Source organism: Lynx canadensis, chromosome D4 (genome assembly GCF_007474595.2).
Source record: "Lynx canadensis isolate LIC74 chromosome D4, mLynCan4.pri.v2, whole genome shotgun sequence".
NCBI classification, from domain to species: domain Eukaryota; kingdom Metazoa; phylum Chordata; class Mammalia; order Carnivora; family Felidae; genus Lynx; species Lynx canadensis.
In genome coordinates, this window is record NC_044315.2 from 2662273 (window position 1) to 2922056 (window position 259784).

At 52.4% G+C, this 259784-nt stretch overlaps 2 protein-coding genes and 2 long non-coding RNA genes across 5 annotated transcripts; 2 read left to right on the plus strand and 2 right to left on the minus strand.

Annotated features, from left to right (window-relative positions):
- Positions 1–69177: 69177 nt before the first annotated feature.
- On the plus strand, positions 69178–73572 carry LOC115499950. Its single transcript, XR_003964325.1, has 3 exons — positions 69178–69462; positions 70224–70476; positions 71924–73572. It is a non-coding gene; the product is annotated as an uncharacterized LOC115499950 (long non-coding RNA).
- Positions 73573–77391: 3819 nt separating this feature from the next.
- On the minus strand, positions 77392–79928 carry LOC115499608. The gene is made up of 4 exons (XR_003964214.1): positions 79770–79928; positions 79392–79494; positions 78665–79052; positions 77392–78268 (listed from the first exon to the last, which is right to left on the minus strand). It is a non-coding gene; the product is annotated as an uncharacterized LOC115499608 (long non-coding RNA).
- Positions 79929–87725: 7797 nt separating this feature from the next.
- Positions 87726–91105, plus strand: S1PR3 (sphingosine-1-phosphate receptor 3). Of its 2 annotated transcripts, XM_032595653.1 has the most exons (2): positions 87726–87839; positions 88011–91105. In XM_032595653.1, exons 1-2 carry the CDS (start codon positions 87727–87729, stop codon positions 88993–88995), a joined length of 1098 nt encoding a protein of 365 aa, XP_032451544.1. In that variant the 5' UTR covers position 87726; the 3' UTR covers positions 88996–91105. The 2 variants fall into 2 exon arrangements, with proteins under 2 accessions (XP_032451544.1, XP_030149868.1); XM_030294008.1 differs by lacking the exon at positions 87726–87839 and having other exon boundaries at positions 87850–91105.
- An 8171-nt stretch (positions 91106–99276) lies between these two features.
- SHC3 (SHC adaptor protein 3) lies at positions 99277–196586 on the minus strand. Its single transcript, XM_030293413.1, has 12 exons — positions 196126–196586; positions 171285–171355; positions 141555–141618; positions 139105–139224; positions 136267–136320; positions 131017–131068; positions 126179–126305; positions 122852–123002; positions 121802–121889; positions 118863–119018; positions 115133–115428; positions 99277–99423 (listed from the first exon to the last, which is right to left on the minus strand). The coding sequence occupies exons 1-12, from the start codon at positions 196579–196581 to the stop codon at positions 99295–99297; spliced, it is 1764 nt and encodes a 587-aa protein (XP_030149273.1). The 5' UTR covers positions 196582–196586; the 3' UTR covers positions 99277–99294.
- Positions 196587–259784: the final 63198 nt, after the last annotated feature.

Below are 259784 nucleotides of genomic sequence, written 5' to 3' on the forward strand. Positions count from 1 at the left end.
GTTATGCTCATTTTGCTCTGTCTCCTTGTCCAGAAAGGAATTATTCCAGTGGAAAGCATTAGATGCATCAGTGAGATTTATAATTTTCTTTATCAAGAAAAACAAAGGGAGTGTGTAAACCTCTAGGAAATGATCAGAGAGCCCAACGCTGAGCCAAGTGCATCCCCAGGACACTGATCATGGTCAGAGCACCCATGTTTTCTAGGTGCCTCAACTGTTCTTTCTTTCTATCTGTCTATCTATCTATCTATCTATCTATTTAATGTTTATTTTTGAGAGAGAGAGAGAGTGTGTGAGTGGAGGAGGGCAGAGAGAGAGGGAGAGGGAGGATCCCAAAATGGGGTTTGATCTTACGAACTGTGAGAACACGACGTGAGCCGAAATCATGAGTCAGACACTTAACCGACTGAAGCCACCCAAGCACCCCTCTCTTTATATATGTTTAATTGAAGTGTAGCCAACACACAATGCTACATTCGTGTCAGGTGCACAGCATTGTGACTCTACGGGTTTACACAGTATGCTGTGCTCACCACAAGGGTAGCTATTATCCGTACTGCCTTTGGAGTTTCCTCAAAAAATTAAAACTAGGAATACCATATGATCCAGTCATTCTACTATTGGGTAATTACCCAAAGAAAATGAAAACATAAATTTGAAAAGAGATATGCTCCCCTCTCTATTCACTGGAGCTTTCTCTATAGTAGCCAAGGAACGGAAGTCACCCAAGTGTCCGCCGATAGACGAATTCAACAGGAAGTTGTTCTGTTTAAACGGTCTCTGCTCTGGGGCGTTATCTGGTGACGTAATGACTGTATTCTTACAAAAGAAGGTCAGCTTTCAGATTTAGATGAAAAATAGAGAAAACGGACTACATGCTGAAGGAATTTGAACATGGCGGCCCAGAGCCCTCCTCCTGCAAGCTTGGAGGAAGTCTGAATGCACCCCCATCGTTCGTTCGTGCAAATGTGGTTTTAATTCAGAGCAATGAATTCTGCAAACTCACGTCTTGGGCCGGTCCTAATAATAGACTGCCCCCTCCCCGCGCCCCCGCATGCCGGCAGCAGAAAGTGCCGGTCCCAGGAATGTGGCATCGTGATGCAGTTTGCCTGTCAGGCCTGGTCCCAGCAGCAGCTGCCGCTGATTACCGCGAGGGCTGTGTTTTATTTATGACCCACCTCCTGCCTCTCAGGATGCATCAGCACACACTCATGGAAGGAAAATTAGAGGCTCTGGCCAAGGCTTGAGCTTGGGAAATGCACTTTCCCCTCCTTCTGGGCAGGACAGACGTGTTCAAGAGGCCCTGGTGAGCACCAGCCCCGCACAGCTCCGTCCATATGCTGATGCCGGCTCAGACCTGCAACGCTTTCTTTTGTTAACTTTGCCTCCCTTCTCCCACCACCGCGCCCCCCCCCCCCCCCCCCCCCCGCCGCAGCTCTGGCCACGCTCGATCCCCAGCTTTCAGGACATACTCCAGGCCCAGCACACACCTTCCAACCATTTCCAGTTGGGCCTGGGGGCCCTTCAGAGTCCCAGACTGTCACCACCTACTTCCTCCTGACCCCACCCCCTTCTACCTTCCACCTCCGTCCCTTCTGCAACCTCAGACTCGTGCTGACCCCTCCCCACCTATTCTCAGGGTCTGGCGTCCCTCAGCATGTCTGGACGGGAGCTGGCCTGCGGGTCCCCCTGGACAAGCCATTGCCTGGAGTTCCCGGTATGACATTTCCATACTAATACGCTCCATTCTCTGCCATGCAGTCCGTTTACTCTATTTTTCATCCAAATCTAAAAGCTGACCCTCTTTTATAAGAATATAGTCATTAGGTCACCAGATAATGCCCTGCATTTTTTATCTCTTGAAATCCACATCCACTTTCAAAGCTTTGGGCCCCCAGTTAAAACAGAGACTACTTGGTGAAGGGCTTTAGGGAAAGACCTTATCAGTGAGGGATTCTTCCTCCCTTCGCAGTGATGGCTGAGAAAGCACTTCCCAGTCAAGGCTGCGTCTCAAACACCCGGAGGCTCTCCTTACGTTCCGGAGTCATGTGCAGGGTGCTCTCCCCGGGTTAAAAGGAGAGCCGGGCAGGTCAGGAACAAATGAGGGAAAATTAAGAAGTGAGAGCATTCAGATGCCAGGGACCTGCAATGATGCCCTCGGCCCGTGTGCCTGCACTCGGGAAGGCTCCAAGCCCATTGGCTGGACTCAGAGACCCACTTCCCCTACGCTGCTCGTTAGGACCCAGTACAGAGGGAGGGAATGGGGCCTCTTCTTCAAAATTAGTAAGAATGTCACGATGGTAGCAGCAGAACATTAAAGCAGACCCCTCTGAGGGCACGACCCTGTGCCCCTGCCTGGTCTGTTATCTGTCGCTTATCTCTTTGTGCTTTTTTTTGTCTCATAAGAACTCGCGGTTTTGCTAGCCTTGTCTTAGCTCCCGGGAAATGGTCAGCACCATGGCTGCATGACTAGGAGGTGCCCAGATGCCCTCCGAGGGCCGGAGGCCACGGGAGCTAGTGGAGAGGGGCCTCCCAGACCCGCCTCGTCTGCCCCGCGCTTCGTCCTGAGTCGGTCTCGTTTGACCTGGCCCGTGGCCCCCCAGAGCTCGATTCCTGCACTCAGACCTGGAAGGGATCCTGGAAGGGTCCGTCTGCCAGGCCCTTGGACAACCCACCCCTGTGGACGGCATTCTGAGGAGACTGCCACCAACTGCAGTCATTAGCTGTCTGCACGTGGGGACTCCCACCGGCCACCTCTCCTAAGCTGTCACTGTGCCCTGAGCAGCCTCGCAGACCAGGGGCTGTTCCAGGCCTACGACACTGTCTGTTCTTCCCTACCCTGTCCTGAGTGTGGGGATGGCAGGGTGGCCTCTGGGGGCAGCGAGGGCCACGGGGACCCAGACCCCCAGATCCCAGCAAGACGCCCGTCACCAGGTATGGTGCCCCCGCACCTGTCCAGACCCCAGGAGTGGGGGATGGGAGCAGCATAGGTGAGGGGGGGGGGGCACAGGGATCATCACAGCGCCGTGGGACCAGCTCTAGGGGCTCTTCCCCCTGTGCACAAGGTCAGAGTCCCAGGAAGACATGCTCTCTGAAAATAGGGGCGGTGGGATGCAAACCTTGCAAACATGTATGTACTGAAAACCATGCAATTACAAAACAGCCTAACAACAGAACAGACAGCTGCTTTGTCAGGAGCAGGAAGGTGGGCAGGCGGGGCTGTGAGCTGAACCGGGCCCCCAGCTCACCCCGCCGGCCTCCTAAGAGGCAGGTAAATGCCAGGGCAGAGCCGGCCCCTCCTAGGGCTCTGTCCGGTGAGGCAGTCAGCAGGAGCAGAGAGGCCCGGACACGCATTGGTCAGCTGATGTGGGCTGCGGGTGCTTCTGTTGGTTTTTCAGGAAAAAATGTATGTTTGTAAAAGGGGGGTGGGAGTGCCGCAGCCTAAGAAGGAAATAACAGGTTCCCGCACCTCGAGGTGTGCTGGGGCGCGGCCCTGTGTGGGGGGCAGAGGGGCCCAGGCAGTCCTGGGGAACCCCTGCCTCGGAACCCCTTCTAGGACGAGATGCCCTGAGCTGGCAAGTCTGTGAGCGAGGGGCTTCTGCCAGGAGCAGGCCTGGGGTTGCAAAGGAGAAGCACGGGTGTGGGGGCAAAACTGTGAAAACACACGTGCTCATTCACCTGCCCCACACACACCTGAGCCCCTCGTGGCTGCAGGCTCCGTGGGGCACCAGGGACAGGGGACAGGGCCGGCCCTAGCCGTGACTGGAGTGCACAGAGAAGGCAGGGCCAGACAGGGGAGCTCAGAGCAGTCACTGGGGCTACGACCCTGACACCCAGAACCTGAGGTCCTCAGAACAGGGAGGAGGCCTGGGGAGGCCCCGGGCGGGGGGGTGGGGGTGTCCAGGGCCAGGGAGACCAGCCTCCGTGGAGGATGGATGGGCTGGAGCACTACAGGTATGGGGTAATCAGGCGGGCCTGGAGGTCACCCCGAGGTCCCCAGTTCAGCAGGCCGGTGCCCTAGGTTTCCTTTTGGAGGAAGCTGCCTGAGGGCCTGAGGGAGGGGCAGTGCCGGGACTCCGATGTCGTGGTCGGTGATCCTGGACGGGAACAGGCAGTATGAGCTGCACTGATTCTGGCTCTGGTAGATAGCAGCACTGGCCTCGGGGTGCTGTGAGGACACACGCCCTCCCTGGCAGCCCACCCTGGGGCCATCGCAGGTGACTGGGGTCCCAAGGAACGTGATGCCCAGCAGGGAGGGCAGAGGCAGAAGAGCTGGGGGGCAGGGGTGTGACCAGGTGCCGTGGGAAGAGGGTCCTCGTGCAGGGGTGTGGGGGTGTGGGTGTAGACGGTGATGTGCGCTGTGGCAGGAAGAGAGCCGGGGTCACCCCACAGTGGGATTGAGGTCCCCAAATGCCTGTACTCTGGGTAGAGCAAGGGAGGCAACACATGTATGGTTTCAGAGAAACAGGAAGGGAAGCGGGAGAGGAGAGGACTCAGCCCATCAAGGGCAAGGGCACCTTCTCCAGAGGTAGACCACACTTGATGGGCATCACGCTGAATTTCTGGCTGAGATGCAGGCAAGCCGAGTGGTCATGTCCAGTTGTGCAGATTGTAAAGTGCACAAGATGCCTGTGAGGGTGAAAGACATCATTCTTGCAGCAGGTGACGTGGGTTTACATCATTTTATGACGGGGGGACCCCACCCTAATCTGCCATGGGCCCCTAGTCGGGTAGGAGCACAGGGTGTCTGCTGAGCAGGAAGGGAAGGGCCAGGTGGGGGTTTGAAGGAAGATGTAAAACTCCGGAAATCCAGGAAAGAGACGGAGAAAGGCAAGGCCTGTCCCTTTCTCCCGCCCAAGTGATAGCAGGGCCTGCCTGTGACTTGTCATCCTAGGCTGTTACCAACACCTTGCCTCAGGGACACAGTCACAAACAAGAAACCTCAGGAACAGACCTCTGCCGTCAGAACCTGACATGCCTGCCTAATTTTTTTGGAAAACGAGATGAAGTATTTAATTCCCTTGGTATTTCAAACTTCTCAGCAAAACCATTTCCTTTTAGACCTCCTGTCAGGTTTTTGGGTTTTTTTTGTTTAAGTCCTGATGAAATGCAGATCCTGGCAACTTTTACTTAAGCCAAGTGCAGAAGTGTTCACCGGCAGCCCATGACCACCAGCTGTGCAGGACCTGGAGGGACGTCAGGATGAGTCTGTCCCAGCCGTGGTGGACGTGGGGCCACCTTGCCTCTGCTCAGGAGCTCACGACATCTGTTTTGTGAATTCCGGGCTCATTCAGGCCAAGGAAGTAGCCCCTGTGGGTACTGTTGGCTTCGCTGAAACCCACGGCCCCGTGGGAATTACGACATCGTGGACCCATGGGCACTGGCTCAGGGCCAGTCTTCCTAGGACTTGTGTGGCCACTAGTAATTGATGTCACTTTTCTTTCTCACGAATAGAGGGGTGGAGAGAATAAGTCCCCCCAGGGGCTGATGCCCATTCAAATGGCATCATGCTTTTCACGCCCAGAGCCCTTGTCCTCCATCAGGTTACCCGCATGCACACGATAGGGGCTCGCACGCCTACAATGTTGACCAGTCTCGATGTCCTCGTGGCGTCCTGGCTCAGGAAGAGCCTCCACAGCGTTACAGGCCCTGCGGTCATCACGGCTGTGCTCAGACCCGGGCCTTGGGGCCAGAGCCGGTGCCGCGTCTCCACCCGACACCGTGGGTGACTTCTGTCCTGGCCCTTCCTGTATGAAGGAGGTGGCTGCCCCTGCTTCTCAACGTCGTCACGGGAGCAAGTGTGGGAGGGGTGCACGCGTGGGCACTGCAGCGTCCCTCACACCCAGAACCAGACCTGATGCCGGGACAGGTGCTAACAGTACTTTCGAATGCAGACCCCCAGCACAGGACCTGGCAGAGGACGCCCTGCCGTCATAGGTGGAGTGGTTTCCCACGCGCTCAACCCTCCCCTCATCGCTGCCCTCTGTCCGCGGCCCCAGAGCCCAGGACGCAGCCTGACAGCCCATGTCGGTCCCCAGAAGGGGGTGCTGGCCACAGAGCTGCCCCCTGAGCGCAGCGATCCTGAGCCGACCTCCGCACGGGAAAATCAGAACATTTATTTAGTGCTTGCTGTATGTCAGGATATGGAGGCTTACTTTTCTGCGACTCATTATTTTCTCACAAAAACTAAAGGGCTTGGTTCTCTCGCACTTCCCATCGTGCAGACGAAAGTGGGGCCTCCAGCAGGCAAGTGGCCCATGGGCACGACAATCAAATGAATCACAGAAACTCAGTTTCCGTTGCTTAACACACAGCAAGCACTAAATAAATGTTTTGGTCTTGTTTCCTCGGAAGGACCGTTTGCCTTAACCACTTAGTCCGTGGCTAAGTCACTGGGTGCCCTCAGACACTCCAGGGTAGACAGGAGGCCGGACCCCTGCAGGCCTTCCCGCGGGGGTCTCTCCCCCACACTCAGGCCTGAGAAGAGCCTGAAGGAGGCTGTCCTTGCTGCATCGAAACAGACAACAGAGAATATCTGGGGGCCCTTTCCTTTCCAAGAACAGCACAGGCTGCAATTTCTTTTTATTTTTTTTAATTTAACAAGAGAAAAAAATACCCCTGAATTCCTAGGGGAAATCCAAAGACAGTTATTCCCACCATATTTCGAGGAAGTCTTGAACGCTTCATTGGCGGACGTCGGATTCTCAGAAGGCAACTGACCTTCTGCAAAAGCCATTAGAATGTGTCATCTGGATGGGCTTTCGAAATGAAATACTGTCGCCCCTCCAGGCAGAACACTAACCGAGCCATGGGAGCCCTCGCTGGGCCCCGGAGGAGCCCGGACCTGCTAGTGACCACACTGTGGGGCAGAGACGTCCCCGCTTGGCCCCCGAGGGTCCCACATGGGGGACACTGCACGTTTCCACCCGGCAGGCCAAGGCGAAGCTCGAGGGGACGTTTCGTTTCCCGAATAGGCCTCCTGCTTTCAGTGAGGCGAGGAGCCTGAGGCCATGACGTGTGCCCAGGGCTGCTTCTGGGATTCCCAGTGCAGCAGGATGCGTGTTCCCTAGTGCTGGCAGGGGGACGGGCTCGCATTCGCAGATGACTCTGGGTGACCGACCCTGTGACGTGGGAAACGAGACTGGAGGGAGAAGGAACCTGCCCCAGCCCACCTAAGTAACCAGAGCCCAGGGCCCCCTCAGAGCCACGTGTTGTCTGCGGCCGTGGGGGTCCCTCTAGCACGGCTCCCCGGCCCGTGCCCGCTGACCCATCACCCGCCCGCACGGCATCTCGGGTGTGGGGAGGCACACCTGCCCTCCCGCGGCTCACCCAGACCCCCGGTGCTCGCGGGCTCAGATGAAATCTTGTGGCTCACGACTGCTGGGGCCAGGGTGGGGTGGGTAGTGAGGATGGTCCACGCATCGTACGTCTGAGTGCATTAAAGCCCTGGTCCCAGCCCAAAGGAGCCCACGACCCAGGTGCTTGTGCACAGGTGTGTGGGCCTGCCAGCCGGTCCCTCTAATCTCTGGGTCACCCCCAGGGGCAGGAGAGCACACTGGAGGGGTGGTCAGCCTTCGGGGAGAGGACCAGTGGAGGTGGGCTTGGGTGTTTGCACCCAAGGGTTTAGGGTCCCTCGAGTGTGATCTAGAAGGAGCAGTGCAGGCCCCGGGTGGTGTGGCCTCCTGACCCCGTGAATGCGTCTGCTGGAAGGGACCCAGCAGGCAGGTGCAGCGTGAGCCCTGACCACGGGCCCCTCCTGCTGGGCTGAGGGCCAGGCCAACATCGGCCCGGTCCCATCTTCCGCTGAGTGACGCCAGCCTTTCCAAGCCACGTGCCGCCCCTGGGAGTAACGTCTGCTTCGTGTCCCGGTGAACAGGTCTGCCGTGGCCCACCTGCCCAGGGTCCCCTCACCGTTGTCACCTGCTGAACGCCCGACCTCAGCTCTTCCCACACTGTCTCACAGTTATTTCATGGTCTGCCTTCCGGACCAGTTGTGGATCCTGTCCAAACACGGTGCCCAACACGGAGTTGGCATTTAGGCAACACATGGCCTTGGCTTCCCCTCCATCCTGGAGAAATGAGAGAGATCAGCTTCTGCCCAGGGTCACGGGTGCCAGGGAAAAGGAGGTTAGAGCAAGGTGTGCTCAGGTTGCCTTCACCCCAGCACTCCTCAGGCCAGGGGCCGAGCTCAGCACCGCGCCCCACCCCCCACCCCCCACCCCCAGCAAACAGCTATCAGACACTTGCTGGGTGTCAGGCCCTGGCTGGACATTGGTGACACAGAGGAGTCTCCCATCGGTGCAAACACTGGTTCTGAGCTTACACTTAGGGGCAGCTCCGTGTGCCCGAGCCCGTGTCCTACCAGTACACACTGTCCAGTCGGGTACAGCAGCTCTGTGTGGCTGCTTTGTCCCGGGAGACCAGGGAGCAGAGGTCACGCTGTGGGGAGCCCCAGACACCAGGCAGGAGGCAGCCGTGAGCACAGGAGTAGAGAGGGGCAGAAGAGGGAGCCGGTGGCAGGAGCTCAGCTGTCTCCAAACACACCCACCGATGGGGTCAAAGCTTGACGGGAACAGGGGCGGCAGAGAAGCAACGAGTGTCAGGAGGGGGCGGGGCCAGCTTCTGCTGGGGAGGAAGCGAGGGACCGTACCCGTTCCACATGTGACCACTGAGTGGGGGGCCACGGCCAGCAAGTCATGGTAATACGGCTGCTCCGGAGAGAACAAAGCGCGGTCCCCGCGAGGTCATCGCAAGGTGACCCTCAGTTGAGGGATCTGGCAGTGGTCGGAATGAGGGGCTGAGACTGACCGAGCTGGATCAGGTTTCAGGAGTCTGTCAGCAGGACTCCGCGCTGGACCCTTGGGCAGGGGTGAGGGGGAAAGGGGTCCGCCCTGTGGGGTGGTGCCTTGGCTGAGATGAGCCAGCGCAGGGTGGGGTCTAGTCCCTGGAAGGCCGGGAAGAGAGAGGGGGAGGACGTGTGGCCAGGGGTGGAGGGGGAGTGCGGCTGCTGAAGTCAAATCTCACTTGGAGTCTGTCGTACGGAGCCCGCAGCTCATTTTCCTACTGACATGATAACCGCTGGCAAGGCCCCGGGCAAACCCACGATGCACTGACCACAGAACGAGTGGGCCGCTGCCGCAGGGCCCGCACGTCCAGGGAAGAGCCTGGATTTCCCTCGGGCAATGCCAGGTCACAGTGGTAAAGAAAAGCAGAGCCAGCGGAAGCTGAAGCCACGAAAGCAGATTTTATTCAGGAATTACTGCAACAGGGGAAAAGAAACCTCAGTCTGGAGCTTGGTTCCATTCCAAGTATGGCAGGGACAAGGGGGATTTATGGCCAAGGAGCCGGTGGGGGTCAGGGGATGGAAGATCACTAAGAGGAAGTGTCACGGGTTGGTGGGAAGGGGGTGGTTTCTGGCTGAACCAACCTGGCAGGAATTCTGAGGGCAGGGCAGGTGATCAGGCATCATCCAAAGGATGGAGAAGGATGAGGGGATCTCAGAGACGCTGGGGGTGATCAGATATTGAGGGTGAGGGCTTCTGGCTAAGCTGACTTAGCAGGAATTGTGCTAAAATTGGGCAGTGCAAAGGCAGATGCAGAAGTCCAAAGCCCAGGCATATCTGGGAAGAGCGTTCAGAGGAGCCCGACTGAAGTTTGGCCAAAGAGGGTCTTTACCAGTAGCTCACTTCCACCCCAAGCCCTTTCCCGCCCCCCCCCCAACCCCACCACCGAGGCCTGGGCACAGAGAGCAGGGCCAGCCTGGCAAAGTGAAAACACAGTGAACAGTCACACGCAAGCATGTGAAATTGTAAATCGTACTGGTAAAGGCAAAATTGCAGACAGATTCAGAATGCTGTACACTATAATGCTGATATTACTTTTAACTCTGACATAAAAGTTAAAATATAAACATTTATTAATGGCTGCACAAAAGAAAAAGAAGCAGACTCTGAAAACAAAAACACAGAGTGTGTGGTAGGGAGTAAAGTGTAGAGTTTTATAGGCAATGTAAGCTAAGGTGTTATTAATGTAAAATAGATCGTTCACGGGCACCTGGGTGACTGTCAGTTAAGCGTCTTACTCCTGATTTCGGCTCAGGTCACAGTCTCGTGGTTTGCGGGTTTGAGCCCCATGTTGGGCTCTGCGCTGACAGCATGGAGCCTGCTTGGAATTCTCTTCCTCTTTCTCTGCCCCTCGCTCATGCTCTCTCTCAATCTCTCTCTCAAAAATAAATAAATAAACATTAAAAAAATAAAATAGAGGGTTTATAACAATAAGATATTTCATGCAAGCCCAAAGATAGCCACAAAAAAGAAAAAAAACCTATAATAGGCACACAAAAGACAAAGAGAAATGAATCAAAGCAAATCATCAAATATCCAAGGAAGACAGTGAGAGAGGGACCAAACAATTGCAAAATAGAAAAGAACAAACAAAATGCAATAGTGAGTCCTTACCTATTAATAATTATTGCAAGTGTAAATGGATTAAACTCACTAATCGAAAGGCATTGAGTAGCCAAAGGAATTTAAATTTTTTTTTTCAACGTTTATTTATTTTTGGGACAGAGAGAGACAGAGCATGAACAGGGGAGGCGCAGAGAGAGAGGGAGACACAGAATTGGAAACAGGCTCCAGGCTCTGAGCCATCAGCCCAGAGCCCGACGCGGGGCTCGAACTCACGGACCGTGAGATCGTGACCTGGCTGAAGTCAGACGCTTAACCGACTGCGCCACCCAGGCGCCCCAAGTAGCCAAAGGAATTTAAAATAAAACAAAACAAAACCAAAAACCCAGAATCCAACCATATGTGACAAGAGACTCACTTTACCTTTAAGGACACTCACAGGCTAAAAGTGAAGGGATATGCTATTCCAAGCAAATGGTAACAACAACAACAACAACAAAAGTGAGAGTAGCCATGCTACTAATAAACTTTAAGTCTAAAAGTGTCAAAAGATATAAACAAGGTCACTATATAATAATAAAAGTGTCAGTCAACAGAAAGATACAACATTTATAAATATACACACTCAACCTCAAACCACTTAATGTTACAAAGCAAATATTGATGTATCTGAAGACAGAAAGAGACAGCAATACAATAATAGCAGAGGACTTAATAGCCCACTTAACATAATGGATATATCATTTAGGCAGAAAACCAACAAGGATTCAGAAATCTGGAGCACTGTGGACCAAATGGACCTGACCGACATACACAGAATATCCCACCTAACACCAGAAGAACACACATTGTTCTCAAGCACACACAGAATGTTCTCCAGGATAGATCCCTTGTTAGGACACAAAACAAGCATCCCCAAATTTGAGGAGCTTGAAATCACATCAAATACCTTTTCTGACCACAACGTGATTTCTTCTTTGACTCTGTTTGAGTGTGTTGTTCACTTTTCACATATTTGTGAATTTTCCCATTTCCCTTCTCTTGCTGACTTCTACTTTCATTGCATTGTAATCAAAAAAGATACCTGTTATGATTTCAGTCTTCAGAACGTTTCCCCTGCCCTTCCTTTATCAGTGTGATGAATAAAAATTGTATATACTCATGGCGCACAATGTGATGTTTTGATATACATATACACTGTTACCACGATCACCACAATAAAGCTAATTAACATATCCATCACCTCACAGTTGTCGTTTTCTACCTTCATCTTGCATAACTGAAACTTTGTAACCTTTGACCTCCCCCAGCCCCTGGCAGCCACCAGTCTCCTCTCTGATTCAGGTCTGAGTATTTTGGTTTCACAGGTAAATATTCGTCTTTCTGTGTCTTGCTAGTTCACCCAGCATAATGTCCTCCAGCTCCATGCAGGTTTTGCAGGATTTCCTCCTCCTTTAAGGTTAATAATTCCGTCGTGTGCATACACAGCCCCGCACACACATATTCTTTACCTGTTCACCCCCTGGTGGACATTTAGGTCGTTTCCATACCTTGACTAGTGTGAATAATGCCGCAGGGGACATGGCCCTGAGAAGACGTCTTGTCTCAGGTAATCCTGATTTCCATTCCTTTGAGTGTTTACCCAGAAGTTGGATGGCAGATCACATGTGGTCCTTTTATTAATTTTTTGAGGAACCTCCATACTGTTTTCCAGTGACTGTACCAATTTACATTCCCACCGATAGTGAGCAAAAGTTCCCTTTTTTCCCCTACATCTTCACCAACACTTGTTATTTTTTGTCTTTCTGATAATAGCATTTCTGCCAGGTGTGAGGTGCTGTTTCATGTGGTTCTGATTTGCATTTTCCTGACATTAGTGATGTTGAGAGTCATTTAGATACCGGTTGGCCATTTGTAGTCTCCTTGAAGAAACTGATAGTCTATTGCTTTTTTTTTAAATTGGGTTATTTGGCTTTTTTGCTCTTTGGTTGAAGGAGTTCCTTATGTATTTTGGTTCTTAGCCCCTTATCAGATACGGGGTTTGCAAATATTTCCTGCCATTCCATAGATTACTTTTTCCATCTTCCGATTGTTTCCTTTGTTCCGCAAAAGTGTTTGGTTTGATGTCATCTCACTTATCTTTTTTGTTGTTGTTGTTCCCTGTGCTTTTGGTGTCACATCCAAAAAATTATTGTCCAAGAAGTTTTTCTGTATGTTTTATTTTCTCTAGTTTTGTGGTTTCAGGTCTTATGCTTAATTATCCAGTCAATTCTGAGTTTGTTTTTGTGTGTGGTGTGAGGTAAGGGTCCAACTTCCTTCTCCTGCATGTGGACACCCAGTAACATCATTTATTGAAGAGATATTCTTTTCCTATTTTGTGTTTTTAGCACCCTTGTTGAATATCAAATATCAACAAAAGTAAGATGGTTTCTAAAAAGGTAAACAAAATCAACACACATGTAGCTGGACCAAGCAAAAAAAAGAGCAAATACTCAAATAAATAAAATCAGAAATGGAAGAGGAGATATTGCAATATCCGTTATTCTAAGTGGGGCATTGAAGCTCCTCGCTATTATTGTATTGCTGTCTATTTCTCACGTCAGTTCTATTAGTATTCTTTACATATTTAGGTGCTTTGGTGTTGGATGCATATATATTTTCCTGATGAAGTGAACCTTTTGTCATTATATGATGACTTTGTCTTCTGTGAGAGTTTTTAACTTAGAGACTATTTTGCCTGATATTAGCATATGTGAGCATAGCCATCCTGCTTCCTTTTGGTTGCCATTTGCATAAAATATCTCTTTTCATGTATTTAGTTCTAGCCTTCTGTGTCCTTAAACTGAAGTGAGACTCTTAAAGGTAACATATAATTGAATCTTTTTATTTTTGTTCATTCAGCCACTCCATGTCTTTCGATTAGAGAATTTAACGCATATATATTTACAGTTATCATTGATAGGTAAGGACTTACTATTGCCATTTCGTTAATGTTTTCTATTTGTTTCGTACCTCTTTTGTTCCTCTCTTTTTCTCTCACTGTCTTATCTTGGCATTTTACACACATTCTTTTACATCCTCTGTCCTCAACCTATTGGCTTTTCCTTTGGTCTTGTCACCTGGTCACCACAAGAGGACTGCCACAGTTGACTCTCACAACCTCATACAAATATGTACGAAGGCTGAAAAAAAGGAAAAGAATCTCTTCTCACATTCCTTTCTTCTTTTATCAGGGAGGACAGAATCTTCCAGAAATCTTCCAAGAGATCTCTCCTTGGATTCCATTAGCCAGAACTGGGTCACATGGCTATGTTTAGCTGTAAGGAAAGCTGGTAAAATGAATACCTGATATTTTCAGCTTGAATCGTGGGGCCCGGCCAAAAAGAGAATAGTAACTAACAGAGTCCGACAGACCAACACCCACTGTTTGGCATCTATTGTGACAGATCTGGGGCAGGGAACTGCAGAATGTCAGGAATTCCCCTTAAGACTTTCCCAAGTTTCCTCATTAGTGTAATAAGTAAAAACTAAGATACTGGTTTCCAAATGATACCTTGAATATAAAAGCCCCAGCCAGAACATAACCACAAATATGACCATGAGTCTAATATTAGAGTGGGAAAGAAAACAATATCATCCTTGATTTTCGAGAAGTAGACAATTTTAAAACTCAAAATAGGACAAATTCTCACGAGTTTATGGAATCAAAGGCACAAAGTGTAAAATATTTCATCATGGATTTATGCACTAGACAACATTCAAAAAACCATGTTAACATGCAGTTAGTTAAAAAGTCCTATAATCACTTTGAAACTCAAATCAATATTTTCACCTTAGTGCTTCTAAGTAGCTGGTATTTTCGCCACTTAGGTTTGTGAGCTCATTTCTTCCTATCAATACTTGTTCACCGCTTTGCATGTTAGTAAACAAATTTAACATCTTGGTAACTGATTGTGTGTTTAGTTAATGTCCATTCTCAGAAACACCTCCACAATCACAAATTTTTTCTGCAGGATTGACTTTGATTGCAAATGAGGTTTAGATTCTGAAGTCAAGCGTTGAATGAGGAGCCTAGCTGGAGAAATTAGATATGAAAAAAATATATAAAAGGATCCAAATCAGAAGGCAAGAAGTAAAATTAATTTCCTTTTGCAGATAACATAATAGTGTGTAAAAAGTCCTTAAGACTCCATAAAAAATTTGTTAGAACTAATAACTGAGGAGCGCCCGGGTGGCTCAGTCAGTTAAGCATCGAACTCTTGATTTCAGCTCAGGTCATGATCTCATGGTTCATGAGTAACAGCTCCATGTCAGGCTCTGCACTGACAGCACGGAGCCTACTTGGGGTTCTCTTTCTCTCCCTCTCTTTCTGCCCCTCTCCTGTTCCTTCTCTCTCTCTCTCTCTCTCTCTCTCAAAATAAATTAAAAAAAAACATTTTAAAGTAAAAAAAAATAACGTAACTGAATTCAGTAAAGTCACAGGATACAAAATCAACATACAAAAACCAGTTGCATTTCTGTAAACTAACAACGAACTATCTGAAAAGGAAGTTAAGAAATTATCACTCATGACAACATCAAAAGGAATAAGATACCTAGGAATGAATTAAGGGGGTGAAGGACTTGTATACTGAAAAGTGCATCATTAATGAATAAAATTAAGACATAAATAAATGGAAAGACATCCATGTTCATGGATTGGAAGAATTATTATTAAAATGTCTATACTACCCCAAATGACTTCAGATTCAATGCAATCCTTATCAAAATCACAATGGCATTTTTACAGAAACAGGAAAGAATTCTAAAATTCATGTTGAACCAAAAAGAAGCTCAAATCTTACGAAAGAAGAACAAAGCTGAAGGTGTCACATTTCCTGATTTCAAAATGCATTACAAATTTACAATAATTAAAAGAGTATAATACTGACATAATAACAGACATATAAACCAATGGCAAAGAGTAGAGAGCCCAGAAACAACTGCTGGCCGATGCATATATGGTCAAGGGTGCCAAAAACACACATGGAGAAAGGGGGGTCTTTTCCACAAACGGTGCTGGGAAAACTGAATGTCCACATGCAAAGCAATAAAATTAGACTCTTATCTTACACCACACACAAAATTCAACTGGAGAGGGATGAAAAGCTGACACGTAAGATTGGAACTCTAAGACTCCTAGCAAAGACCTGAGGGAAAACCCCATCACATTGTTCTGGGCAGTGATTTTTCGAATAGGACACCAAAAACACAAGCAACAAAACTAAAAATGAAGTGTAGCCAAACACTAAACTCCATCTGCACAGCAAAGGAAACAATGAAAATAGAGGAAGGGCAGCCGAGTGTAGGCAACTGACAGAATGAGAGAAGATATTTGCAAACCATCTATCTGATACAGGGTTAATATCGAAAATGTATGAGGAACTTGTTCAATTCAAAAGCATACGTAGATACCTAAGTTTAAACAGACCAAAGGACCCAGATATCAGTTTCTCCAAGGAGACATACGATGGCAACAGGAGTATAAAATGATGCTCAACATCACCCATCACCAGAGAAATGCAGTCAAAGCCACGATGAGCTATCACCTCACACGGTTAGAATGTCAGGATGGCTATTGTATATAAAGACAGCAAGTGTTGGCGAGGATGTGGAGAAATGGGGATTCTTGTGCACTGTTGGTGGGAATGCAAAGTGGTCGGCAATGGTAGAAAACAGTATGGAGGTTCCTCACAATTTAAAAACAGATATACTCTATTATGTGACAATGATACTTCCACATATTTGTCCAAAAGAATTGAAATTACCATCTCAAATAGATATTTGAACTCCTGTGTTTATTGCAGCATTATTCACAATAGCCAAGATGTGGCAACAAGCTAAAAATCCACTGGTGGACAAGTAGATACAGAAAAGGTGGTATATAGACATAGATGAAACTTGAGAATAACATCCCAAGTGAAATAAAACAGTCACAGAATGACAAATACTGGATGTTATCCTTATAGGAGTTATATAGTCAAACACACTGAGGCAGAGAGTACAATGGTGGTGGCCGGGGTAGGGTATAGGGGAATATAAGGATTTGCTACTCAATGGATATAAAACTTCAGTTATGCAACATGATTAGGTTCTAGAGATCTGCTGTACAGTATTGTGTTTCTGGTTAACATTACCGTAAGTTACATTTAAAAATTTGTTAAGAGGGTAGGTCTCATGTCAAGACCTACCATGCACATACAAAATGAGCTGAGAAAACTCCCAACAGAATAAACCCAAAGAAATCCATATCAAGATATATATAATTGTCTCACTAATGAAAACTAAAGCAAAGAAAAATAATGTTGAGATCAGTGATAAAGAATGGCACGTTCATAGGGGAAAACTATTTAAATGCAGGTAATTTCTCACCAGAAACCATGGAAGCCAGAGGGAAATAGTTCAACATCTTTAAGTGCTTAGGGGGGAGAAACCCTGCCAACCCTGAATTCTGTATCCAATGATAACATTTGTTAAGAATGAAGGGCTAATAAAGACATTCTTAGATGAAGAATAAGTAAGAGTATTTGTTACCAGCTTACCCACCTTAAAAGAAGGACTAGAGAAAGTGCTTTTAAGCTAGCCACGCAAAAAGCTATTCAAAGAGATACACTAAAAATCCCCACTCTAGATATATCAAAATGAAAGTCTAAAATGTTTAAGTAACCCATAGGAAGGCAGAAAAAGGAAAAGAGAAAAATGAAAACAAGAGAGAACAGAATACATTTATACGTACATACACATATACATAGTTTAAGTCCCACTATATCAATAATTACATTAAGTGTAATTACATTACATGTAAATGCTTTAAACACACAAATTAAAAACGGAGAGTGGCAGAGTAGATAAAATTCATAATCCAAAATATTCTGTCTCTAAGAAATTCACTTCAAATATATTAATATTGGTAGGTTAGAAGCAAAAGGATGGGAGATATATGCCATATGCTGTGGAAACATTAATCAAAGGATAGGAAAAGTGGTTATAATAATAACAGATAAAATGGACCACAGTACACACAAAAATTACCGGAGACAGAGAGAAAGATTACAGAATGGTTAAAGGGTCAATTTATGAGGAAGATCTAACAATAAACATGTATTCATTAAACAAGAGAGTTTCAAACTCTGTGAAGCAAAACTGATAGAAAGGAAAGGAGAAATAGAAATCCACACTTAGAGTTTGCAACTTCAACCCTTCTTTCTCAGAAACTGATAGGGGAACTAGAAAGAAAATTGGCAAGTAAATAGAAGACCTCGATAACACCATCAACTAATAGGATCCAATCAACATTTTAATCATTTTTGGGTGTGCAATTCAGTGGGATTGAGCACATTCACACTGTTGCGTGAACTTTCATCTCCAATACTTTTTCATCATTCCGTGCTGAAACACTTTACCCATTAAAAAATGACCCCTCCTTCTTAGTCACTGGTAACCATTGTACTTTCTGTGCCTATGAATTTACCTGTTCTAGCTCTCCCACACTGATGGAATCAATATTTGTCCTGTCTAGTTTATTTCATTTAGTCTTCAAGGTTCATCCATGTTGTAGCATGCATTCTGATTTCCTTCCTTTTTCAGGCTGAATAATATTCTATTGTGTGTATGTGTATACACACACATACACACATATTTTGCTTATCCATTCATCTGTTGAAGGACATTTGGATTGTGTTTTCACCTCTTGTATGTTGTAAATAATGTATCTATGAACACTAGCAGACAAATATCTGTTCAAGCCTCTGCCTTCTTTTCTTTTTTTTTTCTTTGAGAGAAAGAGAGGGTGGGGAAGGGGCAGAGGGAGAGAGAGAATCTTAAGCAGTCTCCATGTACCAACATGGAACCTGACGTGGGGCTCGATCTCACCAGCCATGAGATCTGACCCAAGCCAAAATCACGAGTTGGATGCTTAACTGACTGAGCCACCCAGGCGCCCCAAGCCTCTGCTTTCAATTCTTTTGTGTATATATCCAGAAGTGGAATTGCTAGATTATTTGGTAGTTAATTTTTAATTTTTTGAGGATTCTCCATATTGTTTTTTATAGTGGCTGCACTATACCATTTTCTATTCCTACCAAGAGTGTACAAAGGTTCCCTTTTCTCCACATCCTCATCAATACTTGTTATCTTTTTAAATAATGACTATCCTAACAGGTGTGAGGTAATATCTCATTGTGGTCTTAATCTGCATTTCCCTGATGATTAGTGATGGTGAAAACATTTTTATGTATTTGCTGACCACATGTATGTCTTCTTTGAAGAAATGTCTCTTTGAGTCTTTGCCTATTTTAAAATCAGGTTGTTTTTTTTTTTTTCTATTGAGTTGTAGGAGATATAGAGATAGATAGATAGATAGATAGATAGATGGATAGATGATAGATAATAGATGATATATAATAGGTAGATGATAGAAGATAGATAGATGAATGTAGGGATAGATATAACATTATTGAGATTAATGCATACGTAATAGGAATCACTCACTTAAAATGTACAATTCAGTAGCTCTTGTATGTTTATAGAGCTGTGCAACCACCACCATCATCAATTTTGAGCATGCGCATTAACCGTCCCCCAAACTGCATACACATATCAGTGACTCCTCATTTCCCCAGCCCCCCAGTCCCAGGCTTTCTGGCTCTATGGATGTGCCCATTCCAGATATTTTATGTAAGTGGCATCACACAGTGAGGCCGTTTGTGACTGGCCTCTTTCACTAAGTGTAATGTTTTCAGCGTCCATCCATGCTGTAGCAGGTATCGAGATTTCAAGAATACCTTGTGCTGGGGGTGCACCTCCATACAGTCCCGGGGTGGGGGCAGGAGACAGGACTGCCTACTGTCAGGAGCTAAAGTGAATGAATCAAAACCCAGTAAAAGCATGTCATTTGGTTATAGAGATAACAACCCAAAGAAACAGCTAAACAGTTAAAAGGTGGTATCTGTGGAGAATCTTGGTGGATTTTTTTCATCAGGATTTTTTTCTTTTGCAGGCCTTTTGTGTGACTTAATATTCTAACGATACAAGGTTTTTACTTTAAAAAATCTTTTTGGACAAGTTTTTTTTTCATGTTTATTTTTGAGAGAAACAGAGACAGAGCATGAGCAGGGGGGAGCAGAGAGAGAGAGGGAGACACAGAATCTGTCAGCGCAGAGCCTGACGCGGGGCTAGAACTCATGAATTGGGAGATCATGACCTGAGCCAAAGTTGGACACGTAACCAACTGAGCCACCCAGGCGCCCCTACAAAATCTTTTTAACTTCACTTGAAAATGCTTGTGACTTAGCCTGGCTCTTTACTGTCTGTTATTTTATTTTGGAAATGAATGCAGTGCCCAGCATAGCCAAGAAAGCATCCCAGAGCCACGTGGGTGTGCAGAAAGACCTGTGTGTTTGTACTGCATACATTAAAACTTGGGTTTATTTTCCAAATGCAACGATTTCATCTCTAAGTTGCTCCCCGACCATTCTCATTTTGTCACTATCCCTCCGTATTAATTGCAAGCTTAGCTTTTCTCCTCCCTTTTGTGACCTCGTAGCCAAAACCAGCTGTCCCTGTGTTGCTCTCTGTGTCCTCTGAGCTTCCACATGGCCCAGGGACAGCGACCTGATGCTTCTTCCTGTAGTTTAGGAGCCCTAAATGCTTCTCAAGGGCATGGCCTTTTCCTGGCATAAGTAGGAAGCAAATAAGGCAAATCAGAACCAGAAGGAAAGCATTCCATGGTCAAACATCAAGAAGCTTTCTAGGGGCGCCTGGGTGGCTCAGTCGGTTAGGCGTGAGTTCGAGCCCCGCGTTGGGCTCTGTGCTAACAGCTTGGAGCCTGGAGCCTGCTTCGGATTGTGTGTCTCCCCGTCTCTCTGCCCCTCCCCTGTTCATGCTCTGTCTCTCTCTGTCTCAAAAATAAATGTTAAAAAAAATTTTTTTAAAGCAGCTTTCTAAAGCCTAAATATTCCCTACAATTCCTGTTCATTCATTCATCCCTGGTTCGTTCGTGTGTTCACATGGTTGGAGAGTTTGTGTTTTGGTAGCTTCAGGGCTGCTGATGTGAGAAAGGGACAGAGAGCGACATCACAGGCTCTCTTCCTGCTCCCTCTTCACTGGGGGAAGCTCACGGCCGCCCCTCAGCCCACACCTTGGGAGGGAGGGCATTTGCTCTGGGATGTCAATCATCTGAATTCCCAGTGTGGTTTGCCTCCTACTCAAAACTTACAAAGTCGGGGTGCCCGGGTGGCTCAGTCGGTTAAGTGTCTGACTCTTGACTTCGGCTCCCGTCATGATCTCACGGTTTGTGAGTTCGAGCCCCGCATCAGACTGTGTGCTGACAGCTCAGATCAGAGCCTGGAGCCTGCTTGGGATTCTGTGTCTGCCTCCCTCTCTGCCCCTCCCCACTGGTGCTCACACACACACACACACACACACACACACACACACAAACACACACACGCACACGCACACTTTGTCTCTCTCTCTCTCTCAAAAATAAGTAAACTTAAAGAAAAACTTGGGGCGCCTGGGTGGCGCAGTCGGTTAGGCGTCCGACTTCAGCCAGGTCATGATCTCGCGGTCCGGGAGTCCGAGCCCCGCGTCAGGCTCTGGGCTGACGGCTCAGAGCCTGGAGCCTGTTTCCGATTCTGTGTCTCCCTCTCTCTCTGCCCCTCCCCCGTTCATGCTCTGTCTCTCTCTGTCCCAAAAATAAATAAACGTTGAAAAAAAAATTAAAAAAAAAAAAACGAAAAACTTAACAAAGTTCACAGTTGAAAGAAATGAAGACACCCCCTCTAGCAATACATTTCTTATCAATTGTCCATTTCAGATGAAAGAGACTGAAATTACTGAGAGGCCCAAATTCCACAGAAGCAACAAGCCAGGGGCAGTCAGTGTTGGAAACAAAAACATCACTGCAAATCTCGAGCCCAGTCACTGATGTTACCAAGCCAGAACCAGAGCTTAAAACCCATTTTGATGTTTTCAATTAAGTCTTTCTTTACTAAAATGTGACTAACCTCAATATTTAAGTTACTGTTACTACCTCTTTCCTTTTTGAACAAAGACCAAGTTTCTTACTGTGTTTGGTGCTCCCGGGGTCTTTTCGCGGCTGCTTTTGAAAGCGTATAGCCAAGTGGGTACCCCAGCCCGGGCAGTGCCCGGAATTCCCAAACGTACAGGCAGGAAGCATGAGGATTCATCTCAAAGTTCACATTGACCCTGAAATCTTGGGAAGAATAGCCTGCAGACAACAGCGCTTGGGTCTATAATATTTATAATTTAAGCAACCACAACCACGTATTACCCGGTCTCCACCAGCGAGCGTCGACAAGCGCTAAGGAGGTGCACGCCACAGGACCGAGGGCACCACCGCCCTGTTCAAGGGCAAAGGCTGTGGCAAAATTAGCCCACATGCTTTGCAGGAAGAGTTTCCAAACATAGTTTTGCTCATCACTGTCCTTCGAGCCTGGCATCCACAGGCAGAGAACACTAACCTGTGATATCTGGCGGGAGGTTCACTCTGGAGGAGTTTCTCGATGCTGGCCCGGGTCTTCCGTGGTGGTTTCTAGGTCGCTGTGTAGCAAGGACAAAAATCACATTTTTCTCTTTCACATCTGAAAGGAGTTTTCTTGTCACAGAGTATGTTGGGATGAGGAAAGCGGGACACAATTCCAGATTCCTTGTCTCTCACTTACCCATGAAACAAAGTCATTACGGAACGCACCGCACGTGCCAGGCCAGAGCTGGGGAGACCTCGGTGAACAGACCACAGTCCCAGCCTCGCGCTGCCTCCCGGTCTAGAACCCTCTCCACTCACCCACTCGTTCACGGCTCTTGATCTGCAGGACATGTAAGGACACCAGAGAGCCAATGGCAACCAGTAAAGAAATATTCCTCGTGAATCATATTTAAAAAGAGAGACAGTGGGGGCACCCAGGTGGCTCAGTCAGTTAAGCGTCCGACTTCAGCTCAGGTCATGATCTCACAGCTTATGATCTCACAGCCCCACGTTGGGCTCCATGCTGACAGCTCAGAGCCTGGAGCCCGCTTCGGATTCTGTGTCTCCCTCTCTCTGTCCCTCCCCTATTCATGCTCTATCTCTTTCTGTCTCTTAAAAATAGTAAATAAACATTAAAAAAAAATTTTTAAAGAGAGGTGTTCAATAATTATGATCACCAGACCTTCAATCTGTTGTTTGCCCAAAATCCTAAGATCCTTTTTATAAGCCAGCAGTTTCCTAGCAGCTGAGAAGATAAATTTATGTTTCTTCTTGTGTTGGAAAGCCATAGGAGGGCAGAAAACAATCTCCTAGAATTTACCATCTGTTTTGATTGACTTACAGGTAATTTTTAATCTCAACTCCTGGGAAACCACAGCGTGGCTCCTTACAAAAACCTCAAGGACACAGAACCATGTCTTAAGTTCACGGCAAAGGCTTAGCCAGTGTAGAGAGAGTCTGTTGCTGGGAATCTTTGCAAGACCGAACCCCCCTCCTGGGGCCTCACCAAGGTGTGGAGGCTGAACGTGGGTCCAGGAGGCTCAGTCGGGTTCCTGAGCGTCTGGAGGAGGCCGGGCCGCCCGTGGGTGGCGGGAGGGACAAAGAAACGGGGCCTTGGGTGGGGAGTGGTCGAGAGAAGATCCCAGGTGCCGTGCTCTCGTCTGTGCATTCTCTGCCCTCTCCCGGGGAGCCCAGGGTGAGGACGCATGTGGGCCCTGGGGCTCTGGAGGGGGGTTGGTGCTGCTGCGGGGGTGGGGGGCAGTTGCTCGGGTGAGGACCCACAGCTTGAAGTCCAGGAGGGTGATGCCTCCGGCTTCGTTGTTCTTCCTCGGGATTGCTTTGGCTCTTCCGGGGCGGGGGTCCCTTTGTTACTGTGTCTCTCTCTCTTGCCATTCTCTCTGCCTCTGTTGTTCAGTGGTCGTCAGTCAGCCCTCGTTCTCCAGGAGGAGCTGCTCTATGGGCAGGTGTGATTTGCCACGTTCCGGGAAGGGGTGAGTTCAGGGTCTTCCTACATCACCATCTTGAACCGAAACTCCCTTCCCTTTCATTTCTTTGACATCTTAGATCGAATCGTTTGAATTTTTTTCTTATGCTTGAACAATTCTGATCTTGCAGTGTATTTATATCTACATTAAGAAGTAGCCTTTATTCATGATATTAGATTTGTTTTTTCCAGCTTGAATACACCTCCAGCTGAGGTATAACCGACAATTGGAATGTATTCTTCCTTATTTACTCCCTACACCCCTTCTCCCTCTCCCTCTGTCCCTCTCTCTCTCTCTCTTTTCCTCAAGGAGGGTAGTAGCCATGATAAATGTGAGCATAATATTTATATACAGATCTGACACTGAACATTCTTTGCTCAAAAAAAATTGGAAAGAGGGAAATTTCCTTCTGTAATTCTTTCCATGAGTGTACTTGCCAGACGGTGGTGAGGAAGCGTGGTGGGATCAAACCTTCAGTGGGGGTCTGCCTCTGTGCGCGTCTGCTGAGTCACCTGCCCTCGGGGCTGTGTTCTTGCCTCGTGTGAACCTGGCGGAGCAGCCCTCGAGAGGGGAGCCTGCGCGTGCGTGTCTCAGACAGGTGCACAGACCAGTGTGACCTGCCTCAGGACGTTTGGTCCTGTCTTTGAGGCTACGTCAGCGCGGATAAATGTGTCCAAACCCTCTGTTACCCTCTGTCTTGTCCAATTTTCTCCTTAGACCCTTTTCTCCCCACAGCATCTCTGCCCGTCATTTTCCTGCATTGGCTTAATCCTCTGAGTGGGTAACATAGACGTGAGGGCTCCTGTGGCAGGTCTCTGTGAGTCCAAACACCAAAGCACAAATCCCGGTACCTCAACTTCCCTACGCGCCTCCTTATACGGACCACGTGCTTTCTGTGTTACACAGTTTCCCCGGATTCCGCACCTTCCCCCCACGTTCCCAGAAAGATCTGGACACCCGCTTTGAAAAACAGGTATTATCCCGTCTAGTCCTCATCTTCACATCATGCCCTAGGTCATGAAATTTTGCTGGTTGTCCTTAGGTTCATGGCGTACTCCTGTGAAATCTTCAAGTCGTCAGAAATCTACTCGCAAAATAATTGCTTCCACGGGGTGAGCAATGAAGGACAGAATATTTCAGATACGAAGTCTGTAGCTATCGTCTCTTGAAGGATTTGTTTTGACATCTTACAGACAGTTGTTTATACTGTCATAGGTATATGGTTATTATAGGTGTAAATTTTTATCAGAGGATGGCTTGCAAAATGACACAAACAATTCTCCATCAAGCACCCAGTCAGCACCTGCCTAACCCGTTAGTGAGGGAACCTGCAGTGGTTCAGAGGAGAACATCTTAGATCTCAAGGAGAGGTGGTCAGCTGGCAGGAGAATTCCAAGTCAGATGGAGGAGAGAGAGTAACCCCCTACTTGGCAATGGAGCCGTAACCTTTGAAATCTTTTGTAAGAAAAGAAAAATTTAAAGAGATGTATATAATTGATGTCAAATGCGTGTTTAGAAGGTACCTTCAGAACACGGTTGACATTCGTATCACATACGAAGCCATCACGATAATCAAGATGGCAATCATACACATCCCCCCAAACCGTGTCATCTTCTAACGGGAAATCTGCTGAGACTGAGCGGTTTTGCAGGACGGTTTCAGCCGCTGGGGCAGCCCTGGGCTCTGGGCTCCTGCTCTGGCCGTTCCTCCCTTAAGAGCTGCCTTCCCTGGGGCGTCTGAGTGGCTCAGTGCGTTAAGCGTCGGACTCTTGATTTCAGCTCAGATCACGATCTCACGGTTCTTGGGTTCAAGCCCCGCATCGGGGTCTGTGCTGACATTTCGGAGCCTGCTTGGAACTCTCTCTCTCTCTCTCTCTCTCTCCTTCTCTGTCTGCCCCTCCCCACTCTCTCTTTCTCAAAATAAATAAACATTAAAAAAAAAAGAGCCACCCTCTTGGGGAGGGGTCCTGTGTCCTCTGGGGCAGGAGCAGTGGGTGATTGACTCTCCTGCCTGAGCTGAGGTCCCCTGGTCCCCTGACCCTGGGTGTCCTGGCAGTGTCCAGCTCCCAGGAAAGTGCACCCGGGCCCCAGGCAGTTGGGGACAGAGCCCCCGGGGAGGCCTTTAGCCCTTCACGTGGCTGTTTCGTGGCTACCAGTGGCCAAGCTCCTCAGAGACATAAAGTTGTCTCAGGACACCATTTAGTCTTTTTCGGGGAAAGAACTTTACTCTTCAGAGTGAACTCGGTGCCGACGCAGAGATGCACCCTGCGAGCAACCTGCCTCGGTTTGCCCGTAAACACGGGGCGGACTCTCGCTCTGCGGCCCGAGGGTGCCCTGAGAATGCCGCGGCCGCCTCCCAGTGCTCCCGCGTCGGTGACTCCCAGCGGCTCCTTCTGCAAGGTCGCCTACACACGGCTCACCTGCTAATGGCTTCGGTTCTCCGGGTTCAGGAGGAGGCTGGAAGAGCTTGGTGGAGGGGGGACGGCGTGCACCTGTCACCCTGCGTGTGTTAACGCCTGCAGCCCAGTGAGCCAGACAGGACGCCTCCCCCACCCCCCACATCTCCTCCCGCCTCTTCGCTGCCCGCCCGCCCTCTGCCCTTCCCCGGGCATGCACCGCTCTGCTTTTTCTCGCCAAAAGTCAGTCCAGGGGTTTTACGTCAGGAATCGGTCCAGTACGTGGCCCTTTGGGACTGGACGGAGATTCAGCCTTGCTTCCACGTCTGCGGCACCGTGTCCTTTGCACCTCGTTCCGCTTACCATGCACCTGTTGACAGGCATCTGGGGGTCCCCCGGTTCGGGGACCCCTAGAGCCCACCCTGCCCACGTCCACCGCTGAGAAGCCCGCCCGGGCTGCTTCCTTTCCCCCCCCCCCCCCGCCGCGGGTGTCTGTCCATCTGTCCACCACCTGCCCGCAGGACCACGGCCACCCCCTCCTCTGGCCGCTTCACCAGTCGGGAGCCCCCTCTCCTGACACGGCCTCCCTGTGGCCTGGGAAGTGGCTGCCTCACTTCATCTCGGGAACTCTCCCTCTGCTCAGACAGCTTTGGAATTTCGTGGCAGAGCCCGAGTCCCTCTTGCTGGAACCACCTCGGTGCTGGGCAGCCCGAAGCTGAGGTCTGGGCTTCAGAAACGGGATCCCCGCTTTACAGAGTTAAAGTGGCGGGGAGATCTCCCGGGGTCAGCGATGTTGCCGGAACCAGAAGTTCCTCCGTCCCGCCAGGGAAGCCCTCTCTCTGGGGCCTGTTGGACCGGCAGCTCCCTGGTCCCTTGTGGCAGGCCACTGTGGGGGCCCAGCGCCTGGGGACAAAGTGGTGACCCCACGTCCGGGCACTCCGCATGCAGAAGTTCCGAGAGTTACTCCCAGAAGCAGAGCTCAGGACATTTAAGTGACCAACCTGGTAAGTCACTGGTAGTTACAGGCGCCGTCCACGGTCACCCACTGTCCGCTGGGCTCTCTGCAAGTGACTTAAATGCATCATCTGATTGGCTGCCCCCAGTGACCTTGTGAATACGAAACTGCTGCTACCACGGTTATTGCTCTGGTTCTCCAGGTGAGGGCCTGGTCATCGGAGACGTCGGCCAATGTGCCCAGAGACTAACAGGTGCTGAGCAGGTGGACGGGAGGCTTCTGTCACGAGTCCCGTCTGCCAGACCCTCCTCCCCGAGGCCGTCCTAACGCCGCAGCGGCTGTGGCCTTCCTGCCCCCTTTCCTGCGCCTTCCTCCCCCGCCGGGAGTCAGCAGATCCTACCCGGGAAGGCTCTCCCGCCGGGACCTGACGTGGCCTCCCTGCCTTCTCCTCCCCCACGGAGGAAAGACCCTCTTTGAGCTGTCTTGCCGAAGACAGTCGAGGAGCTCTGAGAAGCCGCACTTGAGCGTTCGGCTCAGAAATACGTACAAATATTTCCCGAGAAGTCTGACCAAATCCATTAAAGGCTTGCGTCCGCGGTGCTCGTTCTCATCGTGAGAGATGCGCTCCCGCGTCGGGACTCGCGGGATGAGTAGAGCCTGAGCCACATGCGGCATGGCCGGGAGCTCAGCCCGCACGCCCGCGTCCGGGAACGGTCTGTGGTTTGCGATGCCCTCGGGAAACAGAAGTCTGTTCACGTCTGTGCAGCTGCCACCGTGAAACGCTTTCTCGTCCACGCTGTCACCACGCGGACAGCCCGGGCATCCTGGGGAGCGAGCGGCGGAGTCGTTGGCACAGAGCACGAGTTTGGCAGGGCGGCCATCACAAGTACATCGCTGGGGACCTGGCTGGTGACAAACGTCCTCGCGTCCTAACACAGAGGTTAAAATATTTCACGGGGCAAAAGGTGCTCTTCACGGCTCAGCCTCTCCGGGGCAGGTCCACGTGTGCCGACGGCGGGCCGCACACGGCGAAGGAGTCACGGTCGCACAGCATGGTGCGCAGCGCGGGGACTGTGACCGTCTCCCCCAGAGAGTCACCAGGAAACGTCGAGCGCCGGCGGAGGAGGTCTGCCGGCTACACGTTGCTGGTACCACCGCGCTGCGGGTCACGAGGCTGACAGCCACACAGGCCCGCCGTGGTGGCCGGGCGCCGCCTGGGGACTCCGCTGCCCCCACAGACAGTGGTGGCCCACTTGGTGAGCCGGACAGAGCTGCAGAGCAGAGCCCTCATCAACTTGGAGCCTGCTGACACTGGCTTGTGGGCTTTGGGACAACGCGCCCCTGGTGTCCTCCTGCCTGCGACCCGCACGGCAGGGTGCTTCTCCCCCGGGGGGCCAGAGACGCTTCAGCCCAAAGCAGCACACCCTCAGTGACTCATCTCTGCGCGGGCTAGGGCACCGTCTACACCCGCGTGGACTAATGCGCAGTCTACACCCATGAGGGCTGGTGCACCATGGTCACGCGCTCAAGCCAGCAGGCCGTCCACACCCACGAGGCTGGCCGAGGAACCTGGTGACACAGTCACCGGGAGATGGGATGCCGCTTCCAGACTTCCCAACTCTGGCCGCCCATCCAACCTGGCTGAGATTCCAGGTCTCTTGCCTACAAGCTGGAAATCGGAAAACCCGGCGTTCTGGAGCCTCCCTCCCTCCCTCCGCCTGGTGTCCCCGGGGGTCCTGGAGAGGCACCTCCATGCAAGACTCCCGGCCGCGCTCAGGGATGTGTGTCCTCCCCACGTCCAGGACATTTTGTCCTGTCCCCGTTGAGATATTCCTCACACAAGTCCTCGACAGCGGTGATTCTCAGGCCCTTTACTCCTTTGAAAATTCAGGTGCATCGTGAACCCTCCTCCCAAAGGAAAAAAAAAGCCCATTAATCAGGCGTGGATAGACTCAGTATCGATCACATGTCAATTCTGCCCAAATTGATCAACGCAACCCCAACAGAAATTCCAGCAGGCTTTTAAAACTCTGACAATTGAATCTAAAAGTCCTACAGAAATGCATAATACCTACAACAGCCAAAGTAATTTCTAAAAATAAGAACTAATTTGGAACGCTAACATTATCTGATTTCCAGACTATAATGAGTTTGCAGTAATTGAGGCAGTGTACCTTTCTTGAAAATACAGGCAAAAAAGATCAGTGGAGTGGAAAGGAGTCCAGGAATCCAGCCACCCTGTATGGACAACTGATTTTGACCAAATTTCAAAAGCAAGTTAATAGACAAATAATAGCCTTTTCACTAAATGGCCCTGCAACAATCAGGTATTCGTACTTTAAAAGATGTCACTGGGGCGCCTGGGTGGCTCAGCTGGTTGAATGTCTGACTTCGGCTCGGGTCACGATCTCACGGTTCATGAGTTCGAGCCCCCCGTTGGGCTCTGTGCTGACGGCTCGGAGCCTGGAGCCTGCTTCGGATTCGGTGTCTCCCTCTCTCTCTGCCCCTCCCCTGCTCACACTCTTGTCTCTCTCTCAAAAATAAATAAACATTAAAAAAATTTTTTTTTAAGATGGCACTGTTTTGTTTCGCAGAGTGAAAACGTGGTGGGGATGTGGGGGTGAAAGGGATCAGTTGGCCACCCGCCAACTCCGGACCTTGAATCCTTGCTAGAAACATGCAGTGCTATTAGGTTGACATAAACAAGGGGGAAACGGAGAACAGTGATAATAAAATGATGCAAATAAGTCTATAGGTTTAAAGGAACATCTTTTCAGAAGTTCACATCAGGTGTCATGGATATTCAAGGAAAATGGGGGGCTTGCGGCTTCTCAAGATTGAGAGAGCGTCCGGGCTGGGAGGCGGTTCTGCTGGGAGGGGGCAGAGTGGGGCTGAGCCCAGGACATGTCACCTGAGCTGGTGGCCGGCCAGACCCCAGACTCTAATTAAATCCTGAGGATTTAGGATTCAAGGTGGCAGGTCCCGTCTGCCTTCATTTCAACCCTGGAAGCTACAGTTTGGTTCAAAACAAGCGCAATATCTAAAGGGAGCAAATATAAACTCTGCCCCACAAATAACCGAAACCAGATTCTCTGGAGGAGGCGGTGGGACAAGCGGAGGCGGGAAGAACGGAGAGTACTTTTTATTTGACGGAGCGGACAAATGGGAGACGGAGGTCGTGAATCATTTCATTAGGAGTAATGGCTTGGATTTATAGGGTGCCTTTCTTCTGAAGATCTAAAGCCATTCCCATCCCTGCTATTTTGTCTGTGTTCACAGCAACTTGAGCAACAAAACACTGTTGTGGAGTAAACATCAAATGCAGAAATGCTGCCGAAAGGGGGGTAGGGAGGCTTGAGAAGCCTGCGGGCCCTGGGGTGCCCCCAGAGGAAAGGGGGCCGCGGGGCTGGGGGGGGGGCGGGGAGCGGAGCAGCTGGTGCTCCCAGAACCTACATGCTGCCTCCTTCCTGGTTTCTGCCAGATGAGGCCCCGGCAGGTGCAGCGGGCTTCCCATTCCCAGCTCTCTTTGTCCACCTTTTCTTCTAAAAATAGACTTTATTCTAGAGTGGTTTTAGGCTCACGCCGAACCCGGGAAGAGATTTCCCACGTGCCTCCCGCCCACTCCCTGTGCACGCCCCCCCCCACCGTCAACACCCCCACCAGAGGGGGGCATTCGTGGCAAGTGATGAACCCACAAACCCACAGGGACACATCGTCATCCCCCACAGTTTACACGGGGCTCACTTGGGTATGTGCCTTCCGTGGGTTTGGACAGATGTATGATGATGTGTGTCACCATTACAGAGTCACACAGAGTCCTTCTGCTGCCCTGGAGTGCTCTGTGTCCTCTTCACTCCTCGTCCCTCACCTCCGGGCAACCCCTGACTGTCCACGGTCCCTACAGCTTTACCTTTTCCCAATGTCACATAGCTGGAATCACACAGCCTTTCCAGCCGGCTTCCTTCTAACTGAACATACTTACAGTCCCTCCATGTCTTTTCGTGGCCTGATAGCTCATTTCTTTTTCTTTTTTAAAGTCTATTTATTTTTGAGAGAGAGAGAGAGAGAGAGAGCGAATGGGGGAGGGTCAGAGAGGGAGGGAGACACAGAATCCAAAGCAGGCTCCAGGCTCCGAGCTGTCAGCACAGAGCCCGACGTGGGGCTCGAACCCATGAAGCATGAGATCGTGACCTGAGCCAAAGTCATACGCTCAACTGACTGAGTCACCCAGGCGCTCCAACTCATTTCTTTTCAACACTGAATGATATTCCATTGTCTGGATGGACCACAGTTTACTTATCCATTCACCCACGAAGGACATCTTGGCGCGATTATGAACAGAGCTGCTGTGAACGCCGCGTGCAGGTGGTGTGGACATCCGTGCTCACGTCCACTGGAGACACGCTGTGGGCTGTGATCGCTGATGGCTGCGTCCCACAGAAAGAGCAGGTTAGGTCTTATCGCTCTGTCCGCCTCTCGATTCCTAGTTCCTTTCTTAAGGTTTTGTACTGAAATAGAGTATTGTACCACAGTGCCACATTGGTTTCTGATGTACGACACAGTGATTTGGCAAGTCTGTGCGTTCTAAGGGCAGTTCAGTTGCTAAGAAACCACCTACCCGTTTTCCACGTTGCGTTTCCCCCCGGCCACCAAGGGGAGTTCCTGTGGCTTCAGTTGTTCTGTGTCAGGCAGGAGTGGCCAGACCACAGCAGAAACCACACAACATGGTCAGTACCTGCAAGGGGACCCGCTCTCTCCGAACTGGGCATGTGTGCGGGGCTCCAGGAGAAAGCATCTGACGTCCTAATTGGCGGTGTGGCCCAGTGTTGCCTCTGGGGCTGCGGGCGCAGGCGATCGGTCTTGTTGTTTCTCTTCCTTGTTGAAGCATCAACCAGACAGAGCACCTGACGTGTGCCGGGCGCCCCTGCTCGTGTGTCAGGGGCCCGCCAGCCCGCTCCCCACCTCCAGCCTAGATGCAGACATGGTGCCAGCCGCAGTGTCGCTGGAAACTAGAAGGGTCGCCTGCCAGGTGGGGAGCAGGGTGGGGTCACGGCGTGGCTCGCTGAACCTCACAGAGGGCTGGAATGCCCATGACGCCTTCTCAGAAATGCGTGACCTTGTCTACCCCCAGATTATAAAGCCTGATGTAAAAAAAAAGCAATTTAGGGATAATCCAGGGAGATTGAATATCCACCAGGCGCTCGTTGGAGGTGGTAACGTCACGTCTGCCATATCAGAGACAAATGTCCTGTGGTTTAGAGACGCACAGGGAAGAGTCTAGCAGTACAAACATATGGAGCCCATTGTTTGCACCAATGAGGGTCAACAAACACAAACCATGCAACAAAGGGGGAAGTTGGAGGGGGGAGAGAGGCGGTGGTTCTCAAGCTTCACGGGCCCCCCGAGGGATGTTTAACACTCGATGCTGGGCCCCCAGAGCTGCCGGTCGGGTGGGGCTGGGGTAAGACCTGGAATTCTCGTTTCTAACAAGTCCCGGATGCTGCAGACGCTGCTGGTTCACACTCTCAGAACCACTGTGTGAAGCAAACAGCAAGACTGCAAAACACGGCTGGTCACGCACTGGGCGTGGGGTCGAGGGGTGATCACGCACTGGGCATGGGGTGGCTTGAGATTCCTTAGACTATCATCTCTACGTTTGCGTGCTTGACATAGAGGTGTCCGAACATCTTTTAAACAATATATTCTCTGCACATTTTCAGAGTTGAGAAAATGTTGACGATCCAGAAGTCAAATTCTTGCCAAGACCTTCCTCTACCCAAAGCTCCCATGAGGAATCAAGCATCAGGTCCAGGGGACACTCAGCCAACACGCCCACAGAAGGCCCATCTCTTCTCACCGTTTGCCAGAGATTTGGGTGACAGTGATGCAGCCACCTGCCTTGCGAGGAAAGACAACAGGTGCGTGGTCCCGGCAACTCGCCACAATGGGAAAACCCACGTTTCAGTGACTTAGTTTACGAATAACTCATGTTCAGCTCCGTTAGCTGTGGAAGCATTTGGTCCTGCTCCCCCAGCCTCCCTCCCTGGGGAATAAAAACACACAAGAGTGGTTTAAATGAGAGAAACATTTGCTTTTCTTTCCTCTGGGGCCTCCTGAGCTGCTCAGGGGCCAGCGTCCTACTACGCTGGCCTCATGACCCAACATGGCAGAAAAGGTGAGTGGCACTGGATGAATCCAGAAGGTTCCCAAGGCTACGGGCCCCCTGCCGGCATCTCCATTGGGATCCACTCCACCTGCAGGGACACCGGGCTGCACACAGTCAGAACAGGGACTGATGGGCACAAAGCCTCATCATCAAAGGGCCACGCTTCCTCCCTTAACACTCAGGACCCACCAGAGCTGAGGACCCAGCCTTTCAAGCCCATCCTGGCTGTTCAATCAAGTCTCTTGTGAGGTTGCCCATGGGCCTACTCAGAAAAAACAGGACAAGAAATACCACAGAGCCCATTAGCAGGGTGGGACTTGAATTCCCATCTCTCAAGCACAAAAAAACGAGAAACCCATGCCTATCCTGTTCAGTGGCAAAGTTCCTTGAGGCCGGGGGCAGAGACAGGCCTCTCAGCCTGCAGGAAACGCAAGTGTGAGTTTGCATCTTGGGTTCTCCCAAAATGGGTGAAGTTGGCAATTTCAGGATAGTCTACTTCCTGCAATTTTCTTACCTAAAAGCAGCTTACACGTTAGCACCTAAAATCCCTTCCAGGACCTACAACGCTCAGGTTGACAAGGCAGACGTTGTGATCCCCGGTGTAGGGGGCAAGTCTGCAGGTGGAAAGGTCCTCCAGGGTCGTGGGGAGAGACTGTCCCTTTCCTGAGCCCGTGTGGTAGGGCCTGTTCTGCAAGTAGAATTTAGTCACAAGGCCTTCGAGATCTTCGTTTATTCAAAATGAAGAGATAAAAATCAGTACATAGGCCCGTAGAAAAAGTACAAAATGTAGCTAAGAAAAAATAGATTATTTTCACAGTAAGCTCTGCTCTGTGTGTGTGTGTGCCACACTGCATGTATCTCTAGAATATTCTGCTGTTTTGCAAACGTGTAACTGATTTTAAAGTAAGAACCTGAAGTGAAACCTCAGCGATCAGTTATGTTCACACCTTAAAGAAACACTTAAAATAACTGAGGTTGAGGAGAAAGAGGGAAACTCAAACCTTGACCCCAATGGGCAATTAGGGAAGACACGTTTTTGACGGAATCTCGGGGTATTTGGACAAAGCAAGCTTAGCGCGATGGAACCCCGTGCCCCCCACCAGTGGCCCTGGATGTCCATAAAACCTCAGGCGCCTGGAGGGCCGCTGGCCAGAGGGCCGAGCCTGCTTACGGCCTGTGCGGTAGGGACCCGGGCTCTGTTCCCACCGGCCCCGTGCTCTGGCATGCCCTCCCCAGAGAGGCCTGGCCGAGCTCCGCACCTGCTCCTGTTCTCCCTCCTCTGCGCAGATGCAGGGAGACAAGTTCAAAGGCCTCCAGAGAACGAGCGGCCAAGGCGGATTCCAGCCCGAGCCTGCCTGCACCCCAGGCCCACGCGCAGCCAGAGAGCGGGGGTTGGGGGGACGCACCTCACCCGGGGGGGAAGCACAGAGCCCTCCTCCGCGGGTGCGCCGGGCGGTGCGTGGTGGCCAGCCTCCAGACCAGCACACGGGCTGAAATCGTAAGGTATTTGCCTTCACCATAATACTCTCCAGCTCCATCCATGTTGTCGCAAATGACAAGATCCCATCCTCTCTATGACTGAATATACGTTATTACATATATACTACATCTTCTTTATCTACTTACCTATCCGTGGACACTTGGGTTCCTTCCATATCTTCGCTGTTGTAACTAATGCTGCTATAAACATAGAGGTGTGTATATCTTTTCACATTAGTGTTTTCATCTTCTTTAGGCAAATACCCAGTAATGGGATGACTGGATCATAGGCTGCTTCTATTTTTAACCTTTGGAGGAGCCTCCACACTATTCTCCAGAGTGGCTGCCCCAGTGTGCATTCCCACCGACAGTGCAAGAGGGTTGTTTTAAAAGACCTTTAATAGGAAGGTAGCTGTCCGTGCGGTTTCTTTTCAAGAAGAAAAGTTTTCTTTTTAAAAGCTGAGGGAAACCGTATTGGTCCCCAATCCTGGCGGATTGTTAAAATCACCCGGAGAGATGTTTCTAGAGTGTTTAAGAGCTTTTAAAAACACAGATCGCAGATCGGAGCATCTGTGTTTGAGAGCCCTTGACCTCGGCGGCTGGCCGAGATGCCGTCCATCAGCCTGTTCTGTGATTCTTTGCTGTTCCCTCCGTTTTTCCCAACTCAGAATGAGCCCCTAACGGCAGCAAATCATCAGACAGTCCTTTTCCATCTGTAAAAGGAAAATTATTTTTAAAAAAATCCTTCTTGCTATCACTGACTCTGTATTTATAACTTGTTTCCATTGGAAAAAAATGTTTTGTTCTGTACAGTTGCAAGTATTGGTCTTTAAATAACTCAGTCTTAATGTTGTTAAAACGATGTCTTAATGATGAAAAAGAGTTATTAGTGAGAGGCTTGAACAGCCAAAAAGAAAGTAATTTGCATTTGTATTACTATCAAGTAGGATTTTAAATTCTCTTTCACATTAAATACAGCTCATTTTTATTGACTGTGGTTGAAACTCAGGCCAGCCTCTGTGCTGGGTGGGAAGCTTACTCAGGCTGATAACCTCGAGCTCGATCCCGCCAGGGCGCCTGACTCGCTTGGGAAGTGGCCTCCTCACACTGCACTCTGGGGACCACTGCTCGCTCCCTGCGGTGACACCCGTGGGGGGCCAGGAACAGCCTGTTAGTATTCCCTCCTCTAACTTGTGCGCACTCTGACGCGGAAGCAAGAAGCCAGAGCGGGACTGTGAAGCCTGTGAAGAGGGAGCGTGTCCGCGCTCCGTGGGAGCCTCTGGGGAGAACAGGCACCCGGGGAGGCGAGCTCCCACGGAAGGTAGCAGGCCGTCCACCGCACGGCGTGCGCACACAAGCCCAGAGCCCAGGAAATGCCCACAGGCTGGCGACCCCGCGACGTTAATACAGACTGACCCGTGCTCCAAATGTCCCCGAGCAACTCCCTGCCGGGCGCCCTCCCCCCACGTACCCGTCGTGCCCGACTTCTATCCCACACCTGGTTTCCGCGTGCCCTGTGTGCGCCTCTGTGTCTGCGCACCGTCGTTTGGTGCCACAGCAGGGATGTTTTGCACCAGCTCGAGTGGCCATTCTTCCCTGGGCTGGCGGGTTCCTCTGGCGGGCAGGGTCCCAGGGCGCCCGGCAGGCCTGCGTCTGGCTTTACCGGGGGGTGTTGACCAACAGTTTTCCCAAGTAGTTGGGTCTGTGTATCTTCCTTCTTCCAGGAGCGTGTGTGTGTCTATCAGGACGCACATTGTCCTTCATTGCTCATTATTGTTCCTCCTTATTGATTCAGAGGAGTTCTTTACATGTTGTGGATACGAGCCCTGCGTCACATATTTGTGTAAATAGCAAATTGCCTTTTCATAACCTTCGTGTTGTCTTTTGATGGAACGAGCTTGCACTTGTGGTCCGTTTTCAGTTACCCCTGCCTTTCCCCGTCTTTCCGCCCCCCACCCCCCGCCCCGGGGTCTATCAAGTCTATCAGCCTTTTCAGAGAAGCAGCTGGTGGCTCTGTGGGTTTTCTGTGTCACATGTTTGCTTCTGTTTCACTGGCCCTCATCATGATTCCTTTCCGTCAACTTTCTTCCACTTAAAGTTGTTATTCTCTTCTAACTTTTTGAGAGGCACACACGAGTAATCAACTTCAATCTTCTCTCTGAGTAAATAGTTTTGAGGCTAGAGTGTTAGCGATCCACGGACTGAGGGGGACCGTGTGCGAGCTGCCCCCTCCAGGCGTCCTCGGCCTCCACACCGCCCCAGATCCTGCCCTTCGGGGGCTGCAGCGGCCAAGAGCATGAATTCCTTTCTCAGGATTTCCGCACAATGACGCCTGTGGATCCCCAAACCAGCACGTCACTGCTCAGGAGAAAACTGAAAGCTCCTCATGAAACAGAACGGCTCCTCCAGGAAGAAGCCGGGGCTGAGAAGGTGGGCCTGGGATCCCAAGTCACTCTGAGCGTCATCAGCTCCTTGGCCGGTAGCAGCCACTGAGTGCCGGTTGCCAGAGACGTCCCTGCGTCTGCCCCCATTCCGATAGAACTTGAGCACGAAACGTGTTGATAATAGAAGATGGTGAGTTTATACCACTCCCCGAGTTGAAAGCAGGGTCTGGAAGAGATATCTGTGCAGGCACGTGCACAGCAATATTATTCGCTGTGGCCACGCGGTGGAAGCTACACGGGTGCCATCGGATGGATAAATAGGTAAATGAAATGCGGTGCGCGCACACAGCGGGGTATCAGTTGGCCGTAAAAGGAAGGAGGTCCCGACACCTGCTGTGTCAAGGACATCACGTGAACTGAGATGAGCCAGACATAAAAGGACAAATGTTGTGTGAGGTCCTCCGAGGGGTCACGTCCATGGAGACAGAAAGGAGGATGGTGGTGTGGGGGCTGGGGGCGGGGAATAGGGCTGGTGTAGTGCAGACAGAGCTTCCCTTTGGGGAGATAAGAGAGTCCTCTGGATGGACGGTGGTGATGGTTGCACAACAGTGTGAAATGTGCTTCGTGCCGGTGAACTGTGCACTTAAAACCCACTCAGAGCACAGGCTTCATGGTGTCTGTGTTTTACCACAAAAGTTTTTTTTTAAATATAATTTATTGTCAAGCTGGCCAACGTATAGTGTATACAGTGTGCTCTTGGCTTCAGGAGTAGATTCCCATGATTCATCGCTTACATGCAACACACAGTGCCCATCCCAACAAGTGCCCTCCTCAATGCCCATCACCCACTTTCCCCTCCCCCCCCTTTGTTCTCTGTGTTTAAGAGTCTCTTATGGTCTGCTTCCCTCTCTGTTTGCAACTGTTTTCCCCTTCCCCTTCCCCTTCCCCTTCCCCCTCCCCTTCCCCCTCCCCTTCCCCTTCCCCATGGTCTTCTGTTAAGTTTCTCAAGTTCCACATATGAGTGAAAATATAGGATATCTGTCTTTCTGTGACTGACTTATTTCACTTAGCATAATACTCTCCGGTTCCATCCACGTTGTTGCAAATGGCAGGATTTCGTTCAGCATACAGATCTTTAACATCTTTGGTTAGGTTTAATATTAGGTATTTTATGGTTCTTGGTGCAATTGTAAATGGGATCAATTTCTTGATTTCTCTTTCTGTTGCTTCATTATCGGTGTATAGAAATGCAACCAATTTCTGTACATTGACTATATCCTGCGACTTTGCTGAATTCATTTATCAGTTCTAGCAGCTTTTTGGTGGAGTCTTTCGGGTTTTCCACGTAGAGTATCATGTCGCCTGCGAAAAGTGAAAGTTTGACTTCTTCTCTGCTAATTTGGATGAACATCCTCATGAACATGGAATAAAAATTCTCAGCAAGATACTAGCAAATCGAATTCAACAGCATATAAAAAGAATTATTCACCATGATCAAGTGGGATTCATTCCTGGGCTGCAGGGCTGCCTCAATATTCGCAAATAATCCTTGTGATACATCACATTAATAAAAGAAAGGATAAGAACCATATGATCCTGTCGATAGATGCACAAAAAGCATCTGACAAAATACAGCAACTTTCCTTAATAAAAACCCTCAAGAAAGTCAGGATAGAAGGAACATACTTAAACATCATAAAAGCCATATATGAAAAGCCCACAGCTAATATCATCCTCAATGGGGAAAAATGGAGAGCTTTCCCCCTGAGATCAGGAACACGACAGGGATGTCCACTCTCATCGCTGTTGTTTAACATAGGGTTGGAAGTTCTAGCCTCAGCAACCAGACAACAAAATGAAATAAAACACCCGTAAAAGTGTTTTAACATTTTTAGAGATGCGGGAAAGGCCAACTGGGATTTCCTGCCTTCAGCCTTGTGTGGATGCTCGTTGCTGTATAAGCAAAGGGCCTGGGGCCGCTGGCAGCAGGGATGGACCCTGATGGTGGGGCTGCTGGGCAGGACTGGGACTGAGAGGTGGCTTTGGGCTGGTTCTGCCCGAGCCCTCCCGGTCACTGCCAACGCTGCTGCTGGTGGCAGTGGCACCAAATGGCATCGACATCCCCGGCCACCTGAAGAAGGTTGAAGCTCAGGGGTGGGGGTGGGGGTCACAGAGTCCCCCCATGGCCAAGATCCACAATTTGAAAACTGTGGGGGGGGGGCGGGCAGGCCGTCTCTGGAGGCCGTTGGTCTTTCAGAAGCGGGTGCTAGAACTAGCTTTGATTCCACACCTTCTCCCCTCCGGCCCCAGTCTCTGTTCTCCGGCCCCTGAGGAGCCTGCGTGGTCCCTGCACCCAAAGCCAACAGGTTTCCCGGAGCCTGTCTGGATCTCCGGGAAATTCGCCGGCCAGCCCAGGTTTGAGACGTGTGACATTCTACCCACGGCAAACCTGTGGCAGCTGTGTGGCCCGTGCCACTGGCCAGGGACGCTGGGCATGAGGGACTGGGGTCCACCCAAGGCCTGGGTGAGGGGGAGGGAGGCCCCGTCAGGGTGCTGACCTCTGTCAGCCTGCAAACTGCTGGACATGCGGCTCTGAGCAGACGATGCCCAGGCAGAGGGAAATCACATTTTGGACCAGCCCAGCCGGCACCACGCAGGAGGGGGCAAGGCTGACCCTCACTCCCTCAGCCACCGCAGCCCAAGCCCTGCTCCGGCTACCCTGTCACCTCCCCTGGGCGGGGCATCCTGTAAGGAGGCCCACGCTGACTCTAAGTTAAACCTCTTCTCTCCAGAGATTCCCAAACGTCTGCCTTCAGGGAGACCGAAGCCCAAGATGGAAAACTGGCTGATGGCATCCGTAGGGGAGGCAGCCAGGGGATGGTTCTGAAGGTGTCTCGGGGGATCAGGCCCTGGGACGCCAGAGCCGGGCATCCGACCACCTCAGTGGGAAGAGAAACATGTCTTCTCAGTGTTTTGAATCAAGCACGTTTTTGAACAGTGTCTTTTCCCTTAATCTCTCTTTTTCACACACACCACATACATACACAACATACACACTCCCCATATACACACCACACACACATGCACACATACATGGAAGATTTAGAATTTCCATGACTAGCACTAGGGAAGTCCCAATGGAAAGGTACAAATTCCCAACAAATTCTTACCAAATATGCCCTGGCACCCCCACACCAAATGAAAATGTACTCTGCCATGTTTCTTTGTATGAATCAGATGATGATGGTGGTGGTGATGATGGTGATGGTGATGTTGGTGATGATGATGGTGATGGTGATGGTGATGATGATGATGATGATGGTGATGATGGTGATGGTGATGATAATGGTTATGGTGACGATGGTGATGTTGATGTTGATGATGGTGATGGTGATGGTGATGATGTTAATGATGGTTATGATGGTCATGGTGATGGTGGTGATGATGGTGATGGTGACGGTGATGATGGTGATGGTGATGATGGTGATGGTGATGGTGATGGTGATGATGGTGATGGTGATGATGGTGATGGTGATGGTGATGATGGTGATGGTGATGATGTTGATGATGGTGATGATAGTGATGATGGTGATGATGGTGATGATAGTGATGATGGTGATGGTGATGATGGTGATGATGATGATAATGGTTATGGTGACGATGGTGATGATGATGATGGTGATGGTGATGGTGATGATGTTGATGATGGTGATGGTGATGATGATGGTGATGGTGGTCATGGTGATGATGTTAATGATGGTTATGATGGTGATGGTGACGGTGATGATGGTGATGGTGATGATGGTGATGGTGATGGCGATGATGGTGATGGTGATGATGTTGATGATGGTGATGATAGTGATGATGGTGATGATGGTGATGATAGTGATGATGGTGATGGTGATGATGGTGATGATGATGGTGATGGTGGTCATGGTGATGGTGGTGATGATGACGATGGTGCTGGTGGTGATGATGGTAATGATGATGATGGTGAGGAGGATGATGATGATGTATAAGAAACAAACTCTGATACCGGTGTTTTACACAAGACAAAATAGTTTCAAGACTCCAGAGATTCCATGAAATTCAGTTGCTTCATGAAAGAGTTCTCCTATTGGCTTCATGGTTGATGGTTGTTTCAGACACTGAGTCCCCATGTGCTCTAAGGACAGCGCATGTGAGGCACCGGGCAGAGCCCTCTTCAGCCGGACATGGACAAAGCCCCCAGGTCCACACACCTGCTTTGAATAACAAAGGTCGAGGCACTGAATTCCCCAAAGTGACCCTGGGCTGGTGGCCTCACATCACCCAGGCCCACCCGGATGTACCAATCGGAACTGATGTTGTAACAGCAACCCCAGGAGATTTGAGGGACCACACATGTGATCGGGATTCAGTGGCCCAGGGGAGGACCTGGGAAGCTCTCCAGAAGTGATGAGCACACCAGCAGCAGGAAGAGGATGTGGGATGCAGACAGGCAGATCCCTGGGCTCCAAAACTGCACGGCCCTCCCGTGACCCCAGGTCCCGTCCACCCCCGTCCCAGCCTAGGAGTTTGCTTGGTGCTGTAACAAGGGACCCAGGCCAGGTGAAGAGGCTTCCACAACACACATCCCTCGTCTCCCACTGCCCTGGAGACGGGAGATCCCAGGTCAAGGTGTGGGCAGGGTTGGCTCCTTCTGAGGCTGGGAGGGAGGCTCTGGTCCGGGCCTCCCCCAAGCTTGCAGCTGGCTGTCTTCATGCTCACACTGCACCCTCGCTGTGTGTGTCTGTGTCCACATTTCCCTTTCCTGTAAGGACACCAGTCATACTGGATTAGGACCCACCCTGATGAGCTCCTTTTAACTCGATTGCTTTTGTTAAGACCCTCACTCCAAATAATGGCTCCTTCTCAAGGACTGGAGGTTAGGGCTGGGGGACAGACACAATCCAGCCCGTGACACCCGGAAAGGAGTGTCGTTCTTAAGCACTGGAGGTTAGGGCTGGGGGACAGACATAATCCAACCCATACCACCCAGACAGGAGGGTCGGACAGCCCCCAGACGTTGCACAGCACAGGCACTGAACACCTCTGGGGAAGATCTGCCCATATGCCCCCAGAAGCTCCTCGGGACCCTGACCAGACCCCCACTTTCTCCAGACAGAACAAATGAACCACAAGCCTCACCTGGGTCTGAGGCTGTAAATGACTTTTCTTATGGTGAACTTCAGGCCATAAGACTTGATCTTTGAATTTTACCTGTGGTGTCACAGGCTGGAAAGTTCACAGGCAAGAGCCCTATAGGTTCATAGCACTTGAGAGAGTAAAGGCCCAGTTTTCATCTTGAGAGACTTGGGGCTCCCTGATGGGGCCTCCTTTGTTCCTCCTTTCTTCTATCTCAGGAAGGAGACCTGACCACCTTTGACCCGGGAACATTTGGAAACAAACTAAAACCTCAATCTTCTGACCAACTGTCTCCCTCAAGTCCAATCTACTGAACATAATAAAATAGCGGTTTTCGGTCTTGCACCTAAGATCGTCAACGGAGCCGAGAGACTGACCAGATCTGGCTCACTGGAAGGACTGAAAACTAGCATTTTGTTTCAAGGAAATGAACACATTTTTTGTTAAGTGCCCCAGATTCCTCAAGTCCAGATAATCTCCCGAAGGAAGATGCATAACAAGAGACATTTCCCTTTTCATTTTTCGCTCTGCTGCAGGAGAGGACCTCCCAGTCTCCTGGAGCATCTAATTCTTTCTTCCATGTGGGTTAGTCTCATGCTGTTAATGCGCCCTAATTTCAGACCCTCTTCCCTCCCCTCCTGACTTTTACGTATTCTGACAACTCACTGGTTTTTAGGATTCAGAGCAGGAGGGTTTTTTTTCTTTCTCTTTCTGCTGTCCGTGTGTCCACCTTCCAGGTCCACACACACAGACACCGTGGCGTGGTGACGAGGGTTCAGACGTGAGGGGCGTGCAGTCGGGGCTGGAGGCGCCCCGTGGCGGGCGCTGTGGGCCGTGGGGGTGGCCGGGGGTCTGTGCTGGCTGCGGCGCCCTGGCTGCAAGTAGCGAGGTCACTCGTGGGCGTCACGGCCGATGGGAGGGGACGCTCCCTCTGCGGAATCCCGCCATGGCCTCCCATTGTACAGCATCTCCCGCCAGGAGGCACGCCCCTGTCCACTTTCCCCCACACGTTTCACTCCCGCCTGTTTTCCTGTCCCCGAATGTCGGCTGAGGATGGCTTTCTCCCTCCTCGGGAGCACCAGCATAACCCGGGCCCTCTGCAGCTGGACATTGCCCTTTAATCGCCAACAAAAGGCCAGGCTGTGCTCCCCACGTGTGTTTTCCTCACTGGTCCGTTTGCTGGGCCCCAGGAGTTAACGTGCGCGCCGGCTCGGCCCCGGGGGTGCTGCTGGCCCCCCGCTGCCTGCTCAGTGCTGTGGCCTCTCTGCACGTGGAGCAGGAGAGGAGCTGGCGTCACTGCGCGTGTGGCCGTCGGATGGGGAACAACGTGGGAGTGACTCAGGCCAGGGCGTCGACGCCGCGGTGCGCCCTCGCCGGGGCCCGGACATGGTGGGTCTGCAATGGACCAGCTTCCGCTTCTGTAAGCGTCCCGGGACTGACGCGCCCGCGGGCCTGGCCGATCACTGTCCGTGTGGCCACACGCATCTGCTGTTCGGTTGTGCCGCGTGGAAAGCCAGTCATAGCCAGAAGCCACGTGACTTACTCCCCACAGAAAATCAACTCTCCAGAAGACCGGGAACAGACCGGCCAGATCCTAGGGGTATGTCTCCTGTGTCCATACCTGGAGACAACGGCTAACAGGCTGACAGCGGGTACCTGGCGGGGGCGCCGGCCTCCCTTTGGCTCCGAAAGCAAGAACTCCAAGAGCCCGCCAGGCTCTGGCCCGCTCTGCCGCTGACCAGCCACCACCTCAGGCCCGGAGCGTCAGGCGACCCTGGAGCCCCGCCCCGCGTCCACGGTCTGATGAGATGGTCGGGCGGCGGGGTGTCTCCGGGGGCATCACGGCCGCATCACGCCCCGTAGAGCAGCAGGTGTGCGGCTCTGACCCTCCCCAGGCGCCGCGTTTCCCGCCCTTCTGACAACCCACCGCCAGGTCCCCTTGCAGACTCCTGCCGCGGCTGGTGGGCTATTTGGGGGGCACTCCACATATTTCTGAGTGTGAGAGCCCCAAGTATTTGATTTTACGAAGAACATTCTACGAGGTCATCTCATTCGTGGGGGAGCTCAGACCCCAAGGGTCCACGGTTCTTTCCCCAAAGACACGGAGCCAAGAACGCCACGTGGGCTCCAGGTCAGGCCCCTGGACCCCGGGCCCAGCAGCCCCGTGCTCCCCACAGAGAGGGAGGCTTCCCTGCTGGTCAGTGGCTCCAGGAGCACCCTGCCTTCAAACAGTGCAGAAAACCACGTCCGGAGCTCCGTCAGCCTAGGTTTTTATTTTTATTCCAGGTTTAAGCCAGTTCGTGTCAAGGTCAAGAGCACCTTGGTTAAAAAAATCCCTTCAAACACTTAAGATAAATAAAGCCACGTTCCCTTTGGCAAAACACGTTTGGCGACGTTCTCTGTGGGACTTGACTGGATGGTTGAGACACGCATTCCGGGGGGGAGGGGGCAGTCCCCCTCTGGGGCAGTCCTGGAGGACAGCAAAGGGCGGTGGCTTCGGGGACGTGGGGCAGGGATTCTTTCTGAGACTGGAAATACCCCCTAGTCCTTCCTCTGTCTGCGCCCGACTGCACAAGCTCGTTCTTCTGTCGGGAGGAGGTGGGCCAGCCAGTTGGCTCAAACCCTAGCTCGTGTGTTCTCTGTGAAGGCAAGGTTGCGGTTTAGCGAATCCCACCACCCGCTGTGGGAACAACGCCCATCACGGCACACGGACTCCGCCACACGCACTCCCCGGTCCCTGCGTACCAGACAGCTCGGCTCTCCACCTGCTGGGGGAGGGCACAGCGTCGGTGACGCGGAGGACTGGCTTATCAGCAGACACTCGGCGCCAGAGTCAACCCTGTCTGTGCCCAGGTGTCCCTCAGGCCCTACAGGGCCCCTGTGCCCCACGCTACGGCCTCCAAGCTGGAGCGTTATTCTTGGAGACACCTGACGGCAGTTCCAAGCTTCCCCAGAGCCTTCCCCCACCCCGGACATCAGAGCCCTGCTGTGGGCAGTGCACACGTGAGCCAGAGAAAGTGGCCGCCCCACAGCCCCGGAAGGGAAGAGCCTCTGCTGGGTCTGTCTCCTGTCGGGTGGGGGCACGGGACAAGGGTTCCAGAGGGGCATTTCCTCCCAGCACCGACATGAGGTGCAGAGGTGAAGCCGTGCCAGCTGTGGCCCCCCGGAATGGTGAATCGCACAAGCTCATTCTCAGAAAGCAATGTCGGGTGGGCCTGCAGTAAAAATATAAACTGCTGATTCTAAGCATGGCTGAATCGGGTGTATGTTTGGGGAGGAAAAGAGCACGTAGACGGTGATCCTGGGGTGTGTGAGAGACAGGTGTGTGCAGAGGGAGGCGCAGAGGACAGGCGTGTGCAGAGGGGCGTGCGGAGGGGCGTGCGTGCGCGGAGGGCGGCGGCGGGCTGCGGGGTGGGCTGGCGGGGACGAGCCGGAGCACGTCGTGTGTGGCGTCTGATGTGAGACGGGGCACAGAGTGACGGCGCTCTCTGGTTCCCCCGAAACTAGCACGGTCCTTTCATGTCTCCATAAACACGGAAACCCTCCCATAAAAACTTTCCCTAATTAATTACGGGGAGCCTCTGGCAGGCGGGGGGGGGGGGAGGGTTGTGCCGCAGCGACAGTGGGAACACCTTCTCCCCCCACCGCTGCGCGAACCGCCCATGCCCTGGTGTCAGCCCGAGGCTTCCAGCTCTCCCGGCTCCCGGTTGGCCCCTAGGGAAGGGTTGTCGCTAGTAGGCCTCCTCTGAAGGGGTTAAAATGTTGGAAGGGACGGCAGTGGACAGGGAGAGAGAAAGAGCAGCGGCCCCTGTAAGAACCATAGAACTTTCTGGCAGAAAGTTCGGTTGAAAGCTAAGTGGCCCCGTTGGGGAAGACGATGTGTGTGTGGAGTGGGCAGCCGTAGGGGAGAGCCGGGACGTGGGCGAGCGGGGGAGTTCTGAGACAGCACGGCGACCTGCAGCCCTGCAGTGTGTCGTGTGCTGTCCCCTGCCCGTGACTGTGGGTGGACCTGGGGCCTGCTTCTCACCAGGAGCCCCCGGCGCAGGCGGTGGGCCGGCCCTGACCTGAAGAGGCGACAGCGGGCGTCCGGGGCTGCATCCTGGACACTCGTGCTGTCCTCGATGAAGGACTGCCGAAGGCTGGGTCCACGTGGCAGGGACACACGGAAGGCACCAGCCGTGAGGAGCCACATTCTGCCAACAGCCATGTGAGCCTGGCAGGGGACCCCAAGCTTCAGAGGAAAGCACGGCCTGATGGGGACCTCGGTTGCAGCCCTGGGAGACCCTAACCTTGGAGCCAAGTCGAGCCGAGCCAGGACTCCTGATTCACAGATGCTGTGAGATCATAAAAGGGTGGGGGTTTTTTGTTTGTTTTAAAACAGCTTTCTTTAATATATTTCACATACATACAACTCACCCATTATAAGTCAATGCGTCTTAGTATATATTCCCAGGGTTATGTAGTCACCAACACTAGCTAACTCTAGAACATTCTGATCCGTCCTAAAAGAACCCCCATAGCCATTAGCCATCACTCCATATTCTCCCCCACTCCTGGCCAGCCCTAAGTAACCATTAATACAGTTTCTATCTCTGTATATTTGTGTATTCTAGACATTGTACATAAATGGAATCATACAATATGAGGTCTTCAGTGACTGGATATGTTCACGTACCCTGTATCATTTCAATGTCATCTTTATGGCTGACTAGTATAACACTGTGTGGATATACCATATATCCATTCATAAGTTGGCGGGGACCTGGGTTGTTTTTCCTTTTTGGCTGTTGTGAATAACACTGCTGTCAACGTTTGTGTGCACGTGTGTGCACGGAGGTATGTTTCTATCCTTTTGGGTACAGACAGGGATGGAATTTCTGGGTGATGTGGTCCTTCCAGGTTTAACCATTTGAAGAACTGCCAGACTGTTTTCAGAGGGGCTGCACTCGTTACATTTCCAACAGCGGAGTGTGAGGGTTCCAGTGTCTCTATTTGCTGTGTAACACGCTCACACTTGTCGTTTTGATTATAGCCCTTCTGGTGGAGTGAGCTGTGTTTTCATTTGCGTTTCCCTAGGGAGTGATGATGTCTTTTCATGTACAGAGTAGACATTTGTGTATCTCCTTTGGAGAAATACCTGTTCACATCCTTTGCCCATTTTTTAAATAGTGTTGTGCTTTTAATAATTGAGTTGTAAGAGTTCTTTGTATGTTCTAGATACAAGTCCCCTGTCAGAGATGTGATTTTCGGATACCTCTCCCAATCTGTGGGTTGTCTTACCACCTCTTTGATGTATGTTTGGCGGCACAAATTTTTTAATTTTAATGATGTCTAATTTATCTGTATTTATCTTTTGTCACTGTACCTTTGATGTGACTAAGAAACCATTGCCTAGGTTAACATCATGAAAATTGAGTCCTGTATTTTCTTCTAACTTTTATAGACGTAGCTGTTACATTTAGGTTGATGATTCATCTTGAGTTCATTGTATGGTGTGAGGTATGGGACCAACTTTATTCTTCACCATATAGATATTCAGTTGTCCCAACGCCATTTGTTGAAGACTATTCTCCGCACCCCCCACCTTGAATTGTCTTGGCACCTTGTCAAAAAGCAATTGCTTATAAATGTAAATAGTTCTTATTTCTCGATTCTAGTCTACTGCTCTATATGTCTATCATTATACCTTGATTACTATAGCTTTAAGTTTTGAAATTGGGCTGTATGAGTCCTTCACCTTTATTCTTCCTTTTTAAGATTGTTTTGGCTATTCTGCATCTCTTGCATTTCTATATGAATTATAAAATCTTCTCAATCTCTGCTAAAAAAAAAAAAGCCAGCTGGGATTTTGATAAGGATCACATTGAATTTGTAGATGATTTGGGGGGAGTCTGGCACTCTTAACAATATTTGCTCCTGTAAACCATGATATGGAATGCCTTTCCATTTATTTAGATCTACTTTAATGACTTTCAACGTTTTATAGTTTTTAGTGTAAAAGTTTTGCACTTACTTTGTTCCTAGGTATCTCGTTCTTTTTGATACCATTGAGAATTGAATTGTTTCCTTTCATTTCTTTTTCAAAATGTCCATTGCCAGTATATAGAAATACAATTTCCTTTATATATTGATCTTATTTTCTGAGATCTTGCTGAACTCCTTTACTAATTCTAATAGATTTTATGGTAGATTCTTTAAGATTTTGTATATACAATGTCATGCCATCTGTGAAAATTACTTTTACCTCTTCTCCAATCTGGATGTATTCTTTTCTCTTCTTTTTCTTTTATTTTCTTATTTTTTATTGTCTTGGTTAGGACTTCCAGTGCAAGGTTGAATGCCAGTAACAAGAACAACAGCAACAATAACAAAACAAAAACAAACGACAAACAACAACAACAAGTAGCAAGAACAGATATCCCCCTCTTGTTCCTGATTTTAGAAGGAGAGCCTTTAAGTTTTCAGCATTAACATTATGTTGGTTGCAAGTTTTTCACAAATGCCCTTTATCAGATTTAGGAAGTTCCCTTCCACTTCTCATTTGTTGAGTGGGTTTATTATGAAAGAGTGTTGGATTTTTCTCAAGTGATTTTTCTGCAAGTATTGATAGGATCTTTTTCTTTTTTCTTTTTTTTGCCTTCATTCTGTTATATATTGCCTCACACTAATTAATTTTGGATGATTAAATCAACTGTGCATTAGTGAGATAAATCCTATTTGGTCGTGGCATATATACTGTTCATATGTTGCTAGGTTCTGTTTATATTTTGCTGAGCACCTCTTACATCTATATTTATGTGGGGTAGTGGTCTGTAGTTTCCTGTGGTGTCTTTGTCTGGTTTGGGTAGCAGGAGAATACTAACCTCTTGGAGAGTTTGGAAGTGTTCCCTCAGCTTCCATTTGTTGGATAAATTTGTGGAGGATTAATATTAATTCTTCATTAAATATTTGGTAGAATCCACCAGTGAACCCATCTCAGCATGGGTTTTCATTGTGGGTAGTGTTTTAAATTACTAATCTGATCTCTTTACCTGTTAGGTCTGTGTAGATATTCTATTTCTACTCGAGCTCATTATAATGATTTGTATTTATCTAGGAATTTTTCCATCTCATGTAAGGTAACTAATTTGCTGGCACTGAATTCATAAGCCCTTAAAAATGCTCTTTATTTCTGTAAATTCATCTCTTCTCTCTTTTTTCTGGATCAGTGTAGGTAAAGTTTGTCAATTTTTTTTTATCTTCTCAGAAACCAACTTCAGTTCTATTGATTTGTTTCTATTTTACTTTTCTCTAGTTCATTTTTTCTGCTCTAATTGTTATTATTTCTTTTCCTTTTGTTCTCTTTAGGTTTAATTTGCTCCCCCAGTGTCTGAAGGGGCGAGGTTAGGTTATTCATTAGAGATTGTTATTCTCTCATTAATATAGACGGTTATAGCCATAAATTCCCTGCTAAGCCTCACTTTACCTGCCTCCCCTAGGTTGTAGCCTGTGACGCCTTTGTGTCCGGTCACCTCAAAGACTTGCCTAATTTCCCTTGTGATTTTCTTCTTTGAATTACTGGTTCTCTAGGAATGTGTTGTGTATTCTCCCAGATTTATGAATTACCCAAATCTCCAGCAAACAATTTTCCATTTCATTTCACTGCAGGCATCGTGGCCAAAAAATACACAAAAATATCAATCCTTCTACATTTTTTGAGGTTCGCTTTGTCACCCAGCAGGTGATCTCCACTGGAGAACATTCCACGTGTGCCTGAGAAGGATGTGTGGTCTTTGGAAGCCTGTTAGGTCCGGTTGGTGAACAATGGGGCTCAGGTGTTCCTTTCCCGGTTCATCTTCAGCTGTGGCTCTACCCATTGTGGAAAGTGACTGTCACGGCCCCAGTGCTCATGGCCCAGCCGCGTGCCTGTGTCTCTCCCTTCAGTTTGGTCAGGTTTCGCTCCATGTGTTTGGATCTCTGTGGTTGGGCGTACGTATGTGTTGTTATAACTTCCTGACAGATCGACCCTTTTATCATTAGATGACATCCCACTTTGTCTTAACAGGTTTTTTCTCCAGTTTATTTTGGGGATATTAGTTGACATAGCTGTTCTGCCGTGGTTACTGTTTTAAGGTATATCTTTTCCATTCTTTTACTTTCAGTCTATTTGAACTTTTGAATCATCTAAATTTGAATCCTGCAGATGGCATGTGGTTTTATTTTTATTTTTTGTCCATTTGTACAATCTCTGCTTATGATTGATTGTTTAATACACCTGCCATTTGCTCTGTGTTTTCTCTGCGTCTCATGCTCTTCTGTTCCTCCCTTACTTTCCTTGAATCTAGTGAATATTTTCTAGGGTGACATTTTAATTATTTTAACATTTTTTCCACTATTGTTTAAAGTTATTTCCGTACTGGTTGCTATAGGGTTTGCAAAATACATCTTAATGTATCATATTCTACTTCAGATGGACACTGATGTCCAGCGAGGTTATAACCTTTTTTTTGTTACTATTATTATACATATTATGTCTATATATGTTACAAACTCAATAATACCATGCTATATTATATATATAACTCGGTATCTTTTTTTAAAGTTTAGGAAAAGGCTGAGCAAATGTATCTTTTTAGAGTTGGTTCAGCCACCTCCTTTTCGTTCTTATTTTCAAATATATTACATTTTTTATATTATAGGTCCAATAATACAGATCATATGTATTTAGATAATATATATACACCAATTTATACAAATTATATATATATACACATACATACATACATACATACATACACATATATATATAATGTACATATATGGAAATTACATAAGGAGGAAACAATAGAAAATGTTACTGTCTTTTATAATTACCTGCATAGTTTCCTCTACTGGCGTACTTTGTTTTTTCAGGTGGATTTGAATTACTGTCTCGTGTCTCTTACTTTCAGCCTAAAGAACTTCCTTTAGTATTTCTCATAAAGTGAAGCTTCAAACAAAGAATTTTCTGTTTCTGCGTATCTGGCAATGTCTTCATTTCTCCTTCACTTTTGAAGGATAGTTTTGGCTGGATATGAGATTCCTTTTTGATATTTTTTTGTTCTTTTAGCATTTTGAGCATGTTAGCCACCGCCTTCTGGCCACCGTTATTTCTGCCGAGAAGTCAGCTGCTAATTTTATTTGATTGTTTACTTCCTTGTACATGATGAGTCAGTTTTTCTTGCTGATTTCAATTTTTTCTCTTTATGCTTGTCTTTCAACATCTGTGACTATGATGTGCATGCTCGAGTGTGGCTCTGTCTCTCTCTCTCTCTGTCTTTCTCTCTATTTGTCCAGCTTGGAGTTTGTTGAGCTTTTTGAATAGGTAGGAAAATGTTTTGCATCAAGTTTGGGGAGTTTTGGCCCTTCTTTGTTCAATCTTTTCTGCTCCTTTCTCTCTCCTCTCCTTTTGGTACCACCTTAACTTGTATATTGGTATGTTTAACGGTATCCCACATTCCTCTGTGGTTCTCTTCATTTTGCTGTATCTTGGAGTTACTAACCTCCTCTGAATTGCTCTTGACCAAGATGTGAGCCATTTTCCCCAAACCATTCAGGCATGGGTTCTCAAACCTCTGTTCCCAACAGCCGGCTCCACTCCACAGAGATGCAGAGCTACCTCATGGCCCTCCCACCCCTGCATCACTGTCCCAGCACTGGGACCCAGCCCCTGCTCCTCTGGGGCTGACACCCCTCCTTTGCAGGTAGGCCCTGGGGGGTGGGGAATGGCAGACCCTTGTCTTCTCTGCCTGTTCCTCCCGGCGTGCAACTCCCACCCAAGTGAACTGGGGCAGATGGTGACTGCTGCCCCACATACGTGGCCTGTCACACCTGGAGTAGAACGTCCACACTACGAGTGGGGCCCATGTGGGGGACGAGAGACCTGGTCTTCTCAGCTGTGCCTGCCCGAAATAGGACTTCCGACACCCAGCCCTGGGGGGTGAGAGACACCACAGCCTGTTTGTCTCGTAGCAACCTCAGACTAGGACACGGCGGGGGGCGGGGGCCCCTGAATCCTTGGGTATATGCAGCCAAAGTAGAGCTTCTGTCACGCAGAGCTGTCGGCAGAGGGACGAGTGGGACAGGTCACAGCTCAAATGCCACAGACTCACTGCCCTTCCTGAGATTTGGTGGATTTTCTTACGCGAATGTTTCACCACTTCCTGGATGGCCATGGGATGATCTTCAGAGACTTTAAATGATCCTTTGCTTGTTTGTTATAATTTCACCAGTGGAAGGTGTGGTTTTGTTGGAGAGACGGTCCATGGGACTCCTTACTCGTCATTCTGGACACGCTCTACATTGTTATAAACACGTCGTCATTTAGACACTTTAGAAAACTAATACAAGTGTGATTTGTGCTCTGACTGCTAATCTACTGAGAATGGAAAAGCAGCTGTAGAGAAGTATGGGAAAAATGCTTCTCTGAAAGGCTCTTCCCCCCTGAGCCACCACCCAGGGTGGGGTGGCCAAGGGCGTGCACCTTGAGTTCCTGGCCCACAGGGATGGGGATGAACACAGGTGCACATGGGCTCTCTCTGCTCCTGCCCACAGAACAGGGGCGCTGGGGGACACCATGGCCCAATTTCTGACCTGACTGCATCTGCTCAGAGGAACTCATCGTCGCCTAACCCCCGAGTGTTAGAAAGAAAGCTCAGGGTGAAGTAACTGGTAACCTGAGACATTAAATACAGGTGTGACTTTCACAGAGACTAGATAATAGTTCAGTTTAATAAAAAGTTCTTAGCAAATAATCATCCTGCTTGAGACCACTGGTAAATTATACCTGAGTACAACTGGATTCACGGAATACCTGTGTCTTGTTTTAGAAAAAGGCTTACATTTGTAGAAGTCAAGTTGACTTCTTCCAGTAATCCAACCTTATTTCTAAGAGCTCTCACATGCCAACGGGCAAGTTCATGAATTATAGGCATCAACCCTGTGGGGGAATCATTGACTTACTCGGGTCAGGTGGTGACTCCGGACCTCCAGGTGAAGCCAGCTTCACAGAGGACGGAACAAGCAGAATCAGAGGCCCAGACAAGACACAGAAGCATGTGTTTGCTGCTGTCCTTCTTGGGAGGGTCGAAGGCAGGAAGGTGCGTCCACGCGGGGCCTCCGGGGCTCTGCCTACGAGGTTCACTGTGGGAGAACTGATACCCGTGAAGAGTCAGAACACATTAGGCAGGAGGGGGCGTCCCACGTAAATGGTCACAGTACGGTGGAAAACAGCCACCGGAAAGGATATTTGTGATATTTTATGTCAATTTTAATGGCGCAAAGAAAAAATACAAGTTATTCTAACAAGCAGGACGGAGACGTGATGCACAGTCCTAGTTGTGTCATACAACAGGTGGCAGTTTCCCACAGGCTTCCCATGCTGCATTCAGAGATATTGTATGTAAACACACATACGCACAAATACATACACACGCACCACTTGGTGCTCTCGCTCTCACCCTCTCTGTCTCTACACACACATACACACACATTTGTAAAGGGCTCGCTGTGTGCCCCACCATGCACACTGCTAAGTGACCGAGAAACAGCCTCTCACCCTACTGCTTGCAACAACTCTGTGAGAGGGGTATGTGCTGGGTTGAATGGTGTCCTCCCAAACTAATGTCCACCTGGCACCTATGAACACGACCTTATTTGGAAACGGGGTCTTGGCCGATGTCATTGGGCCAAGAGGAGGTCATACTACATGAGGATGGTCCTAAATCCCAAAACTGGTGTCCTTATAAGAGAAGGCAGTTTGGACACAGACCCCTGGGGGTGGAAAGGCCGTGCAAAGACAGAGGCGGGTGTTGGAGCGGCGTGGCTATAAGTTGAGGAACAGCGAGGATTGTCAACAGCCATCAGAAGCCAGAAGGAGCAAAGAAGGATCCTGACCAGCATCTTCAGAGGGAGCACGGTCCTCACAACACCTCCATGTGAGGATTCTGGCCTCCAGAATGGATCAGAATAGACCTCTGCGGTTATAAACCGCCCGGCTTGTGATACTCGTTACAGAAGCCCTCGGAAGTTAACACATGGTATATTTATCTGCATTCAATACATTAAAACAATGATCAGAACTAAGGGTTTAGTGGGAACCCCCACATTTGCAGTTGGTCAGACAACGTGGGTCCCCTGCTGCTGGTGCCACAAGTGCGAGGTCTGGGCTCACTCTGGGTCGACAGTGTCAGAATAGAATGAATTGAATTGTTGGATGCCTAGTTGGTATCAGAAAATTGGAGGTTGCCCCTTGTAAAGTGCAAATTAAGACCAAAATGTATACTAATATACTCATATTTGATTGCCACCCCCCCCCCCAAAAATAAAGGAACCTGGGAACACCAGCAGTGGGGAAGGTTGAGGATGCACAGGGATGCAAATCACAGGACCACCTTGGAAGCGAACTGATTGTTATCTCTCCAAGTTGGATCACCACATACAGATGACTCAGCAACTCTGTTCCTAAGTGTGTGTCTGTGGGAAACTCCTACGCATGTGCCCCAGAGCTCTGCACAGAGAAGCCCATGCCAGCTAAGGCTCTGAGACCATGAAAAAGTCCATCTATGGTCTATTTAAAATAGACCTGCACTGCCATCCGAACGACCAGCAGGAGTGACGCCCAACAGCCAGGGCATCGGTCACAAAGTTGCGTGCAAAGGGCGAGTCCCGGGAGAGACTATAGAAGATGGCATCCTTTCCCAAAGTCCAAAAGTAAACAAAATGAAACCATACACAGTTGTGGGTACAACACTTCACCAGCAAGGAAGGATTGATGGACACAAATTTCAAGGCAGTAAACGCAGTTCTTGAAGAAGTCAGCAGAACTGGTGTTTTCTTCTTCAGTCACATACCTCGTTCACGCCTCAACCTTTTCCCAGGGGAGTGAGGCGTCACTGCAGTCAGCAAACAATCTTAGGCAATGCTTTGCCCCGAGAGATCTCGCCACGGAGAAGACGAGAAGACGTGTCATTTCGGTTTTTATTTACTTGCTGATGCATGTGAGAGGGTGCTCTTAGTAAATCCTCAGAGAATAGCCTCTCTTCTAGTGCAGAACTGTTGTGATGTTTCGTGGAGTAATGAAGTGAAAACATTTTGCTTGTACAAAACAATTAAGATTTCTACAGGGCGATTTAACAGGGGATTTTTTTTTTCCTCTTTCTTTCGGCGACAAAGCCAGCTGCATAATTCTGTTGTTCCTCTAAGTGCCTATCCTTTCGGCGTGGGGTTCTGTACACAGGAGGGGCGAGGGGTGGACAGAGAAGCAGGAAACAGGCTTGTCAAACCCCCAGGCGCGGGGTAGGTACTTTCTAGATTTGTGCCCAGCGTGAGTGCAGAGTCTGACGGGGCTCTCACTGTCTAGTAAGTAGGACGCTACCCAGTTAATCCTTCTCTTTCTTGACAAGTTACTGAGTCCCGAGTGCAGCGGACAGGATTTTCTTCCTGCAGTGGCCGTGACTGTGATCCCGGCATCATTCGGGTGAAAGTGAGCCTGCTGCCCACCGTCCGCATTGGCACGCGGGTTATCTGAGATCCACTCACCCCGCAGAGCCCTCACGAGAAAGCGGGCAACTTCTCTGCCATCAGCGCCCTTACGGTCCTCAGACCGCAGGAGGGTTGGGGGGAGTGTCGGCCCTGAATGCACGAATGTGTTCCCAAGTCACACAGTCGTATCTCCAAGGGCAAACCGTAATCCCAAGTCTCCATCCAGTCTCCTTAGCTGGTACGAGGGTCAGACTGCCTCTTCCTAACTGGTCCCGCAGGTGTCAGGTTGTGGGAACTTCTGATTCTCACGTCCGGTGGGCACCCCTTTGGAGGCATGGACGGGGCAGAAGCAGGCCCTTCTCTGGTTTTTTCGTCTGTATTTAAAGGAGAACCAAAGTGCAAAGAGGAGAATGGGGGCGGGGCAGTGGGGCATCTCGGGAGAGGCTGGGAGGGAGGGGTGTGCAGGGGGCTGCAGGCTCTGGGCAGTGAGTGCAGGAGGTCAGAGGGCACGTGGGCCAGAGGAGGGCTGGTCTTTCATGGATCTTGTTATGAGATGAGACGTTCTGGAAGTGAGAAGGAGGATGTGGTGAGGACGGGAAGAGGGATGGTCAGGAAGCAGTCTTAGACTTGGAGGAAAGGAAGGGGACAGGAACTCAATGGTGGGACAAGAGTCCTTGAACGAGGGCTCCGGAGAAGGAGGCAAGGGCCGGTGAGTACGGGTAGTGGGGTGGGAGTGCATCAACCCTATTTCCTCCGTGCCCAGGGCGGGCGTTTCCTGAGGGGGACACCTGTGGGGCAGGGGCCATCCTGGAAACAGCGTGGGCGGGACAAGCACAGCCCATCCGCTCCGCCAGCCCGGCTGTGGGTGGGAGCGGGAAAGCCGTGTTTGCGTGGCTCTGAGGGGGGTGTTTGCGTGGCTCTGAGGGGGAAGCCTTAGAGAGGAGGCAGGTGTCTGGAAGGATTCAAGGTAGAGAAGCTGAGGCAGCCGGACAGGGGGACGAGGGTCTGCAGGTGTAGAGAGGAGGTAACACAGAGCTGCAGGAGAGCTGGGTGTGGCGGGAAGGCCAAGGAGCAGGAACCCCCTACAAGGTCAGAGAGGCCCTCGCACACGGGAGGAAGCAGAGGGCTGGGTCATGTCGGAGTCGGAGTGGCTTCGAGCAATGACAAGACGGCCCCATGGCATGGTACCACGTGGATGGGTGAAGGTCGGTAGCTCACCGGCTGCTCACAGACCCCGGAGTGGTCCCCGATTCCGGCAGCGCCGTCCCTGGCTGGTGGGAGAACTGTGTAAATGTGGAATTGGCTCCACATCCGAAGAGCTACAAAAAAGCAAGATGAAAACCATCAGCCTCTTTTTCTAATCATTTTATTTCTAGGAACCTATACCTTCAAAAAGTATTACCAAGAATAAGATTTAAAAGGAACCCTACGGCACATCCTGTATTCAAGGTTCTTGGTCCCGCACATAGCTTCTGGATCAACCCTTATCTGAACCCCACTCCTATCGCTTCAAACTTGTGATGGGGGGTTCTGTCATTCGCAGCTTCAAACACCCCAGCAGATACGGGAGCTATTCGCACAGGGGTGGTTTATGTGTTTCCAACTCTTCCCTCCCCGACACTAACTCAGCTGGAGGAATTCTGCTAACAGAAATTAGCAGCGGGTTTCTCCTCCCCCAAACTTTTGCATGTAAATCAGCGACCTCTTGAACTAAGGAACTACCAATGATTTATTCCTAAAAATGATATGCTAGGGTAACACGGAAGAACAAAATGAACCTTAAGACACTTTCACAAAGTTTCGATGTGTAGGAGGCCGGGAACACGAATATTAAAACAACAATCACAAAAGTGGATGTTTTTTTTCTATTATTGAGACCGAGCTGCAGGTCACCCGAACATCTGGAAGATCGGCCACGAAGGGGACAAACGGATATTCGCTGCGGGGGTGGGGAGTGGGCAGGAGATCCCAAGCCAGTTCTCCACAGCCCAGAAGCACGGAGATGCTGGGTCCGTCCTCAGAAAAGACAAGAGAAGTGAGTCTGTCTTGCTAACCCGAATTGGTTTTCTGGAGTTCAAACCTGATGCTTATCAGCACATCCGTGAGCTTCTGGTTGTGGGTTCGTTTTTTCTTGACTTCAGAAAATCACGTATGAAACAAAAGGATTTGTGAAAAACACCATTGGTCTGAACCCCCAAAATTACATTTTTAAAAGATTTTTTTTAAGTTTATTCATTTATTTTGAGAGAGACAGAGACAGCGTGAGTCGGGGAGGGACAGAGAGAGAGGGAGAGAGAGAGAATCCCAAGCAGGCTCCACGCTGTCAGCACAGAGCCCGAGGCGGGGCTCGAACTCACAAACCATGAGATCGTGACCTGAGCTGAAACCAAGACTCAGATGCTTAACCAACTGAGCCACCCAGGCACCCCCAAAATTACATTTTAACTTCCCTGTCCTAAATCCTAGTGCAGAATCAGCAGGCACATGGTGGGATACAGCTGAAGCCATTGGCATGAAGCCATGACTGCTGTTATACAGACAGGGGACAATAGAGACGTGTGGGGACACACAGGGCGGCCAGCTCCGAACACCACGAGGGCCTCAGAGCAGGGACACGGGGAGCAGCAAATGAATCCGGGTCCCAGGTCTGGGTTCCTAAATACCGATTTCCAATGAGTGCAGCAGCAAGCCTCCGGAGACACGTCTGACCCCCCGCATGGCGGCAGAAAACACGAGATGAGTCTGGAACATTCTGTGGTGCCAGAAACTGAGGAAGTTCTCGGAAAAGAAGGAAAAGGCAACGAGGTGGGGCGCTCTGACCGAGCACAGGAGCCGACCTGGAAAATCCCAGAGGCCAAAGCCCGAGCGAGTTGAGCAACAAAATAAATGAGGAGATCAGACTGTAACCCGGAGAAGTAACCAAATATCCGTGAGTGCCTGCTGGTACAAATAAATGACTAAAAAAATAAATAAATGGGGAAATGGCACAAATCTTCCTTCAAGAATTACAAATAACAAATCCATTAGGACTGAGGGGAAGACAAAATCCCCATGAGCCACTGTTGCTGTTGGCAACATCCACGGTTGATGCTAAGTTAGTGGGCGCAGGCAAAGCCTCAAAGTACCTACCACAAAATGGTTATTAATTACCGCGGTGGTTGTAACTATGTCCACAGATTCTTTGATCCGCCCCCGGGAGGTGGTTCCTGCTCATCCTCCCCTTGAGTGCCAGCTGGCTTCGAACTTACGGAAGAGGAAACAGACCCCTCACAGAGACCAGCCCTTACCCAGGAGGTGCTGGGGCCGTCTGGTAGCCTGCACCCCCAACACAAGGCCAAAAGGATGCATGCCTCTGGCGCTCTCCCCCAAATCCTGAACCATGAGAAGGCGTCAGACAAACACACACCGAGTGACATTCTGCGGAGTATCCGACCATCAGAGTCACGGAAACCAGGCAAGGCTGAGAATCCCCCAGACGCCAGGGGAATAGGTCAGACAGCAGATGCCACGGGGAATCCCGGAGGGGGCTCGGGGCAGAAGGAGGCCATCGGTGGAAAGACGGGTGACGTCTGAATATTCCAGACTTCAGTGAATAATGTGCCACCAGGGCGGGTTTCTTTGTTGTGACAAATGTCCTGTGGTTACATGAGATTGCACCACCGGGGACACGGGGTGAAGACGAGCGTTCTCTGCACTATTTTCATGACTCTTCTGTAAACAGAAGAACTGAAACTTCCAACAAGGGGGTCGGCCAGCAGAGGCTGGAGGAGGAGAGCCTATTGAGGAATCACCGCATAACCGGGTGTGTAAGGTGTACCCAGCACGCTGGTCCCCTCCCCTCCCGCCGTCCCCGTCCTGGGGCCTTCCCCCTGCTGAGGAAGCAGCCTGGGGTCCCAGCTCCACCCAGAGCGGTGGCCACCGGGGCATTTTTCCCTTAAGAAGGGTTGTAACTGGGGCGCCTGGGTGACTCAGTCGGTAAAGCGTCCGACTCTCGATCTCGGCTCGGGTCGGGATCTCGCGGTTCATGAGTTCAAGCCCCAAGTCGGGCTCTGCGCTGACAGTTCGAAGCACCGACACCCGAAAGCATTCAAAGGGGGGAAAGGATTAAACAAAAAATAGCATCCTCATCAATGAAGTTAGTCTGAGAAGCAACTCTGAGTTTCTAGAAAGGTAACTAAGTTAAACGAAGAAGGTGGCCACACTGACGTTCTGCGTGCTGATCTGTGGAAGGAGTGGGAGAGCAGGGTTTCTGCACAGCTGAGAGATACCCCTGCAGGACACAAGCCTCCTTCGGTTCCCGAGAGCCGTTTTGATTGGCCGGCATCTGGAATCTGGCCTGCAGACCGGCCACAGTTTATTTAAAGACAATAACATCCACACACACACACACTCCCGCCCGATAGGCAAAATTCGTAGGTGGAGGAGACGCTTCCCAGCATAGAAACGTTTATTCGGCAGTCCAGGCAGCACCCGCTACGTGACTGAATCCGGGACCGTCCCGGCTGGCCCCACCTGCACACGGCCACATGCTTAGAAGGTGAGACATTTCTGTCCTTTGCCCAGAGACCAGGGTCCCCGAAATCTGCAGGGACAGCAGACAGACAGGAGCCTCAGTCAGGCTATTTGCAACACAAAGTCATTCAAAAATGCATTTTTAAAAAATGTACACACAGGGCACCTGGGCAGCTCAGTCGGTTAAGCAGCCAACTTCGGCTCAGGTCATGATCTCTGTTCTTGAGTTCGAGCCCCGTGTCGGGCTCTGTGCCGACAGCTCAGAGCCCGGAGCCTGCTTCCGATTCTGTGTCTCCCTCTCTCTCTGCCCCTCCCCAACTCACGCTCTGTCTCTCTCTCAAAAATAAATAAAACACTAAAAACTAAAAAGTGTATATATGAATTCCCCAAGAGAAATTGAGGTCAGACTTTCATATTTCAGACATGCCAACATTCCAGCTCTTGTGCGTGTGAACGTTCTCGTGCTCAAATGCTTACTGTTACAAGGGTTATCCTACGGCCTTCACCCAAAAGTTACACACCTTATCAGTACTCTTAAAACTGAGGCCGCCTGCCTGAAGAGCTCACATTTCTTTTAGGTTCACCTAAGCTGTCTTTGCAATATTTCGAAGTGGGAGTTCAGACTGATCTTTCAGACGTGCAGACTTGAGAGTGAAGTGACTCATCTAAATTAACACCGGCCCAATAGGGCAATAAACGCTGGAAAGGGGTCTCACTGCCTGGCTTGCCCTTTCTGAAGAAGCGCTTCTGGACACCAGCCTCACGCTCAGCTGGAAGCTGAGACCCTTCACAGCACCGTCCGCGTCACCCGGTAGGGCTGTGTCCGCGCTCCGACAGCCGCCCTCGAGCTCACTTTGAGCACCACTCCTCTCTCCAGACGTGAAGTTCACCGGCCGGGTCAGGGGTCCCTGGAGACAGTGAAAGCCGAGGAGAACACAGCACTTGTTCAGTGGGCTTTCTGAACGCCTGTCCTAAAATCGCAGCGACATCTTCCCAGCCAATTCCAGCAGCTGGTGCTTCTCCCCCACCCACCAGAGCCCCCCATCAACCTCTGACTTTGCTCAAGACACGGCCGTTGCTCTGAGAGGTTCCTGTTCCCCTCAGAGTCCTCAGGACCCCACGCTCCTGACCGCTGGGGCTGGGCCGGCTCCCTCCTGCCCTCTGCACCTTCTGCACAACCACCAGCAGCGGGGCCCTCGGGAACTTGTTTAGGCTCCTCCGTGATCTGTGCCTTTCCCAGTAACCCGTTTGTGAGACATTCTTGTACAAACACAACTTAGAGGCAAACAGGACAACTTTTAAAAATGCCACTTACATGCGCTCAGGGCCATGATCAGTTTAAATTGGCCAAGTCTTCGCGCATTTAAAGCTCAGGGAGACTTACGCCCCTCGATCGTTTGCGTGCGAGACACCCGGTTGGAGACTGGGAGAAATCAGTGGCGTGGCTCTTGGGTCACTTTCATCCCCAACGTTTCTAAGGATGAGCGTGAACAATGGTGGTCGAAAGGACCACGGCAGAGAGGAGCTCACAGCCCACTCAAGGCGAGGCACTGAGTTCCATCTCTGAGATAGTCGTGCATCATGCAGAAGAGCTTCTTGCGAGGTGAGACCAGGAGAGAGGGGAATGGTGGCATGGTTAGGGATGGCCGGCGTGTGTCCAGTCAGCTGTACTTACCGGGGAATTTGTGCCTCGTAAACTAAGCCTACTTCCCTACCCAGCCTCCAGCCGGTGAGGAGGGTCAGAGCAGAAACTGGCAAAGTTCTGTGGGTTTTGAATTACTTGACCTGCCCTGGGCTCCCGGCGGTGTTGTCTGGGCTTTGCGTAAACACAGACTGGCACGTGACACTTTGGTGGAGTGACGATGCGTGTCGGGAGATGGTGCAGATCAAAACCTCAGTGTGACGATCTTTTCACCTCAGGGGCACTCTTGGGTGCTCGTGGCTACGTCCCGTGACCCATGTCCGCGTGTGTGCATGTGTGCACGCGTGTGTCCCTGAGCAGACGCACCTGCGGCTAGCCCCGCTGGGCAATGGCTGCCTCCTGACTCGTCTCCATGCAGCTCCACATTGCTCCCTGGCCCGTGGCCCTGGCACGGTGGTCGATTCTACGCATCAACTTGGCCAGGGCAAACAACTGCCGTGAAGGGATTTTTACATATCTGCATAATATTTAAATCAGTAGACATTGAGTAAAGCAGACTGTCCTCCATGATGTGGGTGGGGCTTGTCTAATCAGTTGAAGGCCTTAAGAGGAAAAAAGACTGACCTCCCCTGAGAAGGAGAGAATTCTGCCTCCAGACAGCCTTCAGCCCCAAGATGCAACATCAGCTTTTCTTCCCTGGGTTTCCAGCCTGCCAGCCTACCCTGCAAATTTTGGACTTGCCAGCCTCCACAGTTGTGTTAGCCAATTTATTTTTTTTAATGTTTTTATTTATTTTTTGAGAGAGAGAGAGAGAGAGAGAGAGAGAGAGAGAGAGATCGTGAGTGGGGGAAGTGCAGAGAGAGAGGTAGACACAGAATCCAAAGCAGGCTCCAGGCTCTGAGCTGTCAGCTCAGAGCCCGACGCGGGGCTCGAACCCATGTGCCATGAGATCGTGACCTGAGCCGAAGTTGGACGTTTAACTAAGTTAGCCACCCAGGTGCCCCTATGTTAGCCAATTTCTAAAAATAAATCCCTCATCTATCTATCTATCTATCATCTATTATCTATTTATCTATCTATTAATTATCTGTCATCTGTCATCTATCTACCTTGGCTCTGTTTCTCTGGAGAACCCTGATACTCAAGATCACGAGCTCATGCCACCTTTCTCTTGGGCAGAAGCCAAGCAGTGTCACCATCAGCGACCCTGCCCCTGAGACACTGTCCTGGCTCTCCAGGGTCCCCAGCCAGAGAAGGAAGTAGGGAACAGAGCTGCCAGGCTGCTAAGAGGAGGCAGACACAGCTTAGTCTCAGACAAAGCAGACGACAAAAGTTTCTGGCCGGAGAAAAGCCAGCATGGAGAGAGAGAGCTGGAGAAACGGAAATCCCCTGGTTCCCCTGGAAAAGCGGAGTCAGAATGATGGCAGAAAGGGGCCACTGGCTGTGGTGTTCAGGAGCACGGGCTGAATCTTGCCTCAGCGGAGCCTGGAGCAAGGCTTCTTATCTCTCCCCTGCAGTGGTTCTCGGGCATGTAGGCTCCTGAGCACTTTCTGAACGTGGAGGGCTGTCTCCTGTCTCCAGGGGCTGTGTCCGTTCCCCACGGCTGTGAGCCCCTCCCCACCCGCCACCACCCTGCCCGCAGCACAGAGCCACAGACCTGGCCCCCACCTGGCCCCAGGCTGTTAGTGTTTGTGTCTCAGTCTGGGTCCTTCCCAAGGCAGGTGCCCAGACCATTTGGTGGCAGTCATTCATTTGGAGGTGATTACAGGAAGCTCTGGGTCAGGGGGAGAGGAGGGTACCGAGGAAGCGTGGGCCCCTGTGCTCAGTGCTGCCGGGACCCCCTCGTCGGCGTTGTCCCGTGGCCGGGCCCCTTCTCCGTGCAGGGCAATCCCAGGAACTGACTGCTCAGCCTTTCTCCAGAGCTGTCTGCAGAAACGGCAGGTGGCCTCTGGGGTGGGCGAGGGGCCAGGGCGGGGCACCCGTGGGCGCTGCCCCAGCTGAGCTCCCCCAGCAAACGTGGGCACTGTAACCCTCAGTTTTCCCATAAACTCCTGCAGCGATGGCCTCACTCAGCTTTGTGTCACCACAGTCTGGCCCCCGGGAACCCCCAGATGTACTGGTCACACGAGGAAGGAACCGAATGCCCACAGCACCCAAGTGGCTGACGGGGACGGGTCGCTTTGCTTCTGCCAACCCCCCCTGCTTTGCCAGCAGAGCAGAGACGCACCGGGAGAGGTGAGCCGATCGGCCAATCCACCTGAAGATAGTCTTTGGAAACGCTCTGCTCAGCACTGATCCGGACGGCCGAGAAGAGGAGGGGTTTGCAGTGTGACCCCTGCCAGGGAAGACTGGTATCTCCTGGAGGGGGCTCGGAGCTCGCGACATCGGACCAGAGCGGCAGCGGCTCCGGGGACGGGCTTCAGGTGCACACAACGGGCAGGGGGAGATCAGGAGCTCTTGAGCCGTCAGCCCGCCTCCCTCTGCCCTTTCTCCCCCAGCATATTGTGAGGTGTTTCCAGTCCGTGAGGAGCCCCAAGAACTCTGCAGTGAGCACGGAGACGCGGAGCGTTCGGTCGCCCCCTGGCCTTGCACCTGCCCCACCACGTTTCCGCCCATCTCTCGGGCGCCCCCCCCACCCGCCGCCGCACGGCTCCACGGCCGCCGAAGCCAGCTCCAGCTTCCTGTTGGATTTGTTCCAGGAAGACGGGGCAACGAATTGAAGGAAGCAAACCTTGTATGAGAAAACTTCCCCGCAGGACACGGGATCCGGAGCTTCACACATTCTCCAGAGTCGACCGTGGCCGAGTTGTTCTCATTCCCACCCTCAGATTCCTGGGGGGCTGGTCACAGCGCTGAGCACATCGGGGTCAGCCTAGCTAGAGAAGCACGCGTTTCAGGACTTGGGAGAAAGGCTGGCCCGGCGGTGGCTGATGGGACAAGGGCGTCCCTCTGCGCGGCGGGGCCCTTGGTACAGCCTGCCGCTTGCAGTTCGGGACGGGGAGTCCGGGAAATCGCCCCCAAATCGTACACCTGTGGACTTTGGCTGCTGAGAATTTATTTGCTTAATATTCTGGCCATCAGCTTGTCCCTTCTGTGTATCGTTAAGCACGAGTTATTGGACGGAGTAGGATATTTACAGTTATGCCCCAGTGATGATTTCTGAGCATTTGTTTGCTCAAAGAAGCTTGTGCATTTTTAGCAACTGTTTATCTTAATCTGAGGTCTGAGAGAAAAGAAGTGTGTGAGACCAGAAGAGCAAACATTACCAAGGAAGGAAAATGGGGAAGGACAAGTAGACCGCAGACTGATGTGATGTGTAAAACTGATAAAAATTGAGACGGACAGTTGAAAACCAGAAAAACAGAGGTGAAAAGCAAACGAAACAAAGTGCGAACGAGCAAGAAACGATGGAAAGCTTGGAGGGCAGAGCAGAGAAAATTCGCGTTGTACCACGAGCGCCGGGCGGGCACGATCAGAGGGTCCTGGCGATCGCGGCCGCGGCGGGCTGGCGGGGTGACGGCTGAGGGGGCCGAGCGGGGAGAGGCGGTAATCCGGAATCGCAGCCTGGATGTTCCGGCCTGCTCAAAGCCTCAGGAGCTTATCTACTGGCCTCCCGGGACACCCACCTACTCCGAGGCTCGGGGACCGCACGTCGGCGAGCGACCCCAGGTGCGCCAGACCCGCCGTGCGTTATCATCCACGACCTGGACAGCGAGGAGGAGCGACCTGGGGCTCCTCTCCCGCTCCTGCCCCCGGCTGCCTCGCAAGCAGCCTCCCTCCCTTTGGGTGGTTCTCAAAATGTTGTAACGCGTCCCGCAGAGTAAGACCCAGTGTGCTGCCTGAGCGCGAGCTGTGGGCGCAGACTTCCAGGCTCTGGCGGAGATGACCCCTGAAACGACGGTTTTCTAGTTTCACTGGGGAGGGGGGGCTCGTGACCTGTGCTAATTCACAAAACCAGTTTGCCACGATTCTAGCCAGTCGCAGGGAGCTTCGTATGCCGGCCTCTGGACGCAGCTGAATAGGACTCCCTTTCTAAAGACCGTCCGTGGTACCGTAACATTGATCCTGGGGAGCATGTGACTTCACGTGAGTGATTAAATGCTTTAGGGATGACTCAGAAAATCTTAAACTGGGCGGAAAAGCAAAGGAGACAGTTGCCAAAAATAAGGCCGGGAGCCCCGAGGGTGTGGGTTTCTCTCCTGCAACCTGCGGGGACACAGGTTCGTGCCCCACTCTGAGGTCTCCGGGCTTCTCCACAGAAAAGCCCACCCTGCCCTCTCTTCTTGAACAGGTAGCGTGGAGAGCTCGGGGTGCAGTGAGGGCCGAGCGGGGCCCCGGGAAGTTGGACAGTGCAGGGCAGAGCTCTCCAGCTCCCCTTCTCCTCCGTGCCTAACACACACGGCGGGCAGCCTCAGGTTCGGGGGCGCCCCAGGCACAGTCAGAGCACTGCCAGAGCTCTCCTCCAGCGCCTTCCTGCCATACCCGGGGTAAAACCCCAAGCTGCTTACCCGGCTGGTGGTGACCAGCCCCTCGGACGGCCGCGTCCGAACCCCCCGAGCCTGCGAGTACGTGACCCGACGTGGCAAAGGTTGTGGAAGGAGGCCCCTCAGCTGACCCACGAGAAGGAAGGGCTTCCTGGGCTTTCCAGGCGGGCCCAACGTAATCCCGAGGGTCCTTGAAAGGAGAGGAGAGCATCAGACAGACGGCAGCATGGGAAGACCTGGCCCGGCGGCCCCAGAGTTTGAAGCAGGAGGGCCACCAGCCAAGAAATGCAGGCAGGCACCTGGACCTCGGTGTCAGACTTTGGACCTGCAGAGCCGTGGGGTAACACCTCTGTGCGTTTTGAAGCCACCGAGTCTGAGGTCACTTGTCATAGCGGCTGTGGGAGCCCAGTGCCATGGCTCACAGGGTCCGTCCCTCCGACCTTGGCTTGCTTCCCTCCCATCCTGTCTCAGCATGTCTGGGCAGAGGACTGTCTCACTCTTCCCGGCAGGCCACACCCATTCCGACCTCAGGGCCTTTGCACTAGCTGCTCCTTCCACAAGCAGCCACAGCCACAGGCAAGCGCGTCTCCAGAGAGGTCTTCCCCGCCGACCTCAGCACTCCCGTTCTGACTTGCAGTGATTTGCACAAAAGCCATCAAGCCCCGACACACTCACCCCGACGTCCCATGACATGTGCGTGCACAGCCTCGAATGTGCTCACTCCTGGTCGTTCCTATTTCTATCTTATTCCCACAGTCGCTGCTTTTTCTTCTTTGCATCGTTATTTCCCTTTGTGTTTCTTGTGGTGGTTTGGCATCCACACCTAGCAACATTTCATGGGCTCCCTAAACCTGGCCCTGGTGAGGACACACCCTTGCTCATTGTAGCTCGCGGATGTCGAGGCTGGCTTCCCGTCGGGCTGAGAACGGAAAGCCCAGCAGGCGCCTCCTGGAGACCCCCACCCCCGGTCTCACCTGCCCAGGGGCCCCAGCGGGGCCGTTAAAGCAAAGCACATCAGTGTAGAAACACAGTGTTTTCACCTTCCAGATGGTTCCCCGGGAACATGGTAACAGCCATATTTGAGATTCACGCCTTGCAATTACATTTTTTTAAAAAGCCACAAAATTGGGGCGCCTGGGTGGCGCAATCGGTTAAGCGTCCGACTTCAGCCAGGTCACGATCTCGCGGTCCGTGAGTTCGAGCCCCGTGTCGGGCTCTGGGCTGATGGCTCGGAGCCTGGAGCCTGCTTCCGATTCTGTGTCTCCCTCTCTCTCTGCCCCTCCCCCGTTCATGCTCTGTCTCTCTCTGTCCCAAAAATAAATAAACATTGGAAAAAAAAAAAAATTTAAAAAGCCACAAATACTTTGACGTCACACATGCGGCCGGGGAAACAGCAGCTGTCCCCTCGCCCTGTAGGCCCAGGCCTGGGTGGGGGTGCCCAGCTCCCACTCCTGAAACAAGAGGATGGCCTTCCCCATGAGACCCTCCCAAGTATTTGACCCCAATGTCTTGAGTCAAAGGCAGAATCAATCTAAGGAAAAAACAAGATAAAATCCACGGTGAAAGCCGGAGACATTGGTAGCAGTGACGGGTGCTTTACAGAATCCAGTTTGGTTATAAATGTAAGTGGAGCTTCTGAAACACGAGCGAGAAATTGGCCAGGACTTTCGCGAATAAGGAGACGTGACCCCTAGCTCCGGCCGGGTCTCCCGGCTTCCCCCCGAGGAAGGCACGAAGCAGGCCACCGTGTCTCAGGACTCCTGGGAAGGGGTCCACGGCGGACTGAGTTCAGCGGGGCGAGCGTGCAAAGCGCTCCCGGCCACACCGCGTGCACGGCCTCTCTGGGGCCCACGGGCTCCGCGCCTCTTGTGGACTTAGGCCAAGTCTGCGTGGGGACTCTGACACGGCTTCCCAGCCTGAGTCCATCTGATGGGCCACCGGCGAGTGCCGACTGTGGCCCAGGGCATCCGCCCCAGCTCCCGCTTGCCGCGCTGAGGGGTCCTCCTGCTCCGGGGGCACTACCATCTCCCGAAGGCCTCCCGACACACCAGCCTTTCCTGTCATTGTGCATCTGGGCCTGCGTTCCTGCTCGCCGTGCCCGGCTCTGTGCCGTGTCGCGAGCGAGCGCTGGTCAGGCCCTCACCTTGACGGATGTCCTCTCAGTCTAGGCTCTGCCTGCACAGGGATTCGGGAGAGGACGCTGCTCAGAAATTCTGACGCAGAAATCGTCTGCACGTCTCAGAGAGACACGGGGGAGCGGGCTGAGTCGAGGAAGGAGAGCCCCAGCGACGAGCCCACAGGTTAAGTTGAACGTCTGGCTTCTGTTTCACAGACTCCGTGCCAAGCGTCACGAATGCCCTTGCTTTGAGGGTCATCCGTGAAAAGTACCAGGATGAGAACTGTCTGGTGTCATTCACTCTCCTGACTGCACTGTCCTTATCCATCTCCCCAGAGTGCCTCAGAACTTTAAAGACCAGCTGTGTTCAGGGGGGCGCCTGGGTGGCTCCGTCGGTGACGCGTCTGACTTCGGCTCAGGTCAGGATCTCACAGTTCGTGAGTTCGAGCCCCGCGTCGGGCTCTGGGCTGACGGCTCACAGCCTGGAGCCTGCTTCCGATTCTGTGTCTCCCTCTCTCTCTCTGCCCCTCCCCTGCTCATGCTCTGTCTCTCTCTCAAAAATAAATAAAAACATTAGAAAAATTTTTAAAGAGCAGCTATGTTCAGAGTGCCAGAAAGCTGTCTCGAGCTTTGCTGTGGTATAGTTTTTTCCACATTAATGAGACACTGTGCCCAGCCACCGCCTCTGACCGTGCTTCCTGTATCCGAACTCATGGCCAGTAAAGCATCCGCGTTCAGGTGTTGGTTAGGAGGAGGGGATTTCCCTAGACCACCAAGCCAGGGTTTTGCCCACTTCCCTCCTGCGGGCCTGCCTCGGGAATTCCTGGACAGTCTGCGGGCCACCGACCGGTGACTTGTAGTAACTCCGAGGCCGGGGGCCGGAGGAGCCCGCCCCAGCTGACCACATCCTGCCCTGGCCCAGGGCATTCTGGGAGCTCTGCTGTTGGGCCCCGGCAACTGGTCCAGCCTGGGAGGGGAGTCTCCTTCCCTCTGCCCCAAGGGGGAGCGCGGACCGGGGCCAGGGGGTGCCTGCATCTTCCTGGGGGCCACCCAGGGTCCTGTCACCAGAACCGCACAGGTCACCAGAACCCACCTGTCCCCTTCACTCGGCCTGTTCCTCCTTAGAATGCTTTTACCCATAACGCACCTCAGGGCCAACGCTTTTACCTAATTAGGACAGCTGAGCCCTGGCCTGTCACATTCCTGCCAAGGAGAGGACGATGGCGGGCCCGGGAGCAAACGGTAAGGCTGGCGTGGGCCGCTTCCGTAGAGTTCCTCCCTTCCAACAGGAAGGAAGTAGAGGTCCGGGGCAGAGCTGGTGGGTCGGTGGCTGTGACACGGGAGCGTGTACATGTCCCTTCTGGCTTCTTCTGTTTCCTGAGTGGAAGAACAAAGCAGGGGGTGACGGAAAGGGCGCGGGCATCGACGTGTGGAGGGGAGCTGGGGAAAGGTTGTCTCCGAGCAAGGTGAACAGGGGGCTGGGGGCTGGGGCCTCTCAGGGCCACAGGGGTGTAAAGCCGGCCGATCAGCAGGAGCTCTGGAGTTCTCCCCGCCCGCCTTTGGCCGCTCGGCCAGTGGTGCCGTCAGCACAGGGTCTGGCTGAACCGCTCCCGGGACCGCACAGAGAGGGTGGAGTTTGGGAGGGCTGGAGCGAGGGGGGCGGGGGGCTGACTGTGGGAACGGACTCCTTCCTCCCTGGGGAGAGGCCAGGACACTCGGGAGACAGACGCAGCAGCCCCAAGGGACATCCTGATGCAGGACCGGCAGGAGCCGGCAGCGTGAGCAGGAGAGTGAGGGGAGCCATCCAAGCACAGGGACATGAAGCCCTGGAGGGTGGAAGGCTCGAGATCCAAAGGGCGTGGGACGACTCGTTCCTCCTCCAGCAGATTGGGACGCAGGCTCGGGTGACCCAGACCCGGTTCGGCAGCCCCCAGCCCCGCTGCCCAGGACTGGATCCTGCAGGGTCCCGAGGCTCCAAGTCTGCGTTTCTCCCGACCTCCCAGTGGTGCTTAGCTCTGTCCCCGCTCTGGGAGAAGGTCTCGAGAGCAGGATCTGCCACCAGGCTCACCTCTGCCTGACCGCTTACACCAGCCAGCGGAACACGCCTCGTGGCGCTCTGGATGTCGACAGATAATATACCTGTTTATAGAGAGCAGCCGACCGGAAGCACAAGTCACCATGTCTGTGACCCTCCCGGTGAGCGGCCACAGTATTGTCCACGCCTGCCGGGCCGCCTGCCGACCCTGTGGCTCAGAGGTGAATGTTCTGGACAACCCCCCCAGGGCTGCCCCCGGCCCTCTGCCTGCCTTCTCCATTGAGGCTGCAACAGGGAGCCCCTCCCAAGAGCAGAAAGCATGGCCACCACGTGAGCTCACATGCCCACTGGGTTGGGACACCCGCCTGCTTCAAAGGCTGCAAAGGCCCAGACCTTCTGGGACAGCTGGAAACTCCTTGGCGTGACCACTGGCAGGTCTGACCCTTCCTGCCACTTTGCCAGCTGGACCCCTCGCCCCCGCCCTCACACCCACAGACCTCAAGCCATTTCTACCTGTGTGTGATGCCCAGAGGGCACATGCTGTCTGGGCTTGGAGCCCACCCCGCCACCCTCCCCCACTGTGCCCTGGGTGAGAGCCGCCCGAGAGGGTGTCGTCCTCACTCTATCGGTTATTGGCTCTTTGAGGACAGACGTTTGGTCCTGTTCTGGCCTGCCGCCACAATGGTAGCTGGTGGAGCGAATAAAACATAAACAAATGCCAGGTGAGAGGGAGGGGGAGCATTTCGTGTCCAAGCCCTGTTTTCTGGATCTTTCCAAGGCCCTGGAGTTTACTCTCTACCTGACACAGTGCAGGGAAAAGCGGGACTGGTGACATCACTGGGTCTTTATCAAAGCCCAAGGAGGCAGAGCATGAGCTTGTGAGTGAAGCTAATCTTCAGCTGGAAGGATGCTGGAGGGCAGCTGCTGTCCTGGAAAATCAGGCGAGTGTGGTATAAACGCCACACGAGTGTTGGAAAATTCTAGGCTAACACAGAAAATTCTTTGCTTCACTGTAATCCAAATCAAGTAAGATTCAGAGGGGGAAGAAAGTAAGGGAGTTTTCATCTTAAATTGTCTTTCAACACAGTTTACAGGAAATGGGGTGAAAATACAAGAGACAAAGTGGTAACTCCAGAAAGCTTTAAACATCATCATCAGACCCTCCGGGCATCAGAAATGACGGCTAAGCAAGGAGCTCAGGGGGTGCCAGGTGGCCCCCAAACTCTGCCTGCAGAGAACCGTGTTGTCTGGACCTGGGGACTCTGCTCCACACATGTGCACACACAGGCTTCACACACATGCACACACACTCACAGACACAGCACAGCCACACACAGACACACATCCACTCATCCAGACACATACACACTTATGTACACATAGAGACACAGACACAAGCACACTCACACGCACACACACATGCACACTCATGCAAACACGCAGGCACACACAGACACACACAATGACCGCACTGGGAATGACCGAGTGGGAATAGCCAAACAGGAAACCGGTGGAAGAAGGCAGGGCCTCTCCCTGAGCCTCCCGCACAGCCGCCATCCCGAGACTTTCCCTCTCAGGCCTCCTGGGATTTGCCTCCCTGGGTTGGATTTCTCGGGTTCAGGGCCTAGGCTTATCTCTTCCTTCACTTACTCCCTCGTTTTGCTGCAGGTGTTTTCGCAGGTAGCTCCCCAAGACAGTTTGAATTCTTGCTGCGTCTGAGAAGAACATCTCTGTGACTCCCTCGGATGTGGTGGTCAGTTTGGCTGGGTATAGAATTCCAGGCTCCATTCCAGAAACTGTTTTCTGGAGTGGCTGCACCAGTTACATTCCCACCAGAGTGACTCAGTTTCTCTGCACCTTTGCCTTCACCAGCTTTCGTTCTCCAAGGTCATCTTACAAACATTTTTGGTCCATGTATACGTTTTTGTTTTTGGATATCCAATCGCTGCTGCCTCATGTGTTGAAAAGACAATTCCTCCTTCACTGAATTGCTTTTGCAAATATCTGTCACATATCAATTAACCATTCCATGCGGGGCTATTTCTGGGTTCTCTGTTCTATTGATTCACATGTCTTTCCTTCTGCCAACACCATGGTCTCAATTAATGTAATTATATAATAAGTCTTGAAATCTGGTACAGTGACTCCTCCCATTTTATTCTTTGTTTCCAGAGTTGTGTTAGCAATCCTACTTCCTTTGCTTTTCCATATAAACAGAATAATTTTGAATATTTAGAATAACTTAGAATAATTTTGTTTATTTCTGCAAAAAAAAAATTTACTGGGGTTTTGTTAGGAATTGTGTTAAACCTGTATATCACTTTTGGAGAATAGACTCCTTTATTATGTTGAGTTTTCTAATCCATGAACATGGTATGTCTCTCCATTTATTGAGATCTTTGATTTCTCTCTTCAGTGCTTTGTAGTCTTCAGCTTGTGCCTGTTTTGTCACATTTGCACCCAAGAATTTCATTTTTTTAGTGATTTTGAGTTGCACTGTATTTTTAATTTCAGTTTCCATCTGTTCGTCGATAGGATAGAGAAAAACAATTGATTTTTGTAAGTTGATCTTGTATCTTGTAGCCTAGTTTATTAGCTCTAGGAATTTTTATTTGTGTATTTTCATAGATTCCTTAGGATTTTTAGGAGGACCGCCACCATCATGCTATCTGCAAATGAAGGCACTTTTGTTTCTTCCTTTCTGGTCTATATACATTTTATTTCCTTTATTTTCCTTATCTAGGACTTCCAGGACAATGTTGAATACAAGTGGTGAAAGAGGGCATTTTGTCTTGTTCCTGATCTTAGAGGAAAACATTCAGCCTTGCATCAAGTATGATGCCAGCCATAGAATTTCTATAGATGCCAGATGCTCTTTTATCAAGTTGAGGATTTACTCTACTCCTAGTTTTTTTGAGGATTTTATCATAAATAGATGTTAATTTTGCCAAATATGTTTTCTCCATCAATTGATATGATTATATGGTTTTTCTTCTTTAGGCTGTTCATATTACAGATTGTATTGCTTGATTTTTGAATGTGAAACCAACATTCCATTCCTGTAATAACCTCAATTTGGTCATGGTAATTGTAACCTCCATGTCATGCTGAATTCTACTTGCTACTATTTTATTAGGAATGTCTGTGTCTATACTTATGAGGAATATTGGTCTGTGGTTTTCTTCTTCCATGCCATCTTTGTCTGGTTTTGGGATAGGATAATTCTTGCTTTGAAAATGATTTGGAGGGGCGCCTGGGTGGCTCAGTCGGTTAGGCGTCCGACTTCAGCTCAGGTCACAATCTCTCGGTCCGTGAGTTCGAGCCCCGCGTCGGGCTCTGGGCTGATGGCTCAGAGCCTGGAGCCTGCTTCCGATTCTGTGTCTCCCTCTCTCTCTGCCCCTCCCCCGTTCATGCTCTCTCTCTCTGTCTCAAAAATAAATAAATGTTAAAAAAAATTTTTTTAAATGATTTGGAAAATCATTTTTTATTTTCTGAAAGGGATTTTTGGAATTAGTATTATTAATCCTTTTTTTATATGGCTTGGTAGAATTCTTCAGTGAAACCATCTGAACTGGAAGATTACTTTTTTGAGATCTCAGAAATTATGAATTCTACTTTTCAGCCTGTGTACTTCCTATTGAAAGAATCGCGGAGATTTGTGCTTTTCAAGGAACTGGTCCATTATATCTAAGTTGTCAAACGTATGTGTGTCGACTTGTTCATAGTCTCTCCTTATTATCCTCGTAAGGCCCTCTGGGCGTGACACCTTCCACTTCATCCCCAAGATTCACTTCTGTCTGATCCCGTCTTGCACAAATTTGTCAATTTATTGATCTTTCAAAGAACCGCCTTTTGCTTCATTGATTATTTTTCTGTTTTAATTTAATTAATTTCGACTGATTTTCTTTTATCCTTCCTTCCACTTGTTTTGGAGTTTCTTCTGCCCCTCTTCTTGTTTCATGAGATGAGAGCTTAGATGATTGATCTGAGACTTTTCCTCTTTTCTAAATGCAGCTTTTGAAAACATTTTTTAATCAAGGAGAAGGGTTTGTGCACGGCTTCAATTAAATTAATAAAGAAGGAAAGCTTTTCCCACACGTGCATTTTGTAGAAAGTTGCAAACTTCTATGATCCGTTGAAATACCCAGATAGTTAACGTGGTCCCCACTGACTGTGGTGCAACGTACCATTTTCCAGAGGGGGACTCTGACACACAGAAATTCAAGTGTCAGAGGAATTAAGAACGACAGTAGGAGCAAGTCCCCCACTCCTCTGCCCACCACCGCGCTCCAGCCTGCTCTAGCCATCCTCACAGGCTGAAGTAGGGGCCGTCCGTAAAGGATCCGGGTAGATTCCATCCAGTCTCCCCAAACCGGCCGCTCACAGTCCAGAATGGAGAGCAGATGTGGGGGCTGGCCAGAGTGAGGGTCTGCGGATGGTGTCCATCATCCCCGCCCTCCTGCTCCAGCCGAGAGCAGTGGAGGGAGCGGCCCCTGGACCCCTACGCAGGCACCACACAGGCACCCCAGGTACTGGCCATTCGTGCAGTAAGTTCAGGCCAATGTGCTTCAAGAAGGTTGCAACCTCCAAAGGGCCAAATTAGGTCAAGAAAGTCCAAGCTGGGGGGGCATTCTGCCACTTACTAGCTGTGTGACTTTGGGCAAGTGAACGGCCATCTCTGTGCCTCGGTTTCCTCATCTGGAGAATGGGATGGTCCCAGTCTTGGGGGCTGGGTCTCCTGCTGTGGTTAAGGAGTGATTCTGTGTGAAGGTCTGGGGCAGGAGTGAGCACCAGGCCAGCGCTGATCTCCACTCTCACGGTCTCATCAAACCCCTTCGGTCCTTTCTGCTCTAAACCCACAGGCCTTTGATGTTGGAGGAGTGAGGAAATCTGCAATTACGTTACCTTCTTCCATGGTCGCCCCGTGTCCCCACCCCCACCCCCAAGCAAACCCTCTCTCAGCCACGAGACAGCAAAGTAATTCAGCGCGGCTGCAGACACTCGTTCACAGAGCCAGGAGCACGGGAGGAGTGCACAGAACCGGTCCGAGCAGAGCACGGACAGGTCTGCACACAACCACGCCGAGGGCTGCACGCTCTGTGAGCGATTGGGTAAACACACCCGGCGTTTTTGTTGGATTGCGCTGCAGACGGTGTGCGCAGACAGGCTTCCTAAGCGGAGGCCGCGGCTCCCGCACGCCGCTCCCCACCCCACGCCCGCCCCCGTCTTGCAGGAGGGGCATCTGCGAACACAGGGCACTTTCTGGACTAATAGGACTGCAAGCGCCCAAGGGCTGCTGCCCACCCGGCCCCCCGTTTGTGGGCTTCAGCCGCAGACGCCGCTGCCAGCCCTCGGACCACTCTCAAAATGGGCCGGGATCCGGGGCGCCTCCCTTCCCCCCCCCTCCCCCCGCCCCCAGCCCATCCTTTCTCCTCCGGCTCCCAGAACACACAGGCTTGCGGGAAAGCATGTGCGTGCACAGCACACAGCTCATCAGATCGCCTCCCCAGGCTGATTTCACACTTCCACGTCCGCTCCCACTGAACCTTCTGCCCAGCTGACCACCAATTCCGAGGCTCCCACACCCACTTCGGGTCTGGTCGCTTGCTAGAACCACCCACAGAACCCAGAGAAACACTTTACGGATGTCTCCGGGCTTAGTTCAAGGGGTGCAATTCAGTGGCAGCCAAACGGAAGAGACACACAGGCAGGGGAGGGGAGGGGGCCCAGAGCTCCGTGTGTCCCTCCCAGCACCAGCCCGGGGTGTTCACACCTCCCCGGGGATGGGGGCGGGAGACCCGCAAATGCCAGCCCTCTGATCACAGGGCCGGTGTCCCTGTCGTCCAGCCCCATCCTGAGGCGGTCGCCTCCCCCAGCCACCTCCCCCAGTCATCTCATTAACATACAAGAGAAATAAACTGAGGCTTTTAGGAGCTCTGTGCCGAGAAAAGAACAAAGACCAAATATTTGTTTTGTATTTTACCAGAGGGTCCATGTGTTCATGTTCCGTGGAGGGTCGAACACATTACGTCCCTCACAGTGCAGTTCCTCTGTGCACACACACCTGTACATGTGCACACGCAGACACACGTGCACACACAGACACAGACGTGCACACACAGTCGCACACTTGCACGAACGCAGACACACTAGCTAGGTGCCCGTACAAAATTAATGTGAACAGAATAATCTCGGGATCTCCGTTGGCTGCTGGCTGACCTCGCAGCGTGGGAGGAGAAAGGCAGGTGTGACTGAGGCAGGGAGACGGGTCGCCAAGGTGCTAACTGCGGAAGCCACGATGAACGCATGAGGTTCAGCTTCACTCGGTGTCTGTCGGCCAGTGAATACTTACTTGCAAGAGGTCAGCGAGTCCCAGGCTTCACTCGGGTCCAGCCAGGGTTACTGCACAAAGGCCAACTTTTGTTTGCCAATCTGTATCCAGGCTGCTGTTTGAAAGCCATTTCTCCCCGGTGCGGGGCTCCTTTCCTCCTACTCAGCACCCCTCCCTCCCCCCACCCCCATCCTCCCAGGGCTCGTCCCCAGTGAGCTCACACCACACCGTCCCCGGGTGCACGCCTGCAGAGAGGCGTCTGGAAACCAAGGAAGGTGGGGTGCACATTTACTCAAGAGAAGAGCCAACGCAGGACTCAGAACAGGGGTGGTGCCCACTAATTCTGACCCGGGGACCCAGACAGCACCCGGGATCCAGGAGGCAGAGGCTGGGAGAGGAAAGGGAGGCAGAGAGGAGGCGCATTTGCAGGCCAAAGCGTCCGGCCTGCCTTCGCAGCCACTCGGCTCCTGCAAACTGCCTGCAGCACCCTGGCCCTGCCGGGAAGGTCCCCCGTAGCTCCACGTCCAAGCTCCCTGCACCTGCTGGCCAGGCTGTAGGCGCCAACCGCTGGGAAAGTGAATGTTTCCTTTTGTAAACTTATAAACAAGTACATGTTACGTTTATACGGTGATATGTGATAGGTAATAAGTTTGTACCTACTGTAGTCAAGTCTGGGGCCAGATGGTTTTTCAAAAGCATTCACATATAAATTAGACTATCTTTTGATTTTATTCTCCTAAGTCTAGACTGGATTTGACGGCCTGAGAAAAGAGCTGGAGAAATTTTTAAGTTATTTGGTACCTGACATTTTATTTTTCTCCAACTTTTTGTTACGAAAAAATTTCAAACATCCAGAGAAGGGGAACACGTTGTACAACTCCCCACCACGTCCGCTCCCCAGCTCCGGTCACTGATTTTGTCCTCTCGACCTTCTGTGCACGTATCGACTTTGCTGAGTCATTTGAAAACAAGTTTCGGACATCAAGACATTTCACCCTCAACAGCTCATCTCCTAGAAATAAGGCCATTCTTCCAGATAAGCATTGTGCTATCACCACACCCAATTAGCAGTACGGATGGGTCTGTGATACTCCGTTCGTACCGAAATGTCATCACAATACTTTCGTGCTGCTTAGGTGATCAGGTTCATGCTTGTTGTTAGAAATGTTGCTTCTTTTTAGCTGTTTTCATCCTAGAACCAATCCTACCCTTTTCCTGACGTTACCCTGTTTGAGGGATGCGTTAGGTCTGGCTCTCGGCACCTGTCTGGTCCTTTCTCCTGGTGTTGTTTACCGCGTGCTCTATCCCTCCTCCTTCCCGTAAACTGGACGTGAGGGCTGAAGTGTTTTCAGCAAGACCACAGCGTCGGCGATTCCGTGAGCTGGAGTTTTCGACCCCTAACGTCAGACTGACCCAGCATGGGTGATGCTGAGTTTGAATCCCCACGAAGGCGCTGACAGCCAGACGTCTCCGATGAAAGTGGAGGGTGTTTTTTCTTTCCCGGGTGGCACTGTGTGATTGACACACTTTCACGTCCCCTTGTCCCGCTCAGTTATCTGAGGGGTGCAGAATGCAGAGCTCCTAATTCTTCCATTCCTCCCGTACTGATGAGCTGACGTTTTCTGTGAAGAGCTTTCCCTCGTTACTCCGGGAGGCAGAGACCCTCAGGGAGGGCTGGTTTCCTGGAGAGAAGGAGGGAGAGAATATGTCTCTAGGGGCTGTGGGGGGCACACAGAGGGCCCCCCCCCCGTCAGGGTCCAGTGTCTGAGCCTTAAGGCCCAGGGAGGGAGGAGCTGGGGGTGGGGGTGGGGGTGGAGCACTGCTTCAGTGAGAGGGCTGTGTGTGGGGAGAATCTCTGGGGGAAGGAAGGTTTTCCTGAGAGGATTTTCAGGAATGCCTCTGTGTCACGTCCCCGCCTCTCCCTTGGGGCGCCTGCGGTAAAAAGCCCCACTGTTTTTCAGGGCTTCTGGGGCTGTTTTTGGAGGCATCACCAGGCCTCAAGTTTGCCCCGTTACGTCTGGTTTCAGAGGCCCTCAGTGAGCGGAGACGCGGGCACAGCGGCCTGCAGCTCCTCTTACCCGGCATGAGGCACCCAGTTGAACAGAAATACTGACAAGCCAAGTGCCCGGTGGGGTGCCGATGCAGGAGCCAGCACGCCGCGTGTGCCCTCCGCTCTGGCGTGGGCCGAGGGAGTGTCTCTCTCTCTCTCTCTCTCTCTCTCTCTCTCTTCCCCTCCGCTGGGCTGGATGCCGTAGGAGGCACGTTCGATCCCACTTGCAACTTGGGACAGAAGTGGCTTCCGGAAGCTTGCGCAGGGCTCGCTGGTCAGCCTGGAGGGCCTCCACGCAGACGGGGCTCACAGCAGTCAGGGACTCATTAAGCAGCACGGACGACCAGCATCGGCCCTCCTGGGACCCGGAGCTCCGCAGCGCCCCCAGCCCCAGGTTCTCCAGGGCACGGGTTTCTCTGCCAGCAAAGCGCAAACCCTGCCGGGCGCCCCGTCAGGGCTCAATCCGCCCCAAATAAGCACTCGCTCCCAGCTCCAGAGAATGCTGGACAGGGCTTGTTCTCTGGAAGCAAGAGGCCTCCAGATCTGGGGCAAGTACCCCAGGGACCCTTCCCTCTCCTCCACCACCCTCCTGGTACCCCTGCGGCCTCCATCCTGCCTGCCCAGGGACGTGCACTCTGGCTTTGGGCATCAGACCCTGCCTCCTTCTTGCTCTCCTTTCCTTCTCGTCCCTCTCTTTCTCCCAACCTCCAGAAGCTTCCAGGAGCGGTTGCTGTGTTCATTCACCTGGCTTTTACCTTCCTTCTCCAGTTAAAATTCTGTAGTCTGGTCACCTCCCCGGGTGTTCTTCAGCAGCACCTCCCATGGACTGCTTTATTCAGCCACACAAAAGGGTCCAACCTGTGTGCGACAGCGATCACTGCGATTGGCCCGCAGGCCCCAGAGCCCAGCCGAGCGGGGGTGCACGCGAGGCTGGGAGCCAAGGAACAGGGTCTGAGCCACCAGCTAACCCGGCAGCCAGCCCGCGGTCAGGTAGTTTCAGATGGAAATCATTAAGATCACGAGGACGGGAACAGTAACAGCCGTCGTCGTCACCATCGTCCTCGTCGCCCCAAACCCTCGCTGTCAGCGCCGCAGACGCCCGGCCCAAGTCCATCCACGGGCCCAGTTGGTACCTGGTCCAGCTGGGTCCCCCCCGAGACCCCGAGGTCAGCCGCCTGGAGCTCGCCAGCCCGTTGCAGTGTCTGGAGCCTCCTGGGGCAGGGGCTTGGGACGAGCTCGGCCCCAAGGGCTGAGGAGAGAGAGTGGAGGGCTCGGGAAGAGGAGCAGACGGGGTGAGGGGGGCGAGCACGGAGGTGGGGGGGTGGGGGAGCGGGCCGAGGCGCCAGGAGGTGGGAAGGGGGGGCGGGGAGATGGGGAGGGGAGATGAGGAGTAGAGGTGGGGAGGGGAGAACACAGGGAGGGGGGCAGGGAAGCGGGTGCAGGGGCGGGGAAGTGAGAGGGGCGGAGGGGGGGGGGGGGGGGGAGATGGTCTGGGACTTGAGGCGAAGGGGAAGTGGGGGTTCAGGGAGGCGGGGAGGTGAGGGCGCGCAGGCCGCGGTGGAGGCGGGGGAGGGGGCGGGTTGCAGGGGCAGAGGACGCGGGGGAAGGGGGGGAGGGGGGCGAGGCGGCGGGCGGGAGGGGCGCGGAGGAGGCGGGGAGGGGGCGAGTTGCAGGGGCGGAGGAGGCGGGGAGGGGGTGGGCGTCAGGGAAGGAGGAGGAGAGGAGAGGGCGGGTTGCAGGGGCGGAGGAGGCGGGGAGGGGCGGGCGCAGGGGTGGAGCGCGGGCCCGCCCCGAGGCCGCTGGAAAAGTTTGCGCCCCGGCGCGCGCGCAGAGGCTGAGCGAGCCGGTCCGTGGACACGCGACGGGGACGCGGCGCCAGCGCGGTGGCAGGACGAGCGCGGACGGGACCCCCGGCCGGAGTGCGACCCCCCCCCCATCCCCGCCCCAGGACTGCCCCGCTGCCCCGGTCCAGGCCGCTGGGAGCGGAGGAGGGGTCGCCGGGACGCGGGCGGCCCCAGTGCCCTCCCCAGACGGAGGTGAGTCGGCGGCGGGGCCCGGGGCGCAGAATCTGGGCGGGCGAGTGCAGCCGGGCCCTTTTCTCGCCAAATTCCAGCCTGTCCCGGGCGCGACGGGGACCTGGCAGGGCGAGCCACCACCTCAGCATCACGCTGTCCCCCGGGCCACCCATTCCGTGGCGGACAGGGGATGGTTCCTTTTTGCCCACGGCCCGACCGGCTAGACTGAGCCTCCCCTTAACGACCCGAGTGCCGCTGTCCCTCCCGGGACGGTTAGCAGGCCAGGCGCCCTTCCAGGACGAGCACCTGGGGGCTCCGGGGGTGGGCCTTCTCCTGGGAAACCATTCCTTTACATCACATGCGCGGCAAAATTCCACCTTTTCCTTCTGTTTCTCAAAGTAGGCGGTGGAGACCGCCGGACTCGGGGCTGGAGGTCACGGCCCCTACCCCCTAGGTGCAGCCCTAAGGGTCCCATGGGACAGCGGTGTGCCGCCTTCATAGCCGACATGAGGCCTGGGGAAGGGGCCGTCGCGGAAAGTCGTGCTCTAACCCTTCTAACGTCGGGCTCCAAGTGGCCTGCCTCTCCCCTCTCCCTTCTGGCGCTGGCCAGTCCCGGGGACATATCCTTTGTGGGTTGTTATATTTAGATGTAAGAGAGGCACTTACTGTGGGTTCTTGAAAGGGAGAACACACTGGGTTAGGAAGATACGGGGGCTCTTCTGGAAGATTATTTCTAAAGGGGAGGGTGCACCCTTACCAACTCCAGAGTTCGGCATCTTTCTAAAGTCTGGAGGTTGCGGTTGGAGACAACGCGGTACATAATCACCTACTTGTAATTCAGCTCGTCAACGTTCTCGTCTTCCTTCGTGGCGGTCTTGCAGGCATGGTTAAGGAAAACAATTGCTAGAAAGTACCAGGGCTGGGTTAGGTTCCGCGGGTACGTGGCGGTGAAAGACGGCCGTGTCATGGCTGATGGTGTGGCTGTGTGTGTGTGTGGCACTCCACGGCTCGTGGGATGTCTGGATCTGTACGATGTCTCACGTAACCGAGGCCGAGCGCAGTGCCGGAATGAGTAATTTTGTGGCCGCAGGAGGGCCACACGTGGGGTGTTCTCAGTCAGCAAACCTTCACATCCGGCCTCTGACACCAGAGACTGAAAGTCAGCCCTTCGGAGCCTCCTGCTAAGAGACAGAAGGCATGGCTTCTCAACCAGCCCCATCTTTGAAAATGCTGCTTTTTCCCTTGCGTTTCTGAACTTGGTAAAGTGCGTGGCTCTCCTGATTTGCTACCACGTGTGGGTAGTAGAAACTCCCGTTTCCTCCCACGTTGGCCCAATGATGTTCTCGGAACGCAGGCACCGCTTTTCCTGTCCCTGGGAACTAGGCCACTGACTTGGTCGTCTGGGATCTTTTCCGTCCTCCTAAAGATGCTTCGATACCTACAGTGTACGCGTGTGTTTTTATGATCGAGAAACGAGAATCAGAGCGTGCCGTCGTCTCGAAATGTGGGGGTTACCCTGCTGTGAAGCCCCTTTTTTTCTGCCAGGACTTTGTGCTGTGACACAGCCGACTTGGCCACGGGGCGCCCTCAGGCCCTCTGTGACGGAGCCGAGGGCCTGCTGGGGGTCACCCAGCCTTCTGTTCCCTCTCCTGTGGCTCCGTCCTCCTCCTCCTATGGGTTTGGAGCCACTTCTCACTCCTTGGGTCCTCGGCCCCCATTTTCTGCTGAAATAATTAATTGCCTCAGGAGATGCTCCGGAGCTTTCGGCGCTAACGGGAGGCGCGGTGACCTCTGCCCTGTTGTGCAGACTCCTGTATCTCGGTCACTGTCGTGTCAGCAGTGGGCACGCAGTCGCCTTTTGTTCTCTGTCCTTTTCCTTCTGATTTGGTGGAGTTGCCACCGTGTCTGTGGGAGGCCAGGCGGCAGGCCACCGGGTGAGTCTGTGACGAGACTGCTCACTGCACAGCGTGGCACCCAGGGGTGGCTCTGGCATCTGCCCGGCACCGCGAGCGGGTGCCCGTCCTGAGTCAGTCTGCGAGGCCCTTCGGCCTGAAGACGCGACTCCCATCGCCCCGGTGTCGGTCCGCACGCATTCCGGCATTCGGCCCCTGGTGACACTCTTGTCACCGTCCGGGTGAAGAACGCGAGGAGGGGCGGACGCTCCGGAAGAGCTGCCCCCAATATGGTGCATGGGGATCACATCCCCGGGCCGGCCAGCCCAGCCGTGTCTTCCGAGCTGTGCCGCCAGGGACGGCGACCGCCACACCGCAGCCTCAGTTTCCTTCTTCGAACGTCCAAAAGGCAGATGCCGCCATGGGGACCAGACGTGCTGTGGCCCCGTCGTTCTGGGAAAGGATGGGAGGGACCCCACAGTTAGGGCTTCTTGGGCCCAGATGTCTCTTATTTGCATATGCCCTGGGTCCCCCCGGGGAGCTCACACCGTCACGCATGAGGGGGGCAACTGTGGCAGGAGTCCAGTCCTGTGCCCTCACTGAGAACAAGCAGAGAAGGGGGAGTCTGAACAGACAGCAGAGGGTAAGCCCTCTTGTATCAAAACCTTGACGGACGAGCCTGGGGACCCAGGAGAGAGAGAGAGCGCAGAGGCAGACCCTGGGGCCTGTGCCCGGGCTCCTGGGTCCACCCCGCGTGCCTGGAGTGTGCCAGATCTGTGTTAACGTCTGAGGCTCACCTGCCCGGGAGAATGGCCCCTGGGAAAGCCGCCGGGTAGCAGGGAGCCTGCTCACAAGGGTTACTCACCGGGGGCTCCGAGCCTGGGCGGGAGCAGAGTGCCGGCATGGGGCGCGCGGGCTGTGTGTGAAGCCTCTTGCCGTGACCACCTCTAAAAGCCCCGCGGGGTCGCCTCAGAAATCTGGGGCAAGGGGAAGTACTCATTAGCAAAAGAATTTCCTGGAGCGTTGAAGTGGCCGGCCCCCTACTTCCTTCCTAAATTCTCATAAACGACAACAACAAAGTACTGCTTTCCAAGAAATTTTCCAAGCATCGGCAAAGGCTTGGCGTTTTAGCTCAGTTTAGAGGATGAACGAGTCGATTTCTCCGGGAGAACGTGCCTTTGAGAAATCTCACCCTGACTCTGACCAGGAGGAATTTCTCACTGTCTTCCTGTGCTTTTCTTGTTTGCCTGTACGGAGAGGGAGAGGGACGGACCCCAGACTTAGTGGAAATATTTTCCTTTACTTTTTTTCTTTTCCTTCTTTTTATAGTTTGTTTATCTTTCAAATTGCCATGTGTAGAGAAAGTGAATCACTAGCGTAGACAGCACATCTGGAATCCATCGGCCGACCCGGGCCGGCCCCTGTCCGCGGATGCACCTCCTTGGAACAGAGGGGCGGGGAGCCCCACTGATGTGACACGGTCTAACCTGGATGGCTCACGGTGGCACCACCTTCTAGAAGGCGTCTTAGTCCTTCTCAGCAAAGGGAAAAAGAATTGGTGCTGGAATGCCTTGAGGCAGACTTGACCCCACCTTCGTGAGGATGCCGGGAAAACTGTAGGTAGTGATCTCTGTTGAGTCCGTCCCCTGGGCACTGGGCGTGGGCAGTACATCTGTTCACCGTGAGATGCACACACCTCTCTGCTCGGCACGGGTGAGCGGGAGGGGTGTGCGGGGGTCCCGGGGACGTGGGCACAGCCCGTGGGAGCGAGAGTCCTGCCGGTGGACATCAGCCCTCTGGAGCCTGGAAGTCGTCTGCAGCGAGCAGAGGTTCCTCCCCCGAGGGCCCGCACCATGCAGCAGCTTCTGGAACAGGGCCGGCGCTCCGAGCCATACAAGACAAGAAGGCCCACCGCCACCTTCCTCAGCATCCTTTTTCGGCCGTTATTTCTGAGTTGTTCGGGGGAAATTAAGCAGTGATCAGACGCTTACAATGAAAAGCCAGACGGCGGTCACTACCAGCCCCACATGCTTATCTTTTAAAATAAAACAAAATGTGAGCATAATGTATAAATGTCACCCCCGTGGGGACTTCTCCAGCCAGCCAAGTGCCATTAGTCTCTACAGGGACCCCTGTATCAGAGCCCCTCCTAGACACCAACACGATGTCCAGAAATCCAAGGCACCGCACAGAAGCACAGACACAGACTCCTGAGGACGCCCCCTTCCGGCCCCAGCCGCGCATCTAAGGACGATGACATGCGGCAGCCATCCTGTGTCCACAGACAGGTGCAGCCGTCCTTGACAGGAGCAGGAATTACTGGATCTGAATGTACCTCCACGTAGGACTCTGCCGAGCATCACATCGGCACAAAGATGCCAGGCACAGTACTATGCTGTGCGGCCCCATTTACGCAGAGGTCGGAAATAGACTGTGGCCCTCGAGGGTATGAGAAGCTGGCCAGTGGGGTCCCCTTACCGGGAGGGGTGCTGGGGGTCCCCTTACCGGGAGGGGTGCTGGGGGTCCCCTTACCGGGAAGGGTGTTGGGAGGTCCCCTTACTGGGAGGACTGTTGGGGGTCTCCTTACCAGAAGGGGTGTTGGGGGTCCCCTTACCGGGAGGAGTGTTGGGGGTCCCCTTCTCTGCAGGGTAGGCCAGGCTGGCTTCCCGGGAGCTGGTGCCTGCCAGCCCGACACTTCCCAGAAGGGACATTTCCGGCGGGCTGAGGCCCTGCCTGGCCCTGAGAAGTTGGGGGCAGGATGGGAGAGTCTTCTTCCGGAAAACTCAGGTCCTGCCGCGCCCCTGAGACATGGAGGCAGAACTCCTCTGTGATGCTCTTGCCCGCAAATAGCAGCCCTCAGATGCATCCCAAATCAGTCTGGCCTTTAGCCCAGCACGTAACTCTTGGGATGGAATCTACGTCCTAATGTTGAAAACCCAAAGAAAATAAGCTTTTAGTTCCAAAGAGAGCCAGATGCCTTCCAGTTACACAAAAGGCGGAGAATAGCATTTAACAAAGGACGTTCTGAAAAAGTATGCTTTTTGAATGATGAATATTTCATCAAGGGAAATGATCAATCAAGCATCAGTGGGGAGATACATCCACCCTCAAGATGCGTGGTTTCGGTGGCTCTCTGGCACGGCTTCCGTGTTTTCATTGTGGTCGGTTTACTGCTGGGTCCTGACTTTACCGCTCAGCTCAGTTCCTTCTGAACCCCGCATATGCGGGCAAGGGCACCCCTGCAGCCCTGCACCTGCATGTCCCCTCTCTTTACCTCCAAGAGGTGCAGACCCAGCAGGTTTGGAAGGTATCCCTTCTGTCCACACTGTCCACGCAAGCCCGGGGGTGGGGAGCGTGCAGAGGCAGGACCGTGCGTGGCGTGGACTTCTCGCGGGGGAATCGGGCCGGAGACAAGCTGCAGCTGTGCCGAGGCTTAAGAACCTTCCCGATGTGGATGTTTGGAGCCCCGTCTCGTCAATTCAAGAGCAGTTCGCACACCTCGTCCGTGTAGGTAACACTCACACGCTTCTGCGGTTCAGACTGTTGTGATGCTAGCTCACTCACCCGTGGTCGTGAGTCACGTGGACCACGTGTGTACCATGGTCAGTTCCAGGGACGGAAACCCAGGGGAGGGCGCAGGTGTGAGGCAGACTGGACTCGGTGCCAGCGGACCGAGGGGGCAGCGGGCGGGCTGGCGTGGGGCCTGTGTGTGCCCACCGTGGGCGGGGACATCGCCGTTCTCAGGACGGACTTAGACGAAGGTCCGGTGCCAGGGGAGGCTGGTGGCAAAGCCGTCCACTGGGCTGACCCGTGCGCCTCCAGACACGCCCGTGCCTCCCAGAGGCCGGGCCCCCGGGGTTTCTGGAAGCAGCAGGGCATCGACGCTTCTGCGTGCTGGGGAAGTCTGCAAAGAGGACATGGCACTGCCTCTTTCTGTCTCAGAGAACCCGACCCCCCGCTGACAGAGGGCAGGCTGACGGCACCCCGGGCCCTGAGCAGCGCCGGGGGCCAGGGAGCAGTGACCTGGAGGGTGCCCTGAGGGGACCCGCGGTTTCCTCTCTTTCTCCTCCGAGAGCGGCCGCCAGCACTGCAGCCCTGGGTCCTTCCAGGACGAGCCCCTCTCAGGCCGTGTTGGTACCTGGCAGTGGAGCTCAGTGGCCGGACTCTGACTTAGGGCTCTGACCTGAATGTTCCAAAAGTCAAAGAAGTCGCGGCCGGGGAGTCGGTGGGCTGTCTTAAGCTCACCTCATTGGATCTTAAGTAGATATTTGCACTTATAATTGTTTTAAAACCCTTGGGCCCCCTGAAAGCCGCGTCTAGCTGTGATGGTGACGTCCCCGGAGGTGCTGAGTGTGGCCCCAGGTGAGGGTGGGAAGTGTCAGGTTGGGGGACGATTAAAATCCGGGGCCCTGGAGAGCCTGGAGCTTGGCTTCTCACCTTCACCGGTTGTCTAGTGCCCCCGGGGGGGGCGTGGCTTCCGGCTCATGTACACGCCTTCAGTTTGGGGGGTTCAGACAGTCTCATCTGAGCTCTGGATTTTCAGCCAAGTTCAAAGCCCAAGGTCTGGTCCCTACCTTCCCTTCCTTCACCCTGGGTGGACGTATAGGCCTACGTCCCGTCTGCCCCCCCACCACCACGCCCCGCCGCCCCCAGGGAAGGCCTCTGGTGGCCTCGTGGCCCTGTCTCAGGCCTCGCCTGCGGGCCGTCTGGACCAGACTCTGTCCCCAGCCCTGGTACCCGGGACGCCGTCGCCCCACGTGGCTCCGGGCTCACCAGGGAGGCCTCAGGAGCTGGGTGGGCGTGCTTCTGGGCTCCGTCCTGTGTTGTTGTTGTCCTGAGATGACCCCGTTTCTCTCCTGGTAACTGGGAATCATGGTTTAGCAGCTCCCGCCTGTGGATGAGGCTGGGTGGCCAGCATCCCACATGCCCGGAGAGTCCCCGATGGACGTTTATTTGGGTCTGTGTCATGTTACAAGAGTGGACGACGGGCGCTCAGGCACCGAGTCTCCCTCCAGGCGGCTGCAGACGGCAAGTCGCTGCCCGTGGCCGCCTCTGCCTCCGGGGAGCCCCGGCCAGTCCCACGCTCCCGCGTTTTTGGTGCCTTCCTCCGACTCTGCCGCTGCCGCTGCTCCCCCCTTAATCGCTGGGCGCCCCTCTTTTGTCTCCGCAGGCGCCTGCTCTCCATGCCCTGGCCGGGGTCCCGCCCGGGGCCACCTCCGAAGCCTGAGCCGGGGCTTTTTCTCTGGAAATGGACGTGCCCAGGGCGCCCTCTGGTGGCTCCCGGAGCTGAGCCTCGGTGAGTCCCGGTGGCGATGGCGGCCTCTGTCCTCGCGCCGCGCCCCAGGCCCTCCCCCGGGAACGAGACCCTGCACCAGCACTACAACTACGTGGGCAAGCTGGAGGGCAGGCTGAAGGAGGCCCCCGAGGGCAGCACGCTGACCACCGTGCTGTTCCTGGTCATTTGCAGCTTCATCGTGCTGGAGAACCTCATGGTTTTGATCGCCATCTGGAGAAACAATAAGTTCCACAACCGCATGTACTTCTTCATCGGCAACCTGGCCCTCTGTGACCTGCTGGCCGGCATCGCCTACAAGGTCAACATCCTGATGTCGGGCAAGCGGACGCTGAGCCTGTCCCCGACGGTCTGGTTCCTGCGGGAAGGAAGCATGTTTGTGGCCCTCGGGGCGTCCACCTGCAGCTTGCTGGCCATCGCCATCGAGCGGCACCTGACGATGATCAAGATGCGGCCGTACGACGCCAACAAGAAGCACCGCGTGTTTCTTCTGATCGGGATGTGCTGGCTCATCGCGCTCTCGCTGGGCGCCTTGCCCATCCTGGGCTGGAACTGTGTGCACGACCTCCCCGACTGTTCCACCATCCTGCCCCTCTACTCCAAGAAGTACATCGCGTTCTGTATCAGCATCTTCACGGCCATCCTGGTGACCATCGTCATCCTGTACGCCCGCATCTACTTCCTGGTGAAGTCCAGCAGCCGCAGGGTGGCCAGCCCCCACAACTCGGAGCGCTCCATGGCCCTGCTGCGGACCGTGGTCATCGTGGTGAGCGTGTTCATCGCCTGCTGGTCCCCACTCTTCATCCTCTTCCTCGTCGACGTGGCCTGCAGGGTGAAGGAGTGCGCCGTCCTGTTCAAGGCCCAGTGGTTCATCATGCTGGCCGTGCTCAACTCCGCCATGAACCCCGTCATCTACACGCTGGCCAGCAAGGAGATGCGGCGGGCTTTCTTCCGGCTGGTCTGCACCTGCCTGGTCCGGGGCCGTGGCGCCCGCTCCTCGCCCACCCAGCCTGCCCTCGATCCCAGCAGAAGCAAGTCCAGCGGCAGCAACAACAGCAGCCCCTCGCCGAAGAGCAAGGAAGACCCTCCCCAGAGAGTCGCCTCACCCTGCATCACCGACGGAAACAAAACCCTGCAGAACGGGATTCTCTGCAAGTGAGAGCGCCTGCCTCCAGGAGCGGGGGAGGGGAGCCCCGCTCTGTGGCCACGGCCGTATCTGTTGCACGCCTCGCCCCTGGGAGTTCCAGAGAGGGGACTCGGGAAGTCCACTCGCCAGTGGCTTGCCCGGCGTGGACGTCGCGTGAGGAGGGGGACCCAAGGACCCGCCAGCGTGTGTCACGGCAGACCGTGCGCTCTGTCTGTCTTGGCTCGTCTTCTGAACGCACCACGCTGCGACAGTATCTGCCGCCTTCCCCTGAGCCCCCCGGCTGCTCCCCGCGGGGCCTGGACAGGGAAGGTCGCGGGCCCCACAACGTGCAGGGTGTTTCTCAGAACGTCGTGACGATGTTTGGTAACTTCACTCTACACTGTGAGCGGAGTGGATGCCTGTGTGCTCGTCATTTCTGTGTCACGGAGCACTTGTGTCTCTTATGTCTGCCGTTGGTACGCGGCACTTGGGTATGTCGGTGAGCGGCAGTGTGTGACACAGTTAAATATCCGTAAGTGCAAGTGTGTCCTGATTGAACCACCAGGTGTAAGGATGTGGCTGGACACTCGGTGGACACGGCAGTCCCGGGCTCCTCAGACCGACGTGAAGTCTTGTGTTCAGCAGGCTTTGAATGCCTGACTTCCCAGAGAGGGCTGATTCCAGGTGGGTCTCAGATGTGTGGGTCTGAAGGATCCTGGGAGATCGGGCGATCTGGTGATCTCTGGGAGCCGTGTCCCTGTTCCTCTGGGGCTCCTGTGTCCCTGCACATCCAAACCCACGTTAACCAAATTCCCTGATTGTTTGGGGTTCCTACGGATCACAGAAGAGCCAGGGGCTTCCAGGAGCCCATCCCCAGACCAACCGAGAAAGGGACCCACAAAGGAGCAGCAGAGGACAGACGCCCCCCCACCCCCCCCGGCCTGAAGCCGGAAGCAGTGGTCTGTTCGATGCAATGGAACGTTTGTACTGAATTAGGAGAGGTTTACAGGGCTGTGTTGAGTCTCTTTCTCTCTGATCAGAAAAGCTCGGAGGCGGCAGCCCCGTGTTGTCTCAGTGGCGTAGCTGGGGAGGTCGGCGGTCTCCACGCTCCCCAAAGCTGACCCTGACAGTGACAGCCAGGAGCGTGTCCGCGTGTGCTCTCCAGGGAAACGTGAGGATACTGTAATCTGCCTTTGCAGCCTGGGCTGACCCTGCGTCCCTGATCGCCGGGTAAAGGGATTACTTAGGAGGGGTTCCCGTGCGCGCCCTCCCCAAGGACCCCACCCGCAGGACAAACGTGTGTGCATCTGTAGAGATCTCATAACCATAGAGCTGATGGCTTCTTGGTAAAAACAAAACGAGCAACCTTTAAAAGGACCCTTACTCGGGTAAGCCCACATTGCAGCCCCTGGGGTTTCTCAAGTTGGCTGGGAATTTCTGGCCGAGTCAAGACTCAGTCTCAACACGTTAACGATTTGCAAGAGAAGCTGGTTCCCGTGTGTCATCTGATGCACATTCCCCACACCGAGGAACGTTCCGGTGGGTCCTGGGTGGTTTCCATGTACTGACCAAAGACTATTCTCGTTTTTGTTGCCAAGGAGAGAAATTGTACTTGTAAGGAGATGTCTTCGGTGGCATTTTTGGTGGCTTCTTTACATCACTGAAAAGGGGCTTCTTTCTGAACTCAGATAGCATTTCTAGAAAAGTGAAGCATTGAGGTACTGGGTTGAGAAAACAAAGCTGCATTCCAGAGAGCTGGAGTGTTGGGCATCGGTGCTCGCCGGGTGACGACGTGACTTCAGGACCCGGTGCCCTGGCTCTGAGGGGCGTTGTGGGGGGGGGGTCTCCTCTCTGGTGCTAATGTTAGTGACACTCGCTCTACAGTCCCGTCGAGAGAACGCAGAACTTTCAAGCAGTCTGAATGAAAAATACGCCAAAAAAGGCACGGTGTTTGCTTGCTGTATGCAGAACGTGATCGAACATCAAGACCGGTGTGCACGGCCCTCGGCAGCTTGCGGGGGCGCGTTTAGGAGTTGAGACTACAGAGCTTGCGCTAGATCTCACTCGGTTAGTAACCTTCACGGTGTCCCATGTGTTTGTTAAAAAAAAAAAACAAAAACAAAAAGCCTCCATATAAACTGGTCATCGGGGCGCCTGGGTGGCTCAGTCGGTTCAGCGTCCGACTTCGGCTCGGGTCATGATCTCACAGTTCATGGGTTCAAGACCGGCATCAGGCTCTGTGCTGACAGTGCACAGAGATTCTCTCTCTCCCATTCTCTTTGCCTCTCCCCTCCCTGGCTCTGTCTCTCTCTCTCTCAAAATAAATAAATAAACTTAAAAAAAAAATAAAAAATGAAAAAACAAACCTGTGGCTGGGGGTCAGCGTGGGGGCCCGTGTGCAGGGTGACCACCTGGTTTCCCACCTGGGGCCACTGTCCCTCCAGGATGGAAACGGCTCTAGGAGCCCGTGCCCTCCCCCACCCAGTCCCCCCTGGGCAGCTGCCCTGGGTCAGGGCTTGGAGGCGGGTCAACCCTTAACCCTTCCTCGGGGAGAAAATCACAGGTCCTGGCAGAGCGTGGCCGACAGAGGGCGTCTGGTTCCGCTCCGTTTGCAGCAGGAGAGAGTAGGTCAGAACCGGTCCTTCGCCCCGAGTCATTCCTGACGAAAGGCCACGTCTAGCGTGTGTGTGTGTGTGCGTGTGTGCACGTGTGCTTGTGCGTGTGTGTGTGTGTCTGCTCTGTGTTAGGCCCGTAGACAGCCTGACTGGGGATGTTCGTGCTGATGTTGGTGGAGAAACCTCACTGCACAAGCGAGGACCACCGCGGCTCCCCTAGAGTGGACGCGGCCAGAGACCCCATCAGGAAGGCCGACGCCAGGCCCCGTGTGCGCGCCACACCGTCAGGGGGGCGAGGCTGTGCAGGTGCTGCTGTTGGAAGAGGCACGCGCTCCCTTCGGAGAAGCTCCAGCCCCTCTGCCTCGCCAGGCGACGCAAGACCCCCGCCCACGGGAGAGGCTGGCCACGCAGCCCTCCGTTGCTCACACCTCGGTGACAGTCACTCCAACGGTGAGCTTCGCGGCAGGCGCTGCTCTCTGCCCCGTGACCTGTGCTGCCCAAGAGGCTGTCCTGGGGGTGGAACCAGGCGCACTTCATAGAAAACTCCTCACTGAATTAGCAAGTCCGGGCTCTTAAATTGTGTCTGTGAGGACAAAGCCTCACCACCCAAACGTTTTAGCGTCTAAGTCGAAATATCAAAGGGTTTGCTGCACAGAAACGCACACACCTGTCTCCCGAAGATGAAGGCACATTTTCCCATGACCAGTGAGCAGAAGGGTGCCATCGCCAACACGGCCGTGACACCCGGTGCCCCGGGCCACGGCGCTGACGCTCGGGGACGCCACGCGGCCCCTCCGCCTGGCCGCCACAGATGCGGCCAGAAGCCACGTCGCTTCCTGGAGAAGGTTAGAAAGCTGGTTTGAGAATGCCACTCCTCAGAACCCAAAGGCGATTCTGTCCCAGCATCAAAGCAGAAAGTGGCTCATCGGCGACACGCCCAGGCAGAGACTTTCACGGCAATTCTTTCTTGTTCCGCAAAAGTCAATGGAAAACAAAACACAGGATTCTCAAGTGATATTTATCAATATATATAATTTCCCATCCAAATGCTTTTTAAAAAGTAATAAATATCTTATTATTACACATTGAATTTACACGGAGTTCTTTCCTAATCCTTGGACTTTTAACATCCCATGTTTAATTCTTGTTTAATTCTCAGTGCAAAGAAACATTCACATACTTAAAGTTTTTACAGTATTTATTCTGGAACAAGTTTTATTCAAAAGGCAAATGAACACAGAACGTTGCACTCGCAGCTGACACACAGTCATTACAGAGAAAGGTAACTCAGCGTTCAAAGACAGAGATGCCCACGTATTCCTGCTTTGTTGACCACTGCTGGATTTGGTCGGGTAGACAATTTGGTTGTGGTAAGGATGCCCCGGGTGCGTGGGACACTCAGGACCACGCCTGCGCTCTCCGTGTGCACGCCTTGCTACCTACAGCGTCTCAAGGTGAAGCAACGACACAGAAATGTAACCTTGTACGAGGTTTCGTGCCTGGCACTTTCTTCCGTGAGAATGGTTCTCCCAGCTCGGGGAGGAGCCTGGAGAGTCATTTATTCAGGACATCTGGGGAGGCAGGGGGCCTGCCCAGTGCAGCCCCCCAGTCCCCAGCGCCCATGCCAACACCAGCCGTGGGGCATGCATGAGAAGGGTGCCCCGCAGGCTCTGAATGTCCCCTGTGACCCTCCCGCCCCACCCGCCTCCAGCTCACACAGCCTTCAGACCCCCGGGCCCAACCGGGAGCCCCAGCCTCTACTGTCCTGTTGAACCTGGCCACGCGGGCCATCAGGCCCGTCTGACCCTCGTGCCCCGGGTGTGTTTGTTTCCTACCGGATGACAGATTCCCGTCTCTCCCGGGAGCCCAGCACAGAGCCTGCCGCACAGGAACCCGTGCACAGACGGGCCGAGACGAATGCCCGCCAGCTGCGGGGTGCACAGCTGTGCCCAGGCAGACCGCTCGCCCCCGAGCGCACCCGGTGCGGACAGCTTTTCCGCACCTGTCCCTTCCTGCCCGTCGTCTCTGACCTCGGAAAGACACTGCCGGATGCAAGCAGCGCGTAAGACTGGACTTGCTCGTCCCCGAACGCTTCTTCTTCCCTTCAGCCTCCTGCGCTGTCTCCCTCCTTCCTTGTCTTCCCTGCCGGCCCCCCTTCCCTCCTGCCCCTCGGTCACTTCCACAGTGCCCACCCCGCCCTCCTGTCTGTTCGTGCTCCCCCTTGCACTTGGGTCCCACCTCCGGCGGCATCCAGGACGCTCCTCCACGAGTCTGCAGAGGCCAGGACCTGTCAGCCCCCAAACTCTTCACGTCTGCTTAACTTCCTGCCTGTCCTTGTGGCTTAAAATACCAGAGCCCGGGGAGGGTAGGCCGAGGTGCCCGTTCCACCGCCCGCCCGCGCACGCACACACACAGGTGTGCATCCGCGTGATCAGCGCAGGTACGTGCGCACGCGCAACTGACATTCAGAGTCCTCGTACAAAATCGCAGTTTTCCTGGCTGCTATAAAATGTGCCAGTTTTAAAACTGTGCATTTGTTGCTTGCAAACTTATAAATATTTATAAGCTCCATTATAAATAAATTGTGGCTGGCAGACGGCACTCTGTCCGCCAGCAGCGATTGCTCGAGTTCTCGATGCTTATCAATCCTCCACTTTTAAAACTCAGAGCACGGGCTCTGGGATCTAGAACACGAAGCGGTAGGAAAACCTACTGGTAAATTGGAGGGGAGCCCTCAGTAGGGGAGGGCTGGCAGCTCACACCCGATGGTGGTCCACACTCCCTGTTTAGCAGAAATACACATTCCTGGGCCCGCGCAGCCCTCCTGGGGTGGGGCCTGGGGCCTCCTCGCTGCCCCGCGTCTCCAGATCTGCTTGGCCCCGAGGACTGTGTCTCCGCCTGGGATTCCCGGCCCGGGGAGTGTGCACAGGGCCCGCTTCCCACCTGCGCCCGGCTGGCAGCTAAGCCCAGCTGGGTACGTGCTGAGTTGTGTCCACCCTGCCTCCTGCCGCCCCTCACTCTGCCACACCACGGTGACTGGGCCGATCGTGCCCTCCTCCTCCTCCTCCTCCTCCTCCTCGACTTCCTTCCCTTCCCCACCCCTGGGGCATCGCCGGGAGAAACGACAGCCAGTCAGACCCTCTCGGGGTCTGCGGCTGAAGGGCCCCAAACAGAAACACCTCCTCGTCCCGGAAGGGGCACGAATGCAAAGCCGAGCGGGAAGAGCTGTTTGCCATTTTCCATCGGGGGCTGAGCGTTACACACACCGTCAAGGACCCTCATGAGTCCTGCGCTCCGTCCTACGTTCAGCCACTGACTGTCCCCGCGCTGCGGCAAGTCCCCTGGCCCTAGTCCCCCCACTGAAGAGCTGGGTCTGGAGCTACAGGAGGCTGATCCCATAGCCCTCCCTTGCTTGTGACCCTCGGGGGTGGGGGGGGGGGCACGGCACATCCGGGTTCGTAGCACGTGCCAGCAGAGTGGTTTTTCCACTTCATCCTTCCCAGGACCGTTTTTAAAGTTTCACTACACAGCCTGGTGTTCTGAGACACGTGACCCAGATTTGTCTGCGACACGCGGTGACCCAAGCGCAGTATTTCCACCATCCCCCTCCCCCCTTCCCCACCGCCACAGAAAGGCGAGGGGGGGGGGCGTGCACGCAGGGGGGCGGGACGCACGCATATGCTACTCCGCCAGCCAGAGAGCCCGTCACACGTGTGCACGAAGCATCCCAGGGATCAGCTGTCCTTCCTCTTCACGTATATTCACCACCACCTCCCATCTCACGGCGGGGACACCGCACAGCCCTGCGGTGCAGGTGGCACGCGGGCCAGCGCTCAGAGAAGCCCCAGCAACCAGTGTGAGGCCTCGTGGCTCTGGGGCGCCGCCTGGGAGGCCCGGGACCTCGTGGGAACTGCCTCCACCCCGTGACCGATTCCCGGAAATGAGGACCAGGGCCTCAGGTTTCAGGTGTCACTTATGAGAAGGACGCCTCCCCCCACCCCCACCAGGCATCTGACGCCACCTGAAAGGAACTGTCCATCTCAGGAGCCCAGGACGGGCAGGGCCAGCAGACACGCGGCCACAGTGTCCGAACACAGGGCCCTTTCAGGGGCCGCTCTAACTGCCGCCCTGCCCCTCCACCCGCCTCCCGCTGCTGCCCCTCCTTGGAAGTCAGGCCTCCCTCTTCCTCTGCAGGCGGCTTGTCACTTTCTGTCTTCCCTGGAAATTACCCCGGTGCCTTCCTCCCTGCGAGACCCTCAGGACACTGTATGTCCTGCAGCTGGGCCTCTGTCCATCCTTCCACCCCAACAGCCAAGACAGCCATAAGCAATCCTTGTTCAAATGAAACGGGGGGCAGCAGAGTGGCCAGCGGGTCCTTGGGCCGTCGAGTATAGGAGCCCGGGAGTGGTGGCCCGGGCACAGGGGTGGGTCGGGAGACGCTCGCATGCGTCAGCCATCAGTCCGCGGAGCGCCCAGGGCCTCAAGCATCAGAGCTCAGTGAAACCACCGGCCAGCAGCCCCACGGGGACCCTGTGGGCGCTCAGAGGGACAAACGAGGATGTCATTTGAAAGTACCGCTGATTCACACACGGAGGTGTTGGGGGGGGGGGGGTCTCCAGGGCTGCCGCACCAATGCGGCATCGGAGGCCCGCCGGGCCTGCCTTGTACACCCAGCACAGCCGGGGGCAGGGGCCCAGCAGGGGGGCGCAGGCCCGGTGCCACCATGCACCCCGGGGGCGGCCAGGCACAGCGCACAGAGAACATACCCGGGGTGCAGAGGCCCTGGGACACACAGCCCTGCCCTGGCAGAGGTGCAGGCTGGGAACTGGGCGACGGGGGACCCAGGCTGGCCCGGGGAATCCTGAGTCCCAGGCACGGCAGAACCCGGTAACACCAACGGAGCAGGACAGCTCGGCCGGCTGCCCGCCCACCGCGTGGCTTTGAAGGTGGGGTACCCACCCCGCCTCAGTTTCCCCGCCTGTGAATGAGGCCCTTCACACGGCCTTGAAGGGGAGCTGAGATGACCCCGCGGAGCCCCAACATGCTTCACAGGGGAGGGCCAAGGAAGAGAGACTCGAAGGCACCCCTACGATTTCCCACTGGCACTGTTCCTTTGTAAGCAAACCCTGGAATCTGAGCTTAAAAACACATGTTTTGAATTAATATTGAAACAAGAATTTGATCTCCCGCCAATACTTCTAATTTTCTAAATTGATTCTCATGCAAAGAAAACATGATATATATATATATATATATAAACATATATATATATATATATATTGCTTATCACCACTGAGACAGACATTGACTTCACAGCAGAGAGCTCCCGCACCTGCAGATTACCATCTGTCACATCCTCAAGAGGGAAAAGAAAGCAGGTCACGTGTTCAGGGCTTCGGGGTCCCCAACCAGCCCTTCCTACTTTGCCCTGAAACATTAGCATTTGGGAGGTGCCCTCAACACGACACAGTGGGGCACTAAACAGTCAGTTTACCCATCTTTATATGTGTGGACGCTCCCACACTGGGGTGGGACCTCTGGTACGTCTGCAGGGCTGCAGGCCTCTGGGGCACGGGGCACAGGGCGGTTCCCACCCCCGCCCCGTCTGCGTCGTCACAGGGCAGGAGCCTGAACGATGCCACCCCAACCCCGTTCAGCTCCCACTGCTTCCGAGTGACCTGGGGCAGAGTATCCGCACCGTGACTGAAACCAGAACTGTTCTTTCCAGGAAGAGGCGGATGGTCCTACGTTAGTTCCAATCCACGGCAGAACATTCTAGAAGACTGAAGCCACCGTCACCTTGGATCCACTGGACCCTCAAGGGACAAAAACTCCTAAGAAGCCCCACACACATCTGTGGAGCTGCCCGACTCCCCCATCACCCACAGGCTTCACCCCATCTTCCATCCTGGACACACACCCCCCAAGAACAGAGAACAGAAATGGGGTTCATTTAGCATTAGAACTTCACAGATTCACTCAACAGAATTTTTTGAATCCACCCTTAACTCCTCACTCTTGAAGCATCGAATTTATTACCGTCCCACTCTAAGCGCGCGGAGAGTCCTTCTGTTGCTCCGACCCAGGGGTGCCTCGCACCGTGGGGCCGCACGGGACGGGGGCCTGTGCCGTGGCACCGATTAGAAGGTGCCAGCCGACGAATGGATCCTTCTGTCTTTTAAAAGACAGCATCTGTTAAAATCACACGGGAACGTCAACACGGGCGTTTTTTAAAAGTTACAGGCACTGTTGACCTCCTGACACCGGATGACCCCGTAAGAAATCCCAGTACTCCAGCTCGAAGGAAGGGGTCGAGACAGAGCTCCGTGGGGCACGGGCCCTTTCCACGGAGCAACTGGGAAATCTGCTGCGGAGACAACCAGCCACCTAACCCACCGGCCACTCGAGAAGCAGGAAGCCTCCGACCGATCCCGCGGGCCCGAGTCGCCAACCTCAGGCAAACGTGGGGCAAGAGCCACGGCCGCGCACACGTCTCCGGGACGGAGCACGCGTGTCAGATCTGCCTTCGACACAGCTCGTACCGGTGCATTTTTCGCTGTCGGATTCGGGGCAGGGACGGTTTTCTAGCGGCTACCGCGGCGGCTTGCCATCATCGGATTGGCTGGAAGGGCACAGAAGCCAAGGCTTTCGCCCCAGCCAGCCCCCCGCCCCCCCCCCCCACAGTAACACAGATGGGAGCAATGGAAGAGTTTGCCAGTGAAGATGTTGGTCACTGGGGCTCCTTTGGTGCCACACGTGGCAGTAGGATCTTTGAGAACCCTGGACAACTGAGGTCAAGGGGGACGGGATTCCCATGCTCAGGCACCACCGGCGCGGCCGGGTTGACAGTTCGGCGGCACCGGGTGCCAGGTGCGGGGGCCGGGAGCTCACGGTGCAGTGCGGACGGCCGGGGGGGCGGGGGGCGTCATCGCGGAGGGAGGGGGCGCCGGCACCCCGAGGGGCGGCCCCCGGGGCCAGAGCTAGGCCCTTTCGGGTGGCAGCCCGCCTTCTTCTGCGCCGGCTCCGTATTTTGGACGCCGTATTTTCAGAGCCCCCCTGCCTGCTTCTAGTCCCCGTGTTGTGCTTGTCGGGAGGGTTGCAGGTCACACCTTCCGGGAGAAGGGGTCAGGTGGATTGAGGTTGTTGCCCGGACAACTAGAGTCAGACTTTTTTTTCCATTAAAACCATGGAGCACAGAACGTTAGGCCTGCATCTTTCTTAGTCTTAAAAAATATAAGTATAGGGGCGCCTGGGTGGCGCAGTCGGTTGGGCGCCCGACTTCGGCCAGGTCGCGATCTCGCGGTCCGCGAGTTCGAGCCCCGCGTCGGGCTCTGGGCTGACGGCTCGGAGCCCGGAGCCTGTTTCCGACTCTGTGTCTCCCTCTCTCTCTGCCCCTCCCCCGTTCATGCTCTGTCTCTCTCTGTCCCAAGAATAAATGAACGTTGAAAAAAAAAAAAAATTAAAAAAAAAAAAATATAAGTATAGGGGGCTAATTTGTACAGGATGTATAGGTATGTACACCTTTAATATGCACACGAGAAACTCAGGACAAGTTTACGAAACTTGCACTTTTCGGACACCTTCCTCCTGGGGCATTTGGACGAGGCTCTGAGCCCGTGGGCGGCTGCCCGAGTTTCCATAGCCCCCGTGCCCATTTCCCGGGAAGAACCGGGTCTCCTGACCACCGGTGCACGGCCAGGACGGGGTGGCCGGCCGGTCACAGGGGCTTCTCCGCCGGCTGCTGGAGACAGAGCTCGCTTCCAGCAGAGACGATGGGCAGGCTGTTCTCCAGGTGGTGGTTGATGAGGTGGCTGATGCTGTCGAAGACCCTGTCCTTCGTCCGGACCTGGGAGGGACACAGAGGGCAGGATGCATGACCCACGGGCAGAGAAAAGAGAACGCACGTGCTTGGAGCCAGCCCCAGACCGTGGGAACCGGAGCGGCGACCTCCCCGGGGCCTCTGCACTCTCTCAGAGACACGTCTGCGAAGTCCCCAGTGATCGGCACTGGCCGGTCATCCAGCCTGTCACCTGCCATGTGTCTTCAGCAACCACCCTGCCTTCTGCTGCCAACCTTTTCTCTCCTGCTCCTCTCCTGCCCTCGAAAGACCCGTCTGGCCGTCCTGCACTCGCACCCAGAGGGGGTCCACGTAGCCCTTCCGTCTCCCGCACTGGGGGGCGAGCCTGTCTGGGACGCAGGGGCGGCGCAGCACGCTCCTGGTTTCTTGGTGCAATGCCCGCCCGCCAGCCTCCGAGCAAGTGAACCCTGGGGGTGGGGTGGGGGGGTGGGGAGGGTCACCACTTTCCGCTGCTCACCGGGCCTGCGCCTTGCTCCCTGGGCTGCTACACTCCCAGTGCAGACCACACTTGAAGAAGGCAGAGGACGCCTAGCCAGGAACAGTCTCCGGCTGCTGTGGACACAGCCCCCGTGGCCTCCTTTGAGGGGATGGGAGACAGGTCAGGGAGCAGGTGCCCGGCTACACCTGATGGCCCTCCAGCCCTTAGATGGTCCTCATGATGGCTCTTGGATGCCCTGGGTGTCTGACCTCTCTCTCCAGCCTTATTTCTGGGGACCCCCCTTCCCTGGGCCACAGCTCTCCCCCACCTGTCTCTCAGGGACTCTGAGGGCACATCTAGTTTCTTCCTCCTTACCTGTCCCCGTATTCTCTCCTTTCCTCTAATCCCATCCTCACCCCTGATGTGGCCACTCTTGTCTCTCCCTTCCGCCAACCTACCAATGGGATGTCCTATTCTGAGCCTTCAGCCTTGATCTCATTCTTATCCCAAATCTATAGTCCAGGTGGGCCCATTAAAGCCCCCCCACCCCGCCCCCCGGCCACCTGCTCTAGGATCTACAAGATAGCAGCCACAGGCAACAGTAGAAACTTAGAAATGAGGGTGCTCTGTTCTCCTGGGGTCCCACACTGAGGTAGGCCCCCTTCCCCACAGGTGTCTGTAAGCATGGAGGGACAGGGACCCACTGGGCCACGGGGTTCCTGACCCTTGGGCACTGAGCCTCGCCAAGGATGTGACCCAATGGGCACATTAGGAAAGGAATCTTTTTGCAAGAAATTTTGGCATCTTTTCATCAAGGCTGTTTAATCCTCCTGAGTTCTGTAGAATCCCCACCCCAGAAAGACCCTGAGGTGACATGGGCAGGCCCCTTTCTGGGAGGTGAGGGGCACCCAGGACTCAGCCTGAGACTACTGTTGGCTGCTGCCTTGACGCTGACTTCTTCTTCCCACTTCTTAGTGATGAACACTCATCGAAGTTCGGGGGCAGCAGGGGTGAATGAAAGAGGGTTTACGACAGGGCAGTGTCTGGGATAGCAGTCTTAGCATGGACTCACGTCCAAATCACCAGACAGTGTTCAGTAACCCCGTGCCCAGGCCAACCCCACCAGGAGCTTGGGGTGGGGCTCGGCCAACCGGCATGTCTCTCGATCCCCTCCCCCCCCATGATTCCAACATATTGCCCATGCTGCCCCCTGGTGGGCATCTTTGGGGTATGAGGGCTGGGCCACAATGAACACACACATACAAACAAAACCATGAAGAGTTATATGATATAAATTTACTGCCTGAATAGGCCAGTTCACTCCATTCGCATCAATGCTTGCTGAAACTCCAGTCTGGCTTCTTCCCAGAGAACCTGCAGTCCACAGAGCTATCTGTATGGACCCACTTGCTATGTGGGTCAGAAAAGAAGAAAGAGCTGAAATCAGTATTCTAAGCTTTTACCTTAGTAAACTAGAAAAAAGAACAAATTAAATCCACAGGAAGCATAAGGAAAGAAATAATGAAAAAATTAGAGCAGAAACCAATGACACTGGAAACAGGAAATCAATACAGAAATCAATGATCCCCAAAGCTGGTCCTTCGAAAAGATACGTAACAATTGATAAGCCTCTAGCCAGGCTAAGAAAAAAAAATGAGAGAAGACACTTACTAATATCGGAAATGAGAGAAGGGTCATCACTACAGATCTCATGGAATTTAAAAGGATAATGAAGGAATACTATAAATACCTCTATGCCCACAGATTTGATAACTCCTTAAAAATGGACCCATTTCTTGAAAGACACAACTTCACAAAACTCTTACAAGAAGAAATAGATGGTTTGAATAAACCTGTGGCTATTTAAAAATTGAATCAATAGTGAATAATCTGCCAACATAGAAAGCACCAGGCCCAGATAGGTTCACTGGTGAACTCTACCAAACACTTAAAGACAAAATTTACCGAGTCCCTACAATCTCATTCAGAAGACAGAAGCAGAAATAATATCACTTAACTCACTCTATGAGGCTAGTACGACTCTAACATCAAAAGCAAACAAAGACATTACAGGAAAAGAAAACTACAGACCAGCACCTCTTATGAACACACATGCAAAAATCCTCAACAAAACACTAACGGATTGAATCCAACAATGTATAAGAAGAACTATACACCATGACCAAGGGGGATTTATCCTGGGTCTGCAAGGCTGCTTCCCCATTCAGAAATCAACACAATCCATCACACCATTAGGGTGAAGACAAAAACTCCATGATCCTATCAATGGAAACAGAAAATTCAACCAATTCTTGGTAAAAGCTCTCAGTAAACTAGGAATACGGGTGAAACTTCCCCCACTTGATAAAGACATCCACAAAAATCCTACCACTAACATCCTACTTAATGATGAGAAACTTGAACAAGGCCAGGGTGTCCCGCCTCACGCTCCTCAACACCATCCTGGAAGTCCTCGTTAATGCAGTAAGACAAAAAAGGAAATAAAAGGCAAAGACAGCATTTTCAGTGAACGGTGCTGCAGCACCGGGATACCCACATATATTTTACAGAAAGCCTAGATCAGAACTTACACCCTTCAAAAAATTAACTCAGAATGGATCACAGACTTAAATGTAAAATGCAGAATTATTAAACTCTTAAAAGAAAACACAGGGAGAACCTTAGTGACCATGGGTTTGGTGATGACTTTCTAGATAAGACATCAAAGGCCTGATTCGTGAATGAAAGAAACGATAGGCTGGACTTCATCAAGATTAAAAACGTCTGGGGGCGCCTGGGTGGCGCAGTCGGTTAAGCGTCCGACTTCAGCTCAGGTCACGATCTCGCGGTCCGGGAGTTCGAGCCCCGCGTCAGGCTCTGGGCTGATGGCTCGGAGCCTGGAGCCTGCTTCCGATTCTGTGTCTCCCTCTCTCTCTGCCCCTCCCCCGTTCATGCTCTGTCTCTCTCTGTCCCAAAAAGAAATAAACGTTGAAAAAAAAAAAATAAAAAAAAAAAAAAAAAAAAAAAAAAGATTAAAAACGTCCGATCCACAAGTGACACCTTCAAGACAGTGAGAAGAGCAGCCACGGACTGGGAGAAGGTATTTGCAAAAGACACATCTGATAATGAACCGGCCTCTGAAATATACGAACAGCTCTTAATACCAACATTAAGAAAACAACCACATTTTAAAAATGGGGCAAAGACCTTAACAAACACCTCAGCAAAGAGGACGCACAGGTGGCAAACAAGTACGTGAAAAGATGCCCTACAGCACGAGTCACCAGGGAAACACAAGTTACAACACTGAGATGCCACCACACACCTATCAGAATGGCCAAAATCCACAACACCGACAACTGCCAATGCTGGTGTGCAATGGGAACTCTTGTCACTGCTGGTGGATTGCAAAACGGGACAGATAGTTTAGAAGATAGTTTGGTGGTTCCTTTTTTTTTTAAATGTTTGTTTATTTTAAGAGAGAGAGGGATAGAGAGTGAGCAGGGGAGGAGCAAAGAGAGAGGAGAGAGAGAGAATCCCAAGCACACTCCACACCGTCAGCATGGAGCCCGATGAGAGGCTCGAACCTGAACCCTGAGATCACGACCTAAGCCGAAACCAAGAGTTGGATGCTTAATCGACTGAGCTATGCAGGTCTTGTAAAACTAAACACATGTGATGAAGGAGGTGCTGGTAGCTGAGGTGTGGGGGGCCGGGCGCCGGTGCCAGGCTGAGACCGGGTCGAGCAACGGCTCCCTGTCGACTCAGCCAACCCGGTGGTTCCCCCTCCCATTCCCCCACTTTCAAGGGCATACGAAAGCCTTGTCAAGGCTGAGAAAGTTAATTCCTGAAGCCTGTGGTCTGCAGGTGTTGGCAGTAATGCTACCTCCCTTTTTTCTACCCCGAGTCAGATGGAAACAAACATGGGAACTGTGTTTTGCTAGCAATCTATCAACAAGGTCTTGTGACCCGTTCAGAAAGTTCGCAAGGTACACAGAACTAAATGTTTTGGCTGGCAGTGATCATGTGAAACCTGTTTATTCTTACAATGACCTGATCCACAAGAGTCTTATAAAAGATTGTGTACGGCAACAATAAAGCCGTCACTTGGGCCATCAGCCCAGGGGACCCTCCTGTTCCCAAACTTTCTCTTCTCTCTTTTTTTTCTTACATTCCCCTACCCTCAGGACCCTGATCTCGGTGTTTGTTGCGCCGGTCGAAACACTGAGGTTTGGGGGCAGGGTGAGCTGTGGGAAGGAATCCATGGGGCAGTTGGGCAAGGGGGTGGGGGCCGTACCTTCTGCTTTAGGTATCGTGGGTTCAAGTTGTCTAGGGAACATTTAAATTAGGTGCCCAGTAGTCAGAAATACCATTTAGAGATATTGTACGTTAACAACTATACTCAACCAATGACAGAATGATTACATCCGTCCCCTTCCAAAAGGTCACACTAGCTGCGGCAAAGCCATCAGACAAGATAGTCCCTGATTAAAATCTGGTTCCATTGGAACGGGTTGCACACTCAGACCTGCTGCTCTTTGTCTAATGTCTCAGATTGGGCCGGATCCACTGGTGGACCCTCCACTCCCAGAGGCTCAAGCCCAAATACAACCTAACCCGAGCGGGATGTAGACCCACCCACCCACATTGCTTGGCCTCTCCCAGGTTTGAAATTAAGGTGAGGCTCAGGTCCTTCTTAGACCCAACGGACACAGTGCCAGGTTCACATCAGCCCTCTGGGGCTGCAACGCCAAGAGTCAGGCTTGGGACTGTGAGTGCCAGCTGCTTACATCCTTCCAATCAACACCTTGCCCACATGGGCACTCCTTTTCCCCAACAGCAGGAGGAAAATTTAGAGACTCACAAATAACCCAACGTCCCACCTTAAGACACTAAAAACCCTGAACTGGGCAGGAGAAAGGACATCATAAAGATTAAAGCAGAGATAAAGCAGAGAATGGGAAAATAATAGAGAAAATCAATGAAACCAAAAGCAGCTTCTCTGAAAAGACCAACAAATTTGACGAAGTTGGAGGACTCACACTTCTGGATTTCAAAACTAATTACAAAGCTACAGTAATCAAAACAGTGTGGTACTGATATAAAGACAGGCATATAAGGCGGTGGAAAAGAACAGAGGGCCTAGAAATGAGCCCCTGCATATGCGGTCAAGTGATTTTTGACTAGGGTGCTATGACCATTCAACAGGAAAGGGACAATTTTTTCAACAAATGGTGCTGGGGAAACTGGGTGTCCACATACAAAGGCATAGAGTGCCTGTAGCTGATGCCATATACAAAAATTAACTCAAAATGGATCAAAGAGCTCAATGTAAGGCCTAAAATTCTTAGAAGAAAACTCAGGGCAAAAGCTTCAAGGCACTGAATCTGCAATGGTTTCTTGGATATGGTACCAAACGCCCAGGCAACAAAAGAAAAACCAGACAATTTGGACGTCATGAAAATTGTAAAGTTTTGTGCATGAAAGACACTATCAACAGAGTAAAAAAGCAACCTACAGGATGGGGGGATAAATTTGGAATTTGTGTATCTAATAAGTGATGAATATCCAGAATATGTAAAGTACTCCTAAAACTCAATAATAAGAAATAGACAACCTGATTCAAAAATGGGCAAAGAACTTGAACTGCCACTTCTTCAAAGAAGACACATAAATGACCATGTGACTGAATGACATGGCCAATAAGTACATGAAAAGATGCTCCACAACCCTCATCATCAGAGAAATGCAAATCAAGATACCACCTCACACTCATGAGAATGACCACCATCCCCAAACCAGAAAATAGCAGGTGTTGACCAGGAGGAGGAGACATTAGAGCCCTTGTGCACTGTTGGCAGGAATGTGAAATAGTGCAGCCACTGTGGGCTGTGTGATGGCTTCTCAAAAACATTTTGTTAATGAATTCTCATATGACTCAGCAATTCCCCTTCTAGACGTACACCCAAGAAACTCAAAGGAGAGTCTCAAAGAGATACCTGTGCATTGTATTAAGAGCAGCGTTTCCTGCAATAGTTAAAATGTGGAAGCAACAAGTCCATCCACACATGAATGGATGGGCAAAATATGGTCTATCCACAATATTGGATATTGGAATATGGTCTATTCCACAATAAATGGAATATTGTGCAGCCTTAGGAAGGAAGGAGATCCTGACACGTGCTCCAGCGTGGATGAACCCTAAGGACAGCATGAAACAGGCCAGTCACAGAAGGACAAATGAGCTGTGACTCCGCTTACATGACGTCCGTAGAAGAGTCAAATTCATAGAGACAGAAAGTAGAATGGTGGATGCCAGGGGCTTGGGGTGGAGGGGACAGGGAATTATTTAATGGGGACAGAGTTTCAGATTTGCAAGACAAAAAGAGTTCTGGGGATGGATATTGGTTGTACAACTACACGCACACCACCCACACCACTGAACTGTACCCTTACAGCTGGCTTAGATGGTAAATTTTATGTCCTGTGTATTTTACCACAACAAAAAAAAAAATGAAGAAAAAGAAGAAAAACACGGACAAAGGATTCGAACAGACGTTAGTCCAAAGAAGATGCGTAAACAGCCAATAAGTATCTAAAGAGATGCTTGACCTTATTAGTCACGAGGGAAATGCAAATCAAAATCACAGTGGTCTGTCACTGCCCGCCCACACGGATGGCCAGAATCCAAACGCCAGATAATAACAAGGGTGGGAGACGGCACGGAGAAATCGGGGCCCTCGCACACTGTTAGTTGGAATGTAAAATGGTGCAGCTGCTTTGAAAAAAAAACTGTGTGACGCTCCCTCGGGTGGCAGATTACAGAGCCACCATACGACCTAACAAATCCACTCCTGGGTGTATGTCCAAGAGAAATGAAAACACACGTCCACACAGGAACTTGGACGTCATGTTAGCGGCAATGTTCGTAACAGCCAAATGTCCGTCACGAATAAAGCATGGGCTGTCCGTGAGCGGAATGTTCCTCGGCCACAGAAAAGAATGAGGTGCTGACACCCGCCACAACGCGGATGACCCTTGACAACACCGCACTCGGTAAAAGAGGCTAGTCACAAAGGACTACGTATTTATAGGATTCCATTCAGAGGGAGCTCCACAAGGGAGAAACCCATGGAGACTGGGCGACGGGAGGCTGGTGGGTGACAGCTGAGCGCAGAGGCATTTCTCTTGTAGGTGGTAAACATGTTCCAGACGGACTGTGGCCATGGATGCACACGTCTGTGAATATACTAAAACCCACTGGATCGTAACACAGAACATCTTTGAGATAATCAGGGAAATTTGAATATGTTGAACGACTATCTTTAGTTTTGTCGGATATAACAACTATGTCGTGTCGTTGTTGCCTTCATACCCTTAGTGGTGGAAATGATGCTGAGATATTTACAAGAGGAGTGCACTGCAGGATGCCTGGATTTGCGATCAAATGTTTCAGAAAGCCCCTCCCTCCCCTTCTCTCCAGTCCCTTCCTTCCTGACTGAACGGTCGGTCCAAATGCCAAGGAAGACGAGTGCTGTGCTCTGGGGGTGGGGGGGGGCAGCCACGGTGGTCCCCAGTGGGAGACTGGAGTCCAGGGGCAGTGAGGAGTGTACCACAGGACAGGTGACAGGAGGACACAGGACAGGAGGTGGGTGGCCCGCGTGGGCATCAGAGCCAGGAGGGGTGGTCAGAGCGAGCTCAGGGGGAAGGGAGCCCCCGGGGAACGGCTGGGCAGGGAACCGGCGCCCCCGCGGGGCGAGGGCAGGGGCGGCCGCTGTGATGGGGGTGCACCTCACACGTGGGGGGTTAACCAAGTCGGTGAAAATACAAAGGTGAGGGGTCAGGCTTCTCATCGCTGGAGGAGAGACTTAGAAATGCAGGAAAAGAAAAACGGATGAACCCTGTGATATCAGACTGGAATCGGAAGAATTACCACGAGCGTACCACTTGTAACATCCAGAGATGGACACACAAATGGACACAGACACGAGCGTGCGCGTGTGCGTGCGCGTGCATCTGTCGGCACCAATCCGTCCATCTCGAGGACACGGGAGCGGCTGCGCCCCCACTTGAAGATCCCGGTCTCCCCGTGAGAAACAAGCAGGCCAGGCCTCCAACTGCAGTGGAGGAAGACGGTCCCGTGACGTCCGTGTGTATTTGAAGCAAAGACAAAGAAGAGTGTCGAAGGGACGCGGTGAGAAGCCACCGAACAGTCAGGCAGCTGTGAATCCACACGGATGAAAACAAATTACTTAACAGCTGGAAAGGCGGATTCATGTAGTTTCAGGGTACCTCCTCCCAAATATGTAATAATTACGAGGGAAGGCGAGAGTGTGCAGGGGCGAAGCCTGCCAGACGCCCCCTTCGTCCGGCATCCGGGAGAACACGCACGGACACCACTCCCAGCGTGGTGTCTCCGTGACGGCGTGACCCGGATGCATAATCTGACCCCGACTCGGAGGACAGGTCAGAAAACCGGACTGAGAAGGAGCCTGAGGTGAGGGGGACTGAAGACACAGGACAGCCCGAGGCGGTGAGGGATTCTGAGCGGATCCTTTCCAGTAAAGGCCGTTCCAGGAGCGGCCAGGGGACAGGAAGGGGGTCGGCAGGAGCAGGCCGCGGGGGCGCCATCAGGGCGAAGGCGCGATTCTGTGTGCACCACACTCGCACTCGGGGGCCGGGGGCGACGGAGACTTTGGGCAGGGTACTCGCAAATCATTCCGTGGCAGAACGCTGTCCTCTACTTTCAAACACCATTGTCCCCTCTAAAATAACGGACGGGTGAATCGAGATCGGAACAATATTGGTAAACTGTGCAGCGAATACCGGGACCACGGGAGTTCATTACGCTCTGTCTCTATTTTGTGCTTCAGAAAACACTGAAAGTGCTGTTGACAGAGACAGAGGGTGAGACAGGGAGGTCGCACGGACGCGACCAGCGCTGCTGGGGAGAGAGAGAGAGGCTTGATGTATTTACAGGCACAGAGACAACCTGGGAAATGAAAACACTTGTCAAAAATTGAAAAATGGGCTACGCTTTAGTTTCCAGGAAGAATCAAGAAAGGACACCTGTTGGGGCGCCCGGGGGGCTCAGTAGGTTGAGCTTCCGACTTCGGCTCAGGTCATGATCTCACGGTTTGTGAGTTCAAGCCCCGCTTCGGGCTCTGTGCTGCCAGCTCGGAGCCTAGAACCTGCTTTGGATTCTGCGTCTCCCTCTCTCTCTTCCCCTCCCCTGCTTGTTCTCTCTCTCTCTCTCTCTCAAAATAAATAAATGTTAAAAAAGAAGAAGACATGAAACCACCGAGAGCAGTTTGAGCACCAGGAAAGGACTCCGAGAGGGAGCCTGAGCCTGGCCGTGAGCACCACCCCGCTCTCCCGGGATTGGGTTGGGCTGTCACTTCTCATCAAAGACCGCAGGTAACATCCGCTTGGTCACACTTCCCAGGTGTTACGCTGGTAAGAAGTGAAAAGACACGACGGCCTTACCCGCCAGCGGCCAGTGGCCCTGCTCGTACGTCCCTAGTCTATCCTGCACTCGGACCGGTGAGGCAGCCCGAGTGTGGCTTCTCCCACGAGGCCACTGACCGTCCCCACCGTCTCCATCCCCTTCTTCTCCATGGAGCCCCCGGGTTGAAGGGACAGGCCTGGGAGATGGGGGCCCCGGGATGTGAGTGGCCGAACCGAGGACCCGAGGGGCAAGAGTGGGTGGGTGGGAACTGAGCTCCCTTGGCTCAGACCAGTGAGGCTTCCCGTGTCATCTTTTAGATCAGCACCGCCTAGTCTGCCGGAGACAAAGGAAAATTTAAAATAACAACAAGGCTTGTTTGAGTGGGGGGATGGAGGGGGATTATTTTCTTAGTTGCTCTCAGAATAAAATAAAATCCTAATAAATGTGGGGTGTTGGCCGGTTGCTGTTTTCCGATGTCCTGAATGCAAAGCCCCAGCACGTGCTCTCAATGTGCCACGTTCCCGAGACCGCGGTCAGGAAGCCCATGGAACACCCAGCCACGGAACAAGTGCAGGTGTGCTGGAGGTGTGGGTGCCGGTGCAGGTACAGGTGAGGTGCAGGCGTGGGTGTGGGTGCAGCTAGCGGCTCATTATAAAGCAAGCACACCGCCGCCCACCCTGCTGGCCCTACCGGCCGAGGGGATGAATCAAGGACAGGTGCCTCCGGGCGTCATCTTAGCCTCAAGGGGGCTAACTCACCGTGAGGATGCTCCAGACGCCATCTCTGGCGCTGTTTCTGCACAGCCCGTCGGTGGGGTCGGAGCAGCTGCTGCCCCACGCCTGCCTGGGAGCTCAGGAGCCCCGCCTCCACGCTCCTGGGTCACCCACGTTTCCAGCGACCCCAGGAGCCCTCGTCTTGCACGATCAGTGTGCAGTGGGAAGGCACGCAGGTTCGTACACTCTGCGGTAAATATAGCCTCAGAACTGTTTTGCATCCTTATTTCTCCGAGTAATCTGTTCTGCCAAGTTTCCCCCTTTATAGTCAGGGACCAACCAATTACCATGAAAATCAGATGAATAAATATTGAAGAGAATGTGTTCATCGTCTATTTTGGTGTCCTAACAGCAAGGAAGTGACATTACATTCGTAATTAAGTCTTTCTCAGCTGAAGCTCTCCTCCACTGGATCAATTAAATTAGATCATCAGATCCAGCAAAAAGCCTCCCCAAAGAACACTTATTAGTTGGTGCGACTGATTTTCTCTGAGGTGCCAGATTTCCCCTTAGAAATTAAAGTCTTGTAGACAGCACAGCTGGGGTCGTGGCTTACAAGAACACCTGCTTCAACCACATTCCTTCAGCTTCCTTCCCTCCCACCTTCCAAACTATCTTAAAAAAAAAAAATGTTTGTAAGTAGGCTCCACACCCAAGGTGGGGCTTGAACTCACAGCCCTGAGATGAAGTGACAGGTGCTCCACCAACTGAGCCACCCGGGTGCCCCTACACGTTACGTTGATACTGGTTTGGGAATGCAGAATATATTAGTAGTAGTACTACATGTCCTTTTTTGAGAGAGAGAGAGAGAGAGAGAGAGAGAGAGAGAGAGAGAGAGATGCAAGGGGAGGGACAGAGAGAGAAAGAGAGAATCCCAAGCGGGCTTCATGCTCAGTGCTGAGCCTGATGTGGGGCTCGATCCCTTGACTATGAGATCGTGACCGGAACAAGAGTCAGATGCTTAACCGACTGAGCCCCCCAGACACCCCAATACGTGTCGTTTCGTAATCATCAATCAATCCTTTGTCTACAAGGACTGAGTATATGACCCATTAACCGTCTTTGCTCTATGAGATGGCGAAACGTGGCTAAACTGTTAACTTCTCTTTTCTCAACAATACCTAAATGTTGCAACTGAAATCTTCGCATTCTCTTAGCCTTGCTCAGGTGTTTTCATTCCTATTTTGTCTCAGAAAACAACAGATGGATTAGTAGCAGCCCTTGCAAAGGGAAACCTCTCTGGGCTGATTCTGTTTAGAGACGCCTATCTGTGATGAGGCATCTGTAGCAGCAGGGGACCCTCAGCTCCCACGTGGCCTGCGGGGGCCCTCAGCTCCCGTAAAAGCCCGAGGTCGATCGGCGCCATCACGTGCTCGTAAAACACCTACTATGTGCCTGGCACTACTCTACGTACTGGGCGTAATGACTAAGGCTGCCACCCTCACAGGGATGACAGGGCAGTGCGGGGAACCAGTCAGCGAACCAATGAACAAATAAATGAGTGCTTGTGTGTGACAAGGCCTTGAAGGTCACAACGAATCGTGGTGCAGAAACAGGGGCTCTCCAGGACACTCTATGTGACATATGAAGAGGGACGGCCTCTGATTTGCAGCCGCCCTAGCTTGTTATAAGGTGACTATACCCCTGGCCCCCAAACCAGACCAGCAGTGTCGGGTGCCCAAATCCCGCAACGCGGTCCGTGACGGCTGCGTCAGGACCAAGCAGGGCATGTGCCAGGACGCAGCGTCAGAGGGATCTGCCGGTGTAACTGCCCCCTCCCCACGTTAACAGACTCCAGAAAAAAACCCCCATGATTATTGTACTATTTCAGCTGATGCTGAAGCAGCATTTGACAAAATCCAATACCCATACATGACAAAAGCAATCCGGTAACTAATTTCTATGAATTCCACACAAGCAGAAACTCCCCTCTTAAACCTGCTCACGGACGTATCCCAGGTGTCAAAAGTAGGGCCCAGATTTAGCAGTCACTTGGTGCACAGCTGTTGAGCGACTGAATGAATCAGAGAACGAAGTCCTCTCTTCGGCTGATGAAGACAATCCCCCAGAGCTTACGTCACCCTCAGTAGAACAAAACCCGCCAACATCCCCTTTCAGGCTGGGGACGAGACGAGGGCGCCCTCTCCTGGTGAACGCTCCAGGGCGCCCCGGTGAGCGTGCCACGGGGTCAGAAACCGGAAGGCAGGAGACGCGACTGTCCACGTGTGCCACGGCCTGACCGCCGTTCCGGTAACACCGCTGCCATCGGCAAGATTTCTGGGCACAAGATCATACCACATTCCTCTCCCTGCAGCAGTCACTGTTGAGAAAACGTGGCCAAAATCACACACCGCTTGGGCCAAGAATTCAACCCAGACACTCCAGGGAGTAACCAAACAAAGGAAACACAAGACCTTTCCGGAGAGAGTTTTTAAATTCTGACAAGGGACAGCTTAAAACTAAGTAAGTAGACACTCATGCCATGTTCGCGGATGTGATGATTTAATGCCGAAAACCGTCAGCTCTCCCTGAAATTAATCCCTGAACTCAACACCGGTCCTACCAAAATCCCAGCACGCGTTTTCGGTGGGGGGATAAACGGACTCCAAAACCACAGCAAAGAGGAATAGAGGTCCGAGAACAGCTTAAAAAGAGAATGCTAATGGGAGTTGCAAGAGGAAGGACTTACACTGCCACATGTTAAGACCGTTTCAAAGCCAGAGTGACCACGCGATGGGGCACTCGTATCAGGACTAAACAGTCTGCTCAACAGGACAGGGCAGACTCTCGAGAAAAACAAGGGACACAGAGCACCGAGAACGTTAACTCAAGGCGCATCCATAGGACAGAAGCCTGGCTCGCCACCTGGAGATTTAAGGGATGCTGGGTCCCTGCCTTATGTCACTGTCAAAGCAACTCTAGTCAGAATTAGAACCTAATTGTGAAAAATAAGCAAACACAGAAGTCACAGAGGAACAATGTGCACCTATGACTGCAGGTCAGGAAACCTTTTATGTTTACTTTTCAAATGTTTCTAATGTTTATTTATTTATTTTGAGAGAAGAGAGAGTATGAACAAGGAGAGGCAGAGAGAGAGGGAGAGACAGAATCCCAAGCAGGCTCCGCACTGTCAGTGCAGAGACCCCGATGTGGGGGCTCAAACTCACAAACCATGAGATCATGACCTGAGCCGAAATCAAGAGTCAGATGCTCAACCGACAGAGCCACCCAGGTGCCCCTGTGGTCTTGCGTTTTAAAAGATTTCCTCATGGGGCACCTGGGTGGCTCAGTCGGTTGAGCATCTGACTCTTGATTTCAGCTCAGGTCATGATTTCATGGTTCATGGGTTTGAGCCTTGCGTCAGGATTTGTGCTGATTGCGGAACCTGCTTGGGATTCTCTCTCTCCCTCTGCCCCTCTCCCCTGCTCTCCTTCTCTCTCTCTCTGTCAAGTCAAAACAAAACAACAAAACAAAACAAAACTCAAGGCCATAAACCATAAAAGGGAAACTTCCATTTGATGAAGAACATCACAGACAAAATGATCAGATTCGGGGAAAAAATGGGAGGGTTCATGTGGAAATTCTATGGCTGAGAAACTCAGGAAGTGAGCTGGGTGAGAAGATCAAAAGAGAAGCAGGGGGGAGGTGGGCGCATAACATTTACTGGAAGAACCTGTGGACGCACGGTCGTAGGGTGACACTGGGACATGCTCTTCCCCGGAGTCTTGGACTCGCCCCGCAGGGAGGACGATGTCAAGGAGGCTGAGGGAACCCTGGTGCATGGCCGTCGTGCCCCCTGGTAGTCCAGCCGTTCTGGAAGCAAATGCACAGCCCTGGTGAAACCAAGTGTGCGCATGTCCTATGACCAAAACCCCGGTCCTGGGATGTGCCCCAGAAAGACCATCGTGGGCGCAGGGAAAACGCATGGAGACTTCGTAGCACCTTCAGCCCTGCATGAGAATGTTCCACAAGTGACGTGTGGCCGTGGATGGGGGCCGCTGGGCCGCCTACCCAAGCAACGATCCCGTGTACAGAAAGCACCACAGACAGATCTCAAAAACACATGCAGAGTTTGACATGGGATCTGAGGGGCAGGACCGTGTTAGCAACTTCCTGAAATGCACAAACACACAGTGTATCTTCTCCCTGATGTACCTCCGTGGGAAAAACCACACAACCGTAGAAGGTGGATTGGAAGGATCCACATTACGTTCCTAGGGAGGGGGTTGCCCAGGTGGAGAGGGGACAGGGGCACGGAGACGATGTCCGGAGAGCCAAGGTGCAGACGCCCTGGAGTAGCAGATCATGTGACGTAACAACTCTCCCCTCCCCCACCAAACACGGTTAAACTGCGCTCAAGTCCAACCAAAGACGGAGGGCTTCGTCCCTACCCATCGATCAGGACAGGCCATGTTCTAATCTACTGTTCGGATAACTACCTGCTTCTGTGTTTTCACTGCATAAAAGGTTTTACACAACAATCTTGGAACTTATTTAACGGTTCAGTTAATGTAATTATGTTTATTAAACTTAGCAGTTCTTAGACTGTGCCAAGATCAAGTCCAATCTATTTACTGACTGGAAGACGGGAAATTCAGTCAGACCCACACAGTTCATCAGACATGACTGTACCACCAAGAACGGCCACACACACTGTCCCCGAGTGGGAAAGCGGGAAGCTAATTAAGAGGGGGTCTGTTTACTGCTTCATCACGTCTTCTACTCTAGGAACTCTTGGAGACACTTGAGATCAATATTAGAAGCCCAGGAACCCTGCACTTCCTCATCCACTATGAATGGATGGGACAGGAAAACTTTCCCTGTTTTTGTACTTACTGTAAAGGACGTCAGAGTTAAAGCTTTCGCCCTGGGCCCTCGTGAGGTCTCCAAGCGCGAGCCAAGCGCAGGCCTGTGTGCCTGGGCAGCCGGGTCCCCGAGAAGTGGCCGCCAGGACGTCAGCAGGTGCGCACAGGCAGCAGAGGGAAAGTGTGGTCACCCGGCACAGAGGACAAGGGGAGACTGCTCTAAGGAGGCAGGTCATGTCCCACCCGTGCTCACCGTGCCCTCCGGGTCCACGAGCAGCAGGTGCTTGGCCTGGCCGTTGTGCATGCCCGTGAGGACGAAGGAGCCCGGGTTGGTGGCGCTCTTCCTGACCAGGAAGTCCCCGTCGTTCTTCAGCAGCCCCTCGGCCTCCTTCCGGCTCATCTCCCCTTGGTACCAAGGCTCCCCTTCCAGCTCCTCCAGCATCTTGGCATCCGGGGCTCTGGGCGTGACAGGGCTGATGCACTCCACGGAGGCCGCCTTGCTCAGCACAGGCCCCGAGGACTGGTTCCTGAGAGCGTCTTCAAAGGGTTCTGTCGACAGCAATTGCCAGCAACAAGTCAACCCCACGAAGAGCAAATGATAACATGCACAATGTGATCTCGATGGAAAAGCCGAGGCAACTTCCACCAGAAACAAACCTAAAGAAAGGTGACTGGCTGGCACTATTGACCGTGTTTGGAGGCACGGGCCGAACCCCGGCACGACTCTTTCTGACGAGCCTGCGTTCCCAAGACGGCTGGGCGCTGTGCCTCGTGCCAAGGACTCAAGCACACCCTCTGTCTAGCCGGTCAGAATGACTTCACTTTTGCACGCTGTGAGAGGCCGTGCATATTGCCCTCCATCTACCTTTTCTGGGACATCAGCTAGCCTCTTAATAAACCTGTTTTCTTCTGAATGGAAACCTGCCATTGCTCCTGGAAATACGCAGAGAAAAGGATAATCTGCAAAGTTAGAGTCACTGCAAAACCTATACCCAGCCCATCACACGTTTGTTTCAAAACCTTGGCATCAAGGTAAATTTTTCAAAGAGAAGAAAAGTGACATTTATTGGGTGCCTTTTGTGTGACGCGGCCCGGGTTAGGAGCCCCACCCCTCCTTGGCCTTCACTCGTTTCTCTGTGGGAAAAAGCTCCTGTGTGGGCATCTGAGACCCGGCATGACCACAAGCCCCCCAAGGACACACTTCCCACCCCGGGGTCAGTGAACGGTAGGTCCGCTGCTCTAACAGGAACAGACACAGCAGCACAAGAAGTCGCCAGAAACATCTAATTAAACCTCAAAATGAGGCAATGTGTACGAAAGTGCCGAAGACGCCCACGGCACCACACAAGTGTCAGGTGCGAGGACGAGCACATGGGACCACGTGGCCAAAGCAGCACAGTGCAAGCGCCACAAGAACAGGAACAGTTCTCTCCTGGGCACAACGACGTCCCCGCGCTCCAGCATCGTCCCTGGGACGTAGTTCGCGCCCTACACGTATTCAACAAATGCTGCAGAATAAGACCGATCATGAGTAGAGGGTGGGCAAAAGCGAGGTGAATAAATGAAACCCAAGTCGGGGTGTTTTAATACTTGTTAAATCATTTACAGACCTGAGAATACAAACAGGTTGAAACTATTGCCCAAAATTAGATTTTCTGTTTTTATCCTTTTTCTTCCTGATTACCTGGAGTAGTTGAAAGTTGTATTATACCATTTCTGCACCATCACCACCACCATTATCACTATCAAGACCATCACTATTGTCACCACCATCATTAACCTCATCATCACCATCATCACCACCATTATCACCATTGCCACATCAGCACTATAACCATCATCACCACCATCACCATCACCACCACCATCACCATCACCACCACCACCACCACCATCATCACCACCACCATCCATCATCACCATCATCACCATCATCACCACCATCACCATCATCACCATCAACATCACCATCACCATCATCACCATCACCACCACCATCATGATCATCAACATCACCATCATCATCATTGCCATCATGACCACCATCACCATCATGACCATCACGATTGCCACCACTGCCAAAGGCACCAGGAGAGGCACCATCACCATCATCATCATCAACATCATCATCGTGTCACCAACCATCATCTCCATCACCACTACCATCAACATCAGCATCACGATGAGCACCATTAACTATCACCATCTTTACCAATGGCACCATCATTATTTTACACTAGTGGTTTAAGATAAACAAAGACTGCTAGCTTCATTTTTTTCCATACTTTTCAATAGAAACTAGCCTCTCCAGGGCCCTTTCTTCTTCCATTATGCCCTTCTCTAGTTTTGGAAGCAGGTGTAGAAAATGACGGATGACCAAAGGGAGGCTCTGGTTCTCATTTTTCCCATCTCAAACCCACACCTTATCTAACTCCCCTTGGGCTCTGGGGCCAGGAGCCACTGGTAAATTGACTAGATTAAACTGTCTGACCATAAATACAAGTACCAAATTGCAGCTGGGAGACACCATTACAGCGCAAGCAGAGGCTCACAAAACTACCACTTTGGTCTGCATCTTGGGAAAGTCGCTTCATACCTCTGAGGTTATTGCCACATTTTTTAAGAGATGGGATTTGGTTAGATGGTGGTGAAGGTGCCTCTAAGCCCTGAGATTCCACAGTTCTTCTGTGTGTGGTGACTTCTGTACACAGAATGGGGTCAGAACGGGAACCCACTGTCTGGGAAACCAAAGCGGCTGAGGAGAAACAGACTCTGGTCATCAGGACGCCACCTGATCGTGGGAGCACTCCGCCATGTCCTCATTCACATGCAACACCACAAACAGCACACGTCAAACCAGTAAGGCTGCCTTGACCAAGTGGTAAAGTTACTGAACCTCTAGGATTCTCCATTTTCTCCTCTGTAAAATCGTGATAATAACGGAATGGTAAAAATAATAATGGCAGGGACCTGCAGGACTGTTGCGAAAATTAAACAGAACAACGAATGCCCAGCACTTGTTAAATTATCAAGGCATTTCCTCCCCTGTGAAGTTCTCAGGGAACCGCCAAAGCCACATGGGGAAGTAAAGCTCTCTGTGAACTCAGAAGCCTCTCTCAAAATGCCTTAGCAACGACTTCCACTCTCGTTACTCAGTTCACAGATGATTTAGCTGTCCCAGTCTACACGACAAACAGAAGGTCCACGGTGCACGTTACTACGCTGCTAAGTACCTTCCCATCACACTCCTCATCCTGGTTTGTTTTTCTTCAGGGCACTTGCTGCTACCGGTTACAGCACAGGGGTTATTCAAGCTCCAGGAGAGTAGGGATTCTGTTTTGTCTTCCTGTAGACCCCAGTAAGTAGATGGGTGTAGACACACACTACGTGCTCACTGGACAGGAATACGGGAGAGCGTGTGTGCGTGCGTGCGTGCACGCGAGAGGGCGTCTCGCCATTTCTTGCTTCTATGTTGGTCATTTTCAACAGACCACAGGCCCTGTGATAAGCCATTTCACACTGGCATCCATAGCAACTGATACAGTATTTAGCACGTAACGGCCGATTGACATTTAAGTAAATAAACGAATGAGGACGTTTTGGTGTGTATCATTTATCTCGAGATATGTGCAGACAGATCTTCAAGAGGAAAGTCAGTTCCACACAGAGGGGGAAACTGCTTTGTCTCTGGACTTCAGAGAGAGCTGTCATCCCAAAGCAGAGGTCGGCCAAGTGCAAAGCCTTGAAAAGCCCAACCATAACCCAGAAAAGTGAGGTGGAGCCATGGCCATGCGGTGGCTTCTGCGGGCCTTACGCAGTGCTGACCGGCCACCACACGCTGGTGGTCCTCTTTCAGCTGGGGAGGTAATTCACATCACCGTTAATCAAAACCCTGCCAGCAGAAAGTGCGGTCGCGGCAAAGATTTCAGACAGCGGAAAGCAACCCCGGAAGACAAGAAAACCACACGCGAAAAGAAACCCACTCATGTCGAAGAGGTCTTTCCGCGGGCTGCTCTCCGCGCTGCTGCCGGAGGCCGGCGTGGCCTGCGGCGGGATGTGCTGGGCGTTCACGTAGGTGGGGGCTTCTCCGGGGCCCGCGTGAGCTCTCCCTTCCGGCAGGCTGTAGGTGTCCAAGGACCCTGCAACGAGAAAACCAGCGCTCTTTTCTCTTACGAGGGGAAGGCCATTCGCGCATCTATCCGTAAGCCACCCAACACTTCACGGAGGCGTTCCTACGGGCTATCTGGTAGCTAATTCTTCTTGTGGGTCCCCACTGGCTAAATCCCCCTCTTCTGACCCTGTCACCACTGTTGTGTTTGGCCGGGACGATTTCCCCGCCTTCATGTCAAGATGCCAGCCCCCGAGGATGGACACCCTGACGGCACGGGCCTGCCCGAGACTCCGGCCCCGACCGGGGTCGGTGAGCGGAGCAGATGCGCCACGGCGGAAGCTGCCTGGGTCCCTCGTCCCCTTTACAAAGCCCCCTGAGCAAGTAGCAGCAGCAGAAACATGAGCCTCATTAAATCGCCTCGTTCTCCCTTTCGGTGTAAGCGGACGCCTCGTAAGTCAACTCCGTTCTAGCCACGCGATGCCCGGCCCCTTCCTTACAAAACGAAGCATCCCGTCATGCCCCAGGCTCCACGCAGGAGGCCCAGGGTGGGCGTGTGATGGAGGACCCCACCCGGGGGCAGCGCCCCCACGGGACTTCTCAGCTGTGCCACGAGAGTGCCAAGGCTGGTCTGGGGCCCGAGGGGTGACGGTGGTGCCCGATCCCACTTGCTCGGGTCGCCACGGGAGCCCCGTCTGTGACGCACTTACACAGACAGACTCTCAGGACCACCGCCCTCTGGCAGCGCTGTCTCTGGAGAGAAGTCCCCTTTCACACCCCACGGGCGGCTCAATCCAGTTGGCAAGAGGGCTTCTTAAGCTTTCCCCAGAGCCTGTTGTTGGGCTTGGGCAGCACAGCACTGCGAGAGGACGCAGGTGTCCTGTTAAAAGTCCTTCGTGTGTCTACACCTGTTCCTGAGCATGACTTCATGTTTCACGGGCCGCTCCCGTGTTATGTGTCCTGGTTCCACAGCAGCTTCTTGCGCTCACGTGTGTGTGTGTGTGTGTGTGTGTGTGTGTGCACATGTGCGTGGCGAGCAAATCAGTCTGTACGAAGGATTTTACAAACTAAGTTTTAAAAGGAGAAGATCAAAATCCCAACAAGTAACTTTCCTGACGATGGCCCTTTCCCACTGAGACCACGGCAGGTGCAGAGCTGGGGACAGGGGGCATTCACACCACGATGGGGTCACCGAGTGTTAATTTTCGGTAAGGGACAACGGCTGCCAGCAAATTAACAGAGGCTATTCTTACCCGATGGAAAAAAGATATTTATTGCTTTCAACTAAGAACTTGAAATTCATTGAGACATATGACCCTCAGGTGCATTTCTACCTTGGAGTCTCTTACGTTGTCTGATCCTGATCTGGCCGGGGTGGGGGAGGGGGTGGAATGGGAACACACAAGGAGAGACTCATTTTCAAGTGAACCTGACATACTTTGCAATAACAGCCAGCATCTGCTGTAAACAATGTGTCTCCGTTGGTCCTTAGCAGTTGTTAATGTGGTTAAGCACACACGTGTTATAGAAATACTTTTAAATTTTCTTTTAAAGCTTATTTATTTTTGAGAGAGACAGAGACAGAATGCGAGTGGGTTAGGGTCAGAGAGACAGGGAGGCACAGAATCCAAAGCGGGCTCCAGGCTCCGAGCTGTCAGCACAGAGCCCGACGCGGGGCTCGAACCCACGAGCCGCGAGATCATGACCTGAGCCGAAGTCGGACGCTCCACCGACTGAGCCCCCCGGGCGCCCCTAGAAATACTTTTTAAATGTCTGTGGAACAGAGGTAAGAACATAGAAAAAAGGTGCTCCTGGCACAGCTCGGACTCTGGTTTGCTACGTGTTTCCTCCTGGGAGCTGGAGCTGCGTGGCCACCTCCACCAGGCCTTACGCTGTACTGAGGGCCCCACACACGGGTCCTCTCTTAGCTCGGGCAGGTGAGGCTGGAAACGGCCTCACGAGGGGGCAGTTCCAGAAATGTATTGTCATCTATTCCCCGGCGGGGACGGCCTCGACATGAAGCCAAAATACGGTCACACATACGTACGTGGACGCACTAATCAGAAATCAGAGCTTAATTCACCGTTGCTGCTTCTCCTTCAGACCCTGAGGGGTCAGCAGCCAGGGGTCAGGACCCCCGAGCTACTGAGGGAGTTCAGGAAGAAGCTGAACGCCGAAAGAACCCTGTAGAACACACACACGGACACGCTCGGGTGTACGGAGCCTACTGATAGCTCCTGGTCACGGCCGAACTGTGGCAAGTGGGGACACGTCAGTCGACGTGACACGATGGGGAAGCGCCCCTGAAAGCGCCCAGGGCCCGCGCGCGACTTGCTTCTCCACGCCACCTCTAGTGCGTGTGGGCTCCGTCCCTCCCGAAGCTGACCCTGGACGGGGCGGGCGGGGGCCGGGCAAGGAAGGGAAAGCTACCAGCTCCTGTGAGGAGTCGTGGGGCACAGCCCCGCTGGAGCGCTGAGGGACAGCGCAAAACACACGTCAGAGGGCCCCAGCCACCAGCCACCCGGACGGGTGCGGGCCCGTGGGGAGGCCCGCGCCTCAGCCCCCTGGTAGGCAGGCCGTCCTGCCGGAAGGACGAGGACGCGTCCAGGGCGCACGCAAACGGGAAGCGCCGGGACAAAGGGGAGGCACCAGAGGACGAGCGGCGCCCCCACAGCCCTCCTTCCTGTGTCCGCGACGGGTGGGGGCCTCAGTCTCGCCAGGACACACACGTGCGCCACCAGCCCCCCGACGAAGTCCCCGCCGGGAGCGCGTGCTCCCGTGTCTTCTTCCCTCCCCCCCGGCCGTGCCCCTCACCTTGCCGGACAGGTGCTGGCTTCCAGTCTTCGCCGAACGGCTCTCCCAGGTGTCTCCCCTGGTAGTACGTCTGCTCTTTGCCTGCAAACTACAGACGTGTGTAAATGCCCAGAGGAAAAGCTGCCTCTTCCCCTTTCTCCATCCCCCAAAGCCACAGCCCAGTAGAAGGGACCCCAACGGCGGGTCCGCCACATCCCCAATCACACCCACCTTTTCCTTCCTGCCTCGCGGTTGGCATTAGGGTTCGGGAAACGCGTTTGCACGGGCGTGGGGAAGAGGCTGCGTCTCATCAAAACCACACGCGCCCCTCCTTGTCTTCATTTCACGCCACCAGCCCTCCCTAAGTGTGACCGAAAATGGGGCTCTCCTCCATACTCGCGGCCACATCACCGGACGCGCCCTCGGGTAAAGCTCAGGTACGTCAGAACGCACCTCCCTCAGCCATTCACACCCGGGCAAGTCCGCCCCGTCCATCTCTCCGCGTCAGAGCTGCGGACGCTTGATTTCCGTGTTGTTTTGCCACTTTCGTCAGTGTCATTATTATTTGCATAAGGTGGGTGACCTCACAAAATTCTCTGTCACGAAATAGAGACGCGGTAACTCTAAAAAGCAATCGCCTTACTGGAACGGTGTTGATTTGGAGGAAAACTCAGGGAAATGAAGAAAAGGGAAGGCTCATAAAACGCTCATCATTTTAAGGGCCCGCACCCACTGTCTTCTCGGGGGAAGAAAGCACCCCGAGCCTTTGAAAAGTCCTGAACTCTTTCATCTCCTCACGAAGCTCCCAGTATAATGGCATTCGCCCCGGGATGGAGAGGAGACCCCCAGACTTGCACCTCCGGAATCACAACCTAGTTCCCAGACATGTGATTGACGCCTTAGGACGTTAAAGCAAAAGCCTCCCCTGTGTGTCCACGTGTGTAATCCAAGGGGAGAGAGCAGGTGAGTTATTGCGCCAGAGACCGGACAGAATGCCAGCCTGCGAGCACAGTGGAAGAAAATGGAAGGAAGTGCTCAGGGGCCAGACCCAGGCAGGGGTGTGGGACTTACCTGGGCCGTGTCAGGGGCGTGGGGTCTGGCTTGCAGCCGCACGTCCACAAAGCCCCCCGGAGGGGGCGCCTTGCTTGGGATGCTGTTGTAGTACGGGTGGTCTGAGCCATCCCCCTCCTCTTCAGTCCAAGGCTCCTCCAGACTCTGCATTCTGTTAGAAGAGGGGATTTCCAGGGCGTTAGCCGAAAGTGGAGTTTTTTGTCAAAACCAACAAATCTAATGTTAGGACCTGCTGCCCCAGAAAAGAGAGTTCAGTCACTGCCTCCTCACTATCTAGATCTCAGCTATGAAAAGCAGATGAATGGGCTGGCCAGATACTTCTGCCTTCATCGCTGTCCTACCTTCTGGAAAATTCCACTCATCTTTGAAACAGGGAAGAAGTTTAAAATGTTAACAACTGGAGGCGCCTGGGTGGCTCAGTCGGTTGAGCGTCCTACTTGGCTCAGGTCATGATCTTGTGGTTTGTGAGTTCGAGCCCCGCCTCGGGCTCTGTGCTGACAGCTCAGAGCCTGGAACCTGCTTCTGATTCTGTGTCTCCCTCTCTCTCTGCCCCTCCCATGCTCATGCTCTTTCTCTGTCTCTTAATAATAAATACACGTTAAAAAAAATATTTTTTAAAGAAATTTCATGTCCATACCTGCATTTGGAGCTGAAGTTCTTCTCAACAGATAAGATCCTGCCTGCTTCATTTTCTTTCCCCAAAACTTTGGCAAACTTGATGATATAAAAAACTACACAGAAAATTCTGACCTTAAGTGTATTCTCAGAGGAGCACGGCAACTCAGTGAGCTCCCCCACCCATTTTTGCGCATATAATTTTTATAGATTTATCTGGCTTTTATGTAAATTTCAGAAGTACAGAAAAGCATAATAATTAACATAAAAGATACACATCCACCATGGACAGTAAGTGTGAACATTTTGCTCTATGGCTTTTTCTACTTAAAAAAAATTTTTTTTTATAATTTTTTTTTAATCTTTACTTATTTTTGAGAGAGAGACAGCATGTGAGCAGGGGAGGAGCAGAGAGAAAGGGAGACACAGAATCAGAAGCAGGCTCCAGGCTCTGGAGCCCTGATGCGGGCTCAAACTGACGAGCTGTGAGATCATGACCTGAGCCGAAGTCGGACGCTTAACTGACTGAGCCACCCGGGCGCCCCTACTTAAAAAAATTTTTTTTAAGTTTATTTATTTTTTGGGAGAGAGAGAGACAGAGCACAAGTGGGGGAGGGGCAGAGAGAGCGTGAGGCACAGAATCTGAAACAGGCTCCAGGCTCTGAGCTGTCAGCACAGAGCCCGACACAGTGCTCGAACCCCTGAACTACGAGGTCATGACCCGAGCCAAAGTCGGACGCTCAACTGACTGAGCCACCCAGGAGCCCCACTTTTTTTTTTTAAGAAATAAAATTCATCACGGGTGTACAGATTCATCATATTAGCAGTAAAATGTGAGCGGTGGCATGTAGGTGTGTGTGCAGGGGCTCACCGTCTGTTGGAACGTTTTCATTATGAAATGTCAGGGAGCAGACTCACCCCCCAATACAGTTAAATCCCACCCACCGCCGCCTGGTGCCCGGATACTCCAGAGTTGGTGTGGGATATCCTGACGTGTTATACACGCGTCGTACACGTGCGTGTATCTGTAAACTACGCCTATGTTGTTTGTTTGGTTTTAAAGTTTCCGTGTTTCATATCCTTTTTCACTGCACTTCAGATTTTTGAGGTTTATTCCGGGAGCACAGATGTACCGGTCTACTTTCTTTAAAGTAGGTCCCATTACACACAAAATTGACAAGTAGCGGAGAACGAGTGAACTTTAAAATTTTATACACAGTATACACAGTTTATGGATAGTGGGTGTGTATACGGGGTAGGAACTGACACTTTCTATCTGCTCCTCCCACACACAGTCCCGTCTGAGCGCAGAGAAGCTTGACAACGGGGAAAAGTGGGGTCCTCACAGGCACCTCCCAAATGAATCGCCTTAAAAGCAATCTCCCTGGGGCGTCTGGGGTGCTCAGTCGGTTAAGCGTCCAACTCTCGATTTTGGCTCAGGTCATGATCTCACGATCATGAGATCGAGCCCCGTGTCAGGGTCCTCGCTCGGCATGGAGTCTGCTCGGGATTCTCTCTCTCCCTCTGTCTCTGCCCCTCCCCACCAAAAACAACCTAAAAAAAAAAAAAAAAAAAAGGCCACTTCCCAGTGGGTGAGAAAATGACTGAGAATGACCCAGTCAGGAAAGGGGCAGAGCTCAGAGGTGTGAACGAGGCCTTCGTGATAATGGAAGTAAAAGAGCCTTCGTGCCTGAGTCACAGAACGGGACTGCAGACGTTAGAGCAACAGTGAAAAAGCGAATTTTGGAGAAATAAAGGTTTGTTTGCAGTGAACACACCTTTAGAAGACGCTTTCATTATGCAAGTCCGATCAAGGACAGACTATTGATACGCCCCCACATGGCTTTCTTTTAACGCTTTATGCCGCATGGAATACGCTTATGTCTGAAGGAAACTCAACGCTCGATCCTGAAGGTTGTTTTACAATTCGTATTTGTATGAACTATTTCACCGAACACGTAAAACAACAACCGTCCATCAGTCGGTTAAGCATCCAACTTCAGCTTAGGTCATGATCTCACGGTTTGTGAGTTTGAGCCCTGTGTTGAGCTCTGCGCTGACAGTGCGGCGGCTGCTTGGGATTCTGTGCCTCTCTCTCTCTCTCTCTGCCCCTCCCTCTTTTCTCTCTCTCAAAATAAGTAAATAAAAATTTAAAAATTTTTTTAAAAAAAAAGCGAGAGCGCCGTTCCCTTTTCACAGAGAATGCTGCTGACTCATCCTGGCCAAGGGGCGGGCGTGCCCAGGGCCACAGGCGGCTTTGGGTCCTCAGGCTACCCAGCTCAGGGCTTCACGGAAGGGCCCAGAGTTAGGCCCGCGCTGACCACGGTGGCACGGACGGGGCACATATCCCACCTGTGAGAAGAGGACTCACGGAGGCGACGCGTGGAAATCTCACCTGGTTGCAGAGGACACGGCAGGAAGGTATTACAGTGCGTTTTCGTGACCTTGGCTACCGTCTCTACAGTTTCTAGAAAATGTTTTCCCCCACGTTCGGGGCCTCAGCCGTCCGTGGGCTTCCTTCCGACGGTGGGTCTCCCAAGCCCCGGCCCAGACCCGCCAGATGCATCCGAGCCAGGAGCCCCGTGACCGACCACGTCTGTCCGGACCACACTTCTCAGAGGCCGTCTCGTGGTTTCTCCTTTGAGACATTCTCAGACGAAAGCCCATAGAACGCGGGAAGGCCCGCGCACAGGGGGTCACAGCGCTACTCACCGGTCATGGAAAGCGGGGACCTTGGAAGGACACTGCAAATACTGCTTAAACCGGAGTTCAAAGGCCTGTCCGATGGAGCCGATGACATCCTGGGCCAGCCCGTCGCAGCACTCCAGAATGTGACACGCTGGGAGAGCAAGCGCGCAGGCCCGTTAGAGACGCTGGGCCGCCAGGCTCCCGCTGGGGAGGGGCCCACGTCCCCCACTCGCTGTCCCGGCAGGCTCCACCCACAGCCCGATCCCTGGGCCACGGCCACGAAGCGTCACCGCGGGGATGCGTTCCTTAAGGGCTCTGCTCTCTAACACCAAAGGTCCTCTTTGCAAGTACATTTAAAATTTTTAAATTTCAAAATGGTTAACAATTTCTTCACCGTCTACGAAATACCAGCTCAGAGCTCAACAGAGAAACAGGGTTTGGAAGGAAACGTCATGCTAAAGAAGGTGGCGGTAAGAAGGAACGGGCCCCCCTCCGGCCCCCCGAGCCTGGACAACGGTCCCAACCCGGCTCCTGCTGAGGGACGCCTGGGCCACTCCGTGGCCGTCCGCTCACTTCCTCGTGGAAGTCAAGCGGCCTCACCGAACGCGGCGACTCGGAACAGAAAGAACCCCTCAAAAGAGAGCTTCAGGGGATGTTAATTCCCGGGGACCCCCCACCACATGCCAGGGCGCCTCTCGAATGTGGGGCTGGCTGTTCGCACAGGTTCTCAGACAAGCAGCTTGTGCTAAAGAGCAGGTCAAAGCTGGGCTCCTGTGGCCCGATGTGGGGGGGAGGGCAGGCCTCGGGGGGCCTGGACCAGCTCCCAGCGGCTTTGCGACAGGCACTCACTGTCCCACGAGGGCACGCCGTCCCGGAGGCCAAGCTGCGGCGCAATCCGTGTGGAGCCGCGAGAGAAGAGGCTGCAGGGGCAGAGGGCCCGCTCTGCTCCCCGAGAAATACGAGGTCTCCTCCCAGATCCACGTCGCGTGCCCCCAGGAACCCCGGGCCTCCCTGTGTGACCCGCGCTGCCCCACCCTGTTACTAGCGACGGGGAAAGAAACTCTCGGGGGAGGCACACCAAACCGCCGTCCTGCTGCACGAAGCCAGCAGGGCACCGTGGAGCCCACGCGGACGGCGGCCACCAGCCCCGGGGTCCGCAGGCTTCCTGTCCCCCGGGCTGCAGGGGAGCACCCTGGGGACCCAGGGAAAAGCACGTCCGGAGGCTCTGGATCGCAGCGCGAGCCCTGGGGAGCACTGGGGATGGCCAAGAGGTTTGTCCCAAGGAGACAGATGCCCGGCTGTGTTTTTATTACTGATTATCGATATTATTTTAGTTTATTAAACACCAGCCCCGGAGGCACAGGGCGAGCCCACATGACACAGCTGTTAGAGCTGCAGGGTCGTGCATTAAGCAGTACGGGTGGCAGTGTCCCTCCAGCTAGTAAGGAGGCCGGAGTCTAGGCAGGAGGGAGGGGAAGAACCCCGGCCCCCCCCTGCCTGTTTGCAGCCACGCACGCCCACCCCCGAGGGGGACCAGCCGAGGGCTGCCTGGTCGGTGCTTCGGGGAAGAGTAGAGACGGGAAGGGCCAACAGTGTGCAGCTCACTGTCCTTCTGAAAAGAGATACAGCAACCGCAGTGAAGGAAGAACGGGTTTCGGCAGGGGGCTGCCCGATCGCTCCTGTCTACACAGCAGGGAGCTGGAAGCCTGCTTCCTGAGAACTGGAAGACGCAGGGCCGCGGCAGAAGCAGGCACCCTGTCCCGCCGAGGGTCGAGTCCTGGCGGTCAGAAACCGGGGGCGGCAGAGGCTGCAGCCGCAGAATTAAATCACGTCTCCCTCCGGGCTCGGGCACCTGCAGTCCTCGGTGCCCTGGGAAAACACTGTCTGAGGGCTGGGGTCCGAGGGTCTGTCCCGGGGCCTCTCTGTTCCAAACTGCACTCGAAATCCAAAACGAACCCTGGGGTGAGGGTCTCCGGGGCTGCTGTTTTCTCTGAGAGCGTCGCAAGTCTTTTCCCCTCACCCCCTCACCGGCATGACTGGGCACATACAGGAACGGTGAGGCCCTCCCATCGGTGACCACCCCTGAGGAGGGGGCAGAGCTGGGGGCGTCACTCAGGGGCCACGAAGGAGCAGACCACTGAGAGGCACGTACAGAGCTGTGGTGCCGTGAAGACTCAAATACGTCGTAAAACCTAAAATGTGGCCCAAAATGGACGTGAGGGCCACAAAACGGGGCCGTTCTTCGTTCCGTCCCTTCTGGGGGAAACTGGCCCTCCTGTTACAGGGCGGGCGGTCTCGGGGTGGGGCTCGTGTGCCCACGTCGTCTCCCCCGCCCCTCAGACCAATAAACAAGGTCGCTCTAGGGAGAACCGCTCACGCCTCTGAGCTGCTGGCCTCACACGAGGGAGGAGACGTCCTCGGGCCGCGTCACGGAGGGCACTCGGGAGCAACACGCACTATGGCCCCCGTAATCATACAGGCGGGGGGGGGGCGCGGGGGGACGGCATGTTCCCTCAGACGGGCCAGCCCCACGTGTCTTCCACACACAGCAAACGCTGCTGGTCAGAGGTCACCATCGGGACACCAGCTCGCGGTTTCCCCATTGGCTCCAAACTCGTCCGGAGCCCGCACCATAGCTCAGCCCTCTGACAGCTGCGGGCTGCGGGCTGGGGTCTCCGTCCACCTGATGCTGTCCCCACGGCGTCTGCGGGACACCCGCTCCGCCAGCACAGGCGAGCGATGCCCCCACGGCACGCGGCCGCCGTCTCCGCCTACCGGGGACTGGTAGGGGCCCCTTGGACATCTGGGGTCCCGCCCAACTAGAAAATGCCCCAGGAACCACGTGCGACCACGGTCCCTTCTTCACGGCAAACCGACAATCCTCACCCCCGGGAGGAAGGCTGAACAGCAGTGGCCTCCTAGGAGGGAGGCACAGACCCCCTGAACTCAAGCATGGTTTCCAGCCAACACTGGTCTGTCATCTGGGGAATCCATCGGAGTGGCGGGAACTCAACCACGGTTGACGTGAGGGCGGGCTGGCGGATGGCAGGCCCTAACCCCGGATAACCGCACACCTTGTAAGAAGGTGCCCACGTGAAGACACAGCCACGCTCGGAGCAGAAGGCGGCATGAAGGTGGGCCACTGGAGCCACGTGGCCACAAGCCAGGACGCCCAGACGGCCAGAGCACCGCCAGGAGCTGGGAGAGGCAGGCGGGGTCCCTGCTCCAGGCTTCAGATGGAGCCCGGCCCTGGCAGTGCCTTGCTCTCAGGTCTCCAGCCTCCAGAACCGTGAGACAACAGCTCTGGTCGTTTTCAGCCACCGCCGTGCAGAGTTCTGTACGGGAGCCCTCGCGGACCGATCAAACTGCTTCCCGCTGGAAGGACGGGCTTGCGTGGAAGGACGGGCTTGCGTGGAAGCCCGGCCTGCCGCCCTCACCCAGCCGAGCCCCGGTTATGCACAGTCATCACATGGAAGTCGCTGCAAGGTCAAGACGGGGTGGGCTCCACGTGTTAGCCAGGGGTTTCGGGGACAGTCCTTGGCTCAAGACCACCCATGCCCCCTTCCCGCCTACCCTCAGAACTCTGTGAACACCCCCTGATTCAGGAGCGACAACGTGGCAGTCATAATCCAGGACATGGCGCTTCATTTGCGGGGTCCCCCTCGCCCCCCAGACACCCACGCATCTGGGGGAGAATAAGTGCTAACACCGTATGATGTCGTCGTCTGTGACTCTGAGGAAGGAAAGCGGTCCCGCCACGCCACCGAGTACCAGCGTGGGGCAGGAGGCGGCCGTGGGGAGGACCAAATCTTTACAGCCAGACTGGTTTCTGATTTGCAAGGTTCACTGACCTATCAACCATCTAACCTCTCTGCAAACGCCTCCAGGTCGGGCCGCACAACAGTGAAAGCGTCTGTACGCGGACCCCGGGGGGGTCGGTGCACCTGGGGGACAAGTCTCACCACATGGCGCCACCTCGCGGACAGTCAACCCGTTCTCTGTGTCCAAGATACAGTACCGGGGGGAGGGCACGACAGCATGCTAAGATCTCACGTGCACTGACATTTTAAAAGAAAAGAATATACGTGTACGTATGTGGATAAAAAGTCCCGTAAAGCAAACTAGAAAATCTTAACAGTCGGTACCTGGGGTGGAGGGGGGGAGGAGAGGGGAGCCAGTGCTTTGTATTGCTATCGACACCCCCTGGCGATCTTCGTCAGCGAGTTCTAAGCTGGGGCCACGGGGTGCGTCAGTATCCAAGGGTAACGCGCACCTGTGGTCAGCCCACCCGCCCGGGCTCTCGGCGCCCATGGTGGGGCTTCGGTTTTGTACATGATAAAAGGAACAGGGTGGTGAGTGTGGAGGTCTAGGAATAAAGGGCCCGTGAGGATGGAAAGCTCGTGAATGCCCCACATCCCCCATTTCCAGCCTGCGTCTGAGGCCCTGGCAGCTTTGTGGGGTGCGAGTGGATGGCACGTGAGCGTGGACTGCTCAGGGCAGCGCAGGCTTCTCGGGGTGACGTGGTTGGCGGTGGGGCTGGGGCCGGGGGGGGGGGGGGGGGGGGGGGGGACACAGCGTTCCAGGTGTGGCCGAGGCCGCTTTCAGGGCACGAACGGGAGCCACAGGTGCAGGTCACGTGCTCCAAGCCGCACTCCCTGCGTGCAGGTGGGTGTCTCAGGCCCCCGGCCGCCCGGTGTCTCCTGCCCCCACCGAGGAGGCAGGCAGCCCTCAATTCCCGTTAACGGCACGGCGGGACACACAGGTCGTGCTGGCGGAGGGGGTGGGACCAGGGGGAGCACCTGGCATCGTGTTCAGCCTGACCGCGCACGAGTGAGAGACTGTAGGAGTCGAGCATTGCTTACCTCTGCGGTTAACAGGGTCCTTAGCTACGTACGCAACGTAGTCGGTTGTGTCCTGTCAGAGAAAAACGAGGCACCCATGTCACTAACCACGAGCAAGACAGCACAGCCAGACATACAGTACGCAACCCAGCCCAGGAATCTAACGCTCCCAAGGGACAGCCCAGAAGGACGGTATTTCTCACACTACCGCGGCCAGGAGTCTCCGGACCTTGTGAAGTGCGGGTTCCGACTCGGCGGGTCCAGGGCGGGGCCTGAGGCTCTGGTGCGGACACCGCCTGTCTGTGCCCGCGCTCTGGGCCAGGGCCGTGTGACCGGCACCCCGTTCTCTGCACGGCGGATCCCCCCAGGAGCTCTGAACGCACTGCTGCCCAAGTCCCAGCTCCCGGATAATCCGCCCTTGCTGGACGGGAGGCCGTGAGGCCTCAGGACGGTTTGAAGCTCTCCAGAAGGTTCTACCGTGAGTCAAGGCTGACAGCCACTGTCCTGAGCTCTGCCTGAATCAGCGGTCGTCAGTCCAAGCTGGCGTCAGAGTCCCACAACGGGCTTGTGGAGACACAGGGTGCTGGGTGCCGCCTTGGGGCTTCGGATTCTGTGGGTCTGAGGGGAGGCCCCAAAATGTGCATTTCTGACAAGTTTCCAGCCGGTGCTGGTGCTGCTGGTCTAGTAGCCACGAGGAAACCAGAAGCGGACGTTCAAAGGTTGGTTGGGAACGCCTTCCTGGGTGGATGGCATGTGATGGTTCTTTTCTTCTTGGAAATAAGTAGTAACTTTAATCTTTTAAGATGTTTCACACATATGAGCTCTGAGTAGTAGCCTGGCTGTTCCGGGTGAAATCTGAGTCTGCGCGGCGGCCTCATCTGATCCGTGCACGGAGGAGGCTCTGTCCTCAGACGTAGGCTGGGCCGCCTCTAAACAGGCAGAGGAACCAATCATTCTCTTCATTCTGGAAAGCAGAACAGACGTTCCCTGCAAAGCTGACATTCTCAACATTTGTAAAGTCTCGGCGGGGGGGGCGACCGGTAAAGGCTCACCCCGTCGTTGCAGATTTCTCCCAAATGTCATTGCTTCGAAGGGCTCCAACATTACAGATGAGCTCCAGGTTTTCAGCATCCGGAAGATTCTGTGTCGTGACTGCCTTCATTACTACTCTCCGTGGGCAGGGGATGACCCCTTCTCTCTCTGCCGTGCTCCAGGAAAACCCTCCGATGGGAGAGGGGACGACTGGGAGCCTGGGGACATGCAATGATTACTAAACTCCCCAGCAGGCAGCACCAGGCACAGGGTGCTTTTCCATACGTGGTACATGGTTTCCCAGAACTCACAGCGACCCGCTGGGTCTGAGGAGGGGAGGAGGGCCCTCCAGCGGGTTTTGACATGACTGGTTGCCACCAAGGGTCCCTCCAGTATGCTGCCCGTCTACGCTGTTCCATGCTCCTCCTTAGGCCACTGTCTGCTGGTATATTCCCTGAGCTGGGAAGGGGGGTGAAAAACAGACCATCAACCCAGCTTCCAGTCATTTCCATCAAGGAAGATCTGGTCAGAATATGAAACTAACAGCCAAGTAAGGACTCCAGCTTGCAGTCACGGACGCTTTCTGTGGACTCGGGAGATGACAGCATTGGAAGGGTCCTAGGACAGCACCAGCGTCTCTCTGTCTGAGCTCTGTGGAATTCTAGGCCTGGTCAGGAATATTCTCCAGTGTTTGAGATGTGACCAGACTTTCTTTCTAACTTCGTGTTTTAGTTTCCATAATAATCTTACAAATTAATACGAGAATATCCGGGACCATCTGAATGACCACTGCGTCATCGGTTCTGCGTTGCAATGTCAGCGACAAGGTTGTCACTTGGGTTTCCAACATTACAGATGCCAGGTTTTTAAAGAATTCGAGAAAAAAGAACACTCAGACTAGATGCTTTTGCCCCAACTCAAGCAATTAACGTCACATTTGTACACAACGATGCATCACTGAAGTGCTTACTTCAACAGAATAAATTAGTGGAAGGACTGAGTCACCCAGGCGCCTGACGTAGTAGAGAGATGCTGACCTTGAAGGATTCCGCACCGTGGCGGCCGGTTCGAGAGTCCCTCTGAGAGCAGAGATCTGGGTGACGTCAGTAAAACCACCCATCCCGGTAAATTCCTGTCACTTTGAATGTTTCTGGCTTTACTGTGTTTATCAGGATTAAACTTTCAAACGTGATCGGGGCTTACAGTTCAATAGGACGTATGAACCCAAGGAATGTATACTTGATTTATTTTTGTGCATGTTTGGGTGACAAAATTAATTTGAGTCAACACTAGTGGCATACGCAAAGAAATTCTTCTTCTTAAATTCTTACTCCAGTCTGAGAAATGCTCCTCTGGGGAAGGAAGGCCAGGAAAGAGACATGACGTGTGTCCCGTCCCTCAGATGGTTTAGGGTCAAGCCAGGACAGAACTCTTCTAAAGCCAATGTTGATCATTGTCTGGCATGCTGGGGGAGTGTATTGGTGTTCAGAACGTTGTTCTAGACATCATCCAGTCACACTGAACACCAAGTTCCACAGATGGGGCTGCCGGCTGCCCGTCCTGCGCCCCTGTTGCCACCCCCCAAACCTTTCTGAGCCTGGCCGGCACCCTGACCCCCTTCTGGTGGCCTGTGAACACTGGTAATCACAGCAGATTATGATTACAGGGCATATTTTGGGGGGATTTTGGATTAACAGTGTTTTTCAGCCTGTCTTAGTTGATATTTCAAAACACCATTTTCTTACTGGGTCAACTAGAGCACAAAGCAGTGAGTAATTACACACTGAGCACCAGAACAAGGGATCGAACCTGGGATTGCTAGTTTTATTGAAACATCTTCCAATTATAATGGTTACAAGCCAGTGCGGAACGGGAACCCACGCACAATGCGAACGTGCATTTGGGCTTGGTTAAAATAGGAACTGACCAGGTTTCCTGTCCCCTGGTATCGTGACGTTTTATGCATCAGAAAAAAATAAGAAGAAAATATTAAAAGGTTAAAAGCATCCAGTGCTTCCTTTTTCTTTTTTAAAAGCAAGGAGGTGAGGAAATTTGAGGCTCGCAGACCTGTGTGCACCCTGGAGAACAGGACAATTTGAACAGAAGCCTGTGTCCTTGGCTTCCTGAGCCTTCCGTCTCTGCAGGTCCACTCATAGCATCATTAAGTTGAGGTTTGAGACAAGTTCTTGGAAGAATCTGTCGCCGCGGGTACGTACTGTTTCTTCCTTTTATTTTGCAAGCTGGGTTACCTCCCAAATTTCGGAAACTATGGCTATGAGCATCACACGGGGCCAGCGGTGAGATGCCTCTGCGAGTTGACTGGAGCCACGTGCAGACACAGGTGGAGGCGTGAGGGCAGGTGCGCGTGCAGGTACACAGCAGGTGCACCTGTCCCTCGAGATCCCATCTCTAGTGGCAGACTCCCACTTGCTAAATGTATGTCTCAGTGAGGTCTTTCGCTTTATGATAAAATGCAAGAGATTAAGGGATTGGAGAGAAAGTAAAGGAGGGGAGGGGAAGGAAAAGAGGAAACCACGGGGAGAGATTTTGAGGACTAGACCCTAAAGGAAGAGAGCGTGAGTCAGTGGAGGTGCTGAGGGTGGTCCAAGGGTGCTTTGCCATATTCTCTTGGTCAGGCGGGGGCGTAAGGGCAAGGAACCAAGTGCAGGGTGGCCGAATCGCTCTCCTGCCAATGCCCTTGGCCCAAGGGTCTGGCTGGGCTTGACGCCTCCTTGAGGGAAGGGGGGGCGGCTGCAGGAACTGGGGCAGAGGCGGGGGGCGTGGATTGTCTGCAGCCGAGACACCGGGGGCCGTGACTCCACCAGCCTTTAGAGATGTCGAGATGAGAGCCAGCAGTGGAAAGCGCCCGCCCGCTAGACTTGTTCATGAGCCAGCAGCAAGTGCAACAAGCAGTTCCCCAGGTAGAGGGAGCAGGCCGGGAAAGACACACGAAGTCCTCACAGCCTGGGAAACAGCCCCTTCCCGGCCAGACCGGGACGGGATCTCCGCACCACACCGGCTACTCCGGCTGCCCTGGACCCGGAAACTTGCACATAACGAAACAACAATAACAACAAAAACAGCACTTCTAAGCCTCATTGTTTTATTATAAAAGACTTATTCAACAGCAAAAGGACATCATGCCAGGACATAGAACAATTTTTCTTTTTGCGTAAAGGTAGCTTCAAGAAAACACTCACTCGGTCGTCCTAATTTTTAAATACTTCCCCAGACTGGTGAAAACGTGGCCCGGACCAATGAGAAATGGTACGAGGGCGGTCTTGGGGGCGGGTGTTTTCTCCCTCACGGCTCCGATGGCTGACCGGCTCTTCTTCCCTGGAGATAGTTTCCTGCCTGCAAGCTGTTTCCAAGGGCTGGCCAGCAACAGCGAGCAGCAGTTAGTGTGTGTGGGTCTGGCTCTGCTGGGGGCGGGGAGGGGTGGGGGGTGGGGGGTGGGGTGAGGAGGAGGGGGAGGAGCAGGAAGAGCAGAAGGGGAAGAGGGGGAGGAGGGGAGGAGAGGAGAAGGAGGGGGGAGGAGGAGAATGGCAGGGGAGGAGGAGGAGGGGAGGAGGGAGGGGAGGAGGGAGAGGGGGAGCAAGGGGTTTGTGGGTCCTGCCTCTCATGACGCTGAAAATGGGCACTGACACCATCTTGACCAAACGTGAGGAGTGAATTACCTTGTGACCTTGTTAATAAAAGCAGCAATGCAAAAATAGAACATTCCCATTCTGCCTTGCCCTCTCTCTCTCCCTCTCTCTGTCTCTGTCTCTCTCTCTCTCTCCCTGCACTCCCTCCCTGCTGGCAAAGCAAACCAGTAAGACTACAACATTAAATGTGGGTAGAAAAATTCCAATTTCAAACATCTATGAATAAACCAGACTAAGTCAACTCACAGGCTTCGCGTAGACTTCAACCGCGAAACCGAAGGGCCCTGCCGGAGCCCAAGAGAAAAAAGGAACGAAGCAGGACCCCCAGTCATCAGACGGGGCGCCTGACGGCTGACACTGGGGCGCGGTCCCAGGACCTCTTCAGAAAGCCAGGACTTGGAGGATTTTCGACCGCTTTGGGCTAATGGCACGAGAACTAATGCTGGTCGAGAAGGGCTTACGGAACCAGGTGGGGGGAGAGCTGTCATCACAGTTACCTTTCCCGATCGTGCCCTAGAACGCACCCCTGGGAGGAAGGCCCCTTCTGGAAAAGTCCCGACGAGAGCAAGGGAAAGCAGCCCCGGGCACTTACCGGGTCTCCCCCAGAGGCGAACGAGATGGACTGCATGTGGTGGTTGGCGATGATCTGCAGGCCCAGGACAAGAAAGGAGACACGTCGTTAGTGCCCGCCCCGCGTCCTGGAAAAGCCACCGTTTGTCGGCAGGCGATACGACAAGGTTTCCTGAGAATCCGCAAAACTGGTACCCGGCGCAAATAAAGGGATGGGAGTCGTCACACCAGCTGACCCCCGGTGGGCTTTCCCCACACGTCAGCTGCTCGGCGAGCTCCCTTGAGGCAACCCTTGAGGGAGGAACCACGGCCGCCCGGTTCACAGATGCGAAGCCCGAGGCTGAAGGACCACAGCTAACGGGGGTCCTAACGACCTTCCCTCTCGGAGAAGGAAAGGGTCTCACCCCCACACGGAAACAGGTCACTGGTGCAATTTCTGCTTCCAGAGACACATGCGGTCTTCAGGGCCGACCCCCACCTAGCGAGCAAGGAGCGCGTCTCGTTGTGTCCCAGGCACTCTTGCGACCGGTTCCATCGATGCAAAGGCCAGGGAGGACATTCCAAGTCAGTATTAAACCCGGAAATTTCCATTAGCTTTACAAACGGCAGCGGAATTCAGTAGACAGTAAATTAGAAGCTGCCCTAAATTTAAGCTGCGACGTAAGTTTCCCATGCTATTTTTATAATGTCAAAGACAATGGAATGACCTTGAATTGAATTCCGGGGTGGAAACAGTGGCCCCGTCTCCATCACACCATCACCAGGTTTATTCCCGCACAGCCCCTCAGGCCTTTGGTGGCAGGCAGTCGGAAATTAACAGAGGTGAAATCCCACCGTGCGAGGAGCTTCCCGACTGTGCTCCCGAGACGCTCGAAGCAAACCTGTGTCTGAACTGGGAGAAAACCACTCGTTCTAAAATGCCAAAATGGCATGTGCAAAACCACTCGCGATCTAGAAAGACCTGAGCATATAAATGGATGGAAACAAGGAAGCCACTCTGGAGCCTGTACCAACCCGGCCGGATCCAGCTACCAGCGGCCACTTGCAGCCTTCTGGAAGCTTCCTGCCTCCAGCCCCGGGGCAGGGGGCTCCCAGGAGGGCAGCAAAGCACCAGCAATCCCCACACGAGGATAAACCTCGAAAACGTGTTGATTTCTGCTTAGTTTTTGCTTATAAGACAGCCCTCATACTGGAGTTTGGAAACTGAAGCGGGTATTATAATTGAGGAGAAAAAGCAGAAATCCTATTTGGTCACGACGTGTGGCTGTTGCTGTATCATTGTATCTCAGACCTTCGGGAAAGATGGGAGATTAAACGGAGTTTTGAGCCGGTGAATCTCGAGCAGGTGTTTTTGACCAAGGGAGGTTCGAGGGACGCTCGGCAGAGGAGAGCGGCCGGGACTTTCACGGTTGCTCTGCACGGGGGAGGGCAGTGTCCGGCCGGGACTCCTCCTAATTTGCAACAGCCAGGCCGCCACGGGACAGCCAGGGGCGTGAGCGGGGGCTGGCGCCACCGTCCCGGGCCGTGTTCCTATCGTCCCAGAGGGCGCCCCCCGCTCCTGAGCCCAACCCCACACCCATGCTCCACAAACAGTGAGGACACAGCCAACCAGCCCCCAACCCCAGCACGGCCACGTCCCTTCCACTCCTCCTGAGTTTGTTTGATTTTCCTTAAGGGGGGAATGAGGTGTAATAGGCAGGGATCGGGACGTGTATCCCACAGAATTGAGGGCCACGGCCTGAGGATCCCTAGAAACATGACAGCAACGGCCACACTGCGTGAGAGTGGATATGGGCGTGTGGTGCAGGGCAGAGGGGTCCCTCCCGCCTTGCAGCCCGGGGTCACAGGTGCTCAGCCCTGAGAGGGCCCCAGAGAAAGGCGGAGCCCGCTGAACCTTCCTAACCCACCACCACCCCACCCGTCGGAAGGACTAACGTGAAAAGACAGGGATTATCTGTCGGGCAAGTGAGGAATGGAGTAGGAGGTGGTGCCACTCGCTGACCTGGGGAACACTGAAGTGAACAAATATAAATATATTTGGCAACGCAAAGGTAACCCCAGGCAACCCCGGGAACATGGCCAGAGTCAGAGGTGTGCGGGTGGCCCATCTCTCTCCCCGTGGGGACGCATCCCATTTCCAGCTCAGGCCACCGGCAACGGAGCCCCGGGCTGCGCGGGAAACACGCCCTTTTACGCGTCTGGGCGTCTTCACCTGCTGGTACCCAGGACAGCCACTGAGACACCCACTGTTCCAGCGGACAGAACTGAGGCCCGAGAGACCTAAGACACACGCTGCCGAGAGGCCAGCGTCACACACGGAACCCGCCCCAACGATCGCCACCGCCGTGCGGCCTCGGCCGGCGAGCGGCAGGCGTCCCACACCGGGCGGACTCCCTCCCGTATGCTTCGTGCAGCGACCTAGGACGCTGTCAACCGCGAGTGGCTCCAGATGAGGAACCGCTAAGACAGAAAAAATCTGGCCCATTAAACCACGAGGTGCCATCCACTTCAAGGATGACAAAATGTGGAAATGAGACGTGGGCTGCGGAGTCCAAGAAATACGGTGTAAAAGGAAATGAAAGACGGGCAAGGAGATGAGGAGTCCGTGGCAAACACAAGCGCCTGCTTCTACACTGCAAGTCCCTCAATGACTTTAGACGTTACCCTTAAAAAAAAAAAAAAAAAAAGGTAATTTGCAGCAGATTCCAAGAAAACCAATTCTACCTATCATTCCGTGGGCAACCGTTCAAAGGGGCCAAAGTCTGCAGGCTAGTAAAGATTTTAGACAAATGTTCTCTGCCAGACCCAGCAGAGCCGGCAACCTTGCAAAACACCCAGGGGGGCCCGGGCGCCTACAGACCTGTTTGGAGTCGGGTGTCCGCAGGTTCAGGCTGGCGGTGGACACGGTCAGGGAGATGTTCATGCCCGCAAACTGGAGGTTGCTCTTGCCCAAGATGCTGGACAGCATTTTGCTGGGAGGCTGTGAAATCAAGCGGCCAGATTTTAGCTTCCGATTCCCGAGAGGCCGCGCTGTCACAGCCTCTCTGTTGTTCCCGTCTGCTGCACCCCCCAGCCCCCACCTTCCCGCCCTCACTGGCCACGTGAAGGAGGCTGTGCCACGAAGGAGCCGGCAGGCGGGATCCAACAGGAGCACACGGATTCTGGGACTCGCCACAGGCAGCCACAAACACGTCACAAACTCGTCATGCGCACACACGCGGGAGGACCCTCGGGCGTCAGCACCGTCCGCGAGCAGGCAGCTCCCGTGGGGACGAGTCTCCTGTCACTCGTAAGCCCAGGAAAGGGCCACGGGCCAGTGCTCACAGTTCCAGGCTCAGATACTGGTTCCAGCCCCCGGGAGCTAAATGGCAGAGCCAGAGAAGCAGGGTGCAGCTCGCGGGGCCGACGAACACCCCGTGGAGTCTCGAGACTGCTCACTGCTGGGGGCCTTGGGCCGGAACGTCCTCCAGGCCGGTGCTCACACGGACGGCCCGGCACAGGGACGGACCACCGGGCTCAGCTCAGTTAGAGTCCTTGGCACAGGGCCCAAAGGACTGCGTTTCCGCACCAGCCATCCCTGCCCGCCCCCCGCCCCCCACCCCCACCCCCACCCAAAGGCCAACACCGGTATCTGGGTCCAGGGCCCCCAAGCCATCTTCCCTGTCAGATTAGAACATGCCCTCTTTTGATGTGCTAATTACAGCTGGTTCTTAAACCATTTTTAATCTGACAGAGCTGTTTACAAATACAGAGGCCCAGGGGCACCTGGGTGGCTCAGTCGGTTAGGCGGCCGACTTCGGCTCAGGTCACGATCTCGCGGTCCGTGAGTTCGAGCCCCGTGTCGGGCTCTGTGCTGACGGCTCAGAGCCCGGAGCCTGTTTCGGATTCTGTGTCTCCCTCTCTCTCTCTGACCCTCCCCCATTCATGCTCTGTCTCTCTCTGTCTCAAAAATAAATAAACGTTAAAAAAAAATTAAAAAAAAAAAAAACAAAACAGAAATTTATTGAAAAAAAAAAACAAAAAAACAAATACAGAGGCCTGGGCCCCGTCCCCCGAGATTCTGATTAAGTCATACCCGAGGCCATCAGCCTTGTTTCTGCCACCCTCCCCGAGCTCTGAAAGAGGACACTTCCTAGCCCTGTCCTCAGACCCCCTCCTAGTGACCCTACGCGACAGTCAAGATTCAAAGTTCTCTGCCTGAAACCCAGCTGCCTTATGGCTTCGCGGATGTCCCCGAGCTATAATGACAAAACCCACCCAGGGCGGGGGGGTGTCAACAAGCCGGCCACCTGCCTGCAAACCTCAGCCCCAGGACGGATTCGGGGAATCAGAAGTAACGCCTCACGACAGAGCAATAGAGTCCGGGCACAGACAGTCCTGACAGTGGCTATTTAGTTCTGTACCTGCCAGACTTCTAACCGGAGAGGTTTTCTGAGCTTTCTCTTAATCCACTTTCTCCCTGGCCGTCTAACCATCTCCAGAGTGAAAAAGTCAAACCCAAGGTTGAATGTATAGTCCCTGGAGCCGGGTGACATGGGCCTGAGCCCAGCCTACCCCTACCCACATCTCTGTGCCTCAGTTTTCATCACCTATAAAATGGGGATATCCCGTGGCGCTCTGGAGCTGGTTGTACTGGCTAATGAGAGACAATTATTAAATTTTTAGGAATTTTAGGAGCTGGCCGTTAAAAACAGCTGCTATGAAAAGTTACTTTACGTAAACTTACAAACAAATAACTTACATTAAAAAAAAAAAAAGACAACAAGTACTCAAAACTCCTCACTTCCCAGCTGCTTTTGCTTCGTTACCGGTCATCTGTGCCGCTCAGGCCTTTGTGCCCGCTGCACCTGTGAACCAGGTGGAAACACCGTGAGATGACGTGTCACTGCGCGTCCTCGGGGATGTCACTAGAGCCTGGAAGGGGCCTGGCGGAAGCACGTATGCCACGGAAACTGGCAAACGGGAAAGATGAGCGGCTTCGTACTCTGAACCCTGAGGGCCGCTGGTTAAATTTAGCAGCACAGCACCCGGGTGTTCACCACCAACTGTTCTAGCGAAGAGAACTAACGCCCAGAGAGGCTTCGAGGGGCGCCAGCCCCGTCTTCCGTGCCGTCTCCTCACCATCTACAGGTCTGGGCCAATGGGGCACAACTGGGCGCTGACTTGCCGGCCGTCCTGCCAACCCCAGGGCAGGGGGACCCCGAGCTCTCGTCGCTTGGAAAGTGCCGACAGCCAGGCGGTGACAGGGGGCCCTGACGGGCGGGGCGTGACCGCAGGTGCTGCGTGGGGAGGCAACACAGAAGACAGTACCTTTCTCTTCCTGAAGGCTCCCTTGGCGCCAGGGACGGCTTCGCAGACGCGGCTGATGGCTTCCCTTAAGGGGGCAGGAAGAGAGATCCATTTGTCACATCAGTCAGGATCCTGCAACCAAGAGACCACACGCGCACGTCCCCAGGGGAGACACCTGCCCGTGCAGTTCAGCGTAGACAGCACGGCTCCCCATGCGGGGGTCACCCGGTTCCCTCTCTGGCAAACAGAACCGCGCAAAATGCGACCAGGTCGTCCTGAACCTCCCGGTGGCAGTGCCCTAGTGCCTCCTGTTGGCGTGGCTGTATCCTAACAGTGTGACGGGTGTCGACGCCACAGTCCGTCTTACGCTGGGCTGGGATTCCGTTTAGTGGGCCATTACCAGGGCACGTGGTCTCCCGGATGTTCCCTTCACGGCCACGGTCCCGGCACGGGGCCGGCCCTGACCAAGCACCGCTACGGGTCACCACCCTTCCAAGGTGAATCAGAATGTTATCAGAAGAAATCTGGCGTTCTGAGTATTATCTCCAGCGTCTGCAGTTAGTAAATATCACAAAACCAAGAGGGTTCTGAAGGCGGGGAGGCGCTCGGGTGATAGACAAATGAGCAAGAAATAAGGTCTGTGCCGGGCAGTCCCCGGAGCACCCGTTTATTGAGCAGCTACCACGTGCCGGTGCTGCCCTGAGGAAAGGAGGCAAGGAGGGTCCTAGGCCTAGGGGCACCTGGCTGCAGAGGGTTCGCCCGGGCAGGACACCTCGGGACGTGGGGAGGGTGCGAGATGGACCGGCTGGAGGCCGCTGGGGTCCAGATGCTGGGCCTCCAGGTGGGGAGGACGTGCTGGTAACAGGTGCTTGGAAGCAAATGGCTCAACTCCGGGAGCGGGCCTCAGTGGGTAATGACAGGGATACTCCAGAGGGGGCTCCAAAGTCAGGAGCCCAGAAAGGGGATGGGTGAACGTGTCAGCCCCCTCGTGGGGACAGACACAATTGTAAGAGAGCACAGGAAGAAGTAAACGGGGATTTGGACACACCACCGGACAAACAGGATAACGGGTCCTCAGAAACATTCTGCAAGCTTTCTACGTGAAATACTTGAAATCATTTTCTATCATCCAGAAATCTAATCCCCACCACAAGATAATGCTCTTAAGAGAGATCTGTCCTTGTCAAATTACCATTCAGGTGAGGCTCACATTTGCCATTGAATTCACTGCAGAGAGTGGGGAAAGACTATTCTAGAAACTCAAATACCGTGAAGGCTGTAGACTGAATCACCATGACTCAGACAAAGTTCCTTTAAAAGGCATGAATGTTTTCAATGTTTATCCTTAGCCATTTGTTTTATAATAATGTTCCAACTGTGGGTCTATCAAAATGATCACCCGAGTACCTTTTAAAAGGCAGTTCCTATTGAGGAAGGTCAAGCTGTCTCTTTATGGAACTATAGAAACCCCAGCATCTATATTTTCTCTGTCTAATTTAAAAACAAGAAGAAGAAGAAGCAGCTCGGCGCATCTCTGCACTGTGCTTGTTATGACACATTCGGCTGAGCAAAGCGCCAAAATCCGCGATGGTCCCAGCAGGCCGGGAAGATACCCCACGGCAGGAAGCTTTCTGTAGGTCTCTCCTAAAATATCCGTAACAAACATCGGATTTCTTTCCCGAGCCACCAACGCGGGCAATGAGAGAAAGAAATCAGCCTTGGGCGACAGCCTCCCAAGAGGATAGCTGTCAGCGGGGTCACCTGTACAGCATGTGTCTGAGCCAGTGGGCCACGCAGGTCGGGCCACAGGCCTCCCTGGCTGCCCGTGTGCCACTTCTGTGGGCGGGGCGGACACAGCCCAAGAAGTCCATTCCGTCGAGCAAATCCTCCCCAAGAGACCCCGGCGGCATCCCAGGGCACATTCAGAGACTCCATCTTCTGTCCTTAAGATGTGCCAATGTCAGAAATTCCAGAAAGTTCTCTGAGCTCCACCACGCAAAAAAGTCCTAAGGATCCCCTGTGTGAGATTTACAATCCCCCAACGTGGTTGCAAATCAAGCTACTCTTCAGAAAAAAACGTCCTCTGTCCATCAATTTGCTTCTAATGCTCCCACGATAACCTGCGTGCGTGTGACTTCTCACCACACGGAGGCTGATGGTGTCCGTCCCCCTTTGAAATAAGAATGTGGCGGAACGTAGTAACTGCCACACTTAGACGCCTGACGCTGACACAAGAAACTTTAACTCTACCGTCTGACTGCAGAGGTAACCATTCTCATCGTCCCTCTTTACCACCTAGCACAGCACGTTTTGGTGAACGGTACTGTCTCAACTTTTCATTCAGCAAAAATGATTTGGCTTTCTGTAATTTCACCGAGTCCTCGGGTCAGTCTCGGGTGGCGATGCACCTCTGTTTTTAATGGAGATCGCTCAGCCACCTGTTCAGCATGACCCCACTGGGGCGAGCCAAACTGTGACCCTGAGAGCTCAGCTAACGGGAATGTGGACTCTCTGGCACGACCCCAGTCACCTGGGAGTAACTGAGCCTCACTCCATCCTGGTCCCACCATCTCTCCCATTCAGTGTGAAGTTCTCATCATGAGAGCCAGCTCCTCCCACACGTCATACCTGTCAGGCTGGAGGGCGGGATTTGAGAACTGGGTCCTTTGGAATCATGTAGCCCCACTTTTGTCCCCACTCAGCCATCTCAGCCTGCCCACCCCACCTCCCCAAACACACACACGTTTCACAGACTAAAACAATAAATAGTAGGTGTCCCAAGTGGTGATTTCTGCCATCAGGGGTTTATGTTCTAGCAGGCGGAGGGGCAATAAATAAACACGTGGAACGACAAAGTGCAATCCACTTCATGAAGAAGCAAAAAGGAGAGACATACACGGTGAAGGGTAGCCGAAGACGCCACCCCACACAGGCCACGCCGGCAGACGGAGTATTCTGAGCTGAAGGCCACGGAGAAGTAGCCAGAAGAGCTCTCTGCCCTCCCCCCATTTGCCTAAAAGCAGGTCATAAATCTGTACACACAGCCTGTGCCCCTCTCCACAGGGAGGAACGGAGGTGAGCCACAGCAGCCCTGAGACACAGCAAAGGAACTTGGGCTGAGCTAGCTCCCCCCTCCCATCAATTCCCCCCACCCCACCCCACCCCTGTCCACGCACTTGCCTCCCCACATGTCAACAAGGGGTTCTCCAACAGGTTCCCCCCTAGAAACCCCAAATTCTTTTCCTGGGCTTTGTCACTTCCCTATGGATTTCTTGTTCTTTGGTAAGATGTGAGGTAAGCCCAAGTTCTAACCACTTCTTTGAGTTACTCATCACTGAGTTTCCCTGCCTGCATGTGTACTGTATACATTCATCACCTGCTTCTCTCCTGTTAGTCTGTCTTTTGCCTGCCTTATTTGCAGAACCCTAGCCAGAGAACACAGGAGGGCAGAGTGAAAAAGTGTCTTCCTCCCGTGGAGTGACAAATACAGTAATACAGACATACCCGAGGGGGACAGAATGACCAGTGAGTGGTGTTTCAGTGTCTGGGCAGCATTCAGGAAAAAAATCACACTGGGTTTCTATCTTGCGCCTTATATGCAAATAAATCCTAAATGGATTGCAAACTTAACTTCATGGTAATGAAACCATAAAAGTACTTTAAAAAAAGGAAAAAACCTGGGAGGAATTTTTTTATATTATCTTTGAGTGGAAGGATGATACAAATCTTGAACATAAAAGGAAATATTGACATACTCCAGAGCATAAAAATAAAATTTTATGCAGAAAAAAAACTGAAACATTTCATAGTCAACAAGTTAATTACCTTAATATAACTTAATAAGGAAAATATCAAAAACCCGATGCAAAATGTTAAAAGATACAAACAGAGTTCACAGCAAAGGACATACAAACAGCTCTTGGAAATATGAACAAATTCTTGGCTTTACTCAAAATAAGATTATAAACTAAAGCCCACTTAAACAGCCAAAGGTTCGAGCTTGAGACATTATAAGAAAGCCCCGCATGTGGTTAAGAAGCAGTTAGCACAGCCTCCGGGGGGCAGCCTGGCCTCATCCTAGGAGAACGAGACTCACACAGACCCTCCATCCAGCAGACCCACTCCGGGGAACCTACAGTCTAACACCTCGGAGGCGGCCCAGAGGCCCTGGGCATACCACCACTGACTGCAGCCAGGTTGTTAATAGGATGGAAAGCACTCGGTGGCTGTCACAAGAGCCAGTTCCACAAATGACGGCAACTCCTCCAAAGAGACCACCAACACGGTGCTGGTGATGGTGCCCTCTGTGCCCTTAACCCTCTCCCTCCAAGCCAGGTCTTGTTCCCACAATCTGCCCTGCAAATTCCAACACCCGCCACGGCCCCAAATGCAGTGGGCACTGTGCCACCCTCAGCTGACGCTCCTCTGACGTCTTCTGCCCTCCTGGGTGCTCTTTGCCAGTTTCTCGTCTTCCTGTGATGTGGCCACAGGACTCCATCCTGCCCACCTCTTCTCTGTCCTCTGTGCAACTCGGACAAGTGGACGATCAGGGTACAGTCCGAGAACCAGTTCACTGCCCCCAACTCCTGTCTCAGTGCACGCAGGGGCCCAGCTCCTCCCTGGCCCTGGATGAAGCCCCAGACACATAACCGTATCTAACCCACCCACCAGCCCCGGGGCTGGTCCCCCGGCGGGACTGAGGGCTGCATCTGACTCCTTGAACCTTTGGAAGGCCCTCCCCTGGGAATATGTGGGTGCCTGTGTTGTGAAATGGACAGTGTTGGTCCTTCACCCACCCACACACCCATCCCCTCCGCCGTCCACACCCATGGGGCAGCTGTAACCCTCTTGCGGCTGACGGGGCCTCAAACTAGCAGGAAACCCTCGGGATGGATTCTGTGGGCTCAGGGCCCACATGAGGTGCCCCCTGACCTTAGCCCTTTAGCCTGGCCGCCAGCAGGAGGCCATCAGCAATGCCCACTCCCGGTATGGAGACCATCAGTGCACTGGGCATCCTGGACTCTAGTGACAGGTGCCAGTCTGTGTCATCTCCATGAAGCCCCTCACTCTGTCTGAAGTGAGAAGGAACGACCTGGCCTCTCTCTGGTGGGGGGCAGGGGTGGGATCACAGGGCTCTATGCCTGCCAGACAGAAACTGCCTCCATATCAGGCCCCTTGTCCTGTGGTTCCTCCGCGCTGGGTGCTGGGCAAACAGCAGCAGAACACATTCCCACTGCCATCTTGTCGTCCCAGGCCCTGTCGGGTGACCCCACGCCTCAGCCTGTCAAGACTGCTGGAGCCGAGCCCTGGGGCCTCTGCGGTTCCCCGACCTGCGCTCGCCGTAAGGGGTCCTACCGTCTCTGCTCCAATTACCTCGCTCATCTTTACCTCCCGCCCCCACATCTCCTCCAGCGCCAGGACTGTGAAGACCATTCCCACACCCAAGTGACGGTTCCACCGCGTTGTTTAAAGTCTTCTCAGATGTCACGCTTCAAACCGAGCCTCGACTGCTCCCCCCGAGAACTTCCTGCCCCCCCTCGTCTTCCCTGGGGCAACTCCTCGGGACCACGGTCCACAGGGCTCCCCCCATCCCACACTCAGGAGCCGTCTCTGATCCTGGAGGACCACCCCACGCCAAACCCATCCCCTCCCGACCACCGAGGACCAGGCAAGACAGTGTGTGTTTTCAAGAAACACGTGGAGGAGACCAGGGGTACGTGGGAGAGTCTAGAAGGAGACAACAGCTGTTGTGCGCCGTGCACTGTTTACTACTCGAGCACAGACCCGTCGTTCAGAGAAAGGAGAAGGCAAGGGCACCTGCCAGCAAAGAAGCCTCCATGCAAAGCGGGCTGGAGGCCAAGTGGAGGGAGAGCAAGAAACCATGAGAAAACGCACGCTGGATCCGGGCCCAGAGAGGAGCGCGACGCACGGTGGACGCGTGAGGTGTGGCCACGCAGAGGGGTGTGCCGGGAGGCGACAGACCGTCAGATCTGCAGAGCCGTGCAGGGGGGTGTGGGGGTTCTGACCCGGAGGTGGCTGAGAACGGACAAACCACAGAGGCCCTTCAAGCAGGCTGACGAGATAGACACAGAGTTGAATGGACGTTAACCGCTGTGTGTGGGACGAGGCAGTGAGAAATGGCGGGCAGGGAGGCCAGCGAGATGTCAACGGCAGAAGCGACAGAGCAGACCCTTGGGGAAGACACCCGGAGGCCTGCCTAGCTGTGGCCAGTGACGCCCAGGTGGTCCTGTCAGGGGACGGCGGCCTCTCTCCCTTCCAGGTGACCATCTCCATCCCGCAGCCATGAGACACGGGTGGGCGACGCAGAGCCACACAGCCGGCCACCCAGCGAGGACGGAGTCGGGAGGAAGCGGCGTCCCCTCATGCCATCCACGGGCACCGCCGGCCACCCAGAGCCTCCATCCGGCACACGCAGAGTTACACATGAATCTCAGACACCGGGAACACTTCAACCTTAACTTCTCGAAAGTAATTTCCCCGCGATGGGTTGAAACTGCCTAAATCTTCCAAAGTTAAGTGTGTCGCACGTAGGTTGCAAGCGTAAGCGGGGCCGTGAACCCGGAGATCTGTGCCGCGCTCGAGAAACCAGGGCGCAGCCAACCCAACCTCGCCGATGCCTCATAACCTGTGGAGTCACCCGAGACCTCATAACCCCGACGGTCTCAAGTGTGTGCTTTGCCTCCCACACACGTACACAGTAGGCGCCAATCCCTGCCGGCTGATGATGACCAAACGTGCAGAAGCAACAGACCCTGTAAGTCCTCATAAAACCCAAGAGGAAACCAGGAATGAGGCTCCTTAACCCCGTGGGCGAGCATCTCACGAAGATGAGCCCTCGGGATTGAGGGGAACGTATGGACGCAAGAGTAATGCCCACCTGCGGCAACACTGAGGCTGATACTCCTTTTGGTTAGAAGAACGAAGCTTAGGGGCGCCTGGGTGGCTCAGTCGGTTGAGCATCTGACTTCGGCTCAGGTCACGATCTCACAGTTCGTGGGTTCGAGCCCCGTGTCAGGCTCTGTGCTGACAGCTCAGAGTCTGGAGCCCGCTTCGGATTCTGTGTCTCTCTCTCTCTCTGCCCCTCCCCTGTTTGCACCTGCCTCTTTCTCTCTCTCTTTCAAAAATTAAAAAATAAAATAAACATTAAAAAAATTTTTTAAAAGAATGAAGTTTAAAGTTGGCTTGAGGTCACAAGGAGTGTCACAGACATCCTTGACAGATGGGGGGGGGGCTTGCTTTCGCCTCACAAACACGTTCCCTGATTTCCTCTTCCCTTTAAAATTCCCACTGTTGGTTAGAAAAAGCCTGCTTCCAGCCCACGGCTTCGAGATGCTGATGAGCCGAAGGCAGGACCGACGCATGCCCTGGAACTGCTCACCTAGACAGACACAGTTTCGTAAGGCGGACGAGTCCGCATGCAGTCGGGGTGGGGCCAGAGGGCGTCACTGCCTTCAGGGCGCCACACGCTGCTTTGCCAGTAAGACCTTGTGGATCCCGGCACGCACGGAGGTTCACAGGGGGTGGCTAGGGCACACACGTGAATGCTGCCCCCGCTGCTGAGCTCTGTGTGAGGCACTGTCTCGTGGTCTCTGAGGACCCAGTGGCACCATCCGTGAACCCACAGAGCGTCTTAACATTCACGGGGTGTGGCTCGGGGCAAACGCACGATAATGATCCATGTTCCCATCCGCAATATTCTAATCAAAGCCACGAAGACGCATCTTCCTTCACAACCGAGAGAGGAGCTTGAACCGATGGAGGCGTAGGAAATGATCCTCAAATTGATTATTGAGCGCACCCCCGAGCAACACAGGTGTGAGTTGCAGGCATCCGCCTGGATGTAGATTTTCTTTTACAAATACAGTACAGTCCTGTAAATGTATTTCCTCTTCCTTCTGATCGTCTCAATGCCGTTTTCTTATCTCTAGCTTACTTTTTTTTTTAATTTTTTTTTTAACGTTTATTTTTGAGACAGGGAGAGACAGCATGAATGGGGGAGGGTCAGAGAGAGAGGGAGACACAGAATCTGAAACAGGCTCCAGGCTCGGAGCTGTCAGCACAGAGCTCGACACGGGGGCTCGAACCCACGAACCGCGAGATCGTGACCTGAGCCGAAGTAGGATGCTTAACCGACTGAGCCACCCAGGCGCCCCTCTAGCTTACTTTGTCGTAAGAACATAGCACATCATACACATGACGTAAAATGCATGTTAGTTAACCGTTTGTGTTTTCAGTGAGGCTTCAGGTCAACAGACCACGAGTAAGGAAGTTTTTGAGAAGTCAAAGTTACACATGGACTTCTGAGTCCGCGCGGGTCAGTGGCCCTAATCCCGCGCGCTGTTCAAGGGTGAACCGTAAATGCGTAATTACATACGTGCACGTATATACACGTATATACATACAGACGGCGTCAGAGACAGAGAGAGCAGAGAACTGTAGACTCCCGGCGGCTAATTCTGGCTCCAGACATGACACACACTCACATTGACCATAATCAGATTCATTTACAGACATATGGTCCCTAGAAGCATATGGTCCCTAGAAAACGATAGGAAAATAAATAGATCCGTGTGTAAGCACCAGCTACTGGAAAGCCCACTCTCGGACGTGTATTAATGGTATTATCCTTAGTCTTATCTGCCGAGACCGCGTGGAGGGCGGCCGGGGGTCGAGGGTCCTCAACCACCATGGGCCCGCTGTGCACGTGCACACCCCTGCATGCACACGGACACATGTGCACGCATCCGGTGGCCCCAGACATTCTTGCCTGAGGGGCACAAATCCTCAGAAAGTCAACAGTGCAACCAGAAATGAAACGAATGTTCCCGTTTTCCAGTCAAGGAGACTTGGGCACACAAAGTGAAGGAGTTGTCAGCCAGTGCAGAGGCTCTGTCCCCAAAGGAAGGAAATCGTGTCTCCCTGAGTCCTGAGGGAAAAGACCACTATCTCCCAGCACTGGCCCCTCGCATCAGGAGGAAATACGTGCAGATCCCCTGAGGCAAAGCAGAACCGATATGCTGCCCACAGCAAACTCACTCGTGCCTCCCAGCAACTTAGGGGGCCGTCCCAGCCAGCTTCCCTCCTGACCCTGGGGGGCCGTCCCAGCCACCTCCCCGCTCAGGACACCTGGGAGTCAGGAGACACCCAGGAGCCCAGGAGTCAGAGGCTGGGAGAGCCAGGCCGCACCCCACGCTCCTGCCTCTTTCGGGGATGCTCCTGGCCACCAGATTACCGACAAGGACAACTCCAGATTATCACGCAAGCTAACTCTGGAAGACGGGAGACGTGAAATACAAGAAGCCAAAGAAGAAACCCCTAGAAATAAGCACTCCAAGGACACCACTGTTCTTTCTCCAAAAATGTGTTTAATATCAGGCAAAGAGTTACAGCGCCATCGGCCAAAAGGACGACGGTCGGGCAAAGCCAGCCTGAGGTGCAAGGTGGGGACAAGAGCGGTGGGGGGTGGGGGGCACGGAGAACGGCAGGATTCGTCGGGCGGCCCTGGCTCCTGGAGGCGCCTGCCCGAGGCCGAGGGAAGGGCCTCTGGGGAGAGCCCATCTGCAAGGCAGGAGAGGAAGGCTGGTCTGACTCTTCCTCATCCAGCACCTTGTGACTCGCTCCCCTCGTGCGGGAGACGCACGCTCTGGAGAATTTACTGGGACGAGACGCGTTTCCCTTTCCTGATGGCACAGTATGTTCACTGCAGACGGGGGGCATCTGCTCTGCTTGGACGGGGCATCGGCTTTCCGTCCACATCCTTCTGCTCCCGTGTACATGTGGAGACGAAGTCCCTCTGATTGACTCTGGTGGGGAGAACGGGCACGAGAGAACGAGGTCAACCTGGGTCAACCTTCAGGGAACATGTCTGGCACTCGCTGGGCGTAAGGTGTCTTGATTTAAGGGGCGGAACCTGAGGGGACCTGGGGGGCGATGCGGCCGGGAGGGCGGCATCCGGACTCACGAAGACGGACTCCGCCGTGTAGGAGGGTGGCTCGCACATGCACACACGCACACGTACACACGTGTCATGGAGAGCCAGCACCCCCAGCAAGGGGGACAGCTGGCCTCTGTCTTCACGCCCCTCGTCTCTCTGAGCCACTCCCCCTCAGATGTCAAAGCCATTCTTCCCATTTGGAAAAAAAATAACGAGGACAAAAGGAATTAAGTTCAGAGAAGGTGTCTAACTCTTCCCAGAATCACACCGTATAGGAGGAGTCAAAATCCGAGTTAGATCCTCCGGGCTCCAAAGCCAAGCTTTGCCACGCGTGGTCTCCTCTAAGACTCACGTAATGCACACGGTGACCCGGGGCCACACTGCCGTCAGCCCCACAAGAGTGAGCAGGCATGCACCCCACGTCTCACGGGAACGAGGGGTGCCCCCCACCAGGTCAGCGCAGCACTGGGCATGGCCCCTGTGCCCTGTGTCTTTGTCTCTCATGAGAACGCAGCATGCCGGCCTTGTCCTGGAAAGCTCCCCAAGGACACTGTCATGAACAAGGGCCGGCACCCAGGCTGGTTGCGCCAGGCCAGGAGGGACTCGGACGCGCATCCCATGCACCCATGCACAATGCATAGGCGAGAAGATACATCACTGTCCATCTCGCTCTCCACCCACGGCCACGGCCACGGAGCCAGCACTGGGGCCGGCCCTTCCCTCCCTCGGGCTGGAGGGTGTGCACAGCAACCCAGACCCACGGGCGGCGGGACGGACAAGGAGAAGAGCCAGTCCCGCTGCGTGGGCCCAGAGCTGATGAGAGAGGGTGACACCAGTCACATGGAGTGAGGAGGAGGAGGCAGGTCCACGTCCAGCCCTTGTGACATGGCGAAGGCCCGGAGAAAGACAGGATCTCCGCTCAGGTGCAGGGCCAGAGGGGGACGCCCTTTGTTCCTAAGCACAAGCTGACGCCCTGGTATTCCGGGGGCACAGCGGACAGAGGGTGACCCAGAGCATGACCCAGGACGGGGAGCCAGGAAAACAGGCCAGAAGCCGCACGGCTGGTGCCTTAAATCGGGCAGGGGTTATGTTGTTGAAGAGAGGCGAGGGGAAGATGTCTGGGGCAGATATGAGGCTTTGTGACACAGACAGACACGGAAGAGTCTCTCAGGAGCAGCGCGTCAACAGAGAGACGCGGGGTGAAGGGGGATCCCATGCGTGTGGACGCCAAAACCGCGGCCGCAGTGACAAACGTGGCGTGCTCGCGTGAAGACAGCAGAAAGCGTCGCTGGAGGACAGAAGCAGGACCCGCACAGGCAGAAACTCGTGCCACGTCCTGGACATAAAGTCGTGGTATCATTAAGTATAATTCTCCCCAAAACAGTCATGATCACCTCGATCATAACTGCAATCCTGATGAGATCGTTCTGTGCTGAACGCGACGATGTCAGAACACAGAAGAAAGTTCGAAAATGATGAATTCTTTTTAGTCGACAAGAGAGCACAGCAAAGGGTGGCGGGTCCCACCAGGGCGGATGTGTCTACGGATCAGAACCGCACACGTATCGGTGTCCAGGAGCACATCCAAGTGTCCAAGGGAATTGAGGGGACGAGACAGAGGCATCTCGAGTCCACGGGGGAATCTGGGCTGGGCACAGTGGCTATCTTGTCACAGGTGGCATGAAAATCCAAATGTGAAAAGTAAATACAAATACTAGAAGATCATCGGCGTAATCCCCCCACGAGGGAGATGTTCAAGACAGGAACACGAGCCTTGATGAGCACACTGTAATTTAAAAGTTTCACTGTAATGCAAACTATTTCCAGCACACGCCCAGCGTGCAAAACACTGCCACGAATTACTAAGAAAACGGAGGGGAGCCCAGCAGAAAAGTGGACGAGGGATGTCAACAGGGAATTCACTACAAAGGACTCCAAGCTGGCACGTAGGTAAGAAGGACACGTTTCCGGCACGTGAAACCCTCAAAGTCCAGCAACAGCAACGGCGTCCGACCGTAAACCTGGTTAAAATGAACGATGTTAAAGGGGCAACGGAGCCACAACCAGGGCTTATCGCATGTCCGCTAAGTGGTCCCGCTGTACCACTGTGAGGGCATTGATCTCCCAGCGTGGAGTCCGCACGATCTCCATTTTGCGGGTGAGAACCTAAGACCAGAGAGGTTAGGAGGCCCGCCTGAGGCCGCACAGCTGGGAGAGGGAGGTGGACCCAGCCTGCCGCACGAGCCGGACACCTGGCCCAAGTCAGCTGCAAACCCCCCACCCCCGCCCCCCGCCACTGCGAGAGCAGGTGTGAGCTCCGGCAGGCGGCTGGGGATAAAACACTGATGGCCACGGGACCCAGTGATTCCGTGTCTGGGTATGCACGCCGGAGGACTAAAAACAGCGTCTCGAACAGGTGTTTGCACACCCGTGTTCACAGCAGCCTGACTCACAACAGCCAAACAGCGGGCCCAGTGCCCACTGACCGGGCGGATGGGTAAAGCAAATGTGGCCCATCCATCCAGGGAAACACCACTCAGCCTTGGCAAGGCAGGGAAGTCTGACACCTGCTCCAACATGGATGAACCTTGAGGACATTGTGCTGAAGGAAATAAGCTAGTCACAAAGAGACAAATACGCTTGGCCCTTGAACAACCCAGGGGTTAGGGGTGCTGACCCCCCACAGCTGAAAATCCATGTATAACCTCTGACTCCGCAAAATCGTAACCAGTAACAGCCCAGTGTTGACTGGAAGGCTTACTGATCACGTCAACGGTGGATTAACACGTATGTGATATCCCGCCTGCATTCTCTCTACAAAGTAAGCCAGAGGAAAGAAAATGTTAAAATCATAAGGCAGAGAGAGTACATTTAAGCGCTGGACTGGATTCATCGAAAAAAATCCACGTCTAAGCAAACCCGTGCGGCTCAAACCCATGTCGTTCAAGAGTCACTCCGCTTCCACGCGGTGCCTGGAGTCATCAAATTCACAGGCACGGAACGTGGGTGGAGGGCGCCGGGGGCTGGGGAGGAGGCCTGGGGGGTTGGTTTTTACGGGGACAGGGTTTCAGTGTGGAGGAGACGGGTGGTGGGGACGGCGGCACAACACTGAGACCACACCTAATGCCACTAACCTGTGCACTTAAAAATGATTCAAGTGGTAAAATTTAAAAACAATTAATGTTTATTGTTGAGAGCCAGAGAAAGAGAGAGACAGAACACGAGCAGGGGAGGGGCAGAGAGAGAGGGAGACACAGAACCCGAAGCAGGCTCCAGGCTCCGAGCTGTCAGCACAGAGCTCGACGCGGGGCTCGAACCCATGGACTGTGAGATCATGACCTGAGCCAAAGTCAGACGCTCAACTGACTAAGCCACCCGGGTGCCCCAAAGTGGAAAAAATTTTAAAGCAGCAATTAAGGAGAAGCCAGAAACCAACCACCGTGGACCATGTGCTGTGCTCATGGGGTCGGGGCCTCGGCAGGGGCTCCCAACCACGGCCCGACCACCGGGCCCACGCAGCCCACTGAGATTCACACGAATTTTAACGTCTTCCTCCATTCTGAGCGTAATTAAATCTTCAGTATTTCCTGTCAAACGCATCATCATTTTCCGACGCACTTTTAGGCCCATAATGATAGAATCCCTGGCTCAGACTATAAATAATTGAGCTGAGGCCCTTACAGACGTGCTAACAGCTTCCGTGGGACGTCCTTCAGCACATCCTGTGCTCCGCTGCTATTAAAAGGCTCTGTGGGCGTCTGGCCACATGTCGGAAAGCGCTGCCTCACATGTAAACAAACCACAGCTAAGGAATAATAAATAACATATATTTAGGCACGTATGTCTCAGAGGGTCAGGTCCTACCCCACTCCACGAGCTAACGTCGAATACGGAGGGAGGACAGTCGCACTCAGATGAAACAAGAATGTCGCCAAACAGACAAAATGGTGCCCACTGATGAGCGGGCGTAAGATGACTCTTGATTCCCCGAGAACCGACACCGTGTTACTTGCCTGTGTCCTAGACTCGGCGAGCCGGGGGGAGACCAGGACTCTGGCCCCAGCCTACCCACCCCTAAGCAAGGTCTGTGCTGGACTCGATTCCCCCGGATGTGAAGGGCCAAGTTCACCCCCATCACTGGACGGGGCATGCCGTCTGGAGATCACATGTGCACCCGGCATAAAATTGAATTACTACGTGAGCCTGATCACTTACTCTACCTCTGAGGGTATGGGGGACACGAAACCGCACACAGTGTGCTCGCAAAGTTGTGGAAGAAAACTCACCCTTCCGTTTTTCTGGTACTTTTGTTTTCGAAACTTTCTCTAGTGGACGGGCACGTGCCATGTTCATAATGAAACAGAATTGAGGCTGGGGGCATGAAGGTTAGCGGAGTGTGGCGGTTTTAACCCGGGATGCTGGGAAAAGTCTGAGGGCTCTCAGTCGTCCGACTGTTGGGGCACATCTAGTGGGGGGGAGGTCAGGGGTGCTGCGGGATGTCCTAAAATGCCCAGAAGAGCCCCCACAACAAGGCATGACCCGGCCCCAGATGTCAGTGATGCCGAGGCCAGGGAAGCCCTGGTCTGGAGTCTATTTTTCATCTCCTGTCCAGGCCCCTGGCCCGCCATGCTGGGCTCCCACGCCATCGGCACCAATAGGAACCGTCCACGGATGCTCCGTTCACACAAGAGAAGGGCGTCCCTGGAAGGTAGGCTCAGCGTTAAAATCGCTGACGGGAACAAGCTGTAGGGACAGTCCCCCCTTTGCTGTCACCTCCCTGTCCTGCAGGTCCCAGGGCTCTGGACAGAGTGCGGGTGGGACAGGGGTCTGGCGGTCACCTGTGCGAGGCTGACACCGCCAGACCCGGGGCCTGAGAAGGGCAAGAGGCTTTGCTGAAGCAGAGGAGAGTGCCAGGAGGGAGCCGCACAGGGCCACGGGGAGCAGGGCAGCCCCCCCGGGGCAAGTGCCCGTGGGACAGGCAGAGGCAGAAGCTCCACCAGAGCGTGCACCGCAGGGACCCTGCGTCCTGGGGAGGTGTCCCAGAACCAGGACACCCGCCCACCCCTCCGGGTACCAGCGGGCAGCCCAGGGAGCAGGGTTCACTGCCTTAAAAGAACACCAGCCATAAACCACATCCTCTGAAGGAGGCAGGGTCAGACCCACTGCTCGCCTACACGTCTCTCTTACCTGATATTTTGGTGTGCTTAAATAGATTATAACAACTTATAGACTGGCCACTAGAATTTGCTCTCCAGCACTTAAAGTCTGTACTTCAAAAGGAGTTATAAATTGCCGATCTCGAAATTATCCAAGTCTTCATAAGCAGTAAACAAAAACTTGAAGATAAAGGCCACTATGCCACCACATTATCCTCAAAGAAAGCGGCGTTTTCTAAAATAAATGACTTTCAACGTGCTCAGCACACACAACCGTGCTAATTTTCATAGAAAAGGCCCTGGGGGCAGAAAGGAAGGAGAAGTGCTTTAATATCACCTTTTCCACACAGTTTGTCTCACTAATCACATCCTCTGGGCCACCACTATTAACCATTTGCTTTTCCTGATGTTCCATCTTCAGCCATTTCCCTCGACTCCTGAAAATTTAAGATTTTGACGAGTATTATTTGACTACCTACTGTGCTGGGCTCTGAGATTCTGGAGGGCCCTTCTGGGATGCCCCGTGGCCTTGATGGGCTCTGAGAACTCCTCACCCGGAACTCATCAAGGCAACTCAGACTGTGCATTTAGAAGGCCATGTGGCCCCATCTCCCTGCCCCGCTGCATTTAGACACTTTAGACTTTGTTCTTTCCCAATAATGACCAACAATGTGAATAGATTTTGATGAGGGGGAAATGCTTATGATTCTAAGGGAGGATCCGTGAACACAACCTTTTGTGTACAGTCTGAACATTATTATATCAAGACTGCATGTAAAAAATACACCTTCATTGGGGCGCCTGGGTGGCGCAGTCGGTTAAGCGTCCGACTTCAGCCAGGTCACGATCTCGCGGTCCGTGAGTTCGAGCCCCGCGTCGGGCTCTGGGCTGATGGCTCGGAGCCTGGAGCCTGTTTCCGATTCTGTGTCTCCCTCTCTCTCTGCCCCTCGCCCGTTCATGCTCTGTCTCTCTCTGTCCCAAAAAAAATAAATAAACGTTGAAAAAAAAATAAAAAAAAAATACACCTTCACTAAGTCATCAAAACTGACATCGCTATGGCGACAAAGTGACCTCACACGCCTACTAACGCGCACTGAGAAGGACACAATTTCTATTGTTTACTGCCAGAAACACATAAGCTAAGAGAAACAGTTAAAATTAAGGCAAATTCTACAAAATACCTGGTGTGTACTTCCAATAAATGTCCAGAGAGACAAAGAAAGGCTGGGCAGTCGATGCAGTGGAAGGGAGCCCAGAGCCGCGACAACCACATACAGCGCGTGGTCCTGGCTGCAGCATTACCCTGATACCAAAGCCAGACAAGGACACCACAAGAAAATTATAGGCCAACACCCCTGGTGAACAGATGCAAAAATCGTCAACAAGACAGCAGCAAATCAAACTGAACAGTACATTAAAAGGATCATTCACCATCATCAAATGGGATTTAGTCCAGGGATGCAAGGATGGTCTGCAAATCAAGGGACATGATACACCACAATTTACAAAATGAAGGATGAAAACCACACGATCACCTCAGTTGATTCAGAAGAAGCATTTGACAGAATTCAACATCCCCTCGTGATAAAAACTCTCAGCAAACTGGGTATAGCGGGACTGTATTTCAGCCTCATAAAGATCATGTAGGACGAGCCCTATATTACACTCGACGGGGAAACAGTGTGAGCTTTTTCCCTGAGATCAGGAGCAAGACAAGGATGTCCACTCTCTCCACTTTTATTCAACATAGCATTGCTTTTCCAGAATTATTTTGGCTATTCTAGCTCTTGACTGTTCTATATACATTGAAGAACTAGCTTATTGATTTCTACAAAAAGCTCAATGGGACTTTGATTAGAATTGTATTACATCGCTAGATAATTTTTAAAGATTTTTATGTTTTAACAATGCAGTTTTCTAACCCATGAATGTAGTCTATAACTCCATTTATTTAGATCCTTCTCTCATCAATGTTTAGTATTTTGTTGCATATAAGTCTAGGATGTGCTTTGTTGAAATTAACACTAATTCATGTTTTTGTGCTATTGTATATGGTCCATTCAAATCTCCATTTTTCAGTTAATTTCTGCAACCTTGCTAAACTCCCTTATTAGTTCTAGAAGCTTTTATATAGTTTCTTCAGGATTTTCTGTGTAGATGACTGTGTCATATGTAAATAGAGATTGTTTCATTTTTCCCTGTCCGATTTGTATGCCTCTTACATTTTTCTTGTCTTATCACACTAAGATCTCTAGTACAGTGTTAAATAAAAGCTGCTAACTATGAGGTTGCCTGCAGGGTTTTGTGGATGTCCTGCCATCAGGTTAAGGGAGAATCCTTCTATTCCCAGTGTGTTGAGAGTTTTTATCATAAATGTATGTTGAATTCTTGCAAAATCTTTTCTTTACATATTGAGATTTTCATATTTTTTTCTTTTTTAGTCCGCTGATACGGGAAATTACATTGTTTAAATTTTTAATGTTGAGCCAACTTTACAATCTCTGGATAACCCTTCCAGTATATGTTGTATTATTTTTTGATAAATTGCTGGATCCAACTTGCTACCATATTGTTAGGGTTCTGTGTCTAAGTTCACAAGGTTTTGGGTTTTTTTCTTTTAATGCTTTGTCTGGTTTTGGTACCCAGATAATGCTGGCCCCCTAAAACAAACTGGGAAATGTTCCTTTCTGTTTTCTGGAAAAGATCGTGAAGAATAAATCTTATTTCTTCCTAAGTGTTTGGTAGAATCTATCAGTGGTACCATGTGGCTTTAGAGTTTTCTCCATGGGAAGATTTGTTTGTTTGTTTTTACTATGGATTTTATTTCTTTAACAGATATAGGCCAATTCAGATTATCTATTTTTTTTCTTTAAGCCACTCTGGTAGTTTTATCTTTCAAGGAATTTGTCCATTTCATCTAAATTATTCAATCTATTGGCATAAAGTTGTTCATAGTATTTCCTTATTATCCTTGCCAGTGTCTGTGGTATCTGTGGTAATGTCCCGTCATTCATTCCTGGTCTTGGTAGTCTGAATTTTCTCTCTCTTCATGATTGACCTAATAGTTTACCAATGTTAGTGTTTTTTCCTTAAAAAAAAACCTACCTTTTGGTTTCAAATATTTTCTCTAATCTTTTTCTGATTCCAATTCCATTGACTTTCAATGCTCTTGAAATGGCCTAAAGAACAATAAAACTTAGAGAAAACACAGCAATGATTCTGAGCCAAGAAATGGTTCACTATATTCAGATTCCGAACTGGAAAAGAGTTTCAGGGATATCTTTTTCATATTGCTTATATTTTCCTTTTAACAGATGTACAGGTGTTATAATGATATAAATCTGTGCCTGCAAACACCCGAATTGATTCTAAGTGATATTAAAGCATTGTGTTATATTTTAACAGGCGGTGCTTTTCTTCTAATGGTTATAAAATAATTAGTTGGGGTTTTTTTTAATAGGAGATGGTATTTTATAGTAGACGAAATGTGGTGTCTTCAAGACTTCCAGTGAGGAATGAGCCTGCAGAGCAATTCACACAATGTGGTCCTATAGCTCAGGGCACACATGGACACTTCTTTGGCTGAATGTTTGGCCTTGAGGCGTGGACAGCGGGCCAGGAGAGTGAGGCGGTACGCAGGTCGGCGTGGCTGTGCAAAGGAAGATAGGGTGTCATGAGGAATAGATTTAGAAAGGTATGCTGAGGCAGGTCAAGTAGAACACTGGCTGCTAAATTAAGAATTTTCCATTGTATTCTGCAAGTAATGGATAAGTAGGGAGTAATATGTCTCAGGCACACTAACCCATGAGCTGGTGCCCAGGGAATTGAAGGAGAGAGCAGAAGGAAGGAAAGTACTCAAGGGGCCGCCCAGCGAGAGCCAACAAGCCCCAGCGGTTGAACAAGGGAGAAGATGAGGCAGGACAGTCCCGGTTTCTACTCTGGGAGAAGGTGTGGGTGGTCGTCGCAAGCATCCGGGAGATGTGAGCTGGCCCGACAGTGGTGTTGGAGGTGAGGTGGTGGGAGGTGAGAGCAGGAAGCAGAGATACGATGCTCGGGATCTGGCAACTGACCGAGCAGCTGTGCCCAGGAAGACATACCAGTACAGGGCCGGACTCAGAAGAAGATTCAGAGGTGCGGACACAGATCTGTGGCTTATGCGCCCGGAAGTGTCATGTAAGCCAATGAGACGACCAACACGGACAAAACATCACGGACACGAAAATGTCGAAATCCGCGAACATGTCTCGAGCTCTCCCACGCACTAGACAGCATGTTGAGCGCTTTTGAGATATTAACTCGATCATCGCTCGACCCTGTCAGGAGGAACCATAATGATTCCCATGCTAAAGACGGAGACACAGAGACACAGAGAATTTAAGTCACTTGCACAACCACACAGCTGGAACGTGGTTCAGCACACACAGAAGCCCAGATCACCTGACTCTAGAACCTGTAACATTTGACCGATGTCTGCAAAGGCAAGGAGGTCCTTACGGGATGATACAGTTGGGGGGCAAGTGAACTCAGAGAAAGAGACAGAAAAGGAGCAACCAGAGAGGTGCGTCCTGACACAAATGTGCTTCTGGCATGGGGATTATAAATACACACCATGCCAGATGGTCCTTAAGGAGAGTATGGAGTGAATGCCACGTATTCATCTCGTGGATTCTATTTAAACCATTGTGAGCCACCGAGTCAACTATGCTCTCCATTTTTAAAATTTCTGGATGAGTGGGATCACTTGAAAAAAAAATGGACTCATTTTCAAAGCGGTGGTTTCATAGATGGGAGTTGCAAACAGTTCAGAAGTTAAAGATAAAATCTGGAGCACCGCGTCTCCAAGGGTGGTACCTGGGCCGGGTCAGAAGCTTCTCCTGAAGACTTGTTGCGAATGCAAATTCTCAGCTCCCGCTCCAGACCCACCGAATCAGAAACTCTGGGGGCGGGTCCCAGCCGTCTGCTGTCACAAGCTGTCCGCATGACTCTGAAGTGTCAAAGTTTGAGAACCACTGCTCTAGAAAATCAGACGATCTGTTCACGTGCATCAAATCTCTGGAGTCCCCGCCCCAGGTCAGAGCGCTGACAGAGCACAGATCAGCCCTGTGGCCCCTCTGTGCCCAGCCTTCTGGGTTCTGAAAGGAATCCAGACTTTGGGGGAGCCCAGGTCAGGTTGGGGGGGGGGGTCCTGTCCTTCTGGTGCAAAATGGCAGAGAAAACACGAAGATCTTCCGTGCACGCTGCCTTCATCCAGAGATCTTAGCAGGGTCGCCTCGGGGGGTCACCTGGCCTTGCCCCAACCCACCACGGCAGAATCCCACAGGAGGGCATCATGGCATTTAACAAAGTTTCTTCATCCTTAGCCTACAAAGTGAGATGTGTCCTTCCTGAGCAGAAAGTTCCACCAGGAGACAGCTGAATAAGCTGTCAAAGAAGGAGACAGACAGATCCTGAGGCTTTGTGTGGGAGGCTCTGCCCGCTCCTCAGCCCGCTTTGCTGGAACTTGTAGACGCCGTGTCTAACCCCCTCTCTGCATCTCGGTGACAGCCGGGCTTGCCCTCCCTTGCCAACCCTGCACCCTGTGAGAGCCTGGCTCACCTGTGCAGTCCAGGGGCTACCCACGCCCATCCATACCTGCCCAACCCCCACGCCCCACCCAGGAGACTGTCCCTAAGACCATCTCCCCACCCTGGCTCCCACGGACAGGCCCCCGGCTGGATGTTCTCATGCCCATGGGCGGTGACTGCCCTCAGTGGCAGACGGCTATATCACTTGCCCCTGTGCTCAGAAAGTTGTAACGACAAGGCCATCCCGACGTGGTGTTAACCAGGCCTTGAAAGGAAAGGGGAGAATGGAGACAGAAGGGCGTCCAGATTTTCCAGGGGGGGAGAAAACGGGAACCAGACTGGTTTACTCGGGTGTTCCGGGCCAGAAGAGAAGGAAGCATTTCCCCCCGACGGCTTGGAGAAAAACATGGCGCCTTCCCCTTCACCGGCCCACCCACCTGGCTCGTCCTTCCTCACCTCCCTCATCCCTGAACCCCGTGCCACCCCACCCCACCGTGCCCCATTCTGTCCCCCACTCACGTCAAGCTGGCTGACTTGGTGAGGGTCTCATCCTTTCTATAAACCACCCGCGTGAAATTTTTTGTGAAGAACGCTTTAATTACATTTCCTCCTATTGTTTGGAGAAATTTAACGGGCAGTTGTGGAAGCACAGGAGACCAGTCCCAGGATGAGCAAAAGAAGCAGGACAGGGGCAGAGTCCTCACGGACCTCGAGGGCCTCACGCAGACCCTGCTCTCGAGTTCCCTCCCCCTGTGGCTGCTCAGACCACTGCTCCACTGTGGTCAGGAAGGGCGTCTGCAGTGAGCCCCCTCCTCCAGCAGGGCCTCCGAGGTTTGCCTGGCTCATGCTTCCCGAAGCCGCACCCTCCCTCGTCCCCGACGTGGCTACAGCGCCGCTCCAGAGCCCGTCTGACACCCACCGCTCTGGCTCGGGCCTCTGCAGCCGCGTCCCAGCCTGCGAGGTCTTGGTGGCGTGACCTTGCCCATCCTGTTGGCTCACGCCTGTCCGGGAAGCTCACGGCCAGGCTCGGGGCTCCTCAGAAAAGCCCTGCACGTGGCCGTCCCTCCTTCAGATGACTCTGCCGGGTGGCACGAAGTTGCCCACATCTGACTGTGTTCACCTTCTGCGTCCACAAAAACGTCAAGGTCGTGTGGTTTCTCGCACCCTACTCGTGTCTACGTCTGTGTTGATCTTCTCTCTCCCCGCAAGAGAAGGCGAGCTCTTACCCCAGGCTTTCTGACCAACATCTCAACGGTGGCCGGATGTACCATGCGATAGACACGTATTCGGTGGCCAAAGGACCAGCGCGCTGAGCCTGGAACACAGTAGGTGCTCCACGCCGGGGTCCTATTCGCGATTATTATTACTACTATCAGCAGCTGGCAAAGCAGGGACACAGAATGAAATACTAGAAATACTGCTCGAGTGAAGGCGATGCCTTCTTACTAAATATTTTACTCTTCTCAGTAACTTACGGTCTTTCTCTTCAGCTGGAAAAAATACCCTGGACCGAACTGGTATTGATCATTAGTAATAGTATCAATCAGCAAATAATATTACAGATTAGGCATTATATTGGTTATTATTATAATATTATTAATTATAATTATATAATTATAATAAAATAAATATGTAATACATAACATGATAAATTTTAACATAAACCATATAATATATATGAAATATATATTTATAAGGTATAATCGATATAATTAAATGTTATATTTATTAGTATGTATATAATATGCAATTAAATATAATCAAATATCATTTATTAATGTATAATTAAGTTTAAATTTAACTCAATTAAATTAAATATAATATTAAATTAAATTTAATATCAAATGCCATTAAATATAATTATTAATTATAATTATAAATTATAAATATAATATTAATTATAATTATAATATTAATTAATTAATTAATATATTAATTGACAGACCCCGTCAGGTGTGCTGAGCACAGGCCAGGGCAGCCCCAGAACTCCGTGGGTCCCGTTGCCAAGACCCTCGACACGTCTCCCAGATGGTTCCATTTGCACCCGTGTGTGAGGATCCCGAGCCCACAGAGGTCATGAGTGGCTGGGAAGTGGTGCTGGGCTGGTGCCCAAGGGTCCCTGGACGCACCCCGTGCACACAGGGTTCTGCCACGAGGGGTTGGGACCAGGACAGCTGCTCAGGCGGGCAGAGACTGAAAAATCTGATTCAGATGGACGGGCCAGGAGCCGTCACCCCACTGCCCCAAGCCCACCCTGGCTCACAGGGTGGTGCCCGTGACCCCGCCATGCCGTCCCGGGGCCCCGAGCCCGGCACAGGCCGCTCCGATGGAGGCTCGTCCGGCATCCTCAGCCAGGCCAGGGTGCCCCCACACTGTGGGCCTCTGTCCTCTGTCCGGGGCGATCCTCGGTTTAACTCAACTTAGCGGGAGGCAGACAGTGGGCAAATGCACCGGTGCCCCATTCCCTCCATGGGAGAACGAGGCCGACCAGTGACGGGGTCTCTGTCAGCGACCCCTTCCTGCTCCCCAACCCAGTCTCCCTAAACACCCTCCAAAATACCTCAGGTCCGCTCCGGGCCCAGAATCAGGCACGAGTGCATGCAGGTCCGGTCAAGGGAACAATCCTGGACACCCTCACCGTGCATGGCCTGTGCCGGCTGTTTCCAGAAGTAACGTCTTTAATGCTCCCCAAGTGAGTGAATCTGTCAGCGTGCATTACGGAAGCAGAGACTGGACACACAAACGAGGCCTGTAGGAAAGTAGACCCCGCCTCCCTTTGCCCCCGGGGCCGTCCTGACGTCCTAACTGTAGCCAGCCAGCCGGAGGCGGGACCTCAGCTGGGTGCACACGGCCCCCCTGTTCCCTCTCCACTCCGGCTCCGTACCGTGGCGCACACCAGAATCATGGCAGAGTCCGAAAGACAGAACCCCGTGTGGGGCCGGCGGAAAGGATTTCAGGGGTAACCGCCCACACCCCAGACACCCTCGTGGTCTGGCTTCAGAGCCCAGCCTGTGAAAGCAACGGCCTCGGTCCTATGCTTCCTTTGGATCTGCCTTGTAGTCGGGGGAGGAATCCACTGGCTTAAATGTTCCCTCCTCCAGGAAGTCTTCCCAGACTAGCTCAGGCCCTCGGGATTCTCTCCTGAGTTTCTGTGGTACTTCAGCATGCCTGCACCGAACGCCTGCCCGACTGCCTTGTGACTCGGGGCCTCCAATGAGGTGTGGACCTGTGCCTGGCACATCCTCACACACAGATGCAGACGAAGGAGACACTAGGCACGAGGTTATCCTGGGGGTGGTAAGACTGAGAAGTGACGGACCGCGAGGCAGGAGGACTCAGCTTTACTCCAGAGCCGGGTGTGCGTGCATGCAGGGAGCTGGCGTTTTCAGAAAAGACTCCTAAACGGAGAACACGCTAGCTCGCCCCCGCCAGGCCTCACCCCGGGGGTACGGGGCCGCCAGAGGCTCGGCCCGTGAAACACGTTCGGAATGAGTAAATTTAGAATGAAGCAGTCAGGCTAAAGTCACAGAGAGCGGCTGCGCACTCCCCGCGTAGCAGGGACGGGTGGGCAGACCGTTCACACCGCCGTCTCCTTTCTATTTCTGACAGTCAACCCGCCCCGGGGAAGATCTTTACAGATTTGCTCCTCTTCCGGCCCGCTGAACTGCCGCCGACGTTAGAGGTGTTTACTTTGCGGCGGGAGGGGAGCCCCGCAACACCATAACTGAGTGTCCTCGCTGCAGCGATCGGGCGGCACCAGGCCCCCCCCCCCCCCCGTGCCACGTGTAAAGCACGCGTCTTTAAATCCACGGATCGGGTGGATGTTCAAAGACAGGACTTTCCGGATTGCTTCCTCTGGGTCTGCAAACTGAGAAATTAACAGAACCAAGCCCTGCCCTCGTGGGGGGGGGGGGGTGTGGAGCCCCCACTGCTGTTCTCAGATCTGTGCAGAACATGCCTGAGCCCACCGTCCTGTGTCTCCGTCACTGTCCCGGGCAGGGTGATGCAGGCGGACCACTCTGCCAGCCGCTGGGAGCCCCAACGCCTTATCTGCCCTTCTTCCTCCGTGTCCGTCTCTGGCCACAGCAGCTGCCCAGAGCCTGGGCATTGCCCCGAGCCCGGCACGGCCTCTGTAAGCACAGATACCTTGTCAGCAAACGCGGCCTGTCCCCACACCACACAGTACACACTTGCCACGGTGGCCACGCCACACCGCCGTGTGGGAGGCGTGACGGGAAGGGTTCTGGGGGCCGCCGGTGCAGGTGGGGGGGGCCTCTCGCTTGCAGGACGTCTGACCAGGGCACACGCAGTCTCAGGAAGGCTGCCACACACACGAGAAGAAACGCAGCGGACTGGGGTGGAATGCACACGGATGACGGACTGTGTGGTGGAATTTTGACCTCGGACTTTGTCTTCTTTAAGGGCTCGTAGAAAACCCTGGGAGCCAGCAGTGACCGGAGAGGAGGGAGCATTGCGACTCAGAGAAGGAGGGGTGGACAGAGTCTCAAGGCCACGCCGAGGCTGAAGATGGGCCCCTCCAAGCACAGGACGGGAGAGAGACCACTCTGGAAGCCAGGCCACATCCTCTGCTATCACGAGCCCCCACGATCACAGCGCCACATCCCCGGGCCTCTGTCCCCGGGTTGTCATATCGCCAGTGCGTGCTTGCTAGTTGTTTGCTCAGGCTCAAGACCCTGCAGCCACCAACTAACTGCCCGGCACTTTCAGACCAAGGTCACGCCTTCTGAACACAGTGCCCGCGTGAAACATCAGACAGAAAACACGGCAATGTCACAGCGTTCCCACCGGCGGGCCGACGGCTACTTCCACTTTCACTGCCCTCTGCCCCGTGCTGACAATGTGAACAGGTTGTGGCCACGCAGCAGTGAACCGACCCCGACAGACGGCATCAGCCGTGAACGTCTCCTGAGACCCCACTGATATGCTGGAACAGAACAAAAGGGAAATACCTTCCCGAAAGGCACAGGTTTTGATTTTGGTTTTCAGACTAAATAGACTTGGTGCCTTTTTATAGAGATTCTTCCAAGCATGCTGATTCTGGGTGTGTGCACCAGAGGGAATACTGGGGGGCAGGTCACATCCGCAGGGTGGTGCTGGTGGAGCTCTGGGCCTAAGCAGGCTCTTTGGGGTCCACTGAAACTACAACAGCTTTTAAAATGAAAACAAACAGGCCACCTGAGTGGCTCAGTCGGTTAAGCATCCGACTTCGGCTCAGGTCATGATCTCACAGTTCTTGAGTTGGAGCCCCACGTCGGGCTCTGTGCTGACGGCTCAGAGCCTGGAGCCTGCTTCCGATTCTGTGCCTCCTTCTCTCTCTGCCCCTTCCCTGCTCACACTCTGTCTCTCTCTGTCTCTCAAAAGTAAATAACATTAAAAAAATTTTTTTACATAAGCAAAATGAGGAAAACAAACAAAACCCCACGAAACTAGATTCCGTTATTGATGGACTCTCCACAATGAGTTTATGTTAGGACAACGTGCTGAACCTGAGCTCATCCAGAAGTGCAGCAAAGTCACACGTGGCTGAGTCCACATGCCTACGTGACCTTTATCTGGGGAGTCCAAGCGGTGCAGGAGGTCAGCCGGGGTCAATGAGACCCAACAACACACGTCAGATGTTTGCATTTGTGGCTGAAGACAGGTCACGTCGCTGAGTGCTCTGGGCTTAAGTGTGTATATATTTATAGCCTTCCGTGTCCTAAAAATGGCTTAAGATGACCCCCAATAATAGGTAAAATTTAACATGATAAATAAGATAAAAATGAGCAGATGAGGAAATCAGAGGAAAGGAGGAAGGACAGGGCCAGTCCAGTGACCAAAGGCACATGGGGAGCTTCCTATCCATGTGCAGGGCGGGCCCGACGGGCAGAGAACACGTTCTCCCCCGTGACCTCCCTGTCTGACATGGTTCGTCCCTCTGTAACACCGTTCAACACCCCCACCCCCCACGCCGTGACAGGTGGGAGCATCTTGGGTGAGGACGTTTCAGGGAGGCACACGATGTGGTCCCCTCGCGCGGTCATCTGAAGGTCGGGCTCAGGCCAGGCAGGCAACTCGCTGGGACAGTGGGTGCCCACCACCGCTGGCCACCATAACCTCGTTTGGAAACCAGTGGCAGATGAAAACAGAGCTCTCTGATTGATGCCCAGCCGGGGAGCTGGGTCCTCCCTGCTTGGGACCCCCCGCCAACTGTCCACCTCGGTGACACCAACTGGAGACCCTCACTGACGCCCCTCAGGGGCTGTGTGGTACACTTTGTAGGCCCCGCCCACTGGGCACCCGATTTCCCACAACAGCCACTGATGTGGGCATTATGCCTGTATGCCTTTCCACACGAGTGGTAAATGGCAGAGGGGGGCTCCACGTACAGGACAGGACGTCCCTCAATGCGGTAGGCAGTCCCCAAGGCTCTGCCCAAAGCGTTAGGGGTACAAGGTGATTAACAGCCACCACTGCAACTCAGAGTCGATGGCAACTTCTGGGATAGTTGTAGAAGTTATCTACCAGTAAGAGGTCGGGAACCCACGGGTGACTCTACCGAAGGCATGACGATCCACCTCAACTCAGACGGAACAGCACAAAACTACATTGACCCCAACAAAAGGACGCGTGGTTTGGCCGCCAGAGCCTCCAAAGACGCTTACATCCAAAACTTGAAACAGTGGAACAGAGGCGTAGTGAGTGGCTGGTTACTTGCTTGAGAAAATTTTGGGGCGCCTGGGTGGCTCAGTCGGTTAAGCATCTGACTGTTGATTTTGTCTCAGGTCGTGATCTTGCCAATTGTGAGATCGAGCCCCACATCGGGCTCCGCACTGACAGCTTGGAGCCTGCTTGGGATCCTCTCTCTCTCTCTCTTCCCCTCCCCAGCTCATGCTCACACACTCTGTCTCAAAATAAATAAATAAGCTTTATACACACACACACACACACATATATGTGTGTGTGTGTGTGTGTGTGCATATATATATATAATGTGTATACACACACATATATATGTATATAGACAGACAAATATTTTTTCGTGATGTCTGGGGAGCCTTTGGAAACACAACTTCCTAGAGCCTATTTAATAAAACCTAACCACAACCTCACATTTTCTGGCAACCTTCCGAGACTGCCTTTAGTATTAAGAGAAAACCATGGCGGGAGAGAGCAGTCACTGGCCTGGTGAGCACTCAAAGACCCCAGGGGCCTCAGCAGCTCCAACGTGTGCCCACCTGCAGGACACTGCTGGACATTCCTCTCCGGGAGGCAAAGGCTTCTTTCTGACATCGATTTGTCAGTTTCCTTCAAGGGGTCTCCAGCTATTACCTAAAATAAGGACCGTGTCATGTGATATAAAAGCAAGGCAAGAGGCAGAAAGCATCGTGCAGACAAGCACACGTAGTTTTAAAAAAGCCTGGTAAAGCCAAGGCTGTTCTGGTGCAACCAGAATTCACCAAGTTTCCTGAGTCCCAGCACGGCACCCCCCTCAGCCCATTACGCCGCCAGCCTTTGCCAGCGTCTAAATGGAATGGGATCGAGAAAGACACCTACTCGTCCAAATCCACCCATATCTGTTCTGCAGTTTCCTCCCGCAGTGTCCTCACTACCTCCCCCCCAGAGAGTGCCGGGACCCCGATCAAGGGCACACAGGGACTGTTCACCCCCCTCCACCACCCACCGCTGGTCCCCAGGTCTGCGTCCCCACACCGGGAGGCCAGGAAGGACAGCCCACGGCAGCCGGCATGCTGCACGTGCAGAGCTCAATAAATACATCCAGAGAATTTAAACGATACGAAAGCATCTCAGAAGGGGCAGGATCTGTTACAGGAATTCGGCAGAAATAGCCAACAGTTCTCTCTAACGAAACCGCCACCACCACGAGAAGGTGAACAGGCGTGTGTTCCCGTGGCCCAGACGCGGCCAGAGCGCCCTGCCCAGCGTGCCGCCTGCACCTGACACTTGGTGCGTGGGACAGACGGTTCGCTCCGCAAATGCTCCCGCTGGTTTCCGGAACGCTCCCACTGCACGGTACCGCCCCTCTGCCTCGGCAAGGCCCGTAGGCCATCCTGTGCAGATCGATGGACACGATTCTTCCCTGAGTGCAGTTTACAATGCTGCTGTGTCCCCACCACGCGTGTCTTGAGCCGCTTCAGGAGGGACAGAAACATCCCTTCTTTTGAACACAGATTTCTTCCGTGAGGAAGACATATCATTCCAGTATTTGCCACAATTAAAGCGTGTGCATCATTTACAGCTATTACTACAAATAATTACTTTCTAAAGCTCGAACGTTAGACTTTGGCTTGCTAACCCAAAGACAGACAATACAGTGACTTGACTGCCATAAACATGAGGCATTTTCTGAGGTCACTATTTAGATCAAGTAATTCTACAAATACCAAAGCAAGCTAAGGTCACCCACAGAAATGTGCCATTTCATGAACCCTCCTGACTTTCCAGTTTTCCTCTTCCAGGTGACTCCAAACCAACATGTTTTAAAGGTATAAGCTCTAAAAGGTTACGATTTCATTAAAAACAATGCTTAAATACAGAACTGGCTCTCAGGAAGCTTAGAATCTAGTTGACGGTGGAGGATACATACCCCTGCTCAAAATCGCTGACCCCCTCAAAGAACCAACTGCTTCTTAAACTACTACCGCCATGAATGTTTCTGCCTCCAATCCACGCATTTTATTCCCTGTGTATACAGTTGAAAATTCTCTCCTGATACATTTTTCTCTTTGGAAAGAAAGAACACAGTTGAGTACACTTTAAAATACCAAGCTTGTATTAGGGCTTCGTGTGTAAAGGAACAATCACAAGCACCACGCATGTCTGAAGCTTCATTATAAAGAGAGCTTGGAAGGAGCAGGGAGTGTCCCCGAGGGTGCTCATGTCAGAGACATGCATCACAGGTGGGGACGAACACTTGGGAATCCTGAATACCCTCCCTGTCACCGTCACCAGCACTCAAGGGGCAAAGTTTCCCTCGGAAATTTCTAGGCTGCAAACTCTGAAATAATTCCTTTCCAAAGTAAATTCACGGGAGTCCACATTCGAGAGGGCTTACCTGGTAATCTGTGTTCTTGTACTGAAGTCAAGAGACCTCATTGAGCGGAGAACTTCAATGCACCCCAAGTACTGGAAGGGGAAGAAAACGTAAATCATGAGCCCTGGGGACTGAGACGAAGAGACAGTTCTTAACTGTGTAAAGGGCGTTTTGGAAAGCCATATATATTTCCTAGATCTCATTTTATGTACATCATGAGACTTTGTTATCTTCTGTAAAAGCAATAACCCACACCCTTACGAAACTAACCTCAGTGCCTATGTCGGTACTAGACTTGACTCTTCTGAGTTCCATTAGTATTTTCATTTTAGTTAGAGGTACATTTTTAAAAATTTGTGTTGCGTTGTAACATGTACCGTCAACCGCACAAGTCTTAAATGCAGAATTCAATTATTGCCGAAACACGTACCTGCGTGTAACCACCACTCAGAGCCCAACATCCCACCATCGTATTTCTAGCCCTTTACGAGGGCCTAGAGGCTTATCATTTTTAAAGAAGTAATGAAAACGCTATAATACCAACATTTCAACCAATGGTAAACTTCATTATTTAATAAATATACTTTGGGTTCCATGAACAAACTATACATTACCCTCATAGTTGCTTTCTTTTGGCTTACCAGAAAGCCCTCTCCTGCATTATATAACACAAACTTTCAGAAGTTCTAATTTACACATCTAAATTTGTAGCTAAATTTTTAATCAGTTTCACACATGTAAGTGCATGTGTGTATGTAAATATATGGACATAACGAAAGCTGTAGATAAACAACTAGCACGGTAGAGATACAATATTTGTGTTCCAAAGCCCTGGGGAGTTTGAAGGACAGATGTTTTATACCAATGCCTTTAAAATTAGACTTCGCAGGAAGAGACCTCATGGTGTATCACAGAAAAGACTGCATTTGAATTATTCAGAAAACCTGAATTGGAGCCTGACTCTGTCATATCTTGTTATGTAACTCGAAGCGAAACTTTAAAATTCTCTGAGCCTGAGCCTCTGTACCCATAAAATGTAACTACTGTTCCAACCATTGGGTGGCTCTGTGATGTCACCGCCACCACCACATCACACGGTTGTTGGAACACCACCACCACGGTGGTCAGGAGGATACCATGAACAACGTCGTAGAGCCACACGAATCAGACCACCACCAGCATTGCAGAGGCACGTGATTACACTGACCAACATCACAGACCTACCTGTGGACCAGGACCAACACCATGGGACTACGTGACTGTTACCACCACCAAAGCACAGAGTTACACGAATACCACATCCCATCACAGGGCCGCGTGAATACCGCAGTGATGTCCCAAGTTACATGAGAAGCAGGAACAACACTGCAGGGTTGTGGGAGCACCGCCACTGCTGTTATGGTTGTGTGAACGCCACCGCCACCACGGCAGGGTTATGTGAATATTGCTATCACCATCGCTCAAATGTGTGAAGACCACAACCCACTTTGCTGAGTTGCAGGACTGCCACATCCATCACTGTCACAGCACGGGGACACCACAACAGTGTCCCAGATATCCCAGGGTTATGAGAATACCACCATCAGCAATGTTACAAAGTGAAGTCATTAATATGACCAAAGTGGCAGAACGGTGTCGATAACAACACCACTACCTTTCAAAGATACAGAGTTACACAATTTCACACCCGCAATTGCAGACTCATGGGAAGACCCCATGACCATCATTGCAGACGTGTGACTGTGACAAGAACCACTGCAGATAGCTGAATATCATGCCCACCGTCAAGAGCTATTAAATACCACAACCACCATTGTAGTTATGTGACTACACCACCACCACCACCACCACCACCACCACCGAGAAATGGGAATACCATGAACACCATCACAGTTATGTGAATACCACCAGCAACATCATGGTGATATATAAGTGCCGTGATCACAAACATCACAGAATTATGTGAATGCCACATCCAGTCTCATAGTTATGTGTTCCTGGGACAAAACTTGCAGAGCTACGTGTATACCAAATCCACCGACATCACAGAGTTACATCAGTACTACGATGATCATCACAGAGTTATATGGATAGCACGCCTGGCTTTGCAGCAGTACATGTATCCCCACACCACCACTGCAGCTATGTAAATATACGACCACCACCACTACAGAATTATGCAAATACCACCAACACCACAAATGCCCCCCCCAAGCACCACTGCAATTATCTGAACACCCCACCAATAGCATCTCAGATTTATGGGAAGGTGATCAAATTTATTGAAGAGGTCTGTGAATACTGTCACCAACATCACAGAGTTATATGACTACAACTAACAGCCTCACAGTTATATGGATACCAGAACCACCATCACAGGGTTATGCGAAGGCCACACCAGCCCTGAAAGATTGTGTGAACACCATGACCACCATTTCTGAGTTACAAGAAGGCCATGATGGACTTTGCAGAGTTACAGGATTAGCACACCCAACACCATCTCAGTGCTTTGTGAAGATCACTACTACTGCCGTGTAGAATTATCTGAATCCCACAGCCACCAAGGCAGAGCTAGGAGAATACTACCACCATGGCCATCACAGAGATACATGAACACCACGACCACTGTCACAGAGCCATGCAAACACTGCCACCACCACTGTTGCGGAGCCTTGTGAATACCATGGCCACCAACCAGGAGGGTTATGTGATTCTCCTAACTAAAGCTGCAGATTTACATGAATATCACTAGCATGATCTCAAAGTGATGTGCTAATGCCAACACCACCATCGTCATAGAGTTATGTAGACACCACGACCAAGTCACAGGGTTGTCTGAGTTATACCATCACCACTGTCACAAGATGCAATGACTGTCACCATCAACTCTGTGCAGTCGCGCTAATGCCATGACAAATAAGTGTTGCAGGGTTGTAGGAACACCATGCTGAGCTTCACAGACCATGTGCACATAACCTCCACCACCATCATGGTGGTATGTGAATACCACGACCCACATCACAGAGTCAAAGCAACAACACCAGCAATGTCACAGAGTCACAGAAATGCAAGTACCACAGTTGCAGGTTATGCGCAACGAACACCAGCACCATGAAAGAGCCACATGGACACCATGACCGGCTTCTAGAGCTATGTGACTAGCTAGCCAAGATGTGGCTAAGGGAAGACTACCAGAAATATGATCATAAAGTTATGTACTACCATGACAACACCACAGGGTTATGGAGACGCCACGACCGACACCACAGTGACATCTGAATGCCATCACGGCCACCCCATTGCAGGTATGGAATATCATGACCACCACAGCAGGCATATGTGACCACCATGACAAATACCACCACCATGGTAGGAGAACTATATGAACACCACTACCACCAATGTTGAGGTTTTGTGGATACCACCAGTGCGCTGCACTGCACAATTCTGTCAACACCGTGACGAACGTGCATCCCTCCACTAACACAGTTGTGTGGAAACCGCAGTGTCGTCGAATTACGTGAATACCTCCAACACCGTCACAGTTACATATGGACCACAACCAACAATATGGAATTCTGTGAGCACCATGACCATCGCATTTACGGAACCACAACCGCCACCCCGGCAGTCGTGTGTAATGTAAGTACCGCCACCACCACCAGCCACGTCACTGCCCCTACCGCTGTCAGCATTGTGTGAATACAACCACGGCAGCTGTCCCGAAGCTACATGAAGACCATGACCAACTCCAGGAAGTCACAGGATTACCACCACTGCCACACTGGAGTGCTAGGTGAGGGTCACTACGAGTGTCACAGACCTGAATCATGCCCCCCAGGTCTGCAGCAATCCGCCCTCTTACCATCAATGTTTAAGGAAACTTATTTCTACCCCTCATAACACGATACAGCATCGATCTCCGAATCTCTATCACGCGCAAAAGTATCTCATCCTCGTTCCGATGTGCATTTCCCTGATGTCTATAAGGCAGTGTGATTCATCTCGCATGTGTGTTGGCCATTTTCACCCATTTTTCCATTAACTAACTGCTTTGATCTTGGGCCCAGTTTCCTATTATATTCCTTATCTTTCTATTATAGACTAAGGGGATGATAATCTCCCATTCAGTCATTTCTCGTTTGATGGTGTCGGCATTTTACCTAACACAAACTGTTACTGCAGTAAACACTGTACCAATTCCTGTAACCACACGTCTGTCATTTTCTGTATGGCTCTGGAGGGTCCTGTCTTGCACGAGAAGGTCACGATATTCCCCTAAATTGTATTTCACAACATTGATTTATGATTTATCTACGCATTCACTTCTTTAAGTGTTTTCGGTAATGCTTTCCATTTGGCTTTTTAACCTATTTGGAATTCACTTGTCTGTACAGGACGCGGCGTGAGTTAATAAAGTTGGCCTCCAGAGGGACTGTGATCTACACCACTGCCACTGACCTAGTAGTTCATCCAAGTCTTTCTGCAGCGATGTGCCAACTTCGTGGTATATTAAATTCTTATTTTCTGTGTGGATCTCTACCGGAGCTCTATTCTGTTATACTTCGTGTGTCAATCCCACATCTTTTGTGTACATTTTTCCTGAAGAACTTTAAAATCATGTCCTGAAATCCCTCCACCACTCAAAAACTGGCTTCTATTTGAGATTTCATATTACCTTGAGAAGAACTTATATTTGCCGTTGAGCTTTTTATCCATAATCGTTGGAGTGTCTCCATTTTAGATGTTATTTATTGCCTTTAGGAAGACTTTGTGGTTTTTATGGCATTTACCCTGTACTTTTCTTCTCCAACGTATTCCAACACACTTTTTTTTTTAATTTTGGTTACCAGTGAGGATGACATTTTGATTTTTCCATTGTACTTCTAATCTGGTTTTCACCAGCAGAGAGAAAGTCTATCGAATTGCAGGTATAAACAGAAAACTCAATCAATGGGCTCCAGAGATGCACAAAGAATTATGAAAACTGAACAATGGGACTCAGAAAACCTCCCCAAACCAGAGAAAACCTCCCAGTGGGACTGAAAGATAGACTCACAAAAGAAAGTGTAAAGTCTTGGAGTCTGGATCTGAAACTTCCTGCATCTGCATCATAGGAGTTCCAGTAAAAGGAGAGACAAAAACAGGGGGGAAGAAAATAATTCAAGAGCAAAGAGAATGAAATGTTCAGTGTTGGAGGGAGACGGGAGTGTCTATATTTTCAAGGCTCATAGAAGAAAGATGAAAAGACCCACTTGTGGATGCACGGAAGCTGCGTTTCAGGACAAAAGGACCCAGACAGAGATATCCTGTGAGTGCTCCGTGAGGGGAAGAGACACCGGCTACTCACAGAGAGTTCTCCTGTCCGCTCAGGAAGTCGGAAGAGAAGTATTGAGCTGAGAATCTTACATCCACCCAAACTGGCATTCAAGTGGGAAGACAAAGCCAGGACTCAGAAAGCTAACCACCCACAGACACTCCCTGAAAGAATTATTCCAGAAGAACAATGAATACAAAACACAGGAGGATGTGGGCTAGGAGAAAAAGAATAAGGAAAGAATCAACAAGAGTCACAGGTACATCTGATGCTTAATAATTATTGATGTGTAACTTTAAACATCTGTTTTACAGCGACAGGGAACGAAATCTCAGAAGACCCCGACTCAGCTGGCCAGGGCAGACACAAACAGAGGCTGGAGCCAGGGAGAAGAAGGGGGAAATCAGGAAATGCACGCTGGACACACTGGGCACGTTGGGCACCACTGTGTCTTGTGGAGGCAGCACAGAACTGATTAACCATAGCAGCAAAAACAATGTACGTTACACGCGTGCAAAAAATTGTAAAACCCTGGGGCGCCTGGGTGGCTTGGTCAGTTAAGCATCTGATTTCAGTTCAGGTCATGATCTCTGGTTCCTGAGCTTGAGCCCGGAGTCGGGTGAGCCCTGCTTCTCTCTCTCTCTGTCTCTCTTTCTCTCTCTGCCCCTCGCTCACTTGTGCCCTCTCTCTCTCTCAAAACAAATTGTAAAACACTGTAAAAACCAGGATGACTGACCCCCTCCCTGCCAAAACTGCTAGAGAACAGAAGGAGGAAACAAGTAAAATCATTCCAGCCAGCAGAAAGGAGAAGGAGGAAATCAGAAAATGCACAAATAAAAGACACAGAAAAATATAAATTGAAACATCAGTAATGGGCCCAAACATCTCAGTAATCGTAATAATCACGATTGACCGAACCCACCAATTAAAAGTCAAAGCTTTCACACTGGTTAAGAATAAGTTGTGTAAGTCACATGAGGTCACAAAGACAACACTGAAAAGACAGAGCAGATTCTCTCCCAGGCAAAGGCCAGCAAAATAAACCAGGGATATAACCAGGAGAGTAACTCACTCACAATCGTAGGAAACAAAACACGAAATAAGCTTAAGAAACGTGCAGAGCTAAATTGAAGAAAACCTTTCATGAAGGATGAATAAATAAAAGAAGGCTCACGTATGTGAGCAGACGTATCATGGTTTTGGGCTGCAAGATTCCATACTAAAAGCATGCCAATTCTCCCCCAAATTAATCTACCATCTTAGTGGGATGCCACATGAAGTCTCAACAGGATTTTTTTCCCACTGCATGAAAAGTTAATTCCAACGTGTAATCATAAAGGAAGACTTTGAAGAACGCAACTAAATTTCCGAGGAAGGTGAAAATGACAAAGAACCAGTGATAACTCCATGAAGCTGACTTGGGAACAACCCTGCACGGAGTGCGGTGATGCGGGAGAGGCCGGGGACCCCGAGGGGCTCCCACGGGACCAGCCAAGAGGGCCCTGGGCTGCACAAAGGATGGAAATCAAACCCAAGCCAGCAGGAAGCGAGGGCTGAGTTTAGTGAACACGTATGGAGAGATACAGACAGAGCATCCAGGAGACTCAGAAGGGAAATGAGGGAGTCTTATCTTTATTCTGGATCTGGGGGTTTCCACTAGATGGTGGCCTGGTGCACATGTCCCCTCAGGCATCCAGGAACCAGTCAGAACAAAGACAAGGGCCCAGGTGTTATTCCTTGGAGCAGGGGGCCTCGGTGTCAGTCGAAGTATCTAGCTCGGAGGTCTGGAATACGCGTGCAATGGCTTCTAGTCAGTCTCACATGGCCCTTCCTTAGATGTGATCTGCTCTAGAGAAATCACTAACTCCTTGTCCCTTACAAGGAGGACAATCACCGTCTGCATCACAAGGCATACGGAGAGTGGGGTGGGGGTACAGGTCCTAGCAAGATACAAGCCGGAAAAGAAGCAAAGTTAAAAAAAAACCAGCTTTTTCTCTCACGGGAGAGCTTCCCTGTCTCAAAGGGGTGGAGAAGAAAAGGGCAGATGTATCTGTGGGAATCACTGATGAAAAGATAAGGGGCCAATAAACGTTGAGTACGTGATGGGCTCACAAGAGCCCATGCTGCTCAGTAAGGTCGGGTACGCCGTGTGCTGTTCACACGAGGCAGGCTCTCCTTACCCCATCCCCGAAAATAAATCTCGGAAGGATTAACGAGCTCAAGCTAAGGAACAAACTTACAAAAGCATTATAAGAAAACCCAGAATACTATTTCTGTAACACGACCTAAAACTCAAAGGCCATAAGGTAAACCCAAGAAAACTGATAAATTATTTATAAGAAAAGACAAGCGACATAAACATCATGATTAGGAAAAATGCAATAAATTTAACCGGGGGAAAAAATTAATGACCAGACTACCCAAAGAGTTTCTATGAGTCATTAAGGAAGCGCATCCACTCAAGAGAAAAAAAAAAAAAATGGGCAAGGAAACGAACCGGAAATTTACGGAGGAAGATAAATAGCTGACCAATGTGTCCGTAAAGACTAGCGATCAGAGCAATTAAAATAAATGCCAAACAAAAAGATAATTTTCCACCCAGCTGAGCAGTCACACTGGGTGAGGGCCCTCCCTCGTGTTCCTCTAGCGTGTGTAATTTGGTGAAACCTTTCTGGAAGACTCTTTGGAAGTATCTATGGAAATGGAAAACGTGTTTCCCTTTGACCCAGCAACTTCATTTGTAGAGCTTTATTCACGCGTCAGTGTGTGAAATTGTGTGTACAAAACATTCATTGCCTCGCTGCCAGCACAGAATGACAATGTGAGCCCCCTTCTCGAATGTTTATCAATAAACCCACGGCTGAACACTTAGGGCACATCCAGACTAAGATTCTGAATGGGGCCGTTTTATGAATGATTTAAGCTCAGAGTCTCCAGGAGACACCCTTACTTCCTCCACATCGCCCCCTTTGGGGCAGAACACTGGTTAACTGCAGACATCAGAGCGGGTGTTAGAAAAATACTAGTTCAAATTGCACATTACGCTTTAAGGTAATTTCAAGTGGCGGATACATAGGAAAGCCTACTGATGTCATCGATGGCAGGGTAAATGCACGTGCTGGCAGGAGTGACGACTGGGGCAAACTCGTGCGGCGTTTTCTCCCGAAGCTGGACGTGTGCATTCCCCATGACCCAGCATCTCCGCTGAGAGACAGAGATGGACCCATCTGCCCGCCACATAAATGCACAAACGTACTCACGGTAGCACTGTTCATGAAACCCCTAAACTGGAAAGAAAACCAAGTGTCCACCAGCAGTGTGATGGATAAATAGCAGTGAAGTCGCTTCACCTGCCAACTCCCCACCCCCACCCGTGCCACGCGTCCCACGGCCTGTGGGAAATACGCGAGCTCCCTTGCCTGCAAGCTCCCTTCCCTCCCAACTCCTTCCCTCCTCCCCTTCCCGAACCATGCCAATCGTCAGTGATCCCCATCGAAGATCAGACTCGGAGAAAGGGCCCCTCCCTGCCTAAGGCAATAGTGTTCCTTATCCCGTGAGAGCACGTTCTGTGTTCTGCGTCCACGGAATCCACGCCTGCGTGCACGGTGCCCCTTCACTGTTATACCGGACGCTCGGTACTTACCGGGTAAGAAAGTCACGCTGCCGGGATTCAAAACAGGGGAAATTTAAACCTTTAAAGGCTCTCTCTCACTGCCATCCCTCCCTGACTGTCAACGCCTGAGACCCCAGCGCCCCCTCCAAAGTGCTGAGCTAGTGCTCTGTGCCATCGTCCCCAAATCTGCACCCGTCTGTATGCCGTCACCAAGAAGACTGCAGGGCCGGGCCTTTCTCCCTCTCCGCTTTCCGAGCGCCTCACACGTGATGGGTACAAAATAAATGTGTGTTGGGCGCATTCTCCAAGGCTAACGAGGTTAGAGATGCTTTCCGGTCCCTCCAGTGATCAGAAGCAGACAGCGTATAACACTTCATTTGATCACACAGGAGGCTCACGAACCATAATTTTCTATTAACTTTCTATTTCACTTATTAGCACCCATTTGTGCTGGTTCCTGATACGTAATATATTTCAACATTCTCTGTGTTTCCCTGAAATTATTCTGGAATTCAGATAGGACTGTTCTACAGGCCTTTCCCCGTAGCTGAATTAGTCCAAGTGACTGGGAGAGAGTGCGCACGGACAGCTCAGGAGCAGTGTGGGAAAGGGGGGGGGGGACGCTCACCCCAGCAAAGGAAGAGAGGAGCAAAACTACATTCTATCTGCAACGAGCATGTCTGTCATTATCTCAAAAAAAAAAAAAATCTTTTCAGGGAATAACATGTATCCTATAACCCTACAGCTATAAATTTCAACATCTGCTCTCAGTTTACCTGGAGGCCAATTCTTCCCCATCTAGGGCAGCGTCCTGGACACAGGTACAGGTCACCTGCGGCCGGGGCTACAGGTGCATTTCCTACAAGGTCAATGGGTTGACATTTTCCCCATTTAACCACATGCTTAGAGTTTCCCAATGATTATTTATAATTCTAAGATGAATATGTATTCTGTGAGTTAACTACCTAATCTCTGAGCCTGAATGCTACCAACTGGCATGCGCCCTTTTAAGGCAAGGATACCATAATTCCACAACTCAACCCTTGGCGCTTGGATGCGTCAAGCACTGGTATAAAAGTGAACAAGGAAAACCACTGGCTTCCAATTTCACTCCTCTGTCTTCTGTCCGTGGAAAAGCATGAGACCATACTTGCTGGTCGGGCCAAAAACAAGGCCCTGAAAAACGTGCACAGATTTCTGCATTTCGCTCGCTAGCCGGGCAAGAGTGGACTTGGGACCCACACAGCCCTAGGTTACAGACTCACTTCGTGGCTGACCACCGGGGCGAACCTCAGCAAATCACTGGACACTCTGAGTGCCTGTTTCTTCGAGAGTAGGGTGAGATTACCGTGAGAAACACAGGAGACCGCGTGGGGTTTAAGCAAGCAGCATTACGCTAACGCATCACCTCCACGAGTGACAGATACTGTACTCCGAACACGGACTATACATCCTCAGCACGGTCCTGCAAAAGGCATTTCCAATTGGCTTTTCATAAAACTTGTTCCAACTGACACATCGGCTCACGGTGTGGGAGAGCATCTTTCCCCTCCCTCTTTGCCAGCTCTCAGGATGCCGTTACGGGTGATTCATTTGCATTTTGTAATTTATCCGAATATCATAATTTTTACAATGAACTTTACTCCTCATAAATGACGTGTTACTGACAATTCAATGCCCTGTCTCTTCCACCCAATCCAGGGAAACGATGTACAATCGGAACAGGTCCTGCCCCCACCCCCATCCCTCCGAGACCCTTCTCACTGTGCCCTGTTATCCAGAGCACCTTCCTCCCACCCCATCCAGACAACTGCCGCTCACCTTCGGACTTTAGACCCTCCATGAAGTCATGTACCTCTGGCTCGTTTCATTCAGCATGACCGCGCTTTTTGGTGGCTAAGTTTCTCATTTTCATAGAGTTCCATTTATCTATTTTCCTTCTGCTCCCTGTGCTTGTGGGGCCATATTTAAGAAACCCCTGCCTAATCCAAAGTCACAAATAATAATCCTTGTGTGTTTTCTATGAGTTTTGTGCTTGTAGCTCTGACATTCGGGACTTTGATCCATTTTGAGTTCACTGTCCTATACGGTGCAAGAAAGACTCCAACTTCATTCTTCTGCATGCGGACATCCCCTTGTCCCGCACCATCTGCTGAAAAGACAGTTCTCCACTGGCACTCTTCTCAAGAATCAACGGACCACAAATGTATGGGCTTACTCCTGGTCTCTCAATTCTGTTCCACGGATCTAAGTGTCTACACTTTGGTCCGTAAAATGTGAGTCCCCCAAATTTCGTTCTTCTTCATCGATTCAGTTTTGGCTATTTGGGGGCATTGATGCATTTTTAAATTACTTGATGAGTTATTTAAGCCTGTTTGACTAGTTTATTTGGTTAGTTGCTGACTTCTTCACCACCACATCAATTCCAGGAGAGAAAAGACCACCTCTCTTTTTTTATTCCTGATTGTATTGAGAACCAGACACACAGTGTAAACTCAGTGCGATTTGTTGAATGAATGAATGAGTGACCGAATTCTCAATTTTGATAATGGTAAATAAAAACAGCCTCAATGTTCAAAAATAGGACAATGTTTAAGGAAGTTATAATACATTAATAGCATAGAATATCATGCAACTGTTAAAAAACATGCCTTCTGATAATATTTAATGATTTGGAGAATCGCTGAGGTTGATCTCAATTTTGCATAAATGAAAATAAAGGGTGAAAAAAATCAGGGAAATTTTAATAAAAGTCATCATGGAAGGCTGTGATTACGCTTGAGTTTAATTTCTTCTTTTCCTTTTCTCTATTTTCTACTCTTTCTGCAATCAGCAGGTGTCACTTCCATAAAAGAAAGCCAAACACTATTAACTAAAAGTACACAAAGGCATCCAGTTGTGCACAGACTTCTGGATTTGCAGTCACAGTCGATGATCGCCCTGCTAGGATTCTGTTGCTTGTGGAGTCGACCCCCAGTGACTTAGACGGATTCAGATTCTACTGGGGAGGTGGCCACATGGGAGGAACTGTTCTCTGGGCAGCCAGGGTTGAAGATACGATATGGGGTATAAAATCAATATAAATATGCCCCTACCCCAGTCTCATTTCTGACATGGTAGAACATCCCTTAACCACCTGTGAGAACCCAGGGCCGGGGCGGGTTTGTGAACCTCACCTCTTCCAAATCCCCAGTGGGGACCAGAGGGGACCAGAGCTCCTGAACCCACACAGGTGCTACTACCCACGCAGTCAGGGTTCAAATGTCATCAACTAAAATAGCTTGGAATGTATTGGAAAGTTACTATCCACACTGAAGGAACGGCCATACCTAACGGCACTAACATGACCAATATTGGTAAGGATTTTTTCATTTAAAAGGTCACGGATGTAAACTCATCGATGGTGGCAAAGGTCAGAATGCTGGACACCCTACTGACTGTTCGGGCTTGAGGGAGCCTGGAGGGGCCTGGGAATCTGCTTTAGGTCTTAGGCAGGTGCCCGGGTGGACGTCCCGTGCATGTAAATGTGCTCACTGATCTGAACATTTAAGCTTGCATGGTTTACTGAGCACTGACTAAAAAATTAAAAAATAAAAAAGATCATTGCTTTTAAGACAGCCCTTGCAATTATTTTTAATGCTCAGCTTTTCCTGGCAAATAACGTGTGTTCATCGTACAAAACTTTGGAAAATACCAAGGGCATCAAAACATGAAGATCATTTATAATCAGTCCTCTGGCACAACCTGGCATTATGATAAATGCCACGGGAAGCCCTCTAACAGCTCGGCTCTGTTCTCTGGCTTCTGGCGCTGCTGGCAAGCTCTTTACCAACGCCCGCAGCTGCGGCCGCACAGACCCACCCGCCCTGACCACGTCTGCTCCCACCATTCAGCCGGCTTCCTCCCGACGCCTTCAACGCCAGCTGCAGGTTCCTACAGAATCATTCACTCCCCTCCGAGACGGGCCTGTGCCGCCACTGCTGTGGCCCCAAAGCAGGGGCCAGGAAGGGGGCTCGTCCCCTGCGCCTTTCCCGACTCGCGGCCTTGTGGGGCAGAGGCACCTGCGTCAGGAGGCACGGTGACCAGGGCTGCCGTCAGGGCCCTGTCCCATGACAGAACTCTTTCTCGGATAAAGGAACCTCGGACCTCTCCCACGGAAGGCAGAGGCCGGCCCTGACCCCTGGAGCTCTGGGCAACTGAGCCGCACTCCAGGACGAGGGCCGCGGCCGGCCCGAACAGGAAACGCTCATCTGCCACCTGGCAGGCCCGGGGCCGGCGACCCTGCAAATGCTCACTCGTCTCACTGCCCTGGGGCCCTCGTGGACAACGCCGTGCTCACCCCCACTTTAGACGAGGGTCCTGAGGCTCACGTGCACCCCGGGGAAGCAGCAGGTGAAAGGCGGCCCTCCTGCCCAGAGCCCCGGGGCACCTGCTGTAGCGGCCGAGCAGCCATGTGCCTGCACGGCGGGCACGTGGGCGGGCGCCCGGGACAGCCTGTGGGGACAAGCGGGCACTGACACAGGTGACCACCTGCTTTCCGCTTTCCTGTTTCCTTTGTCCGGTTTCTTTTCACTGCCCGACAGGGAGGACGTCAGCCATCTGGGTACAGCAAACCCTCACGTCTAGGCTTCCTCCTCTCTTCACCTTTCATCTCACAGGGCAAATTATACTAACACAAGTGCCATATAGGCTTCTATCAAAGGAGCCAGGAAGCCCTTGTAGATGCTGGCTGCAGGCATGTGTCACCCGTCTCGCGCACGCCGAGGACGCTGAGTCACAGGGAGGAAGTATGACCGGGGCTCGCTTCAAAGGAAACCACTGTGCTCAGTCTCATCTGAAAATCACAGCAGTGCGATTGGCCATATCTGCTTTTCAAAGCCGAAGGGAAAGGGGGAAGAAATACTCCAGAAATACATGCTGGTGTTGCAGCTAAAGCCGCGTCACAGCTGCTGTGTGAAGGAGGCAAAGCTGACCAGCCCTTTTTATTCAAGCGTGTCCTCATTTACCGCCGCTGTCCTCACTCTGACCCTGAGCTAGCCGCTTGGTCCCGGAACATGCAATCTCTCCCCTGGGGCCCCGGTTCTCTTCACCCATCCCCCACAAAATAAACAAACAGATTATTGGACAGGATGGCCCCGGAGGGTCCGCTCAGCTCCCTGTGTGCGCTGGGGGCCAAGAGCCTTCTTTCCTGCAGACCCACCGGGCCACAGGTCTCAGTCCTGGGCCTCTGGTGCACTGGACAGCACTGTGTGTGGGGGCCTGGCTTTGCGTCCACGCAGCGCCACAGGCCCTTTGCCCGGAGCTGCCCAGCTCTCCTTGCTCCTAGGACACAGCCGTCAGCTGCGTCTGCCCTGGAAAGGCTGCGAACAGGGCCGGGCTGGCTCGGAAGGCGTCTTGGGATCTGTCCAGACAGCCCCGTTTCGTTCCCGCCGGTGGTGACCTGGGCCTTCTCTCTTTTTATCTTGGTCAGTCTCGCTGGGCTTATCCATCTCATTGATTTTCTTTTTCACAGAATCAGATTTATGTTTCATTGATTTTTTTTTTCCTATTGACTTCCTGTTTTTCACTTCATCGATTTCTGCCTTTACCTGCGTTCTTTCTTTCCTGCGGCTTTCTTTCCGTTTGTCTTGTTCTTCTTTCTTAGATTATTGGTTGGAGACATTTTCTCTTTTCCAGCGTAAGCATTCGGTGCCATAAATGCCCCTCCCTGCTCTGTCGGAACGCGCAGCGCACAAACTTTCATACGCTGTGCCTTCATCTGTATTCAATTCTGTATATTGTTCCCTCTCCTTTGAAATGTCTCCTTTGTCCTTTGTTATTTATAGGCCTGTTGCCTAATTTCCGAGTGTTGGGAGGTTTTCCCGTTGCCTTTCTTTATGAGTTTCTAATTTGAATCCATTCTGGATTTCGATTCCTTTAAATTTGCTTAGATGTGTCCTACAGCTCCAGGTAGGGTCTGCCTTGTTGGCTGTTCCGCGGGCCCTTGACAAAAACGTTTATTCTGCTGTGGCTGCACGAGTGGTCCGTGTGCAACCAACCGCTAGATCCTGTTGTTGACTGTTGCTCAGTTTTGTGTACCCTTGCTGGTTTTCTGCGCGAAGCCCACGAACGGCTCGGGCGGGCTGCTGGAGGCTCCCACTATGACCGTGGGCACGTACAGGCATTTTTGTACTTGTCTCTGTCCCGAGAATGGGCTCATGTCGCACACACGTTGCTACATCATGCTCTTCTTCCTGTTTCTCGTGAAAATCTTTTCCAGTCAACCATGACAGGACTCGAATTCTCTGTTTTAAATGGCTGCATGTTGGGGCACTTAGGTGGCTAAGTCAGTCAAGCATCTGACTTCGGCACAGGTCGTGATCTCCCACGGTTCATGGGTTTGAGCCCCGCATCAGGCTCTGTGCTCACAGCTCAGAGCCTGGAGCCTGCTTCAGATTCTGTCTCCCTCTCACTCTAACCCTCCCCTGCCCATGTTCTATCTCTCTTTCTCAAAAATAAATAATAAACATTAAAAAAAATGTTAATTGGGACACCTGGGTGGCTCAGTCAGTTGAGCATCCGCCTTTGGCTCAGGTCATGATCTCATGGACCGTGGGTTCAAGCCCCATGTCAGGCTCTGTGCTCTTAGCCTGGAGCCTGCTTCAGATTCTGTGTCCCCCTCTCTCTCTGCCCTTCCCTGCTCATGCTCTGACTCTCTCTCTCTCTCTCTCAAAAATGAATAAACATTTAAAAAACATACTTATTTTTTCAAATTTTTTTAAATCTAATTTATTGTCAAACTGGTTTCCATACAACACCCAGTGCTCATCCCCCAAAATTAATAAAGATAAAAAAATTAAAAAATAAACGTCTGCACGTTGCTGCCTGGTGTGAACGCACCAGAATCCACGCCCCACCCCCCGTCCGTTATGGGGCGTTGTGTGAGGGGTGGCATAACCCCCAGGGACAGTTCCGCTGGCTCCTCAACCGCGATTCTGACAGAAGCTGATGCTGCTCGCGGCAGTCGGGGGTGGCCTGCGGGAGGCAGTGGGGGGAGGGTGGGTGGCACAGGTGAGTCTCCGTTGAGCCCTTTAATAAAAGGAAGTGTGGCTCGGGCCACAGCAGACGAGCCGTAGGAAAGCCCTACCCACCTTCTCGAGACAAGGAGCAGCTGTGTCTTGGGCAGAGATGGCCGAACCCACCATTGCAGGTGCATGTGAACCAAGGCCCCAATTCTCCACAGGACAGGACAGAACTCTAAAAATAGAATATGCACCGAGCCACGCCCGAACGCAATTCCACCAGGTTCTGTCCGTGAGCCGAGTCTCTCCCGCGTCGTCCACAGCTAGAATGTGAGCGGCTCAGACAACGCAGGAAGTAGCGAGGAAGACACGTCAGTTTAGAGAAAAGGACGAGGGGGCCACACGCCCTCGGGACTGTCACCTGGTAAGGAAGGAGATCAGCTCTGCAGGCACCAGTGAGCCACCGAGGGACAGAAGGGACAGCGTCCGACCGGCCCCTCCAGTAGATGGGGAGCATCCCAATTCCAAGGGGTCGCAGCCCCGGCCACCAACAGGAGGTGGCTGATGTCTCGTGTCCCTCTGACCCGGGCCAGTCTGAGTGGAACGTCTTCCCCCTCTCTGGGCCGACGCCGGGCCCACTGTCACCTCCGAGGCATTTCTTGCTCCGACTCTCCCTCCTTGGGCATCCCCCCGCCCCCTCCTGCACACATCTGGTCAGTCTCTGGGGCCCTGGACACACCCCTGCCCTCCGTGAAGCCTTTCCTGCTAGTTCCAGGCCCGCTCGCCCCTCCCCCAGGCCACCAGCACCTTACTGAACACAAAACTTTGTCTTTTTAATTTTTTTAGGTTTCTTTTTTTTAAATTTCTTTTCATGTTTATTTAGTTTTGAGAGAATGTGAGCAGGGGAGGGGGAGAGAGAGAGGGAGACACAGAATCCAAAGCCGGCTCCAGACTCTGAGCAGTCAGCACAGAGCCCGACTCGGGGCTCAAACCCATGGACCGTGAGATCATGAACTGAGCCGAAGTCGGACGCTGACCCACTGGAGCCACCCAGGCGCCCCCGAAATTTTGTCTCGTTAAAATGCAGCACCTTCTCCCGCTTGAGGGGATCATACGTTCCTTTTGGAAAATAGCCCCGAACCTCCTTCGAAGTGACGATCCCCTCACAAGGCAAGGGACGAAGGGAGCCGCAGAAACACTCACTGCGTCTGCTTCCCCCGCTCTGTTTCCTAAGTCCGGCTCTCCCGGGAGGTGGGGGCGCCCGGACGTGCTCAGTTTAGCCCTCTGTGTGGACACGTCCTGCTGACGTCAAGCTATACGATATTTAACCTCCATAACGACCACTCACAGCTCCCACTAAAGCTGCTTCTCTTACCGAACGCTTCCTGTAATTAGCTTTAAAGAGAATCCTCGGGTCTGCTAATAACGCTGCCCATCCGCAGAGCAGCTCTAGCGGACTCTGGGTGGGCGTTCTGTTCGTGCCAGTTCACAGAAAGAATAATCACCCAGGAATGTTTTTTCACCAGAACAGAGTCCAAAATGTGCCTCTTTGGACTTACATTCTTAATGGCCAATTACGCATAAAGAGGCCCCGGGTCACCCTCCCGACCTTCTGCTCTGACCGTCCTGACCCTCCTGACCTTTTGCTCCCTCACGTTCCGCGGCGCCCCACAGTCACCTGACCGCCGTCTCCACTGTGCCCTGCTGATCACAGGCTCTGTCCCCAGAGAGGTCCTGGGAAGAGCTGGCGGCTCACTGTCCCCGCAGCTGTGGCTGGTGGCCTTGTCACATGCGGAACCCCCCTCAGGAGTGACTTCCTTGACGGCAGGTGCCTTTTGACTTCTCTTGGGTCCTCAGGGGCCCCAGGGGTGGGTTCATTCTGTGGATGCACAGAGCCCTGGGGCCCTCACGGAGAGCTCCTTAGCCCTGGGTCCTGAAGGCTGCCAAAGCATCATTAGAATAAAGGCCAAGGCGGGGTGGAGAGCAGGGCCCAGACGGGAAGAACTGAGCGAAGGTCAGAGGGGCCGCTGGTTTGGGGGGAAACCAGCGGCTGGTTTCCTGCGGCTGCAGTATTGGGGCCTGGGGGGCAAGAGACGAGCTCGAGGGCCGATCGGGAACGTGTGTGTCTCCTGACGAGGCACCGGGTGGACCTCTGTACACAAAAGCCGGTGGCAGAGAGCGCTCAGTCGGGAAGCTGAGACACGTATGTTACGGAGATAAATGACTCACCCCATTTAACAGAAAAAGGGTGAAAATATATATTTGCCTCACTAGATGCTGAAAAAGCCCCGGGGAAAATACAACGACCATTACAGAATTTTTTTTTTTTTTTTTTTTTTTTGAAAACTAGGGTTATAGGAGATATTTCGTAATGTGGGCTCCAGCAGCCCTGGTGGGGGAGGCATAGACGGGGCACATCCCGGCCACTGTCCCGGCCCTGGTGGGGGGAGGCACGAACAGTTTGTGGTGATTCTGCCTCAACTGGAAGTCAGTACTTACGCACGTGCGGGACCAGCGGTCAGGTGCTCGCACCCCACGGGGGACCCCCCAGCCGCTCGGTAGGCCATCCCTGTACTTAAGCCCCGCCCCCCGGAAGATATTCCTTATTCACTGCATACTGCAGAACGTTTACGCTGAAATGCAAATTTTGCTTTTTGTTCTTTACTCAGGAAATACGCACAACTGGTCTTTTCCCTCCATCTCATCCGAAGCCATCGGACTTCTGAACGAAATCATTCCATCTAACCTCATTGGTCCTTGACAGTTTTCACTTAAAGGGCTGAGTCCTCACCGTACTTCCTCGGAAGCCACCAGACCTCCGGGGCAGCGGCGCTCTGGGGTCTGGGCCCGGCCGTGTCCACCCCGACGAGCGAGGCCCGGACACCGCGGTGCAGGCCGCTCACTGGAGGCGCGGGGACGGGGGATGCCGCGACAGCAGCGGCTCCCATGGGGGCCGGGCCTCCACGCATGCCCTCTGCCTCCCGTGGGGGCACGGGGAGGTCTGGAGCCCCATCGCGGAGGGGCCCAAGGGGGCTCGGGGTCCGGGCGTCCGGGCTCCACCCAGGCCGTGTCCCCGCGCGGAGGCGGTGTGTCCAGGTGAGGCTGCGGAGCCACACGCCCTGGGGACGAGCTCCCGGCTCGAAAGCCAGACTGTCCGTGGGCTTGCACGGTCCCCCCCCCCCCCCCCCGCCCCCCGTCGTCCTCCATTCCCAGGACCGTGTGCACACAACACGTGGCTTGTGTTCCTCACAAAGAAGACAGACACGCAGGGATGAAATGCAGTGGAGACGAGGGGAAGACACACGTCTACTCCTTACAGGATTCCAGCGTGAGCAACAGCTCATCTTCCCCAGAACCGTTCTCTCTTAGACTCGAATACAAAACGAGTGAAGTGATCAGGTATTTCTGGAAACGTGACATTTACTGTTTTCTAACAAGAAAGAAAACAGCCCCTGTCCAAAGTCATCACAAGTCATCTGATGTATGTCTGTGTGTGTTGTGTGTGTGTAAATGGTGTGTGGTAAGTTCGTGTATGGGGTGCGGTGTGAGTGTGGTGTATGCTGTGTGTATAGTGTGTGTGGGTGTGCGGGGCACACGCACATAACACACTGGCTATACTTGTGTCACATAAAAAGAGAGATGGTACGCTTTGTAGACTAAACTAATAATTTTGCCTCTTAATCTCAAAATAATTTCTTAAACTGTTTTTCAAACCACTTGGATGATATTTACATGGAAGCCACACATTATGAGATTTTCAACAATTAAAACAAAATTCAACTTTCAGGGCGCCTGGGTGGCTCAGTCGGTTGAGTGTCCAACTTCAGCTCAGGTCGCGATCTCACACTCCATGAGTTCGAGCCCCACGTGGGGCTCTGTGCTGACAGCTCGGAGCCTGGAGCCTGCTCCGGATTCTGTGTCTCCCTCTCTCTCTGCCCCTCCCCTGCTCATGCTCTGTCTCTCTCTGTCTCAAATATGAACAAAAAAACATTTTAAAAAAATCAACTTTCAAGTTTCCACTGCACATCAGACAACAATTCGTTAATCTAGAATTAAAACGGAATCCAATCAGTCGCGCGGCGATCGTGTGCCGCGGCCGTGCTGAAGGAGCTCAGCGATGCCCTTGCTCGTGGTGTCACAGGAGGAGAGCACTGAGACGAAGCAGATTTAAGGTATTTTTTAAATATTTTTTTAATATTTATTGATTTTGGGGGAGAGCGCAAGCAGGGGAGGGTCAGAGGACAAAGGGGGAGAGAGGATCCGAAGCGGGCTCTGCGTTGACGGGCTGACAGCAACGAGCCCTATGTGAGGCTCCAACCCACAAACTGCAAGATCATGACCTGAGCTGAAGTCTCAACCGTCTGAGCCACCCAGGTGCCCCAGATTTAAGGTATTTTTATAGACACTGAGGCAAGTGGAAAAAATAACAGTTTAGAAGATTCAGAGAAAGTGAAGTTTCTAAAGACCATCAATAAAGAGCAATAGAACATTTATAAATAAAGCGAATCATTTCTACCACCCTAAATATCATCAGATTCACAAACGGGAGAAACGAAATAGTTTTTTAAAGAGCTCTCGTAAAAACAAGGCTTCATTCCGAGAGAAGCACAGCCCCGCACAGGAGGAGAAAAGTCAGTAGCTCCTGGGCTGTTGGACTCTCCTGCAAACAGCCGGTAACTTGGACTGTCAGGAAGAGTGGACGGGAATCTGTGGCCGCCCGAGGGACCCGACACACAATTCCTGTCTCGGTGTTCAGGTGAGCCCCCGAGGTGAGCTCCTCACCTGGGCTCCCCAATCCTTGCTGTGGCCACTGGGGTTGGTCCTAAATGTGCTCACTTCTTTCCCTGTTTTGAGTCTGCGGTGTAATGTGCTACAGGGAGGGCCCGTCTCTTGGGGACCCTGGGGCGTGTCGCTAGCCCACAGGGTGCAGCTGTCCATCGGGCCGGGTCAGGGCTAACCTCCGGGCCGTGCTGGCCTTTAGAAGGCCCCTCTCGGCGGCCAGCGGCACTCCTTAGCAACAGACTCCCTCATGCAAACTGGTGCAGCCACTGTGGAAAACAATGCGGAGCTTCCTCAAAAAACTAAAAATAGAACTACTCTACGACCCACCAAATGCACTGCTAGGTATTTATCCAAAGGGTACAAAAATGTTGATTCGAAGGGGCACATGCACCCCAATGTTTATAGCAGTGCTATCAACAATAGCCAAAGTATGGAAAGAGCCCAAATGTCCATCGATGGATGAATGGATAAAGAAGATGTGGTATACACACACACACACACACACACACACACACACACACACACACTGGAATACTACTCAGCAATGAAAAAGAATGAAATCTTGCCATTTACAACAGTGTAGATGGAACTGGAGGGTATTATGCTAAGCAAGATAAGTCAGAGAAAGATACCATATGATTTCACTTATATGTGGAATTCAAGGAACAAAACAGATGAACATAAGGGAAGGGAAGGAAAAATAAGATAAAAACAGAGAGGGAGGCAAACCATAAGAGACTCTTAAATACAGAGAACAAACTGAGGGTTGATGGGGTGGGCGAAATGGGTGACAGGCATTGAGGAGGGCATCTGTGGGGAGGAGAACTGGGTGTCGTATGTAATTGATGAATTACTGGGTTCTACTCCTGAAGCCAAGACTGCACTGTATGTTAACTAATTTGAATTAAAAAAAAAAAAAGGAAGCAACCCCCCTCCCGTTCACGCCTATCTCTCCCTCCTAAGCTGCTCACTCTGTGGGCCCGTGCGTGGGGCACGCAAACATCGCCTCAGAACCCGCCAAAGACCCGTGGCAGCCCCCAGGTGCACTCAGGCGAACCGGCTTGGACTCTCAGACAGAACTTTAAGGTGGGCAGCAGCATAAGCGACACAATTTCTATGGGCCTTTCTCGTCCAAATTTAAAGTAGTTTCAAAATGGAACTGTCACGAAAATATCCATTGTCCCTTGCTGTTGTGTGACCAAAAGAGAAAGCCAAGGGTTGGGCACCCTGAGGTGGGTATCCGAGCACCGCCAGGAGGCCTCCCAGCGTAAACCCAGACCCGGGGGCTTCGTGTGCAGGGGCCTCCCTGCTCTGTGTGGCCGGGAGCCGCATCAGCGGCAGGCTTGGTGGTGACACGTGCAGGTCTAAGTCAACATGCTACGCTCTCAATGCTCCTGTTCCCAGGCACCTTCTCCGTCTTTCAATCCCACACCCTTCATTAATTAACACTATGCTGTTCACACAGTTTGATGTTTCCTAGGTGAGTCAAACCCACCCGGCTCCTGCCCTTCCAGGCTCTCCTCCCAGGTAACCAGATGGAGTTGAACTATCTTCAAACAACAAACCTCGTATATAATATCCTCAAGCGTCGTAGCAGGTGTCTCTACAAGGGGGCAACACCTATCGTTATACAGCAAATGAATTTTCCAGAACTTAGGAAAACTTGGGAGGGGGGGGTTCCTTAATTTAGAAATAAATTTAAATTGGGACGCTCGGGTGGCTGTCGGTTGGGCGTCCGACTTCGGCTCAGGTCATGATCTCGCGATCCATGGGTTCGAGCCACACGTCCGGCTCTGTGTTGACAGTTCGGAGCCTGGAGCCTGCTTCAGATTCTGTGTCTCCCTCTCTCTCTGGCCCTATGCTACTTGCTCTCTCTCTCTCTCTCTCTCTCTCTCTCTCAAAAATATACAAACATTAAAAAAAATTTAAGAAGTAAATTTAAATCAAACCCTTCCCCAAACCCACAGCCTTTAGATTTACAAGCAATGTACAGTCATATACGAGAGATTACCTCTCTCTCTCCCCGAGATCTTGTAAAGCCAAGAGACTGATAAAACTATTCACAAATCAGCAAACGGTATCACGTTACGATTGTTTTTTCAGTTTTGTGATTTTTCAAGAAAATACGTCCATGATGTTCAAGTCAACAACACGGGCAATGAGGAAGCGTGCACCAACAGAGGGCCACGTGATAACGTAAGTCAAACGTGTGCACGAGAAATCGTCCTTAGCATCTGACCTCCTTGCTATGTGGTTCCAAACTTCTCCGGGGAAGCCTGAGCTTATGTTCACACGACCACCGTTCACGGTGAACCAGGCGATGGCACCAGGCACTGGGTGCCCCCAGGGCACTGCTGCCACTTACTGGAGGCACAATAAAGTGACCCCCAAACCCAGAGGCTGGGGCAGACCCAGCCTTCCGTCCACCTGAGTTCGGCTGATGCTGGAGTTGTCGCAGCCATAAGACGGCCCGGCAGAGCTGACCTGGTGGGCTATGTTCATCTGAGTCCAGTCATGACTGACCTTTAGAACTAGATGTCTGCCTTCGTTCTCCAAAAAGCAAGAGCAAAGCCCCAAGCAAAGGGAATGATCTGTTTTTGAAGGAAAACTTTAAAGACAGAAGTTTGAGAATTCTCCCTCCATTTGAAAACGATCTTCTCTGTTCCACACGATAGGTACCTTGGCTTTGCCAAGGGTCTGTCTGTTTTAAACATAAGCTCTTTTCTTTCTTTCTTTCTTTTTTTGTTTTTTTGTTTGTTTGTTTGCTTCTTAGATAGCAATTATATTAACGCACTAGAAGAAATATTCTCCAGTGCTTGCTAGTTGACCTCAAAGTGGTCAGGGTTTTTTGTTTCTTTTTTGTTTGTTTCTTTCTTTTTGTTTTGGCTCCTGGTTGTGTAATCTAAAGAGGGACTACAAGAAGAAAAACCATTGTCTTTTATCATAAACTCAAGAAGACGTGCATATTTTAAGCTGGTCGGCATCCCTCAACATATATTAATCCATTTTCATATGGTGAGATGAAGATTCGATTTAAAAGCAGCCTCGAGGGGATGAGGGGGCCCCATTTTTAACACCGGGGACAACAGCCCTTTGTCAGTACTTTTTAGGCAGTTAACTGCAGTCCACAGTTAACTGCTTCCTTTAATATTTTGGTTCCCAAACTGCCGAGATACAACATTTTATCCGAGAATGTGTCTGCTGGACTGTTCAACTGAATCTGTAGCCTGTATGCGCAGGCCAGACGCCCTGCGGGTCTCTCGGTGTGCTGGACAACACCGTGGAGACCGCGTGTGTCTCGTTCCCTTCCAAACAAGCAGCCATGCATCCCAGTGGCCTGCCTGCTCGGCCCTCCCCCGGCTGGAGGACGTGGCCCAGCTGTAGAGCGCAGTGATGGCTCCCCACCACCGTCCAACAGGCTGGAGGCCGGGAGCCCGTGGCAGGCCAACCGACAGGTGCTGGGTATTCGTTCTTTTAACCGCATAAAATACTTGCAGAAAGGAGGAATTGTATGGACCACACTGGGCACGACTGTGTAATTCTTTGTGTCGAAGGAAAAATCTGGAGCTGCTAGCTCCAAGGCCCACGCTCAGCCCCTTTTGGCCTATTTAAATGGAAGACTACGGCCCCAGGGAAAAAGAGTCCCCAGTTCTCTGCTGCTGTAAATCAGAACCCTCAGGTATGGAAGGCGAGGCAGACCTTGCTGGGGAAGGGAGCACCAGCGGCTTACATAAAGCAAGCCAGCATTTGGCCTGCACTGCTGGGAGCTGGGGGGCAGCCAGAGCACCCAGCCTGCCTCTTGGGGCAGACACAGCAGAAGTAGTCGCGCCGCCCCCGTATCTCCCAGGGCAGGGCGGTCGGCGCTCCCAAGTGTGCTCACTGCCCGGGGCCTGACGCCCACGTCCCCGGGACAGGAGCCCGTGCCCACAGGGGCACTGGCCGGACATATGGCGCAGCGAGTGGGCAGAGGAGCGGACCCCAGGAGAAAGCAGGCCAGAGCGAGGTCCCCCATGGCGAACCTTCTCCCCACGGGTACGCAGCTGGCGCGCCCGCAGCGCCCCGTCCCCGCGGCCCCGAGAGCTAGCCCAGGAGCGCGCGCCTGCCGGCCTCCGCGGCCACCCACCCCGCGGCCCGCGCGCCCGCACCCACCTTGACGACGTAGGTGACTCCGGCCCCCAGCACCTGGTCGCTGGCGTGCGGGGCGCGCGGCGGCGGCTGGTCGCCGGGCCGGCCCTTCCTGGCGGCGCGCATGGCCGGGGCGCCGGGGCCGGGGGGCGCGCTGCCGTCCGGGGCGGCCAGGCTGGGCGCGCTGCAGCTGCCCGAGAGCCGCGCGCCCGCCCGCGCCCTGGCCGCCGAGCGGCCGCGGAGGCCCGAGCTGGAGAGTTTCAGGTGGGACACCTTGTGGAGCAGGTGGCCCAGGCTGCCCGGCCCATCGTCGGGCGCCCTGCGCAGCGCGTCTCCGGACACGAGGTAGGGGGCCGCCGCCGGGGCCGCGCGCGCCGCCGAGACCTTGCCGCCGCCGCTCACCGACAGGTTGTGCAGAAGGTCGTCGACCGATGTCACCGAGTCATTCCTGAAGCGGTTGTACTTGGTGCGTGGAAGCATGCCCCTCCGTGGGCCGGCCGCATCCGCCCGGGCGCTGCAGGGGCGAGCGCGGCCCGGCGGGACGCGGCGGCCGGGACAGCGGCGGCGGCGGCGGCGGCGGCGGCGGCGGCGGGGGGGGGGGGGGAGGGGGAACAGCGGCGCCGCCTCCCCGCTAGCGGCCCGCGCCGCCGCGTCCGCGCAGCCCCGGCCCCGCGCTCGGCTGCGGAGGGCGGCACGCTCGCGCTGCTCCAGTCATCGCTTCCGAAGGGGAGCGCCCCGCGGCTCGGGCTGCGCACTGCGAGAGCGTGACTCACTCCAGAGGAGACCCTTCTCAACAAAGGCCCAGGGAACGCTGCAAATCACTTCCTGTAGCACAAAATAATAATAATAATAATAATAATAATAATAATAACAAAAAAAAGAAAGAAGGAAAAGAAAAGAAAGAAAAAGAAAAAGGAGAGAAAGAAGGGAAAAAAACACATACACCCACTGAGAGCACACTAGAGCCAATCAATTCTCAGATTGCCTTTTCTACATTCCCAGACGTTTCCTTCCAACCTTTGCTTGTTGGCCTCCCCATCCCCTCCCCCCGTCCCCCCCCCCCCCCCCCCCCCCCCCCCGTCCAGACTCAGCATCTGTGCCAGAGGTCAGTGCAGCCCCTTCAGACGGTCAGGGGAACTTTCTGAAATCCCTTCTTCTGAGCCCGGGGCTTCCTCTCCTCCCCCCCCCCCCCCCCCTCCCCCCCTGCCCCCCCTCCCCCCCGCAGTTCAGCCCTCGGTGTGAGCCCCTAAGGATCTGACAGCCATGCGTTAAAATGTGACGAAGCCTTTTTAAGAATAAGATCTTCAGCGGATCCTCATGAATTCTGATTTGGAAAGCAGCAGAAATTGGTAAATAGCCAAAAAAATTTTTTTAAATTTTAAAAAGGCAGAAAAGAACAGAATATTCACTCCCAGGTGAACACAAAATACCGATTTCCTGGGTTTTTCTTTTTTCTTTTCAAGTCAACAGAGCAGCCATGACAAGTGCCTTTGTGGCAATGCAGTGCCTCCGGAAAAAAAAAAAAAAGGAAAGAAAAAGAAAGACAAATCTGCACAGGGACTTCTGCACAGAGCAGGATGCCTTCCCTGCTCATGACCAGAGCCCTTCTCAGCTGGGGTTAGGTTGGAAACCTACTTCCAGAAAAGAAGAGGACTTCTCAGGAATGGCAGCCGGCTCCAGAAATCCATTCCAGAAAGGGGGCTGGGCTTGACGCTTTATCCCAACTGAATGCGCTCAAGGTCTGGAAAAATGTCTACCAAACGCTACAGATACATTTCAGTGTGTCTTCTGCTGCTGCTTTGCAACCCTGCAGTAAGGAAGAAAAAAATATACAGCTGCTCTGGTTACACAGCAAATCCGTTTCAGGAGTCAGACTCAGCTGCAACGGACAGGCGCAGGCCTCCTTCCCGTCAGCTAGGAGAACAGGGCGTTGGCGGCCCCACAGAAGGTCGGCGAGCCTCACGCCCGCCGAGCCCTGTCACCGTGGGCCCTGCCGGTCTCTGTCATGCATTGAGATAACCCACCTGACACGGCGGAACCTCCCTGTCCAAATTTCCAGGCAACTCTGTGCAAGCAAATGAATTCACCTGCCTTCTCTAGCGCCCTGCCTTCTCACACCCACGACTAGGCACGTGCCACACGAGACACCCAGCCTGGCAGAGCTTTATGGAGCAGGTGCAGGTGGGGCGGCTCCTGGCAGGCAGGTGAGGCCGGCCGCTGGGACGCAGGCACGCAGGGCGGCCGCCGCTTCCCTCCCTGGGCGCGGGCACTCATTCTTGCCCTTCCCCTGGTTCGCTTAGCAACGGCAAGTGCACACCCCATCGCCGACTGTGGTGGTCAGCGGAGCCCCCCCAAATCTGAAGCAAAAGCGCCCTATCATTCCCAAACCCCGCTCTTCATTAGAAGCAGACAAAAACAGCAAAATGTGAATGAGATGCTGTTTGTGTGAATGGAAAGGCTAGCAGTGAGCCAGTGATTCTGTGAATGAAGCCGGGCCCTGCAGCCGGTGCCAGGCAATCCCCTGGCTCCAGCGGCCTCAGCCAATGAGCAGCCGCCCCGATGACTCATTCAACAAAGGCTTGCTCAATAGTGGAAGATTCCATTTCAATCAAAGGCGGGATCTTTATTCCAACGGCAGTGTGGGAAAAAAAAAAAAAAGAAGAAGAAGAAGAAAGAAAGAAAGAAAAGCCAGCCTGATTACAAAATGCACGGAGGAAGGAAGGCACCGCTGTCACGGACAGAGGAAAAACTGGTTTTTCAAGAAAAGTCAAGAACTGTTGGTTCAGGTACCGGTGTGAACAGGGACCGCTCTCTTGGAGGTGAGCTGAGTCCCAAAACTTTCATTCAGCAGTTCATTTACAAGCAAGAAGCAGCCATGAATGTGCCACGCGGTTCGGCATTTATTATGAATGTACAGCAAACACACATTCAAACCCCAGGCATCTCGCCCTTGATTCTTTTTGTGAAAGGATCATCCAACACGCTGCACGTTCTGAGTCTCCAAGGAGGAAAAAAAAAAAAAAAAAATCCAAAGCTACACGGTTAACCCTTTAGCCAACAGGAGATTTTTATTTCTTTTATTATGATGAGCCATGTGGATGGAAATTGGCCATTTCAAAATAGTAATATACATTTACTGCGTATACGAACATTTATAATCAAAGAGGGTGATTACTATTCCAAGGACACACTGGTACAATAAAACCTCACTGGCCGGGAAGATGATGGCCAAGGGGGTGGGGGTGGGGGTGGGGGTGCACCAAGAGAGAAGCCCGTACCCCTCCCCGCTGGCGGTGCCCGGGGCCCTCACCCGGGGCTGGTGCAGCCTATTTCAGGCACCATCAGCCCGTGACAAAGTAGAGGTGGGCGGTCGATGAAATTTTTCATAGCCTGGCAACACGGAAGGGAGCCTTCAGACTCAAGACTGCCTGGGGTCATTGACGGTAGCCTTTCCAAGATCTTGTGGTTTCCAGAATGTTGTGGTTTCTCGTTTTAAATGTATTAATTTAAAAGTGTATTGGTTTTCTATGGATGCCGCAATCACATGATTAGTGGTTTAAAATGATCGAACTGTATTACCTGCCAGGGCTGCAGATCAGAAGTCCAAGATGGGTCACAAGGGGATAAACTCAAGGGTGGGCGGCAGTGGGCTTTTCTGGGGTTTCTAGGGGGAAACCCCTCTCCTTGCCTTTTCCCGCTTCTGAGGCAGCCCTCGTGTTCCTGAAGATGCACGTGAGCTGGGCCGGTGGGGAGGGTGGCTCTGCTCCCGAGATGGTTTTATTCTGGCCAGAGGCAAAAAAATCTAACCTAACGTGAACGTTATAACCCAGTGTGCCGTAAAAATGTTTAAATATGTGTGAGGTACAAAGGCCATCCAGAGGGGAGCAGGCTGAGTTCGGCCTGAGGACGTCAGGGGTGACCTCAGTGGGAGTGACTCTGAGGCAGAGTTTTGAGGGATTTCTGGGCTCTTCCAGGTCAATGGAGGTGAAGAGACGCCTCAGGAAGAGAGGCTCTGTGGGAGGCATCCCGAGGCCTGCGGGACTCGGCGTTTCCAAAGCCCTGTGTAGATGGTGGGGCTAGAGCAAGGTTGGGAGGCCAGGCCACTAAGACAGCTGGACCCGGAGGGGGTGGGATGACCCGCGTCACCCTCACGATGTGCGTGCACTAAGACAGCGTAGGGCAGTCAGATTTGTATTTGACGTGGACACCTTGAGCAGTCAGTAATGGGTGCTCTGGGGAGTTGAGAGGGGTGCTGATAACGATACAAGTAAACAGTGAAGTGGTCTTGAGGGAGGGCAAGAGCGGGGAGCTGGAAGGGAGGAGATGGGCTCAGGATACGGTGAGAAGGTACAGTGATCTCCATGTCAAGGGATCAGGTTGGCTTGTCTGGAGGCAGAGCTGAGACAGGGTTTGGGGTACCAGATGCTCCGTGGAAAGCAAGGAAGGCCACAAGAGTGGGCAGAGAGAAGTGGTCCTGCAGAACACCCCCCTCCGTACCTCCCCAATCCTGGATTCCACCCACTTTCCAGCCCCAGAAGCCAGGAGCTTGACCCTCCAGCCCAGCTGGCGCCTCTGTAGCTGAGTTCCTGAGGGAGTGGGCGGTGGAGACGGCCTGCCCCACTCACCCCAGCAGAGGAGAGGAACCCTGCTGTGCAGGAGTCTGGGCAAGGTCTTCTGCATCTCCCAAGGAGGGGGATGTAGAACAAAGGCCACGCTTCTGTCTTGGACGACGAGGCTGAGTGAGTCTCATCCATCAGGACACAGAGCTCAGGTGGCAGAGGGTAGGCGATGTCTGGGTCCTGGATGCATGGGGGTGGTGACACATCCATGGAGAGCCGCCCAGTGCCAAGGAGTGGTCAGGGCTGGAGGTCCGAACTTGAAGGCCATTGGCGTGCAGGCGACATTGAGCTCTTCGGTGGCCGAAGCATACTCAGGAAGGAAGAGTGACGAGGAAGGATCCCAAGAAAATCCACACTTCCAGGATGGGAGCTGAAGAAAAAATGACCAGGAGTTGGAGGCGCATGTGGAAGCCTGGTCGGATAGACGCCCAGCATCTTAGCTCAGTTGCTATAACAAAATGCTAGAGACCAGGCGGCTCTAACAACAGACTATTCCTTGTGGGGGCTGGAAGTCCAAGATCAAGGTACCAGAAGATTCGGTGTCTGGTGAGAGCCCACTTCTGGTTCCTACATGGCTGTCTTTCCCCTTGTTTTCCTGGTTGGGAGGGGTGAGGGAGCTGCCTGGGGCCTCTTTTATAAGGGCACAAGCCTCTTTCCTGGGGCTCCACCCTCATGACCAACTCACCTCCCAAAAGCCCTGGTCCAAACACCATCACCTTGGGAGCTAGACTTCAACATATGAGTTGGGGGGTGAGGGGATCAACATTGGTTTCAAGAGAATATCAGTGATGGTTAGCAGGAGCACTAGTGACAATCGTAACTACTGAGAACATCCCGCCTGTCAAGTGATATGCACCTGTCATACGCTTCAGCTCCTGTGGCCTGTGAGATAGCATTTACACCCCATTGTACACAAAGAGACATGAGGGATCAGAGGGGTTTATGAAGTGGGCCAGGGACACAGAGTAAGGAAGTGGCCAGTGTACCTGACTCTAAATCCATGTTTATGGCCACAACCTCACCCAATTCAGAGAGTTCGAGTCAGGTGTATACTGAGAATCATGACACCTTAGCAAGGAGAATGGAGGGGCCACTACTTAGGTCACAGGATGGTGCCATCCAAACAAGAGATGAGAAAATGGATGGAAAAAGTCACGCTCTCCAGAAGACAGTGAAATCCAAGGGAAGAACTGAGGCAATGGCCAGAGGTACAGCCCAGAGTGTAGAGCGGTGACGGAAGAATGAAGGAATATGTTTGGGGGGGGGGGGGCTAAAGTAGGAAATGGAGACATGGGGAAGGGGGAGGGCCAGGAGGATGGCCCTATAGCAGGTAGGGGAGGAGAGGCAGGAACTGGGGAGCTGATCGTTGGGGTTGAGTAGGAAACAAGTGTTCCAAGGAAGAGACCTGGGTAAACAGAACATTTCAGAGATGGGGTTAAGAGAGTCCAAAGATGATGACACACCAGGGATTCCTTACCTCTACCTTACTGTCTCACTCATGGTTCTTACCAGAAGCCGTTCCCACCTTTGCAGATGAAGGAAGACAACAGGATCTCTGGAGCCAGTGGAATTCCAGCTGGAATTTTGGGGGAGGGGCTGCCGGAGGGAACGATAGAAAGGCAGAGCCAGTGATGGGAGGGAGTGAGGAGGAGATACCCAGTCTCTGTCTCCCACTCTCCCATCTCCTGTTGGTGCCTTCCACTTGCCAAACCCATGGGAAGCCAGTGGTGCAGGTGCCTGGCAATGGCAATGGTTGGAGAGTGAGCTGGGCAGGGCAAGAGGAGTTGGACCAGAGGTCAACCTCTCTGTGGCCATCGCAAGAAGCCAGAAGATTTTTAAGCCTGATTTGGATATCACACCTGATTTTCTCTACAACATGAAAGTGAAGTTTGTGCTTAAAAAGGGAGAAGGGTCTATCTCAGTAAGGACCTTGAGTTGAGGGGGAACACAGAGGATACGGCCAACAATGAGGAAGAGGGAGGGGTCGCTGCAGTCATCACATGCCCACCATGACTCTGTGGTGTCCCTCAAGGAAGAGGGCTGGTTTTCTCTAACAGCGTATCTCTGGCTACATATGAGCTGGGTCTTGAACATGAGGGGAGCTGACAGCCTGGATTCTCAGGGACACACACCCCAAGGAAGTGAATGGAAGCAAAAGGTCCCCAGTGGTGCCCCTGAAGCACAGGTGTGGAGAGGGAGCAGCCACACCAGAGAACAGGGGTAGGAGGGAGGGGTCTCAGATTCACAAAAGCCAGAGATTGGGGTCATCCTGTGAGGAGGGAATGGAAGGGAGTTTATTGTCGATGACAGTGTGAGAAGGGGTGGATAGCTGGGCACTAGGAGAAGACAGAATGAGTGCACAGAAAGTTCACTTCACAAGCCACAGCTAGAACTAGCAGAAGGGTTGGGTTCCGGACCTGGGGGAGGGTCTCTGAGGTGGCAGACGTGCTCTCTGCAGGGACCCTCAAGTGTGTGCCCCCCACGTCCTGGGTGTAGGAATGTCTGTGGTATGGGAATACTCACTTCAGCACTACGGACAGTTCCCCTGAGCCTGGACCCAGACCAGGCTCGGATCCCAGAGGCAGACCCGCGCCCTGGCCAGCTTCATGGAAAGTTCTCCGCGTATCGGTGCCCCTCCACAAGTGCTCTTTCTTCGTGTCGCCCCTCCATCCAGGCCGTCAGCGGCCCACACCCATGTGAGCGACGGGGGGAGGGCCCACCGCTCCACAGCTCCTTGTCCAGCAGGCTTTGGGCTGAGCCCTGTATGTAGGCCTGTTCAATCCTTATGACACTATTCTGTAGGTCCTACTATTACCCAACTTTACAGGTGGGGGACACTGAGGCTGGGACAGGTTGAGTGACTCTACAAGGGGACCTGGCTAGCAGGTGGCCGAGCAGGGATTCACTCTACAGCCGGTCTCACTCCAGCATCCCACAAAAACCACACGATGAGGTGGGGGGGATCCTCACTCCAGACCTGCTCGGTTCCCCTCTGGGCAAGGAGAACAGTAGCACACAACTACTGCCTCCTTGAGCCATTGCCATGGTGACCAGGCAGCAAACCGAAAGTGCCATGCAGGCCTAGCACAAAGGGTTTTTATTACTGCTGCGTTAAGACCCGCAGGTTACCCATCTACTGTAAGAAAAAGCCATCAAAGTGCTGGCCCAGGTGGAGTAGATGGAGACGGAAGGGCAAAGCTTCAGTGCACCCCAAAAACAGACACAGCAGAAAGCAAACCAGTTCTCATTTCAGAGAGGGGTCCGTGGGACACGCCTCAGAAAAAGGGGGAGAGAACTGCCTTGCGCTCGAGGAATGGCCCGGAGGCCACCACATGCTGGAGAGAGTCGCTCGATTAAAATATGTGAGGGTCTTACTTCATGTGTGGAATAAATTACATAGCTCTTCCTGAAGAATTCATTCATTCAGAAAAAGTTTAGCGGCTTCTGTATTCCCACCAGTTCCTTGAGCATACGCACGTCAAGTTTTACGTGGAAACCGCTTCGTGTTCGTTTTCCCTCAAAAGACTCTATTGTTAGAGACATGGCATTTTATAACATAACATTCCCCAAGTGTGTTTCATGGCTGAGTACTATTCCATGGAGTTGAGAAAATGTAAGTCCTTCAGCCTCCACCCCCCGTCAGTGGACACTTTGGTGGTTTCTAACTTGTGAATGTTGTAAACAATGCCGTCACGAGAGCCTTTGGACACCCAGCTCCTTTGGTTTCGCTGAATTATTTCTTAGTATAAATCATAAGGGAATGCAGACTTCCTAGCTCCTACTTGGTCTGGCTAAGTGGCTTTCTGGAGGTCCCCCATGGGTTTTCAGTGCCGGCAGTGATCAAGAGAAGCAAACCAGTCTCACTGCAACCTTCCCAGCTCTGGATTTTGTGACTTTTGCAGTTTTCATAGCTGCAAATGGTTCCTGATACTTAACAGTTGCAAGATGGTTCCCCAAGGATCTGGGTCCAGATTGGTGGAGAGTGTGCTGGACTTTTGCCTTCATTCTGACTGGTTGGCTCCAAAGTATTGAGATTTGCTCGATGGGGATGGTCCGCCTGTGGGCCTGAGCCTGTGTAAACCCTTGCCCACACCTCTCCCTCCTCAGAGACTCCACTCGGAACCTCACACTCATCCTTCAGGACTCACAGTATTGTGTTGACTGTTTTCAACTCAGATTTTTTTTTCTGCCAGACTCTGTGTGGGTTTCACTATACTAGTCAAATGTTTACCATCTTATTCGTTTTCAAAAAATATTTTAGCATATATAAAATTACACATAATATTAGTCACCTTATGTTATGTAACTATTTACATACTATCTGATATATTATGCATTGTGATTTACACATAATTATATATACTAATAATATACTTATATGACCCGTACTGGTATAATGTTGATATATATTAATTATAAGTACTGTTCCTTTCATATGGATATGTGTTATGGTTTATACATAATCATTTTTACCCATATACTTATATAGCCCATAGTTGTATGTTTATATGTTAATTATATGCATTGCTGTGTTTTCACATGGATGCATTATGTCTTATGACTTGTGTATGAGTAGATACACTAACATACAAGCTATGTTGGTGTAGTATTGATGCATATGAATTCTGTGTATTACTCATCCTTCATGTGGAGACTCAACACAGGGGCATCACCGTGAAGACAGCTGGAATCCTGGAATGGCCTCCATTGTCTCAAGGCTAAGAGGCAAAATCACCAGTGATCACACTGTGTCCAGGGGTCTCGGACTCGAGGATCCTCCGGCAGACTTGTCACCACGCAGGGGGCTGGCCCACCTGAAGTTTCTGCTCCGGTGAGTACGGGGTGGCTCCCCAGGGAGCTCGGTGCTGCCCTGTCAGGACGGAGCTGAGGTCCCAGGAAGGGAGAGACGGGGGAGAGGAGGTTCTGGGGGAAGTCTATGGGTTCCAACACAACAGGAGCCTCACGGAGAAGTCGTGGAGGCAGCTGGGTGGGTGTGAGTCTGGACTGAATGGACAGGTGTGGAAAAGATGAATGAATGTGGAAGTCAGGACAGTTCAGTGTCCTTAAAGCCACAACACCGATGAGGTCAGCAAGGTGATGAGCTGCTGGGCAAGGAAGGTTGTCCCTCTGCCAAATTCTGGGCCAAAATTGATGGTGGGTTTGGGAGAAGAACAGAAACCAGCAACGGGGACAGAGGAGGAGAGGCCACTGGGGACAGAAGAGCACACACCGAAAACCACAGAAAGACGCAACCGTGAAAATTCTAAGATGGATTGTTCTAGAAATGGATTGATGGACGCATTTCAAAGAGAGACAGGAAGGCCGTGTCCAATGAAGGCAACACAGCAAAGACTGAGAGATCTTTTCGCTGTGATGGAATTGTTATAAGATGGGATTGTGGCTGATATACAATGGTACGTTTTCACACAAAGAATGTAGATTAAGTACATGGATGGATGACATAAGTCATACCTCAAGAACTCAGTTTCAAATTAAAAGAGAGTCTAGCACACATCCACCACTATTTCTATCCCACGACGTTCTTCACCTGGGGCAAATGAAGACAGATTTATTCGTAAAAAAAGATGTGTACATAAATATTTACAACGTCTTCATTCATAAAGGATACTTGAGCTAACCCAAATGTCCATAATTAAGAGAATGGATAAATATTATGTGATATAGTCTTACAAGGACAAATTATTCAGCCTTCATGTTTATTTATTGGGGGGGGAGGGGCAGAGAGAGAAGGAGACACAGAATCTGAAGCAGGCTCCAGGCTCTGAGCTGTCAGCACAGTTCGATGTGGGGCTTGAACTCACAAACCACGAGATCGTGACCTGAGCCGAAGTCGGAGGCTTAACCGACTGAGCCACCTAGGCGCCCCTGTTCAGCCTTAAAAAACAGGGTGTACCGCTCATTCAGATGAAAACATGTGGCACGCCTGGGCGGCTCAGTCGGTTGAGCCTCCGACTCTTGATTTCTGCTCAGGTCATGATCCCAGGGTCATGGGATTGAGCCCCATGTCAGACTCTGGGCTGACCATGTAGAGCCTGCTTGGGATTCTCTCTCTTTCCCTCTGCCCCTCTTGCCCACTCGTGCTCTCTCTCTTTCTAAAAATGAAAACCCCAAAACATGAGGATTTCAAAAACATTACTTTGAGCAAGAGACAGGCATCAAAGTGCACACTGTGATTTACCTCATTGTTCTGACTTTCAGCAACCGCAAACCAGAGCCCTTTCATCGACTTTAGAACAGGCTGCCAGTGCCGAGGCTGGTGGCGTTTCAACTGAAACGTTACAGTGGTGTATTTTCTTGTTTATGAACGTAGTTTGCCCATTGATAGAGTGTCTGGATACTGTGGGGGGTTATACATTTTTGAAAATTTGTCAACTCATACACTGAAGTTTGGCGTTCTCACTACATTTTAATTTGATATTGATACAACAGCATAAACAAAGAGGTGAAGAAGGGCCATCAGGTAGGAATAGAGACGAGCACGTTTTACTTGTGGATCTCTGCCCACTGCCCACGGATGACTGACCAATCCGCGATGCCGGTGGCTGGTTGGGTTCTGGGGGGAACGTAGGGGGTTTCTTGAGGGTTCCACGGTGACGGGGACACCCTGCGTGCGGCAGGGCCCCGGAGGGGCGGCCGTCCCCCCTGGGGCGTGGCTTGGGGCTGCTCCGGGGGCAGCTGGGCGATGCCGTCGTGGAGCGGCTGCCCAGTGACCTGGGGCTACACCTCACTTTCCACAGCCTCCAGTGGGAGACCGAGGCATGTCTGGCTGCCATTGGCTTGGCGGTGGGTCTCTTATTTACGTCCAGACTCATTCAGTCCGTTTGAAGTCGGCTTTACACCAGACGTGAAGAGCAGCTCGCAAAAGCGGATCGAGAGGAAATGCCAACTCACGGACACGCTTTGTGCGGCCAAGAAGGAGTCTGAGCTGCTGGAGGCATCTTTAGAGAATGCCAGACTAGAGAAAGCGTCCTTAAGTATACTCAGGGTACTTGCAGACGCCTTCAGGAAGGTGGTGAGGGCCGACTCGGTGCTGGTGGAGGAATCCACCTCCCTGGTTCAAGAACTGAACCAAGAGAGAGCCAAACGCTCACAGCCAGAGGAGGTGACGGCAAAGATGGCAAAAGTGTTCAAGCTCCTGGAAGAGGTCATGAGAATCGCCATAACCCAGGGAGCTTCTCGTAACCTTCCCGGAGGCCAGGAGCCAAGCCTTGGTGGTCTCCTCCCCCCGGAGACGGCCTGGGTCTTGGAGCAGCGTTGTCCCCTCCCCTCCCCTGGGCCTCCAGCTGCCAGGCTGCCTTGACCACCCCCACCCCCACCTGACCATCACTCAGGCCAGTGGGTGTAGGAGACCCCCTCTCTGAGCTGGAGATCCTTCACCTCCACGTACTGGGCTCCACCATGAGCTCCTTCATGGACCACTTCTTCAAATCCAGAGATTAGATTGCCCAGAACACACCAAGAAATGGGAGATTTCCCTTACGTGCACAGAATGTTTGGATTCTCCCATATTAGCAGTGGAAGAAACATGCTTAAGAGACAAATCTCTTACTGAATTTGACTCGTTACACCACATTTCTCAAGGCAGTTTTGGTAAACGTTACTTACATATTAACCTTACAAGTGAACTATTTATATTTTCTTCTCTGTATAAACGTTGCGTTACAATTTGAAAACACATGCAGCTTATCGATAAGGACTTTGAGGTGGCAACAGCGGTATTTTTTCTAGAGCGTCATTCCCAACAGACGTGAGCCACAAGTCAAAGCGACCTTTTGCCTGAGCGTGCATCACTGAAAAAGAAAACAGAACTGGTCTCTTTTGACGTGGAGTTAAGTGGTACACTCAGAGAGAAATCTTTACCACTTAATATTGAGGCTCAAATACAACGATGGCTACATTTTTTAAATACATTTGATAAATTGCATACGGATTGTTTCCTTTCCCTGCAAGAATGCTGCAGTCTACATTCTCTGACCTGGAAAACACCCAGATGGACAATTTGGGGGAACCTGCACACTTCTGTGTCTCATCCCTGTCTCCCTCACCAGCTAACGCGCCCCTGGAGAGCAAGGGGAGTCTGAAGGAACTTTTCCCATATAATTAAGCCTGAGCCCCACCGTTAGTGTCATTATCGCCACGGCCATGGGGTAGGGGTCTGAGTCACAGTAGAGTCTAAGAAGCTCCAACAGCCTTTCCTTGCGCAAGACTGTCCTGGAATCTGGGTGCTTACTGACCCTGGGGCTGGGGGTTCGGCGGGGAGAGCCTGGAAGACAGACAGGACAGGGGCTGAATCTCGTGTCTGCTACTGGTCATGGGTCAGGGGAGGGAAGGCCACCTCCATTCCAGGCTCAGGACCACAGGGTGAGAGCCTGTGTCAGGACCTGGGGGGGGGATGAGCGTGGGGAGGGGGGGGCGGTGTCGAATGCAGGATTAGAGGTGGTGGATCCACAGACCCCCCCCCCCAGCAGGAGGGGAGCATTTCTGGCAAGGACAGGACTCCGTTCCAGGTTCGGGGGTGAGGGGGCTGCTCCCAGAGTTCCCCATCTTCATGGGGGCAAAGAAGAGGTCTGTTACACAGGCTCCACGAGGCAGAGGGAGCAGCAAGCCTTGAGGAGAGACGTGCCAGAGGAGGGACCCCACCACCCCCGGGCACAGCGGGGCCCGTGGGAGGGAAATGGAGAGGCAGGCCATCCGGCGAAACTTCTCACACGAAATGGGAATGGGATCGAAACAAAGAGGGAAAAGCAACTTGGAGGCAGTAGACTCTGCAGAGAGAAGAAAACGTTTTTTAAAACCTATTAAAAATATCCTCAAAGAGGGGTGCCTGGGGGGGCTCGGTTGGGCGTCCGACTTCCGCTCAGGTCACGATCTCGCGGTTCGTGGGTCCGAGCCCCGCGTCGGGCTCTGTGCTGACGGCTCGGAGCCTGGAGCCTGCTTCCGATTCTGGGTCTCCCTCTCTCTCTGCCCCTTCCCGGCCCATGCTCTGTCTCTCTCTCTCTCTCTCTCTCAAAAATAAATACATTTGTTAAAAAGTTTAAAAAAAAAAGAAGTTTAAAAAAATATGTCCTCAAGGAGGTAAGGTTTGCATCTGTGAAATAAGACAAGATAAAGGAAGGAAGGGAGAGGGGTGGAGGGGACCCTCATCGCTACTGAGGTGCAGGAAGTCGAAGGACGGAGCAGGGCCACATCTCCTGAGGTGCCTCCCGGAGCTTCGCGCCCAAGTAGCTCCTGCCCAGAGGTTTGTGGATCAAGTGTTGTCGTCAGAAAGCCCAGCAGGAAAAAATGAATTCTCCCTTAAGCCTCTGAGTTTTGTGGTGCTGCTGAGAGGACCTGGCTGCAAATAGGTCTCCAGTTACTGAAGTGAATGTCCTACGGGATGAAATTTCCTGTGACTGTCGGTCCGCACGGTGAGCGTCGGCCAAAGCGGATGGCTGGCCTCGGGGCGCTGACAACCAAGGGGTTCTGCCAGGCTCCGTGTTGGCTCATCTGTGGGCCGCTCCTGGGGCAGGCATTCCGATGCCCATCCATCGTCAGGACAGGGCAGCGCCGTTTGCTAAGGCAGGAGGGCACGCAGCCCACCCCTATAGAAATTCCACCAGGCGAGAGCAGAAGCAGGTGCGGCCGCCGCTGGGCGGTTTCTTCCGAGGTTACACATCGTTTACGCGCCCACCCAGCAGGCCACCTCCTCGGAATCTTCCCCAGAGAGAAATGAAACTATACATCTACGAATGTTCACGGCATCTTTATTCACAACCGCCGAACAGTGGCTATCTAGCAAAAGAAAGGATCTGCAATTTTCGCAAAAGAGAATTATTGCCAGGTTTTAAAATGGGGCATACCATACATCGAGTGTCCTCCGAGGAGCCATGCCCATGACATTAAGTGTTGCGACGGAAAGTCTCAGGGGACTCTGCACATCGGAGGTCAGTCAAGGGCAGTGATACGGAGTCCCATCTGGAGGGGTGCTGGAGCCCACAAACGTGGAACCACATTCACAAAGAGATAAATCGGAGACAAGTAACTCGCTCCACAATTAATAGAAACCCGTGCCCATCATCTATCTACCATGACCTACTAAAAAGTTGCTCTTAGGAATTTGCTTAAAAAGCTGGATCGTTTTTGTGTGAACACGTCAGAATCACAAACTGGTCGCATTTGGCTTTCCTCCTGGACTTCATCAAACCAACAAAGCATCCTGTGTTTAGAGAAGGTGGCCGGTGGGGGGATGGGAGGCCACGAGCTTCCTCAGAGCAGCAACTGTCAACCCCTCTCCCCCCCGACCCAGGGAGCACAGTGCCCAGCAGATGTGACAGCTGGTCCCGTGAGTTGACTCGGAATTTACTATGATAATCTCACGAATTATCAGAATTCTGAGTTGACTCGGAATTTGCTATGATAATCTCACGATTCCGCTTCTGGGTTTGTACCCCCAAAGAATTGGAAGCAGGAACCCCCAACAGGTATTTGCATGTCGGTGTGCACAGCAGCCGGAGGGCAGAAGCCCCCCACGTGTGTATCACGGAGGCACGTCCACACAGTGGAACGTTATGCTGCCTCAGAAAGGGAGGAAATTCTGCCCCCTGCTACAACGCGGATGAACCTTAAGGACGTTGTGCTCAGCGAAAGAAGCCAGACACGAAAGGATAAGCATTCGAACATTCCAGCTACGCGAGGGCCCCAGAGTCGTCCAATTCATAGAGACAGAGGCCAGAATGGTGGATGCCAGGGACTGTGGGAGGGGGGTGAGGACTTAGGTTTGAGGGGTTGGGGGTTACGTTTGGGATGATAAAAGTGTTCTGGAAATGGATGGTCTGATGGATACACATCATGGGTATACTTACTGCCATTTCATTGTACACTTAAAAAAATTGGTGTTTATTTTTGAGAGGGACAGAGACAGAGCGCAAGTAGGGGAGGGGCAGAGAGAGAGGGAGACACCGAATCCAAAGCAGGCTCCAGGCTCTGAGCCGTCAGCACAGAGCCCAATGCAGGACTCGAACTCAAGGGCTACAAGATCGTGACCTGAGCCGAAGTCGGACGCTTAACCGGCTGAGCCACCCAGGCGCCCCTATGGTACACTTAAAAATGGTGAAATGACCAATTCTGTGTTATGTATACTTTACCACAATAAACAGATACGTATTTTAGTTCCTCCCTTGTCCTGTTGCTGGTAGGATGGGGTAAGAATGAATTGCCTGAAGCATTTGTTTGCAGCCATGTTTACGTGACTTTCTTCAATAAAACGTCCACAGTAATGCAACCAGCTTCCAAAGTTTCTTCAAAGAAGAAGGAACCCGTCTAGAGACGGTTCTATCGCTACCCGATCTGCAGGGCTCCATCCTAGGCCTCGGTTTTTAGATTGGGGTCCCCGTGTTTTGTGTTCTGAGGTCTGTATTCTGATGACAGAACCCATAGAAGCTCCCAGAAGCCAGTGGACATGGTACCCTCGGCCTCCAGTGTCCCTGCTCTCGGAACCCTCAGCAACTTAGCCGTGCTATGGTTAATGCGAGGAACAAAAACCCCACACCCAGGATCCCTGGATGTGGGAGGATTTAGACCCAGTCGTATTTTCTGCACAGTGTGTATATGACGCTGTTATTAGAGGAGTCATGTTGTTAGATGTTTGGCTCGTTACCATCTTAATGAGTTCTAAGATGGTTCTAAGATCCTATGCCTTAGAAAAATCTGGACATTTTTACATCGAAATCGATGAAAATTACAAAACTCAATCAACAAGCACGGAGATGTGTCAGGGCTCCGGGTTCAATGCCGACCCGGGCGCAGGGCCCCTGGAAAATCACCTTCTGAAGTTAATATGACAGCCAGCATCAATTTTAAATAGTGTTTCCATAGTGAACATGTTAATTAATTTCTCCACGGAGTACCGTCTCCCTCCAGTTAAGAATTAACCTCTGTGTGTGTCAGATAACCTGCATGGTTTATGCTTTGGTTTCTCTTCTTAGCTGAAGGACTTGGCTTTTTTTTTTTTTTCTTTGTAGTTGAATACACGTCTCCTAAATGCTGTCCTGACCCCGATCACTAAACTGAAAAACAACCCCAATGCCTAAAAATAAAGGCTTCATGGAAGGATGCCAAGCCCGATGATGAGTATCTCTCAGAGGCGAGATTTCTGGGGAATCTTTATACTTGTCTTCATGCTTTTCCATAATTTCTAACAGTTCTATCAGGAACACATGTGTATTTTTCACCAGAATAAAAGGCTACTTTTAAAAATAAAAGTCAGGTCCCCAATACAAAGATTCTTTAAGAAAAATTGACTAGTTCTGATTCAGAGAAACACATAGTGTGTCCTAAATGGAAATAAAATCTCTCTTAGCAGCCCTAGAAACTTCCCAAAAGATCAGACATGTGGAAGCCTCGGTACTTATTACAGAACCGATACGATCCAACCCCCAAAATGATAATTCACTATAAATACTGCCGGACAAAAGCTTGCAGGGCACACAATCAGTTAGCGCAAGATCATGTCAAATCTGTAGCGGCCCTGTTATGAACACGGGTTGTGCCCACGTCCTTTCTGCCTCTCACATGTATGAGCAGGATCATGGGATCTCCTCCACAGGAGTTTCATGTCCGGACAAGCTTCTAAATGCACGTAGAATTCTGTGTCCCAAAGCAAATAATGGACCGCCGAGGGCTTCCCAAACATGGCTTTTAAAATATATAGACAGTATCAGTAAGATTTAAAATCTCAAGCAGAACTCTTTGGACGCAAGACTTGTCACAAACAGGCTCTGCAAAGGGAAATGAAGAGGTCGTGGTGCACTCATTTCTTAAACACAGTGAGAACAGCTGCAATTATTTCAATGAGAAATGCCGGCAAACTCCCCCAGCTTCTGCCCGCTCCCTCTCAGCGAGTCACAATGTGTTTCCATGGCAACCCAGTTGCTAAGGGGGACCCGTGAGCATCAGCGAGTTATCTGCACTTTGAGATGCTGTTAGCCTGAGCAGTGGGGCTGGCTGGAATATTGAGATTTAATTGAGGGCCATTTCCCTCCTATCCTCACAATGAATTCGGCAGAGACTGCTAGAGGCCGTCCCCGTGTGAGGGAGAAGGGTGGCCCCCGAGCTTTTATGTCCCCTGGATCACACTGGCCTTCCTTTTCACCAGCCTCCTGTGACTTAAACCCCAGAATTCTAGGAAGGAAAAAAAAAAAAAACAAAAAACAGTGATAGCAATTACCAACATTACCAAATGCCACATAAGACTGGTTTTGTTGAGTGTTTATAAACGCCAAATATAAACCAAACATGAGTTGTAGGAAATAAACATCATTTTGAATCAATAATCTGAAAGATTTTAAACATTAAATATTTAGAAAGCCCCAAATGAAGCAAATCAAAATATTTTTGAAGTTTCCTTTTCAATGTCTGCAAAATCATATTCTGGCAGATTGTAACATTTCGTCAGAATCCTGATCGGAATCCAGAACCTTCCATCAAGCCAACTCTGATTGAGTGTTTCACTTGTGGGGGTAAGTGTTACTGTCGTAAGTGACCATCCCTTAAAGTGGTCCAAGTTTCTTGGTTCCTTTTCCTTTAGCTCTTGAGCTCCGCGTATGGAAGGAGGACCTTCCTGATGGCATGACGGCACCAAGGCAGCTGTCCTTGGCTAAAACAGGGACCGAGAACCTCATGCAGCAGGTGGCCCAGCCCAGCCGGAAGATTCCAGAAGCCAGTCCTCGCGGCCCGGCCCTCGCCACCCAGAATGGCCACGCTGAATCTCAGCCTCTACCTCCCCACCAGCTGCCCCAGGTACAACGCTCAACCCCCAGGCAAGGCCCCCTAGGCCGGGCCGGCGGGGCCCCAGAGAGGCGGCCACACTGGTCGGGGAAGCCCGAGCGGCTGAGGGAGGGCCCGCAGGGGTGAGTCCTGGGTCTCCGGGGGCCCCACGGGAGCCCCCTCCTTCGCGGCCACTTCCGGACCTCTCGGTCAGCTCGGCCACAGGCACTCACGGCTGTGGAGGCCAGCGTGGGGGACCTGGTGAGGGCTCTCCAGCTGGCAGATGGAGCCCTCGCGCATGTCCTCGCATGGTGGAGGGGGGAGAGCAGGCTCTCATGTCTCTGCTCCCGAGGGCATCGATCCCATCATGGGCCCCAGACTCGTGGCCTCGTCTTACCCTGATCACCCCCGGAGCCCCCTCCAGACACCATCCCACCGGGAGTGGGTTTGGGGGGACACAGCATTCAGCCCACAGAAGGACCACACCTGCTGTTCCCTCAGCACTTGGCCACATAAGGAAGGTTTGGAGAACAGAGGCTTTGGCCCTTCGGGTGACCGGCCACCCCCGTCTGCCTGAGAGCCTCTGTCACGGGACCCCTCTGCTCCTCCTGGGGGGCCGGTGACGTGTGCCTGGCGATGCTGACACCCTGAGGTCAGCCACCTCCTGTCTCACCCGGTCTGTGCTCCACCCCCCCACCCCCCCCCCCCCACCGTGCACTCGGTCCCCTGTTCCACTCAGACGTCGTCTCAGGACGCACATCGAACATAAGAAACTCGTGCTTTGCAAAGGAAGGAGCCAGGGACGTGTGACGCTGACCCGCCGTGTGCTCCCCTTGTAATTCGGGGCTTTTCCACGTGTAAGAGGAGAAGAGTGCCGGCTCCCCATTTTACAGCCGAGGACACCTGGCTTAACGCGGCCGAGGATCGTGGGGCGGGCGCGTGACCTCCGGCCTCTGACGCTCCCTGACGCTCGGAGACGGGCAGGTGCTCTCCGTGCCAGCGGGTCAAGCAGCTCTGGTCATTCTACAGCTCCTCGTTCATTACTCTGCTCTCAAACTTCCTTGTGTTTTATTTAAACGTGTTAATTGCAGTTACTCTGTATCCTGTGTCTAAAATATTTGAAGACTTCAGGGACCTATTTCTTTACATTTTTAAAACTGTTTAGCGTTTATTTTTGAGAGAGAGAGAGCGTGAGCAGGGGAGGGGCAGAGAGAGAGGGAGACACAGGATCTGAAGCAGGCTCCAGGCTCCGAGCCGTCGGCACAGAGCCCGACGCGGGGCTCAAACTCATGAACTGCACGATCATGACCTGAGCCAAAATCGGATGCTTAACCGACTGAGCCGCCCAGGCACCCCAGAATATTTCTTATTATTAATCATCACGTTTAACTGTTTTCACTGACAGAATCAGGGAGGCTTTCTGGGCTGCCATATTGTCACACACAGCCTTCCGTCCTATCCTTTATACAAGGAGCGGAGAAGCTGTTGCTCTCAGGCCAAAATCAGCTCACCGTCTCTTTGTACGTCCGTAAGCTAAAAATGCTTGTTGTTGTTCTTTAATAAACTTGATGTTTTAAAATAGTTTTTAACGTACAAAAGAGATTGGCAAGACAAGACCACACAGCCCCCACCCACTCCTGTGATTAACGTCTCTCATTCGAAGGGCACATTTGTCACAGTCGATGAACCTGCTACTTTATTGGTAACCAGAGTCCACACCTTATTCGGATTGCCTCGGTTTTCCGCTAACATCCTTTGCTGTCCCGGGATCCCATCCAGGCTGCCAAGCTCTTGTCTACACATCCTGTCTCCTTGGGCTCCTCCTGATGTCACAGAATGGTCTTCACATTTTTAAATGATTGGGGGGGGGGGAATCAAAAGAATAATACCATATAATAACGCATAAAAGTGAAATTAAATCCAAATGTCATTGGCCATAAATAAAGTTTTCCTTTTTTTTAATGTTTATTTATTTTTGAGAGAGAGAGAGAGAGAGAGAGAATGAGAAGGGGAGGGATAGAGAGAGAGGGAGACACAGAACCAAAGCAGGCTCCAGGCTCTGAGCCATCAGCACAGAGCCCAACACGGGGCTCAAACCCATGAACCGTGAGATCATGACCTGAGCCGAAGTCAGACGCTTAACCGACTGAGCCCCCCAGGCGCCCCCTGACCATAAAGTTTTACTGGAACTTGGTCATGCCCACCTGCTGACATGTTGCCTGCTCTGCTTACCCACGGCGGGCAGAGCGAGTGGCCGTGTGGCCCGCGACACCTACAATACCTCCTACCTGGCCCTTCGCGGAGAAAGCTTGCCACCACGTGCTCGACACCCAGCAAAGGCGGCGGACAGTTTGCGTGTTGCTAACAGGGAGACGTCTTCACGGAGACGTAGGAGGAAGGCCGACCAACTGTCTGTACCCCCCTCAGTGGCCACAGGGACGCGGTGGACGTGGCGCTGTGGGGCGAAGGCAGAGGTTCCGGAAGGCGGAGGAGGAAGAGCATTCCCGCACGGCTGCTCCGCCTCTCCTACGGGGACATCAGTCGCGGGGAGTCGCGGACGCTGGGATGCCAACGCCTCCTCCCTCTGCAGGGTCGGGCTGCTCCTCTGCCCGCCATGGCACCAGCTCCTGCTCTGACCCCTCTCTCCTCAAGAACGAAGACACGAGGCAGACCGGGTAAGAGGCGGCGGTCGGGGGAAAGGCCGAAGGAGTAGCCGCTCACCCCATGACGCACGCTTAGCATTTCCTCCCGGGGAGCCTCCCTCTGCAGGGCGGGGGCTATGCCTCCCTAGTGAAGAGTTGTGTGCGTTGGGGGTCCGTGAGGCCAGTTCCCGCTGTGGGGACCCCGCTAAGCCCCCATGGGCGCTGGCTCGGGCCGCCTCAGCGCAGAGGGGTGGCCTCCACACCCCACCATTTCCCCCACGGTTCTGGCGGCTGGCGGCCTGGGAGGGAGCCTCGGGTGGGAGCCCTCTTCCTGGCTTGTGGGCGGCTGCCTTCCCTCTGCGCGCTCACAGTCGGAGGGAGAAAGAGGGCAGGCCCTCCGGGCTCTTGTTTCAGGGCACTAATCCTAATGGGGACCCGCACTCGAGACCTAACCGCCTCCTGATCCCATCACGGGCAGGATTCGGGCTTTCACTAGGAATTTTGGGGACCCGGTTCAGCCCACAGCACCCCCTATGCAGGCGGTGGCCCTGGTGCCGTCAGCGATGGGAGCCATCACGACGCCGGCCAGTCAGCCACACTGCTATCGAGAGCAGCACAGGGCCTTCGTGAAAGGGTGATTGTGCGTTTAGTCGGCTAACGGAATCGCTTTAAGAACAACCAGCTGAGAACCCCACCCCTCTGGCACAACGGTTGTGTTCTACACTGACGACATTCATCAGGACTTGCTCAGTTGAACCCAATTCAAATAAGGCTTTTTAAAAATAGAGGAATGTTGGGGCACCTGGATGGCGCAGTCGGTTAAGCGTCCGACTTCAGCCAGGTCACGATCTCACGGTCCGTGAGTTCGAGCCCCGCGTCGGGCTCTGGGCTGATGGCTCAGAGCCTGGAGCCTGTTTCCGATTCTGTGTCTCCCTCTCTCTCTGCCCCTCCCCCGTTCATGCTCTGTCTCTCTCTGTCCCAAAAATAAATAAACGTTGAAAAAAAAATTTAAAAAAAAAAAAAATAGAGGAATGTGTTGGCTCATGTGACTGGGAAGTCCTTAGCATCAGGTGAGGCTGGATCCAGGTGTTCAAATGGTATCACCATTCTCTCCCTCTCTCTCTCTCTCTCTCTCTCTCTCTCTCTGTTGCTCTTGGCCTTATTCTGGGGCAGACTTTCTCCACGTGGAAGCAAGATGGCCCCCCTTTGACTCCCACCTCAAGGGGTCCTTTCAACCATCTTCCTCCAGAAAGAGAGAGGGGTTTTCTAGCTCACCTTCCAGAGAAGATGATGATTGGGCTGGTATGAATGATGGCCAGACTCCCAGCCAATCACTGTGGCCAGAGGGCGGGCACTCTGCCCATCAGGGCCAGTGCTGCACAAACCACATGGATGGGGAGGAATGGTGATAGAAGGGCAAGGAAGGACTCCCCACAAAAGTCACCCCGAGTGCTGCACTCCCAGCACGCTGTAGGGACGGTTGTGTCCGTAAGGACAAGTCCACATTCTCACACGAACTGGACATTCTTGATAGCTTCCTGGGAACTTTCTGCTATAGGTTCTCATCATATTTTCAGCAGAAAATGGACCCTCCTCTCACGTATCCAAAAAAAGCCATACAATGCGGGGCGGTGGATGTTTCAGGTGTAAAATCATGGGCTCATCTACTCTGTCCTCTATCTCCGCGGATGCCGATCTTTCTGAGATCTATCAAGGAGCAAATCGTCCTCTGTCACAGTATGGAGAGCGCGCTGCACGCACCCTTTGAGGCCGCGGTAATTTACAAGTTACGTGCACACATTCTCGCCATGTTTCTAATCCTCTGCCTTCCACCTGTCGGGACCTGCCTCCCCCTCGTCCTCACTTCCAATCCAGCAGCCTGAGACCCCGTAAATCGCCAGCCCGGACTTCTCTGCATGTTGAACCCACAGGCTCTAAAGGAAGACCAGGGCGCCTGGGGGGCTCAGTCGGTTAATCATCCCACTTCGGCTCAGGTCACGATCTCACAGTTCGTGGGTTGGGGCCCCGCGGCGAACTCTGTGCTGACAGCTCAGACACTGGAACCTTCTTTGGATTCTGTGTCTCCCTCTCTCTGCCCCTCCCCTGCCCTAAAAAAAATAAATAAACACTTAAAAAAAAAAAAAGAGAGAGAGAGAGACCAACGGGCTGCCCCTACAGAACGGAACACAGAGGAGAGTTTGGGCGTGTTATTTCTGTCTTCCCGACAGGCCCACGGGTCTGGAAGGGCCCTGTCCCCGCTGCTGGCTGGCTGGGTGGTCGTGTGCAGGTGACCCGCCCGGGCTAATTCCACATCCATAATGGGGAGGCAGGTCCACCTTGCCGGGGGGAGTCTGCAGCTCAAGGGGGCACACGCACAAAATGAGGGGACAGACTCCCAGCCTGTCCCCCGCGCTTGCTTCCGCGCTAGAAGCAGGAGACAAGGGAACCGGGATGGCTTCCTGTAGTCTCAGTCTGACACCTGCACCCACGTGCCCGACACCAGACAACATGACAGGTGTGCACCAGCTGGGCCAACAGCTCCCCGTCCCCTTACCCCCGAGGCTCCCGCGTCATCGCCTCCCTGTAGGGCTGCTTCCCAGCCCTTCTCTGCGGGGCTTAGAACCAGCATGCTCTTGTCCTGTTACCACACACTTCGTCTGCTTGGAGTTTATCAAATCCTAAGACTCTCAGTATGGGGGGGGGGAGAGAGTGGGGGGCGTCTGTTGCCAGGGAAACCATGCGGATGCCTGCTCAACCAGCCCCCGGCTCAGCTCCGGCTCTCACCATCCCTGCGGCTGTGAAGGTCGACCCTTCCACCTCCTCCCCTGCCATGTGCCTCTGTTCCTCTCCAAAGCCTGCTGACCCGTGGGCCTTTCTCTGGGTCCTGCTGAGTGACCCTTTCCGAGTTAACTCAAGGACGCTCCTCCCTCGGTCAGCACAGTGAATCCCCTTCTGATACACCCCGCCTGGCTGGACGGGCCCAGAATCTCTCACCGGGTAGAGTCCGGTCAATTTAGTTCCCTGCCTTCCCAACTAATGAAAGTTACTGAAGTCTGACCTCGCAACACACAGGCTGTTCCTGGAAAAGTCAAAGACTGCCGATGATAGAAGGAAAAAGTTAAAAGTGAGACAGCTCCCAGTGCACCTACACGCTTGAGGCCTCTTTTGCTTGAGATGAGAAGCTTTTCCGCTCTGTGTCATCAGAGCGTCGGAAAATAGGGGAGGGCCAGCTTCCAGAAGGAGAGCCCCGCGTCCGCGGGGCGGGGGTGGTGGAGGGGGGCACGGCCGGGGACGCCAGGCGCCACGCCAACCTGCCCTCTGGCCTTGAGCCTAAGGGTCAGCTCGGGAAGTCATTCGGAGAAATCCACTCTTTTTGAAAGTTGCTTCTCCCCAAGGGGGCAAAAAAACCCCAACTCGTTAAATGGACACGCACAGTAGACGCATTATGCAAATTAATAATCCAGGTTTGAAAAACGTCAGCTGCCGACTTTTAGTTCTGGAACAAGATGACACTGCTCCCCTTCTCTAAATGCAGCTGAAATTCCGGAAACGACTTAACGGACGATGAAAAGAACAAAGGACACAGCTGAGTGTGAGCGGGGGTGGCCCCGGGAGCTCCGTGGATGCTCTTGTGTCTCCCACGGGGCCCGGAAGGGGGGCCAGGACAGACGCCAGGAAAGCCCACTCTGTGGCCAAAGGACCAGGAAAGGAGAAGCCCACCGGACCGAGTGGGGACCCCAACAGGGACCCGTGGAAGGACGACGTGCAGTTTCACGAATCGTTCCGTATTAACGACAACAACAAAAATTAGGAGAGCTCTCCAAACAGGAGGGAACCGGCAACGGAAGCGAGCTGGGACCTTCCTTCAGAAATGAAAAAAAGAGCAGCAGAAGGGCTAAAAATAGAGGTGTGCATAATAGACCGCCGTTCACCTCACGAGTTCTGTAATTATATTTTGCGCTGAAGTAAAGCACCATCTGATGTGGTGCTCGGTGCGGGCGGAGGGAACAGTCGAGACAGTTATACTTGGAGACCGTGTTGGGCGGGAAACACCTGTCGTGCCCCCGCTCGCAGCCGCCTCCCCCAGTGCCGCCTGGGCCCTCCGCTCTCAGCCGGAGCATCCCCACCGGGCCTTCCTTCCTATCCGTAGGTGGCGGGGGGGGCGGGGTGTGGTGGACGTGATGGGGTGAGGAGCTCCCACGGGCAGCTCAGGGGGCCGCACAGGGAGCTCCCCGTGACTCATGACTCGGGGGCGGGGGGGGAGGCATCATTACCTTGGGCCAGGGCCCTTCCTGAAATGCGACCCTCTCAGTGGCCAGGGCACGGCACGCAGTCAGTCCCCACCGCCCCTTCAGCCGGGTGCCCTGGTGCAATGAACAACCCACCTGACAGCCCACGGTGGCTCCGTCCTGAGGAAGATCCAGGCTCTGGCGCACCTCATCACTTGATGTCCGGAGAAACCGCAGCTCAAGATTGCATCCCGAGGCGCGCGCGGCCCCTGCTGCCCGTCTCCTCGACTCTTCTTCTCCAGAAGACGGGCTTTGCAAAGCCCTGGGCACTGCCGACACCTGCCTGCCAGCCACCTGCATCTCCTGGGCTCTAAGCCCCTCGGTGACTGCATCAGCACCAGCTCTCTCGGAAATTGCAGGGAAAGAAGCCCTTTGCGCACAAAGTCCCCAGGATGGAACCTGTTCTCACTTCGTTGGATCCGTGGCTAGGTTGTCCTTTCTTCACTGTGCTCATAAGATTGCTAAGCACTTGAGCAGTGCCTGGGGCTCAGTCGGTTAAGCATCCGACTCTTGATTTCGGCTCAGGTCATGATCTCATGACTCGTGAGTTCGAGCCCCGCGTCGGGCTCTGTGCTGACAGCTCAGAGCCTGGAGCCCGCTTCGGATTCTGTGTCTCCCTCTCTCTCTGCCCCTCCCCTGCTATGCTCAGTCTCTCTCTCTCTCTCTCTCTCTCTCTCTCAAAATAAATAAATAAATATTAAACATTTTTTTAATTAGTTGAATATTTGTTTTCCATATTGCTAAAGGGTACGTATACCCGTGTGTGAAACGTTGCCGGAACAGGGAAAGAGGGCAAAGAAGAAACGGGCACCCTCAGCAACCTGTAGACTAGGCACCCCCAGTCCACACTCCCTTCTCGGGGAGCAGAAACAAATCACGCCCCCTCGCACAGGCTCTGCTCTCGGCAGGTGCCGGGACACCTGAGCCCCGGCCCCTGCAGGGATGGAAATGCCTCGACATCTCCCTGAGGGAGCAGGGTTTTCCAAAATCAGTGGAATGAAAATATAAGCCAGCCCCAGGAAGGCAAGGGTTGGATTTCAAGAATCTGTACTTATTTTTTAATAAACAACCTTGTAAAAACCGTGCTTTGTCTCTGCGTTTAATGACGTGTGCCCACACAAAGGTGGACGGCAAAGAAAACCGGCAATTTGGGAAAGGCTAGTCCGGGGAGCGGTGGGAGTTAGAGGGGGCTGCAGTGAAACACTGCCTCAACGTCAGACTTGAAGGTGTTCGAAATGGTTTTCTCCAAACTTTAGGAGACGATCTTTTGTCTTATTTAAAAGGTGGCTTAGGGGCGCCTGGGTGGCGCAGTCGGTTGAGCGTCCGACTTCAGCCAGGTCACGATCTCGCGGTCCGTGAGTTCGAGCCCCGCGTCGGGCTCTGGGCGGATGGCTCGGAGCCTGGAGCCTGTTTCGATTCTGTGTCTCCCTCTCTCTCTGCCCCTCCCCCGTTCACGCTCTGTCTCTCTCTGTCCCAAAAATAAATAAAAACGTTGAAAAAAAAAATAAAAGGTGGCTTAGCTGGTTAAGCATCCGACTCTCGATCTCACCTCGGGTCATGGTCTCCCATTTGTGAGTTCGAGCCCCATGTTGGGCTCTGTGCTGATAGTGCACAGACAATGCTTGGGATTCTCTCTCTTTCTCTCTCTTTCTCTGCCCCTCTTCTGCCCCCCCCCCCAAATAAATAAACATTTAAAAGAAAAGATTTGTGTGATACAAAGAATTTTTAATTCATCATCTCACCTTGTGAATGAACGGGGTGGGGGGACCGTCACGGAAATGAAGAGGAAAGAAGGGACATTTCCACCCCGTGGGGACAAGTCCTAACCACGGATTCAGGGACCAAGCGAGGAAAGTCACATGTCTTTTATATGCTACCTACACAGGATGAATTTTATGTGGATTACGTTTATTTTTAACGTTCACTTCTTTTTTCCCAAACCACACGCTAACCTCGGGCTTAAAATGAGAATGTTTTCTCGAAGTACAAATCATTCAGAAAGCTATTTGCCGCAACGTATTCTAAGGCTGTTACATGGTGCCTGTTTTCGAAATACATCGAGAAAACCATTTGTTTTGTATTTTTAAAGCATTGTTGAGAATGGTTTTACTAACGTTCTCATTACGAGGGGGGAAAAAACAACAAAACCCCGAGCCTGCAAAGTAGTGCGATTACTGGCGAGACATGTGGACTGTTTGGCCTGCTTAGAGCAGCATTGCACCTGTGTCCAAATGCACGTTGATTTTAGGCTGCCGATTACATTTTGGTAGAAGCAGCAGCGGGGGGAAGACCCCCTTCTTACGTCTCTGCTGCTGTTTCTTTTTTTTTTTTTAATTTTTTTTAATGTTTATTTATTTTTGAGACAGAGAGAGACAGAGCATGAACGGGGGAGGGTCAGAGAGAGGGAGACACAGAATCTGAAACAGGCTCCAGGCTCCGAGCTGTCAACACAGAGCCCTACGCGGGGCTCGAACTCACGGACCGTGAGATCATGACCTGAGCCGAAGTCGGACGCTCAACTGACTGAGCCACCCGGGTGTCCCTCTGCTGCTGTTTCTAAGCCTCAGTGCACGCCACCCGCCCACAGCCGGTTAAGGCCGTATTTCCCGAGATCTGACTGCCCGTTTCTTCCCTTAGAGCACCTTCATCTTGAAACGTCACCGCTCCCGTCACCGGACGGAGCGGCCTGGGAAACGTGCTGGCGGCAGACCCCTTCTGCAGGTGCGACGGGCTCGCGGCCCTCGGTCCCCCCCAGGAGACGGACGGCACGGCCCACGCTGCTTTCCCACCCCACGCGCCTCCCGAGCAGCTGTGACGTCGTGGGGTTCGTTCATGCAAACGCCGCACGGCCGCACGGACGGCTGGAACGAAATAACGGCTCCCGGGTGGTCGCCACACGCCTGGTCACGCGGACGCTTCAGTGGCGCCGAAGCCGAGGGGGGCTGCTCCCTGGCCCCCTCGGGGGAATCCAGCTCTGGTCCGCCACCACGCTGGGCTCCCTCCCAGCCGACCGCCCACAACGGGGGAGACTAAAATGCAAACTCCCCGCCGGAGCCTTCCTTCCATGGCGACACGGGGTCCGCACGCTCGCTCATCAGGGACGTCGTTCGAGACCCTGGGGTGCCGTTACACCACCACGGGACCGTTCACGGCGGCCGCACGCCGCCCGACACCACATCGCAGCCCGGCTGGTGGTGTTCCCGCTGCAGAGCCTCCACTTGCCCGTCCGTGTGGCCGGACGTGGGCTCAGTCTTCCCTGTCCTTCCGCGTCTGCTGGAAGTGCGGCTGCCCCGGCAGAGGTTAGTACAGGGGCTGGTGACCTACAGCCCACAGGCCACAGGCAGTCACCTGCCTGATCCTTGCAAATAAACGTTTATTTAACACAGTCCTGTCCCTCGTGTGCATACTGTCTATTTCACTCCATGACAGCGGAGTTGAATGGCTGGGACAGATGAGACCCAGCAGATTCCCCGCCTGGCCCTTTACAGCAGAAGCTTGCCAGCCCCCGAGTGATCCGGCTCCCCTTCGCCTCAGTTTCCCGTGTCCTGAGTTAGCCGGAGTCAGTCACACAAAGCTCTCACGATGCCGCCTGGCACGCAGCAAAACCCTCCACGAGTGACCATGGAAGGAACCGGGGAGAGGGAACCTGGGACGTTTCCCATTTCTTACAACTGAATGTGAATCTACGACGATCTCGACGTGGACGTTTTCGTAATGCCCCCGTGTTCGTAGCGGTGTCATTCACGGCGGCCAAGAGGACTGTTCACAGGGTCCACGGACGGATGGACGGACAAGTAAAACATGCCGGGCACACAGATGGAATACTATTCAGCCTGTGAAGGAAGCAGATCCCGACACCGGCTGCCGCGCGGACGAACCCTGAGGACAGCACGCTGCACGGGACAGGCCAGTCGCAGAAGGACAAGTACTATGCGACCCCCCTGGTCCGAGGTCCCCAGAGTCGTCAAACTCATAGAGGCGGGGAGTGGATGGTTTCCAGGGATGAAGAAGTTCTGTGGATGGACGGTGGCTGCCCAGCCGCGTGCAGAGACGTGAGGCTGCCGAACCGTATGCTTAAAGGCGGCCGAAATGATAGATGTTATGGTACGCGCATCTCGCCACAATGCGACTTTGTTAAGCTTCATCAAAAAGCCAACGAGACGCTAGCTTACACGAAGGACAACGGGAAATGACTCAGGGGCTCACACAGCTGGGAAGCCACGGGGCGGGTGTGCGTTCCCAGCGCGGCTGGTCCAGGGCTTCAGGGCTCCGGGCAGGACGTACCCGCTCCCTCCCGGGTCTGCCGCCCTCGCTGGAGTCGCATCTGTGTGTCTGTCTCAGGTCCGCCCGCCTGCCCCCTGCACTCGGGAGCGAAGACGCGCGGCGCCATGTCCAGAGAGGAGCGTGGCACGCCATCTCCCCCAGTCCCGGCGACGGCGTCGGTTGGCCAGTCTGGACTCGGGCCGCACGTCGGCCCGGGGGCGTGGGGCTGGCCGGCGATGCCCAGGATCACGGGGAAGGGACTGGGATCCGCGTCCGGAAGGAAGGGCTGCCGGCACCTCCACCCCAGTGACCTCAGAATCGTACTTGTCTGTGACGGCATCTTAGTCGCAAGGGACTTCTCCCGGAACAGATGAATCCTGGGCGTGTGCACCCGAAAAGGAGCAAAGCCGTACGCATTTACGGAAACAATGCTTTGGTGATAACTAAATCAGTAAGACTGTGTAGTATTAAGAAGATGTATGAGGAGGAAGATGAGAACTTGTAATCAGTGGAGGTGAAGAAAGTGGCTTGGAATTAGGAACCAAATCTTTCTGTGCTTTAATAGCATGTATTTCTGCTCCATTTGGGCAGGAAGCTTCTTTTCTGGGTGTTTTTTTTTTTTCATATTTATTTATTCTTGACGGTGGGGCGGGGAGGGGGCAGAGAGAGAGACACAAAATCCAAAGCAGGCTCCAGGCTCTGAACTGTCAGCACAGAGCCCGACGCGGGGCTCGAACCCACGAACCGTGAGATCATACCTGAGACCAGGTCGGACGTTTAACTGACTGAGCCGCCCAGACGACCCGGAATCTTCATTTCCTTTCTTTTTTTTTTTTTAATTTTTTTTTTTACATTTTATTTATTTATTTTTGATAGAGAGAGACAGAGCACAAGCGGGGGAGGGGCAGAGAGAGACAGAGACACAGAATCCGAAGCAGGCTCCAGGCTCCGAGCCGTCAGCACAGAGCCCGACGCGGGGCTCGAACTCACAAACAGCAAGATCGTGACCTGAGCTAAAGTTGGATGCTTAACCGACTGAGCCACCTCTTCATTTCCATTAAGATTCTCCTCATAGCTATTCTAGAAGGCCTCCCTGAAACAGTCTGTGGCGAGGGATGGGCTAGGACACTTGTGTACGTGGAGCACTTCCCAAGCGCGGCGAAGGGTGGAGGGCGGCGGCCTCGGCTGGCTCTGAGTTAGAAGGAGCCCGTGTGGTTCACACTTCATCCAGAGCGAGGGTGTGCGCAGGTGAGGGCGGTGCGTCCAGAAGGTCCCCGGGCGGCTGGGGTGTGCGTCCTGGTACCGAGGGCCCCGGGCAGAGTCCGGAACCGACCCTTGGCACCCTCCTGGCTGTGCTGCTCGGTGCCCACTGCTCCTCCCCAGAACTCTGCCTAATACCTTGAATCACACTGGCTCGCGTGGCTTCCTTGTCTGCAAGACGAGACAGACCCTTGAGGGTCCCGATTCCCGGCCTGGTTGCAGACAGCAGCGTCAGGAGAGTGGTCCCAGGGGCAACTATTACCTCAGTCACCGTTAGCCATATGGGCAAGTGAATCTAGAATCATCTAGACTCGGGGCACTTCTGCTCCCCAGCGGTAATCCTGACCTTCCTGGGGCAGAGGGCACGGGCGCCTCACGGGCCTCCTTCCTCTGGAACGAGCCTGGGCGATTCGGGGACAGTCACCACGCGGTTCCCCGCCAGCAGACTCGACCTGGTGACACGTGCCATCCCGCCAGCTCCCAACCCCCGCCGCAAAGGTTTTTGAAACCCAGTGTTTCCCGCCCAGGGCTGTGTGCCTGTGTCAGTCAGGGAGCTTCACTGCCTACGTGCCGGGTCCGGGAAGGTCAGCCGGTACCCCCCGAAGGCACCACGCCCTGTGCCCCCACATTCCTCCCTTACCACCGCATCTGCATTGTAACAGCCCCAAACACTCGCGGAAAGCACTTTAAAAGTGTCGAGTCACTTCCTGCGACGCGGTGACGCCATTGTTGGTGACAGAGTCCATCAGGAAAAAGCGTGTCGTTTTCGCTTTCTGACGCTGGTCACCTCTCTTTTAAGTGTTTTAGGTTCTCCTCCACTTTACTTATCTGTGCCATCTAATCACATTCCTTATTCTCCCAGATCAGACCTGTTGTAAATTTGCTTCCTGTTTTCGGAAGAGGAAGCGTCCACAAACAAGGCAGAGATGTTCCTAACGAGAGTCTGAGGCCCCAGCACCTTCGTCGGCAAAACCCTTTTCCTGGGACAGAAGATATAGGGGCAAGGGCTGTGTTCTTGCCCCCGAATCCTTCCCCACATACCCTGGGAGGGCAAGGCCAGAGGCCTCTGCGGTGCGGGCCAAGTTCAAGTTCAGCCTTCAGGCCAGCCTTCAGCCCGGCCCCTCCCTTCCCCCGTCAGGCCAGGCCCACCTTCTCACACACGCGCTTCGTGGAAACACCTCATCTGCACGAGGCAAGTCAGAGCCGCACGTCAGTGAGCCGAGACCCAGGGCAGGACAGGCAGAGCATCATGGAACACGCTCGCGTGACCTCCCGGGGTCTCGCCGGGACCTTGGGCATTGCTTCACGCCGGAGCCCCATGGACCCAAACCTCGGCAGGTAACAGGTCCCTGGTACCAAGGACCGTTCCCGTGTCGAACCCGAAGTCCCGTCCCTGCTGTCCTCTGTCCTAGGTGAACTCGGTCAGCTGGCCACCCTACTTACCTTCAGTGGGCGCCAGACCGAAGCCAGATTTGAGACCCTCAGAAAGTGCACACAATATTCCTAACAGGCAAAAGTAATTGGTGTCATTAGAGGATTACCAATGGACGAGAGGCCGAGGGGCCCAACCACTCGAGCTCCTGTCCTTTATCTGGTGCTGGTGACTCAGAGGGTCATCTGTGAAGGTGCTTGGAGCCTGGTCTGTGTTTGCAACACACTTCGGTACAGACGGACGGACAGGGGGATGGAGAGACAGGTGGGGAAACAGAGAGATGGATGGGGGGACAGGAGACAGAGGGACAGAGAGACAGATGGGGACAGAGAGACAGAGGGGACAAGAGGTGGACGTGGGATGGAGAGACAGAGAGGGGGACAGAGAGGTGGGCAGGGGGACAGAGAGATAGACGGGGGGCGGACAGAGAGAGACGGAGATGGAGGGAAAGAGAGTGAGAAATAGAAACAGAGAGAGAAAGAGACAGAGTGAGACAGAGGGACAGAAACACAGATGATCCATGGAAGGAAGGATGGATGGACAGATATGAATTTACGGCCAACTTCTTCAGTCACCCCAGTGATTAAAAAGTACCTTCTGCACATGTAACATGGGGCCGGCACGGTGCTGACATCAGAAATCAGAGGGAGTGCGAAGGGGCCTGGTCGTCAGAGGCTCTTGGTCAGCCAGGGGCCGTCCTTCACTAGACCAGCAAATAGGTTGCATTTCAACGGCACTACCAGGCTTGATAAGCACGGGGATGCCCGTGCTCCCAAAACGGGGCAGGACAATATTGTCAATGTTGCAATCATCCGCATTTCCAATGACTCCTCCCGATATTTACATGTAGTGGAACCCGGTAGAGAGTTCCTTATTGTAAGAATATGGGCATTCCTGTAAATACATCAAATTGTATTCGCACAAATGTCGCAAGCCGGTGAGGTTGAGGCCTGGGGTTGCCCAGCTAAGCTCCCTGACGTCACTGAGCATGCTCTGTGCTAAGTCTAGGAACAACGGGACCATACCTCATCTGGAGGGACTGAAGAAGTGATGTGGGAGTTGAGATCTAAAAAGCCTGACTGGGAGGAGTGTTTCTAGAAGCGGGAGAGCCATGTGCAAAGGCCCTGTGGCCAGAGGGGCTAGGAGTGTGGGAAGCACTTAATGAGGCCAAGTGGCCGGAGAGCAGAGAGAAGGGGAGAGTAGAACAGATCCCGGAGGCCAGCAGGGCAAGCCACGTAAGGCCTCCACGGACATGGAAGGATCTGGGCCCTGTTCCTATGTGGAAGTCTCTGAAGGCTTTTGAGCAGGGAGTGATGCGGTCTCCATGCTCTGTGTAGACACAGACCAAGGACACAGAGAGGATTCAAGGAGCCTGGCAGGAGGTGAGTGCCCCAGACCACACGGTCTCCTGCTTCTGCAGAGCAGGGTGTGACCCAGAAACGGAGTAAAGGGGACGGGGCTCGGGGAGGCTCTCCGACCCAGAGTGGCACCTGATCCCCGGCTCGCCCCACGGGAGGAACAGCCTGGCCCAAAGCCCCATCTGGGGTGCCCAAAGGTGGGAAGACAGATTACAGCATCATCATAGACACTCGGACCGAGACGTGAAAGGTATGTGTCTGGGAGGATCTGTCGGGCACATCTCAAAACTGTATCTACGGAAGAGAGGACGTGCAGTGACTGGGATGAGGCTCCTCTGTAAGTGACAGACCCCACACCTGTCTGCTCCCCCGGGTAGACGCTGATTTCTCTCGCAGGTGGAAACACCCATCTTCCAGAAACAAGGAGAAAATGACTAAAGACGGCAAGGCGAGCAGGTTGCTGCGTCCTAAGGAACTCTTCACGAGGACCCGGAGCCACGTGACCACGGGTAGCTGCAGGGCATGCTGGGAAATGTGGTCTTTCCTCCCAGCAGCCGCGAGCCCCCAGACTCCCCTCCCGAGAGAACAGACGGCCGGTGGTGATGAACCCTGATCTGGCACCGCGCCCTGTGATCCCGCGGCGTTTCAGATACCCTGCAGAGATAGCATCGTTTAAATTCTGGGGATGATTTAGATCATCTCCTTTGGTTCATTTCAACGTTTTCAAAACATTCCCAATAGTTCATGATCACCCACGGTGCATTCTAATTCTGGATTTCATCTACCTCTGTCCAACGTTCTCCAAGTTTAAAAATAGTATCGATAAAATGTTTAAGAAGTATTGTAAACCAAACGTTGGTACTGAGTTCTCTAATCTTCACGATACGCATATCAATCAAGAATGTATAACACAGTAATTAATGTACCACCATCCTGCTGGCAGTCATTCACGATCATTCTAAATGGTAGGAGTTTTTGAAGCGTGTTTATTTTAGCCTTAATGCTGCTCCAAATTCCTACACCAGGAACACACTTCCCTCTCAGTAGCTCCATCTGCTAATCGAAATTTTGTTTTAAGAAACCATGGTAACACATGTTTTGCCATAACACAGTGTGGAGGAATGAATTCCAGGTTCTTTGGGCAAAATCAAGCCTTGTGTAAAACACAAATGAAATAAAATTATCAGGAGAGGTAGTTCTGAAGACGCCCCGCTCGGGTGTTTTACGCTGGGCGGACCTTTACTAAACACGTTTCTCAGCTTGGGTTAAGTGAGTTGAGTTCATCACACTCTTTCATTTGTGTACTAGAATTAGGACCAGTCTGTGCAGGAAGCTTCTCTTGTTCCGCTGTCCCCTCCAGCCCCTTCCGCGGTTCCCTGGTCCGTGTTGCAGTGGTGCTCACCGTGCTCCCATGAGGTTGTCCTGTTGTGGTGTGTGTGTGTATTTGAGGTACATAAATGGTTCTGTGTGTGTGTGTGTGTGTGTGTGTGTGTGTACTTGAGGTACATAAATCGTTCTGTACCTTCTCCCTCTAGATCCCCTCCCCAACACCATGGTATTTCAGCGCTATCCATGAATCTCTGAGCACACCCCAATGCCATTGTGATCATGCACCCTCCCCAAGGTCGGCGTGTGGGATGCACCGACACCCTGCTGTGCCCCACGGCCATGAGCACTGGGCACGTGTCCCCTTCTCAGCCTGCATGGGCATTCCCGGGGGGTCTCACAGACAACGTCAACATACCCCTTTACAGTAGTATCCATTCAGATGAAAACTTATCCACTAGGGTGACCGCAGGGGGGTTAATGAAGAGCTCATGTGACCATCTGGCCTGGAACCATGGGGCTGTGACAGAGAAGCCGTTCCCACCCCTGTCCATAACCACGGAGAACCATGGGTCTGGTGACAAGGGAGCCCGGCCCATCTCTGTCTCTGTGCAGCAAGAACCACAGGTGGGGTGACGGAAGAGCTGTGCCCACCTGTGTCCCCATGCCTCCGGGGGTGGGGGTCCTGTGAAGAGGGCCACCTTGGCAGAAGCATGGTCACCAGCAGAGGGACACAGGCAGCCCTATCCCTCACCTGCTTTCCACCTCTCAGATCTTCCCCCGGGGGGACCCATCAGAGGGCAGGGGGCAGGACCTGGTGTAGTCATCACCCACAGTTGAGGACCCCACCAGGAGCCAATGGAAGGTCGTGGCGCGGCCGTGCTCTACCGGAGTCCATCCTGTCATTACGAATTCAAGTCACCCAAAAGCACTACACAGGCGCGGCTCCTGAGAGGCCGCCCCCACTGACATCAGATCTCTCAGAGTCGTAGGGTTGACGTTTAACATTTATGGTTCCACTGCCGATCCGACCCTAAAAACCATGTGTAAACAATGTGAAATGTCGCTCGTCATCTGGGTTTGAAGGAGTGTCTGTCACGAGTCTGTATTCACGGGCTTAAGGATATTTTTCTGTTTTGTGTGTGTTTGGTCTAAAAATATAATAATACTGAGGCTCTGCTCCAGACCAATGAAATCAGGATGTCTAGGGCTGAGACCTGGCATTGGTGTGAGCGAGCCTGCATCGTGTGTGCACGGGTGCACGTGTGTGTGCACATGTTTGTGTGTGCATGTGCTCACGCGTGCGTGTATGCCCTCATTTTTAAACCTCGAAGGGAAAAATATGTAACTTCTGGAAGCGTTCAGTGGCCCCGAGTGGCCATCAGAGGCCCCCTGGAGCAGAACAAGGTCAGAAAGGAGGGCCTGACCGGGTGCCGAGCGTCTCCTCCCTGCAGCCCTTGTCCTACGCCGAATCGCTGCAGGTGACGACGGCCACCCCAGAGTGAAGGGAGGGGACAGAGGTGGCCTGACCACGCGGGCACGGGCGGCCTGGCTCTGCGCATGGGCTGCAGGGCCACACGCGGAGGACGCTCCCTGCCCCGCGGGGAATGAAGACAATTTCAATTCTCATTCTTTGAGGTGTCCAATTAGGACTGTGGCCCAGACCTCCAGGCAGATGGAAACAGCTCCGCGCGTGGTGGCCCCGTGGGGACGTAACAGACTGGACACAGAACTGAAATCCGTTCCTTGTAGAGCCTCAATGAGTTTTCTCAGGTGAGCTGATTCGCTCGATCTTTTTGAACTCACTGCATTTCAGCGGAGTCTGACTGCTTTTAGAACAAGTAACTCGGGGTGCCTGGGGGGCTTGGTCGGTAAAGCGTCCGACTTCCTCTCAGGCCGTGGGCTCGCGGTTTGCGGTTTGAGCTCCGCGTCGGGCTCCGTGCTGCTGGCTCAGAGCCTGGAGCCTGCTGCCAGTTCCGTGTGTCCCTCTCTCTGTGCCCCTCCCCCACTCTCACTCTGTCTCTCTGTCCCTCAAAAGTAAGTAAAACATGAAAAAACTAATTAAAAAGCAATGATCTTTTTGGAGCGCCTGGGTGGCTCAGTCGGTTGAGCTTCTAACTCTTGATTTCGGCTCGGGTCGTGATCCCAGAGTCGTGGGATCCCGCCCAGTGTCAGGCTCCCTGCTAACCATGGAGCTGAGTAAGATTCTCTCTCTCCCTTTCTCTCTCTCTCGCTCTCTGTCCCCCCACCACTTGTGCACATGCTCACGCTCTCTCTCTCAAAAAGTAAAAAACAAAAACAAAAAACCAGACATCCTTTTAAAAATCCAAAATCAACATTCTTGCCTACAAGTGGCAGTCCCACCTCAGGGGAGTGACTCAGGCCAGCCTTGCGTCCCCGGCCCGCAGAGCTCTGGGGGTTGTTGTTCCGCGGGCTCCTGGAAGAAGCGTCCATGGTATACATGCCCTGCACCAGGCCTGGGCCAGACACCTTCTTGCACTCGGTCTTCTTAACTCTCCTGCAGGCCCTGAGATGCAGCCACTGTCATCAATCTTGCAGCGAAGGAAAGGGAGACCAGCTCATTGCCTTGACCTGACGTCCCACCTCGAGCCAGGGCTGGACCCGAGTCCAGAACATCCCAGGCCAAGCCATGTGCTTCCCCAGCCCCAAGGACGCCCACAGTCCGGCCCCTAGACTGCTTCCCCGCCTAGCAAGTGTGATCACGGGCCCGGACCTCGAGACGGAGAGTGCCCTGTGCCCAGGCGGGGTCAGCCTGGCTCAGGAGTCCTTAAAGGAGGAGAGCACTTCCAACAGGGAAGGGGTGGAGGAGGGCGGGAGCTTAGGAGGACCTGGCAAGCTGGCTCTGGAGATGGAGGGAGGAGGTCAGAGCCAGAGAGCGCAGGTGACCTCTAGAAGCCAGAGGAGGCGGGGAAACGGGTTCTCCCCAGAGCTCCCAGGGAGGCTCACAGCCTGGGACCCGGATGCACCTCTAATCCTGTGATCCCTTTCCCCCTCTTCTGGGGGCTCTAGAAACCCAGCACTCACCTCCAGCTTCTAGGAGGAGGCTCCCCTTTCCTTCTGGGTGGAGAGAGCCCACGAGGACCCCACACTGGCTCCCCAGCAGGGCAGTGAAGGTTAGTTTCTTTCCCCACTCGGATGGCCTGAGCACAGCCTGCTCTCTGCATGCAGGGGTGGGGGCCGAGGAGCACCCATGGTGGAAGTAAGAAGGCTGGGCAGCCCAGGAGCCAGACACGGGAGGGATGCCCCAGCAGAGACAGTCCTACGATCATCTGGGACTTGCGGCCAAGCTAGGTGCTGGGCTACCCCGGAGGCGGGGTGCGGGGAGAGCCCCCGGATGCTGGCAGATGGGGAGCTGGGGCTTCTTCCTGCAGAGCTGAGTCCTCGAGGACCAACACCCACTCGTGGATCTCCACATGGTTCACGTGGCTCACGTCTCCACGTGGCTCACCAACACTCACTCGTGGGTCTCCACGTTGACTCACCAGGACGACGAGTGCAGGGTGGAGTCATCCTCTAGATTAACTGGGACCCAGAGTGTGTTAGTGCAGACAGTGAGGGATGCCCCGAGCACGTGGCAAGCGGTGACTCCTCCAGTCTGACGCCCTTGCCGCTAGGAGATGGTTTGTAAGGTCAGGAGGTGTGAACACGTAGGGACGGTTCTCAGGGCTGGCTAGAGCCTTATTTAAAACACAGGATTTGTGGGAGGCCTGGGGGACTCAGTAGGTTAAGCATCCGACTCCTTTGTTTTCATTTTTTAAATGTTTATTTATTTTTGAGAGAGAGAGAGGGAGACACAGAGAGCGAGTGGGGGAGGGGCAGAGAGAGAGGGAGACCCAGAAGCCAAAACAGGCTCCCGGCTCTGAGCTGTCAGCACAGAGCCTGACATGGGGCTCGAACTCACAAGCTGGGAGATCACGACCTGAGCCGAAGTCAGACGCTTAACCCACTGAGCCCCCCAGATGCCCCTAAACATCCAACTCTTGATTTCGGCTCAGGTCATGATCTCACAGTTCGTGAGATTGAGACCCACGTTGGGCTCTGCTGTGACAGTGCATGGAGCCTGCTTGGGATTCTCTCTGCCCCTCCCCTGCTCGCTCTCTCTCTCTCTCTCTCTCTCTTTCTTTCAAAATAAATAGAAACATTTAAAAAATTAAAAACAAAACCAGCACTGGGGACATCTCATTGTAAGCCATAACAAGTAAAGGTAAGCAAACATAGAAAATACATATTGCCTATATTTAAAAGTTGGTGTATATCTTTCCATCCTCCATCAACACCCCCCACACCCCACACGTACACAACACACTTAAAAGTAAAGTAACGATTATGTCAAGCCAACTATTTTCTAATCTGAGTGTTTCCACTTAACCGCTCTCCAGGATGCTAAATATGTTTTTGTAGCACCATATTTAATGGCCAGCTAGGATTTCAGTGTATGAATGAGCCATAATTTGCTCAACGACCCCGCAGCCAGCACCTCGTGCTAACCCTGTGAGTGGACCCCGGCACTTGGCCCCAGCAGACCTCCGCCCGCCCGCCTGGCTCTTCGTTTGGGAGCGGAATAAATGGTCAGCGTTGTTTATTATTACTAAGGTAGAGTTGACAATGATTAGTTTTTGCAAAGGAAAAATGAAAGACCAACCCCTGTAACCTCAGCAGATTGAGTCTCATGTTTATTTCACAGACGAGGAAACCGAGTCTCAGAAAAATTAAATCACTCGTCTAAGGTCCTCTATGGTGGTGGAACCAGAATCCCCCACCACCCAGGTCTGAAAGCACCGCCCACCGTCCCAGCCCTCGTGAACGCATGAGATGACATCATCTGACGTGTAACCGGCCCTCCGTAAGGCACCGTAAGAGCGCATCTCCCTGGGGACAGCAGTGGTCCCTCGGGCTCCTACTGTGCCATCCCGGAGCTCCTTCGCCACTCTCCCGGACAAATGTGTGCACATTGCCCTGGGCCAAGGCTCAGTCCCCCCTACCCGCCCCATCCAAGTCCCTGGCCCTTCTCTGCACGAGTGGCTGTCTCTTTCCCAGGCAGGAATAACCACATGATCCTCTGCTTTTCACACACCCGTGAATTACCCAGAGTCCTACCAAAATGCTCTTGCCTTTGACTTTTCTCCACCCAAACCTGATTTCCCTCAAAATTAATTGCTCTGTGGTACCCAGTCGTTTTGCTCATCCCTTATTACAAATTCTTCTATTCTGCCTTGCAAAAGCTCTTCTTATCACTTAGAAATGGTGTTTGTGTGACTTTTTAAACAATATATATATTTTGAATGTTTCTTTATTTTGGGGAGATAGAGAGAGACGGCGTGAGCCAGGAAGAGGCAGAAAGAGAGGGAGACACAGAATCCGAAGCAGGCTCCAGGCTCCCAGCTGTCAGCACAGAGCCCGAGGCAGGACTTAAACTCACAGACCACGAGATCGTGACCTGAGCCAAAGTCGGACGCTTAACCGACTGCGCCACCCAGGTGCCCCAATGTAACTTTTGATTATTAAAATGCTCTTTAAAAAAAATTATCCTGAGAATATGAGTTTCACACATAATGTGTATGCGTGGTATATGGTTTAGTATGGACAGCTGTTTACATGGGGTCTCTCCAACCGCATTCTTGGAAGTTACCCTCTCCTCTTCCTTCCTGTGACCACTAGAACGAATGCCCCCCAAGGGCAGGGACATCACTGTTCTCACTGCTGTATCTCTGTGCCTGGAATAGTACGAGCTACTTCAGAAATACTGGTTAATTAATGATCTCAGCAGAGTGTCCCCATTCATCGGATGATCCAAGCCTTTGGCTACTGAGTCAGCACGCAGTCCATTAAGGTATCATTATTTGGAACTGGGATAACAAAGAATGATAGTCTCTGTCCGGTTGACTAGACCCTTAGTATGTACCCCGGGAGCCCTATCTCTGTGAGGGGGATCCACGATGCAGAGCAAGCTTATCTTCGAAGAAGACAAGAATTGCAGGAAAAGGACAGTCTTCTCAACGAATGGTGCTGAAATTGACCAACGGCTTAAATGTGAGAACTCCCACAAGTCAGCAACAGAAAATCTGACAACTCAATTGAAAAATGAGCAGAGGACTCGCATAGACATTTCTCCAAACACAATCAACAAATGGCCAACAGAAACATGAAAAGATGCTCAACATCACTCATCGTCGGGGAAATGCAAATCAGAACCACAGCGAGGCATCACTTCAGGCCCATTAGGGTGGCTACACATGCATTAGACATTTCAGTTTGGGAAGATGAGAAAGTTCCAGAGACGGATGGTGGTGGTGGTCACAGAGCCGTACGTTCACAATGCTAAATAAAAATGGTGAATTTTGTATTACGTACATTAAAAAAATTGTTTTAATGTGTATTCATTTTTTGAGAGGGACAGAGAGACACAGAGTGCCAGAGGGGGAGGGACAGAGAGAGGGAGACACAGAATCCCAATCAGGCTCCAGGCTCCGAGCCGTCAGCACAGAGCCCGATGTGGGGCTCGAACTCACGCACTGTGAGATCTTGACCTGAGCCGGAGTCGGACGCTTAACTGACTGAGCCACCCAGGTGCCCCTGTGTCATATACATTTTCTTACAACCACAAGAATGAAAAGAATGGCAGGAAACCACAGAGAAGCTCCAGTCCTCTGTTCCAGCTGCATCCCGACCCCTGGCCGCATGAAACATCCCTTTCTCCAGATGGTTTCCATTGCTTGCGACCGACGTAGTTCCAAGACCCCCACGGAGATCATGGAGAATGTGGTCCCATTTCACTGTCGAAATGAGGCATTACTGGTGAAAAATAAATGAATATATAGGTGAGAGGAAAGAAGGATTGCCATTCTTATGAGTTCTGTGTGGGTTGCCTGTGTCTGCCCCGCCGTGGCTGAAACAGTGCTCCGGGCACCGGGAGACGGCGAATCTAGGGCGTGCGGTAAGAGACAACAAGGTCCCCAAACCAGTCGAGGACAGAAAAGAATGTTTTCCCTGAGAACTAGCTACTGCAATGGGGCGGTAAGCAAGAGACCGAGCCAGGGAAAACATAGCACATCGGCAAGTTGGTGCTACCTGGACCCTTCTCGGTAACCATGGTAACTCCTGATATGTGGATAAAAATGAAACAAAAAGGCATTAACTTTTAATGCCTGTGTAGCTGGTTTAATCAGTCTCTGCCTGAACACCAGACATTTTTACAAAAAGAAAAAAAAAAAGAAGAAGAAGGAAGGAAGGAAGGAAGGAAGGAAGGAAGGACTGAATCATAGAATTTTAATGAGGACATTATGAATTACCACAAAAATTAGAAGCGGTGGGTAATTGAAACTGGTATGTTGCAGCCTCAAAACGAACCAGTCATGTGGATTCTGAAGTTTACAAAAATGAAATATTTTTAAGGAACTGACTCATCCGGAGCATTATCGAGGATGAGGACACTATAAATGCGAACACAAATTGGAAGCTATGCATTAAAGCTATGGCTCATTCTTTTTTTTAATGTTTATTTATTTTGAGAGAGAGAGAGAGAGAGCGCAAGCGGGGAAGGGGCAGAGAGAGGGAGAGAAAGAATCCCAAGCAGGCTCTGTGCTGTCAGCACAGAGCCCGACCCAGGGCTCAATCCCATGAACCGTGAGATGGTGACCTGAGCTGAAATCAAGAGTCAGACGCTCAACCAGCTGAGACTCTCAGGTGCCCAAAGTTATGATTCCTTCTTGAAAGGGTCTAACTAATAAATAGTATGGACTCTGAAGTCATTGAGGCAGAAGGGGCATAAAAAACCACCAGTGCCTTGCTGTCCCCTGGCCTCTATCTCTGAGAACAAGTCCTCTGGGATGCAAGAAGTCTTACATGCTAGAGATATTCTAGCTCCTAAATTGAGTGTTGGTCTTATTATTCTTGTTTTAATTTTACACACTGATTAGATATTGTGTTTTGCATCTAAGATTTATCTCATAATGAAATTTTATGTTAAAAAACAAATAGGTAGGGGCTCCAGGGTGGCTCAGTCAGTTAAGCATCTGACCCTTGGTTTCAGCTCAGGTTATGACCTCACAGTTCGTGGGATCGAGCCCCAAGTTGGGCTCCACGATGAGCATGGAGCCTGCTAAAGATTCTTTCTCTCTAAAAAAAGAGAAACAGGTAGAAGAAGTCCACATAAGGCTTGGGTCTTGGGCCAGTCTCGAGTAGGGAAAGTACAAGTGGCCAGAGGAAAACCAACTCCGGAGACCCGGCCACTGTCAGACTCTCCAGGAGGGCTTGTTGAAACACACGAGCCCTGGCGTTGCTAAACCAGCGGGTCTTGGTGGGCCTGAGAATCTGCATTTCCAGCAAGCCCCCAGGGGCTGCTGCCTCTGCTCTGGGGCCCCCCGCGGGGACTGGTGCGTTGCGACATCTGGGTCACCTGGGCAGGTGGCTTCTACGTGCAAACGCAGCGTATTTTTGTGAACGACAAAATTCACTCACTTCATTTTCCTTTCCCTCCGATGTCTTCCCTTTAATTTCATTTTTGTTCTGACTTTGAGTTTTACACGACCCAGTTAACAGGCTCAGATCCCTGGGAAATCCAACAATTACAGGATTTTCCTTTTCTTCCAAGGTACTGGAGATGTTGTGTTTGGACCGCAATAAAAAATATATGAGGGGCACCTGGGTGGCTCAGTCGGTTGAGTGTCCGACTTCGGCTCAGGTCATGATCTCGCGGTCCGTGAGTTTGAGTCCTGCATCAGGCTCTGTGCTGACAGCTTGGAGCCTGGAGCCTGCTTCGGATTCTGTGTCTCCCTCTCTCTCTGCCCCTCCCTCCCTCCCTCACTCTCTCTCTCTCAAAAACAAATAAACATTAAAAATTTTTAAATGAAGAAATATATGAAATCTACCAAAATTGAACAGATATTCTGTGAACCTCTTCCGTGGATTCAGCTCTGTACTGAACCAGTAACACAGAGTCGGGAATAAGCCTAGTTATGACAAGTGAAATCTGTGTTTATTTCCCTGCACGTGGATATTCGGTGCCACGATCCAGGTTTTCAGCGTCCCTACTCCTACCTACCACTCGTCATTTCTTAGTATCTTTAATCCTGGATCCAGGAAACGCGTTCTCTTATTTTCTGCTTTCCTGCGACCTGCTCTTTTTTTTTTTTTTTTTCCTTTTATTTGCTAGCTTAAGAGGTACTGATGAGAAAGGCCCACATTTCGGGATAACCCTTCCCAGCCACGGCCCCGCGGCAGAGCTCTCTGTCCCTGGGAGCGGCGGTCTTCTCTCTCCGGCCTCCCTCCGCTGCTCACAGCCCTAGAGCGGGAGGGACCCGCGGCTCCAAATCAACTGCGGGCAATACGAGCCGCGGGCCGCCCCGTGGCCGTCGCCGGAACTGCAGCGGAGGCGGGTTACAGGACCCAACACCCCCGTGTGGACGGCCGGGTTCCGAGGCGACTTGCCTCCCGCCGCCGGAGGATGTCGCTTACACATCTCTCTTTCAACAGCTGGATGGCCATTTTTTGTTTTTTTTAGTGTATTTGTTTTTTGAGAGAGAAAGAGAGCAAGGGAGGGGCAGAGAGAGGGAGAGAGAGAGAAGCTCAAGCAGCCTCTGCTCTGTCGGCACAGAGTCCAACCCGGGGCTCGAACCCACGAACCGTGAGATCATGACCTGAGCTGGAATCGAGTCACTTAACCGACTGAGCCCCCCAGGCGCCCCAGAAGTGCCTTCTTCAGAAGAGTAGGCATGCTTTGTTCTCGTATAGAAGGAATACCCGATTTCTTTATTTTTTTTACGCGCTTGCATTTTCCGTGGGTTATTGTGGGTGTGCCAGAGGCAAGGCGATGTGCCCCGAAATTCTGTGTCCCCTAGCCGTCCCATGAACCCGTGTGAGGAGTGCAGACCAGTCATTGCTGCCCCATCAGGCCACCCCTCCCTCTCATCCCCCCCCCCATGGTTCTCCACCGTATCTACAATAAAACCCAGACTCGTCACCCAGCCCGGTGTCCCTGGAGACCTAGGTCCTGTGGCTCCCATGCTCCGCCCTCTTCTCCCCTGGCTGTCCCCTTTCTGGGCAGCGGTAAACTCCACAGCTGCTCCTCAGTGGGCCTTTTCTGGGGACCTGCTCTGAACCAACACCCACCCACCCATCCATCGGTCCCACCACCGGCCTGGTTTTCTGCTGACACCTACCTCTACCTGGAATCACCCTGTCTCCGTCTTTGCCGTCTGACCGCCCAGAACAGAAGCTGGAAACTCCATGGAAATAAGGCCCGTGTTTGTCTTGCTCACAACATTGCCCCCATGGCAGGCCCCTGGTGTGAGTCATCGGAAGGCCACAGGCGTCCACAGACGAGAGAATCGTGAGCCCAGCACCCACCAGCCCCCCAACCCGGTGTAGGGTGACCTACTCGCCCAGCTCGCCCGGGGCTGGCCCTTATTCTAGCACCTAATGTTGCCATCCTGGGAGACCCATCAGCTTGGTTACATTGTTGTCTGGAATGATGGTGAAAATAAATGATGCTCAAATATATATGTATTAGCTTCCTCTGGAGAACAGAAGTAAACTTGCAGATGATCCCTAACACTCAAAAGGAAAGGTAGTTGAATTAGCAGAATCAACCTATCTTAGCCTGTCCGTCCGTATCCGACTTGCCCCTTGAAATACACACGCAACACCGTGTGAAAAAACAGGATCACATTGCATTTCACAGGTAGTGCTTTTTAATTTCAAATGTCATCGCAGAAATAAAGTGTTACAAACACTGCATGCGTGACTCATTGCTGGCAGGGCTTGCAACTTCCCACTGGAAGTCATTTTGATTCCTAAAATAAGTTTATTCATGGGCTTCTTTTTACATTACATCTTCCTGGGATAAGAACTCAAAATATTGAGTTTTTCGTGTTTTATTTTGAAAAGAAATATTCTCCAGCATTTCTGTTTCTCCTTGACGTCGGAGGGGAGAGTAGTTACTGTCAGGGAAGGTCTCCGCCAGCGTCCGCAGCCCAGCAGCCGCAGGGGAAGGGATTCGATGGCCGCTGCTTACATTTATAGGTGTATAAATGCACACTCACTGTGTGGCACCAAATGACTCACTGATGGCACCAAACACTTCAGAAGGTCAATCTCACATCTCTATTTAGTGGATACAATGCGAGCACTCTGAGACCACCCACGGGGTGCCATGAGGCTTGTGACTCCTCTCGTGTTGCTCAAAGCCTGTGAGGGGCCAGCAAAGCTTCCGGACAGTTGTTTGAATCCTCCCGTGGGGGGCGGCCTGGGCGGGCCCCAGGAACCGCCCGTGCCCCGGGGGCGAGCCTCAGAGCGTGACTAATTCCCCCCAAAGACATCTTTCTGGGCAAACCGCCATCCTCACCGTGCCCAGGAGGAGGCCCTCCGACCTTCTTCTCTATGGAAAAACGCCCCCCGGGGTCCCGAGGACAAAGAGTTAAGCGCACACACACCGGGTGCCTCCCTGGCCCGGTCTCCTGGAAGCAGAGGGCAGCCCGTCTGCCCGGAGACATCGCACACGAAACCCACACGCCAGTCCTCTCCGCGGGACTGCCTTTCCGGTGCCCGGGCGGAGGCAGACCTCACGTGAGTCTGTCCTTGAGCCTGGTTTCGCTGGCAGACAGATGACGGGCCGCTTGGCAGGTGCGAGGTCTCTCTTGCACGAGGTCCCCCCCAGCCAACCAGAGACTTGAAGCATGGCGCTCGGAGACCCTCGCCAGCACTTTCCGCTTCGACCGTGTCCTGGTACGTGGTTTTAGAAGCAAAGCTTCACCGGACGCTCGGAAGGAGCAAGCCGTGAAAACCTAAGTGAGTTAGCAATAAGTAATTTATACACGTAATGACGGCACCGAATGAGGCCACATACGATGGAATGTTCTCTCGAGCAGTGGGTGTGAAAACGCAAACGTTCATGCAGACAAAAGCGCCAGCCAACTGCAAATACATTTTACAACACATGTAATTGAAAATACTTGATAATGATTGCAAACAGGAGTTAAGGTATTGTCATCATGGATAGTTTGCGTTTGTCTTTTTCCTGGCCACCAGTCATCTCCGGCGATCTCTGAATGCTACAGCTGCCTGAAAAGCACAGAGGGCGTTAACCGTACAACAATGGACATTACCTGGGGCGGAAATCGGTCCTGGGCCGAAATCCAAGGCCGCCCACCTGCCCACACGCCCCCTCGGACGACTGATCTCCCGCCGGCGCTGCCTGCAAAATGGGTGTTGCTCCGGGGAGACTGGCCGTCCTCCACATGTGCACCCCGTCCCCCAGGCTGCTCGCTACAACGCCGCAGGGAGGCCCTGGCAATACTCCACCTTTCTGGAAGGTTCCGGAAGTGCAAATCCCAAATCCCAAGCAACCAGCATGCTGGTAGAAAGAGTAAAGGTATCAGGACAGTGATAATAAATCGCACGGAATTCTTGCACTTAACCTCGTGAGAGTTTCTCCCACCGTCCTCAGAGCACGCGTACTCTTCTTGCTTGGTTTTCTGCGACTCTTACTGACCACGAGCATAGATGGGGACAGAGGCGACCACTTAAATGACAAATGACCCTGCCCGTGATCAAGCAAGCCAGGAACAGGAGCGACTCAGCACCCACAACACACCAGGCAAGGTGCTGGCCCTGGGGAGACAAAAATGAGTCAGACCCTCGCTCCACATCGTACACAGTCTGTATGTTTAGACTAACATACAAATGACTAACTTTAAGGTAATGAAAACACCGTGCCAGCTGTGGTTGTTTGGTACAGGTGTCGAAGTCCACTCGCCGCATTGGTATTGGGTGATGCACGAAACTATTGGTCAATCGAGGCGATCAGGCATCACAAGGCACAGAAACCACAGCAACCCAAAGGTCTCCGTGACCAGATTCCTACACCGTCACCTAAGGTCGCTGTCAGTCCAACTACCTCCTGTGTCTGGGTGTCTCCGTTCAAGATTCACTTTCCAGCAAGAAAAGATGTGTTGGTTCTAACTTGTGCCGTCGAGGCCTGTGGTTGGGGGACAGAGTCCCAGGAACCGCGCGGAGTCAGGGCGGAAGTGCGCCTTCCAGCACGCGCCCAGAACTGTCTTTCCGCTGCGTGTCCAAGGGGCCTCGACCAACACCTTGTGAGTATCGCAAGCTCGCTCACCGGCCGGGCGCTCACCAGCCGACGCCTGGCGGGTGCGTCCACAGCCAGACCTGGGCCAGCCCGGGCCACACGCGGGATTGGTTGTGGCACACAGGACGCACGGCTGGGGCAAATGGGCCGCGTGGTGTGAGCCCCGGAGAGCAGAAACAGATTCTGGTGATTATCCGTCCACCCCCAGTGAGGGGCTGGGGTCAGCATCCACCGGGCACTTACATTCTCTGTCCTGTGTCTCTTCCCACCAGTGACGTAGTCCCAGGTCCCTGCTCAAGGCTGGCTGCCTTCAGAACAGTGACCACGGACAGGACCCGTGTGAAGGACGCGCGTAGACAGGGCGGGTCCCCACTGCACTCTCGGCTTCCACCTTTCCCCCTTCCTGTCGCCGTGCGCCCCACCTCCCTGTCCAGTAGCAGGTATCAGGATTGTCCCAAAGACCCCAGAGCGCATGAACCTAGCAACAGCCACCCCCCTCCAGTTCTGGTTAAACTAGAAACAGCTGCACTCGCCAGCGCTCCAAGGACGTGCACCCCACATCCCCGTCCTGTGAGAGCGCCCAGCCTTCTCCGGTCAGGGTCACTGGGTGCCTGTCAGCCCAACACAGGGCTGCCTGGTGCTCCCGGGGCCCGGCGGGCCCTGCTCCGTGCCGGCCGCTGTCCTCCTATGCCATGCACACACCACACGCACACCCCCCACGCTACACATAGACATGATACACACCGCACACACAAACCCCACACGCACACCCCAGGCGGGTTACATGTGAGTCCCGGCTAGGGGCGGGACAGGTGGAGCGGGAGGAACCTCCAGGAGCCAGAGAAGCATGGGGGAAGGGCGCGGGAGAGCGTCTGGGGACTTGGGGTCCCCGAGCCCTCTGACCGGGCCCTCGTGGCCCCCCCCATGTCAAGTCCCGCAAAATCCATGTCTGAAGGTGGGCTTTCCAGAGGTGTCAGGGCCACGGACGCAACGAGCAACCTTCGATTTACGTCCTGCCTGGCGGGGGCCCTCAGGTGCACAGCGCTCTTTTCCCCTGTTCAATCAGCCCCTCCCGAGGAACCCTGAGGTGGGGACGTCCCACCTCCAGGTGCGGGGCTCCAGCTCCTCTGGGGGACCTGCAGCCGTGGCCCCCCACCCTGTGCACCCGCGGCTTTCCCAGCACCCTGGGATCTTGGCCCACCCCACCCTCCACCCCCGAAGACAGGCACTTCCCGCACCCCCAGGCTCCTGGGGTCCCGCAGGCCTGCAGTCACGCCCAGGGAAAGCTTTTTTTTTTTTTTTTTTTTTTTTTTTTTTTTTTTAAAAGAAGTAAGTTGTTTGGAGGCTGGATCCCAGAAAGGAGATTGCCCCCGAGTGGCTCACAGGTCAGAGAGCAGGACGGGTCAGCCAGGGGTCTCTGGGAAGGACACCCAGGCTGCTCTGGGGTCACCAGACCACTGGGCTTCAGGCTTTCAGTCCCTCATGGGGTGTGTGGGAGAGAGGACAGCGTGCTCAGAACCAGTGACGGCGGGGCACATTCCCCACGTCTGCACGTCCCCGTGGGTGGGTACAGGTTGTGGACCCATGACAAGTACTGGACACGCTTGCGGTCAGTGCTGGCTCTCCCAGCCTGGGCCAGGGCCCCAGCGCTTCCCGGAGCCCCCCGGGCACCCACCAAAGTGCGGGCAACCCAGCCTGGGGCTCTGGCGGTCCGAGGGGTCCACCCGGACACAGCAAAGAGGGCTTCCTCATTTCTAATGAGATTTAAGGCACCCTGAGGAGCCTACCTTCAAGCACAAAACCAGAGGAGACGCACCAGAACTTTTCGGTTCCCACTGACATTGGGGCTAGGGCCTGCCCACCGGGACCTCTCCTGGTGCTTGCGTGTTAAATCCCCCGAATCTACACCAGCGTTAACGGAGGAATTTCTAGTGGCACATACAGAAACTTTTATTAAAAATTTTTTTCAATATTTATTATTACTGAGACACAGAGAGAGACAGAGCATGAGCAGGGGAGGGGCAGAGAGAGAGGGAGACACAGAATCCGAAGCGGGCTCCGGGCTCCGAGCTGTCAGCCCAGAGCCTGACACGGGGCTCGAACCCACAAACCGCGAGATCATGACCTGATGCTGAAATGGGACACTCAACCAACTGAGCTACCCAGGCACCCCAGCAACTTTTATTTTATAAAGCCACGCTTAAGTTTATAAATCGTACTGAGTTTTTTTTTAATGTCTTACTTCCAAATGATTTCAAATTTATGGGAAAAGTCGCCATAATGATTCAGAGAACCCTCTCACAACCTTCATCGCTGATTGACCAATATTTTACATCCTGCACCATTCACTTTATCGTTTTCTCCCTGCCTCTTTCTTTCTCTGTACACTCACAGGCACGTGTAGAAGAACGGCCTCGTCCAAGGACATACTGTGTCTGTGTGTGTGTGTGTGTGTGTGTGTGCGCGCGTGCGCGCACGTAGAGATTTTTAATATGTGATGACTCAGCGCCTGTGAGAACCACGGACACATACACGCTGTTCCTTCACCCTTCACACCCAAGTTGGTACTTGGTAAGAATGCGGACGCTCTCACCCAGCCGCGGTGCGCTTAGCAAATTCAGGAAATTTCACACTGACATTTCATCCAATCCACCGTCCACTGGATGTCTCAAAAAATGTCTTCCGTGTCCTTTATAAATGTCGTCTTCTGGGTGCTTCGGATTCTGTGTAACTGCATTTAGTTAGGTCCCTGTGGCTTCCTTCAATGGGGAGTTGTCTCAGCCTTTTGTCTTTCCTGTTAATAGACTACCCCTCTTCTCCGATGTTGCCTTGCTGTGAGATTGACGTTACACATTCGCGGCTTAAGTGGTGGTATGGCTTCTCAGGGTCACATCTGAAGGCACAGGACTGTCGTCTGCCCCACAGGGGCCACGTGAATTTTGATCACTTGGTTAAGGTGTCGTCCGGTTTTCCTCTTTACGATTTTTCCCTTTTGTGATCCATTAATTTATCTGTCCAGGAAATTGTCATACATCCTACCGAACTATCAGAAGAAGGTGAAGACATTCTCTGCAAGTGATTAGGCATACAAAAACTACTTCCCGAAATATTTAACAGGATCAGGACTGGGGACATCATGGCACTCCACGGTTACATGAGGTTATATGACAGACGTCCGTCGCTCGTGGCCCCAGGATTAAGTCTTGTGTTTTTGAGGCTGTATGCTGATCGAGAATTTTCATCCTGTTTGGCAGATTCCCTCCCTTTCCTTGAGAATCTCCAGACATGCAGACACTTCCTCCATGGAATCTTCTTCAGGTAGGCCTCTCTCTCCTCCAGTGAAATTGATGTACTCCCTCTCTTCCCCTAAAAATCTGAGCCTCTGTCCATGGTGTGGTGCATTTTAGCGGTGAGCCCGTAGCAAAATGATTAAATGGAGTCAGTTCCTCAAGCTTCCAGCATCTGCGTTCTCCTAAAACTTTACTTTTCACCAAATAAACCTCTGAATGTTAGGCCTCTGGGTGAAATTTGTCCCCTTCAGGGGAAGGATTGTGTGACGTGTGGTGGAGGCAGCCGGGCCTCTGCACCCCTCCAGGGGGCACTGCCCACCTGGACCTAAGGATGCCCCGTGGCTGCCCGGGCTGCACCCACCAGTCCAGAGAGTTCCGAACAGACGTGTACAGATCACTTAAAGGGAAGTACGTCTCTCAGATCGGTTCAGTTCTGATTTTATATCCAATCCCCGCATTTTTATCATAATGTCACTTATAATAACGGAATAAGGTTTATCTCTTTTAAACAATTAAAAACAATAAAAAATATTAATTAGACACAAGCTAACTTTCAGTTTAATTCTTTTTTTTTTTCCCAACGTTTTTATTTATTTTTGGGACAGAGAGAGACAGAGCATGAACGGGGGAGGGGCAGAGAGAGAGGGAGACACAGAATCGGAAACAGGCTCCAGGCTCCGAGCCATCAGCCCAGAGCCTGATGCGGGGCTCGAACTCCCGGACCGCGAGATCGTGACCTGGCTGAAGTCGGACGCGCTTAACCGACTGCGCCACCCAGGTGCCCCAACTTTCAGTTTAAATACAAACTAAGTTGGGGGTGCCTGGGCAGCTCAGTCAGTTAGGTGACTTCGACTTAGGTCATGATTTCGCAGTCCGCGGGTTCGAGCCCCGCGTGGGGCTCTGTGCTGACAGCTCAGAGCCTGGAGCCTGCTTTGGATTCTGTGTCTCCCTCTTTCTCTGCCCCTCCCCTGCTAATGCTCTCTCTCTCTATCTCTCTCTCGCTCTCAAAAATAAATAAACATTAAAAAATTTAAATACAAACTAAATTGGCTTAAATTTAATGTGATGGGCAATGTTGCTTTGCTGAAACCAGTCATTGACCATCAACCCACATATGGTAGAGTAGTAAGGGTGGGCTCTTTGGAGGCTGGCATGACTTACCATCACCTTTGGGCTTATTGATTGTTCAAATTGTGATATTGTGATTTACAATAAAAAAAAAAAATACATGCTTGGTCTAACCTAGTCCCAGCACAGAGCTCCAAAAATTCTGGGAATTTCCAAAGTGCAGGGAATGGAGAAGGTGTCTCTTGTTATGTTAATGAGGCACTTTTTGGAACGCCCCTGGGTCACCCGAGGGCGGGGGCTGGTTGCCCGGAGGACCAACCACGTGATTGGAGAGTCGGAACCTTCAGTCCCACCCCCTGACCTCTGGGTCAATGATTTAATCCTTAGGGCCTGAGTAAGGAAGCCTCCGTAAACCCACAAGAACTGGGTGTGGAGGGCTTCAGGGGTGGTGAACGTTTGGAGGTTTGGAGGGAGCCGTGCGCCCAGAGAGGGCAGGGAAGCTGGGCGTCCTTCCCCGTCGCTGGCTCTCCTTCTGGCTGTTCCTGACTTCTGTCCTTCTACAATAAACTGGTGACCTAGTAAGTAACCTGTTTCCCTGAGCTCTGGGAGCCGCTCTAGCAAACAGATGGAACCCTAGGAGGGGTTGTGGGAACCTGGGATCTGTAGCCCACCGGCCAGGAGCGCGGGTGACCGCGTGGCTTGTGATTTTCATCCTGAGTTGGAGGAGGCTGCTGGAGCCTCTATCCCGTAGCCGGTTGGTCAGAAGCACAGGGGGACAACCTGGGTTTGTGACCTGCAGGTGAAGTGAGGGCGGGAGGGGTGGGGGCAGTGGTCTCTTGGGATCTGACTCTGTGCCGTCGCTGGGTGGATGGTGTCGGACCCGAGTTGGGCTATAGGACAGACACCCAGCTGGCATCTGAGAACGACTCGGTGGTGGGCGGGCACCCCTCCCTGCACGCTGGGACCGGTGACCAGGAACAAAGACAAATCTCTTCTTACTTTCTCGGACAACTGCAGACCTGCCCGTGGTCCACCTGTTGTTTTCATTAGTCACGGTCTGTGTTTGGTTCTCATCGGCCATACAATTAATAGGGACAAAAAACAAGCTGCAGTGGAGAAGTCCTACTGGTGGCGCAGAATTAATTTGTTCATGGACCCACCCCAAATGGAAGCGGTCTGGCAGGGAGCCCGGGGAACCGCAGAACGACCGATGGGCGCTCTTTCCTAGCATCTTCTGTTCACATCTTAGAACACCTTTTATAAGAAAGATTCCGTAGTCGGATAAGTAATTAATAAAAATCTTTTTCACCTATGAAAAATTAACAGAAAATGTTACAACAACAGTAACAATTTGATCAAGTAGCCAGACCTTCAGTTTGGGGGGGGGGGGGGACGTGTGTGGACCCGATGGGTGGAGAACTGAACTGCTCACACTTCTCAGGTGGTGGAACTGTGTTACCACTGGCCCGTGGGAATCCCCGTTATTGTGGTCCCCATCACCCACCCTCTCTGCTCCCACTTCATTCTTCCCTGTAGGTACCCACGAGCACGTGTTCTAGATCGAACCTGGGGATATGAATATAAATCACGTTTGTAAAATACATAATGTTACTTTCCATATATTTTCAGTATGGAAAAAAATTATGGTTTTCATTTACAAAAGTGATTTCGAGTTGTACATTTAATTCTATTTTTTTTTAACTTTTTTCTGCTTAACTCTTTCTGGATGTAATTATGTTGGCAAGTAGAGAGACAGGTAGATACAGAGATCTATACAGGTGTGAACCTTATGAATCCGGGCGAGCTGTGTTCTGGAATGTCGAACCTACAGTGGGTTTGCTGTGTCATAGGGAACACACAGCCTGAATTTCACTAAATACTGTCAGGCTGCTTCCAGAAGGGACGTATCAGCTTATACTCCACCAATGGACCAGGAGTGTTCCCACACCCTAACATCCTTACTAACACTTGGGCTTTATGATTTTCACCCATACGATGGGTTTAAGGAGGCAGCTGTGGTTTTTCTAAGTTGTATTTCTCTGATTATAGAGGAGTGTGGTCATATCTTGATATATTTTTGGCCAACTTTCTGTTGAATTTGTTTTTTTTTTTATTGTTCTATTGACGTTCTTAGTAGAATCTTGATATGAGTTTCATGTTGGAATTGTATTGCAAATATCTTGTGCAAACACCTGATGAAGTTGATGTCAATGTATTTTGTCTCCCGTCTGATATTGTCCAATCTAGGTGTCCCTACTGAACAGAATTATTCACTCTTCTTGTAGTCAAAACCATCAATTGCTTGCTTATGGTTACTGTTGCATAAACATTCTGCCTCTTGTGACCCCAAGGTCATAAAGACCTCCTCCAACATTTTTATCTTTAGCCTCATAGTTTACTTTTTTTTTTTTCACATTTTCTCCACACAGTGAAACGGTTTTGTCAACTGTATGCTTTCCCTGCTGCTGTATGGCACTATGTTTCCACTCCCACTGTACGTGGATCTATTTCCACATTCCTTAATCTGCTCCACTGTTTTGTTTTTCCCAGATTCCCCATCATTTCCAAAATTGATTTAGCTATTTGTGGATCTTTATTCCTCCATATAAATTTTATTTGTTTATTTATTTATTTTGAGAGAGAGAGAGAGAGTGCAAGCAAGCAGGGGAGTGGCAGGGGGAAGGAGAACCTTCAGCAGGCTCCACACAGCATGGAGCCCCCTGTGGGGACTGATCCCAGGACCCCAGGATTATGACTTGAGCCGAAATCAAGAGTTGGATACACAACTGGCTGAGCCACCCAGGCGCCCCCTCCTCCATGTAAATTTTAGAAAACATTTTGCAGCTTCCCCAAAACCTCTGGAATTTTTATTGGGATGGCAATGAGTATACAAATTCACTCGGGGAGTGCTAACGTCTCGCAGTGTTACGTTGGCAATAACCGTAATTGTGGTACTTTCCATTGGTATAGGTCTTCTGTTGTCTTCATAACGATCTTGTGCTTTCGTTGCTAGGTTGTCTTAGATATTTTGTAGCAGCGTTTTCAAATGTTCACGTCATGGCACCCCTAGGAAATGATCCACAAGTGGTGATCCAGGCATCCTTGTACTATTTCCAGTCTTCAAGGGGACGTGTCCAAAGTGTCTCCTTTCAATATGTGTTTGTTGTAGGATTTTGGTATGTAGCTTCTATCACGTAGGGAAGTCTTCTGTGCTGATAATTTGTTTTATAAATCAGGGCTCAACTTCATCAGATGATTTTTCTGCGTGGATTAACAGGGTGCTTTCTTTCCTTTTGTCCACTGTGTGTGAATTACATTCATAGATTGGCTCACTGTCAGTAAACTCAGAGCTGTTTTGTTTTTGAGTCAAACTCTACTTAATGCAGTTTTTCGTAAAACGTGAGATGCGCTCAGCCAAATTCACGTCCACATTCAAAATGGAACGACTCTCATTGTGCTTTCCTTGTTCTCTTATTACTCTTCTCCGATTCTGGTGTGAAGGTTACGTTTGCTTTGTAAAATGAGTTTGATCATTTCCCCCCTTTTCTGGTATCTGGACCGATGTGCCTCAAGGTCTATCTTACTTAGGTTTTCAAGTTAGTGTGTGGTTCAGAGTCTCGTTGATGTTTGCGACCACATCCTTCCAATGCAACCGGGCTTGGACAACTGAAAGCACTTCATGGATTTCATTGCACCTGTGATGCTGTATGTAATTTCGTTTTCTCTAATCAGATTGACTCGTGTGAGACTTGAATCTAAAACAAAGATAAAAGGGGAGACTGTCAGGTGACTACCGCTGCCTAGTAAACTACCTCCTCCCCCAAATTAGTGACTGACAACAATGATTGATTTTTTTCCCAGGATTCCCCGGGGTGGGGGTTGGGCAGTTCCGTCCTCATTTTTCTTGTCTCACTCGGAGGCTGCATTCAGCGCCTAAGGCACAGGTTTGGTGGCTGGTGCCAGTGGACGGCTGGGCCACTTAGTTCCCTCCTGACCTGTTCACATGATGAAGCGCATCCCAGGGCAGCATTCCAAGAGGGAGAAGGCAAAATCTGCCATCCTTCATAAGAACTAGCCTGAGAAGTCCCATGATGTCCCTTCCACCATGTTTTGCTCGGCAAAGCAAGTCACAAGACCAGACCAAGGGTGGAGAAGAGGACTCCACCTGTTGATGGGGGTCTAAAGAGAAAGTCATACTGTGAACCAAGGGCATGCATCCTCAGATGGGAGGTAGTTGGGTCCGTAAGTTAAGCTTTCCGACGTGGTACTGAAGCATCTAATTTTGCTACGGCAGTTGGTGGCAAGAAGAAAGCGATTGGAGCGGACCGTTCTAGTGATGGGTTCTCAGTCTCTGCCACCTTCTGAAATTTTTCAACAGCTGCAAGGAAGTGTGTCCTCACTTCCCTCCCGTCCTCCCTCTTCTGGGCACGCTGGTTGCCGAGTTGTTAATAAGCGTTATTTCAAATCCTCAGTCAGTTCCGATATATAGTGAACTTTGTCCAGAATTTGTTTCTAGTCCTTCATTCAACACTCTGTAAACAGCAACCCATTTTCTTCCTGAATGCAGTGCCGATTTTGAGACTGGCATTGTGCATCCTTCGTTGCTTTGTAGGAGCGATCTGGTTTCTCTCTGGAAGCTCCTAGAACTTTATTTTGTCTTTGGTATTCCTGAATGCACTATAGTTTCTCTGTGGTTATATTTTCTTAAAATTTTTTTAATGTTTATTTATTTCGGAGACAGAGAGAGACAGAGCATGAGTGGGGAAGGGGCAGAGAGAGAGGAGGGACACAGAATCGGAAGCAGGTTCCAGGCTCTGAGCTGTCAGCACAGAGCCCGACGCGGGGCTCGCACTCACCAACAGCAAGATCATGACCTGAGCCGAAGCCGGACGCTCAACCGACTGAGCCACCCAGGCGCCCCTTTGTGGTTATATTTTCTTATCGACACTGTTCTGCAATCTACAAGCCCTTCCAGCCTGAAGTCTTTTATCTTCTTTAAATCTGGGGGGGTTCACATTATTTGTACTAGAATTTGCTGCTCTCTGTTTATCTTTTCTCCCCCCTTGGGACTCCTCTTCTGATGGCAATTACCTCATATCTATCATCTCTTTGTCTTTTCCTGATGTTTCCCTGGACTGCTACCCAACCCGATATCCTAGCTCGCTGATTTGTTCTTTAGTGTCCACGGTGCTTTCAGTTTGTTGCATTTTTTTTTTTTTTATTTGACTCATCCTTAAGGCTGCAGTTACTAATACCTTTTCATCTCTTTTACGGTATTTACCACTTATATTCATAATTGTAAAAATGTCAGTCATAGGTACAAAAAAAAGAAAGGTTGAAGTCTGATTAAATACTGTGTTTATGAGTAAAATTTAGCCAACCGGAGTGAAATAGCACATCCCCAGAATGGTGAAGGCTATCCATGACAGTGCGGGTGCGGGGAACATCACCCTGGGCTGCCTGGCTCATCCCCAAGGCAGCTGGTCTACTTTGTACCATGGTGTTGCAGTTTCTATAAGCTACTGCCACAGTCTTCATGATCACAGTTTCTTCATAGATCACGATCTCTGTCAGAGTTGAGGACAGAAAAACTCTCTAAAGGCCTGAAAGACAAGGGAAGTCATTTTAGGTTTCTAAGTCAGCATGACCGTACATAAACTTTGTTTAAACCAAATGACTGACCCAGGGCTCCTCAGGCGTGCATTGTCCATCCGCTTTGTGTGAATGACTGGCCTGAGGAACATCTTGTCCTTAAGAAATTGATCAGGGCGCCTGGGTGGCTCAGTCGGTTAAGGGGCCGACTTGGGTTCAGGTCATGATCTCATGGTTTGTGAGTTCGAGCCCAGTATCGGGCTCTGTGCTGACAGCTCACAACCTGGAGCCTGCTTCGGATTCTGTCTCCCTCTCTCTCTGCCCTTCCCCTGCTTGTGCTCTTTCTCTCTCTCAGAAATAAATAAACATTTAAAAAGAAATTTTTTTTTTAAATAAAACATAAAAGAAATTGATCAATGTGGGGCACCTGGGTGGCTCAGTCGGTTAGGTGTCCAACTCTTTTTTTTTTTTTTGAAAGAGAGAGAGACAGAGCACAAGCAGGGGAGGGGCAGAGAGAGAGGGAGACACAGAATCCGAAGCAGGCTCCAGGCTCCGAGCTGTCAGCACAGAGCCCGACACGTGTCTTGAACTCATGAATGGTGAGATCATGACCTGAGCTGAAGTTGGACTTGATTTAAGCTCAGGTCATGATCCCAAGGTCGTAGGATTGAGCCTTCTTTAGGGAGCCTACTTGGCTTTCTCTCCTTCTGCCCCTCCCCTGCACACTCCCTCTCCCTCTCTACAAAAACAACCCCCCCAAAACAAACAGTGCTCTTACTCCCTACTTTCCATGACGTTAAATAAAACTCATGATTCCTGCCTACGCATTAATCTATAGTCTTTTTTTGAACCTTTGCAAGAATGTGCTTCTGACATATTGATTTATGGATCTTTATGCAAAAAAGCATATAGCCATGTAAAAAACTGTTCCTTCACCAGGGCAGTGCCCTCCCTGTGAAGATCACATTTCCCAGACAGATGTCCTAATCTGGGCTCAAATAAAAGTGTTTTCTTCTTTTATTAGAGTGCTTTCTGGTCAGTTTGCATCAACAGAGTCCAGTGAAGTGTCTTTGCTATTCTTGGCCCTTTTCTCATCCAAGGAACTTATTCTCTGAATGTGGTGTTTTTATTGCAATTAGACTGACATTATGATCAGTTTGGAGAGAATTTGTGTTTTAACCACATTATGGTTTCCCAAGCATGAACACACTGTATCTCTCCAGTCACGTGTCTTTTTCTCTCTTAAAGGTTCACAATTTTGCTTATCAGGACTTTGTGTTTTATGTTGTTTTTTTTTTTCCCCCTTAGGCTTATCCCCAGTATGTGACATTTGATGCTAATGTAATCATATTTCTTTTTGCATGTCTTCTAGTTATTTGCTCTGGTATGTAGGAATACAATTGACTTACGCATTGATCTTACATCCAGATATAAAGATAAGTGTATCAGTTGCAAAGTTTTAGATCTTCCTTTCCAATTACTGTAACTTCAATTTCTCCTTTATTGTGCTGGCTCTGACTTCCAGCACATTGCTCAATAGAATTGGAGGTAATGGGAAATTTTAAAGAGAATACTTCTGATATTTCTTCGTAAGAATTCTGTTAAATGTTTTTTATAGCGGTCTCTATGAGGTTAACAAAGCTTCCTCCTACTTGTATCACTAAGAGAGGTATCACCAGTGAGTGGTGAGTTTACTAAGTTTATATTCTAAAAGCATGATGAATTTGTCAATTTTTTTTTTCTGCATGTTGGAGAGGAGCATCTTTTTTCTCCTTTGTGCTGCTAATTTTCTAACATTTCTAATATTACGCTACCTTTACATTTGTAGGATGGCAGGCTGTCTTTAAAAATGCAGTTGGGTGCAGGTGACCAGCATTTTACTTAGGGTGTTAACATGTATGTATCTGTTTGTGTGAGAGGGGCATTACTTTCCTTTCTCATATTGTCCACGTTTGGTTTTTCAATCAACATTTTCTTGCCTGATAGAACAGACTCTTCTGCTCTTGGTGAAAGTCTTCTGCAAAGTCATGTGGGTCCAGTGTTTTCTTTAGAACACTTTTAGTTACTGCTTCCGTGTAATGAATATAGGAAACTTCGGTCTGTCTTTGTTTCTTGAGCCAGTACAAGAAGAAAGTAAAGGGGAAGCAGAAAGTAAAGAAGGAAAGACAGACACCAAGTAGAAAATATAATAAAATGGCAGACTTAAAGCCGAAAGTCAGTCATTACATGAAGTGTGAAAGGCCTTAAATACCAATTAAGAGATGGAAAATAGGTAAAAATAGTTTACCTAACTATACGGTGCCTACAAGAAATTCACTTCAAATAGAAAGATATAGGTAGGTTAAATGTAGAAGAATGGAAAAAGCTGTAGGATACAAACCCTGTTGAAAGGAAGGCTGAAGAGGTTATATTCGTATCAGACGGAGCAGACTTCAGAGTAAAGAGAATTACCAAGACAAGGAGGGACGTCACCTAATAAGATGGTCTACTTGCCGTGGAGACAGAGCTGTCTTAAGTGCACCCAATTAACAGAGTCGCAAAATCCACCCGGCAAAACTCGGCAGAACCACAGGGAGCCGAGGACTGAGCCCTGCGGAGCTCCCTCAGGCCGAAGAGTCAACAGAGACCAGGAAGGGCCAGCATTGATGGAAGGAGAGTCTTGAACACCCTTTCAACGAAACACTGAAGGCCTCAACAAGATCCCAGAAGTGATCATTCATGTTACCGGAGTCCCAGGAGGGTGAAAAAAAAACCAAACTGTTGAATATTTTATAAAGTAGTATTGTATTTATAAAGAATTTATTATATTTATAAAGAATATTACAAACTAAGGATGTACAGAGGAGTCCCTAATTCTGACACTGATACGTCTGTATTAAGTGTACAAAAAAGTCTATGTGGATAATCCATAGTGTTTAAATCAGTGGTTAAATCTGTGATACAGGATTCTTGAGAAAGGAACGAACAGACACCTTATTTCTTTTAATAAATATTTTTTACTTCTTTAATTGTCAAAGATAAATGGGATAAAACTTCCTAGGAAGAGCGCTAGGAGTTTGGTGGGAATTGAGAATTACATTCAAAAGTACACTAACACTGAACAGCAGTGGGTGCGGTCGCTGAAGCTGGCATATGCAATCTGATGCTTTCTCATGTATAATTATTCACAGAAAAGTCAAGAGGATGATGGAGAGTAAGCATTCAGAGCTCAAACTTGAGCTTTGTTCTATGTGCTGTCGGTCCTGAATGAGGTCATGACCTTGTGCTTGTATTAGTGGAACAGAGAGAAACTCGTATTTTAAATAATATACTCAGTCCTACTTACACACAGACTTGATCATCGGAAGCGTCTTCCACTGATGTGGTGAATAACTGCTTTTCATATAATATGTACATTTAAAATTTCAGCTTGTTTAGAACGGGAAATTGGGGTCAAGGCAGGCTTTGTACTTGCACTGCTGTCCTTCATATGATTGATGCGGAGGCCCAGAAGGGACAAAGAAAAAAATGTTTATGCCAACTGTACGGTGCCTTCTAGACAGGCAGTTAATAACTGGAGCAGTCGAAAGAAAGAATGCATTTCGCAGGAGGAAGGCTCTCTTAGCACACTGCCTGGTCTGAATGACTGAATATGGACCGACGGGCTAGTTTCGCCCTTGACCTCTTTGTCACTGTGTTCAGTCCATGAGCAGGGTACAGTAGCTTCCCTCTTCCTATCAAGCGAAGTCTCTTTCTAACGGGGAGCCCCTGGTGAGGTGGTTCCTTCCGCCCCATCCCCCCATTCCTCCCAGTTACCTTTATCACATCTCATCTGACCTGATCTTGCTGAGAACATCAGCCACCCCACAGTCATCAAAATGCCCAAACTTATCAGCAAGGAGTCCAAGAATCCCTTCCCAGTCTGGCCCAATTCAGTTAGTTTTCTATTGCTGTTTTTACAAATTAAAACAAACTTAGTGTCTTAAAACAGCACAAATTTATTATCTGACAGTTACAGAGATCAGAAGTCTGAAATAGGTTTTACTGGGCTCAGATCAAGGAGTCTGTAGAGCTGTGTTCTTTCTGGGACTTTCGGGGAGAAGCCACCCATTCCTTTTCCAGGCTCAAGGGGCCACCTGCGTTCGTGCCACTCTGACTTCTCCTTCTGGGACAGCTCCTCCTCTGGCCCTCTTGCCTCCCTTGTTAGGACCCTCGTGATACCCCTGGACCAGCCACGATAACGCAGGGTCATCGCACCATCTCAGACAAGGTAACATATCCACAGGTTCCGGGGATCGGGATATGGACACCTCTGGGGCTGTTTTTGTCTATGACATCGATCCTCCCAGATTCACGTCCCATGGCCTTCCTTCCCTTGACCTCTGCATTCTACATTCCCAGCACATACCGGGTTTCCACCTGCAGGTCCCTGACAGTGCACAGTAGTGGTTAAGAGGCCAAACTCTGGAGTCTGACTGTTGGGGTTCAAATCAGGGTCTGCCACTTACTTGCTGAACGGATTTGGACAAGTAGTTATTGGTGTTGTTTTCACCTGGATCTAAATACGATTATAAGGGAAAAAGGTAGAGGACACCACAAGGAAGCAGTTACCCAAATCCAGACTGCTTGCTGTTCCGCAGGCACCAATGGCCTGCTTTCTCATTGAAATCTCTATTATCAAGGATGGTGGGTCACCGTGTGTGTGTGGGGGGGGGGGGGCGGTGAGGGATGGATCCAACCAAATTGCATGTTGGGGCCCAGGTCTGGATGTGGAGGTCAAAAGGGAGACAGTCAGGGAAATGTGACTCTAAACGAGCCCTCAGAGGATCATAAGAACTATATAAGTGTAATAGTGGCATGGTGCTAAATATTCTTAAAGTTTTTCTTAAGACCTACCCCATAAATACAGCGATATACTCAAAAGCACCCTTTCAAAGCGAAATGACATTATACCTGGGACTCTCCTTAAAGACGTGCAGGGAAAAAAGGAAGAGGGGAGTACATGAAACAAGATGGCCAGAACATTAACCGCTAAGCTCAGTGACTGGTACCCCGGACGTGATTATACTATTCCACTTTTCCACCTAAAATTTTCCTCAATACGGCTCTGTAAAAATAAATCTCCTAGAAAGCTACTCATTCCTAGGCTCTGCCAGAAAGTCAGAGGTCCCCCTGTCCACCTCCCGTGACGGTTTATCGCATCTTTACCATCACCGCACCTCATTACCCCCAATTATTCAGGCCTCCGGATGCTCGCCCGGTGCTGGGCACAGGTGGCCCGCAGAGGCGGGACCCAGCAGGTGCGGCGCGCAGGTGGGCGGCGGGGGCACCAGGAGGTGCGGGACCGGGTGGGATCCCCGCCCTGCGCCCGCCGATGCTCCTGCTCCAGCGGCGATCCACACCGGTCCCGAAGCGCAGGGCGTGTGCCCGGTGCGGAACGCGAGGCGTCAGTCACCACGAGGTCGCTCTGCCACCTACAGACAGCGGGTTCACGGGTCCGCGTACTTCCTCCGGCGACCTCAGTCTGCCCGACGTGGGCTCCGGACCGCGCCGCCCAGGGCCTGGCCACGGCCGCCCGCCGCGGGCGCCGTTACCTCCCGGTCCCGAGGCCAGGCCCGCGGCGGCCGGGAAGCTGGCTCCCCCGCCTCCCCACGCCCGGACTGCCTCACCTCCCACGCTTCCAAAGCCCTTCTCGG

What these genes read in the sequence shown, in the direction of transcription:
- SHC3 (XM_030293413.1), bottom strand. Translation starts at nt 196,581, where the DNA reads ATGCTTCCACGCACCAAGTACAACCGCTTCAGGAATGACTCGGTGACA. An exon ending in GGACACCCGACTCCAAACAG is followed by an intron (nt 136,321 to 139,104) that starts GTCTGTAGGCGC and finishes CTGGGCCTGCAG; the next exon opens with ATCATCGCCAACCACCACAT. An exon ending in GTCCCCGCTTTCCATGACCG is followed by an intron (nt 123,003 to 126,178) that starts GTGAGTAGCGCT and finishes CTCTTCTAACAG; the next exon opens with AATGCAGAGTCTGGAGGAGC.
- S1PR3 (XM_030294008.1), top strand. Translation starts at nt 87,856, where the DNA reads ATGGCGGCCTCTGTCCTCGCGCCGCGCCCCAGGCCCTCCCCCGGGAAC.